Below are 288,358 nucleotides of genomic sequence, written 5' to 3' on the forward strand. Positions count from 1 at the left end.
CTGCTAGCATGTTTGCAAAGCTAAGCAGGGTTCAGTATGATTTCAAATCGGGACAGCATGTTGACATTCCTGCATCGCAGGGGGTTGGTCTATGTGACCCTCAGCTTCCCTTCCAACTCTACAATTCTATGGTTCTATACAGAGGGCTGCTTAGAAGAGACAGCTAGGAAAAACAGATTTCCACTTGGTGGTAGCTGTGAGGACCACACAGGAGCAGTTAAATTGTCTGGTTCGCAACACTCTCTCTCTCTTGGTGCAGGCTACAACCCTTGCCATATTAGTATGGAGGCTACAAATCTCCTAAACGATCATTTTTTATATTACTGTATTTCACAAATGAAGCTACTTTTCGATACCACCATTTATCCGTAGATGCCAGGGTGGCTCACAAGCAAGTACATTAAAAACAGCAACGTACATTATAAAACATCAAAACAGGAGGAAATTCTTTTTTATGTTAATTATTGTATAAGGATGAAAATATGATCTGTAAATATAAAACTGGGGGGGACGGGACCCCTAAACAGGATAAAATTAATTCTGTTAATGCGGCATGAACTCATGTATTTAACCTCTGCTATGTGTTTGATGGTGGACTGTTCTCCAAGCCCATTGTGTCCTGTGCACAACCCTTTTCTGACCCCTGAAGTCTCAGTGACACCCATACATCACAAAATGCAAACTATTCTGCCGTCTGCAACAATTTCTGATGAAGCGGAATCCCCTTTTTTTCATTAAAAGGGAACATGCTCATTTAATTAGAATGCTCAGTTGTCATACAGAAATACCACCTCATATTCCACACAATTACCTTGTATATTTAATTGGATGCAAGCTGTGACTATGTTCTCTCACTCTGCTTATTTGAAATGGTTTTAATTTAGTGTTGTGCTTTGCAGCAGTCGGGATGTATGTGACAAGAGGGTGCCTTTGCAGCGGTGGACCAGGAAGGCTCACTTAGGATCAACATAATCTTTCGGGCCAGGTGAAGATGTTTCACCCCTCAGGGGCATTTCTTGTGTTAAACCCTTGCTATACTTCTTTCCATAATAAGGGTTTAGTCTCCATGCTTTCAAGTATTGAGGGCAGTGCAGGGAAAGGAGAAAAGTTATCTCATGTTTGAATCACCTTCAGTGTTAAAGAAATATTCTATGTATTGAAATTTCATTTTGTAAATTCAAAGGAGACTTTGAGTCTCCTCTGCCCCCACCTTTTTTTATATATAAAAAAAGTCAGAGTAGTGGCATCCTTTAAATTTCCTGCTTCAAATACTGAAGTGTTGTGGTTTGTCTCTGACTCGGTCTCTATCTATCCACATTGTAAAATATTAATTTCAGTTCTACCTTTCTAGATAGTTTCCTTCAGAATCTGCCCACTGCTTTTACTAGTTTTTCAGTGAAACTGAATCTTGAAACAGCAGAGACGTATTTTCAGAACCTCTTAGAGGTTTGTTTCTAAATGAGAATCAACTGCATTTGCTTACCAGTAATGGGTCATGTAGGCATGTATCCATTAACATACCCATGCTGTGTACCTTGTATCTAAGCCAGAGTAAGCTACTGCAGTTTTATCTGGTGCACATCTTCTCATATGGCGTAATTCTTCTCAAATCAGAAAGAACAGAGTAGAAAATAGTAGCAAGGAAAGGAATGTGGATGATTATATTATAGAAATGTGAAATTCAACCAGGGCCATTTCACCTCTCTCCTTTCTACAAACTTCTCTTGCTTTCTCATGTGTGAATATTTTCTTCATCCTCCTGCCTTTTTCAGCCAGTGTCTCATCTAAAAATTCTTCTGAGGTTAAGTATTTAGAGAATCGTTGGATCCACCACTTCAAAAATGTAAGAAGGCAGATAAAGCAACCATGAAAGCTGTAATGTTCTGCAAGAGAAGTTATAGATTCACTTCTACAAGGCCACTACCAAATAATTTATTTTCAAAATAAAAGTCGCATTGGTTTACTTCTAATGATTAAAAATCTGCATCATAATGGGGATTATGTAGTCCAGGTGATAATCAGTGTTCACACATCTTGTTCTTTCAAATGCAAGTAGCATGAACTACAGGAGACACTGCTGATATGTCCTTCGGGTTTATTATTTCGTGAAAAAGCAGCAGCATCCTTACATCTCACATCATCCAGAAAAGAGAGACAAGACCGTCAGATTCCTAGCTAAGTAGCATTTATGATGCTTAACTTTGTAATAGCTGTAGGGCATGAAACAGTGCCTTGCGGAAATTTCTACAGGGAATTCTGTAACTGTGTCACCACTGAAGGTGGACTCAAAGCGAGAAGACCTTAGAACACTGTTAAACAGATACTGCATCTTTTCCTCCAAGCCACTCTTAACACACATAACTGAAGGAATTGCTGAGAACTTGGCAGAGATCGGATTCAAACACGGTTTAGAGATCTCTTGGGAAAATGGGAGAGAAACCCTTGAAATCAAGAGGGGGGGGGAGAGATCTATGCTCATGTTCATAAATCAACTTTTCCACTGGACTGATGCTTAAATACACAGCACATTGCGACGGGAGTTTAGATTGCACGTGTCCTTGCAAATACCATTGTAAAAAAATAGCAGAGGTGGGAGGAAACTCCTCTCTCTGATCTCTCTGAATAGGCTGCGTCAGCTCAGCATGTACGGCAAGCAGCATCTCAGGAGGCTGGGAAACCAGAAGGGGCAGAGCTGCAGAGTCAGAGGTCTGGAGAAGACGGATAGGAATAATACGATCCATTTTCCTACAAAGAGAGAGCGAGAGACAGAGATGAAATGGCACACTGAATACACATGTAAAACACAAATCAAAGCTTCCTAAATCTCACTGAATGAAGAGTTTCTCCTCATCCCATTAAAAATCTGTCCCAAAGTTGGGCAGTCTTCCCTTCCTTTCAAGGAACATTTTCTCTAAGGGAATCTGTGGAAGTGGGCATGTCTGCCATTTGCAGGGCCACCGCTCTGACTTTGAAGGTAGCCACCATCCCAAATGTTTCTCTCAAGGATCTTTAACCCCCCGCCCCCGCAAAAACTTCACTAACTCACACAAAGAGGGAAAAGAGTGGATCTACAGTCGTACTTTGGTTGTCAAACGCCTTGGTATTTGGGACATTTTGGCTCCCGAACACTGCAAATCTCGGAGTGTTCCAGTTTGTGAATGTTTTTTGGAAGCCAAACGTCTGGCGCGGCTTCCGGCTGGCTGCAGGAAGCTCCTGCAGCCAATCAGAAGCTGTGCCTTGGTTTTCAAATTGTTCTGGGAGTCGAATCTGACAGGTCCCTTTACCCTTCTGTGAAAAACCCCACCCTCCCACTATATATAAGGGTCTGGTGATTTCTGTTTCAGTGCATCTGAAGAAGTGTGCATGCACACGAAAGCTTATACCAAGAACAAACTTAGTTGGTCTCTAAGGTACTACTGGACATTTTTTTATTTTGTTTGTAATTTTTTGTATTCTCATACAGTCATTCTCATGTTTGTAACAAAGGTAGCAATCTAAACGTTGAAAAAAGTAACATAAGAATTGACCTACCAAACAATACAGTGTAATCTGCTGGGGGGTGGCTTATAAATCTTTCCCACACAAACTTTATGGTAGACTTGCAAAAAATCATGAGATTGTGAGTAAGGAAGCCCACAAACTTAGTTTAGGCAAACTTGGAAGGAAAGAACTAGGAGATGGAACAAGTTAAAGAGTGGGGGAAGATTTTCTCTTGGTGTACAACTTTAAGGAGTCTATTGCACAAACCAGAAGCTAGGCTTTTAGAGGACATGCGCCTTATAACAGATAAGCTGCTTCATGGCTACTGGGTGCTTTTCTTCCCCCAGCCCCCAGTGTACTGCAGATCATACTCTCTTCAACAATCTTTTGAAAGTGAGGACTTAACTCAAGATGATTTAAGTACCACATATGTCAAACATTTCACGATAAGCATTCCTCTTTGTTCCATATACTAGCTCCTGCCTGTGGGCTTCTCAGAACTGCACACCACCTAAACCAATATTCACTTCAGTTTTACCAAGGTAATGTGGCTAAAGCTCTTTCCGTTAGAGAAAATGCTTCAAGCCTTTCACAGATTCAGTCAGTTTCCAAGCTTTTTCTTGTTTCCAAAGCAATCTCCTCAGATTTCTTTTAAATCAGTCAGAAGGAAAGCTCCCCCCCACCCCCACCCCCCACTTTGCTGTATGCTGTAACTTCCATAAAGACTAGAAACAGAAGCAAACACTCAGTAGTGCCTGAAGCCACTTACCCTAGTATCATATTCAAGAACAAACGGGGGGAAGTCAATTTGTTCGGGGGGAATGGCTGCGAACAACTGTTGGAGGCTTTCCACGTGGTGGATTTTGTCCTTTAGTCCCGAGACCGTAAAGGTTGTGAAAAACCATGTTGAAACCTAATAGACAAGAATGGGAAATAAATGTTACCAGAAAAACTGTCAATAACTGCCCAGAGTCTCAATCTTAACAATCTAGCAATTCCTTCACCATTTCAGCAGACAAAGGTAAAAGTGCATGCACAATTCAGATTGCTAGTTTAGCAATGTTAATATAGCATTCTCTAAGCATTCTCTTGTTGTTGTTGTTGTTAGTAGTAGTAGTAGTAGTAATTACTCACCCTTCACCCTAAGGACAGGTATCTAAATGGCTTGGATGAAAAGCTTGAAAGAACTAACCAATCCAAATGACAGTGGTCCTGATTCCTATCTTGCTACGTAATTAGTCAGCTCATGTTATAGAAAAAGCATGCAAAGGATTTGTACAAACCATTGTACAAACTGATTATGCCCCATATTTTGGGATCCCACACATTCACTACAACCCAAAACGTACAATTTCCCCGTTGAGTAGGGCATACTTCACCTTTGAGCGAAACGTTGGATGGACAAAGTACAGGGCCTTCAGATTTTTTTTGTACCTAGGTTAACAACAAGAGCAGTAAACGTCTCAAGTTTTAAATGAACATTTGCAGAAATCAAACAAGTTCTTAGCAATCTGCTCCATGTAAAAAGGGCACATGTTTCAAGCTGCAGCTTATTAATGTATGTGCAGCACTGACTTGAATTGTTTCTGTGGGAAAGCTCTCCAGAGACAATGAGTAGTCTCATGACAGCTGACATGCTTTTTTCATAAAGCCAAGGAAGCTTATTCTACAGCCCTAAGGTGCTGTGTCACATGAGTGACTAGGCATATTCTGAAACTAAGCCTCCCATACTCATTGAACACACTATGTCTTCATGCCCACTACCTTTTAAAATAGTTTCTTTGTGATGCTTTTTGATCCAAAAGGGAAGTAAGGAGAAAGGCTTCGGGGCAAGCCGAGTTATACTTACTTGGCATCGACAATGTCAGAGAGTTTTTTTAGGAAATCGGAATCTAGGTGATTGTAGATGTTAGTGAGCGTGTGGAAATACACAATGACATATTCCTTCATTACAATGTGGTCCATTACATGAATGAAGTACAAGAGCGCCTGGAGAAAGAGAAAAGTCACAAATGTCAGATTTCAGAGGTGGACTGCAGCATCCATCCTTACATGAGTAATACGGCTAAAAGCAGAGCAACCTTTAGGGGGATCGAGGAAAAAGTTCTTTCAAACTTTTTGAATATGCAGCACTTACATATGAGAACAGATTCTCTCAAGAAAGAAAAAAGTGAATGCTTCACAATAAATTCTTCTCCAACAAAAGATGTCACTCCTTTCTCACCCAAAAACAAGTGGTGAGCTCACAAATCCTGAGTTATCATGAACAAAGTGGTGGGCTTGAACCAGAAGCTCCAATTCCCCCTTATTTATTTATTTATTGAATTTATATACTGCCCTATACCTGGAGGTCTCAGGAATATCAAAAAATACAAAATAAAAATAAAAACATTAACCCAACAACCCCCCTCCCCCCAAAAGAGCTACATTTTAAAAGGGTATAGGATGTTGATCAGGTCAACCAAAGATCTGGTTAAAAATGAAACGTTTTGCCTGGCGCCTAAAGATGTATAACGAAGGTGCCAGGCAAACTTCCCTGGGGAGAGCATTCCACAGATGGGGAGCCACTGTAGAGAAGGCCTGTTCTCATGTTGCCACCCTCCGAACCTCTTGAGGAGGAGGCACACGAAGAAGGGCCTCAGAAGATGATCTCAGGGTCCGGGTAGGTTCATATGGAAAGAGGCGGTCCTTGAGGTATTGCAGTCGTGAGCTGTTTAAGGCTTTATAGGTCAAAACCAGCACTTTGAATTGAGTCCAGAAACTAATTGGTAACCAGTGCAGTCGGACCAGGATCAGCGTAATATGCTCAAACCGTCTTGCTCCAGTGAGCAACCTGGCTGCTCAATTCTCACTAGCTGGAGTTTCCGAACCGTCTTTAGAGGCAGCCCTACGTATAACGCAGGCCTTACCCATGAAGTCTACTGGCCGGTCACTGCCTGTGGAGAAATGTTTGGTATATGCCTGTTTATGTCTGCAAAAAGATCTGTCAATATACTAATGACAGCCAATTCTATTACCCTTTCCCATCTAACTTAGGTGAAGTAGTGGAAATGCTGGTGGAATTGTACTCCCAGTTAAAGACCAGGTCCAGAGTTGCTGTTAGCCTGGCCTTATCGGATATGTTGATGTGTTTTGAATTGATATGAATTGTCATGTGCTCTGGAAATCATCTTAGGGATGAAGAGCAGGATATAAATGTACAAAAGAATAAATAAACCTGTATCCAAAGAGAAATTTACTATTTAATCACCAATAATTTTTATGTTTGTTAGGATCTCACCTTCTCCATGTCTATTAGAGTTACAGGAATATTCCTTCCAACCACTGCCATTACTGTACGACCACAGTTATCAACACCTACAAATAGAATGAAAAGGTTTCTTTAACTTTAAAGTCCCCCACTTCTGTGAGCAGAAATAAAGCTCAGCCTAAAATCTGGTAGTTCATAAACACATGGTTTTAACAATGAGGGAGCAATACTATTAAATTAATTATTAGCTTTCACTTCATAGGGCGCTGTTTCAAGGGCCACAGTTGTCTGGGACTGTATAGGTCATGCTCCTTGTTTTAAGCCCTTTTCAGGTCTATGACCATCCTCTACTGAACGACTTATGACAATCTTGCATTACGTTTGCCAATCTTTGACTAAGTCAATTTATTTATGTGTACAAAATTAAAAATAATTTTCAAAGGCTGGATTCTCCTGTACAGTGTAGCATTAAGACATGGAGACTTCCTTTTATCACAGTATATCTTCATTGCAATATATTCAACAAGGAAGAGTTAAGGGGCAGTTAGAATTTGTGACCTTGAACTCACCAGTTTGGTATAAAGCTTTAAGGGACGCAATATCAGACAGGTCTTCTGCTCTTGCTCGACAAAGCCAGCGATTGTAACTGGAAGGCAGCCACATAAGGTTTCAGAACTTGGACTGATCTGGTTGTCATGTTTAGCAATCAAAGACCACCTCCAGAGACATATTATTAGACAAATACAGCAAACAAACCTGTCATGCTTCTCACATGATGTTATACTCTGTCAGAATCCAAAAGGAAAACGCAAGTGGAGCAGTGTAGGATTAAGTTGGAAATAATTAAACAAAGGGGGATGCAGGTGGCACTGTGGGTTAAACCACAGAGCCTAGGGCTTGCCGATCAGAAGGTCAGCAGTTCGAATCCCCGCAACGGGGTGAGCTCCCGTTGCTTGGTCCCTGCTCCTGCCAACCTAGCAGTTCGAAAGCACGCCAAAGTGCAAGTAGATAAATAGGTACCACTCCGGCGGGAAGGTAAACGGCATTTCTGTGCGCTGCTCTGGTTTGCCAGAAGCGGCTTAGTCATGCTGGCCACATGACCCGGAAGCTGTACGCTGGCTCCCTCGGCTAATAAAGCGAGATGAGCGCCGCAACCTCAGAGTCGGCCACGACTGGACCTAATGGTCAGGGGTCCCTTTACCTTTTTAATTAAACAAAAATAAGCAGCTGAGCTGCCATCCTTCCATTAAATAGCACAGAAGTTATGTCTAAAGCCCCTAGCACAAGAGGAAGTGTTCCCCATGTTTCTAAATCTGCTAAAATACACCATGAATAGTGTAGCAGCTCCCAAGAATATAGCACTGAAGTTCAAAACACAATGAATCACAATAGGAATAGTCATCTGCAATAACTTCTTACTTTCTCTGATGCTGCTTTTGTAGTGCTGCCTCCGAGAGCTGCCCTTGAAGGATAAGACGCCTCTGTTTATCAACATCTCCCTCCATGCGGGCAAAAGCATGGGAACCAATAAATGAAAAGTCTGCTTCCAGGCCTTCCTCATCAGAATTATCTGCAAAAGATGCACAAGAAGAATGAAGGAACTGTCCAAAGTAGAGCCACAATACAAGTCCAGTCCAGGAAAACAATGAGACTTATGGACAGGAGATAGAGAGAGATTATATTGCACTGCATTATGAGTTCATCAGTATCTCTTTCTGCAAAGCAAGCAGAATGGATGAAGTGTGGCACTCAGAGTTCACCATAGGGCAAGCATCAAGTATGTCAGCTAGGCGTAATTGTTCAGAGCCAGTACAGAACACTGAACACGTGAGTGCACTTTCTTGGAGATAAGAGGCATTCTGTGAAGTCTTAGCCAAGCCTTAATTACAGAACTTACATGTATATATTAAGAAAGCATGGGGAAGATGGAAGCTGGAGGCAGCCCAGCGCGCCCTTCTGAACCCTGAAATTTGGATAGGACTGGAATCATCATGACTGTGCTCCTAACCCAGAGATGGTCAATTCTCTGATCATCCACCAAAGCAATCAGGGCAGTTTCTGCTTCAAAGCCAGATTGGGATGGATATAAATAACTTCTGCCAGGAGGTTGATGAGCCACCAACTGCACCTGGACCAGACTTAATAATGGTATAATGGAATTTCCAGCCATGGAAATCTGATGAAGCTACTGTCATGGAAGAAGCAAGACTGCTCTTCTAAGACTTCATGGATAGCCTTTCACACACAGGTTTGTGCTGGTTTTTACTCACAAGGTTTCCAAGCTGGATGAATAGATCTCTGGCATGGATGTCTATTTCACTTTGCTTTTTAAAATCCACCTTCTGGTTTTTGTGTTGTTTTTAACCATTTTTAGTTGTTTCATTATTGTTTTGTACTTGATATGTGTTTGTGTGCATGCCTAAGATGATGTATAAGAACAACAAATGATGTATGTTCTGAGACTGCCCTCTTCCTCCTCTTCAGTGGCAACTGACTGGTGTCAGGCATATGGATCTTGATGGCGGAGAAGAGATAAAGATCAACAGGAGGTCAGTCAAGCCCTGCATCTAAAGCTCCAGTCTCCCACCAAAAATCCAGCTCTCTTGGCAAACAGGAGAGGAAAACTGGATGAGGACTCTGCCCACAGCAGTGAGGAGAGGAAATTCAGGCCAAGTTGTGCCTCTGAACACTGATGGAAGGAGTCACTTTTCATGAGATGCCTTCCTCTGACGAGGAATGACTGGGTCTGCTTTTATGGGGAAATAATCAAATACTGTATTTCCAGGGGGTTTCTCCTCCACGGAAGATCTGAAAGCTTTTAGTGTGCTATACACTTACAGAGATCCAGAGCCACAGAAGATTTGCTCCCAGACATGAGAAGCCGAAACAGAGTCAAAGGGCAGGAGCTAATCCTATCTTATATCAGCTTCACAGACAATTCGCTTGACCTTGTTCACACCCATTCCAGCTACAAATGGAAAAGCAGCTATAGTTTGAATACCTATCTCTCCCAATGCCTTGAGGATAACTACATTAGCTCTGTAGATGCTGTTTATCCTAACTCTGCAGAAGACTCTCTGGACACAATCTGCAAACTAACCCTCAGAAACACCTGGCTTTTCACTAATTCTGATCTGACGCTCTGGCACGACTGGCTCCCCTTCAGCATTGCCAATGTCAACAGGAAGGAAGGGCAAGGACTTTTCCTCCTCTTCTAGAGACCTTGGGAAATACAGAGGCAGCAACTTCTGATAAGTATCCTGGAAAAAAAGGGAAAGTTTTAGATCTCCAGTTTTCAAGGCAGGTTGAAAACAGGTCACAAAGACCATTAAATGCCCCCTGGTATTCTTTTGCATGGTAGATCATGATAGCACCACACTGACTGGTTAGTCAAGATCTACAGTTCTCCCATATGTGGAACAAAGTTGCAACTCCCATCGTTTTTCTTTCAACATCTGACATATGCAGAAAGGTTAGGATGTAGAGAATAAGTTTTAATACAAGTTTGAAACAATAAATCTATTCACTTATCTCCATCCTATCCTTATGCCCTAATGCTAGGGATGGGGAACCTGTGGATTTGATGTGCAGTAGAGTCCAACAGATGGATCCCTACAAGCCTTCCATCCTTTTCTTATGCAGCAACATTTTGTGCAGGGCAGGTGCCAGAATTCTGCTTCCAGAGTGCGACAGAATACTTGCTGTGGCCAGCAAAGTAAGCTTCACCCAGCTATCAACAGCTATGCTGTGTTTTGGAAGTGCTAAGAAGGGATCAACTTCAGCCCTTAACCCTTCCCCAAAGTGCTTTGGAAGCACAGCTGTACCATAAACCTCCCACCTCCCTTTCTAGCTTCAAGCGTGCAGAGCCAAGGTATGTGTCTCTGCTTCCAAGGAACATATAATAATAATAATAATAATAATAATAATAATAATAATAATAATAATAATAATAATTTTTATTTATATCCCACCCTCCCCAGCCGAAGCCGGGCTCAGGGCGGCTAACAACAATAAAATAGTACAACATTCTAAAAACATTTCATTATAAAAATTAATTAAAATCAAATTGATGGCAACCATTAAACTAAAGTTCTGTAGAAATTGCCAAAGGAGGGAGTCAGGCTGCGCCCTGACCAAAGGCCTGGTGGAACAGCTCTGCCTTGCAGAAAAAGAAGAAGAAGAAGAGTTTGGATTTGATATCCCGCCTTTCACTCCCCTTCAGGAGTCTCAAAGCGGCTAACATTCTCCTTTCCCTTCCTCCCCCACAACAAACACTCTGTGAGGTGAGTGGGGCTGAGAGACTTCAAAGAAGTATGACTGGCCCAAGGTCACCCAGCAGCTGCATGTGGAGGAGCGGAGACGCGAACCCGGTTCCCCAGATTACGAGTCCACCGCTCTTAACCACTACACCACACTGGCTCTGGAAAGATGTCAAGTCCCGCAGGGCCCTAGTCTCTTGTGACAGAGCGTTCCACCAGATCGGGGCCACCGCCAAAAAAGTCCTGGCTCTAGTTGAGGCCAGCCTAACCTCTCTGTGGCCTGGGACCTTCAGGATGTTTTTATTTGAAGACCATAAGTTCCTCTGTGGGACATACCAGGAGAGGCGGTCCCGTAGGCACGAGGGTCCTAGGCCGTATAGGGCTTTAAAGGTTAAAACCAGCACCTTAAACCTGATCCTGTACTCCACCGGGAGCCAGTGCAGCTGGTATAGCACCGGGTGAATGTGATCTCGCAGTGAAGACCCCGTAAGGAGTCTCGCTGCGGCATTCTGCACCTCACAAGCACAGAATCAAAGGAAGTTCCCACTGCCACCTCCACCTCTGAGCTGGAGAGAGGTGTGTGAGTTTGTTGGCTTGGTTCCACCCTTTTGGAGCACTGGGAATGTGCCTTTAAGTGCAGAGCCAAATCAAAACCCCAGCTCTCCTGTTCAGCTCCAGCACTAGAGCTGTGGCAGTGAGTATGGGTTTGCCCCAAACTTTATGCTGCAATTCAGAAAAGTGGCCTTGGGGGAGGAAATGGGTCCTGGCAGCCACACAGGGTAACTTTCAATATTAGTACTTTGAACACATAAATTGCACAGATGAGATGGAGGCTATTTAGAAGAACTGTGAAATTGCAACTTGGGAGTATGTTTGTCTGAAGGAATAAGAAGGTATTGAAACCGAGTTTCTCATCCACCTTTGGACAAGAAGTTAATCAAATCACTGGAGTGGAGAGCAGTAAATAGAGATCAAGGCACGAGGGTTTTGGGACTGGGTTAGCTCAGCAGCACAGCAATGTCTACAGACATAAACAGAGTACTTTACATACCTCTTCAAGTTCAGACACTGCAAACACCACTTTTTCAAGAGTTTCCCCGTGAACTTCTAAAAATCGCCGGACGGTTCCTGCAATGGGGGTGGGGTGGGAGGAAGAGGGAGAAATCAACACACAGTCAGCAAAACGAGAAGAAACAGACCCCCACGTTGATGGAAAATATAGGACTGCCCTTTCCTATGCCATTATTTAATGTTATTAATTGATCTACTTTAATTAGTTATTTTGCCCATCCTTGTTGACCACATATACTGTGGTGGTGGTTTGGGTTTCCTGACAATAATAGCTTTGGGTTTGGAATTTTGTTTTCTCAGTCTCAATTAATGCCTTTCCCAGAAGAATGCTGTACATAGGAAAACAAGTACCTACAGCCCTTAGTGAAACTTGTGTGAAAGTCCTTTACAACTCCTTCATTTTACTTCACCACAAGGGCTGTTGTAAAGCGTTAGAATTGTTTTCTCTAATTGAAAAGACAGTTGCACTTTTCAATGTAAAGACAGCCGTTTGCAACTTAGTCTAAGGGAAGTGGAGCAGGGGATTGGAGAGGGCCGTTGCAGACCGAATATTGCAATATAGTCCCCACTTCAGTAATGATGTTTTGAACTGGGCTGTAGGGAGTTCAACCACACATTACCATCTTTCTCAACCTACTTCAAGGTAGCACCACATCAAGACAGCTGTGCCGCCAACTGCAAATAAAGGCAGACTGCATTCCTAGCACCCAAAAGGGGAAGTCACCTGCCTCACTGTTTTACTAGTTCCTCAAATTTTAACTTGCATATTCTTATAGTTTCTACACTATGACAACTTAAGTCATGGGTAGGCAAACTAAGGCCAGGGCGCTGTATCTGGCCAAATCGCCTTCTCGCCCACGGACGGTCCAGGAATCAGTGTGTTTTTACATGAGTAGAATGTGTGCTTTTATTTAAAATGCATCTCTGGGTTATTTGTTGGGCATAGGAATTCATTCATTCCCCCCCCCCCCCAAATATATATATAGTCCTGTCCCCCACAAGGTCTGAGGGACAGTGGACTGGCCCCCTGCTGAAAAAGTTTGCTGACCCCTGACTTAAGTGAAAGCTTTGCAACTGAAGACCTACGGTGGCTTAGATTAACATATATTTTCCTATGAACCCTTTGCCACAACCCTCCAGTCCCAATATTCAACTGTAACTAAGCCTAAATATATATAACCAAAATAATCACAAATCCTGCTCTGTCGTTCTTAGCAAAGCACAATGCATGTAGATGAAGCTGTATATCCAGCGAAGATCCTTTCAAGGCTACTTACGCAGTGCTATGTGGGTAGCATCCACTAAAGGGTAACCTCGTTTCACCGTGTTTATCACACAGAATCCGACTGAGGACATCGCTTGCTCCCTGCAGCCAGAAGGATAATGAAAAGCGTAAGCATCACAAACAAATCAATGCAACTGATGCCACAGCAGGATCATGTCAGCTTATTCTGTATGAATAGGCTGCATTTGTTGTAGTGGTCCAACAGTGGTCATTAAAATTACCGGAGCAACACCAAATTTGGAATCAAATAGTAAAAAGGATTCACAGAGATGGCTTAATCCATAATAGGTGCCCATGACTAACATGATTATGGATGTTTATACTTTTGCTTCATACTGTGGATAGATTTTGCTCTCCAAAAGCTTTTAAGAGCCGGAAGAGATTCTACTGAAATTTTCACGAAACCCCCACTGCTCCTAATAGCTGTTATAACAACTCTTGACAAAGGAGGTTTAAGTGTTTTCTGTATCATTGGATGTTTTATGTTTGCTGGTTACTTCTTAAGACATGGTTTTCAGATCACAAGGAGGAGCTATAGTGTAAACTATGCCAAAAGATGTGAAGATTGGATCACATTTTACTGTTTCAAGGAGCACAAACAGTTTAGACAAAGATGATGTAGCCCTAGAGCTCGCCTAGGTTTACAACTGAGGAGGCTGTAACGTTGAAGGTCCCATACTTTCCAACATGTAATTTTGCACACAAGCCCATAGTTTTAGATGTGAGACACCTAACAAACCAATAGTCTGCACAGAAGAAGAGTTGGATTTGATATCCCGCCTTTCACTCCCCTTCAGGAGTCTCAAAGCGGCTAACATTCTCCTTTCCCTTCCTCCCCCACAACAAACACTCTGTGAGGTGAGTGGGGCTGAGAGACTTCAGAGAAGTGTGACTGGCCCAAGGTCACCCTATAGCTGCATGTGGAGGAGCGGAGATGCGAACCTGGTTCCCCAGATTACGAGACTACCGCTCTTAACCACTACACCACACAGGACAAGAAACACAGTGCTTGTGATCTTAAACAAATTTTCAGACATTGGGCACGACAAAAAACCACACAGAGTTGCCACTATTCACCACTATCCCACTTCACAAACATAAAATCCACATGAAGACATTGTAGAAGTCTGCAAAACATGTCTGGGGTTATATCAGATAGGAGATGTGTTGGATTGGATTGATCTTTATTACGGCCATTGGCCCGTCACACATACCACCATAATGTACTTGAACCTCCAAATTTAAAACCGCCAAAACTTACAAAAAACAGACAAGAACCAAAGCAAAACAAAAACAATAGACCAACATCATACATTACAATAAATTTGTAACATAAACATCGCCCTCTGCTCATAAATTAATAGAAGACATCAATGGTGATATCACCTAATTACATCCTAAAACATAGATAATGGTTTAAAGGGATTATCCGAGCCACACAGGAGTCCGTTTCTCTTCTTTAGGGATAGGACGCTGATCAAGAATCTGGCAACCATGAGTGATCTTAGGGGGTCATCATCATTTAATAGATATCTCAGTTTGGCTTTAGTCGTATCATCGGCAATTCCCTTTAGATATTGAGCAAGGAACTTGCCCCTGGCCGATAAGTGAAAAGCACAATCAAGAATTATGTAATGCAACGATTCCGGTGCCCCACAATTACAATCACATAAGAGCGATATCTGTCCATTGGAGAATCTATTTCTCAGCACGTTCGATGGGAAGGTGTTGAATCTTGCCTTTACAAAGGCATATCTATGAGCCGAAGAAGTTAAGGAATTCAAATAGTTTGGGAGCCTTAAGAGGGGTAATAAACCAAGGTTTAGAGGTGAGCAGGTACCATTGCCCAAGACCATTTTCTGCTGCAAGTCCATCTCCTCTAGTTTACAGGTTACTGTTCTTTTAGGAGATGTGTTAAGCAGGTTAGCAATGGAAAAGAGGGTTAAAAGGAAATGATAGAATTTTTTTAGTAAATGATGTCAGTTTGCATCCTTAATCTAATAGTCATTCTCTGAACTGTCCTCAATTGCGATTTATTATGTTATTTATTTACAGACCACTTATAAATGCCATCTCCAACTCCTCAAAAGATTCCATCAATGGTGTCTGAAAAATTTCACACTTCACTTGGGAAGATAGGCGAACTAATGTCAGTGTGCTGGAAGAAGCAAAGATCACCAGTGTCGAAGCAATGATTCTTCAACATCAACTTTGCCGGACTGCTCAAGTTGTGTGGATGCCCGAGTATCGTCTTCCAAAGCAACTACTCTATTCCGAACTAAAAAATGGAAAGCATAATGCTGGTGGTCAGCAAAAGAGGTTTAAAGATTCTCTCAAGGCAAATCTAAAAAAAAAAAGTAGAATAAACACCAACAACTGAGAAACACTGGCCTGCGAGCACTCCTGTTGGAGAACAGCCTTTACCAAAGGTGTCATGGGCTTTGAAGGTGCTCGAACTCAGGATGAAAGGGAGAAATGTGCTAAGAAGAAGGCATGCTCGGAAGGCACCCTCACCATGATCAACTCTCACCCGGAAACCTATGTCCCACTTTGGAAGGACGTATGGATCCAGAATTGGCCTCCAAAGTCACGTAGACTCACTGCTATAAACCTGTTCACGGAAGACAATCTTACTCGGCTACGAGCGATCGCCAAAGATGAATTTATACTTAACAAGTACTTTTGTAACAATAGCAAGAGCAACAACAATAATAATAATAATAATGATACTTTTATTATTTATAACCTGCCCATCTCGCTGGGTTGCTCCAGCCACTCTGGGTGGCTTCGAACCCATATAAAAACATAAAACCCGGCTTTCCTATGCATTCTGTTCCTTGGAATGGCATGTAGTGCTTCTCATCATCTACCCCCATTACTAAGCAACTAATATTGGAATGTGGGGAACGGAAGAATCTAAAGCACGTGGAAAATATATGTTTGGATGAAGAGAGCCAGGGGATTAGATGTTGACATGTATACTTTCACAAGCTATCCAAGATGTTAAGGTATGATAGATACGGTAAGTTTTTAAAACTTATTTCTTTACACTAGATATAGGTAGGTAGCTGTGTTAGTCTGCCATAGTCGAAACAAAATAAAAAAATTCCTTTCAGTAGCACCTTAGAGACCAACTAAGTTTGTTATTGGTATGAGCTTTCATGTCCATTCTTCAGATACCTTTACACTAGTTACACATTCCAAAATTTTACATGCACTGTTGTTGTGTTTGTGTATGTGTGTTTCACAAGGTACTTGCCTGTCACAAGCAGACACATGCTTACTTTGCAAGTTGCAGAATGTTGCGATAGCAGCTGTACAGGGAGCTTTCTGCTGCTGTCCGGTATCGACTTTTGTATTTGGGACCCACAGTGTGAATGATGAAACGGGCAGCTAGATTAAATCCTTTCGTCAGCTTTGCTTCTCCTGTCCGGCAGCCTATAGGAAAACAAAACAAAGCCGGATGAGCTAAGTAATATTGAAGCAACTGAAATATAAGGATTTTAGGCTTAGCACAGAGATCCTCTTTTATGGATGGATTTGGGAACACACAACAGCTCCCCATATTATATCCATGCTTCCTGCCAAACCTAGGTAAGAGAAAAAAGCAGCATGCACAGCTGTGTAGCTGGGTACAGAGAAGTCTCAGTTAGACATAGAGATAAGCCATGGTTTATTAAGAGAACAAGTCGGTGCGAGCCTTGGGTTCACACAACCCTACACAGGTGCAGGTAGAGGGGGAGGAAGAAGAGGAATCTGGAAGCTTTTGCTTCAATTTCTATTTTTAACTACCTGCAACTTAGTTTTGTCCAAATCTGACAGACCAACTTTATAAGCAATGGTCTGAGGCTGACCTATTCTGGTAAATCACAACAAGTGTTGCAATATTTTATAAAGATCTGCCATGAATGTTTTTCATGATTTAGTCATATCATCACCTATTCATTCTTGCATCGCTAATGGTCATTTTAAAGAAATTTATTACCTTGCTTATTTTATGAGGAAGTTCAGCTGTGCAATTTGTAATTTGAAGAGGGGGTGGGGGAAGAGGGAGGAGGAGAGAGACATACTTTGAATTCAGAAGCTATTCTCTAAATCAGATATTGTTGTAGGGGAAGAGTTTGGTTAGCCCTGTAAAATGGTACAGTAGTACACACAATGAACAGTCGTTGATGTAGTTTATTTATAATTTACTCATGTTGTGGTTTTCTATATGTAAACTCTTGGTACAGAATTGGGCTGCGAGTTTAATTCTTCCTCAGATATGTATTTTTTGTAACCTGAAACATTTATCAGTGACCAAATTCTCTGTTCAAAAAATCATCCCTCCAAATATTTGCTTCCATTACACCCAATTGTGTTTTTATTGAATTAATTAGAAAGCTCAGTAAGAGGGCTCAGAATTCATTTCATATTTGTTGACAGTTGGAATAATTTTATACACAGCAAAGACAGCTCCATCCATCAAATGAAGTAAGCAAATATGCATCAGTGACAAAATTAACTTAATATATCAGATTTAAAGAACAAAGTTAGAGACAAGATACCTTTTTGGTCAGCTGGAATAAACGGGTCCATCACTATAGGGGTTATGGGCTAATTCCTGGTACAGCATACGATTGTGCAACGTTTTGAATTGCTTGTACTCTTGGTTACTTTGTAGAGTTATGTTTATCAGCTTCTAATTTTATTGCATTGTTACTTTTTATCACCTTTGTAGCTGATAAACTGAATTGTTACTATATAAGATAAATATATGAAAAAATAATTTTAAAATATGCCAAATGTTTGTTTACTCTTTGTCTTACGCATATGTAGCATGATCATTATGACAGACACGTTTTAACTTTACAGCATAGTTTGTTCATAGATGTTTTTTTACTGTGAAATGAACTTTTAAAACCAAAGTGCAGTCCCCTTTTTGGTTCAAGCTGAACGTTTTGAAGTCAATTGGATTAACTTTACTATACTTACCTTTGAGCTTCTGTAGCTCAGCCCTCAGGTCAGGTCCCGCATGTGTGCAGATACTTTCAGAAACTGGGTTCTTGTCCGTGAGAGACTCATTGCTGGTGTTCACTATGGCTGTGCAGTTCAGCAGTGCTACATCCCCCCTCCTGAGGAAAAATCACCACCATTAAGCAGGCGGCACGGAAGAAAATAGAAGCACAACACACACACAGGAAGCTTCTCAGAGCTGTTACATGATTATTGTTGCATGGTTATAAAAGAGAACATACTTCATTAAGTTTTTCCCATCAGCTTTCTCCTGATATGTATTAAGAAGGCAGTAATAGAAGAATAGAACGCAGGTGGCGCTGTGGGTTAAAGCCTCAGCACCTAGGACTTGCTGATCGAAAGGTCGCGGTTCGAATCCCTGCGGCGGGGTGCGCTCCCGCTGCTCGGTCCCAGCGCCTGCCAACCTAGCAGTTCGAAAGCACCTCCGGGTGCAAGTAGATAAATAGGGACCGCTTACCAGCGGGAAGGTAAACGGCGTTTCCGTGTGCGGCTCTGGCTCGCCAGATGCAGCTTTGTTACGCTGGCCACGTGACCCGGAAGTGTCTCCGGACAGCGCTGGCCCCTGGCCTCTTGAGTGAGATGGGCGCACAACCCCAGAGTCTGTCAAGACTGGCCCGTACGGGCAGGGGTACCTTTACCTTTACCTTTAATAGAAGAATTTATATTTACGTCTCTGGGTGCCTGAGTGCTCATGTTAGTCATGGAGTGCACAGTATGTCAATTTATCACTTTTCGGGAATTGAATACAATGGAAAGACATAACCTCATTTTCAATACAGTGGAACCTCGGTTTTTGAATGTAATCCATTCTGGAAGAGCGTTCGACTTTCGAAACGTTCAAAAACCAGGGATCAATGGGCGGTCGGCAGAATCCATTGAAAAATGGATAAATGCGCCTCGGAAGCCAATTACTTCTGGGTTTTCGACGTTCGGCTTCTCAATTGTTTGTTTTCTGAGATGTTCAAAAACCGAGGTTCCACTGTGCTTACAAGTTAAGAGTTATGTCACAGTACAAAGGGAAATTACAGAAGAGTTATTTGAACACATATTATCTTGCTCATGGAGTTCAAAGGTTTAATACCAACTCTACACCAGGGATGGGGAATCTGTAGCCTTCCAGATGTTGTAGGGTAGAAACTCCTATCAGGCCTAGCAAGCATGGTGAGTTGTCAGGAATGAAGGAACTGTAGTCCTAAAACATCTGGAGGGCCATAGGTTCCTCTACCTCTGCTTTGTGCTCATTATTAGTACAGACTATACAGTTAAGAAGATTCAGGGCATTATACATCTATAGAACAGCAGAAATTTATATGCAAGTGATATCCACGTGACTTCATAACTGAATATTTTTAAGAAGAGGCTTTCGCTACACTTGGTTCAGAATGCAGCAGCAAGGATGTTAACAGGCGCATGTCTATGGGATCATGTTACACCTATCTTGCAATATCGCCACTGACTGACAATCTGCTTCTGGGCACAATTCAAAGTACTGGTGATGACCTTTAAAGCCCTAAATGACTTAGACCTGGGGCTGCCTCCTCCTATACCATTCATCCCACTCCCTAAAATCAAAAGCTGGTGCCTTTCTCGGCATCCCACATATGACAAGGCAAAGTTCATGGCCACAAGAGGTACAGCCTTTTTCAGGGGCTGCACCAATATTGTCATCTCCAGTGCAGATGACTTCTTCTCTGGTCATTTTTAACCAGCTTGTAATTACTGTACATTTTTATTCTGGCAGGTTTATCCATTTATTTTTTTAAACTTCTATATGGTCTTTAGGACAAAAATCTCACAAAGGGTGTACAATGAAGAAAATACATCAAATGAAAATGGGAAAAGTCCCATTATAAACAATAAATACTGACTACAACCAGCAATGGATAATTGGCCCCAGTATTTGTTACCACACTTTAAACTCCTAAGGCCATTATAAAAATCTCTCTCTTCAAAGCACATTTAAAATATAACAGAGGCAGCGCCTGCTTAACTTTTGGGTTGTATTTGAAAAGCTAGGGGGCCACTGTAGAAAGTCCTCTCTCTTATGCCTGCTAACCAGATAGATTTAGCTGTCAGACATCTCAACAGCACCTTGGACATAGATTTTAGGATTATGGCATATGGATATAGTTTTTTGCCTAAAGTCATTTTTACCCATTATCACTACTGTTGTTGCTTTTAAAAGAACTTTTAATGTTGTGCTATTTTATTTGTTGCGCATTTAATATATTTTTTATTATTACAGCCATTTTAAATAATTGTACTGTAGTCTGATTTTAAATTCTTGTAAATAGGTACATGAGTATTAGAAGGGTGATACAGAAACATTCATTTACTAAATGAAATGAATAATCTGAACTTCTTACCTGTTAAAGCAAATCTAATCAGTGTTCTACAAAAGTCAGTGCTCAGGATTTGATTTTATTAACCAACCCCCCGTGAATATCAGCCAAAGTTTAAACCAAAAAATCAATGAATCACATAATGCCTAAGAATTTTATGTTAACAAATGCAATTATTTCAAAATCATGATGCGCAAGCTTACCATAATATTATTTTTTCACTGATGTCTTTCCTATATGGGAAGGGTGAGCAAGCATCAACTTGAGTCTTTTCTACTGGAACTGAAGAGTTCAACTGATCTGCCACATAAAGATCAGTCCAGCCTTGCAAACCATCAATATCCACAAAATTGGAAGGAGCCCCTAAAGGATCCATGGAAGGGATCGGCAATCGGTTCAGTTTACTTCATAAGCACTCCACACTCCTACTGGAGTCCTGCTGGTATTCTGGACACACCACAATCAGACACTCGGGCTCTTTGTTAAAAACGGAGATGAAAGTTCCTGTGAAAAAGCACATCAGTAAATCATTGTGCTGTGTGAGCTTGGAAAAAAAACAGATGTGTGTGTTTTGACAAAAGATTCCTTCATAATAAAATTGTAAGAACCCAAAGGGCACTTCCTTAGAGAAACACTCATTCAGGGATGCGCAGTTTTCCTCCCAAATGATTCCATTTCAGGAATACTATTTACTCCTAGGCTAGTCTCCAAGAAGCCATTTAGGTGTTGCTCTCAAAATGTAGTCCAGAAGAAATGGGTTCTGTCCTAGTTTTCTTCTAATATGAATATGCTAGTATTCTTTGTGTAGATTTACATCTATATATGTTGCAAGGATATAGCAATGCTTGATTATTTCTCTTTTATCAAAGAGAGACTGCAAATAGTGACGCCAACAGGGCCATGAAATGCAGGAGGACAACTCAGAGCTGGGACATAAACAAGGCTTAAATAATAATAATAATAATAATAATACTCATTCAGAACAAGGATAGCACTTTTTCTTCCCCCTTAGGTTCTCTCCATGGCCATGTATGAGGATAACAAATGCCATTTGTTTTTGTCCTTGTTTTCATTATATATAATGTGTTCCCATTTTTTATTTTTACACTCTGAACCAGCCCTGAGATCTTCAGGTGAAGGGTTGTATACAAATCTGATAAAACAAAATAATAAATAAATTCACCGGGCACGGTGCATCTAGCCCACAAAGGTTTCTGCTCTGGATCAAGAAAAATCCTTTTCTACAGGGAGAAGAATTAGAAGTTATCCCCAAAACTGGCAGAAATAAGAGACATGCTATTACCCAGCATGTTGCTTACACTTGAGAAGTTTCCCTTCCTTTCTGAGGAATGAAAAGACGGGCAAGTGAGGAAGAAAGTGGTTATTGGTTTGGTTTGTTCCTGTTCTCATTATGTACTTTGTCCATTTTGTGTATTTAATGCTGTGGACTGGCCACCCCAAGATCTTTAATAAATTTAATAAATAAATGAAACACACTTTGTTTGTTTGCTTATTAAATCTGCCCACTGCCCTTTATCTGTAGATCTCAGAGTGGCTCACAACATGGGCATAGCTGCCCCCTCCAAATCAAGTAAACAAATAAAAATACATAACTGACCAATTGCGTTGCAGATAACTCAGTTCTGCCCCAACATAAATCCTGCCCCCCCCCCAAATAAATTCTGCCTACGCCCATGGCTCACAGCAACAAAACTTTAAATACTGGATGTTTTAGTACAGTGGTGCCCCGCAAGACGAACACCTCGCAAGACGAAAAACCCGCTAGACGAAAGGGTTTTCCGTTTTGGAGGCGCTTCGCAAAACGAATTTCCTTATGGGCTTGCTTCGCAAGAAGAAAGCCCATAGGGAAATCTCCGGGGACCTCTTTTAAATGCTGGCGGTGGGGAGCAAAGCCTTTCCCCCACCTTCGGCCTTCAGAAGAGGTCCAGGAAGGCCGGCGGGGGCCGAAAGGCTTTGCTCCCCACCGCCAGCATTTTAAAAGCAGTCCGGGATAGCAGGGAAGCACTTCCCGCTATCCCGTTTGGCTTTTGAAGGCAGGCGGGGGGAGCAAAGACTTTTGCCCCCCGCCCGCCTTCAGAAGAGGTCCTGGACCTCTTCTGAAGGCCGGCGGGGGGCAAAAGTCTTTGCTCCCCCCCGCCTGCCTTCAAAAGCCGTCCGGGAGCATTTTAAAATCGTCCCGGGGTGATTTAAAAGCCTCCGTGAAGGCAGGCAGGGGGGACAAAGACTTTTGCCCCCAGCCAGCCTTCAGAAGAGGTCCAGGACCTCTTCGCTGCCGCCCGCCAGCATTTTAAGATCGCCCCGGACAGCGGAGAAGTCTCCGCTGTCCCGGGGGCTTTTAAAATGCTGGGGGACAGCAGCGAAGCCTTCGCTGCCACCCGCCAGCATTTTAAGATTGCCCCGGGACAGCGGAGAAGTCTCCGCTGTCCCGGGAAGGCAGGCGGGGGGAAGCAAAACTTTCGCCCCCCCGCCGGCCTTCAGAAGAGGTTGGGGGACAGACTGTCCCCGGACCTGGTCTGAAGGCGGTTTCCATAGGAACGCATTAATTGATTTTTAATGCATTCCTATGGGAAACCGTGCTTCGCAAGACGAAGAACTCGCAAGACGAAAAGACTTGCGGAACGAATTAATTTCGTCTTGCGAGGCACCACTGTATGCTGTTATATACACTGTAAGCCACCCAGAGTGGCTGGGGAAACCCAGTCAGATGAGTGGGGAATAAATGAAATAATGATGATGATGATGATGTTATGTTGTTGTTGTTGTGAATCACCCTGAGACCTACAATGGACAGTACAGTATACAAATTTAATAAACGAAACACACTGGGGTGTGTGTTACTGGGTTGCTGCTTTTATTTTGATTATATATATTGTGGTTTTTATGTTGATCTTTTCTGTGAACCGCCCTGAAACCTCCGGGTATAGGGCGGTATATTAATTCAATAAATCAGCATCATCAGGGCTGGATATAGGTTTGATGAGACCCTAAGCTACTGAAGGTAATGGGGCCTTTTATATGACCAGCTATCCTTTGTCAACAACAAATTGTCAGTTTTTTGTGTTGAATGTATGCTATATGGTAATTTGTGGACCTCATAGGTATCTAAAGCCATTTGCACATGACAAAATATGTATTTTATCCAAGTAATTGATATAGAAATGAGCAAACCAGTGATATTTTAGGGAGAAGGGTAGCAGGTGGGGCCCAGTACTTACATCATAGGAGCCTACACAACATAAAACACTGTTGCTGTATGTAGGTTCTTTATCTTATATTTTGGAAATGCACATCCAGTTTTTTCCCCCTTAATTTTTTTGGGGGGCCGCCAAGAGAGTGAGACTCTAAGCTATAGCTTGTTTAGCTTATAGGTAAATCCGGCACTGATGGTCAGTATAGAAATTTAATAAATAAACAAAGTAATAAAATAAGGAGCCATTAAATAAGTCAATGATTTTATAGGCAGCGTGATGAAACATTATGAATGTTCTTAAAAGTGAAGTTAGAAATAGATTCTGATTTCTCCCAGAAGATCCTTCAGAGATGTAGCAGCAGCCGATTTTTACATGCCTAAATTGACATATTAAAATGTGGATGTTTTCTGGGTCACAAACGTTTTAATTAATCTACATCTCTTTTCTTCTCTCCCCATGTCTCAAAGGATTGCTGGGGAAATTACCTTAATGAAGCAAAGTCCAAAAACTCTACTAAAAGGCCTAAATTATAAAAGGGACAGCATACAGCAGCTGAAAATCTGAGCAAAGCCCTGAATTGTTGCCCTTCATCTGTCGATCTCAGGGCAGTTCACAACACCAAAATAAAATAATAAATAATAATAATACAGTGGCACCTCAGGTTCAGTACTTAATTCGTTCTGGAGGTCCATTCTTAACCTGAAACTGTTCTTAACCTGAGGCACCACTTTAGCTAATGGGGCCTCCCAGTGCTGCTGCTGCACAATTTCTGTTCTCATCCTGAAGCAAAGTTCTTAACCTGAAGCAGTATTTCTGGGTTAGCGGAGTGTGTAACCTGAAGTGTATGTAACCTAAGGCACCACTGTAATAATAATAACAACAATAATAATAAACTTTCTCTGTTTATTTTGTGAACCTCCTGCTGCCGCCGCCACACGATTTCTGTTCTCATCCTGAAGCAAAGTTCTTAACCTGAGGTACTATTTCTGGGTTAGCGGAGTCTGTAACCTGAAGCCTGTGAAACCAGAGGTACCACTGTAATAATAATAACAATAATAATAATAATAATAAACTTTCTCTGTTTATGTTGTGAACCTCCCGCTGCCGCCACCACTATTTCTGGGCACTATTTCTGGGCTAGCGGAGTCTGTAACCTGAAGCCCGTGAAACCCGAGGTACCACGGTAATAATAATAATAACAATAATAATAATAACAATAATAATAATAAACTTTCTCTGTTTATGTTGTGAACCTCCTGCTGCCGCCACCACTATTTCTGGGCACTATTTCTGGGCTAGCGGAGTCTGTAACCTGAAGCCCGTGAAACCCGAGGTACCATGGTAATAATAATAATAATAATAATAATAACAATAATAATAATAAACTTTCTCTGTTTATGTTGTGAACCTCCCGCTGCCGCCACCACTATTTCTGGGCACTATTTCTGGGTTAGCGGAGTCTGTAACCTGAAGCCTGTGAAACCAGAGGTACCACTGTAATAATAATAACAATAATAATAATAATAATAAACTTTCTCTGTTTATGTTGTGAACCTCCCGCTGCCGCCACCACTATTTCTGGGCACTATTTCTGGGCTAGCGGAGTCTGTAACCTGAAGCCCGTGAAACCCGAGGTACCATGGTAATAATAATAATAATAATAATAACAATAATAATAATAAACTTTCTCTGTTTATGTTGTGAACCTCCCGCTGCCGCCACCACTATTTCTGGGCACTATTTCTGGGCTAGCGGAGTCTGTAACCTGAAGCCCGTGAAACCCGAGGTACCACGGTAATAATAATAATAACAATAATAATAATAATAATAATAACAATAATAATAATAAACTTTCTCTGTTTATGTTGTGAACCTCCTGCTGCCGCCACCACTATTTCTGGGCACTATTTCTGGGCTAGCGGAGTCTGTAACCTGAAGCCCGTGAAACCCGAGGTACCACGGTAATAATAATAATAATAATAATAATAATAATAATAATAACAATAACAATAATAATAATAAACTTTCTCTGTTTATGTTGTGAACCTCCTGCTGCCGCCACCACTATTTCTGGGCACTATTTCTGGGCTAGCGGAGTCTGTAACCTGAAGCCCGTGAAACCCGAGGTACCATGGTAATAATAATAATAATAATAATAACAATAATAATAATAAACTTTCTCTGTTTATGTTGTGAACCTCCCGCTGCCGCCACCACTATTTCTGGGCACTATTTCTGGGCTAGCGGAGTCTGTAACCTGAAGCCCGTGAAACCCGAGGTACCACGGTAATAATAATAATAATAACAATAATAATAATAATAATAATAATAATAATAATAATAATAATAACAATAATAATAATAATCTTTCTCTGTTTATGTTGTGCCCTGTTTATGAACCGCCCCGAGACCCGCGCTATGCAAATGTCATAAATAACAAGGATGGTGGGCGAGGATGAGAATGAAAGCGGCGCCGGAAAGGGAACCCGGAAGACCCCTCGGTGGGTTCCTGAGGTAACTGAGGCGTGAGGGACACGACGCGCGGCGGCGGCGGCGCCTGCCTGCCTGCCTGCCTGCCTGCCTGCGGGAAGAAGGGGGACACTCACGGTCGCTGCTGGGGCTTCCGCCGCCCGTCCAGGCCCGGCGCCGCTCGGAGCCCTCCTTCCTCCCCCTCACGCGACACGGGGGGAGACCAGCGAAAGAAAAGCCGCCTCCTCCTCCTCCTTCCGGTGAACGCCCCGATCCGGCCCAAGCGCCACCTAGCCGCTCTTTGCCTTGGGAGGGAGGAGGGGAACAAACCACGCGGAGGCGCTGAACCGAAGGGGCCACCCTGAGGCCATCTAGTCTGACCCCCTTATCCTGGGGGCGGGTGTCTCTCTCTCTCTCTCTCTCTCCCGGGATGGTTCTGTTTCCAAGCAGTGGGGCGAGCGAGAAAGCCCTTCTGAGGGGAAGACGGAGTGCTCCATATTCAGCGCCGGTTACCAATTCAGTGAACAAAATGGAGGGTGGGGGGTGAGTTTGACTCGCGTGCTTCTTCCAGGAGGGCTTTATTATTGTTTTTATTATTGGTTGTTCGCCGCCCTCGGCCCGGTCTTGGCTGGGGGGGGGGGCGGGGTATAAATAAATAAATAAATAATTATTATTATATTTTTTATTATTATTATTACTATATTTATTACTGGTCCAGAATTCTCCCCCCCCCCCCACAGGGCTCCTCTCGGACTTGCCTAATTTGTGCCCCCCCCCCCCCACAAAGCCCTGCCAATGCCACGGCATCCCCTCGTACAGCATATACTAGGCCCCCCACAACAGCCTTGCAGGGCAGTCCAAATCCAGTTGCAACACAGCAGGCTGGTAGAAAACATCTGGAAAGCAGCTGGAAGCCGGTCCCCACTCCCCCCCCCCAAAAAAAATATTGATTTATTGACTGACTTGGCAGAAAACACGGCTCCTGTTTTGAACCCGGAAGCTGCCCACGCAGGCAACGACGTCAGGGTGTCTCTATACTTTTTTTTAAAAAAGTCTCGTCGCAGTTTAAAGCGGCTTCCTGTTCCGGTGACGCTTCGCCCCTCCCCTTCCGGTTCCCTCAGATGGTCAGTCGCTCCCGGAACTTCGAGCCCCGCGATGAGGAGCACGTGCTGCGCAGAAGCTTGCGGGAAATAAAGCTGCAGCTGACGGTGGGTCCAGGCGGGCGGGGGAAGTGGTTGGGGTCTTGGGCCAGAGCTCCCCAAGGAAGGGAAGAAAGAGAGTGTCTCTGACCCAGTGCAGAGTGCATTGCTCTCGTTTCCCGCGTAGAGGGCACATCCGTGTGGACGGCAGAGCACGGGGGGCTGTAGTTGTCACCCTCTCCTCTTTGCGTGTTTGCTGAGAAATTCCAACTCGTGAGTACCTCCTCAAGTGTAGGGAGTCCGTAAAAAGCAGAGGCATCACCTTTCCAACAAAGGTCTGTATACAGATAGGTAGCCGTGTTGGTCTGCCATAGTCAAAAGAAAAAAAATTCCTTCCAGTAGCACCATAAAGACCAACTAAGTCAGTTCTTGGTATGAGCTTTCGTGTGCATGCACATTTCTTCAGAAGAATGCACACGAAAGCTCATACCAAGAACTAACTTAGTTGGTCTTTAAGGTGCTACTGGAAGGAATTTTTTTTGTTTTGACAAAGGTCTGTATAGTTCAAGCTATGGTTTTCCCAGTAGTGATGTATGGAAGTGAGAGCTGGACCATAAAGGAGGCTGTTCGCCAAAGAATTGATGCTTTTGAATTCTGGTGCTGGAGGAGACTCTGGAGAGTCCCATGGACCGCAAGAAGATCAAACCTCTGCATTCTTAAGGAAATCAGCCCTGAGTGCTCACTGGAAGGACAGATCCTGCAGCAGAGGCTCCAAGACTTTGGCCACCTCATGAGAAGAGAAGACTCCCTGGAAAAGACCCTGATGTTGGGAAAGATGGAGGGCACAAGGAGAAGGGGACGGCAGAGAATGAGATGGTTGGACAGTGTTCTCGAAGCTACCAGCATGAGTTTGACCAAACTGCGGAAGGCAGTGGAAGACAGGAGTGCCTGGCGTGCTCTGGTCCAGGGGGTCACGAAGAGTCAGACACGACTAAACGACTAAATAACAACAACAAACAATTGGCAGTAGAGCCCTGTACCTGAATTGGGGTCCGTGCATTGGAATACGTCAGCGGACAGCCACACTGAATATGGATGCTGCAGGAAGAAGACCTGACAGCGAGGATGGGGCTGAAAGTGTGGCCCAGCTCCACCATCAGTACACATGTGCCCTGCATGCAAGTAGCATGTGAGCAGGGCTACTGGCTCTCCAGGTCACATACTTTGAGTAAGGTGTTGCTAATTTACATTGTTTACCTGCCTGATTAGAATTGTAGAGTTGGGAGGTACTCCGAGGTTCATCTAATCCAACCCCCAGCTATGCAGGGCTCAGACTCATGACCCTGAGATTAAGAGTCTCATGCTGTACCAACCGAGCTATTCTTTGGCAATGTCCTGGGAAAATCAAATTGTTTAGTTCTGATGGACCTGAACTGTATGTGTAGATAACATCTGCACAGATGTATCCTAAAGGCAGTGCTAAAAGCATATGTCCGAGTCATCCTTTAAAAATAGCGGGAAAGGCTGTAAATACAATGGAATGGAATGTTTCTATGCTAATTCTTAAGAGATGGAAGAAAAACAGCCATTGCCTGAGAGCCAATACTTATTTTCTGCATTTCTGCTTCAGAATTAACATTTGCCTCCTCCCCTTCTTGTCCAGACTGGATTCTGCAAAGACCTGCGAATCTCTCCATGGGGCTTACCAAGCAATATCTACGTTACACAGGCGCTGCCCTTTTTGGAGTGGTTGCCAGCCAAAAAGGGAATATTGTCTATGTGACACTGCGGGGCGAAAAAGGTCGTTATGTAGCAGTGCCAGCCTGTGAACATGTTTTCATCTGGGATACTCGGAAAGGAGAGAAGGTGAGCAACTTTCTTAGCATTTGAGAAGGATGTGCAGTAGTCCAAGATGTCGCGTTTCTTGCATTTCATGTATAATATTGTATTTTTGTTTGCTGTGGTCACAGAGTTGTGATGGTGTCCGCTGATGGCCCAATATTCCATTTTGGCATTTTTCTATTGCCATTCCCTACACTGGATAGAACTCTGGTTATTCATATTGCAGAGAAATACTTGAATTAAGCATAAGAGTTGACATTATAGCAGTGCCTCTTAGAGCTTTTCAGTGGTAATCTCTTTCTTGCTAGCACTTCTGCCCCTTTATTTATTTGTTAATACAGGTGCTGAAGGGAATCAACCCAAGGAAGGCCACAGGGCCAGATGGGGTAGCTGGAAGGGTACTGAGAGACTGTGCAGACCAACTAGCAGGAGTTTTCACTGGGATTTTAAATCGATCCCTAGCCCAGGCTATTGTTCCATCCTGCCTAAAGTCCTCTACTATCGTTCCAATAGCAAAAAAATCTATCCCGGAAGATCTGAATGACTTTCGTCCAGTAGCACTCACACCTATAATCATGAAGTGCTTTGAAAAGCTGGTACGAAATTATGTCATTGCCTGTTTACCAGAGGGACTGGACACATTCCAATTTGCTTATAAAACGAAAAGATCGACAGAGGACGCTGTGGCGATTGGCCTCCATGCCGTTCTTGCACATTTGGAGCAGCGGGGGGGGGGGGGGTGTTATGCCAGACTGCTTTTTTTAGATTTCAGCTCGGCATTTAATACCATTCTACCACAACGTCTGGTGTCTAAACTGGAAGATCTGGGGCTCCCCAAAGTTATCACTTTGTGGGTGGATATCGGCCTTTCTGTCGGACCGCACCCAGAGGGTTCGGTTGGGCCCTTATACCTCTAATACACTTAAGACTAACACAGGAACACCACAGGGATGCGTACTTAGTCCGCTCCTTTATATTCTCTACACGTACGATTGTGTCGCTGCTCACCCTAGTAATAGGGTTGTCAAATTTGCAGATGACACAACCGTGATTGGGCTCATCTCTGAAAGGGAGGGTGAAACGGACTATAGAGATGAGGTGGAGCGGCTGACAGAGTGGTGCAGAGCTAACAACTTGCTCATAAATACAAGGAAGACAAAGGAGCTTGTGGTGGACTTCAGGAGACAGAAGAGCAATGTCCATCCACTTTTGATTGATGGGGTCTGTGTGGAGAGGGTAACAACGTTCAGATTTTTGGGTATTGAATTACAAGAGGATCTGTCCTGGAGTGTCAACACAAGGGGGCTTGTGAAGAAGGTGCAGCAGAGACTGTACTTTTTAAGAATCCTAAGGAAAAACCATCTTCCGCAGAAACTGCTGCTTGCCTTCTATCACTGTGCCATTGAGAGCGTGCTCACTTATGGCTTATGTGTGTGGTACGGAAGCTGTACTACCCAGGACAGGATGGGGTTGTGCAGAGTTGTTAAGGCAGCAGAGAGCATTGTTGGCTGCCCACTCTCCACCTTAGAGCAGATTTATGCCACAAGGTGCCATAGGAAGGCACTGGACATAGTAAGAGATCCATCGCATCCTGGTCACTGTCTCTTTGAGCTCCTGCCGTCGGGACGGAGATACAGGACGATGATGACAAGAACGAGCCGCCTCAAGAACAGCTTCTTCTCCAGAGCAATCTCGGCCCTGAATGGGAAGCCTGGACTTTGAAGTCATCTAATCTTCCTTGCTGTATTATATTATATTGTTTTAATTAGTGTTTTTATAGTTGTTCTGATTTTAAGTGGAGTGCCCTATCTGGGTGGATGGAGCAGCCAAGTAATTTCGTTGTCCCTGAGAGGGGGCAATGACAATAAAGATATTATTATTATTATTATTATTCCTCTTAGTGTGGAGTATATAGTCAAAATAGCAGCAACATCGATTATTAATAAGGTATTAGCAGACTTGGGGGAATCCCTGCACTTTAAATTGCTGTGTATGATGGTTAACAGTAGTTAACAAATCTGTGTTATGAGTCCTAAGGCTTGCAGCATATATTTAATTAAAAGATGTGCCCTTCCAGCCTTTTCTAGGTGCGCGTGGCTGTGTCACACCATATGACAACTGTGTTTTGTATTTCACCTTGCAGGTTCTCATCCTTCAGGGCCAAAAGCATGAGGTTACTGCTCTTTGCCCATCTCCAGATGGTCTTCACTTGTCTGTTGGATATGAGGATGGATCAATCCATGTATTCAGTCTCCTAAGCGGTGAAGGAAATGTTACTTTCAATGGTCATAAGGCTGCCGTTACTGCCCTGAGGTATGATGAGCTGGGAGGAAGACTGGCTTCAGGATCAAAGGTTAGAAATTCTTTGGATAACTGGTGGGTAATAGATGTAACTAAAGTGTGTCAACTGATTGTTGATAATGCGGTTCAAATTTAGGTATGTGGCATGTAGTGGATGAGGTCTGGTGTGTTGGTTGAACATAACATCCCTGCAGCTTCAGAACATCATTGTCATAATTGAAAATTTCTGTTTCATTGTAAATTGCTTTGAGGGCCATGAAAAGGTGATACAATGAAGAAAGAAGGCCATAAAAATATCCAGTATCTAGCCTGTTAATATTTTTGTGTTTTAAAATGTGAGGACAAGGGTGAAGTAATACAGTGGGGTTAATTGTGGGTTGGTATTTGCTTGTTTCTGATGCCTTGAATCCCTTGCTCGGTTTGGTTTATAGTGAGGATGGCTAAGGCAGTAGCATATGTTCATTCTCAGTGTCCTTCTCCTTCTAGGACACAGATGTCATCATTTGGGATGTGATCAATGAGAGTGGTTTGTACCGGCTGAAGGGCCACAAAGATGCCGTTACACAGGTGGTCCTTTTGAAGGAGAAGAATATCCTGGTTTCCAGGTAAAGGTGCTCAGTTAAGAATACATCAGGCAAACCTGCTAAAATATGTTCTGAAGGGAGAGTTAAGAGGTGCTGTGTCTCAGATGGGAATCATAGAATTCTAGGGTCATCTAGTCCAACCCCCTGCAATGCTGGAGTCTCAATTAAAGCATCTATGACAGATGGCCATCCAACTTCTGCTTTAAAACCTCCAAGGAAGGAATTGTGTGTTTCATCAAAGTGAAGCTGTACATGGCCCTGTTTTCTAGTTTTTCCACTTTGTAATGCGTGTTTATGCCGACCTTTGAAACTCTCAGTTCACACACTGTGACTGATACTTTGTACACATATGGCAGCCACGACAGATCAGAGATGCTTGTCCCAGAGTGCTTAATATTAACCTAATAGTCTAAGCAGGGTGAAACTGTTGCCATTCATTGTCTATTTTTTTTTTGACAGTGGAAAAGACACCCTGGTGAAATGGTGGGACCTGGATACACAACACTGTTTCAAAACATTGGTTGGGCACCGTACTGAGGTAAATAGGATGCAGAAGTTCATATAACAAGATTATGCAGAAAAAGTCATGGCTGTTGTTGTTTCCCTATTTCTCTAGCTTTGGTTTTTAGGCAAGGTAGGATAAGAAGTTGTGTGTTTGATCATAGACAGCTTAGAAAACAAGAAGTCTACTTATGCTTGTTTAATTCAGAAGCTAGCCTCATTGAACTTACTTTCCAAGTAACTGTGGAATTTATTCCCAGCTAAATGTGTGCTTATGAGCATATCCTTAATTCATCTGAGAGATGCATCATATGTCTTTTTGATACACTGTCAGTAGGAAGAATACCACCTCTGAATTTGAATTTACCTATCTCGATAAACTGGCTCCCCTTGTAGTTCATAATTTGCTTCTATTGTTAGTTCATCTTTAAGGGGAAGTATTGCATTTATTGTATGTGTGATAAAATAAATGATAAATAAAAAGGCAAGTATGGCAATCTCAGGATTCACACAGTTCTTTCCTTTCCCTCTCCCAGTTTCATTTAAAATGTGTTGTTTGACAAGATGTTAGTGGTCCAGTCTACAAATTTTGTTGTGCAAACGTTTCATTTTGTTTCTCTGACATACAGGAAAGCATGCTGTTGCAATAGTCAGTGAACCAGAAAGTGTGTAGTAGGATGTTGGAAGGGGGTGTTATTGGGTTGTTGTTTTTATTTTGATTATGTGTTTTGTGGTTTTGTTCTGTGAGCTGCCTTAGACCTCCGGGTATGTTCAATAAATAAATAAATGTTCCAGCCAATTTTACAGGTGTTTGTCTTGCACAGAACTTTTGGCTTCTACCTGTGATGGTGTGTGTTCTGTAGGATATTTTCATTTAGTATCTCTTAGGTAAAGTGGTACTAATTAATCTCTCCCCCTTTAGCAAGGGGACAGTATCTCTTGTGTGGCTGTCTTCCCTTTTCTCCAGTAGAAAGGGCCAATTCAAATTTTGCTTCCATAGACACCCCCCGACTGCCAAAGTGGAAGGAGTCCTCACCCAGTTAGCTCCTGTCTACTTCAAGGCATAAGGGCATTGTGCAGCTTCATTGCTGTGCTGTTTCTGTCATCTAAAAGTCAATAGTGGTTTTTTCCACCTACATACACACTGCAGAATAACCAGCTAATACGGGGGGGGGGGGGTGTTAGTCATTGCCACCAGTGAGAAGGAGACATTTAGTGGTACAGCGATCCTGATCAGAAAGAAGGTGCAGCACTGGAGGCCAAGCACAAACTCCATTATGTAGGGACCAGGAAAGGCATGGTGCTGGGGGGTTCACCAGAAGATGTCTGGGATGGTTGAATTCTATAAGAAGGGGCAGTTCCAGAGCAACATGTTACAGGACCCTTTTTCTACTTCTCAAAAAGTGGCCCGTTTTCATTTAGTAGCTCTAGTTACATATTTATCCTACGAATACAAGGAATCCAAATTGGTTTTGAATTGCTTATTTATTGCTGTTAATGAGGGGGCTGATTCTAATTAAAGATAATGAAGCCCTTTGGCATGTTCTCATTTAGGTGTGGGGATTAGCTATAGTTTCTGACGAAAAGCTGCTTATCACCGGTTCTGCTGACAGTGAATTGCGGGCCTGGGACATCAGCTATTTCCAGGAGGTAAGAACACTTGCATCATAACATTTGTACCTGCTTGTTTTTATGGAATTTATACGATTCCTTTATTTGTATTCCATATCTCTGGTTGCCTCCATGAACACTTTGCAGAAGTGTAGGACGTAAATCTAAACAAATAACAATAATTTTCCTGTGCCTTGTTAACATTAGTCCTTTGACTATACCGCTGCCTGTCTTGTATTAAAAGTGGCCTAGGAAGTTCCAGCAATGGCCTTTTGAGGAAAAAGTCACTTCCTTGCCTTTATTTGGACAATAAAGCTTTGTAGATGCAAAGCTGCAGGAATTATACATGGAATCTGTAACTATAATTGTTTTTTTAATAGAATATTTATTAAGGTTTTTAATAATAATACAATAAAAGTAAAAAGAAAAAGATAACAAAAATACAAAAATAAAAATAATTAAAAACACACAGATTTTCCATTGCTTATTTTCCTTTGACTTGTTTCCTGGACCTCCTCATACCTCCCTTTTTTGTATTCCAGTTCAAATTGTTAGTTCAGCAAATCCTTACCATTAAATTTTTACCTGTTTCTAAGCCTTTTTTTCATATTCCCTTAAGCATTACAGCTGGAAACCACTTAATTTCTATCCAACATCATTCTAACATTCATTAATTTTACAATATTTCTGTAGGTAGTCTTTAAATTTATTCCAATCTTCTTCCGCTGACTCTTCTCCCTGGTCGGAATCTGTAACTATAATTGAAGGGATCACTTGGGTTGTGAAGCAGTCATCTCTAGCTCCTCCTACACTCCCTGTTACAATATGGGAGCAACTGGAGGTGCCTCAGAGATTACTCGGCCACCACATGGTTCCTCTCATTTCCTTCCCGTTGTTTCATTGGATAAGGCCACATGCAGTATGAAGCTGGCTATTTGATTGCACTGGCTGGCCAAAAGGTGAATCTCTGAGAAGTTAAATAATAACAGTGACTTGCTTTCTGTTTTCAGTGGGCACAGCACTGTTGGAAGTCAGCGTCTGTTCAGCATGCTTTATGCCTAATTGCCCCAATGCTCAGTTTTAGTTGTTTCACTAACTCAGTTGTCAAGCACTTGGCTATCCTTTGGCTTTCAAGTGTGAGCATATCTTCCATTCTGCACCTGTTAAAATGTTAAGGGAATGAAGAATTGGCTTGCAAGAGGGAAAATGGAAGTTAGAGAGTGAGGCCCTGTCATTATTCTAAATGTATTTTACTAATTTTGGCACCATAAACAGGAACCAGACCCAAGTGAGCCAGAGTACAAGAGAAGCAAAGGGCTTGCAGACCGCACTGGAGGATCTTCTGAAGAGGATAGGACAGAAGATCAGGATGAGACGGAGGATGAGGTAGTTTTCTGCTTGTGATCTTAGAGATACAGCATTCATGAGTCTTCTTCAACATATGTAAAATCTGTTAAAATGTCCCCATCTGAAATGCATACAAAGGGTGAATGTGCTCTTAGTTATCACTGGGTACGTTTTCTGTGTTATTTGTGCACATGGGTCCATATAAAAGAAAACTAAAAACTCTGAAGGGCAGAATAGACAATTGTGATGGACAGTCAGGTTGGATTCAAACCATATTCATTTGGTGCCCTAAGGATTTCTTACAATGTGGGTGAGGGTGTTCAGTCTCTTGTCTTCTGCTCTTCCCTAAACAAGACCTCCTGCTCCCCCCCTTTTTTAGCAGTAATCTTTGTTCCATAGAAATGCGTTCCTTTAATGCATTGGCAAGTTGATGCAGGATCTGTGTCAGAATGTTGGTTCCTCTTTGCATTAAAAAGTAATTATGTGCATCCTTAGATTCAGTGCTGTAGCTGATCTGCTTTAAACAGCCTTGACTGTTCCTGGACCCACAATTCTGAGATACCTGCTCTGTAACTGGCCGCTGACCCTTGGTTGCTTTTGCTGTAGTTGGAGGCAAGCAAACTATACTGTGGAAGGAGAGTCTGGGAATCCATTCTTACGGTGTACTTACCTTGGCTTGCAGTGCTAGGTTGAACATCTCTTGATACTCTTATGTATCTGGAAGAATGTTTGACTTCCAGACCATCAGTGCTTTTAGGAGTCCCCTTGAAAGAAGCCATTTATGGTGTATTAGTACCAATTATTTGCAATACTGTCCTGAATTACTATTCTCTTCTGATGTACGCTTTTGGTGACATATTTTTTGAAAAATAGCACTATGGTTGTTTTCAATTCTTTTTGTTTGTTTTTAGCACATCCTGAGATGCGTGAAAGCTGGTTCTGTCATGCGGGAAGGAAGGGACCGAGTTGTTAATCTTGCTACCGACCGCACAGGGCGGATTCTCGCTTGCCATGTATGTTACTAGCTTTTGGAACTAACGGGGGGAGGGGTGTTACTACCTTTCTTTGAGCACTTTTCTATAGAAATTTCTGGTTCAGAGACCCTTGCAACTGACTTTTTTTATCATTTTCCAAGGGAACAGACTCTGTCCTGGAAGTGTTTTATGTCCTTAGCGAACAAGAGGTTTGCAAGAAAATTGAGAGGAAGATGAAGAAAGCAAGGAAAAAAGCCAAGTAAATGCATATTGCCGATACATTTTATTTTTCTATGCTGAGAACCAATAAAGGGCTTGATTCATGTCAGGATGGAAGTGTCCTATCCTATGCAAAGGGTTTTGAATGTAGCTTCATAATCTGTGATGAGTAAATCCAACACTTGCAATTAGAATAATGGTGTGTATAACATTCAAATTTACAGTACATTTATTTTACATGTTGCTGAGAGGCTTGGTAAAATAAAGTTCTAATCTACTGCCTTTTAAAATGCATTCTTTAATCCTTCCCCTTAAGACTTGTGTGTGGAAGGCCTTGTCAGTTTTGATGGTGCAACACAGCTGCATAATACTCTGCCTGTTACAAGACCTTTAATCTACTTAGCCACCTTGAGATGGAGCTTAGGGCATTTCATGGGAAATCTCAGCAATGCAGCTCTCTTCTGCCCTCTTAGCGCAGCACAAAACAAAGCAGATAACTGTTTAGTTGTAGAGGATTTGGCTGAAATATATTGGATAGTGGGAGAGATTGAGAAGAGCAAGTAAATTCCACCTAAGCAGTTTCAGGAGAACAAAGAGGCACTTTGGAGTTAGTTGACACCCCCTAGAGCAGTGTTTCCCAAACTTGGATCTGCAGCTTTTTGGGGACTACAGTTCCCATCATCCCTGATCACTGGTCCTGCTAGGCAGGGATGATGGGAATTGTAGTCCATAAACAGCTGGTGACCCAAGTTTGGGAAACACTGCCCTAGAGGTTGCGTTTGGCTCAAGAGCTGCCAGTTGTCACTAGCATGACATTATCCTGTTTATATGCATTTTTGCTCTTATTTTCTGACTCAAGCTGAGGTTAACATTTGTCTAATTTTTCTGGTTTTTCCTAGGAAGAGGTCAGGTGTGGAGGAGGAAGAAAGTGATATCATTGTGGAGTGCAGCCTACAAGACAAGATTCAGCGTCTCACTAACATCAAAGCTTCTTCTAAAATCAAGTGAGTTCAAGGCATTTAAGGGTGTTGCTCATAATTTTGATGCTCTTAAAGAGAGCTAGTGTGGTGTAATGGTTAGAGTGTTGAACTATGACCTGGGAGACCAGGGTTGAAATCCCCACCACACAAATCCCAGAGCAATTAACAGTAAAAGGGATGAGAGAAGGAAAAGAGAGAGCTCAGAGAAGCCAAGGGTTATGAAGGATAAATGTGAGCAAGTATAGTTACATGTACGTGAGCTTTTTTTTGTGTTTCTTCTGGTGTAGATTTTGATGGATTGGGAAATAGGTGGCATGATGCAAATGTCTGGGAGAATTCTAGGTAGTAAGGCACAAAGGATGGAGGAGCTATTTAAACAAATAAGAGAATTTTGGCCGCTGAGAGTGATAGAGCTGGATGAGGAGAGTTGTGTACCTTGTCAGGTTGCACATGTGGAAAATGGGCTGGGACAGACCTGGCAGTGGAAGGTTGGAGGTCAAGACAAGGAATTTGCACAGTGTGGAAGGGATGGGGACCAAGAAAAGAGAATTGATGAGAGGCAGGGGTGCCACTTGACCAGAACTACAAGAGAAAGGGACGTTCTGAGCTTGTGTTTTTATACCTATACCATTGTGCTTAGCCCCCTCAACTCTCTTATCTGCTACTTGATGTTTTCTAACAATGTTGATTATTTTATTAAACAGGTCTTTTGACTTGATACTCAGCCCAAAAGGGGAGCTGAAAGCCACTGTAATGCTCCAGAACAACATAATCGAATCTTACAGCCTGAACCCAAGAGCGCAGATACCCCAAGTTCTACAAGTGTCCAAAATAACTATTGGTGGTCACCGCAGTGATGTCAGAACCCTGGCATTTAGCTCGGACAACATTGCCATTCTCTCTGCTGCTGCTGAATCAGTTAAGATTTGGAACAGGTATGAAATGTCTCTGACCATTGGAGGAAAAACTAGTTGCAGTAAAATGTTTACAGGAAGCATTAAACATCTTAACTTTATATATACTGTATATTCAGATGGGATTCACATTGAGTTTAGGAAGAAGCCTTTCTTTTTTGCCATTGATCTTTTGGTATCTTCTTGTAGCCACAGATGAAGCTAAAAACCTGGGGTTGTGCCAGTCACTAAACTAATTTGGCACAAGACTTCCTTGTGGTTAAGCTTTTTTGAAACGGAGGGCCATAGTCCTTTGAAGGAAAGTGATGGGGGCCTGCATATGCGGTTCTGGTCTTTTGGCATTCCTTTTCCATTCATTCTCTCTTACCCACATCACCCATTCATTCATAGTATCTCCCTTCCTCCCTGCAACATCACCCATTCGTTCACATGTATGTCAGGAATGTCATGTGTTCCCGATTTTACTGAGTCTTCCCCCGATTCTGCCTTCCCTCTATGTGTAACTTTCATGTGCCATTTCTAATTCCAGGTCTACCTTACAATGTATCCGGACCATGGCGTGTGAATATGCGCTTTGTTCACTCTTCGTTCCCGGAGATCGGCAGGTCATTATAGGAACCAAGGTAAATTTCTGTACTTTCTGAACCTGAACAATCCCCTGCATGTTTTAAGTATCATCTTTAGAAGAAGTTCAGTATGTCTAACTTAGAACCATGGGGAATGTTATACCTGGAGGCATAACTCCTCAACAAATGGAGTCCTAAAGGGAGATGCAGTTTAGTCCTAGGTATACAATCTGAGAGAAAAATCCTTATTGTACACTTAATACCTGATTTTCAGTATATTGCTTTGGCTAGATAAGCCTTGGAGCAGTAGGGGAGTATACTTCTATGTGTTTTCCAAATTACTCTGAAGACATGGGAGAGAATAGGCTCCGGTGATGAAATTTATGGATTTGTTTGAAGGCCTGTGGCTGGGAATGTTTTCTCTTACATGGCTAACTTTGACCACAGCCATTATAACACCATATTTTTCAAACATGGAGTTATACTTCAGGTGACTTGGAAGAAAATTGCAGAATTACAGTATTTTTCGCCCTATAGGACGCACCTTTTCCCCCTCCAAAAATGAAGGGGAAATGTGCGTGCGTCCTATGGGGCGAATGCAGGCTTTCGCTGAAGCCTGGAAAATGAGAGGGGTCGATGCGCACCGACCCCTCTCGCTCTCCAGGCTTCGCGGACCTCTCCGCAAGCAGCGGGAGCCAGCGCTGGGCTCCCACGGCTTGCAGAGAGCTGCCTGTTTGGGGGCTGGGGTCGGGGGAAGCTCGGGTGTCCCCCGCCCCAGCCCCGCGCCTGGGGGAAAAATAATTTCCCCCCCTTTATTTCCCCCCCAAAAAACTAGGTGCGCCTTATGGGACGGTGCGTCCTATAGGGCGAAAAATATGGTATAAGGAAGAATTTATATTACCATACTTACTCATGAGTCAGACTGTGGATGTGCTAAACTGCTCCTGGTTGTCTTTGACTTTAATGAGTTTTTTGTTCTTCATCTATACCTTTAACCATATGAGTGTGCTAAGAGCATAGCTGTGAGTGACAAATGAATCACAAGAGATTTCCCTGATACTGCTGCCTCTCTCCTGCACCTGGGACCTGATAAGGAACTGTCTTTTGTTTTGGCTAGAGTGTAAAGCAGGGGTCAGCAAACTTTTTCAGCAGGGGGCCAGTCCACTGTCCCTCAGACCTTGTGGGGGGGCCGGACTATATTATGAAAAAAGAAATGAACAAATTCCTATGCCCCACAAATAACCCAGAGAAGCATTTTAAATAAAAGGACACATTCTACTCATGTAAAAGCACGCTGATTCCTGGACCATCTGAGGGCCAGATTTAGAAGGCGATTGGGCTGGATCCGGCCCCTGTGCCTTAGTTTGTAATGGTGTAACGTCTCTATTTCTTCAGTGGCATCTGCCTTGGGTGTAATTATTGAAAAATCAATAGCAGTGAAAATCATTGTTGCTAAGAGAGAGTTACAAATCAAAGTGCCTTGTTTGAATCTTGCCTCAACCAATAAACTCATTAGGCACACCTTTCTTTCTCAGCCTCAGCCCCCTTCAACCCCAAATCTGCATTATGGGATAAGAATGCCCACCTACTTTACAGGATTGCAAATTAAGCTGCTAAGCTGCTGTTGGGTCATTGCTCAAAACAGGATGCTATTCTAGACAGATGTACCGTATTTTTCGCTCTATAAGATGCACCAGACCATAAGATGCACCTACTTTTTGGAGGAGGAAAACAAGAAAAAAAATATTCTGAATCTCAGAAGCCAGAACAGCAAGAAAGCAGCGATCCCTCTTCCTGCTCTGGCTTCTGGGATAGCTGCGCAGCCTGCATTCACTCCATAACACACACACATATTTCCCCTTACTTTTTAGGAGGGAAAAAGTGTGTCTTATAGAGCAAAAAATACGGTAATTGAATCTGCCTGACCATCCCACTTTCCTTCTTTCTCACACTTGGAGGCTATAATGAGTTACCTTCTGTAGAATTTGGAATCATCTCTGTAACTAATGATCTGGCTTTATTATTGCTTTAGACAGGGAAGCTGCAGCTATTTGATCTGGCTTCCGGGATTTTATTGGAGACCATTGAAGCTCATGATGGGGGTTTGTGGTCCATATGTCCTTCTTCAGACCAGGTAATTAAAGCACACTTTCTAATATCTCACCATATGAACAGACTCAGGCCATGTGATACTCATCTGAGGCCCTTCTTCATTTGCCCCCTGCTTAGGTGGTCCAGAGGGTAGCAACAAGATAATGGACATTTTCAGTGGTCACTCCCTGCTTGTGGATTGCTCTCCTTAGGGAGGCTTGCTTGGCATCATCAATGCATAGCTCTTGGTGCCAGGCAGGAACATTTGTTTTCTGCCAGGACTTTGACTCTTAGTTATCTGTGGTCTTGAGTGGGTGGGATCTTTTAATCCTTTTAAAAACAGGATTGTCTTTTAAAATTTTCTTCATTTTGCTTTTATGCCAGCTTTAATGTATGTGTTTCTTTCACTTTAAGTTACCATGGTAAAAAAGTGACCAATAAATTTAAATAATAATTCATATGAATTATTTTAGCGGTACCACATTTAAGGATGCTCATTATTGTCTATTATTATTATTATTATTATTATTATTATTATACTTATATACCACCATTTATCAAAAGATCTCAACAATTAGTGCTATCGTGTATTGTGATTATGTTTTTAATATGCTTTTGTATTTTTATAGTTTTTATTTTCATTGTAAATCACTTTGATACTTTTTGTAGTGGGAGGTGATCCATAACATTTGATGAAATAAATCTGAATTTTCCTTTCCCATCAGCGTGGCTTTGTTACAGGAGGCGCAGATAAATGTGTCAAGTTCTGGGAGTTTGAACTGGTGAAGGATAAGGACAGTGTCCAAAAGAGGTGAGGGTGTTTTTTCAGGAAGCAGAGCACATCTGAACTCCACATTTTGTCCTCACTCTCTTGGGAGTGTACAGTTCCCTCAAAAATACAGCATGACATTGTCTTCCCATCTGCTGACATCTGCTTCCCAGCATAAGTTTCTCCTCCCTGGGAGAATGTGGGGGAAAGGGTGGGTGTATGGCAAACCTCTGAATGGGCACTGAACACCGAGGTTTGGGGTCTCCTTGCCTAAGAACTTGCAATGCACATCTAACAAAGCTTTCTGAATTTCCTGTGCAATACCAGTTCCATCAGTTTTCTGCTTTCCTAGGCTTTCTGTGAAGCAGACACGCATCTTGCAACTGGATGAAGATGTTCTCTGTGTACGGTACAGCCCCAACCAAAAGCTTTTGGCTGTAGCCTTACTGGACTGCACTGTGAAAATATTCTACACTGATACCCTCAAGGTAAGCAGCACTATCTTTGGAAATTCAGGTCCAAAACTCTGGGAAGCAGTTGCTGCTTGCTGTGATGGCCTTTTGGTTCCCTCATCTTACATGTTTTCACAGAGAGATCTTGGCAAGTTCATTATTCTTCAGTATTCTGCAAATAGGGATGCAGAACTCCCCATGTGAGTCTGTAATAAAGAGGAGGGTCCAAAGTAGTAGAATATATGCTTTGAATGTACAAGGCCCCATAGTCTAATGCTACCAGCTTCATTTAAATGGATGTGATGTGATCAACATTGAAACTTTGGCATGTTGCCATTCAAAAGCAGAAAATACTGGGATAGTATTTTCAGCTTTTGGTTGTGAGAGGATGGTGGAAAGGGCAAGGTTCTTCCACACTTCTGCACACTTTTCATACATTGCTTTGAATTTTTTGTTTGTTTGTTGTTTACAATCAAGTGGCGTATATAAAATTTATGCCATTAAATAAAGAAACCTGTAACTAGCTGATATACATGTCGTCTTCTTGCTTCCCAGTTCTTTTTGTCTCTCTATGGACACAAGTTGCCCGTGCTGTGCATGGATATCTCCTATGTGAGTATGCCATTTGTTGGAGATTTTGGCATTGTTCAGTGATGGAACTGCATATTGCAGTTCTTCTCCATGACAAACGCCCATTCCCCCCCCCCCCAGTTGTAAATCTTCTCTGTGCTGCTTCATGCTAGTCTCATAATTCAATACAGACCATAGAAAGGCATGAGTTGAATGAAGGCAAGAAGTTGTAGCCTCGTTCTGTTGAGGAGCTCTTGCTCCCCCAGTGGTTAGCTTGAAGGCAGCCCAAAACTGTGTCCATACCTACTTTGGTGTGTAGACATGTAGAATCTGGGCACTGTAACTGTAGTTCTCAAATTCTGTTTTCAGTGAGAAAGTTGAGTAATGGGGAGAGGCTGATTCATCTTCTCAGGCAGTGTGCAGCAACATGAGATTGTCGTTATTTTAACTTTTGAAAGTTATGTGCACTGATTGAAATAACGAAGTGCTTGCACTGTATATTGGAACATTCCACGAGGCATAAATAGCTGGTGTAAAGAAAATCAGAGAGTAACACAGAGTTTCTTGGAGCCTGAGTGCTGCTTGCCTACCTGCTGGTAAAGGTAAAGGGACCCCTGACCATTAGGTCCAGTCGTGACCGACTCTGGGGTTGTGGTCTCATCTTGCTTTACTGGCCGAGGGAGCCGGCGTACAGTTTCCGGGTCATGTGGCCAGCATGACTAAGCCGCTTCTGGTGAACCAGAGCACCGCACGGAAATGTCATTTACCATCCCGCCGGAGTGGTACCTATTTATCTACTTGCACTTTGACGTGCTTTCGAACTGCTGGTAGGGATGCCCATATTAGGTGCACTGAAATAAGACACCTAGAGTTGGCTGCCTGATGATGAGAGCTAAGAAATTAATTTGCTTCACTTTCCTTGAAGCATAACACAAGATCTTGTTCTGTGTGTTACTTGACAGGATGCTAGATGGAAGCTGGGGGTAATCATGCTCTCACATCCACAACTGAGTTCCCTTTTCTTTCATTTTTCTTCTGTAGGATGGGGCTTTAATTGCAACTGGCTCTGCTGACAGGAACGTGAAGATCTGGGGCTTGGACTTTGGAGATTGCCACAAGTCTCTCTTTGCCCACGATGACAGGTGGGCAGATATCAAAGGGCACCTAGATGCCCCAGATGTAGCATTTCTCCCCGCCCCCAAAACTAGGTTTCTCTGGTGCTTAAGTTCACAATTGTCATAGCCTCTGTGGAGTCCAACATACGGGGCTGCATTCTGCAAGCTCTAGGCTAGAATGCCGGTTAAGTTGGCCTTGCTGAATCTTCTCGTCTGGAGCCTGCAGAATGTTCTTTCCATCCCCTTAACTTTGGCATCAGACAGCTCAGCTGCACAGTTCTGTCACCATTCATTGGTCTCCAAGGTTAGGAATATTAAGCATGTTTCTATGAGTTGTACGGTGTGCGTTTTCTTGCAGGGATGATTGCAGAGTGGGGAGGGGGGTCCGGAGGGAGCACACTCCCCACCCGCAGGCACCACAGTCTGCCTGCACCATGTGACCTTGGGGGGCGGGGCACCCCCCCTCACAGACAAAGCCACAGCTATCTGTACATCTTAAAGGTAAAGGTAAAGGTACCCCTGCCCGTACGGGCCAGTCTTGACAGACTCTGGGGTTGTGCGCCCATCTCACTCAAGAGGCCAGGGGCCAGCGCTGTCCGGAGACACTTCTGGGTCACGGGGCCAGCGTGACATCGCTGCTCTGGCGAGCCAGAGCCGCACACGGAAACGCCGTTTACCTTCCCGCTGGTAAGCGGTCCCTATTTATCTACTTGCACCCAGAGGTGCTTTCGAACTGCTAGGTTGGCAGGCGCTGGGACCGAGCAGCGGGAGCGCACCCCGCCGCAGGGATTCGAACCGCCGACCTTTCGATCGGCAAGTCCTAGGCGCTGAGGCTTTAACCCACAGCGCCACCTGTGTCCGCTTTCTGTACATCTTACCCTCTCTCTAACCCTTTGCGGTCTCGGTAGTCTACGGTGTCCTGTCTGTAGCCTTTGTCTCTGAGACCTTTTGTCTCCTTCATCATACACTGTGCAAGGGGAAAATGACGCGGTGGAAACAGGTGCCAAAATAACTTTGTACCACCCCACGATCTCAGGACCGGAAGATGTGTAAAGGTCACAGCCCAAAATGTATCTGCCTGGTTTGCATATTTGTGTCAATAAAAGGAGGCTCCACAGGGCTGGCCAGCAGCCTGCATGCAGCTCACCTGTGCGCAGCTCACCTGCATTATCAACTCCTGCCTCATGTCCATCACTTCATTTTCTTATTGTGGATTTGCACTTGTGGTACTTAAGGGACCAGGGGTGCAGGGCAGGCATTCACTGCTTGTGTCTATGTGCTTTGGGATCTGAGTTTTTGTAGAAAAGAAGCCGCAGTGTTTTAGCCCTGAGCTTTTGCTTCCCTTCAAGACATCACATAACTTGCTAGCCCTTTCTGTTCACAAAACCCATGAAAACAGTTCAAGGAAAATGCTGGTGATAGCTAGTTAAGACATGCTTGCAATAGAACCACTGATTTCAGTGAGTCTACTCTCAGGATGACTAACATTGAATATCACCTTTGGACCTCACTGGAGAAATCCCTGGTGCTCCTATCATTTTTAAGTTGAATGCAACATAATGCTGCATCAGTAGTGCTGATGGGGCTTCTGATGACAGCAGCAGATGCTTCTTGGCTCTCCTTGAGCGCTGTTTCATGGCTGCTAGTGTTTCTTTTAAAAGCACCTGGGCTTCTGGAATGGAAGCCACAGACCCCAGAGCGAAAGAATAAGGACAGGAGAATGGAAGGAAGTGGCAACTGAAGTCATAGCTGCATGTATCTTTCCCCCTTTCTAACTAACCTCTGAGAAATGTAGAAATGTTACTATGAATGTTGTGTTGGAAATGGTAGTGATCTGATACTCCATATCTTTCTCTTGTTCTCTTTAGTGTGATGTTTCTTCAGTTTGTACCCAAGTCCCACCTCTTCTTTACAGCAGGGAAGGATCGCAAGATTAAGCAGTGGGATGCTGATAAGTTTGAGCATGTCCAAACCCTGGAGGTAAAATAGGAGACGTGTGTATTTGCCAATCTGGAAGCAGAGATCGCGTCTATTGATTGCTAGACATCATGCAGAATGGTCTCTCCCCTTTCGCTCCTCACTATCTGCATCTCTGATTTGTAGGGACATCACCAGGAAGTGTGGTGTTTGGCACTCAGTCCCAACGGAGACTTTCTCGTCTCCTCTTCTCATGACAAATCCTTGCGTCTCTGGGAAAGGACGAGGGAGCCCATTGTTCTGGAGGAGGAGAGAGAGATGGTAAGAAATGTCACCCTGTGTAAGAGGATACCTTTGGTATCCACTCTTAATCTTAAAAGGGATCCAGATTCCAGTTCTTGTGCATCTTTTCCTTTTAAAAATAACTAAATAAATTTGTGTGTCCATATTTTGTGGCATTCTTTCCAAGGTTTTTTTTTTTAAAGTTACTTTTGACGTAAAAGGACCGTGGGAAGGAGATATGTACTGGGAAATGTGCTGCTTCAGGTATTCTGAATTTGAAGCAGGTGTGTTTTAGTGCTTGCTAATGCTGACAAACCGAATTATTTTCCTCTGCAGCAAAGAGAAATGGAGTATGAAGACAGTGTAGCAAAGGAGGACCAGCCCGTGGTAAGTAATATATGTTTGCACATTCCAATGTTCTTGCTCCCAAGTCAAGCAGTGGAGTTTCCTGGGAGTCTCAAGATGCGATTCTCCAGCTACAATGGAAAGTCCACACATGTAAAATATGTCAGCTCACATTTCTTGGCTGTGTTTGTGCGTGACATTTCAAACGCATGTTTTGGGTTACCGATTAGATTGAGCTTGGAGATAACTTGAACACTTGCTCTGGTAATTAAAATAACATCCGGTTCTAGTTTGTGCCAGAATTTTCACTTAATCTGCTTTCCAGAAAACCATCATATGCATTTTGGCTTACCACTTACAAAGCGCCAGAAATGTTCTGAGCATCGCTGCACGCATATTAGACAGCCCTTGCTTGCAGGCTCACAATTGTAATACAAAAGGAACGCAAGATTTGGAGTAGCTGCTTCTTCATTGAAGGATGGATGGGACCAAGTTGATGTTTTTCCAGGGAGGCAGATAGTGCAGCCTTCCAGTGGCCCCTACTAGATGGTAGAGGCCAGAATGTGCCCCCCCCCCCGGCTAGCTTTGCAGTCCCAGGGGAGGGGGAAAGCAAGCTTCCGGCACACCCTTTTCTGGACCATGTCATGTTGCTCTCCTCCTGCTTGAGTGAGGCAGGGGAACAGTTTCCCACTGGAAACAATACCATGATTATTTCAGATCCCAAGAAGCAGGTATGCTGCAAAGCCAACTGCCTGAAGATTTTCTGAGGAGTGTATTCAACTAACTTTTACTCAGGTCTAAAAACTTCAGTGGGTCTACTCTGAATGATAGTTAACTAAAACCCTATATTTGATTCTAAGTGAGATCTTAACATTTCTAAACAAATTAAATAGATATTAGTTGCTAATCCAACAGTTCTGTTGATGAAATATGCAAGGAAATGAATATGCATTTAACAGAATTCAGCATTGCCCAGACAGGGTCAGCTATGCTTCAGTGCAACAACATTGTGGTGTTTCTGTAGTGGAAGAACATAAACAAAAGAGCAAAATGTAAACTGCTTAGGTGGTCTTTGTCAACCAAGCAGTATACAAATCTTGTAAAATAAAATGAGAAAATTGCCCTTAGTAGTAACCCTCAGCAGTAACCCTCATCACCCACTTCAGTCTGGAAGCAACAGCAGCTCATAATTTTACCACAGCAGACCTGTTGCTGTTTTATATGCCTTGTGTCACTTGGTTCATAATTTCTTCCCTGCTAATAAAACAGGGAGACATATTGGCACTGTCTTGTGGTTGGCATTTGTCTGTCTTAAGAGACACTTTTGCGGGGGGGGGGGGGGGAGTCAAACCACTGAAGAATCACATCATCTGCTGTGGTTGCAACAACTGAACTTCAAAATGCTGCCTCCTGTGTTGCTTTTGCTGCATTAGCAGCACTGAGGTGCCCTCCCCGGGGCACAAGCCTGGGGTAGTGGGTATGGAGGTCCTGGGCTGCCCAGATATCAAGACCACCCCTCTCGGCCTCACTGATGGGGTCCAAAGGAAAGCAGAGCAATGTGTTTTGCACCAGCTTGGCTTTGCACTGAAAACTGCGACAGGTTAACCGTTCCTGTTCTGTTACCATTCAAATTCAAACACAGACCAATGCAACTGTCTGAGGCAAACTGGAGCTAAAACTGCTTTGGCCATCATGATGTTACAGAGGCTGTGACACCATTTTTTTGGTTTCTTTTCAGGTTCCTGGGGAGACTCAGGGAGAGGCTGGGTTAGCAGGAAAGAAGACAATTGAAACTGTCAAGGCGGTAAGATTGACCCTCCAGGTTCCTTAATGCGGGGCACTCATTAGGGAAAAAGGATGGCTTTCTGACTCTAGCTTGGAGTGTTCTGTTTAAAGCTCTGGTTACATGTTAGTGCTTGGGAGTGTCTCTAAGGAATCACAGCTTTTAAACTGAATTAGCCTTCAGCGACCTCTTCAGTTAGAGATGGAAATTGCCCATAACATGCAAGTCACGTCTTCTGTGACAGAGATGTGTTGCTGACCTCTGCAGAACTCCTCTTGATGATCACCACACTTATTTTTCCAGCAGTTCTACAGCTGTGGGAGAAAAGGCAGCACTTTCTCAGCTGCACTTAAAGCCATGAGAGGTGGAGTGGGCACAGGGGAGGTTACAGCAGCCTGCCACCCCCCTTCTTCAAAAGAAGAATTTCATTATTTATATGCCGCCCACCTGACTGGGTTGCCCCAGCTATTCTAAGCGGCTCCCAAATATTAAAAACACAATAAAATATCAAACATTAAAAGCTTCGCTATACAGGGCTGCCTTCAGATGTCTTCTAAAAGTCAAAGAGTTGATTTCCTTGACATCTGGTGGGAGGGCATTCCATAGGACAGGCACTACTAACAAGAAGGCCCTCTGCCTGGTTCCCTGTAACCTCCACTTGTTGCAGTGAGGGAACTGCCAGAAGACCCTTGGAGTGGGATCTCAGTGTCTGGGCTGAACGATGGGGGTGGAGATGCTCCTTCATGTATGCAGCTATTTAGGGCTTTAAAGGTCAGCACCAACCCTTTGAATTGTTCTCGGAAACATACTGGGAGATCCTTTATGTAGATCCTTTATGGCCAGTGCTACACGGCAGCTGCATTCTGGATTAGCTGTAGTTTCTGAGTCACCTTCAAAGGTGAGTGCATTGCCGTAGTTCAACCACTCTGGTGAGACAGTGCACAGGCAGGGCCTCAGCTGTCTCACCAGGTGAAAATGTGTTTGATTATTCCACTCTCTTGTGCATAATCAAATGGATGTTCAACTATCTACTCCGCATTATCACAGCACCTTCATTTTGTTGCGCTGCTGATGTGCCATTTTTGTGTTTGTAGGCTGAACGGATCATGGAAGCCATTGAGCTGTACAGAGAAGAGACAGCCAAGCTGGAGCAGCATAAAGTGATCTGTAGAGCGGCAGGAAAAGAGGTAGGAAGGAGTTGTGGTCTGTGTTCTGTTCAGCACAGTGTGGTGCCAGTTTCTTTCTCGGAACACTTTTAAAAAATCAAAGAGAAGGAGATCAAAAAGGGTAGCACAGTTGTTTGGTGATCTTACGATGTGTGGTGTGCAATTCATTTATTCATTTTATATGTATGCTGCTTTTCCACCAAAAAAATAAATTAAAATGCTCGAAGTGGCTTACAACAAAGGAAACAGGAATACTTTTTAAACAAACACTATAAAAGGAGCTTTATAATAACATAGCAAAACAATAACATAGTACCAATTTCATAATAACAAAGCAAAACAAGGGCAAACGTAATAACATACCCAAACCACCGCATTTCAATAAAATAAATATAACAGTATTACTTAAACCATTATGCCTTTCTGCAGAGAGACGTGTGCCTGACTTGCAACCTGCTTGCGCTTTCTTTCTGCAGGTTCCTCTTCCAGTAAACCCTATTCTCCAGGCATATGGCAATATTTCGGTAAGTGAAGTGTGTGGCCGCTTTCTGGAATTTTGAGACGTGGAATGTTAAGCTGCCTTTTCCTGGCATTCTTGTGTTCCAGATGGCGTGCAATGCTATGGAGGGGAGGTGGGGAGTTGTCATGGGTTGGGGTATGAGTGTTTTGATTAGTTTGACTTACTCTATTATTCTGCTGCTGCCTGTTTCGATAAAAAATAATTGTCTTAAGAAACTGAGACACTGAGATTGGTTTGCAGGCCAAACCTTTCAACACTTTGAGTGGGATGTGGGGTGGGAGTTCTTTATAGAGCCAGAGAAATCGTTACGAGATACAGATTTTTCCATAAGAAATTTCAGCTAGCAATGAAATCCACTCTTGCCCTTTTCTCGCAGCCTTCTGCTTACGTACTGGATGTCCTCAAGAAGGTTAAGTCAAGGTGAGTACCAGGAAGCTGCTTCAAAGTATTGTGAATGGCTCATAGGTTTGACTGAAGGAGGAGCTGAGGTTGGAATAAGATGGTTGTGTGTCCTCTGGGCTTAGGATGTATGCACATTCATGAAACATGAAAGTAGTTATTTCCTGGGAGGTTACTTGTCATGTATGATCTAGTTGAGATTCCTGCATTGCAGGGAGTTGACCCTCAAGGTTCCTTCCAGCTTTACGGTTCTGTGATTTTATGTGTTGACACAGCTTGCTGTGAGAAGGTATTTGAAGTTGAGTATTTGAATCTGGACCTGCGGGTGGCGCTGTGGGTAAAACCTCAGTGCGTAGGACTTGCTGATCGTAAGGTCGGAGGTTCGAATCCCCGCGGCGGGGTGAGCTCCCGTCGTTCAGTCCCAGCTCCTGCCCACCTAGCAGTTCGAAAGCACCCCTAAATGCAAGTAGATAAATAGGTACCGCTTTATAGTGGGAAGGTAATCGGCGTTTCTGTGTGCGGCACTAGTGCTGGCTCGCCAGATGCAGCTTCGTCACGCTGGCCACGTGACCCAGAAGTGTCTTCAGACGGCGCCGGCTCCCGGCCTCTTGAGCGAGATGAGCGCGTAACCCTAGAGTCGGTCACGACTGGGCCGTACGGGCAGGGAGGGGTACCTTTACCTTTTATTTGAATCTGGAATATAAGATCTGCAGGTTCTGGAGATGTACAGTACACAGAGTCCTTGACTATTGGGGTCATAAGTTAGAGTGCATAGTGCATGGTAGCGAGGACCAAAGTCAGTACTCTGCCACCAGAGTGCTTTTGACTGGAGATGGCAGGCATATGTGCAGGCTTTAGGAACATAGGAAACTGCCTAGCACTTAGTCCAACCATTGGCTCACTTAGCTCAGTACTGGCTGCCCTGACTGGCAACAGCAGTTCTTCAGGATCCAGGCAGGAATCATAGAGTTGCCAGGATCTGAACCTGTGTGCAAAGCAACGGATCTACCACTGAGCTCTGGTCCTTTCCCATTGGGAAACAGGCACTGTGAGGTTGGCACTTGTGAGTGTATTTAACATAGCTTACAACTTCTTTGCAAAATGATTAGCGAACTTTCTGCAGCAAGTCTTGTTATGGAATGGCGGGGAGTTTGTGTCCTGGCGGAGCTATGGCTAGAAATTGCAAGAGTTGACACTTAAGCCTCATTCCATCCAGATGCTCCCTGCTTTGCTGATCGGTCACATGAAGTTCCTTCCTGGGAAAGCAGGCAGTAGCAGCGGCAAGCAACTGTTGGAAAAGCCTTGTTTTGGTGGAAGCTGTTGCTCTGCCACCTTCGTGCTAGAGAAGGGTGGTCCAACATGCGGTCCAAGTGCTCCCTCAAGTCCTTATTTTGGGCAGTCCTCAAAAACATTTGACAACCCCCCAACCCTTACCCTACCTCCCCAATGCCAGGTAAATGAGGTGCTGGACTTTGGGAAGGAGGCATGAGGGCTCTGGCAGCATCCTGAAGTTCTCCCAGCTCCTTCCCAAAGCCTAGTTGGCACTTTCCCATCTTTGGGGAGGAGGTGGGAGGACTCTAGGACACTGCCAGAGCCTCATGCCTCCTTCCCAAAGCCCAGCGCTTCCCCCTTTCTGCATGGCAAGGCAGTGTGCAGCCCATGGGTTCTGTGTCAAAAGTACTCTTGTGGCTCACTTGATATGAAAATTTGGGTCCCCCTGTGTTAGAGGCACCCCACTGATAAGGGCTTGCTATTATAGCTTGATGCTAGGCCTGGGCAATGTATTGATACATCATCCAGTGTGAGAGCCAGTGTGGTGTAGTTGTTAAGAGCGGTGGACCCATAATCTGGTGAACCGGGTTCGCGTCTCCGCTTCTCCACCTGCAGCTGCTGGGTGACCTTGGGCCAGTCACACTTCTCTGAAGTCTCTCAGCCCCACTTACCTCACAGAGTGTTTGTTGTGGGGGAGGAAGGGAAAGGAGATTGTTAGCCGCTTTGAGACTCCTTAAGGGGAGTGAAAGGCAGGTTATCAAGTCCAAACTCTTCTCTTCTTCATCCAGGATCAGTTTGAGGGTCAAGTGTTTTGACCCACTGGTATATTGCAGGTGGGGCTTGCTGGCCAGCCGACACCTTACCTTCCTGCTCCGGTCGAGCAGGCAGACGGTCTCCTTCCTCCTTGTTCTGGGTGCCAGTGGCGGTGGGAGTGGTGGCAGTTTCACCTGAGTGCCTTGCAGGGCCTGGGCCGATGCTCCTTCCTTTTCAACATTGTGATGTATCATTGAATTGCAATGTTTAGTTGGTGATACATTGAAATGTTGAAACCTGAAATTGCCCAGCCCTACTTGACGCCTGGGGTGGGAGCATGCCTTACTCTCCTCTCTTCGTCACAGTGAATTGGAGGAATCTCTGCTGGTGCTGCCCTTTTCATATGTGCCCGACCTCCTTGAGCTCTTCAATCAACACCTCCAGTTGGGTTCAGAGGTAGAACTGCTATGCCGAGCTCTCCTGTTCCTTCTCAGGTAAACCCCACGGCTGAAAAGAATGCAGGGAAGCTTCCTGGCTTTGAAGCTGGTCATGTCTAGCCCTGCACTTTGATGTGAGCCTGCACATGAATGGTTCTGACCAAAAGGTGAATGAGCTGTATGGTACCATAGAGACTTCCTTTTATTCTTAAAACATAGGCTTTCTCAGTGCTTCCAGTGACATTAACTTTATTAATAGGCAAGTGTTGACAAACCACTGCCTCTTCAATCCCTCAGGCAGAGCTGTCTTTTAAGAGGCTTTCTCTATCGCTTATTTCAAATAGTAATTTTCAGATGGACAGTAAACTGAGTTGCCAAACAGCAGCACATTCCTTAATTCTGTTTCAACCCTTGTATAGGGAGAAGACATCATAGTCTCCGTTTAGGTCTGGTCTTGGCAAAACCAGACTTCATTGTGAATTGCTCTGCTACCTCTCCGTTTTCTTCCCCCTCCCCTGCAGATTGAGGCATCATGATAGCCTTAGGAGAATGCCCAGAAAGCTTAAAGGCTCTTTCATAAGCTATGCATTTCTCCATCAGATATGTCATTTAATCATCAAACCTGGCGTCTACAACATGGTGCCTCTGAGTGCAACAGCCTCTCTTAATAGCTCTCCTGGCACCCGTAAGAAGCCTCTGCACTCCTCTCCTGCCTACTTTGCCGGGAGTCTCTCCTCTCTTTGGAAGTAGGAAGGGAGCAAATTCTGCCTGGAAAACTACAGAGTTGAGAAAGGAAATGGAAGACATGTTGTTCACTCCCACTTCCTCTTTCAAATGTCTAGTTTTGTAGGTTGAGCCTGGCGCCGAGGTAGAAAGCAGAGTGACCAGGAGGGAAAGCAGAGAGAGAGAGAGAGAGAGAAAGGAGGAGGGGGGGAGAGCGGTCTGGCCAAAAAGAAATGGAAAGAGTGTCTGTTCTTTCTCTCTGGATGGCTCTGTGCTTGTTTTTAACCCCTTTTCCTTTCTGGTTGTATGTTCTTGCTTTGTGGTGGGTCTCTGTTTGCTTCTCTCCCACCCTATTTCTCTCGGTGGTCTCCTTGTTGCTTCTCCTAATCTCTTCTCTTTGGGGGATCTGTTTTTTACCATGACCAAATACAATGAGATCCAACACTGCAACAATGAACCCCCCCCCCCTAATTAACATGACAATTCAATAGAAAAAGGACTGCCCTCCACTTTCTGTTTTACTTTACCAATGTGAAACACTTCAGATTGAAGGGTGTCATCTTGTCGATCCTTTGTAAGAGTGTGAAACATCTCACTGACGCTCTGGGCACCTCTTAATCAACCAGGAGGCCGGAAAAGAGTAGATCTTATAGATTAGTCTGGAAACCAAAACTTGGCAGTCTGACAGTGAATTTTGGGTTCCCTCCCCACTCCATCCCTAGGATACACTTTGGACGGATCACAACCAATCAGCTTCTTGTTAAGGTGATGGAGGACCTGAAGAAAACCACCATTTCTAAAGTCAGCCAAGTGAGGGTAAGTAAGTGTGCACCCATGGGAGATTTACACAATCTATAGGTAGTGTGTGTAAAGGGTGCAAATTTTGGATGCCCATCTGCTTTGCCCAAGCTGCACTGCCTGTTGATCCCTCTTCCGGTGTCCATAATGGCGTGGGACAGCAAGTAAGTTCTGGTTATCACACGTACAGTGCCATAAACCTCTAATTATGAATCTTAGTATTTGAGATTTGCATTTATTATAATAATAATTGCATCTTTGCAGATTAATCTTGTACCATTTTCCTATTTAGTTCCTTGGGTCTGTTCAGCTATGCTAGCAATGTGATGAGCTTAATCATGGGGTCGGAGCATGTGGTTGTGTTGGGGACATTGCTGCAGAAGGCCTCCATGGCAAGCGGTCTTTGCCTTGGCTGGAACGTTTGCAAGGAATTTCCCCAGGACACCATTAGCACAACTGCTGCTTCCATGGTTCGCTCAGATGGAGAGAAGCAGGGAGGCTTGTGATTGTGGTTGTGAGGACCACCCTGATTGAAAGTATTTGCTGTAGACTGGGTTTCCATCGCAATCCACACCTTTCCCTCTGCCAGGAACACAGAAAAACTATCAATGCGATTGGGATGAATGATTTTAGCAAGCACCGGTTGTGAAGGCTGTTTCAGGAGTATCTGCGTTGTGACAGTAACATGTGCATCTGTTGTAGCAAAGCAGGGTTAAGCGTGTGAGCTGGGAAATCCCACTTCAGCCTTGCTAGCCTATTACTTTTTCCAGATTTAGGGGCCCACCTGCAGTTGGAGGATAAAGTTGGAATATTTTATTGGGTAGTTGTGAAGATTACTGAGGAAATGAACACTGTGCTATGCTGATGGTTCTATCAGAGCAAGATTTTCGACTTCCCAGACAGAATGATCCCCTCTCCTTCCATGCATTTTTCTGGAAGTGTTCTCACTCCGAGCCAATTTTGTGGGGGGAGGAGGAGAGGGGAAGCCTCATCACACAAATGGAACTCCTTGCAGGGACTTCAGCTGGCAGGGTTCATTAGCTGGATCCTGCCCACTGTCTCTGACATAGTTTGGTATTAGAACAGCAGGGAAAGAACCACTGAAGTTGGCAAGCGATGGCAAAAGTATTCCACGTCTGCCCTCTTTCTGCTTCTTACGTAGGTCTACTTATGTTCTGTCTATAGGATGTGCTGGGATTTAATATGGCTGGCCTGCAGTTCCTAAAGAAAGAAATAGAAGCCAAAGATGAAGTGACTTTTTTTGCTGATGCTACTGACCGATTTGAGGAGAAAAAACGGAAGAGAAAGAAGAAACAGAAGATGATTCTCGCAATGGTCTAATTGGGGCATTTTGGATTTGTTGCTCCAGGAGAATGCGGGTTTGTTGTCTCCAGCACAGAGGGGTGTGAGGTTCTGTGGAAGCCTAACCCGAGCTGCGTCAGATTGTCACTCACAAATCAAAAGGGAGGGGTCAGAAGGATCAAAACACTGCCCCCCCCAGCTTATATTTCACCTACTGGTTGCAGCTGCTGCTTTCGCTGATCTGTGGCCTTGGCACCTTTTAAACAGACCTCTCTCCCTGCCTATCAGCGTAGTGACCCCACATCACACAGCCAATTGGATTTGGGAATGAGTCGTCACCAAGGCTAAATCATAAGGACAATACTCCCTGCCCTCACTCAAATGGACCAGTATTTTTGCCAGTTTTCAACAGCATTCCTCCTCCACCACTACTCAAAATTTGATGCAGATGTGTTGAGTGAAGCCTTTCCCAAAATGTACTTGTTTAGCTAATCCATAGAATTGAAACTTTTCATTCTACCATCTTCCTTTGCAATTTAAGCTTCATAGTTGTTTCTCAAGCCATTTAAACACCAAAAAGGAGAAAATGTTTTGATTCATTATATCTGTTGAGTTCAGCTTGTTTCCTTTGAAGTTTTTCTGAACTAAAGTTCACTGAAGAGTTACAGAAGTTTAAAAAGCCCTCAAACGGTGCATGTACTTATTGACTGAATGCATCCATCAAGCAATGTGGTGATGCATTTTCTGAGAAGGGATGCTTAGACCTTGTTTAGATGCTCCAATACGGCCACATTCCAAATGCAAACCAGTAGCTAAATTATTGTGTTAGCTCTTAAACCAAATTGGCTACAGGACTGAAAGGTCGAAGGGAAATAAGTAATATCCCTCACTTTATCATTATCAATGTGTCTCAGGTGTTCAAGACATTTTGCATTGTCCGCTCCTGAATAAACTGCAGAGGTGTGTATTAATTTGTTCACAGAAGCAAACTTATCCACTACTCACATTTGGCTCACTTTGGTTTAGTTCAGGAGTTGCCAGCCTGTGAAGCAGCTTTAGGGAGCTGGGGACGGGTGCTTGTGTTGCATGTCAAGGGGTTTTTCTGGGTGTCTATTAGATTGTGGTGGTGAAGGTTATTCATGCATGGTGTGAGCGTCTGAGATGAATGGCAAAATTTAGAAGCTTAAAGCTCATTTCTACAAACTTGAAATGCAGGATAATTTCTTTCACATGCCAGTTTCTTTAGTCAAGCTAGCGCACTCAAAAACCACCACCAGAGGTTAAATAAGGAGGCACACACTTACATGGGAGTTTCTATAGAATTTCATAGTTAACCTCACTGAAGTCAAGATGGTTTACTTCAAAGCAGATATATAGGATTGTACTGCAAGTTACATTTAAATCTTCTACCTTTAGTTAACAGATACATGTGCCCCATCAGCCACAAAAGCATTAATGAGACATTGCTCAGTATACCCCACTAATGTCAACCTGAGAGTGAAAGGTCCTCTTCCTCACTGGAAAAGAATGGGCAGGATTCCCTTGATGGAGCATTTGGCTCTTAATTGCTCCATCCTATTGCTTCATGTCTTGTCTTAAAACAGAAACTGAATCTGGCAAAAAGTCTGACTGGATAGCTATTTCTCTCCAGTAAAACTGCTTGATGGTAGCACAAATGGAGTGGAAAGCTCATTTCCCAGTTCCACTGTTAAATAAAATATTGTCAAAGCCCAAATCGGAGAACCACAATGACGAGGAACTAAACTTTATTGTTAAACGTTGATGCCTAAATATATATTTTAATAAGTATCGATGGGAAATTTTTATACTTCAAAAACATCAAGATGATATTGCTGCTAGATCATTTTACCATTGTAGGACTGTCGTGATGTTATAATCTCCATTCCAAGCCTGCCATGGTCTATTTTGAAAAACAGCAACAAGGCGAAGTTAAAAGATAGCCGGGCTGTGTTAAAAACTTCATTGTAGTTCTTGTTGCAGCATTGAAATTCCAGCGCAGGGTAATGTGACAGTTTGATCACTAAGGAGAAAATTCGCCCACTGAGAAACGAGTCTGAAACCAAGAAAACTGAAAATTTCAAAAACTGCCTTTTTGTGCTTATTTCACTAATCTTAAGAGCACTTGTGGATAACCTCCACGTGTCCAAGTCACCCTCCTGCCACTGAATTCATCCCCTTGCTGAATTTTACCTAGTGCTCCCCTCCCCACTTCAGAAACAAATCACATTTCTCTCAGCTTGCCAAAGAGCTTTAGGGCAGGCTGTGAGGAGCATGCTGAGACAGAGCCATCCCTCTCTGAATGTAAACTGCATCCCTCCCAGCCTACCAAACAACTGGCAGGCAGATGGAAGCGTGGATGTGACAGGGAGCAAAGGCACTCTGGGAGAGCCATGGTGTGGGCCTCCCCCCACAAATCATGCTGCAGAAGGTGAGGTCCAGCGCCGAGGGCCTTCTGGCGGTTCCCTCCCTGCGAGAAGCCAAGTTACAGGGAACCAGGCAGAGGGCCTTCTCAGTAGTGGCACCCGCCCTGTGGAATGCCCTCCCACCAGATGTCAAAGAGAACAACTACTACCAGACTTTTAGAAGACATCTGAAGGCAGCCCTGTTTAGGGAAGCTTTTAATGTTTGGACTACTGTGTTTTAATATTTTGTTAGAAGCCACCCAGAGTGGCTGGGGAAACCCAGCCAGATGGACGGGGTATAAATAAAAAAATATTATTATTATTCTCTCCCTGCTGGAGTGGAGAGAGTATTTGAAAGCCCTGTGTGCATATGCCCAGGTCACTGGCATATGGCCCCTGAGCACTCATCCACTGTTGCTTGGGGACAAAATGGTTGCTCACCCCTAATTTAGAGGGGAACGCTGCAATTGATCCATAGCAGACCAGCTAAATCTGCTTCAGGAGTCAAATGCAGCAAGAAGTGTCAACAGCAGTTCCTCCTCAACCACAAGGTTTCAGTGTAGGAGCCCTGGCAGGGAGAAAGGGGGTAATAGATTTATCTTCCACTTGTTTCCAGAGTGGATGCAACCTCAGCTAAAGCCGTTCTGGTCCTCTCCTACCCCAATCTCTCAAGTTATTGCTATACCAGTAATCCTTGACCTGTTGTCTTAATGGTGAGGTAGGCAATGCTATGAAAGTATTTTGGACTATGACACCAATGCCGGTGGCCTCCATACAATTGGCAAGGAAGCCAGTGACTTATAAATTTCAGGATCTTCAATTCTGGAAGATGCAATTCTGGAAGATGCACAGTGTGATAGGAACCAGTTATCAGAAAGTACATACTGTTCAAACGGAGTTTCCGCGCTTAAATGCAATTAAATTACTTACGTTAACCAGGTAGCTTGTGGGGTAGTATAACTCTAAAATGAGAGGTTGGGCTTTCTGAAACCAGCTGAGCGGTAGAAGCCTTCCCCCCTTGAGGGTAGTTGGGGGGTCTGCTGTCATAGATGTTGCTTGTTAAGACTGGTGAAAGGCATGTTAAGGATGGATGTTGCTTTGTGAAGCACCTGTGTGTGCCCTCTTAATCTATATAAAGCGCATCTCTTCTAACCGGCAGAGGACTGCTTTGGCCATTAAGTTCCGGCTGGCACTTCCACATCTGGTGACAAAAAAAGCATCATGAAACTAGTAAAGAACAGAGATGGGAGTAAGCTTCATTAACTATGAACCCCCAAATTTGGGATCCCCTGCAAACTTGTGCCATAGTTTTGCAGCTTCCCACAAACTGAGTAACTGATACATTCATTGCAAAACTTTGTCAAAGCTTTGAAGGCGATCCCAAATTTCAGGGTTCATAGTTAATGAAGCTATGGGAGCAGGCTGATTCAGGAGACAAGAGCTGATGTTATTCAAGTAGAGTTTAGCTCACATCTGGGATATGAAGTTGGGTTCCTCCAAACTCTTGCTCTTTGGCTGGATGATGAAGAGCAGCTTCAATGATTAGCAGCTTCCCAAGTTCCTACAAATGTTGGAAGGGGCAGAGGTGCGACCCTATTCCTCGTTGGTATCTAGGAGTTTACTAAGCAAGCATATGACAGAGGCCTTCAAATATCTGAAAGGCTGCTACACAGAAGATGGAGCAAAGGTGTGTTCTCTCGTTCCAAAAGGCAGGACCACTAATGGGAGGGAGTTGCATGGGTGGAGATTTCTACTGTTCCTGTCATTTGTTTCCTTCTTTTCTATTGTGTTTGTAAATCAATGTGAGTTATTTCCAGGAGAACCTTACAAAGAGCATCTTTACAACATCAGAAAAACCTTAAGAAGATCAAAAGCCATCTGACAGTTGGACAGACTGTCCCTGGTGGTGGTAGACTCTCCTTCCCTGGAGTTATTTAAGCTTAAATTGATACTGTTTTTTCAAAGCTGCTGTTCAGAGCATATAGGATTCCAACTATGCTCAGCCAATGTTCAGGAGAAGATTTCTGGCTGAAAGGGCAGTGGGACCACAGGATGGCCCTGTAAAAAGCTCTAAACATTTAGCCTTTATAGAATTTCTCTTCCCAAACATTAAAACAACATTTTGAAACAACTTGGGTTGTGTAAACATCTCCAAGGGTTGGAGTTTACCCCCAAAGGCACACACTTCCCATTGTCTCCCGAGAGAGACAGATGTCAACAATAAACACCTCTCTCCAAAAGTATTTTAAGGGACTCCAAAGTCTTCAAAATAAAGTAACTTGCTCCAAATGTGTGGGTGTGTTGGGGTAGGGTGTGGAGTTCTGTGGCTGTCTGTGCAGTAAAGGCCACCAGTTTGTCCTGCACAGAAAAGCGTTAAAGGATATTGGCTTCCACAGGTAGGAAGAGAGTTTCCGTTTCTGTGTAAATTTCGATCCGATGGGAAACTTCCCCTGCTCCCTCACTGCCTTCTACTCCAATAGCCATAGCATAAATATCCACTTCCAGCTCTGTTTGCAACCCAGAAGCTACCTATAAAAAAAGGATCATTAAAAATGAGCAAAGCTAAACTTCTTCATGAATGGCTTTTCTCACACTATGCAGGAGGACACCAGAAACTAACAGTAAAAAAAAGGATGAAGCTGAAAGTACCCCAGATTAGTTGGACTCACATTGAGGGCTGTTTGATCTACCAAAAGGTGAACAAGGACCAGGGCAACAATGGATGAGGAATGGGAGACCCTCGCCCACAACGTTCAAGATGGTGCTGCCTCATAGCACGATGCATGGATGTTACAAAACAGGATGCTACACCCCCAATAGAATCCTCTTTACCAGCCTTACTATAGAGCAAGTAGCTCCCAATGTGAGCAACAAGCTGTGTGCAGAGAATTCAAACGCATTTTTTTTTTAAAAAAAAAAGGATGTGTGCTCTGCACTGTTCGCTGTAGAAGAATGGGCAGTAGCATACCGGAAGCCCCTTGGATAAATTATTCTGAGGACTGTCCTTGGATCAGACAATTGGAATGTCTTTTGGCTTAGCGGCCTTTTTTAAACCAAATGATGTTTCTCATTGTCGCTGGGGTGGTTGGTGGTGGTTAAGCATCAGAAAATAAAATTCCCCTTTTCTTTCTTTTTAACAGAGAAGGAAAATAAAGAGCTGCAGATTTAGAAGAGCGGGGAAGTAAAACAGGCAGGAGTTCAGAAAAATCTTAAGCAAGAGAGCTGAAAGAGCTCCTCTTCCTAGGCAAGGAGGGAAAAGCAACTGGAGAATGCACTTGGGGGGATGACCATGTGTGCCTGCCTCATGATAAATTGAGATTTGTCAGGATTATGAGAGCTGAAACAGATTCAGGTAGTGTTTCATAGCTTCGAATGCCTTTTTCAGAAAGCTGCTGCCACTGCAATATTGGAAACCCCTCCCTCCTAAGCAACTTCTTGAAACACTGAGGACCCCAGCAAATGAAAAAAAACACGACAATCAAGCCAAACACCCCCTAACTTACAGGCCCTGGTGTGTAGCACACTCGCAATCCAGTACGGGGTGGTGGTTGTTTCACCCGAAACCTGCCAAGAAACAAAGTGAGCTAGTTTGTTGGACGGGACTGACAGGGTCAGGAGGTAAGAAAATAGAAACGTAGGATCTTTTGCTTTTTTCATGATTACCAAGATTTCTCTGCACCCCTTTATCATTTTGTGGAAGTCTTGCCGAACATGTTGGAGCAAGGAAACAAATATGGTGCTTCAAATAAATAAATAAATATGCCAACCTGCAGAAATTCATCCCGATGTTCTTCAGGACTACTATGGTTTTGTAAGTGCAGCCCTCCTTGAGAACCCCAAATGACACCTTAGGTGGGATGAGAAGAAAGCCTGACATTTGCTGCGAAGCTGCTGTAGCAGAGCATGTGTGAACTTTGCCAGAAACGGGATCTTCACCCTGCATGAATGAGAAGCACGGATTAGGGAGGCCAAACATACTCCTAATTTGAAGGAAAGCTGGCATGAGAAAAATATCAAGCAATCCTCCATTCACAGCAGTGAACTCGTACGCTTCGCAGTAGACTGGAGCTCTGTGCCCAGAACCCCTAACTCTGTTGCCTAACACAACCAGCATCAGACACTGATGGACACCTGGCAGTGCTGCCAGTGGTACTCTGCCCAGTGCCAACCTGGGCCCCTGCCTAGCACTGTTACCTCCCCAGAATCTCCACAGGGCACAGATGCTTTGCTCCTGCAAGTTAATTACTTCTGTGGAAAGAATAGGGTGAGATATTAACCAGTGGTGGTGGGCAGCAGAACTGATTATGCTATGCTGGAAATGGTTTGGGTCTCTGGGCAATGGCCACCATCTTGGATTTTCCCAGTATATGATGCCTGATGTTGCGTATTGCCTCTTGGAGAACCCAGTATTTATTTAGTCAACAAAACGTGTAAACTGCTCAACTGTAATAAGTCCTCTAAGAGGTTTGCAAGAAATATGGTGGCCTTCACACATGGAACAGGTCAGCTCTGCTCCCATCAGCTCTGCTGCCAGCAGCCCCTGGGGCCAGCCCTAGTCCTTAGCATTATATTCCAAGCAAAGAGGCAGTTTTTGTTGGGTAGAAATAACGCAACTTGAATGTTTAAACGGATGTACAATGGCTGACCTAGAGCTGATGGTCTGCCACGTGGAAATGCACGGAACCGTTCATAAGGCTGATTCGTCATCTCATACAGATGCAAAGGAAAAAGTCCAATCGTATTGACTTCAGCACGGGGAAACTCGTGCAAAATCAGCCCTTCAGTTTTGGGGTGAGTGGGGACCTAGAGGCTACAACAAATTCCCATCAACCACTCACACAGAGTGACCATCTATGAAGACAGGATGCACCTTATACTGAGCCAGGCAATTATCCTTCCAGCCTAGAGTTGTCAATAGCTTTCTGACATCTCTTGCAGAGAGGTCTTTCCCAACCCGATTACCCAAGTTCTTTTAATTGGAGATAGAGATAAAAAGGTAAAGGTACCCCTGCCTGTACGGGCCAGTCGTGTCCGACTCTAGGGTTGTGCGCCCATCTCACTTAAGAGGCCAGGGGCCAGTGCTGTCCGGAGACACTTCCGGGTCATGTGGCCAGCGTGACAAGCTACAGCTGGCAAGCCAGCACCAGCGCCGCACACGGAAATGCCGTTTACCTTCCCACTATAAAGCGGTACCTATTTATCTACTTGCACTTAAGTGTGCTTTCGAACTGCTAGGTGGGCAGGAGCTGGGACCGAAAGACGGGAGCTCACCCCGCCGCGGGGATTCGAACCGCCGACCATACGATCGGCAAGCCCTAGGCACTGAGGATTTACCCACAGCGCCACCCGCGTCCCACGGAGATAGAGATAGCAGAGATCAGAGATGCTTGAGCTGCCATTGAACTGTCCGGCCTCCCTCTGCTTCTGATTGGCTCTGGTACTTCAACGCAAGGCTGGAGGCAGACCATCATTTTTTAAGATGCTAAATGTAGCACAATAGAGCCACTTTCATTTTGTCCCACCGTTGTCTTAGATTAAATGGATTGTGCAGGTTTCTAAGCACTATTACATCAGTATAATAGCAGATGGTGCATCTAAGAAAAAAAGTGTTTTAAGACAGAAGTTATACTTCTACCCTTTGTATTCATGGTTAGGGTAGAAATGGTGGAAGATCAACTTTCTTACCTTTCGCCTGGGTACAGAGTGTGTCTTGTCTCTCTGTATGGACACAGGCAATTTCACCTTCTCTTTCCTTGGGGATCCTGCTGCATCCACCAGAAGAGACTGGAGTTTTGGCTCAAAGACAATCTCCAATCTACTCTCAGCCATTTCTGTTGAAAATGAAGAGAGTTCCAAGGCTGACTGCAGACTTTGCACGAGTCCAGATCTACAGTTCTTGCGCAATTAACTGAGAGCTATTCGTTTTTCTTTTCTGACATGCATGCGCGGCATGCATCCAAAAATCTGCTCAAATCCCAACGACCCTTTCTGGGAGGTGTCCCCTATCTTACATGGTTTGTTTTGGGGCCAAACTAGATGTGGTATATCAGCAGACCCATTTGTTTAAACCAAGGTGTGGCCTGACCATGAATAAAAAAACACACAATCACAAACAAAGGAAAGGATAGGTAAATGGTAAAGGGACCCCTGACCATTAGGTCCAGTCGTGGCCGACTCTGGGGTTGCGGCGCTCATCTCGCTTTATTGGCCAAGGGAGTTGGCTTACAGCTTCCAGGTCATGTGGTCAGCATTACAAAACTGCTTCTGGCGAACCAGAGCAGCACACGGAAACACCGTTTACCTTCCCGCCAGAGCGGTACCTATTTATCTACTTGCACTTTTGGTGTGCTGTCAAACTGCTAGGTTGGCAGGAGCAGGGGCCCGAGCAATGGGAGCTCACCCCGTCGCAGGGATTCAAACCACCGACCTTCTGATCGGCAAGTCCTAGGCTCTGTGGTTTAACCCACAGCGCCACCCACGTCCCTTAAAAGGATAGGTACATGGGGCCAAATTTGTAGAACAAAAGGGGAAACGTGGATTAGGGGAGCCTGTTGCTCTTGTGCAACAACTGCTTACATTTCTGCAAGCCAGTCTTTCTTTTGGTACCTAAGGACAAAGTGTCTAAGACTCTAAGGGGATAAACTCAGGGAAGGTAAGACGTGGATGGGAGCAACAGTGTATCATCCCGCCATCCCTACACTCCTTAAACCAAACTTCCATCTCTTTTCCATGTGACTGGAACAGACATAGGTTTAAGCATGCTGATCTGCTTGCTGTAATATTTACTTGGACGTTAAAAGTGGATTAGCCATCTTGGGCTGCTTGCGGCTCTTTTTGTTTGTTTTAGCTCAGAGTAACTTAAGTTTTGCTCCCATCTTATTATTAGCTACTTATGTTTGTCTCACTTCCCTACATTTTCTCATATTCTTTTTCATCCCATTATCTTTCAAAGATGAAATGTGCTTTGAAAATTCAGGAGTGTTCTATTTTTTCTGGGAACTGGAATACATTTTTTTAAAAAACCCTAAGCAAATCAATAAAACATAAAAAGAAAACCCTTGATCCTAAAGTAGCAAGGTAAAGGTAAAGGTACCCCTGCCCGTACGGGCCAGTCTTGACAGACTCTAGGGTTGTGCGCTCATCTCACTCTAGAGGCCGGGAGCCAGTGCTGTCCCCAGACACTTCCGGGTCACGTGGCCAGCGTGACAAGCTGCATCTGGCGAGCCAGAGCCACACACGGAAACGCCGTTTACCTTCCCGCTGGTAAGCGGTCCCTATTTATCTACTTGCACCCGGAGGTGCTTTCGAACTGCTAGGTTGGCAGGCGCTGGGACCAAGCGACAGGAGCGCACCCCGCTGTGAGGATTCGAACAGCCGACCTTTCGATCGGCAAGCCCTAGGCGCTGAGGCTTTACCCCACAGCGCCACCCACATCCCTCCAAAAGTAGTAGCAGTCCTAATTGCAGAAGGCATGACTGTTTTTTTTTGTTTTTTTTGGAAGAAATATCCCTGAAACAACACTCTACTAGTAAGAATACTTGGCATTTACGTTATATAGCTCTCTTCCAGTGCAACCCTATGCTGCAGTTAGGTCCTTTCTTAAGTGCAACGCTACTAGCCTGTAAACACTGGCTCCCCAAATCAGCCTCTTCAAGTTTCTCCTTTGATACTTTTCCTGAACTATCCATTCTATGATACCAACAAGCTTTTGTAATTTAAGGACTGTGGGCAAACAACAATACGTTTAGACTTAAAGGTTATATTCGTAAAAGGTAAACTAACTGTAGGTACCAAAATTGGGCATCTGTCACCCTGTGAAGCGTTGTACACACTTTTGTGCTTCAAGGCCTAGTTTCAGAAATTTGTGCCGTTTCAATCTCAGAAATATAGAACACTTCAGAGGGTCTCAGAAAAGTTTCAGAGACAGATTCTTGGTAGCAGTTCCCTCTGTATGGAATGCCCTCCCTGAATGTAGGCAGCCCTGTATAGGGAAGGTTTTAATGTTTGAGGGGAAGAGTACAAATAATAAAATTATGATTATGTGAGGCGTGTCTCCCTCCCTCATAATTAGCATTCTGGAGGAATTTAAAGATGTTCCTGCTCAACCAGGTATTTCCTAGCTCAAATCCACTATTCTTGGCACCCTTGAAATTAACTGTAAGATGATTGTTTGAAATGTATGTTTGTTTGTTTTGACGGCCCTGGCTTCCTTTGGGAAGAGTGAGTTAGAAATAAATTAAGTAAATAATGAGATATGTTTCTATTAGTAAATGGAGTACATATTATGAAGGCATGTCAAGTCTCCAGTGCTTTGCCATCCAAAGGAAACTAGCACTAAGTGCTGTCTCTAGTTTTCAACTTTGGCTCCTCCCTAAGGTAAAGGTAAAGGGACCCCTGACCATTAGGTCCAGTCGTGACCGACTCTGGGGTTGCGGCGCTCATCTCGCTTTATTGGCTGAGGGAGCCGGCATACAGCTTCCGGGTCATGTGGCCAGCATGACTAAGCTGCTTCTGGCGAACGCCGTTTACCTTCCCGCCAGAGCGGTACCTATTTATCTACTTGCACTTTGACGTGCTTTTGAACTGCTAGGTTCAAAACCCACAGCGCCACCCACGTCCCTTTGGCTCCTCCCTAGGGGTAGTCAAATATCACGAAGGTCTGCTCATCTATCACTGAGCCAGCATGCAAGCCTGCCAGTTCTCAACCGCTGACAAAACTTTTATTTGTTGCCACGTCTAATTTATGACTTCCTTTTCCAAATGACCTGCTGAAATACTTTACCTGTTGTGGAGAACTCTGGGTAAACTTCAGCACAGATTACAGAATAACCTGATGAATTAGTGAGCGTATTGCCCGAAGTCTTGCTTCTGTCTGACAGCTCCAGCATTCCTAGAGAAATATAATAGCGACATTGACAAGCTAATAGTTACATTGACAAACTAACAATACTACAAACTTAGGGCAAATTCAGTTTTACTAGCAAATTAGAGGTTAAACTAATCCCTTAGAAGAACGTTCGCATGACACACCTACATACTGCAGCCGACACACTAACATATCACGGCACACACTTTGGAAAACTCTGATCTAGTACAACCACCTGCAATGCAGGAATATGCAGCAATGCAAGAATGTGAAGCTGCCCCATATGGGGATCAAACCTGCAACCTTGGCGTTATCAGTACCACGCTCCAACCAGCTGAGCTATCCAGGCCAAATGTGTGAAGCTGTTCTGGAGGGGGCGGGTGGGGGAAGGAACTGGCCTCTTTATGTGATGCTACTTACCGTATTTTTCGCTCCGTAAGACGCACTTTTCCCTCCTAAAAAGTAAGGGGAAATGTGTGTGCATCTTAGGGAGCGAATGCGGGGGGGGGGGGGGGGCAGGCAGGATAAGCCCCCAAGAGCCGCACACAAGCTCCGTGTGGCTCTTGCGGGCTTTTCCCCAGGAGGGAGAAGGGACTGACACAGCCAGTCAGTCCCTTCTCCCTCCTCGTAGAAAAGCCTACAGGAGCGGTGCACCCTTTAAGGAGCGGGAGGTGGGTGTATTGTCACAGCCGCACGCAGCCTCTCCTGGCTGGAGAGGTTGTGCGTGGCTATAGAGGAAGCCAAGACGGTGAGCGGGATGGATCCCACTCGCTGTCTTGGCTTTTTTGCTCTTTGGGGCTGGGGGGGGGGGGACCCGGGCTTCCCCCAGCAGCCCCAGAAGCTCTGGGAGAAGCAGACAGGCAGAAGATTTTTTTTCTTGATTTCCCCCACTAAAAAGTAGGTGCGCCTTATGGGGGGGGAAATACGGTATGTGCCCTGTTGTACTCTATAGTAGTCCACAAGGAGCATGAGAAAATGCTGTGCAACTTGCAGACACTGCCACCATGTCCAGCTATGGAGGATGTAAGGGCAAATGGGGACCCAGCACTCACAAATTCAAGAGAGGGTCATTTAGTGTTGCAGCGTTACCTAGATTGCTTTCACCCGATTCTGTAATTGTATCCAGCAATGGTCCCTTCTTTCCTTTCTTTGAGAATGGAGGGAGCTTTTTCGAAAGACTTTCAACATCAGGAAGCTTTAAAGAAAAAACAGAGGGGGAAATTAACTTTCTAACAAAAACCGTCAAAATACGAGTAACAAATTTATGTCTGAGCAGTGAGAAGCGCAAAGTTATTAGGAGCAGGTTGTCAGTAGCCCAGTACAGTGTAAATGAGGTGTTTGTATTAGCCCAACTCTGCTAAACTTTCACATCCCAATTACCTTATTCAGAAATTCCATGCCAAATTCTGAACTGAAATAGGGGGGGATGACTTTGTTCCTTATCTTCATAAGACATTCCTTTCCATCCTCAATTTCCTGCCTAATTGGAAGGAAAAGAAGAAATCCACAACACTATGACGATTTTACACTGTTTTATAACCAGGAATTATGGATTGCCCAGAGTTAAGTCTAGAACATTTAAAAGTGAAAAACTGGGCAAATTTGCCCCACCAGGACAGGAGAAAAACCACCCCTCCTTCCTTTCTTTGTTGAGAGAAAATGGAGTACACCTCCAGGGTGAAGTCAAAGGGCTGCATTAGCAGCACCAAAGTGACCTCCCCGGGATGCAAGCCTGGGCAGTGTGTCCGGAGGTTCTGGGCTGCCCAGACAAGAAGACCCCCCTCTTGGCCTTACTCATGTGGTCCAAAGGAAAGCAGGGCAATACTGTATTGGCCCAAATATAAGCTGCACCTGAATATACCGTATTTTTCGCTCCATTAGACGCACTTTTTTTCCTCTTACAAAGGGGAAATGTGAGTGCGTCTTATGGAGCGAATGGCGCTGCGCAGAGAGGGAGAGCTGCACAGCGCCCCTTCAGCGAAGCGGGAGGAGGAACGGAGCCCCTTCTGTTCCTCCTCCTGCTTCACTGAAGGGGCGCTGCACAGTTCTCCCTCTCAGAGAGGGAGAGCTGCGCAGCGCCCCTTCAGCGACGTGTCTGTCCTGGCTTCTGCCTTAGCCCTGCGCAGCCTCTCAGGGCAGGGGGAGCCTTCGTCCCGCTGTCCTGAAGAGGCTTGGCGCCGTTATCCCAGAAGCCAGAACAGCCACACGGTATCCCAGAAGCCAGATCCCTCTTGCTGTTCTGGCTTCTGGGATTCAGAATATTTTTTTCTTGTTTTCCTCCCCCCCCCCCCCAAACTAGGTGCACCTTATGGTCTGGTGCGTCTTTTGGAGCAAAAAATACGGTAAGCCACAGCTTTAAAATAGAAGGGGGGGGGAGAAAAAAATACCTGAATATAAGCCACTCCCTTCCTCGCTGCTCCTGGCTGCATACTGGGGGGGGGGGCGCTGCATTGCCAGTGGCCTTTCCCCTTCCTCGCTTCCTTCCTTCCAATCCTTGGGGGAGAACTACGCTCCTGGTGCTATTTGCCCTACGCTCCTCACTGCATACCGTAAGGTCATGAATATAAGCCATACTTTTAACTTTTCATGGTCAGAATGGGGGGGGGGGAGTGTGGCTTATATTCGGGCCAATACGGTACATTTGGGACCAGCGTGGTTGCAGGAGGGGGGAATACAAGGTTCCATCCAACCACCTTAGGGACCTGTCGGATTTGGGTAGGGTTTATTCCTTAGCCCTTTCTTCTCCCGCAAGGCAGCAGGCGTTTCCAAAATCTACAGACTCAACCCCATTCTTTCTCCCCCTGCACCCCAGCCCAGCTTCCGCTTAGGAACTTCTGAATCCTACCCTTAAACTAGCAGCACTCTTACCTGGTCTGCGCAAGCTTGACCTGCCAGAAAGATACATCCTGTGCCTCTTCCTGGCTGTATGAGAAGAAATGAAGAAGTTCACCAAATATTATTTTTGAAATATGACACTGACATGTTATGCAATGAAATAACACAATATCTGAAATCTTTTGACAACTTTACCTTCAGTTGTAAAGATTCCTGCAACTGGCAACTGGCCTGTAATAATGCCTGTGAGTAAATAATTCACTCCCAATAGCCTCAGGAGCACTTTTTTACTTTAAAATTAAAACACACATCATCAGAGCTTGTGATTTAGGGCCTAGCTAGAGAAGACGACGGAATCTGCGACAACAGTTATGTTAGCATAATTCTCTAGCGGTCCAGATCAGGCTAATTACAACAACACACACCTTACAGGTAATGAATAAGTCATGGCTGTGCATTTATGACAACATCTTATTATACGGAACTCTTACCGGAGCCTCTGCCAATATTCTTCTGTTTTCTTTGCAAGCGACTCCCTTGATGGATGGTGTGAGTGTGCAGCCACTGCCTGCTCATATATTTCAGCAATAGGAGCTGTAAAGCCACAAGAGAAAGCGATGTGCCAACATGTCTCAATCTGTTCTGACATTCACATACCTGTGTTGTCTTCTGTTCTGCTGCTATCACCTGATTTTATACAGGTCTTTCTTCTGCTTCATTGTCCACCAATGCAGAAATATACTATATATGCATTTTTATGTATATCATAGAGCACAATTTACGTACATGCATATTTCAGCCGTCAATAGATATCTGTGAATTAATTACAGTGGTGCCTCGCAAGACGAAATTAATTCGTTCCGCAAGTCTTTTCGTCTTGCGAGTTTTTCGTCTTGCGAAGCACGGTTTCCCATAGGAATGCATTAAAAATCAATTAATGCGTTCCTATGGAAACCGCCTTCAGACAGTCTGTCCCCCGACCTCTTCTGAAGGCCGGCGGGGGGCAAAAGTCTTTGTCCCCCCTGCCTGCCTTCCCGGAGGCTTTTAAATCGCCCCGGGACAACGGAGAATTCCTCCGCTGTCCCGGGGCGATTTTAAAATGCTCCCAGACGGCTTTTGAAGGCAGGCGGGGGGGAGCAAAGACTTTTGCCCCCCGCCCGCCTTCAGAAGAGGTCCAGGACCTCTTCTGAAGGCGGGCGGGGGGCAAAAGTCTTTGCTCCCCCCCGCCTGCCTTCAAAAGCCATCCGTGATAGCGGGAAGCGCTTCCCTGCTATCCCGGACTGCTTTTAAAATGCTGGCGGTGGGGAGCAAAGCCTTTCGGCCCCCGCCGGCCTTCCTGGACCTCTTCTGAAGGCCGGAGGGGGGGAAAAGGCTTTGCTCCCCACCACTAGCATTTAAAAGAGGTCCCCGGAGATTTCCCTATGGGCTTTCCTCTTGCGAAGCAAGCCCATAGGGAAATTCGTTTTGCGAAGCGCCTCCAAAACGGAAAACCCTTTCGTCTAGCGGGGCACCACTGTACTTCCCCAGTGTTTTTGTTTTCAAAGTTAAGAAATTTCCAGAGGGGTAACTATTAATCGTTTGCGGCAAGAATACCAAAGAGCTTTGTGGCAGGAGAACTTATTTTTCTGATTGTGAGCTGCAGAACCACTTTTTTATGAGGAGAATTGTAAATGAGAGACCTTTAAAATGGTGGCACCTCTCCACGCATGGTCTATGAGAAGGAGGGAGGAAAGGGTTGGTGGAAGAGAAGCTTTACATCCACCAACCATTTTCACTGGCAATTCTCCTCGCCAGCAGTTCTTTAACAGATATTACTTAAGCACCAGCAACAAGATTTCCCTACTGGTCCCAAAATGTAATTATAAAAATAAAAAGCTAACACAGAATATTTCTGGCAGATGCAGAGAAATATTGCACACAAGACTCACTAGTGATTTTAAAAGAGCAAAGCACGTTTTCTCACTCTTACCTCTGCTGCCTAGATCTTCTGAAGGTTCTTCAAGGTTAGGGAAAGACTGCAATGAAGAAACATAGCTTGAGTTGTGTAGTTCTAAATACGTATTTTCCATGGCATTTCAGCCACACCAAATATTTAACAAACAGCTATTATGGGGCTTACAGCCACCAAAGGCATTGGTGATACAGTGGTGTGTGTCATTCCTGCTGCCAATATGTGTGTCTGGAAGAAGATGACTATTTTGAGAGACCGGGATAGAAATATGAGGAAGATTTCCACTGCAGCACATTGCTCCTCTGCAGTCTAAAAATTAAACAGCAGACAGACCCATTATATGGATACGTATAATTACCGCTTCTGTACTTTTAACTTTTTTCTGACCTGCAAGCAAGGTTTAGATTTATTAGAAGTTATTGTAAGTTTAAATTAAGTCTGCTGCAACTGGATTTCTTATGGACTGTGCCAATCCTGAATGTACTGGATGTGTGACCATTATGCTCATTTGCCTTCAGTAGCAGTAAAGCTCTGCTGGATGAAATACAATTGCCTCTGTTTTTTGCAACGCGTTTAATAATAATAATAATAATAATAATAATAATAATAATTTATTATTTGTACCCCACCCATCTGGCTGGGTTTCCCCAGCCACTCTGGGCGGCTTCCAACAAAGATGAAAGATACACTAAAATGTCACATATTAAAAACTTCCCTGAACAGGGCTGCCTTTAGATGCCTTCTGAATGTCAGGTAGATGTTTATCGCTTTGACATCTGGTGGGAGGGCGTTCCACAGGGCAGGCGCCACTACTGAGAAGGCCCTCTGCCTGGTTCCTCTCGCAGTGAGGGAACCGCCAGAAGGCCCTCGGAGCTGGACCTCAGTGTCCGGGCAGAACGATGGGGGAGGAGACGCTCCTTCAGATATACTGGACCGGGGCCGTTTAAGTTTTTACTCTGCTAACCAGACATTGGAATCTGCTCTGGATCAATATTGTATAGAATTTCAATGACAGTGGCACCAAGCCAGCTGGATCTAATAGAGACATTTAGCCTAGCTACTGGTGTTGCCCTCCTTCTACCCTGTCCATTTCTGTTCCTTAGCTATCTCTCTACAACAGTTACCACATTTTTCTGTGTATAACACACCTGTCAGGGTTTCAGGGACAGAGAGCGAGGGGGAGGGGTCCCAGGGTGACGAGGAAGAGGACGACGATGACCCGAGGTTGTCAGTGAGTCTGTCAAGTGAATCCGAGGATTCCCAAAAGGGAGCCCCCCTGGTCAGGCCAAAGGGCAGTAGAGAGGGAAGCAGTCAGAAGCAGGGGAACGAAGATGGAATCCCCAGTGGGGGTTGGAGATCGGGACCGGCCTCTCCGTCGGAACGGAGTGAAGGGGGTGGAGTTGCCAGTGTGTCAGAAGGAGCAGAACAGGGAGCAGAGAGGGGAAGGAGTTCGGAGCAGAACGTCCTGCAGGAAGGGGAGGAGTGTAGTACCGAGAGTAGCGTAACGGTCGAAAGGAAGGTCAGAGGCAACGTACGCGCGCCAAGTTCAAATGTGGAGGCGCGCGGAAATGAGGAGAGCCCTGAGGAGGAGCCTGGTCCCAAAGCACGAAGGAGGGGGGAGCAGGCGTCAGAAGACTCAGCCTCGGGGGAGTCCCGGAGGGAGCACAGGGGGGCAGGAAGACCCTGCGGAAAAGGAAGGAGAGGAAAAGGTGGAGCAGTACAAGCCTCTTAAGCTGGTGCAGGGGCGGGACTGACTCAGAGGGGACTTCAAACATCTAAGGGTAACAGATGCTGAGCCACGGAGCTTGGATGTAACGACAACAATGTTCTTCAATAAAACCTTTTGTATATAACTTGGACTGGATTTTGGTCTCTTGTGAGCTGGGACCTCGGGTGGCTCTGACAACACCCCTGTGTATAACACGCCCCTTATTTGGGGGGATTCAAATTTAAGAAAATGTGGGTGGGGGTTTCCAGAGTTGTTGACCTAAAAAAACCTCACCCGACAGACCAACGATGGCAATCATAAATGTCACCGAAGCCACCAATTGTCTGCCCGCTCACCGCCATTCGCCAGCACAACAGCTGCAACAGCAGCCAATCGGCAGCAGCCCTTGCTTCAGCCACGAATCGATTGCCCTTCTGCAGATAACAATCTCCTGCTCGTGGCAGCAACTGCTCCCCTGCCCCACCTATTAACTGCCCATGTATAAGACAATCCCCCTTTTTTTACATTAAAGGTAAAGGGACCCCTGACCATTAGGTCCAGTCGTGACCGACTCTGGGGTTGCGGCGCTCATCTTGCTTTATTGGCCGAGGGAGCCGGCGTACAACTTCTGGGTCATGTGGCCAGCATGACTAAGCCGCTTCTGGTGAACCAGAGCAGCGCACGGAAACGCCATTTACCTTCCCACTGGAGTGGTACCTATTTATCTACTTGCACTTTGGTGCGCTTTTGAACTGCTAGGTTGGCAGGAGCAGGGACCGAGCAATGGGAGCTCACCCCGTCGCGGGGATTCAAACTACTGACCTTCTGATCAGCAAGTCCTAAGCTCTGTGGTTTAACCCACAGCGCCACCTGTGTCCCTTTTATTTACATTATTTTCTAATAAAACAATCTTGTGTTATACACCGAAAAGTACGGATGCCTTTGCAGTGCACAGCTGCTGTTAATGTCTCCCATCATCTTCATTTCCCTTTCCTTTTGTCAGCTGCAAGAGTGAGGGCATGGAAAGGAATCTCTGGCACCTGTCATCAAACACCTACTCTTCCACTCCATCCCCACAAAGAAACACCCATGCACCTTTGCAGCTTAGTTTTTAAAGCTCTTTAAGCTCTTCAACTCCTCTGCTCTGCAACCATGCTTTTAAATTTTTTATTTCTCCAACCAGCAATCAGATGTTGCCATGAATTTATGCCTTGAGCTCGGCAAGCATCACCTCCTACTTTGGAGCCATTTCCTGGTGAGGGAGCAGGGAATGAAAAGCTGCTTTTGCTAATGCACACTTAGATAGTGTCACCTGTTACTTGCAATGGCTGTCAGGAACAGAATCTCATTTTGACCACTCCGCCATTTACTCAACACCCACTCTTCTGTTTCTGTATTTTATTTCTGTGCCTTGCTATCAAAGAAAACAGTTCAAAGAAGTTCCATTTAAGTTTCTGATTCCAGCTGTGAACAGAGTGAAACTGGGCAGAAAAAAGGTTCCTGTTACAAGACAATTTAGTGAATGAAGTGCAAACCCAGAGTTTTCTGGTTCAGAAGTAATGGATAACAATGGGTCGCTACAAAGGGAAGAAACAGGAGAGTGTAAGGGAAGGAGAAAACAGACCCCAAGGTTTGGGGAAATGCAGAACTGAGCCACTGTTGTAATGAAGGCAGTGTCACTCTCCCTTATAAAGGGAATTTAAGGGAACCTGAATTCAAGGGAACAATGAAACATGCAGTCCTTACCATAACTAGCTTGAGAAGGTCAGCAGCATTTTCCTTCTCTTCCTCCATTCGTGGATCTTTAATAGACATCTCTTCCATTTCTTCTTCTTCCTTCATGATTTTTTCAATGTACTCCTTAAAAACAGGGCAGTGGAGAAGAAACAGGAAAAATAAACTTTCTATAAAAAATGTTCCTTAGAGTAAGCTGTGGTGAAAGTGAAACCTAAGAGTTGGTTCTGTGTATGCATTTTAAAACTTTTGTCAAATTACAACCATTTTATTTTTTTTGTAGAAATCAGACCTATGTGAGCCAAATGGTGGGTTTTGAGGGTCGATTCAAGTGTGGCGGTGTTTTGAGAGAACAGGGTACCTTTAATTCCCAGTTCCTTCACACTTCTATATTGCCTGAAATAAAATTTCATGGGAAATGTGTATGCTCCTTCTACATTGATATGGAAAGATTTTGCATCCCCCAGGGGAGGGAGACAGACAAAATCTATTTTGTAAGTTATAGAAATACAGATAAACAGAATGAGGTGCTTCTGCTACCTGTGTACTCCACACTATTTCTGTTCAAAGCTGTTCTGAGACAGTTACTGGTATGGAACACACATAACAATCCATTCACACAAAGTCATTTGAGTATGATTCTTTTCAGTTTGGTGTTGCCCCGCACACAAGAAACTTCAAACATCTGAAATAAATTAAAGTGAAAAAGCACATTCGATGTGACTAAAATGCTTCTGGGACTGGTTCAAAGCTATCTGACTGCGGAGCTCCCTACGTATATCAAAATGCTTCTCTCCTTTCGCAGATTGTGGCAGGTTCAGTGGTAAATCTACAGAAGGTTCCAGGTTCAATCCCCAGCATCACACGTTAGATCAGCAACCTGATGGCAGCACTCAGAAGAGCCACTGAGAATGAGTTCAAAGAGAACTGGACTAGATGGGCAACAGCTCTAGCCTGCTATAATAAGGCAGCTTACAATATGACAACTTTGCACTGGGCCAGATGAGCCTTCAAACTGCAGTACATTATGATGAAATAAACTGCCGTTTGTTTGATACACCAAACATTTCATGAAGGAAAATAGAAGGAAAAGCAAAATGGACAAAAAGATGGGCAAAATGGGGGTGGGGGTGGACAAAAAGAATCACATTAAAGGTAAAGGTAGAGGGACCCCTGACCATTAGGTCCAGTCGTGGCCGGCTCTGGGGTTGCGGTGCTCATTTTGCTTTATTGGCCGAGGGAGCCGGCGTACAGCTTCCGGGTCATGTGGCCAGCATGACGAAGCCGCTTCTGGCGAACCAGAGCAGCGCACAGAAGTGCCATTTACCTTCCCGCCGGAGCGGTACCTATTTATCTACTTGCACTTTGACGTGCTTTCAAACTGCATTCCCACCCACATATTCATTAGTTTATTACAGTCATCACCATCATCACAACTTGTAACACTAGTGACATATTTAAATGGCTGAACGGCACTATCTTCACACTGGCCCACATGCCAGGAAGTTTCTTCCACACTTTGATCCTTGGAATGTAGCCTTATGAGGCTATGCCCTCGGGTGGGAAAAATATTGCGCCTGGGAAAGGGAAGTGGGAGTCAACAGACACTCAATGAATAGTTTTGGAGAAAAGGCTTTTATTTCTACCATCCATGAACTGGTAGAAGGAGCAAGTGTGATAGTTCACAAAAAGCATGCACGGCTTCACAGTCATGTGCACAGAGTTTATATTCCCATTCCAGTTCCCTCCCCCTTTCTCCTCCTTTTCCCAGGAATCCTGCCCCATGAGTTCCCCTGAGCATGAACAGAAAGCTGTCTTGGGACTATTGGATTCTTGGCACCTTTCCCAGGAAAGGGGGGGGGGTGAGAAGCCTTGCATGTCCAAGATGTTGCAACTAGAATGAGATAATATTCGTTTCTCAGGCCGGAGTATTCTTGGCAATGACAGAGCCTATTCATTAGCCTTTAAAAGTAACATTTTGCCTTGCAACAGCAGAGCAAATGAGCAGATGCTTAGCTGCTGAGAACATGATTTTGAAAAGCTTTGAGAAGCTTTGAGCCTGCTTGGGGGGGGGGTGACTTCGGGCCTAGATGGGGTCACCTGTCCTTCATTCCTTCAGGAAGGCGTGAAATGACCAGTTTCACAAGTGCTTCTTTGTGTACAGGACTCTGTACTGTCAGATGAAGATGACATTTATCTATGGCTGACCTGTGTGCTGAACCAACAAACTGAAAGTGACAGCCTTCTCAGTGCTGAGCCTTTGGTGTTTGTTTGATACACCAAACATTTCATGAAGGAAAATAGAAGGAAAAGCAAAACTCTGATTGCCTACTCATAGTGACCACTGGATCGTTGGGGTGAAAGGAACATAAAGGGCTTTGTTTTCCATATGACCCTTGATTAAACGAGAGGTCTTCCTGAGCTCTGGTGCAGTACTGTAGTCTTAGTTCTTTTTTTTCCTTCTGGATCATTCATCAAGCCTGCCTCCTGGTTTGCCATCTGATCCTGCCTGGATTTTCAGTCCTGACTCCTGACTTGTTCTTTAATTTTGCTTCCTGATTTGCCTTCTAATCTTGACTTGCTCATTGGTTCTAACCCATTAAGTAGAACTTCTGGGAATTTCTTGGACATCATTTAAAGAAGGAAGGGTGAGTCCTTTAATTCAAGCTTCTCTGAGCATTCAGGTTTTTTTAGATGTACTATTGAAAGCTTAACAGATCAGCTGCGGGTTTGCTTCACTAGATCTTCACAGGGTTTGCCTTACCTTCACAGAAAGCTGCAATTTCTGCCTGAGCTCATCAGTGACTGGTGAATACTGGATCAACCGGCGGATTTGGAGTACGTTTGGACATTTCTGTATAGGTGCAGGAGAACCTGCTAACTGCTTGAATTCTATGCACAGGCCTTTCCAAGCATTCATTCCAAATGGAGGGCCTGGAGTCTTTCTCTGAATCCAAATGACAAAGAGAAAATCAAGATTTTACTTGTCATGCATTTTAGTGGGACTTTCTTCTAGGCAATGTCTTCTGGATCAACCTATCAGAAAATCTGCTTTCAGCCAGTTGCATCAGAAAGCTTGCTATCATATAACACCTGTCCTGAAAGATCTACGTTGGCTCCCAGTACGTTTCCAACCACTATTCAAAGTGTTGGTACTCACCTTTAAAGCCCTAAACGGCCTCAGTCCAGTATTCCTGAAGGAGCATCTCCACCCCCATCGTTCTACCCGGACACTGAGGTCCAGCTCCGAGGGCCTTCTGGCGGTTCCCTCGCTGCGAGATGCCAAGTTACAGGGAACCAGGCAGAGGGCCTTCTTGGTAGTGGCGCCCACCCTGTGGAATGCCATCCCATCAGATACTCTGTTTAATATTCTGTTGGAAGCTGCCCAGAGTGGCTGGGGAAATGCAGCCACATGGGTGGGATATAAATGATTTTTCTTCTTCATTAATTTATCATCATCATCATATGAACTATGTATTAGGGTAATAAACATAAAAGCCTCAATGATTATTGCTTTTGAACCTTGGATTATGTTGCTATTTATAATCATATGCCTCTCCTCATATGAAGCAGCCCAGACTCTGTGGTCATCATCTGAGGCCTCCCACAAGGAGTCTGGAGGACGGCAACACGAGAAGAGGCCTTTTCGGTGGTGGTTCCCCATTTGGAAAATGCTCTCCCCAGGGAGGCACCTTTGATACATATCTTTAGGAGCCAGACAAAAACATTCCTCTCTCCTCAGGCCATTGGCTAATTCAACCATCTACTGTTACCATGTTATGCATGTTTGTGTTTTTATATTGTAAACTGCCCTGTGATCCTTAGATGATAGTCAGAAGGGCCGGATTTAGGTTTGATCAGGCCCTAAGCTACTGAAGGTAATGGGGCCCTTTATATGTCCAGCTGTCCTTTGTCAACAACAAATTGCCACTGCTTTTTGTGTTGAATATATGCTATATGGTAATTTATGGACCTAATAGGTATCTAAAGCCATTTGCACACGTTGCCATGCAACCAGTCCATGCAGAATGTAGGCACCCTATATATAGAACTGAGCAAACCAGTGATATTTTAGGGAGAAGGGTAGCAGGTGGGGGCCAGTACTTACATAATAGGAGCCTACAAAGCACAAAACACTGTTGCTGTATGTAGGTTTTTATCTTATATTTTGGAAATGCACATCCAGTTTTTTTCCCTTAAATTTTTTTGGGGACTGCCAAGAGAGTGAGGCCCTAAGCTATAGCTTGTGTAGCTTATACGTAAATCCGGCACTGATGGTCAGTACAGAAATTTAATAAATAAACAAAGTAATAAAATAAGGAGCCCATTAAATAAGTCAATGATTTTACAGGCAGCGTGATGAAACATTATGAAGGTTCTTAAAAGTGAAGTTAGAAATAGATTCTGATTTCCCCCAGAAGATCCTTCAGAGATGTAGCAGGAGCCGAGTTTTACATGCCTAAATCGACATATTAATATGAGGATGTTTTCTGGATCACAAGCGTTTTAATTAATCTACATCTCTTTTCTTCTCTCCCCAGGTCCCAAAGGATTGCTGGGGAAATTACCTTAATGAAGCAAAGTCCAAAAACTCTACTAAAAGGCCAAAATTATAAAAGGGACAGCATACAGGAGCTGAAAATCTGAGGAAAGCTGTTACAGTGACATCACCAGCGCACTCTCCTAGTCATTTGCTTGGCTGGTAGAAGCGGATACGTTTGCATAGACTTTTGTGTCTAGCCAGACAGGCAGCTGCATCAATGACAGGAGGAGAAACAGTACAGTGGTACCTCTGGTTACGAACTTAATTCGTTCTGGAAGTATGTTCTTAACCTGAAACTGTTCTTAACCTGAAGCACCACTTTAGCTAATGGGGCCTCCTGCTGCTGCCACGCCGCCGGAGCACGATTTCCGTTCTCATCCTGAAGCAAAGTTCTTAACCCGAGGTACTATTTCTGGGTTAGCGGAGTCTATAACCTGAAGTGTATGTAACCCAAGGTACCACTGTAACTATCTAAGCTTCTATGTTCTTTATCAACACAACAAAGCATTGCAGTATTTTGGCAATATGCTACCTATCTCTTCAGTAACTAAATGTAACTAACCTGAATTTGGAATGGCTAATTTCCTCCTGGAATGTTTTATGTCAAGTTGCACATTTTTTAAAAAAAAGTTCTGCGACACAGAGCCTGATCAAGGTCTTCCACCACGCAGTTTCTTTTCTCATCCTGAGATAAAGTTCTTAACCCGAGGTACTACTTCCGGGTTAGCAGAGTCTGTAACCTGAAGTGTTTGTAACCCGAGGTACCACTGTACGTGCATCCAGTCCAGGTACTCCTGCCCTCAATAAATCACTGTGAATTCTTCAGATGAACATTTTTTTAAAAATTGGCCTGCCAGATCAGTGCAGTCATATCACAATCAAGTACTGAAGGAAGCAATTCTGAACGCTGCATACCTCAACTGGAGGGAAATCTTCCCAGGCTCTTGACTGGAGATTATAAGGGATGATAGTGGATGAATCTCTCTTCATCACCCATCGAGACGCTTCACTCAAAGGGCGAAGTACAGTAATGCTTAGGATTCCTGGTTTGAAAGACAAATAGAAAACCCAGAGAACATCACTAGTCATTCTATCTCTGAAAAGATTCAGGTAGGTAGTCATTTCATTTTGTTTTTAGATATTTGTAAGCTGTCCAGAGTAGCTGGGGAAACCCAGCCAGATCGGCGGGGTATAAATAATAAAATTATTATTATTATTACAACAATGATGTAAGTCTAGACATAAAACCCGCAAGATCGCAAGAAATGGCTGTGATGAAGAGTTTTGCTTTGCCACAATCACAATAAGAAATAGATGATACACCTGGGGAAAGTAGACTTTTCCAGGAACAGAATGTTGTTCTTTGAATGTCTGAAATTGTGTGGTAGGATGTGCCCCCCCTCCAAAAAGCCAACTGATCGCGGGGAAATTGTTATGTATAGTAATTCACTGAAATTTTAAATGCTTGCATGTGTTACTATGTGGTTAAATTTGATTGGTTGGTAACTGAATTTTAGAGAGTTCTCCAGTAGTTTACATGTGGTTGGCTAACACTGGTCACATGGGAGGTACTTAGCAAAAAGTGAGGTTACAGGGAACCAGGTTGAGGGACTTCTCGGTAGTGGCGCCCACCCTGTGGATGTCATCAGATGTCAAGGAAATAAACAACTATCTGGGCTTTTAGAAGACATCTGAAAGCAATCCAGTTAAGGGAAGTTTTTTATGTTTGATGTTTTATCATGTTTTTAATATTCAGTTAGGAACTGCCCAGAGTGGCTGGGGAAACCCAGCCAGATAGGCAGGGTATAAATATTAAATTTATCGTCATCGTCGTCGTCATCAAAACAAGACTGATCTGAATGGAGGATTGTGCTCCTACCTGGGCATTCTTGTATTGGCTCTTGTATAACTGCTGTAACTGGATCACCATATGCATCAGTCAGGTATGCCTCTGCATCCCTGGTACGGAGGAGTTCAGTCCCTGAGCCGTCAGCATACACAATGAAGAATCTAAATCATCAACCCCACACATCTGGTCAGTTCAAGTTCAAGCAAAGTATATAACGAACAAAACCAGAACAGCAGAAGAATGAATGAAAAGTCCAAACTTTGTTGTTGTTGTTTAGTCGTTTAGTCGTGTCTGACTCTTCGTGACCCCCTGGACCAGAGAACGCCAGGCACCTCTGTCCTCCACTGCCTCCCGCAGTTTGGTCAAACTCATGCTGGTAGCCTCGAGAACACTATCCAACCATCTCGTCCTCTGTCGCCCCCTTCTCCTTGTGCCCTCCAAACTGTCCAAACTGGTCTACTATAAATTTCCCTCCATGCAAAATTGACTCAGTCACTTCATTTGCATTGCTTTTAAAAAACCTTGGATCATCGCAATGTAGAACAACGAAGGAGGGGCAGATATGGCACAACAAATGGGGTGAGAAATAAAAGAGAACCAAGGAAACATCAAGCAATAGTTAAAATCGTTGGCTCAGGTTGCATATATGTGTAAATAGGCCATTTATCCGAAAGACAAAAAAAAAAAAAAAACTGGTTAAAATCTGGCAGCTGGTCCTATAAACGACATAATGGACAACATTTATTGATTTCATACCTGGGTGCATGTTCCCCATATACAACTGGCAATTTAATTTCTGTGATCTCCGATTCCTTTCCATCTGCATCAATATTAGCAATGAATTCAGAGGTGGTGCCATCAGCCCTGACCTGCAATAAAAAGCAAAGTCACTTAGCCGTAACTATTGTTCTGGGCACTCACATCTTTGGCATTATGTATACAGAGGTTATTTCCACCTGAATCTGTAGGGAGGAGCTACCTATTCCATTGGATTCAAGTCTCGTCTCTTCCTTGGAAGCCTCACCTGTTACAATCATCCATTTAAATTTAAAGGGATGGGATCATTTAACGAAAAGAAGACTAGGGTGAAGGGCAATGACGGCATTTTTCAAACACTTCCATAATGCTTTAAGCCCCACCCCCATCACCCCTTGGGTGATACTTTGGGGTGGTCTTCAAACGGGGGCAAAAGTGTTCAACTGAGACCACTTGCACAAAACCAATGTAGAGAGAAAGGGAGAAAGAAAGAAAGAAAGAAAGAAAGAAAGAAAGAGGCGGGGGACAACTGCTGAACATATGTTTTCATGAACATTTTGCTCAACTCTGCTTTAAAGCCTCTAATTGCTTCATTTGAAGCGGTGATATCATTCTCATCTTTCTCTCACTTTCACCAGATAATCTGGCATGGCTTATTATTATTATTAAAAGGTAAAGGGACCCCTGACCATTAGGTCCAGTCGTGACCGACTCTGGGGTTGCGGCGCTGATCTCACTTTATTGACCGAGCGTACAGCTTCCGGGTTATGGGGCCAACATGACTGAGCCGCTTATGGCGAACCAGAGCAGTGCATGGAAACACCGCTTACCTTCCCGCCGGAGCAGTACCTATTTATCTACTTGCACTTTGACGTGCTTTCAAACTGCTAGGTAGGCAGGAGCAGGGACTGAGTATCGGGAGCTCACCCCATCGCGGGGATTTGAACCGCCGACCTTCCAATCGGCAAGCCCAAGAGGCTCAGTGGTTTAGACCACAGCGCCACTGGCATGGCTTATACAGGAGCCCTAAAAAGAGGTATAAAATGCAAACAGTGAGGGAGCAGAGCTGGCCTCACAGTGCATTCCCAGGAGACCTTCTCCTTCCCCAAATGTCCCTAGCTAGCTGTGGTGTAATGTGTGTGTCTACACACTTCTGCCTGATCAGCCTGTTCCCGGAGTTGCGAGTTCCATTACACGTGGCACCAAAACCAACATGATTCAAGCATCTCCCCAAGAGGATTCCCTCTTGTTCTAATGCCACCCTTCTCACATAACCACTTCACTGTGGCTCCTTGCCATAGGCCAAGACAGTGTTATGGCCAACGCTGCCTTTGGTAACAGAGATGCAGGCATCAAATCTCAGCTCAACCACGAAGCCCCCTGTGTAAACCTAAGACCAGTCACTGGCAGCATAACAGGAATTATTGTGAGGATAGCATGGGGGGAAGGTGAGGTAAAATTAACATGAATGCTTTCCTAGAACAAAGGGATAGAAGGAACAAAAATGTAAGAAATTAAAAACATACAAATTCTCTTTACTAGTGCATATAACCCCACATATCTAGAAGAAATACATAAATACTGTACATAAACCACGGAACGTCGCAAAATCTAAAGTGCTTGTTTTCTCAAGATCTCGGGAGCCTCATAGGTGGGAGATCAGTGGAAACCACTTGGAATAGGTTAAAAACTTTAAATACCTAGGTCATGGGTAGGCAAACTAAGGCCTGGTGGCCGGATCTGGCCCAATCGCCTTCTCAATCCGGCCCACGGATGATCTGGGAATCAGCATGTTTTTACATGAGTAGAATGTGTCCTTTTATTTAAAATGCATCTCTAGGTTATTTGTGGGGCACAGGAATTCGTTCATCCCCTGCAAAAAATATAGTCCAGCCCCCACAAGGTCTAAGGGACAGTGGACCGGCCCCCTCCTGAATAAGTTTGCTGACCCCTGACCCAGGTGTCCACTTCCAATATAACACTTCCTGGAAATACCATTGTAAGCTTGCACTTAATGGAGCGGATACTCTAGCTCTGGCTATCACCCGTTTCTTCTTTAACAGAGGGAATCTGTTCATGCCAGCTGCACTTCTTATCTGCTCAACAATTGTAGCAATGACGTTGTGGAGAATGTGGCAAGATTTTTGAGTGACGCCATAAAATGACGTCACCGTAGGTCCTAAGAGCCATCTTCGTACCTCATGATGTCTGGAGAGTTCTATCCTAAAGTATCTTCAACTATGTTTCGTTAACTGTGTTGTGTTCTGATCCATGTGTACAATGCACTTTTTAAAATGCCAATAAAGCAGATTAGTTTTTAAAAAGCCAAACACACAAACATAAACCACAGTTGGCACCGACCAGTATTTCTGGCTTTGAACGAAGTGCAAAGTGTAATTAGTTGAAAAGAGAAGCAAGTGCTTCGAATATTCAACTTCTCAGAGTCATGTCAGAAGAGGAGCTGGAAACACACTAGCTGAAGGCTCTTTAAATTTATCTTAATAAATTAAAAGCCAAATGATTAACTCTATATATTTCAAATAATTACAACCCAATTTAAAAGCAAACCTCGTAAAACAAATCCACACAATGAACTGCAGAGCAAACTGTAGTATTTTACCTTAAAAATGTTTCCTGCCTGGTCTGTCACCTCACAGGCAATACTGGAGTTGTGTTTCATAACGTATTTCCCAGCCTGCTGATCCTCAAAATTGGACACAAGATCAGATCCACTTTTCTCAAATGCCTCTGGAGAGTAAACGGCACAACAGTTTTCATCGACGAAGAGGCAGCCTTTGTTCATGGGCAGTATCTACCACGATAATAAAGGGGGAGATTCAGCCACCCATAAATTTACTAATCAATGTAAGTGCTATGGAAATGCAGGATGAATTAGTTTGAAAATGGATTGCAGTCCATCCCTTGATGCTTAACGACTTTTCATGTTGGAGAAGGAACCGGCAATCCACTCCAGTATTTTGCCAAGAAAACTCCATGGACATAAAAAAGGAGAAGCTTCGAGAAGAAAGCGAGAGTTTCCAAGGCATTGTCTGGTTCATGGGGTCATGGAGAGTCGAGCACGACTAAGACGACTAAACAACAACAACAACTTTTCATGTACCTCTTCCTGCTTGCCATTTGTTAACATTTTCACTCTCGGGAATAACAGTTCACAAATGTGTGTTCTAATAACAGAGCTGTTTTAGAATACTCACATTCATCAATTTCATATAAAACTTAGCATAACTGGAAATCTGGGGCATGGGAAATAATGGGGCACAAAATGGACATTGTAACTCAAGGAGTTAGACCAGTGGTTCTCAAAGGGTGTGCCACAATGGTGTGGCAAGAGAGGGTGGCAAGTGTGGCACGAAGATTCAAGGACAAATATTGACTCATTTCAGTATAGTATAGTATCAAAATATTTTTTATTTGCAGAATATGGATAGATATCTTTTCAGAATGAGAGCAAGACCATCAATCCTAGTTGTGATCCAGAATCACCGGTCGATCAGAAAGAAGAAAGGCTCGGCTGCAAGAGTTTCCAGGAAAAGGCGCACAAGACAGCATCCAACCGCCTTAGGGATGCCACTCCGAATTTGTGTAGGGTTTACACCTTAGCCCTTTCCTCTCCTGAAGTTCCACAAGGCAGCAGGTAAGTGGTGATGTAGAAATTTAATAAAAATAATAAATAATAATAATAGGATACATTTTTAATTGTAGACTCACTTGGTATGTTCCTTCAGGCTTTGATATAATCGAAGTTCCATCAGCAAAGATGGCACAACACGTACTGTCCTCACAATTTGTTATGATCGTTGCAAAGTCTGGATTTTCTACACGCATGCATTTTACTTTCCTTGTGATGGTTTGGGGCTCGGTGTCTAGGAATGAAAGCAGGTCAACCAACGTCAGAAGAGCATTTATACTGTGAACTGTGACAAAGCCTAAGATGAGTGGCAGAACAACGTTATTTCTCACAAGGATGGCTTCAAAACTCTTGTCATTTACTATTAAACTTGCCATCGTATCCTTGAAGCTCAGATTTATAACACTTTCTGCCAACTGAATACTTTCTGACAAATACACTTCAATAAATTTGGTTTCTATACACAGCAGTAGCTGTTTCCACCATCTCGTTCTGCTCATTCTGCCCTGATATGTTGGCACCTTTCAGGATTTTGGACGTAGCTCATTGCATGATGAATCTCTCCCTGCTTTAAGAGAATACCAGAATTCAATGCATTGGGCAGGACGAAAGAATAAATTAAATTCTGTTCAAGATTCAAAAGTATTATCTGATGCATTACCAGCAATCAGCAACACCTGACTGAGAGCAACTGCTTATTTAACCACCATTCTTGGTGCAAAAAGGTCTGTATGTTAGTAAGAAATCATCTAAATGCCTCCATCTTGCTATATCAAGGATGAGGTTCTTCAGGCTTCCCTACGTAAGATGGAAGATTCTGCTTGTGGCAAATATAACTTTGTTCCTGATCATCACAATAACTGCCACAAGTGAGCAGATTGAGGACAGCCGCCACCATCAGCAGCAGCTATACTGCAACTCTCAATCTGTTTAAAGAAGTATTTAATCTTTGAGAACAAAAACATAGGACACCTTTCTTGTCTCTGGTCCATCACCAGGATTCAGAAGATGAATAACTAAAATCAGCTGAATGTAACTACAGTGGTGCCTCGTAAGACGAAATTAATTCGTTCCGCAAGTTTTTTCGTCTTGCGAGTTTTTCGTCTTGCGAAGCACGGTTTCCCATAGGAATGCACTGAAAATCAATCAATGCATTCCTATGGAAACCGCCTTCAGACCAGGTCCGGGGACAGTCTGTCCCACGACCTCTTCTGAAGGCTGGGGGGGGGACAAGGGCTTTTCTTCCCACCCCCAGCATTTTAAAAAACCCCGGGACAGCAGAGGACTTCTCCGCTGTCCCGGGGTTTTTTAAAATGCTGGCGGGCGGCAGCGCTGCCGCCCACCAGCATTTTAAGATCGCCCCGGACAGCGGACTTCTCCGCTGTCCCGGGGCGATTTTAAAGCCCCCGGGAAGGCAGGCGGGGGGGAGCAATGACTTTTGCCCCCCGCCAGCCTTCAGAAGAAGTCCAGGACCTCTTCTGAAGGCCGGCGGGGGGCGAAAGTCTTTGCTCCCCCCCCCGCCTGCCTTCAAAAGCCGTCCGGGATAGCAGGAAGCGCTTCCCTGCTATCCCGGACCGCTTTTAAAATGCTGGCGGCGGGGAGCAAAGCCTTTCGGCCCCCGCCGGCCTTCCTGGACCTCTTCTGAAGGCCGGAGGGGAGGGGGAAAGGCTTTGCTCCCCACCGCCAGCATTTAAAAGAGGTCCCCGGAGATTTCCCTATGGGCTTTCTTCTTGCGAAGCAAGCCCATAGGGAAATTCGTCTTGCGAAGCGCCTCGAAAAACGGAAAACCCTTTCGTCTTGCGGGTTTTTCGTCTTGCGAGGCATTCGTCTTGCGGGGCACCACTGTATTCAAAATAGCTTCTACAATTGATGTAAATGAATTTCTCCTTGTGGAAATGATAACGTACTGTAATATGATAAAGCCAACTGAAAACACAGGAATTTAAATGGTCCCACCTTTGTTTTTTCGCAATGAAAAAGGGCTATACGAGAATCATACTGATACCTGTATCTTCACTGTCAGCGGACTCAACCATTTCAACACACTCTTGGAAGAAAGTGGTTATTCTGGTGCCATCAGCATGATCTACTATTCTGGAACCATCGCTTTTCTCCACCACAACGACCATATCTTCCCTTATAGTCATTACCTGGAGAAATAGAAGATTTGTTGTTGGCATCCATCTGGCCCAAGAGGCAACTGAGGGTGCCACTGGGGTGAAGTCAAACTGCTGCACCAGCAGCACTGAAGTGGCCTCCCTGGGGCACAGGCCTGGCCAGTTGCATGGAGGTCCTGGGCTGTCCAGGCAATAAGGACCCCCTCTTGGCCTCACTGATGTGGTCCAGAGCAATACGTTTGGCACTAGCTTGGTGGCAGGAATTGCTGGAAGGAGGCATATCAGGCACCGTCCAACCATCATAGGGTCTCCACTCTGGATCTGAGTAGGGTTTACTCCAGGGGTCAGCAAACTTTTTCAGCAGTGGGTCAGTCCACTGTCCCTCAGACCTTGTGGGGGGCCAGACTATTTTTTGGGGGGGAGGGGGGAATGAACGAATTCCTATGCCCCACAAATATATATATATAATAAAAGCACACATTCTACTCATGTAAAAACACCAGGCAGGCCCCACAAATAACCCAGAGAAGCATTTTAAATAAAAGGGCACATTCTACTCATGTAAAAACACCAGGCAGGCCCCACAAATAACCCAGAGAAGCATTTTAAATAAAAGGGCACATTCTACTCATGTAAAAACACGCTGAATCCCGGACATTCTGCAGGCTGGATTTAGAAGGCGATTGGGCTGGGTTTACTCCATGGGTAGGCAAACTAAGGCCCGGGGGCCGGATCCGGCCCAATCACTTTCTAAATCTGGCCCGCGGACGGTCCGGGAATCAGCATGTTTTTACAAGAATGTGTGCTTTTATTTAAAATGCATCTATGGGTTATTTGTGGGGCATAGGAATTCGTTCATTCACCGCCCCCCAAAAAATATAGTCTGGCCCCCCACAAGGTCTGAGGGACAGTAGACTGGCCCCCTGCTGAAAACGTTTGCTGACCCCTGGTTGGCTCCTTAGCCTTTCCTTCTCCTGAAAATATCTCGCAAGGCAGCAGAGGTTTAGAATCAGAGTTTTCCTTCTCCTAGCCCCATCCGTCCCTCACTTCTCTCTGCAGCAGGTGCAGAAACTTCCCCCTTGACCATTGGAGCCACTATTAGTCTCATCTACTCAATCTGCAAGAGCCTGTCTTTGCATACAGGGGAAGTTATTAAGTCACCGAGGGTTTGAGACCCATTGGCTGCCCTTGCCAGGTTTAGCGGGCCAGTCAAAGTCATTTCCAGGGTGTGGCCGCTATCACATGCTGACAGCTTCTAGGAACCACAGGTGAGAGCTGAGTGCAGGGTGGGGACCAAAGGAGGACAAACTACCCAAGAAAGAATGCAACAGGTCCCCCACCAGAGGTACTACGCTTCCCCAAAACCCTATGCACGCCAATAGAAGAATACTGATGGAATTTTATCAGTGGATTGATCCTGAACATGAAATCAGAGCATTTTACAGTGGTACCTTGGTTTTCAAACAGCTTAGTTCTAGAACGTTTTGGCTCCCGAACGCCACAAACGCGGAAGTGAGTGTTCCGCTTTGCAAACCCTTTTTGGAAGCCGAACGTCCGACGGGGCTTCCAATTGGCTGCAGGAACTTCCTGCAGCCAGGCAGAAACCACCCTTTGGTTTCCGAACATTTTGGAAGACGAACAGACTTCAGGAATGGATTCCGTTCGACTTCCGAGGTATGACTGCATTACATATTTTGGAGGTGCATGCTTGCTCCTCACACCCTTTTATTAAAAGAACGTAGTATCTTTGCATGCTTTACTATGAAAGAACTATAGAGAAACAAAAGTAGCATGTGATCACTGTGCCACTTAGACCATGGGAGGTTACAAACACTGTATTACCGTTCCAGTAACTGGGTCGGTGGCCTGGTAGGCCAACAGCGGCTTCAGGTCCAGCCTCTCTGATCCCTTGGTGCCTATTTGAATGCCTAATGGGGTAGTAGTTATCCAGGTTCCTGCCAGGGCATCTGGGGACTGTTCCATATCCAATAGGTGATCCTGAGCAGCGACTTCAGCTGCTTCAACTTTTAGTGCAGGAGCTCCCTTGGTACCCTTTCCTAGAGAAGAAGAAGAAAAAATAGGATCACTTAAATACACTAACAGCACTATAGAATCATCATCACTGCTGCCGCCACCACAATCTTCTGTGAGGTCAGAATTTATTTTCTCCCCTGACGGAAAAACATCCTACACAGAATGACAGGCAGGAACCCTGAAGTCTGGAAGACTTATTTCTTCCCATTAGCAGTAGGAATTCACTATGGGTTCGATTTTCAGACACCTCCATAGCTTAGACATTTGCCTGTACCAACATATCGGCGTCTTTTCACCGAAGCCAGATTAAATGTATTTCCCTCAGAAGTGCTGGATGGCAGACTGAGAGGCATCCCTTATCAAAATAGGATGTGTGCATGCTCTCAGGGTGTCAAAGGTACGAGGCATATTTTATTGCATTGTGGAGATTATGTTCAAGCTAGGGAACTATTGATTAAACCACTATTGGCAAATTGGATGGGTCAATCTGAAGCCTACTATACCAAATATCTTCTGGAGAACAAGTTCAATAATATCACAGTGGCCGTGGCAAAGTTTCTTTCAGTAGTTATACGAATCAAATATCAGCATACCCATGACTAAACAAATAACGCTTCCGTCTTCCTTCCCTGGGGGGTTGTCTGTACGAATCTGTATTTTATTCTGAATCCATTTTATGGGTCGTTGGACCACAATAAAGGTGGTTATTATTATTATTATTATTATTATTATTATTATTATTATTATTATTATTATTATTATTTCTTCCTTGCTGCTCTTGGGCTGACCTTGTCTGAGGACAGAACTGGTCTTATCTATACCACAGCTAATCCCAAGAACAGAGAGATGAATGCTGAGGCTGCTCCTACGGAGCATGCTCACAACAATCTTTCTCAGTCAGCTGCTGACCCAACATTTTTAACTTGAGGTTTCAAGAGACCCTACTGACAAGAGATAGGCTTAAGGGATGGGCTTTCCCTGTCCTTCCACTTGCCAAAGATTAAAGCTCAGCCTTTCAATATGATCTGTTGTTACAAGTGTATGTCTAGATTAAATATATGCCCACTCTACATTAAAATCCAAACCACCCTCCTAAGAGGAACAGAAATAGTTTCCTTAGAAGAAAAAAACATGCATTGTCTAAACGCATGCTGATACTTTCATTTTTATTGGTTTTTCACAATTTTATATATTTTAACTTTAACCATTTCAAACATTGAAATAAAAGGTTCTTTTGAACCTTCAGACCTCCTTCCCTCCCTCCGTGGGTTCCATATTTAAGATAAAATTTTCTGCATCTTTTTCCTTCATCCATCTTTTAAATATCTATAGTTGCCACACATAATTCCACACTACAAGTGTCATTACATCCCTGCCAGTGATTTTAACTGTTTACAGTGGTCTTTTAAATAAATTAAAAATTTTCTCCAATATTTTAAAAAATACTTGATCTTCCTGGTTTCAGATGCATGTTTATACTTTCATTTACCACTCCTTATACCCAATACCTAAATGAAAGAGTGGTTTATTGTACAGAAAAGTAAGATAGTGAATATAGATCTGTACTTTACACTCACAATGTATGAATGTCCTTGGATAAATGCAAGCAGCAATTAATTCATTCACACACACACTCTTAGAGAGCAAAGAGTCTCTATTTACCTAAAGGCCTACAGAGTGAGTGCAACATTTGTCTCATATTCATGCTTAAAAAAAGAAGGGCAAGATTTATACCATTTTGAATTGTGATTGCCATCTTGATATAAGACCAAATGGTAAAGTATGTGGGAACATAAAACATGAATCAGACAATAAAAGTTTTGGATTAACTCAGCCCCCTGACCACCTACTAGATTTCTTGGTGCTTGTATCAGGAGGAGGTGTGGCCTCTGTATGTGGTGTACTTGCAGGAGGTGGAGGTGGTAAAACAGGACCAGAATCAGGGCTTCTGATCACAGTGCCATCAGCAAACAGTATCTAGGGAAGAAAAAAAACAGTGTTAAAATCCTTACAGTCAATGACATTTACACTCAGCAAATAGAACTATCAGGGCAATCCGAAGTAAGCCTCAATGAACTCAGTGGTAAAGGTAAAGGTAAAGGTAAAGGTAAAGGGACCCCCGACCATTAGGTCCAGTCGTGGCTGACTCTGGGGTTTGGCGCTCATCTCGCTTTACTGGCCGAGGGAGCTGGCGTACAGCTTCCAGATCATGTGGCCAGCAGGACTAAGCCGCTTCTGGTGAACCAGAGCAGCACACGGAAACGCCGTTTACCTTCCCGCTGGAGCGGTACCTACTTATCTACTTGCACTTTTGACATGCTTTCGAACTGCTAGGCTGGCAGAAGCAGGGACCAAGCAACGGGAGCTCACCCCGTCACGGGGATTCGAACCGCCAACCTTCTGATCGGCAAGTCCTAGGTTCTGTGGTTTAACCCACAGCGCCACCCGCATCCTCAATGGGACTTACTCACAGGTAATAGGATTACAGCCTAAAATGCTCAAATATGGGTGGCATAAATGAGGAACTAGCTCAGGAAGATTTTTTGAGGTGTGGGGAAACACTGATATAGAGAAATACAATAGCGACAGACCCCTGGCTGAAAGTAATTCTTAACAGGGGTATATTTTGAATTAAGAAATGACCTAAAGGCTGGGAACATATGCTAAGCACCCTGTCTCACTTGTACCCACATGAGCAGAGAGAGAAAGAACTCAGAATGTGGCAGCTGAAGAGGATTTCTTATTTACCATCACGTTTTGGGCATGTAAAACTGCAGGAGGTATAAGTTGCATTTGTGGAATACTGATTTATAACTAATGCTTTTTCTGGGCTGACAAAGCGAAAAGTAACTCTACTTGGCATTTTGGGAATATGTTATAGTTAAATAAAAGTCTAAGCAGGAATTGAAATATGTACAGCCGATGGGAAATAAAGAAGGGGGATTTTGTGCTGCGGTAACCATCACTTCAGGAAATAAACAATAAATCTGAATCTTAGCCAATGCCAAATGAATTTTGTTAGCATACCTGAGTGGATCCATCCAACATGTACTTTATGACAGTTCCTTGTCTCGTAGTAACTCTAGACACTTCCTGATCTATTGGGTTCTTCACTGCTTTTTGCAGCTGTGAGTGCTTCACCCTCTGGGGATAACTCTGCCTAGTAAATATCTCAAAAACAGATTCCCTGGTTTTGTTCGCAGGGTCCTCCTCTGTTTCAACCTCAGCCTTGCCTTCGTTGGCCTCATCCTTTAAGGCATCATCTGCCACAGATTCATCAAGGGGCTTGACTTCACCGGCCTTCTCTTCATTTCCTTTGGTCTTGCTTGCTATGGTTTCATGGGCCTTCACTTGCTCTTCTTTGGCTTCCGGTGTCTTCATTTCATCCTTTTTGCCCTCGTCCAATTTAGCTGCTTCGTCTACTTTGCTTCCTTCATCTTCACTCTTGGCCTTGTTTCCCATTTCTTCACCTTTCACAGACCAAAACATGATGCCCCTTTAGCAGGTAATAATTATTAGCAACTGCAAACTATGGAGCTAACTAATAGATGCCAAAATATCTGGGTGCCAAATGAATGACTTCAAGATAGATATTGTCCTGATGTTACGCCCAATTTATGTTGAGAGCCATTCTATATGGATGACAGAAGTTCTACTTATTTAAACATGGAACCACAAAAACCATGTAGAAAAGTGAGGGGAATCTAAGATTAATAGCAAAAATGGACATATGGGGGGGACGACAGTGCAAAAACCCTCCCTGTAGTTGCAGGTCACATCCTCCCAACCCCAGCCACAAGAAGTCTACTCACTGGTGGAAGAGAGTTCTGCACTCCTTATCTACGCACCTCTTTCAAAAATCAGACACTTGTCACCTCTGTCTACATGATCAGGGCATTTTGTGTTTAAATACACACAACTGCTGCATTCATATTTATTTTGGCACTAAAAGTATCAGTACATTAGTCAAAACTGCATTTAAAATGTGTTTATTAGGAGAATTTTGCACTAAAACAGTGATGGATTGAAAACAATAACCTGCCAATTGCTACAAAATGTGGATAATTTAATTTAAAAATGGGAAAATGAGAAACTGGGGGAACAAAACTTGACATATCTTTCCATTCCTACCTATCGTACAAAAGTAAGGGCCACGCCCATTGCTCCACCCACTTCCCCCTGGCCCCACCCACCACTGGCATACAGCCCTAAAAGATTGTTCAGGCTGAAAACAGAGCTCTCCCTTCAGACCTATATGTCATACCATTCAGCAGTCCCACCAACTTCATGTCATTATTGTTACCACATCTGCTTCTACCCCCACCCCCACCTCCACCCTCAGAATGCCTTCAAAATGAATACTTTTGCAAAAGCATGTTGTGCTCGCGTAACAATGATCAGCACTAACCTGTGAATTTTTGGCCAAGAAAGGTTAGTACCAATCCATTGGGACAGGACACATTCAAACTATTGAAAACACGGATATCTGGAATAGGTGGTGTTTGGATCAATTCGTCTACATCTACCTAGAGAATGAAAGAGACACAGAAAATAGCATTTCTAAAACTATTTTTAAAAGGTAAAGGACCCCGGACGGTTAACTCAACTCGCTTTCAGGCCAAGGGAGCCAGTGCTTGTCCGCAGACAGCTTTCCGGGTCATGTGGCCAGCATGACTAAACCACTTCTGGCGCAACGGGACACCGTGACGGAAACCAGCGTGCACAGAAACGCCGTTTACCTTCCCGCCAGAGCGGTACCTATTTATCTATTTGCACTGGCGTGCTTTCAAACTGCTAGGCTGGCGGGAGCTCACTCTGTTGTGGGGATTCGAACCGCCAACCTTCTAATCGGCAAGCCCAAGAGGCTCGGTGGTTTACACTACAGCACCACCCACATCCTCCGTGTGCCAGTAGCGGTTTAGTCATGCTGGCCACATAGCCCGGAAAGCTGTCTGTGGACAAACACCTGCTCCCTTGGCCTGAAAACGAGATAAGCGCCACAACCCCATAGTTGCCTTTGAATGGACTTAACCATCCAGGGGTCCTTTACCTCTCAGTGTACTATGGCAATGATATACATTCCCTCAGGGCTCAGAAACCATACTTAGTAGGAAATATAGCAACACCTTTTTCTCATCTTGCTTTGAAGAGTCATCTGGAGAGCCAGTCACTGTGAGACGGGAGCTCATTTTGGCAGATGGTAAGTTTTTGCCTGATTTTTCTTTAGAAGGCTTAGTCTTTCCTGTAGTTGTAGTTGTAGTAGCCGGAGTAGAAACAGGCGAGGTGACCAAAGCGGAAGTGGGCACATTTACGGAAGGGATAGTCAAAATGGCCGCTAAATTGGGATCACTTTCTTCTGCAGGGGAACAAAATGGTTTATATGAAATAGAAGAATATCACATGTAAATTTCTTGTGTATTTAGGCAAACGTGGGGAAAATATAATTTTTCAAAATGTTTGTTTACAGACAAAAGAAAAAAGTTGAAATACAACTGGCTATCTAAGGCCACATGGAGATGATGCGCTCTTGTTCTGTGTCACTGGTTAAAATCTGAGTTTATTTGTTAGGCCTTGGGCCAAGTTCTAAGACAGGCCACAGCTGAGGACTCAATTCTGGCAAGGTCCAAAGTGCCAGAGACACAAGGTTTTGACCCATAAAGCCTTAAATACCTCAAGGACACCGCTCCCCATAAGAACTGACCCAGACCCTGTGATCAACAGCTGAGGCCCCTCTTTGTGTGCCTCTTCCATAAGAGGTCCAGAGGGCAGCAGCAAGAGAATTAAACAGATATGACAATGTCAGGGAACTGCCATCGGAGCCAGAGGCGGAGGGAAGGCTCCGGAGGGATGCCGGAGAGGGTCCCAGTAGGGAGAGAGGCAGCCCATCTGCTGGGGAAGGAAATCAGCGTAACACCAGTGGAGAAGGGGGGCAGATGGGGGAATCGGAGAGGAGGCTCCAGGACTCCTCGGCGGAGACCAGCGGGGAGAGCACGGGTCCTCCGCTGCCCACACCCTCCCTGCGCAGAAGATGGGTTCAACCAGGCAACCTAGCCAGGAGTGGCGGCAACTTACGCATGAGCAACCCCTAGAACCATTACAGACAAAGATCTTAGAAAATGATTTGATCGTTTTCTTCATTTTGCTTGTTTTACCTTCTGCTTTTCCTGATGCTCCATAGCAGCTAAAGGAGAGGTGGATTTCATTTTCTAAGGTTGCAGAAAATGATCCAAACTTGCTCACAGCTTTTGATTGATTCAGTGGTTTGTCTAAAGAAGAAATGAAAGAAGACAACACCAGTTTTTAATATTAAAATATTAAAATGAGTTGCTTTCTCTCTTTAGGCGTAGCTAAGCCTTTTTGACTACGGTCACATTAATCCTTGGCCGACTCCCTGGGAGAAGTCCTCTCCTCCTCATGGAGGGGAGGTATTTTGATCGGGAACCGTTCCCACGCGTAGTTGTTGGTGTATGGAAGGGCAGGGTGTGGCCATCGCCTACCCCTTCACTTATGGGTATTCCGTTAAAGGAATCCGGCGGTCGTGGATCCTGTCCGATGCTCTGCTGGGGTTGGTGGCCATGACACGACCCCCGGTGACACCAGGGGAGACCTTACAGTTGTATTTGCATCAACAGGCTCCCCCTACTGGTGATTAACCCTGCTAGACTCATCCCTCCCTGAGTGGGTGGAGTCAACGTTGCTGTTATTCCAATGCCTAAGCCAATACCTCTCACATGCTGTAATCAATAAAGCTGTGGCCTTTTCTGCCATTAACCTAAAATACTGTGTCCATGTGTCTTTCGTATTCCTAAACTAAGGGGGCGGGTCCTCGAATCACAAGCAAACATTGGTTATTTCTTAGAGCTTTGGTCTTTCTAATTTTCTAGGGAAACTTCAGTGATATAACACTCATCATACTTTTCACATCATTTTATTTATACACAACTGATGCCAACACACTGACCTGGCTCTGGCTCCTGTTCACCTGGGGAGTCACCTCTTTCTTCATTGGTTTCTTTCTCTTGTTCGCATTTCTGGGGGTCTACGATATGAATGAAGAAACAGTGGTTGTCCTTTATTACCTTCACTTTGACCAAAGTTGCCCCTAGGAGAAAAGGAAAGAAAAATAGTAAACAGAATTAAAACGGTCACCAAAGACTTGCGTTTCTGGTACCAGAGAATGAATGAGGCCAAAATTAAATAAAACAGATTGCTAGAGTATTTGCTGAAGTGGTTTGCACTGGTTCCCAAGGTTAGATAGAGCTGTTTCCACATTAACTTCTCTAATTACATTTAAAATGTGACTGCAAAATATTCATTCTCCAATTTTACAAAAGTAAAATGTAAGTAGCATTTAAAACATAACTTTCAATCAAATGTTTTCCTTGAGGCATAGAAATATATCCTTAGAACCAGGATTCTAATCAACTTAGTCCAGAGTTTTATTTTAGAATATGGTGCTCCTCATGATAAAGCATATCTCATACATTATCCTCTAAGTATTATTATTATTATTATTGTGTTTATATTCCTCCTTTCTTCCAACAAGCTCCAGGAGGCATACACTGTTTTCCTTCTCCCCATGTTATCCTCACAGCAACCCTGTAAGGTAAAGTGCTCACCGAGGGAGTTGCATGGCTGAGTGAGATTTGAACCCTGGTCTCCCATCTCTAACACTCTAACAAATGCTGGGGGTGGTGGGAGTGGCAGGGGCAGAGGAAGGAGGTGCGTGATAAAATGCTGGGCACCCAAGTGAGCCCAAGACATATGCCTCTCCTATGCCACAACAGCTGCGAGAATATTGCTAGTGAAGAATTGGAAGAAACAAGATTTACCAACTATCGAAGAATGGCAGATGAAGATGATGGACTATATGGAACTTGCCGAACTGACTGGGAGACTCCGAGACCAGAGAGAAGAGATGGTGGAAGAATATTGGAAGAAGTTTAAGGAATATTTGAAAAAAATATGTTAATATTTAAATCTTAGAATAGCTTTGGAAGTGGATATAGGCGGTAGTGTTAGAAGTAGAAGATAGCGTATTTTATAAGTGATAAAATGTGAAGTTTTTTATGGTTAAAGTAAGTGTGTGTGTGAGGAAGATGGTTAGAAATTATATGTAAACTGCGAAAGATGAAGTAAAATGAAAATCAGATAGGTGGGACTTGGGGAAGCCCACTTAACAATGTTTAGGAAAATAAGGATATGACAAGGATTGTTCATATTGTTTGTCTTTTCTGTTTGTGTTTTTTATTTGTGTTATAAAATGAATAAAAAAAAGACATACGTCTCTCCTGGGAGTGACGCGGTGGCTTGGGCGCCCGCAGGCTCCGCACTGCTCCAAACAGTCTGCCCACCGCCTCGCCCTCAGCTATAGGGCGGCTGAGTGGGAGAAGGCAGACAGACTCCCCAGAGGCCCTGTGGAGTGTCCTGCCCCGGCTGACCCCGCCCCTGGGTACATGCGCCGCCCCAGGCGCTTGATTGGCCTGCTCCACCCGCTGGGTATGGCAGAGGGAAGATGGCTCACCAATGGCTACTCAGTGAATTCTTGACAGAGGCAAAATTCAAATCAGGAGCTCCTAATCCATAGCTTAGTCTGTTAACCACAACGCTACACTATTATTACTTCAACAGTGAAACATCTATCAATACTGATTCTAAATGCATGTTTAGAAACCCATAGAAATGTCAAGTGCGAAAGAATCACCTTTTTCAAATGTTATCCTTTCTGCCTGGATTTGTCCTCCGTCAGTAGGGAACAGATATCGGGTAGTCCCTGCAACTTGAATGGGATTCTCAGCCATATTGTATCCAAGAAACTAGGACAGAACAGTTGCAGGAAAAGGTAGAATTAGACAGAAGTTTTCAGCCAAGGAAAACTGGAATACTCTATCAGCAAGACGACTCCACGGCAGTTTTGTGACTCATGAAGTGTGTGGTTCTTTCCTGCATCAATTTATTTCTTTATAATCGAAATTATTTCAATGAAATATAAATATTCTGAAAACCCAGGAAGTGTGTGAATCCTGCCCTTTGTATAGCTATCATCTATATGGCTCCCCTCTAAGAAAAAGTGGTGCAGAAGAACAAGGCCCTCCCTTCCTCTGTAGCTACACATAACCAGAGAGCTTCCATACAGTGGTATTTGTTGACTCTTGCATACGGCCATATTTTTATATTAAAAAAACACACCTTGTGGGGTTTATTAAGAGATGTGAACGGGATCCATTCCGGAGCCCTGTTCACATCCTGAGCAGAACGCAACCTGTGTCTGCGTGTGCGCAGGTCGCGATTCGCCGCTTATGCCCATGCGCGTGATGTCATTTTGAGCATCTGCGCATGCGCAAGCTGCGAAACCCAGAAGTAACCCATTCCATTACTTCTGGGTTGCCGCAGGACGGAACCTGAAAAGATTTAACCCGAAGCTACTTTAACCCGAGGTATGACTGTATTTGCGCACTTAAAAAAAGAAGCAGTTTTTGATAGGCTGCCATGGAGAGACAAGATATACAGGCACCATATACAAAAAAGGCAATATCTTCCTAATAGGAGTTACACACCTCATATTCTTTCACGGGTGGCTGAGGAGGGGTAATTTGTTTAGTTTGCCCGGCCAGCTTTGCCTGATCTTCAGTGTCTGGTGATTTAGCCGACTCTGGTGATCTGGACGGCGATTTTTTTTCTTTGTTCGTTTTCTTTTTGGATGCCTTTCCTTCATCAGAGGCTGTTTGCTCCTTGCTCTGGCCTTTTTTCTTGCCAGGTTTCTCCTTCTTCTCAGCTTTTTTTAATTCTTTCAACCGCTCTTCCTCTAACAGCCGCTCCTGCTCTTCCTTCCAAGCCTGTCCAAACAATTAAGACTTCAGCGCCTAAATTAACATGATGGTCTTGACTTTGCAGCGCATGGAAAACTTTTCATTTCAACCTTTTCTTGAGTCACTATTGGATTACTTTTAGTTTAACCCCCCTTCCCTCCTTTTTAAAAATGTCAATATTTAAAGTGCTTTAAATATATTATTTAAAGCCCTGTAATTATCTGTTTCCAAAACTTTTCAATACAAACTGAAAATGTGTGTGTACAGCTTATACAAAAAAAAAAAAATTACTATTATCTCTCTGCAGCTTCTGTTGCTGTCATAAGTATGTTTTATTTATTTAAGCATTTATTTAATTTGTATACCGCCCTTCATCCGAAGATCTCAGGGCGGTTCACAGGAAAAATATACAAGATAAAAACACAACATGCATAATAAAAACAGGAACAAAACCAAATCACCCTTAGGTGTATAAAAACACTTGGAACAAATGAAATTATTTTTGGATTAGGCTTTTCTTTTCTTTTTGTTACCTTGAGAGAGTCATCTCTGACAAAAATGTTTTTTTCTTTCTCAACTGCAGGTTCTGGAGAAACGTCGACTTTACTTTTGGTAGGAGCTTTGAGAATTGAGATAAAGATAAAGCATCTTCAAAAGTATGTTGCAACAGCAACCACCAACTACCAAGAAAGATTCGTTAAAAGAGCGACAGAACGAATGCAACGCCAAAGCTTAAAAAGTAGAGCTCAAATTCCTATATTTGGCACAAGCAATCTGGCTATTACTCTATCTCTTTCCATCATCTCATATGCTCCCTTATACTCTGAAAAAAAATCATTTAAAGGCACATCAATTTTAACTTGGCAACATTTATTTGTAAGCTACATTAAAGCATGGAGACCACGGGCCAAATTTCCTTGAGCTGTAAAAGAAAAATGTCTTCCTTCTTAATAATGAGCTGGTGTGCAAGCCCTGGTAGGAGTCAATAAAGGGAGACCCCCAAGATGCAGAAATAACAGCAAGAAACCTATCGGTCACATACTATGGGCAAAAGACACTTCATATCACCATACACCGCATATTGCAACTTCACACTCACAAATCACACAGCAACCCCTCTCTCATACTCCAATCCCACTAGCTATGAGGTTTGAAAAAAGGACTTTAGTCATTTTGGAAACAAATTTGGAGGAGATGGGTGAGCTTCTTGCAGAAATGGAATGGTTAACCATCCCCCACCAGCTACAATATCCAAGTCAACCACTGTCTCCAAACAATTAGGCTTGGAGAAAACCCTTCTATTGCAAGCAAACAAAGGTTTATTTCCAAGCCTAATTGCAGCAAGAGGGGTTCATCCTTTCCCGTCCCCCCAGCTGTGGCCCTTTTGAAAATGATCCTCCCTTGCTGCAGGTAGGCTTGAACAAAGCCTTCTATGGCACCCAAAACAAGGCCTTTGGGTGGGCAATTCCCTAACACAGGTAAATGGAGCTGGCTTATATAATTTGCTGCATGCTTCCATTCATGCCTAGAGATTGCAAGTTGTTTTCTGAATAAGAACATGGCTAAGACTGCAGTCTTGTTACACATGCTTACCTGGCCCACTGAACTTACCTCTGAGTAGGCATATGTAGTAAACTTACTTTTGGACTTCTTCTGCGCAGCACCCTTTTTGCCAGTAGGTGGGGACTTGACTTCGACAGGTGCTTTTTCTGCTAACTCTTTAGCTAACCTAAGAGCTTCCAGTTCTTTTGCCATTTTTTCTTCCTGATATTTTACTTCTTCTCTTACTATCCATTCATCTATGGAAGCAGCCACCAATTCCAGGTAATTCCTGGGGAAAAAGAATTTCTACTATTATCAATAAGAAAACACAGTGATCAAGAATCTTTGCCTTCTCATATGAAAGAATTAAAACCCTTAAATAGTTTACATTGCATTTTATGTTTAAAAATATTTCTGCATTATTAACTCTGTGGATTATTAAAAAAAGCCAAGTATGCAAATTGGATCTGCACAGCAGCTGACGAAATGGTTCACCTCTGGAAACTGCTGGATGCTATGGGGTGACAGAAAGGGAACTTGCATGCTTGACCTTTTGGAGTTTCAATCAGCACTGTGCAAGTGTGCAACTGCTTACTAGCTAGAGGTGTGCTGTATGTAAACATGAGATGCTAGCATAGACAATGGCAGCTGGTCAGCCATGCATCTGCACAGGGCAGACTGAGCTATCCTCCACCATCGCTTTCAGTTAAGGACCATCGCTTTCAGTTAAGGACATTAATTCTCACTCTTAAGAGCACAAAGCCCCAATTGCTGCAACCTTTCCACATCAGGGAGTTGCTTTTGTTCCTTGATCATTTGGATTACCCCATACTGAATGTTTTCCAACTCTGCAATATCCTTTTTTGAGGTGTGGTAAACAGAACAAGCGGGTGGCACTGTGGGTTAAACCACAGAGCCTAGGACTTGCCGATCAGAAAGTCGGCGGTTTGAATCCCCGCGACGGGGTGAGCTCCTGTTGCTCGGTCCCTGCTCCTGCCAACCTAGCAGTTCAAAAGCACGTCAAAGTGCAAGTAGATAAATAGGTACCGCTCCAGCGGGAAGGTAAACGGCGTTTCTGTGTGCTGCTCTGGTTCGCCAGAAGCGGCTTAGTCATGTTGGCCACATGACCAGGAAGCTGTACGCTGGCTCCCTCGGCCAATAAAGCGAGATGAGCGCCGCAACCCCAGAGTCGGTCACGACTGGACCTAATGATCAGGGGTCCCTTTACCTTTTAAGCAGAACAATACTGTGATCCAAGAGTAGTCACACCATATAATGGCTTTATGGCATTGGCAACTTTATTTTCAATCCCTTTCCCTATGTTCCTTAATGTGGAATTTGCCTTTTTCACAGCTGCCACCCACTGGGTCAACATATTCATCAAACTCTGTACTATGTTTCATTCCAGGTCCCTCACCACCTATTCCATATATTCAAAATGAAGTGTTTGGGGTGGGTTTTTTGCCGCAATGTGCACCCGTTTACACTTGCTTGCACTTGCCATTCTCATCATGAATCACCATCATCTCCTTTTCATGCTGTATTCCATACCTATGGCATCTGGGATATTTGGAGGCATTGCCTGAAGAACCTCTCACCTGAACCCAACGTCAGAATGCAACGCAACATTCCAGGACTCTTCAAACTGGCAACGTTGGTTCATAGGATTATGAAGGACTATCAGCAAGGAGTTATCTTGAGTGTGGTAATAGGAATCAATGCATTTGTAATGCTGGGTGGCATTGTGAAGAACCTGAGAACGAAAGGAAAGCATAACTCAACTTTTATAAGTGACTGGCAATGGGGAAAGGGGCATTCGGGGGGAACAGTTTTAACATAAAAAACATATTTATAGCATACTTAACATAACTTTTTTGTAACTAATACTAGACATTGATTGCCCAGATGGTGACCACCATCGGGAAAGGAATAAGGAAAGTGCAATCTAGTTGCTTTTGCTTGCAGCAGCTTTCAATACCATTGAGCAGTTTATCCTCCTGCACAGTTTCCATGGCTTGGTGGCACGGTGTTGCTGTGGCTATTATTGATTTCATTTACTGAATTTGTTAGTTGTTTTATCTTGCCCAGGGCAACCTGAAGGTTCCATTCCTACCTACAGGGTTCAGTTCAGAAAATACTGTTGGAAGATTACATGTCTACCCTCTAGCAGCTGTGCCACAGGGCACTATTCTAATTTCCAACGTTGTTTAATATCTCTATAAAGGAATTGGAACTGGCATTAGGAGATTTAGGGTCCAGTGTCATTAACATGCTGATGACACCAGCTCTATCTTAGTTAATATACAGGCTCCGTGACAGGTTGATTGTATCATTTGTACGCAAATACATTTTATTGCAGAAGAGCTATGATGGAAGAGTAACCCCCCCCCTCTGCCCATAAAAAGGTGGCCAGCAAATTCTTCATATATAATGGAAGGAACATCTCTTTTTTTTTTTTAATAAATTTTTTATTAGGGTTTTTTACAGAATAAAGTACAAAGACAATAAACAACCTTACTTTTATCTCAACAGAGTTTCATAACTTCTTTGGACTTCCTCGCATCTCCCACTGCCATTTTCATCATCATAAATTTTTCCAAGCAATTTATCATCTAGTTTGCAAATTTTATAACTGCTTATTTAAATATAGTCCTCTGAAAATTTGTTTCTCTTAGTCTCGCTTTACATCCCATTCCAATCCGTTTTTGTGATGGCCAATTATTTATGATCAAACATCCTACTTAACTTTCCACCAAATCACAATATTTTTGTAAATAAGTCTTAAATTTCCTCCAATCTTCTTCAACCCTCTCTTCTCCCAGGTCTCGAATTCTGCCAGTCATCTCTGCCAGTTGCATATAGTCCATCAGCTGCATCTGCCATTCTTCCAGCGTGGGTAGATCTTGAGTTTTCCACTTCTTAGCGATAAGTATCCTTGCTGCTGCTGTTGCGTACAAAAAGAATGTTCGATCCTTCTTTGGCACCATCTGGCCGACAATGCCCAAGAGGAAGGCCTCTGGTTTCTTAAGGAAGGTATACTTAAATACCTTTTTCAGCTCATTATATATCATTTCCCAGAAGGCCTTCACCCTGGGACAAGTCCACCAGAGGTGAAAGAATGTTCCTTCATTTTCCTTACATTTCCAACATTTATTGTCTGGCACATGGCATATTTTGGCAAGTTTAACTGGGGTCATGTACCACCTATATATCATTTTCATTACATTTTCCTTCAGAGCATTACATGCCGTGAAGTTCATCCCCGTGGTCCACAACCTTTCCCAATCCTCGAACATAATATTATGCCCAATATCCTGTGCCCACTTTATCATGGCCGACTTAACCATTTCATCTTGTGTATTCCATTTCAACAGCAAGTTATACATTTTTGAGAGTACTTTAGTCTTAGGTTCTAACAATTCTGTTTCCAACTTCGATTTCTCCACCTGGAATCCTAACTTTTTATCATTTCTAAAAATTTCTTGGATCTGAGCGTAGTGTAACCAGTCTCGCACTTTGTCTTTCATTTTTTCCAAACTCTGCAATTTCCAATTATTGCCCTCTTTCTCTATTATTTCCCAATATTTCGGCCATTTGGCCTCCATATTGGGTCTTTTTCGGGCCTTGGCCTCCAGAGGTGATAGCCATCTTGGAGTTTTATTTTCCAATAGGTCTTTGTATTTTGTCCAGACATTAAACACTGCTTTCCTGACAATATGATTCTTAAAGGCCTTATTGATCTTAACTTTATCATACCATAAGTATGCATGCCAACCAAATGCATTGTTAAAACCTTCTAAATCTAAGACATCAGTGTCTTCTAGAAGTAGCCAGTCTTTTAGCCAGCAGAAAGCTGCGGCTTCATAGTACAACCTTAAGTCTGGCAGGGCAAAGCCCCCTCTTTCTTTCGCGTCAGTTAGTATCTTGAACTTAATTCTGGGCTTTTTGCCCTGCCAGACAAATTTAGAAATATCTCTCTGCCACTTCCGGAAACACTCCGTTTGGAAGGAACATCTCTTTTACTAAGTCCTGTGTGACCTATTTTTTGTATCAAGGGAAAGGACACTCATAGAAGTCAAGGTGGGCACAGTAAATGACACCTCTACTCTTCCCAACAAGTGATACCTATGATGATATTCAAGATAAAACAGAATACAAAGACAATTTACCCAGCTTTGGTGACAGGCGTGCAATTAAGATTTAAAAGGGTTGCTAAATGCAAATGGTTAAGAAACATCACTCATCAGCTTTACATCTGAAGCAGGGGTATAGAAATGAAATGCTCGATATCCTTTTCTGTTCCCCCCTCCTACATAATGAAGAAAAAGCAACTAAAAATACCTGGAAGAGAAGGTGTGGTTGAAAATGTTCTGCAAAACTCCAGTCTTTCAAACACCGCTGCTGGGTCTCCTGTATGGCAACTAATTCTGTATCTGTATCTGTATTTGAACGTATCTGAAGAAACACCAAGAGGTATAAAACAATCACATATAACGAAGGCCACAGAGCAGGGGTTTAAGCAGTGGTTGGATGGTGATCTGTCATTCATGATCCAGTTGAGATTCCTGCATTGCTAGGAGTTGTACTAGATCAGTGTTTTTCAACCACTGTTCCGTGGCACACTAGTGTGCTGCGAGATGTTGCCTGGTGTGCCGTGGGAAAAATTGAAAAATTCGAAAGATTTAAAAATAAAGTATTTTATAATTTTTCATATTTCTGTTTACTTACTATTACATAATAAAGTAATTATAAAATACTTCCTTTGTGTTTATTTGATTCCTATTCAAGAGAATTACTTTATATATAGTCAATATAGGCACAGAGCTAAATTTTTAAACATTTTCTAATGGTGGTGTGCCTCGTGATTTTTTTCATGAAACAAGTGTGCCTTTGCCCAAAAAAGGTTGAAAAACACTGTACTAGATAATCCTCAGGGCTCCTTTCCAACACTAAGATTCTAACCTTTTCTTTTTGCTTGGGAGTCAGTCACAAAACTAATTTTTAATTTGGTAAATGGGAAGACTTGGACAGATACTTCCAGATAAGTATTAACACCCATCCCGACACAAACTATCACATAGATTCGCTCTCAAATAATCTATCCTAGTAAGTTTGGCATGGATCTGTTCAGATAAAGCTGCCACTAAGAATGGAAGCTGGAATGGAATGTGTCACCTGCCTCTCCTTTCAATAAAGAAATCAATACAGAAGTAAAAAGGTAGGAGGGGTGGGGGACAGACACCTAGATGTGAGACCAGAAAGAACTAACTGAATTAATTAGTTCCCCAAAATGCCTATTAATAGGATTTATTACAGCTCAGTCTATTCTTTCTTCTTCAAGAGCAATATTGAACTTTCAAATTATATAAAGCAATGCAAACAGCTTCAACAAATACTAGCTGACCGCAACCCCACAGTTGTTCGCGACTGGACTTAGTTAAGGGGTCAGGGGTCCTTTACCTTTACCTTTAAGTCTAGAGAACTGCCCATACTGAAAGGAGACAGAATCGCAGGCAACACAGAATGATAATGGGTAAGAATTTTTAACTGGTTATGATTTTAGAGTACAACAACGTGGCATTAGAAGATCCTATTCTACTTTGATTAGCGTACATATAATCTTTAAGAGGAAAGATTTTGAATCACCAAAGTGCATCCATCTATTATATATACATTTGAAGTTAAAAACACACAGAAAATTCTCAGCTACCATGAATTCACATGTACAGACTCCACTTTCATATCATACTGTAAAGCACATTTCAACCACGGGATTTCTTACCTTATTTTCAAGAGAAGCGTTGGGATCACTGTTACATTCAGCAACTCGATCTGAAAAATAAAGCTAAATAGATGGATGGATGGATGGATAAGAAATGCATACACTAACACACCCACAGACATATTTTATCTTTCCATCTGGTTAATTGTTTGGCTGTTCCTGTTACTTAAATGATGGCACAATTTCTGTCCTGCTCTACCCTAATAAACGGTCTCTACATTTTTCAGAGCACCGGCTTGCCTCTTTTTCACAACATTCCTCTCTCTTAATAATAATGTCTGTTTATTATAAGGATTTCCCACAAAAATCCTTGGGTCAGCAAGTGCATGAACCAGGAGCGAGGATGTGCTTCTTTATGCTGCAATCCCATTCAAAAGAAATCAATGGACTTTACTCCCAGTATATAGAATTGTAGCCTTAATTCTTTTTCTCCTTTGTGTCTTTGTGTTTCACATGCACACATACTCTTTAACAACGGATGAGAAGCAAGGGTGCACCTCTGGCCAATGTGATTGGCTGCGCCTGTGTGATGCTACAGCCAAGTGGCTCATGTAGTGCTCCCCCTGTTTAGCTCTGACACCTAAGCTGTGCTGTGTGCAAGGATTGCACCTAGCTTTCTCTGGTAGGAAGACTGGACCTGGGACCACCTGTTTATGAGCTCTGCTGCACTACACGGCTTGCATTCTTAATGCAGCTTTCTTGCTTCTGGTGGGCATAGCTAAGTTTGTGGACTGGCAGCTACACTCTACTGCTGGGAGTGCATAGGAGCCTGACTATGCAATAGTCTAGCATAAACTAGCTGCTGGTTCGGCCAGCCTGCTGGATTGCCTCGTGATTCTTTAAGGAACCTAACTGACTTTCAGGGATAAGCTTTGCTTAGCTGTTGGTATTCTTTGTAGATAGTTTGCTAATATGGGTGTATTTTGGCAGACTGATCACCAATGAGAAAAACAAGTGCTTTGTTTAACACCAAAGTGAAGACAGAGGGAAAGGGAAAGAGGCTCTTTCCAAATAAAGCATACCTGAATTGTAAAGTCCTGATGGTCTCTTAATACCGTTGTCAAATGAAAAAGAGAAAAATTGTCGACTACGAAAAGCACTCTCTGTGAAAAGCCCTATGGACAGGAGGTGCAAATCAGAGAAATTCCGAAGTCAGAATTGGAGTTTCCTAATCTCCAGTTTAAGTTTCAACATTCAATGTGGCAGCACAGAAACAATGTGGGAAAAGCAGACTGGCCTCCTGTGGACTCTGGCAGTGTCACGTGGTCTGTGAATAGTGCGGTTGCTCATCTGCAGCATGGCCTGAGGGCAAGTGGACTGTGGAGAGGGACTGACCTCTGGAAAATGTTAAATATGGACCATGACCTCACTGTGAAGGAGAATGAAGGCATGTCGAATAGCTTTGAATCTTTTCGGCTCTGAAGTAATATCGTAAATAGACTAAAAATGGTAAGATCAAAAGAGAATACTGTGACCTATACAGTATTAGAAGACTCGGGTTTCTGACAGCACCAGCACAATTCCCTAGGTATGTTTACTTGGAAGAACATTCAACAGTGCTTATTCCTTTAGTAATTGTGTTTAGGACTGTAGCCATCTCCAAACATATACAACATTAACAAGCTCAGTATAAATTCCTTTAACAGCTGTTGCTGGCACCTGTCTATTTTGGGAGACAAGGGAGGAGTACACCTTTGGGAGTAAAGTCAAACCACTGGAGAGTTACGGTGCCTGCTGTGCCTATAGAGACCAATATGGGAGAGACATGTTTCATTGCAGGTGGGGCAGATGAGGCATCTGGTTTCACTAGTAGAGGTGCACCATGGAGTTTTCTCTCTGTGTGTTCTTAAGTAGTATACCTGCATTCTTTAGTACTGTAATCTGTTTTATGACCTCAGCACTCTCCCATCCTACTCTGTGGCAAATATAGATCAGGCCCTAGCAGTCAAACTTTTTCTTCCTGATTCTAACTGCCTTGCCTTTAAATCCTCTTCCCACTCTGCCTCTTAGCCCTCATCATCCCTGCTTAGCTAGGATACTTCCATCTCTTTCATCCTTTGGCTAACAACACTTAGCTTTCTCCTATCTCTAGCTCTCCTTTTAGGTTTTTCAAAAGAACCACTTTCTCTGTGATCTGTGCAAAATGTGTATGCAGAGCCATCTTGGAGATGCCACACGTCACCATTGCAGAGCAGAAGTCTGAGAACAGGGGCTTCAGCAATTTTGCTTTGGGTGTGGACCAAGGCAAACAATGGCCATGCTGGAAAATGTATCTCTTGGCCAAGATGACTTACAAAGCATTCTCTAAAATCCCTTTTTGAACTTGTGCCTTTACTGCCCTGTGTTTCAGCAGCAAATGTATATACATCTTTCAGTAAGAGGTCTAGCAATAACACGCACCGTTTTAATACATGGTTGTGAATTTTTCTTGATTTTTCTGTTTTATCTTTCATAAACAGCTTTGAGGTGTGTGTTTTTAAACAATCAAGTGATATATACATTTCATTAAATAAATTAAAAAAATTATGATAACCTCCGTACCTGATTTGTTCAGATACTCTTCCTGTGATATTTTTAGGTCCATCAATTCTTGTCTCAGTTGTCTGGCAAACTCAGCAGGATTATCCCATGGGATGTAAGAAATCTCATCACCACCACCAAGCATTCTGCCACAGCCTTCTAGCTGTCCAGAATCATCTACCTTTGTCAGCCTCAGACTTTCAAATGTAAATACTTTAAAAGCTCGCTCTATTTCAGCCCAGTTCATGTGTTCTGTAGGAAGATCAAGGCACAGAAAGTAAACTCAGCGATGTCAGCAAAGTGTGTCCCATGATGAGATATTTTTCCTACAGGCACTGGTCACTTTTCATTAATATACAGGAATTTCTCCCACTTGCGCATGATCGACTTGTGCGCATCCGTGTATATGTGCAGTGCCAGGAAATAGTAATTTAATTCATACCAGGAAATGGAGGGAGAGAGCTGGTGTCAGGGGCTGGATTGAGGACGAATTGTGGGAGCTCCCCCCCCCCTTTCTGAACCTTCCCAAGGGCAGGAGGACAGTATTGATTTAGAACAGTGGTTTGCAGAGGGGCATAGTCCAGAGGGGAAAAGCTGGGAAATACTGGGTGAGGAACAGCTAGAAGAGGAAATGCCAGGAGAGAGACAACTGGCAGATTCAGTCTCCTTGGAAAGAATCCCTAACCCTTCTTCGCCTAAGACTAGATGGGCTTTGAGAGTGCTAGAACTGAAGTGTAGCGGCAACAAACTCAGATTACCAGATGTAGGGGTGACACAGATTAATGGGGACGGAGGGGGTGAACCTTAACTGGGAGCAACCTCAATTCTAGAGAGATATGCATTCCTTTCTCTCTCGCTTTGATTATTAAAGAAACTAACCGGTAAGAATGCTCCTTTTGTTTGATCTGCTTATTTACTGCCACCAGGGGAGGGATCCAGTCCCCCAAAGCCTGACAGCTGGAGAATCCTCGTGGCTCGTGAGGAGACCCAGTCCGGAGCTCGAAGAGGATTTCAGTAAGGGCAGGGAAGGGACTGGAGGTGCAGCAGGGCTTTGTTGAGGCTGCTCAGCCTCCCTGCCTAACACCTGACACGTGGGGTAGCACAGCAGCAGCATAGAGCTGGGCGATACCTGGCTTTCAACATTGTGATAGATCAGCAATTGAATATCGTGATGTACTGATATATCACAATGTCTGGAACTGCCCAACCCTATCACTCCTGCCACCAGCACAGCTCAGGCAGGCAGGCAGGCGGGAATGAGGTGCCGGCAGCGGCTGGGGAGCCGCAATGTACTGCCAGCTCAAAAAGTCTGAAACTGGTATCGCGGTTTGAAGGCCATACCAGTTTCAGACAATTAATCGCAATATCGCCCAGCTCTACAGCTGCAGCCACTTTTCCACACGTTGTCCAGGCAGAGCTTCAATTCCAGTTGTGGATCTTTTTTAGTACAGTATTTTTGATCTGGGTTGCAGAGAGAGTGGCAGAGCGGGCATTTAAAGGGTGTTGAGAGGGTGCTCCCCACTTATGCACGTGGGGCACTGGAATGTGACCCCTGCATAAGTGGGGAGTCGCTTGTACTGGACTATACTACCTATTTTTAAAAATACAATGTACGGCTTACAGCCCAGACTTACAAATTGGGGAAAGGATTCAGGAACAAGATGAGCAGTGACTTGCACTGCGACGGGTGAAGTATAATCCCTTAGTGCCTGGCAACCGGAGCAGAATTAAAGACGATTCTACTCTATATGCCAGGAAACCTCTCTTATTACCATTTACAGTTCACACTTGTACCAGCCTCTTCAGGCCAAGGGAGGCCTATAATACATTAAACAAGGTGTGAAGGGACTCAAACCTTTACCTGGTCCTATAAAAATACCTTATAACAACCTTTTCGGACTTTGGGGGAAACTGTTTACAGTAAAGGAAGCATGTTACCGCTAGTGCAATAGTGCATGATCTCATGGATTCTGGCAAGGCGTCTGGTATCGGTTCCAGGTGGCGGAAGAGGGAATTTAAGAAGATCCATCAAAGGCAGTTTGCACATCATTTCATCTTCAACCTTGGCTGGGTCTAAACCACCCTGCATCTGAAGCAGGAAAAGAAACCAACAAATATTAACCGATGTTAATGCCCTATATATCCTACAGAAAAATATTCCTGAACTTGAAAATTTAACTGAAAACTGGCACTTAGAAATTTTGGAGGGGGACACAAGTATGCCGTAATTTACGCCCGTAATGCAATCCCGTATATGCTTGCTGTCACTTCTCTGCATGCAATATTGTGGCAGCACATACGCTTTAAAACTCCCTGCCTATAGATATCAAGCAGGCACCTTCGCTGTATTCTTTTTGGCACCTGTGAAAAACAGCCTTGTTTAGACAAGTCTACCCAGATGCTTAGAAATGCTAATGGGAATTTAATGTTTTAGTATTTTTAAACACTTGCATGTTTTAAATCTTAATAATACAGTCATACCTTGGTTCTCGAATGCCTTGGTACTCATACGTTCCCGAATGCCACAAACCTGGAAGTAATTGTTCAGGTTTGCGAACATTTTTTGGAAGCCGAAGCTCCTGCAGCCAATTGGAAGCCGCGCCTTGGTTTTTGAATGGTTTGGGGAGTCGAACGTACTTCCAGAATGGATTACATTCAGGAACCAAGATACCACTGTAATTATTATTATTATTAATTATTATTATTAATTATTATTAATTATTATTATTATTATTATTATTATTTCTCCCTGATTTTGTGGTTTTATCTTTTGTTAACCACTTTTAAATAAGATTTTATTGTAAAAAAAAAAAAGGTTTTAAGAGCAGCATGAAATTTTATTTGAATGTCAGATCTTAGTGAATAGCAAGCTCTGTAACCAGCAAAAACTATTTTCTTTAAAGCAATATGTTCTCTCATATATATATATATATATATATATATATATATGCTTTCGTAGATTTTCACGGGTACAGGAATGCAGGTTTTGGTGTCCTCGGGTGTCTTCCCGTGTAAAAGTTGGGGTGTCTAGGCGACGTTTCGACGAGGTCTCACTCGTCATCTTCAGGCTGGTGCTTTCGGCTTCTTGTTACTGGAACAGAGCGGGATCTCAATGTTTGAGTTCCTATAAATACTGTAGAGGGGGTGTGGTGTCTAGCCTCCAATGTTCTGGGCAGAGAGGAAGTTCCCAGGCTAGTGTGCCTTTTCTTCTTTTGTTCCTTAATTACTTGAGAGATACCTTGAGTGATTTCTTGAGTGATATCCTGAGTACCACTTAGGTGGGTCATTAGGTGTGGATTAGTTGCTAAAGTCTTTGTGTCTTGACCTCTTGAACTTTGTGAAGAGTTTTCCTGAGAAGATGGCTGTATTGCACTTAGTTGTGCTTTGGCTTGGCTTCGTGTATAGGGGCGAGCTGTGGTTTTGTGGCTTGTGTCAGCCAGATCTGTGTAGGGATTGCAGGGGGGTGCAGCATCCGGAGGTGCCACCATGGATTGGCTACTGGATGGTGTCAGTAATTCATCTGTGGAGAGGGTCTGGGTTTGGGTCTGGTGTGGTTGATTGGTGTTGGCGTTCTGTGTGCCTCTGGATCTGGTGTCAGTTTTTGTGGGGAGGGCTAATTTCCAGATGTCTGGCAAGCGGGATGTGTCGTCACGCTTGTTCATGTTGTGAGGGTGTTTCTCTATCTCGATGGCTTCCATGATTATTCTCTTGTGGTGATGTTCCGTGTTAAAGAGCAATTTGGAATCTGCAAAATTAATTTCGTGTCCTGTTTCTTTCATGTGTTGGAAAAGAGAGGAAGTTTTTTCTTCTTTTTTGACGGCATTCTTGTGTTCTGCGATACGTGCATTTATTCGTCTGTTTGTTTGTCCAATGTACGTGGCTGGGCAGACTTTGCAGGGTATTTCATAGATCCCTTGGTTTTCCAACTGGATTTTATCCTTGGGGTTTCTGAGGATATTGGCTATTTTTTGGTTGGTGCAAAAGGCTGTTTTGATATTGTGTTTATGGAGGATTTTGCTAATTTTATCTGTAGTGCCCTTGATATAAGGAAGGAGGGCCATGCCATTGTTTTCTTCTGTGTCTTGGTTTTTGGGGGGTGTTTCCTTTTGGATTAGCTTCGTAATCCTGTTTTGCTGGTATCCATTGGCAATTAACACATTTGAGAGATTCTGTAACTCAGTTGTCAAGTGGTCTTTGTCAGCCAGGCGTTTGGTTCTGGAGATGAGAGTCTTGGCTACGGAGTTTATTTGTGCAGGGTGGTGGTGTGATTGTGCATGTAAGTAGCGGTTGGTGTGTGTTTTTTTCTGGTAGATAGTGTGTCCTAGGGAGCCATCAGGTTTTTTGTAGATTAGGACGTCAAGGAAGGGAAGTTGGTTGTTGGCTTCTATTTCCATAGTGAATTGTATTTTGGGGTGTAAGTTGTTGAGATGTGTGAGGAAGCTATCCAGTTTTTCCTTCCCGTGTGGCCAAATTACAAAGGTGTCGTCAACATATCTGAGCCAAAGTTTGGGTTTGTGTTCTGACTTGTCTAAAGCATTGGTTTCAAAGTGTTCCATGTACAGGTTTGCGATGACCGGTGAGAGGGGTGATCCCATAGGTGCTCCTTCTATCTGTTTGTATCTTTGTCCATTGTGGATGAAGTACGTGTTGGTTAGGCAGTGGTTGGTCAGGTCCAAGATGTATTCGGGGGGATTGTATTTGTTTTGAATAGCTGTCAAGGCTTCATTAATGGGCACTTGTGTGAAGAGAGATACAACATCGAAGCTCACAAGTAGGTCATTAGGATGTAGGTTTTGCTTCTTTATTGTTTCTATGAACTGGAAGGAGTTTGGTACGTGTGAAGAGATGGATTCTGCATAGGGCTGAAGTTGCTTGGCGAGAAATTTAGCGAGATTTTGTAGAGGTGAGCCTATGGAGCTGACTATTGGTCTGAGTGGTGTTCCTTCTTTGTGTATCTTGGGGAGGCCGTAGAGTTTGGGGCATCTGGATGATTTTTCTCTGGGGATGATTCTTAGCTGGATTTCTTCACTGATAGGAGAGGCTTTTATTTTGGATTTGGTGGTTTTTTATATATATATATATCTTATATATATCTTATATATTTTATATATATATATATCTCACACACACACACACACACACACACACACATAGGTATTCCAAATCATTACAAATCAGTCCAAATTATTTAAATTTGATCCAATTTCTTAAAAAAAATAGGTTTCCCGCTCCTGCTGCAAACATATGTCCATTATTTCCTGATGTAGCCATTTCATTCTTTGTTAATCTCCTCTTCACCCTTCTCTTAATGCAAAGTGATATGTTCTTCTATTGGGTAAAATGAACTGGGCAAATTTTGCCCAGTACAGGGGGGTAGATGGTAGAAGCAGTAACCTTGGTCACGGCCATGCAAAAATAAGGAACAAAAGGTATTTACATCAAATAAGGAAAGATATTAACACCAAATCAGTACTGTAATCTAAAATGTCATACCGTTTGGTAGTCAGTTTGATGTTACCATGGTTTGGCACTATATTGGGAGTGGGAGAGTGTGTAACCAGATCATATAATTCATTTCACTATTAAAGTGATTTCTCCACCCCCATCGTTCAGCTTGGATACTGAGATCCAACTCTAAGGGCTTTCTGGCACTTCCCTCACTATGATAAGTGAAATTACAGGAAACCATTCAAAGGGTGTTCTCAGTAGTTGCACCCGCCCTGTGAAACAGCCTCCCATCAGATGTCAAGGAAATAAACTATCTGACTTTTAGAAGAAACCTGAAGACAGCCCTGTATAGGGAAGTTTTTAATATTTGATGTCCTACTGTGTTTTAATTTATTGGAAGCCACGCAGAGTGGCTGGGGTAACCCAGTCAGATGGGCAGGGTATAAATATATTATTGGTGGCACTGTGGTCTAAACCACTGAGCCTCTTCGGTTTGGCAATTGGAAGGTCAGCGGTTCAAATCTGCACAACGGGGTGAGCTCCTGTCCCAGCTCATGCCAACCTAGCAGTTCCAAAGCACGCCAGTGCAAACAGATAAATAGGTACTGCTGTGCAGGGAAGGTAAATGACATTCCATGAGCTCTGGTTTCTGTCACGGTGTTCCATTGTGCCAGAAGCGGTATAGTCATGCTGGCCATATGGCCCGGAAAACTGTCTGTGGACAAACATCAGCTCCCTCAGCCTGAAGCGAGATGAATGCCGCAACCCCATAGTTGCCTTTGACTGGACTTAACTGTCCAGGGGTCCTTTACCTTTTTTACCTAAAATAATAATAATAATTATTATTATTATTATTATTATTATTACGCAATGAGTGTGAAGTTAGTTCCAGCCTCTGACGTCCTTTGGGTCCTAGCAAATTTATAGGAAAATGTTCCTACTTGCTATTTCCCCCTCATTGTTCAAAGTGTCATAATTTCGCATTTAATGCTACTGATGAAAGAAAGGAAAGGAAAGGAAAGGAAAGGAAAGTCTAAACTGCACTACATTCTACCTTTAGGAAGTACAATCTCTGGGAAAGGGTATCATGGTAGTTCAGTATAAGAGGCCATTTCTGATCCGTGGTCTTTTCTTTATTTTCAGGATAAAAGGAGTTGTAAAGATTCTGTTAATAAAAGTAAAAACACAAATTTAAAATATCTATATTTTAAAACAACAAAATAGTAATACTTGGCAATACAAACCTTTTTCTCACTCTCAGGAAGGGCAAGAGAAGGCAGGATCGAAACCATGTGACTTGCAATGGTATGATCCAGCCCATCTTCACGAGGCTCTGGAACCACCAAGCTTGGTGGTGTAAGATTCTGTTCTGATGCAACAACCTAGCAAAAGAAAACATAAATAGGATAACTCCATGGCTGCCATGGATAGTATGAGCATCAGGGTAGTCAGAATACCAGCAGAACCGCAAATCTGTCCATTGTCAGGGACAAGGAATACTGGGACCCACCCAGCCTAGGATGGAGTCACTATAAATAACAACAACAACAACAATTTATTATTTCTACCCCACCCATCTGACTGGGTTTCCTCAGTCACTCTGGGTGGCTTTCAACAGAACATTAAAAACAGAATAAAACTTCAAACATTAAAAGCTTCACTAAACAGGGCTGCCTTCAGATGTCTTCAACAACTGTGAAAACTGTTCACTGAGAACTGGGATGGTTATAACTGAGAAAGATCCAGTTCCTAGTTCTAGTGCTAGTAAAGCAGTTCTCTCCCCATAAGGTCACTTTCCCATGCATAACGTGCGAAGGACTTTTAGCTGCACACAAAACCTTTTTTTAAAAAAATGACAACTATTGTTGAATATACTGAAGACTGTGCTTACCTGCTGCAACATGCAATCCAGTATCAAGGCAACAGAAACAATCTCATCTGGGACTGGGTTCAGGAGGTCATTATAATATCTCATGTCTACATCTGTAATGAAAAAGTAATGTTGTCCTTTCTTTGTATATAATATTTTTGACATACGTATATTTCATCACACTGAAATTTGTGTGGTCACCAACAGATGGTGCTAGCATCGCAAAGTATCATATGAACTACAGTGTATTGACAATCTAGGGTGGGGTTTTCCCAAGAACCAAAGAAGCTTGAGACCAGCAGACCCAGCTCTGAGCAGTATGCAGGCAAGTCCCTGGCCTAGTTCGACCCCAATGACCCTCTGTCCTCATCTCTGCTCAAAGATGGGCCTGCTATTGGTAAAACCTATCTGGCGTTTCCCAACTTTCTAATTAGTTGCAGGACCTTAGCCAGACCTAGCAGAGTAAACGCAGAATCCACAGAAGCAATTGGCAACTTGGCTGCAGACAGGATAGACGAAGCAGGAACCAGGAACTTGTAGTTAGGTGTTCATTATATACAGTGGACTGTTTACAGGAACAGAACATGGATCTTTTGCTAGCTCTCTCTGATACAACTCACAAGTCCTACACTGACACAGAACTCGGAACCTCTGAACACTGAACTAACACATTCCAGTTAGTGGGCCATTAATTATCATTCCCTTGAGAGAGCTTGACTAATCAGGGAGCGGTTTCCATGTCTCTGTTATCACCAGGCAGACTTACTCCTTCAGATTGCCTTCTGGCTTTCTGCCAAACCTTAATTGACTCTGTGTGAGTAGCTGCATGTACACAGTTTCCCAACACCTGCTAGGCTTGGGTTTTCTCAGCCTACCAGAACACCCCAAACTCTTGTATTTGGGCATGGGCCTCCTGGGCTGTGGAAGGAGGAAGCATCAGCGACAGTGTTGCTTCATCCTTAGTAGTCGCTGCCATGTCCTCACGGTGGCTGTGGCCTGGAAAAGTCCCCAGATGAGGCTGGCAGCTCCAGAGTCCATTGCTTCAGCAGGAGGAAAATTTAGGAATTCCCCCCAAGATATTGCAGATATTGGCATAACTGCTTATGGCATCGGCAACACCACATATGCGGGTGAGGAAGGAGGAGACTGCTTGGGGTTGGAGAGCAGAGATGAGAAGGGGCAACGAAGAGCTACAAAATCACCATGTGGATGTTCCATGTGCAAGGGAAACTTAGAAGGGAGGTGGTTTGAAAAAGGGGGTGAAGGCGAAAAGGGGAGGTGCAAATGGGGTTGGAAAATAGTGGTGGCTTTAGAAATGGGGAGGTGAAAAGGGAGGTTAGTAATTGCATTGGATAGGGAGATCTAACCGGTTAAATGGGAGTCTATGTGTGAGGAGTTGCGATAAAGGGAAGGAGTGGTAGCTTCAGAATTGATGGGGAAGGCAAAAGGTAGTTGCAATGTACGGGAGGAGGAAGATTCAGGAGGTTAGGTGCAAGATGGGTATAAGAAATGGACCTGTAGTTGATGAGAAGAAGGAATAAACAACGGCTGATCCTCCATATTTGAGAATATAAAATCTACCCTGAAATAAACAGCAAGTTTTTGACATTCAGTACGCCTTGATGCAATGAAAATGATTAAGAATTGCTTCAGAAGGCATCTCATTAAGAGAAGTTGGAATTTTCAGGTTCTGGATGGCAGCTTGAATCGAAACTCATCACATCACAGAACTCGTCACCCCACTGCTATCTGCAGAAGGTTTACACATATTTTGCCCTATTTATCCAGCATGTTGAAAAGGAATTGCTCTTTTCAAGGACAAAGTTTAGGAATAACTTGAAGACACTTCACACATACCTGTTGTTAAAACTGGAGCAGCAGGCTCTTCCGCTGCCTGCTTTCTCCTTGAAGGTGTAGGTGGAGCAGCAGGTGGTACCTTGTGAAACAAAAACATTTATGACAATACAGCCGTCTTATATTCAAATCTTCAACCCAGTTATTGCAGTACTTGAATGAAGTATTTAAACAGGCTGTCAATTTTGCTGCTGGAGACTCTTTGTGAATAATGTGATGCAAGGAACTACTGTAGGTTTGAGTCACATAGAGTCCTGGAGGAATCTTGGGATCACCTGGAGGGGAATTTCTGAATTAATGTAGAATTTAGGCTGCCCTTTCCATGACTTAGATGAACCCCGGCCTTTCCAATACAATTCACACAACCAGTTTAACCATTTACAAGGCAACCTATAGGTCAAAAGGCCTGTCAAAATTAAAATGTCTTTGCCAGCCGACGAGAGGCCATCTGAAATGGGACTAGATGCCCTTGGCAATGAATTCCAGCACCTGACAGCAGCCAAGAAAGCCCTCTCTCGAGTCTCCACCAAATGTACTTCAGGACAGAAAGATGGATATCTCCTGAGGATCTTAAAATCCAGATTGGTATGGGTGAATAACTGCCCACATAGTCACATAGGGATTTGTAGATCATAACCAGTATATTTAATTATGCTTTTGTGAAAGGGACAGGTAGCCAGCTCTGGTCTGGCTTTTGCTTTTTCAACCAGCTAAACTTTATGAGTAGGTAATGTCCTATGGAGAGCCTGTTGTAGTAGACTTGGGCTTTAAACTGTAAAAAGAAGGGTTATTTTCTACGTCCTCAGACTATGTCATACATTACTATAAAATACCCCCCCCCCAAAAAAAAGTCCACTTTCTCACCTGATCTTTGGGAGGTTCACAACCTCGAAATGCAATGAAATATTGCTGGGCTGCAGCCTCCTGCTTCCTAAACCTGTGCAATGTCATAAATGTAGGTTGCTCCTTTGACAAATGGCTGTGGCTTCCTGTGCTGCTTCTTCCGGTCCCTCCTTATCCATGCCCAACAAAGGGCTCCTTTCACCCCCTCCCCTGTGCATCTTGAACCCTTGTTCCAGGGAGTCCTTGGGTGGGAGAAGGGTGTCATGCCTCTTCTCACTTCTTCTGCGTTTTGAAGTCAAAAAGCGCTTACATGTGCAGTAGATACATGAGTCTGCGTGTACAGGTATGTGGTGGGTGAGTAAAAAAGGGGCATTCATATCCCTGTGGAGCAGGATTTGCCCTACAGTAGCAAATGCTGCAGGCTGCTGTGGCATTATTGAGTCTGGCGGAGGTTAGATTGTACGTGGAGCTGAGAGCTGTTATAGGGGAATCTCGCCCTAGCTCAGACCAAATGGGCTCCTTCTGTAATGTCTTCACTGATACATTTTGGTACGCCACCCCACAACTGGCAGGGCTCCTATGGATCCTGGCTTTGTGGCTGGAAGTAAGAACGTAAGAACCTGCGAGATCAGGCCAATGGCCCATCTTGTCCAACGTCCTGTTCTCACAGTGACCAACCAGATGCCTGTGCAAAGCTCAAAAGCAGCACCAGAATGCAACTCTCCCCCCTTGTGATTCCTAGCAACTGGTATTCATGTACTTTGTGTACTCCTCCCTTCTTTGCCATTTGGGGTGTTTTCTTCTTCTTTACTTGTGCTTGGATCAGATATCAGATCCAGGGCCCTGCAGGATCTGATTTCTTTCCGCAGGGCCTGTAAGACAGAGTTGTTCTGCCTGGCCTTTGGCTTGGAGCCAATTTGATTCCCTCCCCCTCTTTCTTTTTCCTTTCTTCACCTGTGATGAGGCTGCATTTTAATGTTTCAATATTTTAATGTTGTATTTTAATCTTGTTTTTAAGTTGTATTCCTTCAACTTGTTTTTATTATTGCTTGTTAGCCGCCCTGAGCCTGGCCTTGGCTGGGGAGGGCGGGGTATAAATAAAAAATACTATAAAATTTTTTATTATTATATAAGTGCCCCAAAGTAGCAGCAGGATCACAGAATTCCCCAGTGACCTGAGAAGTAATGGCTTTCCCAAGACTATTCCATCCAACCATTTTTGCTCTGGACCACACTACTGACACCGAACTATCTACTAGATGATGCATATTTATGCAGAAATGTACTCCTATGCACAATTCTACATGGAAATATATCTGCTACCAAGCATGGACGTGGTCTCTGACCTCAGCCTTGCTCTTCTTTTCTACTACGGGGACATTAATAAATTTGGTGGATTTCAAGTAGTGCTGATGCTGTCTTTTCCAGTCCAGGCAGTCATACATCAAACATGCCACAACTTCAAAGAGCTCCGTTCCAAATTCAAGCTACACAAAAGAAAAGGAGGAAATATAAAGACTGGCTTTATAACATGCAGAACACATGGGAACTCAGCCAACTTCTAAGCAATGAATTATACATGTTATTGAATAACACAACAAGCATGATTCAATTTGAATGCATTTTAATATTAATATTATCCCACCTCAAAAAAAGCCCAGATTTCCATTATGGGAGAGTTCCTATTTGTTCTTCCACTCACCAGCACGTGGCAGTAAATCCACACCATCCATTTTGATTACTACACTAGTCCCTAGGACAGGTATGGGAAACCATTTTGGTGTCAAGTGCCACAGATGGGCCAAATTTGACAAGTGGGTGTAGTCACCCACCTGTCATGATGACATTATACAAACTGACAGCTGGGTTGTCCCAACTATCTGTCAAAATCCCTTGTATAGTTTTGCAAATCTCGCCATGCTTCCCCTTTAAACATTCAATCTTGGAGGCTGATAAGTGAAGGGTGGGAAGACTTGCAAAGCCCTTTAAGCAACTGGATGAGTGAGCTTCTTTCTCCTCTTCCCCACCCTCTGCTGCCTGCTTGGGATCGGTAGGAGGAGACAGGAGCCTTTAAACATCTGGGCAGGCAGCAGGGCGAAAGGAGTCTGTACAATGCAGACGTCTTTCTACTCGTTGCCACCTGCTCAGATTTTAAACAGAGGAGCACTCTCCCTTTCAGACAGCTCTTGATTGAACCTCTGCTTTTCAGAGGCTCCAGCACAACTGCTGGGCTGCTTGAACCAATGAATGATGCAACAACCCTGTCCTCCCGCCAATCAGCTGCCAGCACCAGATATATCAGTTGATGGGTGTGTGGGTGGGCACAGTTTGGGAAAAATGGCTCCGTGGGCCAAAGTGGACTCCCTGGAAGGCCAAGATTCACCATCTCTGCTCTAGAAAGCCTCAAACTGAACCTTAAGGGTATACTGATTGGTGAGGGACTACGCTAAACCTCAGGGTTCAGATTAACAGCTATTCCCACTCCAGAATTAGAAACAAATGTCACACCATGCACTATTGCCCACTTACCCCACACAAATGCTTCTTGTAAAAGACAATGGGCACAAGAGAATTCCTCCCATATGGCCTATACCACCCCCAAATCTGATCCAAAGCATTGGAGAAGGTCCTAGATCCTATTTAGGGGGCACATGGGCAAGGAGAGCAGGGAAATGATCAGTGGCGCAAGGAGAAATCCATGCACTAATGGAATGTTAACCTTAGTGCTACATCAAATATAACCCAATACGACTAGCCAGGGCCTTTAGTTCAGGGCGAACTCACAGGAACTCAGTTCTGGCACCTCTCAGGTGGGCACCATTGCCATTCTAAGAAAATGAGGGTGAGTTCTGGCACCTTATTTCTAGAAAAATAGCACTGCTACTAACCAACATGTCGGCGTTACTCCAGTCAGCAGGAAAGGAAGACTCATTGACTAGGTGATGGAGTCGAGCTATCTGAAAAAGATTTGATCCTGGTTTCCCACTATTCAGAATTGGCTCCAAATATTTCCAGAAGGTTTTCAGGTCCTTGGCAGCTTTCTGCTTCTTCTTCTTTTCAGCTTCGACAACTAGGGTTGCATGAGCATGGAATTATTTTAGAAGGCAAGTATGCCCATAGAAAATCTTAAACATACTTTGGGCAAAAAGGATTAAGCCACGGTCAGCTCACTCTTTTGCAAAGCCTATTTAATAATCTAAGCTTTGGTCAGATAACATGATACATAGGAATGGATGAATCTGTCAACTTTGGTTTCTTTCAGTTTTGTCATATTTCCAAGTTCAGTTCTCTACCTTTCCATGACAGCTTTTTTTGTTAAGTCCTCATGAAAACTGATCAGAATTTTAGTGAGAATTTGTCCTAATTGTGATAGACTGCTTGGAAGCAGAGGAATGGCAGGAGGAACCAGCTGGGGAACCCAAAGGGGGAAAGGCTCAGAGCCCAGGGAGTGGTGGCGGGACAACAATGAGTGGCCAGAGGGAGAGGAGGAAGAGGAGGTGTCGAAGGCTGAAGAGGTAACAGGGCTTAGTGAGCTGGGAGTCTGTGGCAAAGACAAGTCCAGAGGCAGAGGAAGAAGTTGAAACAGGCAAGTGGGAGGAGGGAGGTCAAGAAGCAGAGATGAATTAGGCTGGTGAAGTGTCATGGGTATCTCCCCCTCCTGCTGTGACAAGCTCCCTTCTCCCCAGCTCCCAGAAACAGAAGAGGCGTGAAACAGGAGAAGCAAAGACAGGCACAGTCTCTGATTGCTGGGGGGGGGGGGGAGCCCTGGAGAGGAGGAGACATAAGACAGTTGTGGGGAGAAAGGGAGTTTCAGTCTTGGCAACTGATTTCATAGAGCAAGACTTACAGGGAATAAGCTGCTGTGCTCATTAGGCCTGACACTCAGTCAGGTCTGTGAAGATTGTATTTTTGCTAATAGCGAGTTAACTCCAACTTGGAACTGTTGGAAATGGCCAGCTTGTTCTGTGACACTAATGTACACATTTTGTAAAGCAGTTTTCCCTAATGTAATGTACTTCTTCCTCCTTTCCTGTTTGGTCTATTCTTTTGAATAGGATATACTCCTCAATTTCTACATTCCTGTCATGAGTTTCATATTAAGAGCTCAAATTCATCTTGCTTGTTTCCCATACCCTGGGCTTTAGTATAGAAACTGAAACCACAAGTCATTCCCTCCAGCTGTTTCCTTAAATGAAGCTATTATTCCCGGTACTAGGTATTCCTGTCATCTGTAATATAGTCTCCCTCCCACATAGGATTTAGTTTAAAGCTTTCCTGGGCAGGTTCACAAGACTCTTAGCAAACATACTCTTGCCAACTGCTGTGAGGTGCAAGCCATCTTTTACCATAAGTCCCTCCTCAAGGAAATGGAGACCATGATCCAAGAAGCCAAACCTTGGATCCAACTTCCTCCTTCCTGCTGCTTGACTTTACAAATACTCCCATTGCCTTTCTTTCCTTCCACCTGTCTTTCACCTAGCTGCAGCTTTTGCTGCACCTAAGGAGACCCTGGCCCAAAGCACCAGCCTAGAATAGAGGCCTCTTTTTTGTTGTCTCCATGGAGCTATTAAGCAGGAAGACTCATCCATCACTACTGATGTTAAGAAAACTACTGTGGCCCAGGGGATCACACAGTATGATAGTGACTTGGCACAAAGTGTTTTTTAATTACTGCATTATAACAATGCAACAAATAAACCTTAATTAACATAAAGCACAAGAGCAGCTGTTTGTATGTTTCCATTAAGATCTTTTTAAGCATTTAAGTGGCAAAGAGGACAGGCAATTCATCTCATCAGAGGGCACATGGATGAGTTGATTGTCTACTTCCCCCCACCATTTGAACATGCCCAACTCTCTCCCTTCGATGCTGGGCTGGGGTGAACTAGCTTGGGTTTCTGATGGCTTCCAAGGGTCTAAAGGGTTACGGGAAACCCGGCAGAGGGCCTTCTCGGTAGTGGCGCAAGCCCTGTGGAACACCCTCCCAGAAGATGTCAAAGAGATAAATAACTACACAAACCTCCATAGACATCTGAAAGCAGCCCTGTATCAGAAAGTTTTTAATGTGTGATGTTCTATTGTGTCTTTGTACCGGTATATTGTTGGAAACTTCTCAGAATTGTAAAATGTTTGAATGCTAAAACGATGCAGGATATAAGGACAATACGGCATCAGTGACATAGTTAAAAGGAATATGTAAAAAATGTTTTAAAAGAAAAGGGTGAAAAAACTAGAATAACATTATGTCAAATTTAAACAAAATGATATAAGGGATTAAGTTATAAAGAACAGGTAAAAATGGATTTAAAAGGAAAGGAAAAATCGGAGACATAATAGGTTGAAATGTATAATATTGAATAAGATTTGAAAGAGGGTAAGGAACTGCTGAATTTGATTGTGTAAAAGGGAACACAGAAAAGGGAGATGTGAGGAGGTCAGGAAAGAGGGTTATGTTTTTTTCTACCTTTTTATGTTTTCTATTGTATTCTTCTGTTTTTGTTTGATTGTGATAATTTTTATTGTCTCTCTTTTTTTTCATTTGAGTGTGAAGTTTGTTTTATTATATAAAATTCCAATAAATATCTTTTTTTTAAAAAGGAAACTTCTCAGAATGGCTGGAGCAACCCAGCCAAAAGGGCAGGGTACACAAAATTATTATTATTATTATTAAGCTAGTATGCACTTGCTAACTATAAGTGAGTTTGGGGTGGGAGGAAGAAGGATCAGTTTGACTCCCTAGTGTTTTTCTGCAAGGATTGTGCCCTGTGCCATGATCACCCTTACTTATTACTCTTCTGATGCATCCAGAAATGGACTTAGCTCAGCAATAAGATACAGATTTTAAAGTCTATTGAAACATCAATAGTATATCTTGGGTTTTGGGTCCCCCCCCCCCCAAACAGCTCATTAGAGTGCTCAAAGTATGCTACAACAAAATTGCCCATCTAAAACAAGAATAAGAATGGTGGATTTTCAGTTTCAAATAACATACAATTGCTAATCATCAGCTCACCTTCTGCTTCAAGAAATGGTTCTTCCTGCAAGGCAACTCCTTCCAGGTGGGTCTGGAGTGGCTCATAATTGTCAGAAGAAATCTTAATGACACTTGCAACATTGATCCCGAGATCGGATAGCACAGGCAGAAGTTGAGGGTAGGGAAATCCACTAATTATGAAATAATACTGAGCACCGTCATCTGGTTCATCATCTGTTCAAAACATCATACAAAGCTCATTGGTTTTATTAAAGCATAATACTGAGAAGGCATCCAAATATGGTAGATGGCTTGCATATAAGTTATTTTCCATAAATACATCTATTACAAATCCTGCTTTTCAAATGCATGTAACCTTTGAAGACTTACAGTTCGGATTGTATCATAAGCAATTTATAATGGGGATGGGTGTAACTCAGGAGGGGGCAGGGAGGCTGGGAGAAAGCCTTTTGAAATAAGGGTTATTAGTGTGAAACTATTTAACTAACATTTAGGGTTTGGAGAGAGTCGATAAATGTATGTCCTGCCCACATAGTATCATTCCCTATGTTGTCTTCAGAAAGGCATTTCCAAGGAAATTTCCCCCTGCCAATGCTGGACTGTGCTGCCATAGAATGGAAGAAAGAGGCAGTATAGCCATCCCTTATTTTATTTCTGAGGTCTTCCCCAGCAAGCATTGCCAAAGCTATAACTGACAGGTGACATTAAAAGGGTTATACCATATTGAGATTCACTGAGCAAGCAATGGAAGGCAACATGGGGGTGGGGGAGACCCCGTCTCCTTTCATGGGAGCAGGAAATGGGAACAATTATCCAAGGAAAACCCTGCTCTTCCCTATGCCTGTTTATTCAGCACCTGAAATGCTTCTGGATAGAGGCTCTCCCTTTTGCCTGTGTGCACAAGGCAGTCACAAAGAGAAATGAAAGACCTTCTCTAGTATTTACAGGCACATTTGCAAGCTGTGAGCCTAAACATGCTTTGCTGAATGCTAAGTTCCTCTTGAAACTAGCAGGACATATTTCTAAAAATATGTGAAATCTAAAAGCAAAGGTCAAAAGGATTTGCTTAATCGTCATTTACTGTCTTCATATATTCTATGTTTACTGGCTTCCTATAATTTAATTTATTACATTCTAATATCATGTCTCGTATGCTTGCGCTCCTCAGAATGCCAGGATTAGCCACAGCTTCCTCTTAGTGTGAATCAGTCCAAAGTCCTGAATCTGTAGTTCTTTTGACATGAAGCATATTTATATTTTACACACCGATGTATTTGTCAAGATCATCTTCTTCTCCACGCCGTTTAAGCTTGGTGTCTTTCTTAATGGTAGCTGCCGACGCACTCGGTGACTCAGGTCCCTTCTTCTTCCCTTTCCCTTTGGCACTGGGAGGTTTCTCCTTTTTGCCGCCTTTCCCTTTCCCTTTCCCCTTTTCGTCTTTCTCCTTGTCCTTGTCCTCGGTTGTCTACCAAATTAGATAAACTACATGCACATCTTATGAAAAACAACAGGGGGGGAATATTACGTTGGCGTAATACAATCATTTGTACTCCTATCTGAGGCAGCTGGCTCCAAATCTAGTATGTGTTCTGAAAAGGAAAAACGAGTCCCTTTCCACCCCCCTGCTGCTTCCTGCTGAAGCATCCCTGCATGGTGCACGAAGGAGGGTTTGTTTACTGCACAGCACACTTCTCCCTCAACCCCAATGCCCTCCAGGATATTCACTATAACCTGCTGGAGCCCAAGCAGGCAACTTCCTTCTTTCCCCTATGCACATTTTAGTTTTCTTCTCACCCCTCAACGAATACTTTGACGTTCCACACACCCTGACACCTCAGATTCTTCTCAGACCATTTAAAATACCCTCCCCTCCACCATTTTAACGGACAATTTCTGTATGCTTCCAAACGAATAGTCATCCAACCATCCAAGTTTGCTACTAGTCAGAGTGGTTACATTTTTATTCTGCCCTTCCTCAAAGAAGTATCTCTGCTTCCACTTTATGACTTATATCTAATCAGGGAAGATAGGCACTCTGGCACCGGAAGAGGCAAATAGCTGTAATATAACAATGTTGTTATATTACTCAAGTCAGCCCATCAGTCCATCCAGCCCACTACTGCCTACTCAAGCTGGAAGCTGCTCTTCCATTCTCAAAGGTCTTTCTAAACTCTACAACCAGAAAAGTTGGGGGCTGAACCCAGGGTATAAAAACATCTGTTCTACCCCTGAACTACTCCTGAAACGCTGAGCATTGCTGATATTTGCCACTTGTTTTAGCCTTTAAAACACTCAAGAGCACTCAGCTCTTAGGACAACAATGACCGCTCCCCAAATCAAATGGGGGGGTGTGTGTTTTTTGCGTGGTCGTGTGCAGCCTTCCCCCCGATCCTACGCAGCTCCCTAAAATACAACTTGGCTTTGCCCCCTCCCACACTGGATACCTGGAGGTTCCAGCCTAACCTCAGGCAGTTAACCAATCCTGGCGGGGGGGGGGGGGCGTTGCCAGGAGAGTTGGCAAGGTTGGGTCCGACCGCCCTGCCCACACAATAGAGGGTAGAACTTCCCTGGGAGTGCTTGGCGGTTTCAGGCCTTGGGTGGAATCCTTTAGTCTATCTTCCCTAAATTGGGGAGGATGAAGCGGTAACCCATCCCCCCCCCCCCGCAGCGGCGATCCCAGGTTTCCCCATTAAAGGGTTTGTTCCCCAGATCCCTGGCTGGGGACTGGAAGAGATAAACGCCCAATGCTTAAGCCAGGGGTCAGCAAACTTTTTCAGCAGGGGGCCAGTCCACTGTCCCTGAGACCTTGTGGGGGGCCAGTCTATATTTTTTTTTGGGGGGGGGAGAACGAATTCTAATGCCCCACAAATAACCCAGAGATGAATTTTAAATAAAAGCACACATTCTACTCATGTAAAAACACGCTGGTTCCCGGACTGTCTGCGGGCTGGATTTAGAAGACGATTGGGCCAGATCCGGCCCCCGGACCTTAGTTTGCCTACCCATGGCCTAAGCCAAGGTCTCCCTACATCTGAATCTTTAATAAATTTGTGGCCAATTTTAATCCCATAACACGTTGTCATGAGTCATTATTCCACCAGGGAGTTGCCTGGGGTTGGGGGCGGGGGTCTCTGCCTGTCCACGCAATGCTAAACTGCATTTAAGCTAGCAGGAAAATCCACTGGCAAAGTAACCTCCTTGACCTTGCTTCAGGGTTTTGTTGTGACCAGGGCAGGGTTGTACCCTGGGCTGGCATGATGTTGGGCCATTTCTCTGGGCTTGCTTGAGGAATGTGTGTGTGTGTGTGTGTGTGTGTGCGTGCGTGCGTGCGCTTTAGATTTGGCAGATCCATGCCTGAACTTAATACACCTAGTTTCATTCCGCTGTACTGGGCACCTCAGGCATCATAAGTGTTGCCTTGCCAATGGCACTCCCTTTCTTTCAAAAGCACTTAATACCACTTCCCAAGGCCCTTCAGCCAGCCTCCCAGGAAAGTTAGGACCGCTGCCTAAACAGTAACAACAGCAAGAACAACTAAAATTAAACTCAGTTTAAATAAATGCAGAGTACTAACGAATACCACAGATAAGCAAAGTTAGAAAAATATAATCCTTCTCTGAATGCAACAAAAAATAATACAGATTACTATTTCAACAAATTGCTTATGATTCAAGTGGTATTTTGTTTCATATTTGACTAAAAGTACAATTTGTTATGTTTCAGCTCCGAAGTCCATTGAATTCAAGAGGACTTACTCCCAGGTGATCCTAAAATACCTTCTTTTCAGCAGCCCTTCTCTGCAGGTCCTTCTGTTTAATGCAGAGCATCTGATATTTAATTAACTTTCCAATCAGAGTTACGGGAAGTGCTTCTCCATTATTGAGAATGATTTTTGCCACCTCTAACACCTGCAAAGAGAAAACGAATGATTACTGCTTCAGTATTAAATTCAGTATATGTGGTGTCCTGGAACAGGAGACATAAGCATACTGGTTGAAGATAGGGAATGAGGAATAGGGATGTACCAGTCTGGTTTGCAAGTCTGGCCTGTCTTAAAAGGTAAGGAAAATCAGCTATAGAGCCTGTTCCAACCCCTTTGGAAAGGCTGTAATTCACCAATAGCAACCTGGGCAAAACAGGACATGATTCTGTGTTGGCAAATTTTGGTGAGTGTAGCAAACAGAAGTTTGAGCCTGCCATATTTGACCTGGTGCAAAATTACACCATGGATGTGGGTGTCATGGAAACACAGATGTTTAGGACATGGGACAACGATATGCCCAGCGTGCAGTCCCATTCCAGTAGAACAAGCACTATTGGTTTGGCATTCAAGCGGTGTTCATAGATTCCACCATACCTTCAGGTTCAGATTTCAGGTATGATATGGCACTGCTACAACATAGCTGTTTTTAAGTACAATTTGTTCGGACAGTAAACCAACAATGGGAACCTTGCTATTATTTGTACCTGCAAACACAAATGGAAACTAACCAATGGCAGTTTCAGAAATACTTTTGGGTACTAGAGTTTCCATCCGGGTACAATTTCCCCCTTTCTTGTTCATACTGATTCTGCTGGTGTGTAGCCTAATTGGGGTGGAATAAGGTTATTGAATTTTCTTTGGGTGATGACAGCAGTAAGAACATACGGCTACGTTGTCCAGATGTGTGGCATTGACAAGCTGTTTTATGACTATGTTTTTTACAGCTTGTTTCCACCAAATTTCATATAACTTACTAACATCTGGGATCTTTTCCTTACATTCACATATCCACTTAAAAACAGCAACATGACACAAAAACGCATCAATAGTTTTTAGAAGAGAGAGGTGTTGCATGATAGTGACTCTTAAAACGTTCTTCCAAGGTTGAAAGTGTTTCTAAGGAAGACTTTATATAAAACATTTCTCTAATTTTCTTTTTAAGCATACTGGATCTATTTATAGCCTTTGAATGAATGAGGTGTTACTCCACAGTTCTGACATCCTCTCATACCCTCACACCTCTGGAGAAATTGCACTCGACTGCATATGGTGTCGATTTTGTTTTCACAGATATGGACGACTGTTCTTGCTGCATGTCGATATGTTGTCTGAAGCTGGCAGGCTTCATGTTGAGAATGTAGTCAAAGGGCTTCACTCTCGACAAATGCAAGGGCAGAGAAAGATGCTACGTAGTTCCTAGCCCACAGCTGCTAGGGTTCATATGGTGAATGAGGGAGAGTCACTTTGTACCATCAACTGCAGGCTGCACTGGAACTGTGTAAAGGATTAATAGTTTCAGAGGACTTAAACAAGTCAGCAAAGTTGGAAACCGTCTAAATGATATCCTAAATGCAGCAAGTTTTCACCAAAGGGTACCATCCCTTTGGGGGGGGGGCATTACTTTGGGTGTAAGAAAGCAAGGGGAAAGAGCCAAGTCTCACTCTCCTGAGCATGGAGAGTGTAATTAAAGTGATAATTACAGGTGGATCTTTCCATGGTTAACTGAAACATGAGCACAACTCCTAACATATTTGTATCTACTCTAATTGAAGTCTGGAGGCTGGGTGCGAGTGTGGTTCCTGTTAACTACATTTATTTTTATTATTATAAAGTAACACTGTTTATTATTCTTAGGACAATGCTGGATTAGCCTGCACTAGGACCAGAGGGCCAGTGATTCAGGAAGGAGGTGCAGATACCACTATGGGCAGGGAATCCTATAGCAGTGTAGAGAAGGAACACCAGGTCTTAATAATACGAGTGGCTTGTCTGTAGTCTTAAACCTGAAGATAGTTTGAAGGAACACCAAGTTGGTTAATGGGATCCAGGAAAAGCATGCCAACCTTGCTCATGTGACCGAGACCTGGTGTCCTTCTACAGTCTACTGCACCTAGAGGAGTTCCAAACAAACAGAAAGAAAAAAATATTCCAGAAATTCTAAACCATTTGTTTATGCCCTGGAAGCTCAAATCTTGCAAACCATGGTTTGGTATGATGACTTGTCCAAACCTATACAAGTCCAGTTGTGTGTTGTGTGCTTGTGTGGGACTCCAAAATAAGTGCAGACGTGTGAAATGACCTATGAAGTAACACTTAGCTGCTCACCATATAACATCCTGACACATCATTGCTTACCCTTAGTATGCTGACTAGAAATGCTATAGTGTACACTATTCTACATCTAGCATCTCATAAAAATTTTTTTCAAGGTTTTCTTAGTACCAGCTGCAAAGCAAACAGCCCCAGCCATGAAAGCATTCTCTTCCAAAGAGACAAGAGCTAGAAAAGTAATCCAAGCAATGGTAATTAAAAATGCTTTCACTCACCTCAGTATACAAAGGTGGTTCTTTTTCTTTTTCCTTTTCTTTTTCTTTTCCCTTTGGTTTGCTTACTTCTCCACTTCCCATGATCTGTAAAACATATATAATGTAATGAACAAAGACAAGAGAATTAATTTTCTGAATTTATTTTATGGTCCCCTAGGTATGTAATAGGGACACGGGTGGCGCTGTGGTCTAAACCACTGAGCCTCTGGGTTTGCCGATCAGAAGTTCGGCAGTTCAAATCCCTGCAATGGGGTGAGCTCCCGTTGCTCAGTCCCTGCTCCTGCCAACCTAGCAGTTCAAAAGCACACAGTGCAAGTAGATAAATAGGCACCACTCCGGCAGGAGCGTTTCCGTGAGCTGCTCTGGTTCGCCAGAAGCGGCTTAGTCATGCCGGCCACATGACCCGGAAAAACTGTCTGCGGACAAACATCGGCTCCCTCGGCCAGTAAAGCAAGATGAGTGCCACAACCCCAGAGTCATTCGCGACTGGACTTAACTGTCAGGGGTCCTTTACCTTTAGGTTTGGGTTTATAATACTCAGACACCCTCAGAGTGAGATGTGTTGCTTAATGTAGACTACTTTAGCTGAGTCTGAAGACTTGGGGAAAGGTAAAATTTACCTTTTTTTACTCTGACTAGCAAGCTCCTATGCCATATCACAATCTGATTTTGAAACTCAAAAATGGCTTATCATGTGCATGCCCAATGATCCTTTGCGCAAACAGAACTGGTTTTGCTACTCCTTAAATCCCTAGCCTAATCTTCTAAGGAGAGTACATGTATTGCACTCTAAGGAAAGTAAGTATATTGAACTCTACATGGCTTATAAACATGCTGCATGTTAGACATTTAAAACTATCCTGACCAAAGTCTTAAACTACTGCTAATAAAGCTCTTGTAAGGTATAGTGTCTTAAACTACTGCTAATAAAAAGTCTTAAACTACTGCTAATAAAGCTCTTGTAAGGTATAGTACAGAGGGACGCAGGTGGCGCTGTGGGTTAAAGCCTCAGCGCCTAGGACTTGCCGATCGAAAGGTCGGCGGTTCGAATCCCCGCGGCGGGGTGCGCTCCCGCTGCTCGGTCCCAGCGCCTGCCAACCTAGCAGTTCGAAAGCACCTCCGGGTGCAAGTAGATAAATAGGGACCGCTTACCAGCGGGAAGGTAAAAGGCGTTTCCGTGTGCAGCTCTGGCACGCCAGAGCAGCGATGTCACGCTGGCCACGTGACCCGGAAGTGTCTCCGGACAGCGCTGGCCCCTGGCCTCTTGAGTGAGATGGGCGCACAACCCCAGAGTCTGTCAAGACTGGCCCGTACGGGCAGGGGTACCTTTACCTTTACCTTTAAGGTATAGTGTCAAGACTCAACAGAGAGTACAGGCTTCTTGCTCCAAGATTTCCACTCAGATATCTGACAAAGCAAAGGGGGTAAAACAGCTTCCAATTTCCTTCCTGCAATCCAGTTTCAAGGGATGCAAATGAGCCCCAGGGTGATTCCTCTCAATCCAGCTACATCTAGTGTTTAAATTCTGCCTCCCTGTCAATGCCCACGTCCTTCTCCTCCAGCTTATTCTGAGAATCATATCCCAGGAGACCAAGAAGCACATTTCCATCCCGTGGCAATGGGGTGAGCATTATTTTACATCACTATTGGTCATAGGTAGAGATGCATTCTCGTTTCAGTTTTAACCCCAGCATCCACACCCCACTTCTCACCATTATAAATACCAAATACCTGTGCTAATGTTCCTTCCCAAGTCACCACACTAAAGAGCCTCCGCATTGGGACCTGCACAGCAAGAGACAGGGCCTTCGTGTGAAGTTCATCCTCGATTTGTTCCCCAACAACCATTGCGATACTGGGAATCCAATTTTCCTATCCCAAAAACAAACAAACAATTTTTACATTCAAGAAGTATAGACAACTACTCTCTTACCACCAGATGGCAATATTATACTGCAGAATAATTTTCTCAATGTGTTTGATGCTAGCAAAATTCAGTGACAGTTCTCTGTATGATTTAGACATACATACTTGCATTGGTTGTGAAAATAATATGAAGCAAAGTTTCGAATTTATAATTTCTTACACACTTAGAAATGTATGGCGGATCAAAACACACTTCAGAACAAATGAATTTTATATTAATATCTGCAAAGGCAACGACAAGCTACACTTTTAAAATGATTGCTCACATATGACCTTGTATTTTCCATCAGGATATATATGGTAAGCTGTTAAATGCGAATGGTTTCCAAAGAGAGCTGTCACATTTGCCAATTCTTACTATCCTTTATCTGCACTTCAAATACACCTAATCCTTTAACTCCTATTTTTGAGGTCCACCCAAAATACTGAAACCAGCCACAGCAAAATTCAAACCTAAAGCCATTATGCTAGATTTCCAAATCAAAAAGAGGGCTTCAGTGATGTAAGACAAACACTTGACAGTGTGGAAAGTAATCAGGATTGTCCTTGTGTTGCTATCTGTAAATGGCCCTTCTTTCAATTAATACAGATCTCCAGTCAAAACAAAAAAAATTCCTTCCAGTAGCACCTTAAAGACCAACTAAGTTAGTTCTTGGTATGAGCTTTCGTGTGCATGCACACTTCTTCAGGTACACTGAAACAGAAGTTTCCAGACCCTTCTATATAGTGAGAAGGTGGGGAGGGGTATTACTCAGAAGGGTGGTGGGAATGGGTGATTGGCAGATAGCTGTGATGAGCCTGTTGACGACTCTTAACGACTGCAATAGGTCTTACAGGAAAAAGCAAGGGTGAGAAGGTGAAAAATGGCTTTGTCATGTATAATGAGATAAGAATCCAAGGTCTTTGTTAAGACCAGGTCTCTCCATGGTTTTAAGTTTGGTGATAAGTTGCAATTCAGCAGCTTCTCTTTCCAGTCTATTTCTGAAATTCCTTTGTAGTAAAACAGCTACTTTGAGATCTTGTATAGAATGTCCTGGGAGATTGAAGTGTTCTCCTACTGGTTTCTCTGTCTTGTGATTCCTGATGTCCGATTTATGTCCGTTTATTCTTTGGCGTAAGGTCTGGCCTGTTTGTTCAATATAGAGAGCTGAAGGACACTGTTGGCATTTGATGGCATACACAATGTTAGACGATGAGCAATTAAATAGTCCCGAGATGGTATGTGTGATGTTGTTGGGGCCAGTAATGGTGTTGTCCGGGTGTATGTGGCAGCAAAGTTGGCATCTGGGTTTATTGCAGGCTCTGGTGCCAGTGTCCGTGTTAGGTCTGGTTGTAGTATTATTGTGGGTTAGGAGTTGTTTAAGATGGGGTGGCTGTCTGTAGGCAATGAAAGGTCTTCCTCCCAGAGCTTGAGAAAGAGAACTGTCATTGTCCAGGAGAGGTTGTAGATCTCTGATGATGCGTTGTACTGTTTTAACTTGGGAGCTGTATGTGATGACTAGAGGTGTTCTGTTATTTTCTTTTTTGGGTCTGTCTTGCAGCAAGTTCTCTCTGGGTATCAGTCTGGCTCTGTTGATCTGTTGTCTAACTTCATCTGCTGGGTATTTTAGTTCTAAAAAGGTTTGCTGTAGATCTCTTAGGTGAGAGTCTCTGTCTGTAGAGTTGGAACAGATGCGGCTGTAACGTAGTGCCTGGCTATATACAATGGACTGTTTGGTATGTTTGGGATGGTAGCTAGAGGCATGTAGATATGTTTGTGGGTCAGTTGGTTTACGGTATAAGGTGGTGTCTATGTGCCCATCCTGTATTTTTATAGTAGTGTCCAAAAAATGTATTTCTTGCATAGATTGATTCATTGTTAGGTTGATTGTGGGGTGAAAATCATTGAATTTCTGGTGGAAGGTGTCCAGGGTCTGTTGACCATGTGTCCAGATGATAAAAATATCGTCAATGTATTGCAGGTACAAGAGAGGTTTGAGTGGGTAGGAGTTTAGGAAACGTTGTTCTAAATCTGCCATGAAGATGTTGGCATACTGTGGGGCCATGCGGGTGCCCATTGCTGTGCCGCTGATCTGAAGGAACAGGTCATCACCGAATTTGACGTTGTTGTGGGTAAGGACAAATTGGCAGAGTTTGGTGGCAAAGTCCGCTGTGGTTTTGTCTGAAATGGTGTTCCTTATAGCTTGTAAACCATCGTTGTGTGGGATGTTGGTATACAGAGATTCCACATCCATAGTAGCTAGTATAGTATTGTTGGGAAGATTATTTAAAGATTGTATTTTCCTCAGAAAATCTGTGGTGTCACGTACATAGCTGGGAGCACTGATGGCATATGGTTTCAGAACAGAGTCCATATAACCGGAGACACCCACTGTAATAGTGCCAATACCTGAAATGATGGGGTGTCCTGGATTTCCTGGTTTGTGTATTTTAGGTAGAAGATAGAAAGTTCCTGGTCGAGGTTCAGTTGGTGTGTTAGTGAGGATCTGTTCTTGGATGGTCCCATGGACTGCAAGATCAAACCCATCCATTCTTAAGGAAATCAGCCCTGAGTGCTCACTGGAAGGACAGATCCTGAAGCTGAGGCTCCAAGACTTTGGCCACCTCATGAGAAGAGAAGACTCCCTGGAAAAGACCCTGATGTTGGGAAGGATGGAGGGCACAAGGAGAAGGGGATGACAGAGGACGAGATGGTTGGACAGTGTTCCCAAAGCTACCAGCATGAGTTTGACCAAACTGCGGAAGGCAGTGGAAGACAGGAGTGCCTGGCGTGCTCTGGTCCAGGGGGTCACGAAGAGGTGGACACAACTAAACAACAAAAGTCTACTATCTGCAGCTGGGCTCAGAAATGCCTATTGCCACAAAGGACCAGGCTGCTCATGAATTTGTGGTTGAAACGAAATCTGATCTGAGGATCTCACGGCTCATTTTTTTATTCAGTATATTTAAAATACATGAACCCACCCCCGCCAAATGAAGCATCCAGGGAACTATAGTTTGCTAAGGGTGCTGAGAATTGTAGCTCTGTAAGGGAAACAATTCGCAGGGTTATTTGGGTGAAGTGATGTGCTTTAAATGTATGGCGTGCTCTTGTTAGTCTCAGACCAAAATGATGCATTAGCTCCTTGCTCAAGGCTGAGTATTGTCCAAGGATCAAATAAACTTCAAGGGCTAAGCAGCCAGTGTGGTATAGTGGTTAGTGTGTTGGACTGGGACCTGGGAGACCCGGATTTGAATCTCCACTTGGCCATGAAGCTCACTGGGCAACCTTGGGGTCAGTCAAGGCCTCTCAGACTAACCTACACCTCACAGGGTTGTTGTGCAGGTGGAATTAGGAAGCAAGAGAACCATGGAGGCCACCTGGGGGAGGCGAAATATAAATGCAAATAATAACATAAATGAAATTATCCTTTCTTTGTACACCACCTTGAGCTCCTTGGAGAAAATGGGGGATGTAAATGTGCTAAATTCCACTTTAAATTCCACCAAGGATAAGCAATGGGTTCGCCTGGGCTCCAACACATCACATGCCATTCCTTCAATGTAAAACGCACTAAACAAAGAGGGAGACTCTGAAACAAAACTAGGATCTCTTGCACAGGTGAGCTCAAGTGAAGCTTGTGCATGTGCGTGTATGTGTGTACATGTATATGCGAGTGTATATATATTTGTGTACATGTGTGTGTATCTGTGTATATATGTGTGCATATATGTTTTTTGTATGTATGTGTGTGTGCAGGGGACGCAGGTGGCGCTGTGGGTTAAAGCCTCAGCGCCTAGGACTTGCCGATCGAAAGGTCGGCGGTTCGAATCCCTGCGGCGGGGTGCGCTCCCGCTGCTCGGTCCCAGCGCCTGCCAACCTAGCAGTTCGAAAGCACCTCCGGGTGCAAGTAGATAAATAGGGACCGCTTACCAGCAGGAAGGTAAACGGCGTTTCCGTGTGCGGCTCTGGCTCGCCAGATGCAGCTTTGTCACGCTGGCCACATGACCCGGAAGTGTCTCTGGACGGCGCTGGCCCCTGGCCTCTTAAGTGAGATGGGCGCACAACCCCAGAGTCTGTCAAGACTGGCCCGTACGGGCAGGGGTACCTTTACCTTTACCTTTACCTATGTGTGTGTGCACATATATGTCTATGTGTGTACAGGTGTGTGTATGTGTATATATGCAATGGTTTTTTCTGGGGGGACGCAGGGGTATGCATACCCCTAAGCATTTTCTGAATCTTTGTACTTTTGTCGATTTACTGCTTTTATTTTCCCCCAATCTGAACTATAAAACGGTGGTTTTCTTGAGTCATATTTGTATGTGTGTACAAATATGTGTATGTGTGTGTACACATATGTATGTGTTTGTGTACATATGTGTGTGTATCTGTGTGTACGTTTGTGTGTATGTGTGTGTGCATATATGTGTGTATATGTTTGTGTTTACATATATGTGTGCATGCATACATTATGAATGTGTGTGTGTATGTCTCCCCGCCCCACCGCAACCAATGTACCTCATCTGTGTATCTGTGTGTACGTTTGTGTGTGCATATATGTGTGTGTACACGCATATCTGTGTATGTTTGTGTTTGCATGTGTGTACACATATATATATGAATGTCTTTGTGTACGTGTGTCTCCCCGCCACACCCCAACCAACGCACCTCATCTGTGTATCTGTGTGTACGTTTGTGTGTGCATATATGTGTGTGTTTACGTTTGTGTTTACATATGCGTGTACACATGAATGTGTGCGTGTGTGTACACGTGTGTCTCCCCCGCCCCCCCCCCAACGCACCTCCTCTAACCGGGCAGACACCAGCCCAGCCTCCCAGTTCTTGGAGCCAGTCCCGGTTGGCGCCGAGGCCGCGCTGCCGCTCTTGGGCCGCTTGGGCGCCATGGCCAGTTTCCCCGCAGGGACGAGAGGCAGAGGCCGAGCGGTCGCCTTGGCAACCAGAACCGGGCCGGCCCGTCGCGCATGCGCCCAAAGAGCCGCCGCCGCCGTCGCCAGGGCAACCCCAGCGCGGCCTGGCCTGCGGGCGAGGCCTGCCCTTCGGGTCGCGAAAGCAGCTCCTAAACATAATTATGAATCCAATAGGCGTTAATTTACGGACCCTGCTTTTATTTATCCACGTATTTATTTGGCGCCACTGACGGAAATCCGGATTAATCCGTGTTTCTCAGCATCTTTTTTCCTACCTCTCCCGCGCTCGCAGTTTTTCTGTGAAATGGGCATAACATTTTGCTCACATTTGGATATTGGGAAACCTGCCTTGGGAAAAAAATGCATCTTGTGTTTTCGTGGTCTTAAGGGCGGCGTGCGCTTTTACTAAATAATAAAAAACTAAATAATAAAAAATGTTGCACTTCAGTGTTTGAGTGTGTCCTCACAGTGTTAACAATGCATAGGACTGCAATCAGGCTGATTCTTCAAAAATTTGTATTACACCATGTATTGCAACTCTGTGTAAAATAATAATAATTTATACCCCACCCATCTGGCTGGGTTCCCCCCAGCAACTCTGAGCAGCTTCCAACAAAACTAAAATACAATAACCTATTAAACATTAAAAGCCTCCCTAAATAGGGATGCCTTTAGATGTCTTCTAAAAGTTTGGTAGTTATTTTTCTCTGCCTGCATTTTTGTGCTCTTCTTGGGCATGGCTATGGACTCTCCTTAGGGACATGGCTTTGGGGCTGTCACATTGAACTCCTGCACTTAAAATGTACCACTAAGCTTTACACATGATCCTATTACACTGAGACAACTCAAGATATGATATGGAAAAAATATAGAGGGGCAAAGTGTATCAAAAGGCACTTCGAAGGCTTGGCAGGCATATTAAAGGCAGCCTCAAAAGGGAAAATGTATATAAATCACATAATCTGACATTACAATACGTAATATTATTTGAAAGCATAGCACATCCACTCCATGTCCACCCCTGAGGATAATGACAAAGATGTACCTGGTCTTTGTCCTTCACCTGTAGTTTGTACCAAAGGTGCAATCTCTTCAGCCGCTGTAGGCTAATAAGTGCAAGATCAGAGGCTTCTCACTAGACACCCAGCATTTCAAGGGTCCTCTCACCTTTCCCACCAGTGTAGAGCAAAGTTTATTTAGGGTATTTTATTTTATTATATTATGTACAGTCCTTTCAACAGAAAACTTTACATCCAAAATAAACCAGAATACAAGCAAAAACATGACTCATATATTTTCATTTGTACCAAATTCTTCCCAAATTCCCTTGTTTTTCTATTCTTTAATGTTAGTCGTATTCTTTTAACTCCTTGTTCTTAGCCTCTTAAATCACCTTAACCATTTCCCAAGTATTCTGGTATTTTTACTGTTTTCCAATTTTTTGCCACTAGTAATCTGGCCGCTGCTGTTGCATATAGGAATACATTCCTTTTGTCCTTGGGGATGTCAATGGATATTAAGCCCAGCAAATATGCTTCCGGCTTTTTGGAGATTGAACTCTTAAATATATTTTTAAGCTCTTCATGTACCACTATCCAAAATTGCTTAACCACCTTGCACCCCCACCACATATGATACATTGTTCCTACCTCTAATTAGCATTTCCAACAGAGATTTGAGTATTTTTTATAAATCCTTGCTAATTTTACTGGGGTAAGATACCAATGGCACAACATCTTCATTAAATTTTCTTTTATCAGATGTTGTTGTTGTTTAGTCGTATAATCGTATCTGACTCTTCGTGACCCCCTGGACCAGAGCAGGCCAGGCACTCCTGTCTTCCACTGCCTCCCACAGTTTGGTCCAACTCATGCTGGTAGCTTCAAGAACACTGTCCCACCATCTCGTCCTCTGTCGTCCCCTTCTCCTTATGTCCTCCATCTTTCCCAACATCAGGGTCTTTTCCAGGGAGTCTTCTCTTCTCACGAGGTGGCCAAAGTATTGGAGCCTCAGCTTCAGGATCTGTCCTTCCAGTGAGCACTCAGGGCTGATTTCCTTCAGAATGGAGAGGTTTGGTCTTCTTGCAGTCCATGGGACTCTCAAGAGTCTCCTCCAGCACCAGAATTCAAAAGCATCAATTCTTCGGTGATCAGCCTTCTTTATGGTCCAGCTCTCACTTCCATACATCACTACTGGGAAAACCAGAGCTTTAACTATATGGACCTTTGTTGGCAAGGTGATGTCTCTGCTTTTTAAGATGCTGTCTAGGTTTGTCATTGCTTTTCTCCCAAGAAGCAGGGGTATTTTAATTTTGTGACTGCTGTCACCATCTGCAGTGATCATGGAGCCCAAGAAAGTAAAATCTCTCACTTCCTCCATTTCTTCTCCTTCTATTTGCCAGGAGGTGATGGGACCAGTACCACTATCCTGTAAAATTTATATCAATTTTCTATAGCCTGTGGAGAGCAAAGTTTCATAGCTTCTTCAGTATTTTACAGATTAGGCTCTGGAGAAGTTGTTCTTAATCATCAATGTTGTTCTTAATCATCATAATTATATGCTATCAGCAGGTTTAGACACTGCAATGTTAAATTATCTGTCTGCCCCATTTGTGTAGAATGTGGTGGGGGTGGTTGATTTTTATATCAAGAAGGGACACTTGGGTGAAGGGAGCTGAACTCTTGTTCCTCCCCATAGTCAATCACTCAGACATACACACACCTGCCCAGCCTGGCTTGTATTGGACACAGGCTAGGGGGAAAATGCTGGCTGGCCATGGAGAGCAAAGGTGAATCTGTTACACACACACCCTCAATCCCTTTTATACATGAACAGAGCAGAAACGTGATTAAATAGATGCGACTGTCACCACTCCATCAAGTTCAGCCTACATACTTCGCACTAGTTCAATGTACAGGGAGCTTTACCTTGACCTCAGTGTAGTACTTTCATTAACGGACCAGAAATAAAAGGAAGTAGAAAGAAATAGAAGGCTTTCCTTCTATATTATGGACCAAAGTCTACCATCGTTGGTTTTTTCTTTCTTTTTGGGGGGTTATGCTTGAAGTGTTTCTCCCAGACACTAGTCCAAAATCAATAGTGGGTGGGTTAGGTCTGCATTTGAAAGCCGCAGTTCTACACAGAAGGCTGCTGGGAAGATTTGCCTTATAATGTCTCTAACAAATTACAAATCCAAATGGGATTTACGTGAAACCAGTATTCTGGGGCTCTTGGCATGTCTTGGAAGAAGAGTGAGCAAACTGAACTTGCACAATAGTGTTGGAGCATGACCTCGGCCTGGACACATACTGTGCAGTGACTTGGAGGTCTGCACAGGTGTGGGCAAGCCAGGCTCACTCTCTGGCCGAAATCGCATTCCAAATATTACCATATGTTCCCACACGGAGACGAAAGAAGAGAGAGGATTGCTGCTTGGGAGAGAGCAGGAGAGCTGCCAAGATAAAGAATTCATTACAGGGGAGTCATGTTGTGATCTTACACTGGAGACAAGTGAAATATTTTGTGTGATTTAACATTCTGTGAAAATATCCCAAAACACATGCTTTCCCCCACCTCTACCCCTAACTCTATTATACCCATCTGGCTGCTCAGAGCCAGGAATCTTTATTTAAATTTCAAGCAAGCCTTGAAATGTTGCTCTTTGCTGAATTATTGATTCAGTCCAAAATTTCGGCTGGGAGGATACTGCCCTTCCCTGTTCATTCAAGTGCCTGAGCTAGTAGCAACCAAACGCTTTTAGTCTAGTACAAATGGGGAGGAGAGATAAATTATGTGCAAAAAGAAAGAAAGACGAAAAGAAAGAGGAAAGGAAGAAGGGAAGGTCACCTAAATAGTTGGATGAACCAGTCCTTTAAAAAAGCAGGAGGATGGAAAATTTGACCAGAAAAGGCAGTAGATGGTTGGGAAATTTCAATTGCTACAAAATGCAGCCACCTGGCTACTGGATGGATTTGGGCAACTGGAGCATATGGCACCTATATTGCTCTAGCAATATAATTGCCATCCCCAGGCCCCAATTTAAAGTCCAGGTGATGTCCTTTAAAGTCTTGAGCAGGCTAGCACCAGACTACTTAAAGAGCTGCCTGCACCTGTATCAACTGGCCTGTACCTTAAGATCTGCTCTGAAGGCTTTACAGCAACAGTTAGGTTGGCTGGCACATAGAGCAGCGGCTTCTTGTCAGTGGCCCCACCATTATGGAATTCAATCTTACATGCGATCAGGAAGGCCCCTCCCTCAGTACATTTATACAGGCCTTGAATATAAACTTTCATGTCATGGTCTCTAGTGGCTGACCGTAAACTGAGCTATAGAAATGATGTTGTGTGGCCTGGTTTTTGTATGTAACATATGCTAGGTTATTTTTTTATTTGTATGCTGGTTTTTGTGAAGTAGATGTTCAAAATTACATTTTATTGACAATGGGTGATATCCAATTAAGGCATATTCAGAGTAGAGCCAGCCACTGAAATCAATAGACTTTGAGTGAAGGTATATCCTGAAATATATCAGTGTACTGGGATCCTATCCAATCTTAAGTCTTCTCATCCAGCGTCTCTGAAACATAGGATTGCGCATGTCATTTTTAACTTTTTGAAATAGGCTTACAGATTTAGTGTCTACACTGATGTACCAAGACACTGAACACCCCCATTCCTACTTATCGGTATATATTATGATTCAGTGTCTATTTAATAAGTGTTATCAATAGCTGCCAGGGAATTATATTTGAGTTGCATATTTTATGTATGTATAGTATGCATATTACTCAAAAGAGGTTTACACTCTCTATGAAATTTAATGTCAAGGCACCACTAAGAATATTTGATTTGACATTAATTGACAGTTGTTATTTGACAGTGTTTGCCATACGACACGCAGGAGCGATCTGCATTTGACTGCTTTTGACAGATGATGTGTAGTAGCAATTGGCAATATTTGATAGCTGACATGTGAGAACAGTCAGCAAGTTTCTGGCAGCTGCCGTGCAATAGCAGCACCCAGTAAACAAATATCAGCTTTTGAACCAGGCTTCCTTTCAGCCAAGCAAGAAGGCTAAAACTGAGCAATCTACATTTGGAAATTGCATTTTGATAACTCGTGGAATTTCAGCGTTTTCTAAATTCCATAGCTGATACAGACCTCCATTTGAACCCTGTTCTTTGTAAGCAGCTTTCCCCACGTTAACCAGATTTGTTTCATGTTAAGATGGCAATTTCAGCAGCAGCAAAGCTTATTTCCTTTTACTTAAAAGCTAGGCAGTGATGCTAGAGTTGACGCACCAGAAGAGTGTGCTGCAAGCCTCTGCTTGGGAGTTGCTTTCATGCACGTGATTCTGGAGCCCCAGGAAAGCTTTTTTTCTGTCCTGTTAGTTTTGTTAAAATATTTTTTTGTTGTTTAGTCATTTAGTCGTGTCCGACTCTTCGTGACCCTCTGGACCAGAGCACGCCAGGCCCTCCTCTCTTCCACTGCCTCCCGCAGTTTGGTCAAACTCATGCTGGTAGCTTCGATAACACTGTCCCACCATCTCGTCCTCTGTCATCCCCTTCTCCTTGTGCCCTCCATATTTCCCAACATCAGGGTCTTTTCCAGGGAGTCTTCTCTTCTCATGAGGTGGCCAAAGTCTTGGAGTCTCAGCTTCAGGATCTGTCCTTCCAGTGAGCACTCAGGGCTGATTTCCTTCAGAATGGAGAGGTTTGGTCTTCTTGCAGTCCATGGGACTCTCAAGAGTCTCCTCCAGCACCACAATTCAAAAGCATCAGTTCTTCGGCAATCAGCCTTCTTTATGGTCCAGCTCTCACTTCCATACATCACTACTGGGAAAACCATAGCTTTAACTATATGGACCTTTGTTGGCAAGGTGATGTCTCTGCTTTTTAAGATACTGTCTAGGTTTGTCATTGCTTTTCTCCCAAGAAGCAGGCGTCTTTTAATTTCGTGGCTGCTGTCACCATCTGCAGTGATCATGGAGCCCAAGAAAGTAAAATCTCTCACTGCCTCCATTTCTTCCCCTTCTGTTTGCCAGGAGGTGATGGGACCAAGTTTGTTATAATGGCAGGAAGAGCTTGCTAGCTTTAAGTTTAACATAATACTGTATCTATTGTCTGTGAACTGGTTATGTTTTTCCGATGGATTGAAATGTTACATCCCAGTCCTTGGGAAGAATTTAGCATGCCTGAGCCCATTGGGTCAGTGCTATGGGTAGCTCAGTTGGTTAGTGTGTGGTGCTGATAACTGCTGAGGTTAGAGGTTTGATTCCAATATGGGACAGCTGCATATTTCTGTGTTGTAGAGGATTGGACCCTCAAGGCACCTTCCAACTCTACAATTCTATGAGTCTATGAAAATACATGCTATTAAATTCTAAACTTTGATGACTCTTGGAGAACACGGCTGTGCCTGTCTACTCATAAGTAAGTGAGCTCAGTGGGGCTTATTTCCAAGTGTGTGTAGGCTTGTGCTTGTTTGGCCAAAACTAAAACTGCGAACATTCAGATTTCAAGGAGATAAGTAACTGCAATCTTTAGAAGACATCTGAAGGCAATCCTGTATAGGGAAGTTTTTAAATATTTTATTATGTATTTATATATGCTGGAAGCCACACAGTGTGGCTGGGGTAACCCAGTCAGATGGGCAGGGTATAAATAATAAAATTATTCAATCAATCAATCTTTATTACGGTCCAGAGACCCAACAAATCATTACAAATCAATACACAATTCATACAGCCTACCTCCAGGTTAATCAAGCATTTTGTTTAGAATATAGGGCTCATTTGTTCTTGCAACCACCGATAAAAACTTTGCTACTGCTAACGTTCTAGCATTTGTCCGGTCTTCCAGTAGGAACCTGACATAGTGAGCCTCTGATTTTCCCGGGAAAGATAGCAGCAAGGGTAGTATCAGTTCAGCCCTGGCCTGCTCATATTTTGCACAATGCAACAAAATATGCTTTATGGAATCGATGTCTTGAGCACACGAGTAAAGTCTGTCCTGGTAGGGAACTCCTCTCAACCTACTCAACCTACTGCAGAGGGGAAGACATTTAGTCTGGCTTCGGTGAAAAGCCTTCGGTAGTTTGGTACTGTCAGGTTTTTGATGTAAGATGTTAACTTAAAGACATACCCATATTGAACTCCTACTGCCAGCGGACTACAGACCGCGTGTGATCGAGATCACAAGTCACTGTGTGCATTATCCCATAATCAATAAAATTATTATTAAGGAAGGAGACATCTCTATTTTCATCAGAGAAATGTTGGAGGGTATGGATTTCCTTGTATGTATAATCTGAGCAGTGGCACACTGCGACTCTCAGCCAAAACTTCAGATGTAGTTTCCCCCTGTACACGTGTAATAATTGACACATTTGGACGAGGACACGCAATAACAGCTGGCTATCTCGAGCAGACAGAATAGAGATTTGCCATTGTGCTCCACCTCTATCCTTACTCAGGCCGCATTCAAGCATGCTAAAAACATTTAAATCTGCTGCACTGCAGCTGTCCCGGGGTTCCTGGCGAGACTCTTGAACTTCTGTGCATTGGAGAAGGTGGGACATGATTGCCTAAGGAGGTGGTGGGAGGTTGAACTATCAAATTCCAGATTTCAACAATAAAAGCCCTACATTTCCTGAGAACTATTTTTTATAGTTCCTTCAGATGCCCCAAACCTGTTATATTTTCTTAGCTTGCTAGCATGGACCCCATCTGAGAGCTGTTTCCATAACTAGGCAACCCAGTTAGAGCAGGAATTCCTCACATAGTGGGGAGCTGATACAGGAAAAACACCTGCCTGTGAATTGTTTATGACTATGAATCAGAAAGAAGGGGACAAGGCAGATGGCCTGGCATTGCTAGTGTTTCTAATTGCCATTTGAGAAGGAGGACTTAGTCTGCGGTGCCAAAAGCTCAGTGGTGGAGGAGAAGGATAAACAGCGTGATGAAAGTGGAAGGGCTATTAATGATCACACCACAACATGTTTTCAGTTAAGCTGAGCTGTTGGGTCATACAGTTGAAATGAACACATAAAAAGCTGAAGATCCTTATTTATTTATTTATTTATTTATTTATTTATTTATTTATTTATTTAAAAAACACTCTAAATTAGTATGTTGTTTTGATTTTCTAGTAGTAGTATAACAAAACTGGATTCATTCATTTATTCATTCATTTAGCATATTGCCCATCATCCACAGATCTCAGGGCTGGTCACAACATAAAAATACAAGATAAAAACACAAAATCCATAATAAAAACAACAAAACAAATCACAGATCAATAAACCTCCTCTCACAAACACATTTAAAAGGGTATATAGGATGATAATCAGCTGAAGGCCTGGTTGAAGAGAAACGTTTTTGCCTGGTACCTAAAGGCACCTGGGGGAATAGCATCTCAGATATCAGCCACCTGGAGACTCTTCTGCCCATAGTCGCAGCCATAGTTCTCCCCACTCCAGCCCAGGAGTAAAGGGACATCGTGGCGGGAGGGGGGATAGCTATTCCAGACAGCTGGCACTATCTGTGAAGAGAAACGAGAAGCAACCTCAGACCATCTCAGCATGGAATCTAGCAGGTCTGCAGATTCTGATCCACATATTGTTCTGGTTGCTGAGGATCAGATGAGTTCACTTCAGAAGCTGAGCCCACTGAATTCTTCCCTCACCCCTAAGGCTTGGGGTTGGATGTGCTTGATGAAGACTGAAGTAAGAAGAGAACTGTCACACATTTGTGGTCGACCACTTTGGTATTTCTTACTTCTCCTTGTCAAGACAAGATCCATTTGTACAGAACACATTTGTAGAGCAGACATACCGTATTTTTCGCTCTATAAGACACACCAGACCACAAGACGCACCTAGTTTTTGGAGGAGGAAAACAAGAGGCTGCGCAGTGAAAGCAGCAATCCCTCTTGCTGTTCTGGCTTCTGGGATCGCTGCGCAGCCTGCATTCGCTCCATAAGACGCACACACATTTCCCCTTACTTTTTAGGAGGGAAAAAGTGAGTCTTATAGAGCAAAAAATATGGTACATTATTCACCTTGTTGACAATCCCTCCTATTTGAACCCGACGATAGTTGACACCAGTGGTTTACCTACAAACTGCTAGCAAATGCAGTCACAAATCCTGAATAGGGATGGAAGAATCTGTTGATTTCAGTTTCTCTCAAGTTCTCTTTCCCCCCAAATCTTAAATTCAGTTCTCCATATTTCCACACGAGTGTGCAATTTTTTTAATTATAAAAAGTCCTCATGAAAATTAATCAGCGTTTAAATCGAATTTCTGCTAATATACACACGTGAATGTGATTGTGTCCCACTTACACATTTTTGCAAAGCAAGTTTGCCTAATACACGCATTATTCACTAGGATATTCATTTTCACACACACTTTACCATAGCATACTCATGTTTGTACACATTCATTGGCTGGGAAATTGTGAATTTCGAAGGATGGCTGTGTTTCAATTCTTGTATTGTTCGCGGAAAGGCAAATTAGGGAGGTTATGTCTTAATGGAAACAGAATCAAATTTCTCGCTGCAAATAACAAGGAACATTCCTATATGCAGTATCTTCTGGAAGGAGAGAGGAAAACAAAATTGTTAAAATGGCTGCATCTCCTCTATGTTACTCCTCCCGCAATTCCTCTTGCAGACAGTTGCCTCTCCTTCTCCTTCTCTCTCTCTTTCTCTCTCTCTCTCTTTCCCTCTCTCTCTGAAGCTCACCCCACACCAATCCCTTCTGCGCAGCTGTTGTCCATCTGGCTGCCCTTGGTTCCTTGTCAGCTGTTTGATGTCACCTATCAATCTTCCATTTTTGCTGCAAATCTCTGATGATCAAGTTTCACATTTCTAGGCCCCTGGTTATAAAGCTGCCTTCATTGGCATTATCAGTAATTATAACAAAAAAAATCTTAGGAAACTCCTCGTTCCATAAACAGACACTCAATTCCCATCTGTTGCTTTAGGACATTCAGATTTGGACAAACCACCCCAGTTTTTTTGATGAGCTGTTCAACCACATATACCCTGAACTTAATTCAGCTGCCTTTCTGAAAAGAAAATTTAAAATAGCTTAAAGTCACTATTTTACTCTCTCGTTGTTAACCCTTATGTTGCATTGACTTCTTTGCAATTTCAGTGCTCCTCAACATCTCCTTAACCTTCTATGAACTGAACTGAAGTCAAAATGACAGGCACCTCCTATTCGTTTACCATGCGCTGTAGCCAGCGCCCCTAATGCTCCCAGACTCCAGCACAGGGAATCGCCAGTTGCAACCCGGATATGAAATGTCTGATAGCTCAGTTGGCTGCAGCAGCATGATGCTGATAATGCCAAGGTTGCAGGTTCGATCCCTGTTAGGGACAGCTGCATAGTCCTGCACTACAATCGATGGATTAAATGATCCTCAGGGTCCCTTCTAACTCTATGATTCCATGAGTGTAGCAGAGCCACTCTGATCCTGCAAAATCCACAAAAGATATATGGGTAATAATTAAGAATTTAACAAGGGTGCCAACCCAGGGCAGACTTATAGGATGACTTAAAGGTAAATATAAAGGCTGACAACCAGGTAGTCCAGTTCCTGTCAACAGTCCAGTTTTAAGCTGCAGTAGTACCTCGGGTTACATACTCTTCAGGTTACACACTCCGCTAACCCAGAAATAGTGCTTCAGGTTAAGAACTTTGCTTCAGGATAAGAACAGAAATCAGGTTCCGGTGGCGTGGCGGGAGCAGGAGGCCCTATTAGCTAAAGTGGTGCTTCAGGTTAAGAACAGTTTCAGGTTAAGAAAGGACCTCCGGAATGAATTAAGTACTTAACCTGAGGTACCACTGTACTCCAAATCTTTAACCCTTATCACTCACTTCAAGATTCCAGTTTTCTAAACAATCACATTAAGAGACTTGGACAACAGCCTGGATAGAGTGGAGTCAGGGAAGGCTGCACTGGCAAATAGGCAGCTGAAAATATGTTGTTGTTTAGTCATGTCCGCCTCTTTGTGACCCTCTGGACCAGAGCACGCCAGGCACTCCTGTCTTCCACTGCCTCCCGCAGTTTGGTCAAACTCATGCTGGTAGCTTTGAGAACACTGTCCCACCATCTCGTTCTCCGTCGTCCCCTTCTCTTTGTGCCCTCCATCTTTCCCAACATCAGGGTCTTTTCCAGGGAGTCTTCTCTTCTCATGAGGTGGCCAAAGTCTTGGAGCCTCAGCTTCAGGATCTGTCCTTCCAGTGAGCACTCAGGGCTGATTTCCTTCAGAATGGAGAGGTTGGATCTTCTTGCAGCCCATGGGACTCTCAAGAGTCTCCTCCAGCACCACAATTCAAAAGCATCAGTTGAAAATATACAAATAAAGCTGTATTCGACAGACGAAAGGATATATGATTTTCGACATGACTGAGAATCGCAGAGCCAGGAACGGAGAACTTTAATGCGTTAAGATCGGGATGTGGAAAATATGAAAACAACGAGAGAAGGAAGGACTGAAGATTTGGAGATATGCTTCAGAGGTCCAGACTATGGGGAGCCCGGAAAAAATAATAATTACAATTTGGATTACAATTTGGTCTTTTTTTATTTTAGTTTTTTGTTTTTAATTGGATTAGGATGTGGACATGTTGATTGGCTGTTTTTATTGGAAAATCAATAAAAATGATTAAAATAAGAGACATCGCTTTCAGATATTTTTATTTAGCTGTTGGAAGTAGATGGATTCAGGAGGAAAGGAGGCATCACCACACGGCTAATATGTCAGAGCCACAGGGGCAGCTCCTCAACTGGCTGCACTTCTACTGGGGACCATTTGCCAAGGTGAAACTACCTGTGCCATCAACCAACAAAGCTGAGTTATTGCCAGGTCTACAGAACCCAACTTAAGCAGAGACTCTCCTCCACAAATGGGAAGGGTTTAAATTTCAGAAAGAAATAGAAAATGGGGTGGACCCTGTGAAGAATAGCTTGTCCTATGGTTTCTGGCCTCTCACCTTGAGATTTAAATCTTTCCATTGAAGACACTGAGAAGGAAGTTCAGGTCAAATCAAGATCTGGCAATCCAATCTCTACATAGCTGTCAACTTTTCCCTTTTCTTGCAAGGAATCCTATTTGGTATAAGGGAATTTCCCTTTAAAAAGGGGAAACGTTGACAGCTATGAATCTCTGAGAGGCAGCACCCTCAACCAAGTACAATTCTTTGAGGAATGTCATTGAAGTTTAATTAGGCTGGATACACACACATATCTATACAGTGTAGATGTACATTCATAGCTCACAGTCGTTCCTGTCCATCTTCAAGTGTGCATTTTTGACAGTCAGTAGTGCTGTTAAATATAAACAGTGTAACTCGGGTTACAGATGCTTCAGGTTACAGACTCCACTAACCCAGAAATAGTACCTCAGGTTAAGTACTTTGCTTCAGGATGAGAACAGAAATTGCGCCACAGCGGCACAGCAGCAGCGGGAGGCCCCATTAGCTAAAGTGGTGCTTCCGGTTAAGAACAGTTTCAGGTTAAGAATAGACCTCCAGAACGAATTAAGTACTTAACCCGAGGTACCACTGTATAGGCCATTTCCCCCACTCTGTCCAAGAAGCCCCAGGCTGTTTAGCACAGACATTTTCCCTGGTCTTGACAATGAGGCAGAGGATTAGGAGCCGACTACCTCCTATGGGAAGCGAGAGAGTTTTCTTCGTTCTTCGTTCACTGTGACACTATGGGCTAATAGAAGGAAAATATTGATGTTTTATTAAATTACTCCTCTATTTCAGATCACATAACATGTCTAAGATCTAAACAATGATCCTGCTCTGGAGGAATGCCTGTCTGAGACTGATGAGATAAACGTTGTGTGGGAAGATCTCTCAAGGTTTGCTAAATTACTTCCCTTATTTAATTAGAAATTAATTGAAAACACTCCTTGTTCAACAGCTCTGTACTTAAAACCTGATTTGTTGATAATAGCCTCATTCCCCTTGCAATATTCCCTACAGATTTGACCATAATTATGTCCCTGATTTTACACTTTCAGGTCCTCTTGAAAGAAAACTAGAATTGGAGATAATTGATTAATAGGCATATAAGGCAATGTGTGAAGCCACATCCCAGGCAAATCCCTGACCGAGACACATTGCTTGTAAATTGCACAATGATAATTTATGAGCTGGATGGGGTAGGAAATGGATATCTTTTTGTCAATAGAATGATGGTTGGCCAGAAACCAAATTAATGCAGAAAGAGATAATTTAAGTGGCTGGTAATTTAGGAATAAGGAAAAATTAGCATTATGTTACTGTACTGAACATAATTAGATGCTCACAGCTACCTTTCAACCAAATGGCTCCCACATGCACTGTATCAATATTACTACCTTGATATAAAACTCTCGGCATATTTCTTTAAATGCTTGCATTTCATTCATTTTATACATTGATGAACCACAACCAGGTTTCCTTTCATTGCTTGCATGTGGAATGTTGAAGTATGTTTTAATCGGTTTTTAGTTTGTTGCTGATTTTTTGCTTTTGAAGGTTAAAGAGTTGCTTCTGCTGATATTTCATTGTTTTATTCTCTTGTAAACTTTGAGGGTTTTAAAAAAACACAACCCAATGCTGTATGAAGTTTATGAAATAAAATAAATATGGTCCTTCAGAAACTATATGAATAGGCAGCTATGCAGAACTCTTCCCTGGATGAAGTTTATTCATAAAAAAATGGTGAACATGATGCTTTTCATATTTAGTGAGCAGGGATGTCAAGTGATGTGCTAGACTGGGGACTGGGGGCGGCCGCCGAGACCATATAACACCAGTCCTGAAAGATCTACATTGGCTCCCAGTATGTTTCCGAGCACAATTCAAAGTGTTGGTGCTGACTTTTAAAGCCCTAAACGGCCTCGGTCCAGTATATCTGAAGGAGCGTCTCCTCCCCCATCGTTCTGCCCGGACACTGAGGTCCAGCTCCGAGGGCTTTCTGGCGGTTCCCTCACTGCGAGAAGCCAAGTTACAGGGAACCAGGCAGAGATGCAGGCATTGTGGTGAACCCCCCCCCAAATAATTGGATGCATAATTTCTTCTCCTCTTGGAGATGTTTGGTGAAGGGACCCCCCAATTTCTCTGTCCACAAATAGGCTGGGGACCTTTGCACAACTACACCATATGAAGGTGACTCGGAAACTACAACTAATCCAGAATGCAGCAGCTAGACTGGTGATTGGGAGCGGCTGCCAAGACCACATAACATTGGTCTTGAAAGCCCTACATTGGCTCCCAGCATGTTTCTGAGCACAATTCAAAGTGTTGGTGCTGACCTTTAAAGCCCTAAACAGCCCCAGTCCAGTATATCTGAAGGAGCGTCTCCACCCCCATCGTTCTGCCCGGACACTGAGGTCCAGCTCTGAGGGCCTTCTGGCGGTTCCTTCATTGCAAGAAGCCAAGTTACAGGGAACCAGGCAGAGGGTCTTTTTGGTAGGGGCGCCCTCCCTGTGGAATGCCCTCCCACCAGATGTCAAAGAGAACAATAACTACCAGACTTTTATAAGATCTGAAGGCAGCCCTGTTTAGGGAAGCTTTTAGTATTTGATGTATTACAGTATTTTAATATTTTGTTGGAAGATGCCCAGAGTGGCTGGGGAAGCCCAGCCAGATGGGCTGGGTATAAATAAATAAATAAATAAATAAATAAATAAATAAATATTTACCTTGTTTCCTTAGGACCTGGACAGTACAGGTTTTGTATTTACATTTCCAAGGAATCTTTTTAAGACAGCAGAAGGTTTTATTTTTCTGGCCTCCCGCCTTCCCTCCCTCCAATCACAAAGGGAGATGGCAATGGATGAAAGTGAAAAGAGACAAAAGCCATAAATTCGCCAGGGAAGAGAGAGAGGGAAACATCCACAAACGACTGACAAGATTAATATGCAGTTGATGGAAAGCACTTTCACACCAGGGTGCCAACAAATAAACACAATTCAAAAATATCACCCCTGCTCTGGTGCGGGATTTCCCGAGACAGAGAGCGACTTGCGCATTTGCACTGTGAAGTTGGCATGTCCCGAATTCCTAAAATGGAACCTGATAGGGGGAGATGTGCATGTGTGTGCGTGTGGAAGACAGAGAGAGGGAGGGAAAAGTAGGTCACGGTGCAAGGTTAGAGTTTTCAGCATGAAAACAGGGAATGGGGAGCAAAGCCGGTGGACCTTGTGGATTATGCATGGAAACCTGAAGGTGGGGGGCGTTCAGAATTGCCTTGAAGCTTGCCAGCTGCTGCGAGTGCTAAGCTAGCTGCTCTTTCATTGGAAAGTCAAGAGGCTGCCACTTCCTGCCTGCCTGCTGTGTGGCTGTGATTGTTCAAGGGAGCCTTTCAGCAACGCTGGTTCTCAGGCTCCATTGTTCTTCACAAGATAATTGAAATATACTCGGAGTCAAGTGTGGATTTCATGCTCTTTATTCAGCTCATAGTGGTGAGGAATGAAAGTTCCCCCCAAATAGTTACACAATGGGCCGCTCGTGATTGGCTAATTCCAGGATCCTCCCGTAGACCAATCAGGTTGCGGATTCACTTCCACCTGGAGCTGGATTGGGTGGCTCCTGCAGACCAATCATACTGCTGCATTGTTCTAGGACCAATCAGACTGCTGTATTCTGAATCCTATTGTTCTAGGACCAATCAGACTGCTGCATTCTGAATCCTATTGTTCTAGGACCAATCAGACTGCTGCATTTTGGATCCTATTGTTCTAGGACCAATCAGACTGCTGTATTCTGAATCCTATTGTTCTAGGACCAATCAGACTGCTGCCTTTTGGATCCTATTCAACTCAGTACATAACAATAATGTAGCTCTCCTGGCTATCTCTCTCTCTACAACAGCCAACCCCAAACACGGCCATCCAGCTGTTTTGGGACTACAACTCCCATCATCCCTAGCTAACAGGACCAGTGGTCAGGGATGATGGGAATTGTAGTCCCAAAACATCTGGAGGCCTGAGTTTGGCCATGCCTGCTCTACAAGCTTTGGCTACTCTTTTGTGCTCCTCTGGGAGTAAACCCAGTTTCTTTGGACGCCTCCCATTTTCTTTCTCGTTGGATGGTTTATGGTCTTTATATATATATATATATATAATTCTTATTTATTTTCCATTTAATCTTATACATTCACATCATCATTATTCACTTTACCACCCTGGCTCTTTAGAGCATACTGACTTCCTTCCTTCCCGCCTCATGGCTTTCAAAATTAACATTTACAGTATATCATTGCAATTTATACATTTTCCAATTCTAATTACACTCATTACAGACTGACTCAGAATTTAAATAAATATAGAAAGAGATAAAATTTCTCTTTACAAGTTTTCAGACAACCCAGCTAATGATGTTAATTGCTTACAATAATCTTTCAGATATCGTATAAATTTACTCCAATTCTTTCGGAATACTTTATTGTGTTGATTTCGGATTTCTCCTGTCAGCTTTGACAGTTCTGCAAAGTCCATCATCTTCATCTGCCACTCTTCTTTCATCGGTACTTCTTGTAGTTTACATTTTTTGGGGCTAAAAGAATTATTGCCACAGTTGTTGCATACATGAATAGTCTTTTATCTTCCCTTTTATTTGCGCCTTCAGTTTCTTACTTTTAAGGAACTCTCGCACATATTGAGTTCCTTTTTCCTCACCAAAAGCCCATCTAGTACAGTGGTACCACGGGTTAAGTACTTAATTCGTTCCGGAGGTCCGTACTTAACCTGAAACTGTTCTTAACCTGAGGTACCACTTTAGCTAATAGGGCCTCCTGCTGCCACTGTCGTGCGATTTCTGTTCTCATCCTGAAGCAAAGTTCTTAACCCGAGGTACTATTTCTGGGTTAGCGGAGTCTGTAACCTGAAGCGTATGTAACCCGATATACCACTGTACAGCATCATATTCACTTTCTCACTCCCCACCACCCTCTCCCCCTGCCATGTATGGGAGAACCCCCAGAACAGCATGTGGGGCGGAAAGGGGAGTTTGTTCTATTGGCCAAGCAGATATGTTTGCACTGATGAAATGATTGCTCAGTGCGGTGGAACATTATTGCAGTCAAACCAACAGTCCATGTTTTGCCAGATAGGCACATGAAGGTATTGAAGCTCACGGAGTTTTCCTGTAAAATTTGCTGGAGAGAACTCTGTGAGATCACATCCTTTGTCTGTCATGGCAGGAAGCTGTAACGCTTCCTGTCTGGGCAACCTCCGTTTTCTTCATCATACCGCCAAGCTAGACCACATGTGCACGTCTGAGGTCTGCAGCTTAGACCCCATTTTTAAGCTCTGTACCTTTGTAACTAAGGGTCGCGGGTGGCGCTCTGGCTTAAACCACAGAGCCTAGGACTTGCCGATCAGAAGGTTGGCGGTTCGAATCCCCGCGACGGGGTGAGCTCCCGTTGCTCGGTCTCTGCTCCTGCCAACTTAGCAGCTCAAAAGCACATCAAAGTGCAAGTAGATAAATAGGTACAGCTCCTGTGGGAAGGTAAACGGCGTTTCCGTGCACTGCGCTGGTTCGCCAGAAGCTGTGCTGGCCACATGACCCGGAAGCTGTACGCCGGCTCCTTCAGCCAGTAAAGCGAGATGAGCGCCGCAACCCCAGAGTCAGTCACGACTGAACCCTTTACCTTTTTACCTTTGTAACTAAGATAGTAGTTTTCAAGCTGCCTACATTTTGCTACTGTAAACTTCAAGACGTTGATTACATAAGTAAATATTTTTATTTCTTCATAAAACAATGTGTGTGAGAGTATTGTTTTTAAGGGAAAGAAAATGGGTAATTCCAGAAAAATCCAGTCTGCCTAAAAACACCCTTGGTAATTATTGTAGAAGGTTAAACAAACCTTGTCTTTGCTTTCAAGTTTAAGCTGCAAAGGATGGATAATACCTGAACAATATATCGTCTCCTAGCGTCTAAATGAATTGTTACAAATGCTATGTTGAATTCCACCCAAAGTGGAATATATAAAGGCATACAATAATGAGTATTTTGTGTGGAGGGGAGATACGTTCACAAATAATCCAAGATTTCATGCAGTATTTAAGAAAATCACAGATGCAGAAACTGACTGGAACAGACCAATGAATGTTGTTGTTTAGTCGTTTAGTCATGTCCGACTCTTCGTGACCCCCTAGGCCAGAGGACGCCAGGCACTCCCGTCTTCCACTGCCTTCCACAGTTTGGTCAAACTCATGCTGGTAGCTTCGAGAACACTGTCCCACCATCTTGTCCTCTGTCGTCCCCTTCTCCTTGGGCCCTCCATTTTCCCAACATCAGGGTCTTTTCCAGGGAGTCTTCTCTTCTCATGAGGTGGCCAAAGTCTTGGAGCCACAGCTTCAGGATCTGTCCTTCCAGTGAGCACTCAGGGCTGATTTCCTTCAAAATCGTTAGGTTTGATCTTCTTGCAGTCCATGGGACTCTCCAGAGTCTCCTCCAGCACCATAATTCAAAAACATCAATTCTTCAGCGATCAGCCTTCTTTATGGTCCAGCTCTCACTTCCATACATCACTACTGGGAAAACCATAGCTTTAACTATATGGACCTTTGTTGGCAAGGTGATGTCTTTACTTTTTAAGATGCTGTCTAGGTTTGTCATTGCTTTTCTCCCAAGAAGCAGGCGTCTTTTAATTTCGTGGCTGCTGTCACCATCTGCAGTGATCATGGAGCCCAAGAAAGTAAAATCTCTCACTGCCAATGAATGACCACATGCAAACATTGACATGAACTGACCCATTCGCCTCCAGTTGTGAGGTGCCTTGAGAAAGTTTGCCCTGATAAATGGCACATGAGTGCTGAAATTAATAAATGATGGCTATGAGTCACCAAGCATAAACCTCAGTGAAATGAGCAGGAGCTTCACAAGGTTGCTCTTCATTTCAATGGGGTTTAGATGGAAACATATCCTGGTGAATTCTGTTCTGTGGCTGCCACCCGTCATAACACCACAAATCCACTACTGGAGAGGGCCAACCTAGTAAAATGAATACAGCTATAGTAAAGAGTGGGTTCCACTCCAGAGTTTTGTAGGAAATAGGCAAGAGTGTTTTCGTGTCGAGGTCCCCAGGTCCACCCCAATAACTCACACATCACACAGAATTTTTGTTTAAGGTTTTTGGCATAATTTTGGCCACAACTTTATTAAAATACAAATTTGTGAGTGGTTGCGTAGGCATTGGTTGCGACTATCTGCCCCCACCATGGGGGACAGACTGACATTCCACACGATGCGAAAGTCAGAATGGGGGAATACACTTGGGGGTTGCGCGGAGCAGGGAACCTGCCCTCACCCCAAATGCAACCAGGAGCTCATTGCTATGGCCCGAGCCCCCTTGACAGAGTGGACAAGCAATAGTTAGCTCCCAATTCCTTTAACGGAATCCCTTGCAGCAGCAGCAGCATTAGAGGGGCAGGCACAGCCAATCCATGCCCCTCAACCAACCAAACCACAAACCAATGCCTAACCTTACAAGTTGTGACGATTTGCTACGCAGTAGGCAAAAACCAAATAGCCCCAGCCAATCAGCCAGATGGACAAAATTCCTACCAGGCCCCCGCTCCAAAGCAGACGACCCCATGACAGGCATAGCAAGGTCAAAGCGAACAACCCTATTCTAGGAAGGGGGGGACGGGCAATCCAATGCACGAGCGAAAAGAGGAAGCCCTAGCCTCGTGCAAGGAGTTTTAGCATTTCTGGCTGTCAATCAATAAATGGCAACATTAATTTCTTCCCAACGACAAGGGAAGCCCCAATCGCATCAGTGGCCAACGATTAGTTAGCCCGCCCCCAACTTTGGAGTGTCCTGGCGGCCCCCACCGCAACACGGGCTCTCCATGAAGGAGAACACGCTTTGCCAAAAGTTCTTTTTACACTGTAGTGGCTGCCAGCATCAAAAAGTAATTAAGAAACATGAAAGCACCAAGTTAAATTCTACCTTGAATATCTATATCAAGGAGTAAGATCAGTCATAGAAAAGGGAGCGAGGTCAGACTGCTCCGTGCACCTGACAAGTTTATTGCAAGCTGATCTGTAACATTACTAACGTGGGTTTTCAATGTGCAGAACTTAATACTTGCTGCTCAGCTTCCACTTTCCTGACCTGGTGGTCCGATTACAGTGGTACCTCGGGTTATATACGCTCCAGGTTACATACGCTTCAGGTTACAGACTCCACTAACCCAGAAATAGTGCTTCAGGTTAAGAACTTTGCTTCAGGATGAGAACAGAAATCGTGCTCTGGCGGCGCGGCGGCAGCAGGAGGCCCCATTAGCTAAAGTGGTGCTTCAGGTTAAGAACAGTTTCAGGTTAAGAACGGACCTCTGGAACGAATTAAGTACTTAACCCGAGGTACCACTGTACTTGCTCTCATCTTCTTTCCCCTTGTAATATTTGCAATTCCGTTTATGTCGCTTGCAATATATTGAGGTGAGCGCAAAGAAGAGAAATGCAAACACTTTTGCTCAGATACTATTGATCCTTCTGCATCATAGGTGACAGTCTAGTATATTTGCATCAACATATTATATGGTCATAACATCTTACTCCATGTCCCCCTTCCCTCGTTTAACTTCCCTTTTTTTATATTTGTTTGTATTACATTTTTTGTGTTGCTTTTAAACGTCAGTTAATAAAAATCAATTACAGTGATACCTTGGTTCTCAAACGCCTTGATACTCAAACAACTTGGAACTGAAACACTGCAAACCTGGAAGTTTGCGAACTTTTTTCGGAAGCCGAACATGCTCCGTTTTGAGTGTTACGCTTCTGATTTGAGCGCCACACTTCCATTTTGAGTGTTACGCTGAGGTCTTTTTTGTGACTGTGTGGAACCCAGTTCAGCTACTGATTGATTGATTGATTATGTGACTGCAGTACATTGTTTATTGCTTTCATTTTATGGATCAATGGTCTCATTAGAGAGTAAAATTCATGTTAAATTGCTGTTTTAGGGGTTGTTTTTTAAAAGTCTGGAATGGATTAATCCATTTTGCATTACTTTCTATGGGAAAGCGTGCCTTGGTTTTGGAACGCTTTGGTTTTTGGAACGGACTTCCAGAACGGATTAAGTTTGAGAACCAAGGCCCCACTGTATTCACCTAAATTGCATCAATATTTTCTAAAACCGTGGTTTAACAATCACATATATATTTCAGTAAAATGCTCAACATCTGCAGTCCTTAACACACTTACTATGGAATAAGGCCCGCTGAATAAAGTGAGCTCTGAGAAAACTAATAATAATAATAATAATAATAATAATAATATTTCACTGTACGTAGTTGTGATGGCCTGGGATTCGGATTCGGATGCCGAACCTGAGGGATCCCAGCCTGCACAGGAGTCCCCGCCTCCAGAACCAGCAGAGCCGGGGCCGGGGCCTGAGCCTGAAGGGTCCTCACCTGTGCAGGATCCTCAGGTGCAGGCACCAGCTGAGTCTGCTGTGGCTCCTGAGGGAATGGAGGACCCATTGCCTGTAGGTGCTCCACTCTCAGCCCCGTCAAAGGAAGCTGAGGTTGCCTCTGGGTCCGGTAACCCTCCAGCCTCTCCTGAGCTGCAGAGGCTCAGGGCAGAGAGGCAGAGGGAACTAAGTTCCCGCAGGAGGAGTGCTCGCCTCCAGGCCAGGAGAGGCGAGTCACCTGAGGATCGGGGCTGCCCTGTGCCTTGGGGCAAATAAAAGCCAGCCAGCCTCAGTCCCAAGTTGCAGAAGCAACTTTGTTGGTTGTTAGTTCCTACCTGAACCCTATCCTGCTGGAGCTCCTGACCTCACCCAACTACCTGCCCTGCATCCAGCTTCAACTTTTACGGACTGCTTCCATACTGCACCTTTGACCTTGGACTGGACTCCGACCTCACCTCTCGGTTAGCCCTCGGGACCAGCACAATAGTTATGCTAACGAACCATGCCACCTCGTCAGAGCTAACTTGATAGGTCATGAGTGGGGACAAAGGCCAGTAATTGCCCACCAAGGAAAACATCAGAGGGGCATGGGGCGCTTTCTTTGTTGGGTGCCAGTGGGCAGAGACAAAGGCCGAGTTTAGGGTTCCAACTTTGAATGGCACAGGCTGTGAGGAGGTCCTTGGAGTTGGTCAGGAGCAAGAAGCTGAAGGAGGGGCAGACCTCCATGTGAGCTGGGGGTGACAGACTGGAACTAAGAGACACAGAGGATGGGCTTCTGCTGCCCTTAAGAAGGAAACCAGTCCCTCATAGGATGGAACTGCTCTGCAATCCCTCCATCTAAGTGCAGGTTGTATACGGGGATTTTTTCAGCTGGACTGGAGCTCAGTTCTGGCACCTCTCAGTCGGGTGCCATTGCCATTTTAAGAGAACATGTTCATGGTGAGTTCCGGCACCTTTTTATTCTAGAAAAATAGCAGTTTGCCAGACCATTGACTTGGCAAAGGTCTTGGGAAACAATAAGATTTCAGTAGTATGGTATCACATGGTACATGTGATCTTAAAAAGTAGAGACATCACCTTGCCAACAAAGGTCTGTATGGTTAAAGCTATGGTTTTCCCAGTAGTGATGTATGGAAGTGAGAGCTGGACCACAAAGAAGGCTGATCGCCGAAGAATTGAAGCTTTTGAATTCTGGTGCTGGAGGAGACTCTTGAGAGTCCCATGGGCTGCAAGAAGATCAAACCTCTCCATTCTGAAGGAAATCAGCCCTGAGTGCTCCCTGGAAGGACAGATGCTGAAGCTGAGGCTCCAAGACTTTGGCCACCTCATGAGAAGAGAAGACTCCCTGGGAAAGACCCTGATGTTGGGAAAGATGGAGGGGAGACAGAGGATGAGATGGTTGGTTGGTGTTCTCGAAGCTACCAGCATGAGTTTGACCAAACTGCAGGAGGCAGTGGAGGACAGGAGTGCCTGGCGTGCTCTGGTCCAGGGGGTCACGAAGAGTCGGACACGACTAAACAACTAAACAACAACAACAGCATGGTACTGCTAGATAGGAATGACTTGAGCATTGGGAAAATCAGAAGCTTTGTAAAGTTTCAAAAACCTGCTTGGTCAGAGATTATAGTGGGACAGAGGGAATGCCTATGGAACAATTGGAAAGGCAAATTTTTATCACTTCCCTTCAGGTCTCTTAAAAACTATCATCTGTCCCCAGCTGGAGCCTTACTGCAGGCCAAACACTTTTGCCTCGCAAGATCTCAGCTGGGGCACATGGAGCAGATCAAAGAATCACTGCAGACAGAGGTTCATTATAACTCTCTGCATTGACTGAGGGTTTCCTTATAAATGTTTCTAAACTGATATGTTCAGTTGCCTCCTCCAATTCACATCTGCATGAATTTCAGCAATCTGTCAAAAAGCCTAGTAACGCTAGCTCTAAATTCGGGACAAAATTAGGAGAGAGGTTGTCCATATCAGAGGTTGATCTCAGAGATCAGTGTTCCAAATTGCACCAGAAACTCACATGAGTAGAGAAGGCTCCCTGCTGCACAATTTATCCCTCCAAGTGTAGAAGATGATGGAACTAGCAGTGGAAACAGAACAGAAGAGTCCATGAGCTTGCCTTCACTCTCGCATTCATGCTATTCTAATTGTGTGTGAACACCTGAACAGGGAAAAAGCTTTCTGCAGACCAGGGTGGTTACGTTATGTGAGTTATGGCATTCTAAACCAATAAATAATAAATAATAAACCAATAATAATTACTTTCTTGGGCTCCATGATCACTGCAGACGGTAACTGCAGTCACGAAATTAAAAGACGCCTGCTCCTTGGAAGAAAGGCGATGGCAAACCTAGACAGCATCTTAAAAAGCAGAGACATCACCTTGCCAACAAAGGTCCGTATAGTTAAAGCTCTGGTTTTCCCAGTAGTGATGTTTGGAAGTGAGAGCTGGACCATAAAAAAGGCTCATCACCAAATAATAGATGCTTTTGAATTATGGTGCTGGAGACCCTCGAGAGTCCCATGGACTGCAAGAAGATCAAACCTCTCCATTCTGAAGGAAATCAGCCCTGAGTGCTCACTGGAAGGACAGATCCTGAAGCTGAGGCTCCACTACTTTGGCCACCTCATGAGAAGAGAAGACTCCCTGGAAAAGACCCTGATGTTGGGAAAGATGGAGGGCACAAGGCGAAGGGGACGACAGAGGATGAGATGGTTGGACAGTGTTCTCGAAGCTACAAACATGAATCTGACCAAACTGCGGGAGGCAGTGGAAGACAGGAGTGCCTGGTGTGCTCTGGTCCAGGGGGTCACAAAGAGTCAGACACGACTAAACGACTAAACAACAACAACAAACCAATAAAGCTGTTTGATTTGAAGGCAGAAATCTGTTTTTCCAGAGACTTCCGGGTCGGCGCCATCGCCGAATGGCGGACTCCCTCCGAGCTCCGGAGGGAGCCTGCTAGGTAGGGGTTGGGTCCCGCCGTGCCGGCGACGCGGGGACCCTCAAAAACCATGGGTGGTGATGCCCATGGACTTGGTGACTCGGCGGGCACCGTTTGCGCCCCCCGACCCGCGAAGGAGCCTTTTTAAAGGCTGCGGAGCGGGTGACAGGGTGTGTGTGTGGTGCTATGAGTCCACTGCTTCCCCTGACTAGCGAAGCCTCATGCCATCCGGCGGAGAGCACCGACTTTCTTCTATTGAAAATCTGGACTTAAAAGAATAACCCGTGAGTAAATTTACCGGACTTAAAAGGAAAAATCTGATTTATGAATTTGGAGCGAGCGGCGGAGGTGCAAAAAGGAAGTCCGCCCCCCCCCTGTTGTAGAGGTCTTAACGCAAGGATTTAACAATTACGATCGAGAGATGAACTTATTTATTCAGAAAAAGTTAATTTCACGAAGGGAAATTACAAGTAATTGTGCTGGAGGAGAAGATTGATTGGTGAGAACTAAAATGTAACCCCCCGGGAACCGGGAGCGATCCGTTATGAGAGACTGGTGAAGAGACACAGAAATTTTGACAGCTGTCAAAGTAGCTGTCAAAGCAGGAAAATAAAAGAGAACTTTGTTACGATGGCTTTGCTGGCTAAATTCGTTACAATTTGGACATAAACTATTGAAAACAAAGGCAACAAGTTATTTGTCTTCTGGGTCTGATCTGGAAAGAAATTAAGTTACCATATTCCCTCTAGAGGGAGTTCTGGGACATTGCAACAGTGGCAGCAAGTGGAAAATTACTATGAAATTGAGCAGGATTTGTTATCTCTTGGGAAAGCTGCAAAAACGAAGCATTATTTTGTCTACAGAGGTTTCCACACTAAAGGAGACAATGGATTTATCTATTGAAGAAAGGAAGGGACTTGACGTAAGTTTATGTTCCTGAACAAATAAAGCCTCTGTAGAGGAACCAGAAGTTTCTGAATTAGAAGGTTTTTGCAGCAGAACAGGGAAAAGAAACCTGAGGAATAAGAGCTGGACTAAACTCGAAGTTGGAACATTTGGGACATCCAGACTTTAAAAGGATCAAGAAACAGAATTCGAGTTATACTCTTAAATATAGAGGTCTGGATGGAAGAAGAATGATCTTTTCTGAGAGTTTCTCCAAGATTGGACTTTCTGAAATTAAAAGCTACCAAAAAGACAGCAAAGCGGACTCGAGAGAGGGTTAGGCATGGACGTGGGATCTCCAGTCTGGCAGTAGACAGAAGGATGGATTTTGGGGATCGAAACTGGGAAAGGGGGGAGGGAGATTTGGAATCCAAAGGCTGTAAAACTATATATTTTTTATTTTCTTTTTTTTTCATTTTCTCTTGTTGTGTGAGAAAAATAGGGGAATTCGTGGAAGGGAATTGGGGTCGATCTTAGGGAAGTATAAAAATATAAAGAGAAATGGTTAAATAAGATAAATCAATTTTGAATAAATGGGCTAATTATAATTATAACAAGGTTTTAAAATTTGGGGTAAGAATTTGTGGAATGAATCTAATGGAAATGGAATACAAGAGGGGGAGGGGGGGAGTCCTGGAAAGATGTCAATGAAATTAAGTGTAAACTCTATCCTTTTCTTTTTTCTTTTTTTCCTTTTTTTATTCTGGAAACTTTAATAAATATTATTATTAATTTTTTTAAAAAAGAAATCTGTTTTTCCATCATGGGGAATCTGAAGCATTTGTGGTTGTTGTTTCCAGCGTTGTGTATCTACAACTTACGTGGACAACCTGCAGAACAGGTTAGGCCACAAGCGACCACACCAGGCACTGTTGTGAGGATAAAGTAGGGTTGGGGAAGTACTACGTAGTCTGCCTTGAGCTTCTTGGAGGAAGGTAGGATAGAAATGTAATAAAATAGGTAAATCAAAAGACAGAGGAGCACAGCACAAAGCTTTATGGAAGGTCTTGGTCATTGTTTCTTCAATCAACCAATCATTTTACTTTTATGTCGCCTTTCCAGAGGTAAAGCCACATGCATATTAAAAAAAATATCACAGAATTATATCGAGCTAAACAGGGCAATTTAGATGAAATGCAAAAATATCTAGAGAATAGTGGAATAGCTAAAATACCAAAAGATAAAATGACCATTTTGAATGCACCGGTGACAGTGGTGGAATTACAGCAAGCAATCTCACAAGCAAAACTTTTGAAAGCACCTGGACCTGATGGACTTTCAGCAATATATTATAAGAAGTTGCAAGATTACCTAATACAACCTTTGAAGGACATTATGAATGTGACTTTAAATACAGGTGAGCTGTCAAACTCTTGGAAGAATGCTTATATAACTTTGATTATATACCCCGAGGAGCTTAAAAATTATCAACCTATATCTTTGTTGAACAATGATGATAAACTTTTTGTAAATATATTAGCAAACAGGTTGAAATTAGTATTTTTTTAAAAAATCACATAATTACAAATGTAACAAAGATAGTCATAAAAAATAAGCAAAACATCAAAACGTACATCAAATTGAACAACCCATGGCCATCTTTACTGTCCTAAGGTCATTTGTGGCCTTCCCCATTTAAAAACAATCAAACGTACAGCAGATGCCAAAATGAAGCTTGCATTGTTATGAAACATAGGCACGTCTTTATTCACTACCTGCTCTGTGCTGCTGCACCTGTGCATTCCCATTCTACCCTTTCCGCTGCCGGATTTCTAGAGTTTTCTGGTTGGTTTTCCCTTATCAGATAATCTAAGCTCTAATTTTGTGCGTTTTCTTTCCTTCCTTGCAAAACAAGTTGACAGGATGGAACAGCCCATGTCTCCCAATTGACCTTCAGGGTCAAGGGCATTGCACTGATCTTGGGCTGGCAGTAATAGTTGTGTTGACAGATCTGTTTCACCAGCTGTACAGCAAGCTATGTGGGACTAGGCTGGGAGTTAACTCTTCTATAGCTAGCTGATTACATTGCCAAATGTTTTATTTGTCCATGAAGCAGATGATGGCCTTTTCAGTTTGCAAAATAGCAGATACCTCCAGAGTGACTTATCATGTATCAAATAAAGAGATGCATAGATCGTTAATATTCACATTCTTTTCTCCACATAGTTTCTAGTCTACAGATTTGTTCCTTCTGTCCATGCAATTTTTAAAAATATAATTCTTTAAATAACACCCCATATCCTTCTGATTCTCAGGCAATGTAACCTCCAGCTTAAGAGATATTCCTTTCCCCCCTACACTTCTGATTTGCCTCCACCCCCAGGAGACGGAGAACTTCTCCTTTAAAGCAAAGTTGTCAACCCCATTCCAAAGCCCAATACTGATATGCCAGTAGGAAGGGGTGAATACGTCAATTTTTATCACTATGCATATTTTTATATGCAAATTTCCTTAATACACACATTTTCCCCAGACTGATTCCCCTAATATAATGCATTTTTAATGTTATTTTTGCTAATGTATGCATTTATACACACACCTTATCCTAGTACATGCATTTTTGCATATATTGCTTCGCTGAATAACTGCATCACAAAATTTGGATAAGTGTAAGTTTCAAAGTTAAGTTAAGTTTCAGTTAGTATTTTGTTTCAGAAAGTGTCAATTTTCATGGCTTCAGATCCCATCTGGTCAGAAGCATGAAGTGAGGAACTAAGTAGCTGCATCGATTGCAAGAATTCAGGTCCATGAAAGAATATGCTACAATGGATTTGCGATTATTGAAGGTTCCTAAAAACTCTTGGTTGTTTCTGCCAATGCGGCTACCAAACTGGAATGTAATTAGATGTTTAAAAAGGTAAAGAGGCCCCTGACCATTAGGTCCAGTCGTGACCGACTCTGGGGTTATGATGCTCATCTTGCTTTAGTGGCCGAGGGAGCCGGCGTACAGCTTCCGGGTCATGTGGCCAGCAGGACTAAGCCGCTTCTGGCGAACCAGAGCAGCGCACGGAAACGCCGTTTACCTTCCCGCCAGAGCAGTACCTATTTATCTACTTGCACTTTGACGTGCTTTCGAACTGCTAGGTTGGCAGGAGCAGGGACTGAGCAACAGGAGCTCACCCCGTTGCGGGGATTCGAACCGCCAACCTTCTGATCCTAGGCTCTGTGGTTTTAGCCACAGCACCACCTGCGTTCCTAATTAGATATTTACATAAATAATAATTATTATTTTATCAAGTTGTCTGATGTATAGCATAATTTTGTCTTTTTACTGTATTTTAAAATGCATGCATTCTAGATGGGGTAATGGAAGAAAAAAAAGAGAAGTAACATCACACAGATTTATTTTAATTCAAAAGATCAGTCTAACGTAGCTATCTACACATTGAGTTCCTTGCAAAAAATAGGTTTTGATGAGAGGATATTTGGGCCCTTGATATAGAGGTTTCCAAGGAGACCAGGAATGAGAGTGAAACCTTTCTTAAAGCTGTCCTTTTATTGGAGATGGATTGTTGTCTTGACCCAGTCATGAAATCTGCTCCATTTCTGATATGTCTGTGGTCTCTGTGGCCAGTGAGAAAATTGGTTAGCTCAACCACCATCTAATGACTCTCAACTAATATTACAACAAAGCTCACCAGTTTTGACCAGTTAGGCTGTGTAAATATTAAAAAAGGATTAACTGGGGGTATACAGAAAAAAACCACTGCTTCAGAATTCGCTATTCAGGATTCTGTTCAGATTTACTATTCAGGACTTACTGCAAGGATGAGAGGTCTCTGGTGCTCTAGGGCAGTGTTTCCCAACCTTGTGCCTCCAGATGTTTTTGGCCTACAACTCCCATCATCCCTAGCTAGCAAGACCAGTGGTCAGGGATGATGGGAGTTGTAGGCCAAAAACATCTGGAGGCACAAGGTTGGGAAACACTGCTCTAGGGGATGCTATTCAACTACAAGAGAATGTAGGGATGTATCATAATCACCGAACAATTTTTGTTAACATATTATCTGCCCTTGAACCATTAAACAATTCACTAAAGAGAGTTAAATATATTTGCCTACTACTAATATATCAGTATAGATGCCACACTGAGATAAACAGAAAAGAATAATATTTTATTTTTTCCTTCCCTGATAGAACCAAAATAATATCAAAAAGTAAGCTAGCATCCCCCTAACTCTGAGCCCTATAAATTAAAAATTGTCCTACCCATTCAAATCCCCCCACAATAATTTGATTAATTAACCATAATTAAATTTCCAAAGCATGGCGTTCTAATTAATTGTGGAGACAAAACAAGTACACAAATTTTAAATGATATCTTCATATTTATCCAAGTTATGTGTTTGTTGCATTGCATTTAATCCATATGTACAGTTCTTTTCTGAAATGATATTCTGGGTCTATTCTACATGTCTAGCATGGATGCATTTATGGTTAAGTACCAGGTAGTGTGAAACTGCCTACGAGAGACACTGATTCATCCAAGAAATTCACAGGAATCACCTTTATGGTGTCAGCCTGAAATCCCGCTTCTATCCTGGCCTTTCCACTTCTGCTTTCCAATGAAACTGAGCCTTGATTATCACCTCAGGATGTCATATGAGCTTCAGATGGCTATAAAAGGTTGCGAGCAAGTAACCTGCGTCTCACTCTGGTCTCGCATACCTTACCTCACTCAACGTTTGGCATCAGACGTTGCCTTCCAGTGCCACAATGTCTTGCCTAGCGCAGCAGTTCTATTAAACTGATTTAAAAGCTGTCAAATACAGGGCCTGTGCTTTTTAAATAAAGGTACTCTGTGGGTGGCGCTGTGGTCTAAACCACTGAGCTGTGGGTTAAAGCCTCAGCGCCTAGGACTTGCCGATCGAAAGGTCGGCGGTTCGAATCCCTGCGGCGGGGTGCGCTCCCGCTGCTCGGTCCCAGCGCCTGCCAACCTAGCAGTTCGAAAGCACCTCCGGGTGCAAGTAGATAAATAGGGACCGCTTACCAGCGGGAAGGTAAACGGCGTTTCCGTGTGCGGCTCTGGCTCGCCAGATGCAGCTTTGTCACGCTGGCCACGTGACCCGGAAGTGTCTCCGGACAGCGCTGGCCCCTGGCCTCTTGAGTGAGATGGGCGCACAACCCCAGAGTCTGTCAAGACTGGCCCGTACGGGCAGGGGTACCTTTACCTTTACCTTTACCTTTACCTTACTCTGTGGGTGGCGCTGTGGTCTAAACCACTGAGCCTCTTGGGCTTGCCGATCAAAAGGTCGGCGGTTTGAATCCCCGCGACGGGGTGAGCTCCCGTTTCTCAGTCCCTGCTCCTGCCAACCTAGCAGTTCAAAAGCACACCAAAAGTGCAAGTAGATAAATAGGTACCACTCTGGCGGGAAGGTAAACGGCATTTACGTGCGCTGCTCTGGTTTTGGTGCTCCGTTGCACCAGAAGCGGCTTAGTCATCCTGGCCACATGACCTGGAAAAACTCTGTGGACAGACGCCGGCTCCCTCGGCTTGTAAAGCAAGTTGACCGCCACAACCCCAGAGTCATCTGCGACTGGACTCAACTGTCAGGGGTCCTTTACCTTTTTTACTATTTCCTAGACTGAGGGTGAAGCTGAGTGGTGCAGCAGCCTTCAGCGGTGATGCTCAGCAAATATTTCTCCTGTTCGAATGGGATGCTTTAATAGCAGTGTTCTTTCCACCTTTGGTCTGGATAGTGTGATGCTGTAATAACTGTGCACATCTTATATTTTGCTTTATGGTGTGATGTTACCTGATGCTTAGCCATAAATATGATTGCATTTGCATGGTATGGATGAAACCCTGCTTGAGTGATCACACATCCCGTTTTAGCCATTAGCAGTACAATGAGACTCCGACACAGAAACCGTGACTCTGACTGGCGAAACTGCCTCTTCGTTCCTCTCTCTTGCAAAACTTGTAGTCATCGCTGCATAATTCACCAGAAGCTGACATAGCTGTTTTGTTGGGGTCTGTCTTGGGAGACAATGGAGAAGTGCACCTTTGGGGGTGAAGTCAAACCATTGGTCAAACAGAATATTTTAGGATGAGCTGAAACAGGGACCCTCTTTTTCAGGAAACCTTGTGTGGCCTTAGGGACGCAGGTGGAGCTGTGGTCTAAACCACTGAGTGTGATGGCCTGGGATTCCGATTCAGAGGCTGAACCAGAGGAATCCCAGCCTGCACAGGAGTCCCCGCCTCCAGGGCCGGCTGAACTGGGGCAAGGCCTAGATTCTGAGGAGCCTGCACCTGTGTCAGATCCTCAGGAGCAGGCACCAGGTGAAACCATTCTGGCCCCAGAGGTGCTTGAGGACTCAGTGTCTACAGGTGAGCCTCCTCCGGGGCCCAGTAACCCTTCGGCCTCTCCTGAACTGCAGAGGCTTAGGGCAGAGAGGCGAAGGGAACTGGTTGCTCCCAGGAGGAGTGCTCGCCTTAAGGCCAGGAGAGGCGGGGCCCCTGGGGGCCGGGACCGCCCCTGGCCTTAGAGAAGATAAAGGTCAGTCAGCCCGGTCCCAGGTTGCGGGAGCAACGTCGTCATTGAAGAGCTATTTCGGCCAGCATCCAGTCCTGTTCCTCCGGAGTTCCTGTTCCTCGCCCGGCTTCCTGCTTCTGACCTTCCAGCGTTCTTGTTCCCCGCCCGGCTTCCTGCTTCTGATCTCCGTGAGTTCCTGTCCCCGCCCGGCTCCCTGTTTCGGACCTCGCCTCACATCTTGTGAACTCTGACTACGGTAGCAGTACCTTCCCCCCGGGACCAGCACACTGAGCCTCTTGGGCTTGCCAATCAGAAGGTCAGCAGTTCGAATCCCCGCAATGGGGTGAGCTCCCGTTACTTGGTCCCTGCTCCTGCCCACCTAGTAGTTCGAAGCACGTCAAAGTGCAAGTAGATAAATAGGTACCACTCTGGTGGGAAGGTAAACGGTGTTTCCTTGCGCTGCTCTGGTGTGCCAGAAGCGGCTTAGTCATGCTGGCCACATGACCCGGAAGCTGTACGCCGGCTCCCTTGGCCAATAAAGCGAGATGAGCGCCGCAACCCCAGAGTCGCCTGCGACTAGACCTAATGGTCAGGGGTCCCTTTACCTTTGAGCAGCTTTCAATCAATGTTTTCCACAATGTCACACAAATCCTCTTCTGCTTGGGGCATTGTGGGTGAAGGGCATTCTGTTTGCTCTTATTCCCCCTCAGTGACTTCATCACATTGCAAATCTGAATGGCTACATCGTGCTATGTTGTCATCAAGTTCTCTGCCTCATCCCTGGCCGCTGTGTGCATGATCCCATGCGACTAATTCGGGAAGGAAGGAAAAGCAGTAGTCATGGAAGAGAAGCTGCCCAAGCCTGGGAAAGCAATGATGCCAACCCGGATCAAAACGAATTTTTATTCATTCAATTAAAAGTGTTCTTCGGGGAGGGGGGGAGTTACTCCATGAAAACTTAAAATTACTATGCAATAATCAAAAGTGGAAAATATTTCACGTAGCTCCAGAAAAAAAGAGTTTACGAGTTTGTGTGCCTAAACCTCTGCAAACTGGAACAACACAGCATAATTGCTGGCCTTTTGCTAAAATCACCCTACTGTAAACTCACAGTTGAATCTGAAGCGTCTTCAGTATCCATCTCCTGTGTGTGTTTTCCACCTCCCGTTCTGTGGTTCTTCTGCTATTCTCACTATGAACAGAAAATCTGCTTGGTGCTGTAAGTCTTACTAAAACTGTCTCCACCTCAGTTTACTTGAGGCATCATTTTACCAGTTTGGATATCTGAAGAAGGAGGCTACTTTTAAACCACCAATGCCATCTGGAAATAGCTTTTCTGTTCCAAATAGCTGTGTCATTTGATTTATTACCCTGCCCAGCGCCCAATATAGAGCGGCACAGGTCATGACAGCTTAACTGTGGTAAACGCTCTCCAGCATTCAGGCCACCACCTAGCAGAGGGTGACAAGTTTAGCTCTGAGGAAGGATCATCTGCTCTTGCTTTGACATGTCCCTCACACTTCTGAGGTGCATCGTGGAGATCTAATTACAGGCCAACCGAAAGCAGGGACACGCAGCAACTTAATTGAGGGCGAAATGAATTAATTAGCGAAGCATCTGAGGATTCTCTCAGTGAGCGCACACAGGCCTCCGCAAGGTATCGGTTTCTTCTCCTTCCCCAATTGCCACTCCATACATGCTTAAGTTGTGCAGGCAAGAACCATCTGAAGGGAGTGATAAATCAGGCTGCCAGTACTTGTCTTCCTGATGCTGGGGGTTTCGGATCATTCTGAAGCTGTCTAATTTCCTTGCGATGTTTGCAAACTGAATGCAGTGTGGGTATTTTCAGCCTTCAGTAATACCAGTATCAGAAACAGAAATGGAGAAACAGCAGAGAGAGGTTCAAAATCAGGAGGGTTATTTCCTTTGCAGCTGTTTCTCTGGAATTAAATCTGTGGCCATGCTGTCAAATGTTAATCAGTGGTTTGTTCTTCCAAAATGTCACAGTCCCACACAACACAATGGACAGCTTATAGTATTCACCTCCACTGCAACTTCAAATGACAGTTTGCAGCAAGTCTTATTTATAAACTCTTATAAACAGCACAAATACTCTTCTTATATCAACCTTTACCTCCATTTACACACAAATGCCTGTCTTGCACTTTTGATTTCTCCTTTAGAATTATTCTCTTCTGCAAAATGAGGACATCGACAAACAAGCAGTTATTCACCACACCTAAAATCTTGTTCTTGCCAAAAGAGCATTCATTTCGAAGTTGCAATATAGTTGTGTAGACAGATAACAGGTCAGGGTCTGACAGAATTTGAAGTTGCTGGGACATGTAGGTTGAAATATTTGAATGTGTATTCACCGTAACCCGGGCAAGTTGCAGGGTTTTTTCAATAGTTCATCATTTTGGCCATTCAGGGTCTGCAGAGGAAAAATAAAATCCCAGGAAGAGGATCCAGAAGAAAAGACCAGAAGAATCCCCAGCCTCTGCCCACCATTTTTTTTAAAATTTACATTATCCCCTGTTCTTCCAGTCTTCCTCTCCCTGCCTCTCTCTCGGAGTAATCATATCAAATGCATTTTGAAAACACCTGGGTAAAACATCAAAAGATTTGCGGTGGAGATAGAAAGAGAAACTTGGGGTCTCTTCTTTCAGAAATACAAACCAATTAGCAGCAGGCTCCACTCTATTCTCCAATGGTTCAAGGTCCCTGTTAAATTTCAATACAGTTTTATTTCAAGAAGCCATTGCTCTATATTACAGTGTTTCTATTTTCCAAGGAATTTTTATGTTATACATTGTACACAGTGCCGGATTTACATATAAGCTAAACAAGCTATAGCTTAGGGTCCCACTCTCTTGGGGGCCCCCAAAAAAATTAAAGGAAAAAAACAACTGGATGTACATTTCCAAAATATAAGATAAAAAACAAATAAAACAAAACCTACATATAGCAACAGTGTTTTGTGTTGTGTAGGCTCCTATTTGTTATGGGCAAATGGCTTTAGATACCTATTAGGTCCATAAATTACCATATAGCATATATTCAACACAAAAAATAGTGACAATTTGTTGTTGAAAAAGGACAGCTGGGCATACAAAGGGCCCCATTTCCTTCAGTAGCTTAGGGCCTCATCAAACCTAAATCCGGCCCTGATTGTACATGTATTTTTTATGTAAGGTAAGCCATTTGGAGACATGTAGTGAAAAGTGGGGTATAGAACCGCAGGTAAACAAATAAATAAATACTTCTTCATCGCCTCTGGTTGATACCTTTCCTAATCTACGGTACGCATTCTTGCTCAGCTTCTGTTATTGTGGTTTTTAGTCATTTCAAACCTACCTCAAAGTTTCTTGACTCCCCTCCTTCAACCTCCTTTTAACTAATCCAGTTAATTCCCCCCTCCACCCCGAAATTTCCTCCTTTGATATCAAATGTCACTGTGTTGGACCTTCTTGGCAATTTGCCCATGTATATGCTGAGGCCGATAATGATGTGTGTTTGCAATATGGGACTTTCTGCATTTAGATGTAGATAGAAGCATGCTTAAATATATATATATATACATAAAAATCTCCCCCAACAGCAACCACACCACATTAAAAGGTAAGTAGAGATAGGTCCTATGTTTGACATCACTCAGGGTCACCTTCTGTACTACAGCCAGCTCCATGTTTCCAGGGTACAATATTTCAAGACATAGGAATATATAGAAAGGTCTTCTCTCAATTTGCCACCCTGTTCAGAGCTCACAGCCATCATTTTTCACTCCCAGAAATATGCTTTACTTCTCTGGCTTCCTCCTAAGTTTCTCAAGGTTTCTCAACCTTAGTGGTTGGTCAGGTTGATGACAGCATGTTCTTACTAGAAAATTACCATATTTTTCGCTCTATAAGACGCTCCAAACCACAAGACGCACCTAGGTTTTGGAGGAGGAAAACAAGAAAAAAATATTTGAATCTCAGAAGCCAGAACAGCAAGAGGGATCGCTGCGCAATGAAAGCAGCAATCCCTCTTGCTGTTCTGGCTTCTGGGATAGCTGCGCAGCCTGCATTCGCTCCATAAGACGCACACACATTTCCCCCTACTTTTTAGGAGGGAAAAAGTGAGTCTTATAGGGCAAAAAATACGGTACATTTGGGGCCTGCTTTTACCATCCACGTTAATTCTGTTGAGAAAGAATGTTGGCACTTGTCTGTCTCAGAAGACCATGGAAGTATGTCAAACCGTTGGAGAGTTACAGTGCCTGCTGTGGCTGTAGAGATTGATACGGGAGAGACATGTTTGCAAAAATAGTAATTAATGCAAAATAATTGTTGTTGTGCTCCTCCTCCTGTTCTTCCACTCATGGAGTGGCTCATATCAGAAAAAAGATACAAGATAGTTTAAAACAAAAATCGATATCAGCCAAAATATCCTTTCATTTCACTTTTAATTTGTATGCTACCTTTGTATGCTTAATTTGTATGCTTCCTATATTACTATACACAAGGCAGTTTACAAGCTGAAGAAACAACAAAATAGACAGCAAAGATCACACACCTAACAACAATCTGATCTAATACAAAAAGTCACAATAAAAGGATAACTTTAAAATAAACAACTTATAGCAAATAAAGCAATTTTCAACAATCCATTAGAATGTAACAGTAAACAGTAAAAATAAATATCAGCAAATAATAATTAAACAGTTTACACTTAACAATTACAATGAAGAATTACTGGACTATCATCAATAAAAATAACGGCAGGTCACAGTGCATAAAATGCCATAAAACCATGTGAAAGGATCAAATTGGGAAAGAAGGACGCACAATTTATAAGATTATTTAAAAAATGCATGTAATTCAATGGGCAGCTTCCTTCTGGAACGGGAAATTCTGCTGTATTAGGCAAGGAGGCAGGTAGACCTCCTAGGAATGTGTACTTGAGGCTCACTGGAGAATGGTGCTATTTAATTTGTGTCCTTTTCGTTGCTCTCTCACAGTTCCTCCACGCTCTTTGAGACCTGCCTATTCAATTGTACGGTTAGGGCTCTGTAATGAAATACAAAGAGATTCCTGCAGGAACGTCCACAACAGTTGCCTGCCACAGAACCATCATTCTTGCTGCAATCCAGGATAGCTGAATACTTCCCCTCCCTCCCTCCAAACCTCTAATTTGCCCCTCTCGTTTCTCCACCTGCAGTCACTCTCTTCTGATAGCAAACAGCCTGCCAGAAGAGGCTTGTCTTATCAGATCAGATTTTGCTGGATGCCCCAAGAGACCAAAGTAACCTCTGCCCCATGTTGATGGATTGAATAAAGCCACTAATCGTTAAGTGAAAGTTATACTAGGCATTGCTCAGTGGTTTGTGTGCTCAAAGGGGAGGGTGACAAGTAAAAGTCATTTTCCAATGGTAAGGCTCAGAAGATTTTGCAACAAACAGCTGGCTACGAGACCCAACTGCTGATAGAATACATTAATTACTGTCGTCAAGGTTTTAGACACACTTGTGAATTGCTGCTAATACCAGCACGCTGGATTATCAGGGAAAAGAACCACCTTTCAAAACAGTGAGAAATGAAAATGAGTAATAATGATCTTAAATGAGATACGAGCTTGGAATTTCCTGCTGAAGGAGTTCTGTGAAGTTTTGCATTCCCAGTTGCCTTTTTGGCTACATTTCTGTCCACTTATCCTGATCACGCTGAACCAAAGGCTGTGATGAGCGCACAGAAAAGGCATGAAAAATGGACTTGGGATCCTTCCCTACTGGAACCAGAGTTATCCCTGAACCATATAGTTACTATTGATTAAGACTTGGCTTTAAACAGAGCTTCTCCTCCTGAGTTAAAATTAGTATGGTGGCCATAGCTGTCAACTTTCCCCTTTTCGTGCGAGGAATCCTATTCAGAATAAGGGAATTTCCCTTAAAAAAGGGAAACGTTGACAGCTATGATGATGGCTAGAGACATCATTGCCTATGGTGGACACTTTTGTGGTTCCTCAAACCCAGTAAAACCTCCTTGATCAATAGTAGGATAAAATAAATATGTACATTGCCTCCGAATAATTTCCCCATCTTGCCATTTTCAGCTCTTGCAAAAATAATTGTCCGCCCAGCCTTGGAATACTTGAGGGAGTAAGACAGCTGTCTTGAATCTAGCTGACTCGAGTGGATGAAACTACCGTATTTTTTGCTCTATAACACGCACCCGACCATAACACGCACGTAGTTTTTAGAGGAGGAAAATCTGTAGGCATGCCACCCGTAGGCATTCCCTCCATAACACGCACAGACATTTCCCCTTACTTTCTAGGAGGAAAAAAGTGAGTGTTATGGTGCAAAAAATACGGTAATTCACGGTTTAATGTACCAGGTACTCACTTTCATATGAGGTGGTCTTTTTGGGTCCAAACCCCACCTTTTGGGATAGTCTGTTTTCTCACTTCCCACGTCCTAATTACTGAGCTGCTGTCCCTAGTTACTGTCAGGGAAAGAGAAAAATGCAGCTGAGTGTATCTGAGCGGCTGGGAAAGGGTGGGGGGGCAGGAGGGTATATCAAACTTGCACATGAGATAAATGGGAGCTAATTTGTACAACTGGAAAGGCAAAGGTAGCATCTGAAAACAGAGGCCAACAGGTGACCATATGTATTGAAATGGATGGAAAAACATTTCTTCCAAGGGTTGTCACCGCTTAGTGCTACCCTACTGCCAAACACAGAGTCCTTGGAGAATGAACCAGACAGTCCACAGGCCAAGAACCCTGAGGAGCAAGCAGGTTCTCCTGGAAGCATCCCCTGGAGGGGGCCTCTGGTGGAGAGGTCAGAGGAGGAGGTGAAGCCATGCCCTTAGTCCTCAAAATTACTAGTACCAAAAGCCTGAGACAAAACGTGTGCCTGTTGTTGCACAGCTCAATGAGTAAGGGGTCTGCTTGTGAGTAAGCAATCCTTGGAACCCCTTCACTACCAGAAGCTGTGATTAGCATTTGGTCTAGGAGGCCATAGGTTTCCCATTTGAGGTTTCCAGTTGCTGGAAACAAGAGAGGTCTCTGGCTCCTTGTTCTTTCGAGTTTGGTTCCTTGCTCTTGAGTCTACACCATCCCCTTGCTTGGATTCCCGGTGATAATGACCTTGGACTGTTACCTGACTTCATTTTTGGATTCTCTTTTGGATTTAGACTGATGGACCTGTGCTTGACCTTGACTTGTTGACTATGCTGCACCTTGATATCTGCCCACATGGGTAAGTGTTTTGGTAAAAGGCCTTTACCTCTTTGGGATAAGCCCCCAGTCCCAGGGGGCACCCCCTAGAGCACAATGGGGTGAGAAAAACTGCCTCTGCCAAAATCCTCTCTTTTGCACAACTGTTTAAGCTGCAGGATCCTTGTCCTACTTGGAGTGGATCTTCTCACAGGAAAAACCCACTATAAATAAGTCAGAAATTTAATTGTTATAACAAGGAGGGGGGGGAGACTTTCCATAGTGTAAATTTGTTTTGCCTTCCAACACCATTTGATGTTGCATGTTTATAACACATTCAAAACGTTTTTGACTAATGTAGCTGAGTCCTTGGGGTCTGTTGGACAAGAGGCTTACTAAGTCATAATTACTAAGTCATAAGAGAAGACTCTTGAGAGTCCCATGGACTGCAAGAAGATCCAACCTCTCCATTCTTAAGGAAATCAGCCCTGAGTGCTCACTGGAAGGACAGATCCTGAAGCTGAGGCTCCAAGACTTTGGCCACCTCATGAGAAGAGAAGACTCCCTGGAAAATACCCTGATGTTGGGAAAGATGGAGGGCACAAGGAGAAGGAGACGACAAAGGACGAGATGGTGGGACAGTGTTCTCAAAGCTACCAGCATGAGTTTGACCAAACTGCAGAAGGCAGTGGAAGACAGGAGTGCCTGGCGTGCTCCGGTCCAGGGGGTCACGAAGAGTCGGACACGACTAAACCACTAAACAACAACAAGAAGTCATAATTGCGGATATCCAGGCATTGCACACTGGTTGCATTCTTGAACATTGGTAATATGAGGCTATCTGCTAAATAGACAATAGGTATCTTCCCCCTCATTTCAGCATACCTTGATTTAGTAAACATTTTTGCTAGCAGAGCTGTTTAACGTGTCATCCTTTGCTCAGAAATTCCCGAAAGGATTCATTCATGCCTTTTAAGGCTTCTCTTTCTCCCTCCCAACCAGAGAACAAGACACAGGGCAAAGGGAGGAAACCAAAAGGAGAGAGAAATGCGAGGATTCGTGTGATTTAAAACAAGATTGTCTCAGTGTGGTTGCATTGATGGACTTGAAAGATGAAGTTACCCAGGTTGATTGAACTGAGGACAGATAGGGACTTTGAAATGGGACAGTAAAATTCAGGAAATTATGCAGGTAGAAAAGGAACTACAAGATCAGGTGCACAATTTGAAGAACCACCAGTGCAGGGGTGACAAACTTTTATGGATTTAGTCCAATAGCGGAAGGGTTAAATATATTGATATCCTATATTTGCTGATTCCCATTGGGGAGTAAGTGCCACTGAACTCAAGGCAATTGACTGCTGAATAGACATGCGGGTTGTTGATCGATTTCCTGTATTCCTGGCTGAGGAAAATAAATTTCTTGACCCTTAATGCAACACCTGCAGCAATGGAAAGAGGCCACAGGGTGGCACCGCCTCCCAGTCGCAGATAGAAGACACCTAATGCCACTATAGGACACTTTTGAACGTCAACAGACTTATGACATGTACAGTATATGGAGCAATGAAATTCTAAAGCCGGAAGACAACCATATAATTGCATATTGGGATCAGATAAAGCCCTCCACAGATGTCACGCTCAGAGACATTGTTATTAGAAGGGGGAAACTCTATTACAAGCAACCATCCCCCTTCATGTTGATTGGTTTTAGATTATTGAAATCCTGGCTGTGGATAGATGAATCTACCTGCCTTTGATCCATTTTATTTTTCCATTTGTTTGGCCAGGATTCGGTTCCACTCAATTCTTTAAAAATAAAATAATAATCTGCCAAAATATCTGTCTTTCTTGGGAATTGTTCCCTGAATGCTACCATATACAGTCAAAGCAGTCATTATTTCCAGATGTTTTTAAATATTTATTGTAAGCCACCCAGACAATGCACTTGAAGGATAGGATAGATGAATGGATTGATTCATTTTGCAGGCAATCATAGGTATGATTGACACTATTCCATTTCCCTCTTTTTAAGTACAGTGGTACCTCTGGTTAAGAACTTAATTCGATCCGGAGGTCCATTCTTAACCTGAAACTGTTCTTAACCTGAAGCACCACTTTAGCTAATGGGGCCTCCTGCTGCCGCTGCACGATTTGTGTTCTCATCCTGAAGTAAAGTTCTTAACCTGAGGTACTACTTCTAGGTTTGCGGAGTCTGTAACCCGAGGTACCACTGTATCACACAGGACTTCCTTCTTTGTGTGAAAAGTGCAATTACTTGCTGTACACAAAGCACGTTTTCCCCACTTTTCAGCCCCAAAGACTCCCAGAGTAACTTGGAGATCAAGAAAAATCAGATAGTCCTTGCCTTCAGGCTTACAAAAAAAAGGGGGGGGGACATATTCAGGTCTTGCTTCTTAGCATTACAGTTCCTATAATAACCAGCTGAACTAGACACTGTTGGAAAAGGAGTACCGTATTTTTCGCTCTGTAGGAAGCACCCGAACATAGGACGCACCTTGTTTTAGAGGGGGAGAACAAGAAAAAAAATTCTCCCCCTCTCTGCTCAGCGCCCCTTCAGCGAAGCGGCAGGAGAAACAGAGCCCCTTCCATTTCTCCTTCCACTTCGCTGAAGGGGCGCTGCGCAACTCTCCCTCTCTGCTGAAGCCGGGAGAATCTTGCTCTCCCAGCTTCAGCAAAAGGAACCTGAAGCCTTCGGAGCGCAGCGCGAGTTCCCACTGCGCTCCGGAGGCTTCAGGCAGCTATCCCTGAAGCCTGGAGAGCGAGAGGGGTCGGTGCGCACCAACCCCTCTCACTCTCCAGGCTTCAGCGAAAGCAACGCGAAGCCTCCAGAGCACGGAGGGAGCGCTCCCTCTGCGCTTTGGAGGCTTCGCGTTGCTATCGCTGAAGCTAAGGAGCCTGCATTCGCTCCATAGGACACACACACATTTCCCCTTCATTTTTGGAGGGGGAAAAGTGCGTCCTATAGAGCGAGAAATACGGTAACCAACTGCAGCTGGTCTCTCAGCAGAGTTGATGAAGTGGCCCTGATTCCTTTCTCTGGAGTCAAAATGAGCAGTTATCTCAGGCCAGCTGATGGGATGGCCATACCTCTGATTTCTCCCTCTGCTCTGCAGCCTGATGGCGTCCTTTTCATCTCCTAGTGTAGTATCAGCATGATCCATATCCCTGCCAACACCCCCAACCTGTGTATACTGTCTGGGTTTCCCCATTTCCCCATTTCAGGTTTCCTGGTGGTGGGTTTTTCTTTTTTCTTTTTGGTCTTTTCTCCCATATAGGAACACCCAACCTTTTAGCACGCCAGCTTTTCCTTATTATCACTCTACATCTCCTCAGAGAAACATTTCTCTGCAAACTATGATGTAAAAAGCAATGTTTCTTTTAAGGAAACCATTTTATAAATCATGGCCAGAGTTTACATTGCTGCAAAGTGGGCAACGTCCTGGATCACCTTCTATTCTTGATTGCCCTCGTAAAATGTGGATATAGTAGCCCTCAAGACTAAAATTGGAACAACTTCAGGAAAAAAATGTTGAAAAATGGTTGTTTTTTTATGCATTTACATGAAACACATTTTATGATTATGTTGTTTTTTTGTTACATATGCCCTATATTCATACATTTTAATTGTTGTTGTTGTTGTTTAGTTGTGTCCAGCACTTCGTGACCCCATGAACCAGAGCACGCCAGGCACTCCTGTCCTCCACTGCCTCCCGCAGTTTGGTCAAACTCATGCTGGTAGCTTCAAGATCACTGTCCAACCATCTCGTCCTCCATCGTCCCCTTCTCCTTGCGCCCTCCATCTTTCCCAACATCAGGATCTTTTCCAGGGAGTCTTCTCTTCTCATGAGGTGGCCAAAGTCTTGGAGCCTCAGCTTCAGGATCTGTCCTTCCAGTGAGCACTCAGGGCTGATTTCCTTCAGAATGGAGAGGTTTGATCTTCTTGCAGTCCATGGGACTCTGAAGAGTCTCCTCCAGCACCATAATTCAAAAGCACCCATTCTTCGGCGATCAGCCTTCTTTATGGTCCAGCTCTCACTTCCATACATCACTACTGGGAAAACCATAGCTTTAACTATACAGACCTTTGTTGGCAAGGTGATGTCTCTGCTTTTTAAGATACATTTTAATAAAAGCCCACAAATATCACTTTGCATTTGAAAGCCTATACAGTACTGCTTTTCCTGAATTGGCCTGCCGGTGGAGATGACAATGAGGGGTATGGCAAACTAAAATTTTATGAGTAATCCTTATCTGCATGTTTCTGTAGGCAAGGAAGGGACTCTAAAACAGGGGTCAGCAAACTTTTTCAGCAGGCAGCCGGTCCACTGTCCCTCAGACCTGTGGTTCTAAGCCTGTGTCTGTCATCATTAATGGATGTGGGGGGCCGGGACTATATTTTGGGGGGGAAATGAATGAATTCCTATGCCCCACAAATAACCCAGAGATGCATTTTAAATAAAAGCACACATTCTACTTATGTAAAAACACGCTGATACCCAGACCGTCCGCGGCCAGATTTAGAAGGCAATTGGGCCGGATCCAGCCCCTGGGCCTTAGTTTGCCTACCCATGCTACTAATAATAATAATAATAAATTTTATTTATATCCCGCCCTCCCCAGCCGAAGCCGGGCTCAGGGCGGCTAACAACAATAAAACAGTACAAAAGTACAGCACAAACAACACTCTAAAATCATTCATTATAAAATTAATTAAATTCAAGCCACTGGCCACCATTGGGCCAGAGCTCCGCGAAGATTGCCGAAGGAGGGAGTCAGGCTGTGCCCTGGCCAAAGGCCTGGCGGAACAGCTCTGTCTTGCAGGCCCTGCGGAAAGATGTCAATCTGTACATCTACTATGCATAGTCTGCATCCACATTCTTATTCTGAAGATTCACAAGCACACAAGAGTAGGGATAGATGCACGAACCTAGCCCCATCCTGTGTTGGTTTTGTGTGTTCACAAAACCAGTTCTGCAACATCCCATTTCTGGGCAGAGCTTTTGGGAAACCCTATGGGGACAGCCAGGGACATGGGTGGCGCTGTGGGTTAAACCACAGAGCCTAGGGCTTGCCGAACAGAAGGTCGGCGGTTCGAATCCCCACAACGGGGTGAGCTCCTGTTGCTCGGTCCCAGCTCCTGCCAACCTAGCAGTTCGAAAGCACGTCAGAGTGCAAGTAGATAAATAGGTACCACTCCGGCGGGAAGGTGGACGGCGCTTCCGTGCACTGCTCTGGTTCGCCAGAAGCGGCTTAGTCATGCTGGCCACATGACCCGGAAGCTGTGTGCCGGCTCCCTCAGCCAATAAAGCGAGATGAGCGCCACAACCATAGAGTCGGTCACGACTGGACCTAATGGTCAGGGGTCCGTTTACCTTTACTATGCATAGTCTGGATCCACATTCTTATTCTGAAGATTCACAAGCACACAAGAGTAGGGATAGATGCACGAACCTAGCCCCATCCTGTGTTGGTTTTGTGTGTTCACAAAACCAGTTCTGCAACGTCCCATTTCTGGGCAGAGCTTTTGGGAAACCCTGTGGGGACAGCCATCTTTCTCTTCCACGCAATGTGCTTGGTAGCCTTACAGGGATGTTATATGGAAAAAACAGATGGCTGCTCCTATAGGTACTTGGGGACAATAATCTTTTTCTGCATAAAATTCCTCAGGCAGGGATTGCACAGTTGCTTCCTGGAAGCTTTTTAAAACAGTTTTTGTTGTTGTTGTTACCATACGGCCATAGAGGAGCTATTAGCTGCTCTAAGAAGCTGTAAAAGGTTAAAGAAAGCAACAGCCCTTGGGATCACCCCATAAGCACAGTGTGGACCCAGGCGCAGATAGGTTTGCCAGTTATGAAGCTTGACCCATAGGTCTACATTCCTATCGGCACATGAGTCTGAAGAAGGCGAAATGGGTAGCTTCGTTTAAAAACAAGGAGCAAAGGGGAATCTCCCTGCCCCTATTCAAGGAGCATATTCTTACCAATAGTTAATGGGTCACTTAATGAACATAGTCCAAATAACACAAAGAAGACAGGGCAGTCTCTAAAATAAGATGTTTTCTTTTTACAGGAAATACAGTAAAATCCTATTGGGACAAGGTCTTGCAGACAGCCACAGCAATTTGGCTCTCCAGGCACTTAGCAGAGTCACAGCACAGCCATCCTTCTAGCTAACTATATTCTGTTTATTCTGGAGAAGAGGAAAATGGACTCCATGGGGCACTTCCTAAAAGGTAAATACAGGAAAGAGGCATTACATTAGGTTCACTGTATGCCCCAAATACCCAGGAGGCCTCTTTTCTCTCTCTTTTGGACAAAGAATTCCCAATTATGTTGAGTTTTTCAGAAGGATACTGAGGCCTCTCTGGAGACTTCAATATAGACATAAATAAATATAGACACACATACAGGGACTAAAATTCGGAGATAGTTGGTGGGGAGGAAAGGCATTCCTTGATTTTTTATTCCTTGATTCCTTGTTCTATTACCATCTCATTAGCAACATGTAACCAGGATACTGCAAAACTATGGGAGGGGGTGGCGTTGTGGGTTAAACCACAGAGCCTAGGGCTTGCCAATCAGAAGGTCGGTGGTTTGAATCCCTGCGACGGGGTGAGCTCCCGTTGCTCTGTCCCAGCTCCTGCCAACCTAGCAGCTCGAAAGCACGCCAGCGCAAGTAGATAAATAGGTACCGCTGCGGCGGGAAAGTAAATGGCGTTTCCGTGCGCTCTGGTTTCCGTCACAGTGTTCCATTGCGCCAGAAGCGGTTTAGTCATGCTGGCCACATGATCCGGAAAGCTGTCTGTGGACAAACGACGGCTCCCTATACCAATAAACATTTTTTAAGAAAGGGGCAAGATTCAACGCAGGGGCACAAAGCATGGGTTTTTTGTTTTGTTTTTTAAAAAGAAAAATCAAGACTCCTTGCGCTCTGCTCCGCTCCCCCTTTCTTCCTGCTCAGGCAGCCCTGTCCTCGGCCTGCTCCTCAGACTCGGTGCATCACGCAGAGCAGGGCCTTGGTGGTGGCAGCCTCTCCTCATTCTCACTTGCTCTCCAGCAGCCTCTAGGAGCTGCCCAAGGGAGGAGGCCTGCAGCAGCAGCTCTCAACAACCATGGATATGTAGCTATTCACTGGGGCTTCTTCCGCAGCCTCTGCTCCTTGTGTTCCCAATTAGGTATTGAGATGGGAGGTCTGGAGGGTGGGGAACGAGACGCCCCATAGTCAGTGTATCAGTGGGGCTGGTTGGTGTGGGAACAACATCACTTGTGCTTTGCCTTCACTCTGCTTTCAAGGGAGGAAAAAATGTCTTGAGCTCATTAGTTTTCAGCTAATGGGAAGGTATAATTCTGACAACCTCCTAGTTGTTTTAATGAGCTTTTAGTTTCCTCTCTCTGCCTCTTGCTCCCCCTCTCCACTCTATTTCCCCCATTTTTAATGAGATACCAATTTCCTCTCTACTGCTTTGCAGATGCCTTTCCAATAAAATGGACAGCTTTGAATTTTTATGTTGGAACAAACGCCGAGCTGTTCTTTATTTTTCATCTGCAATACACTCACTGCACCTCCATGTGCTAAATGGCTGTTAATTGCTAAAAAAATTAACAAGGTGTTTAACGCGAGGGCATTTTCTGGCTAGGTGGGGAGACTTGTGTTTTTCTCGCTTGCCCAAAGTCCAGCATTTTCTGGATCCTAAACAACAACAAAAAGGAAAGGCGTGTGTGTGTGTTTTTCACAAGCATATCTCCTCTCCTCTTTCCTTTCCTTTTTTCAGAAAGAAACGCTGCCCTTTCCTTTCATAAAGTTGACTGTGTAGTCCAGTGTATTTTTAATTGCAGAAATACTGCCGCTCTTGTTTGTGATTGATTTGTGGGCACTGGAGGAGGAAAGAGAGGAAGCTTTCTCAGAAGTCGGCGGAGTGCAGTCTGCCCCTCCTTCGAGACACGGGAGATGGACCCTTGGTGACTTTGAGATATAAAACTGTTTACTGAGGAAAAGTTATTTTTATTTCACTTAAAGAGTGCATTAAAAACCTGCAGTGAAATAAGATGGTTGAAGTGGTTAAAAAAAAGGGCACCCTTTCAGCATATTTATAGTAATTCTATTCTCAAAGTATCTGGTTTTGACCTGCAATTTCAGGGTTTTAGCCTCCTTCTCAGGACCAGGGTTTGGGGAGAAGCAAAATATCTACTTTCTGCTTTACAGAAATAATTTTGCTCATGCTCACTTCTTCCTCATTAAAAGTGCTTCTGCTGACCAACTTGTTATTGTAAAGACTTAGTTGTACACTTTCCTTTAAGAAGCCAACAAACCTCTGGAGAACAGAATTCTGTGAGGGAAAAAGCATGTATATAGATTGGAAACATGGGAACTATGGCTTACAGAATTGCAATAAGGGGTGTCCTGCAAGCATTCCTAAGGCTAAAATATTAACTTTGAAATACAAATACTGTATTTTTCACAACGGAAGGTTTTAGCAGGGCCCATCCACCTGATGTTAAATGTCTCCTCAGACAGTAAAACAAGTCTGGAGAACCTAGGACCTTCCAGTGGCATGCAATTTGTGGGCTAGGGCAGGCATAGACAACCTTGGCCATCCAGATGTTTTGGGACTACAACTCCCATGATCCCTAGCTAACAGGACCAGTGGTCAGGGATACTGGGAATTGTAGTCCCAAAACATCTGGAGGGCCAAGTTTGCCTATGCCTGGCCTAGGGGGACTAGGCTAGTCCCCTAAATGTTCCCTGGCACCTCCTTCCCAAAGCCTGGGAAGCTTCTGCCTGACTTAGGGAGGTGTGATGGCCCTAACTGTTCCCCTACGAAAAAATTAACCACTGAACTACAGCTCCTGCCATTCCTGGCCATTGGCTCTACTGACAGGGGCCTGGAGTCTAACAACATTTTGAGGGCCACAGGTTCTCTTAGCCTTTGAGTAAAATGTGAGAGCTGGACCATCAAGAAGACTGATCGCCGAAGAATTGATGCTTTTGAATTCTGATGCTGGAGGAGACTCTAGAGAGTCCCATGGACTGCAAGAAGATCAAACCTCTCCATTCTGAAGGAAATCAGCCCTGAGTGCTCACTGGAAGGACAGATCCTGAAGCTGAAGCTCCAAGACTTTGGCCACCTCATGAGAAGAGAAGACTCCCTGGAAAAGACCCCGATGTTGGGAAAGATGGAGGGCACAAGGAGAAGGGGACGACAGAGGACGAGATGGTGGGACAGTGTTCTCGAAGCTACCAGCATGAGTTTGACCAAACTGCGGGAGGCAGTGGAAGACAAGAGTGCCTGGCGTGCTCTGGTCCAGGGGGTCACAAAGAGTCGGACACGACTAAACGACGAAACAACAACAAAAATAATGACTGAATTGTGCAGGCCAAATGCCAATAAGAGTCAACTGTGAGTGTAGCTCAGCGTCTGTGTGGGAAGCTCATCTGAGCCTTACCAAAAAGCCTCAAGGACTGAAAAAATTGCCATAGCTTTGGTGTTAGCCCATAGCTGGCTAATCTGTGCAGGTGCTTGATAACTGACTTCCTTGTTCCAGCTTCCATTTCTCCCATATGAGGGAGGTAGGACCTGATGGGATTTGTCAACTATGGCAATTCATTGTTTACTTATATTGCCCTTTGAGTTTTTCAGCCCAAATCATGCTGAAATGTATATTATGGCATATTAAGTTGAATCGATACGCTATAGTTTTACGATTATATACATCTCCTGAAGTGCAAATTGTTAGGTGCTGATTGAGAAATAGTATACATTTTAAAATAATAGTCGTAAGTAGAGCAATAAGTAATAGCTACAGTTTACCTAAACCTTATAGGCAGTGTTCTCAACAAGTGAAATTTAAACACATATATGGCATTTCTGAATTTTAACACCTCTATGCGTATGTAAATATTCATAACATGATTTTGTATCAGCTCATTCTGCTGCTAAACAAGTTCCAGATGTCCCGCATAATAATTATCGTACAGACTCCGAGTGTTGCTCGGTTCTGTTTTGAGTATTCATCAACCCGCTATTCTGGAAGACTGCCTGGTGCATGTTAAAAGTGCTCTGTTACTGACCCATGTTCAGGAGGCAGTAAATAAACCGCAGTGGACAAGGCTCTCGGTCCCATCTTGTGCAGAATAATTGTACACCAAGGAGGTTGCATTGGTTTATAGTCGAGCGGATTTACTTGTATTTCTGCTGCTGTTTAGAACTGCAAAAACATTAGCAGCTTCAGGGAGGTATGTTGCTTTCCTTCCATCTCCCATTCTTCTTGTTGGTTAATTTTTGTAATGCACTCAGCTATAAACTTAGCCACTCTGTCTAACTTTTCACATTCTGCTTTACTTCTCTAAGACTGTTTCCCTTTTTTGCCAACAAAGACCGTGTAGAAATGCCTCCCTTAAACGTTAACACCATTTGGAGCGGGTCACACACAAAAAATAGGGAAACCAGTACTGAAGTCCTAATCAATGGTTCTTCATCAACTTGAAGTGACAAGGGGTGTGTGGCAAGTGAATCTGAAAAAGATTATTTTGTCTTTCTTTCTCTCACTGTAGGATAAGGATGGGGGGGGGGAGATGTGGCCCTCTAGATGTTGGTGGACTGCGGTCCCCATAATCCTGGACTATTGGCCATGGTGGCTGGCTGGAAGTTAGAGTCTGAAGGACCAAGCGTTCCCCATGCTTGCTGTAGTAATTATAATAAAAATAAAAAATTGTCCAGTAGCACCTTAGAGACCAACTAAGTTTCCCCACAATGAAGAACTTCCCTTACCAATGAAAGAACTTCCCTTACCAAAGAACTTCCCTTACCAATGAAAGAAAGTGCCCAATTTCATCCCATTGAAATCAATACAACTTTAAAATGTTTAACTTTAGCAGGGATGTGCCTACACTATATTAATCCATTTTGCTTATTTATTAAAACCATTTTTAGACCACTTTTTGGTTTCAAAAAAGATTAAGGTCATTTACAAATGCTGCAATGCTTTGTAGCTGAAATATACTCAAGAGTCGAGAGTGGATTTCATGCTCTTTATTCAGCTCATAGTGGTGAGGAGGAATGAATGTTCCCCCACAATATCTGCTTTATATACATTATTTACACAAAGGGCTGCACGTGATTGGCTAATTCCAGGATTCTCCTGTAGGCCAATCAGGTTGTGGATTCACTTCCACCTGGAGCTGGATTGGGTGGCTCCTGTGTACCAATAATACTGCTGCATTGTTCTAGGACCAATCAGACTGCTGTATTTTGGATCCTATTGTTCTCAGCACATAACAGTAGCTGAACTGAAGAGAGGCAGAGTCTGGCTTATCATAGTCATCCCCCCAGGCCACACCCCACCCACTGCATGGGGGTCTACACCTGGCACCCACAGATCAGACACAAAAACTCCCCCCCCCCCCCCGCCGCTAAGTTCGGTGTCAGGAAGGAGTGCAGTTCAGCACTGATGTGGTGCCAACTGAAACTGATGAAATGGAGAAATGGAGCTGGGAGTCATCAGCATATTGATGGCACCTTATTCCAAATCCCCAGATGACCTCATCTCAACGATCACATGTAGATGTTGAAGAAGGAATGAGTGCCAACTATTTTTAGTACCAGGGATTTTTAGCATTCTTTTCACAGTTCCAGAGCATATGGAAGACATTGCCTCTTGTTATCCATCATAAATCGACAATATGGATACGGTTTCTCCATTTTGGTGTATTCCCCCAGAATAAGGGTAATTGCATAAGCTTTTTTATGGATTTAATTGTAACATCATCACCATCATCATATTACTACTATTATTGTAGTATGGACTTTTTAAAGCATCCTGGCCTCACATTTATCTGTTGTTGTTGGGGTTTTTTGTCCTTTTGTTTTATGTAGCACATTGCTTTATATTTTTTGAATGTACCATTGTTATTTACTACTTGGAACACTTATGAACATTGTTGTTCATTTTTTTTTTGCTTTGTTTCTTGGGGTCTTCACATTCCGCACTCCCAGGGGAGGAAAAACTTGTTTGTTTATTTCATCTATTAGTTCACACCAGCGCACTCACTCCCTGTCCCAGAATGGAAATATATGTGTGCTTATTGTGTGTGCTGCGTTGATTGATGCATAGGTCCAGCTTAGAGTGTTATTCCTGGCGTGTGACTGGTTGTACACATGATATATCGTAAGTCTGTGTACAGCATGGTGTATGTACTTGGAGAGCAAATCCCGGAATTCCCCGCAGGAGGCCTCTTGTGGCCTTTGACTCTGAGGCCGGCTGCCAAACATTAGCTACAATACGAGTGCTTGTTTTTGACAACAGCATGCAGGTTCTATTACACTAGTGGCTATTTTCGTTTTGAAGTTATGACAGAAATGCTTTTGCACCCTGAGTGGATACGGAAGAAGCCAGGTAGCAGAATGACTCCTCCGCTGAGATAGCGGTGTACATTTAGACGCTTGCAAGGCCCTTTGAACTGAATTGCACGTTACCTCTGAAGGAAAATACACAGGATCGAACCGATTCTCATGTCAGGTTTTCTTCTCCTAAGGAGAAGTGATTTTGGAAGTATTCCTTTAGAGGTCTGCATTGGGTAAACATTACATCAGAACTGAAAATCCGCATTGATTTTCCAGGAAGGATTTGTGAGCAGGATATTAGATTCCTGCCGGCTCCTGCTCATGTTTTCTATTTATATTCGTCCAGAGGAATAATTTTTTAAAAGTTCTCCCATGGAGTAAAATGTTACGTCTGAATTGGCCCTGATTATGGGTAAATCCACTATTCACTCAGTGGCTGGAAGTGGAATTATAGGGTGTCATTTATTCCAGGCATCTTTCAGGGAGACTTGCCACCCGACAAGAACCACAGAGCTCAAGGAGCAGAACGGCTACATCTGGGCAAGGTAACCACATCTCTTGGATGTTTTTGGACCTCAGTCAAGTTTTGAACGCCCCCCTCCCCTTTAAGCCGGGACCCAAAGCAACAGCAGCAGCCACCGTGTTCCAACCTTCTGTCTTCGATGATAGATGAGTCTAGCTCTGAAAACATAGAGAGATACTAGACTCAGCATAACACAGATGTTGCCATGGAGGCAAATTTGGCTTTAATGGGAAAGTGCAAGTTGGATCGCAGAGAGGTATCCATTGCCTGCTTCACTGAGAAGCAAAATATTACCAGCTGACAGCACACACACACAAAAATATTCTGTTACCGGTTATAGATGGAGCTGGGTCAGATTGGCAGGGGCGATTATTGTTCCAAGGGTAATGCTGCAATGAGGTGAAAAAACTTCCAGCTGAAATAATGATCTCCATGACACACACACACACACACACACACACACACACACACACACACACACCAGTCCAAAAATATAAGAGGTAGTGCCTATTGTAAAGATAGCAGACCTTGTATATGGTCTATTGAAGAGGATCTGGCAGTAATTACAAGCAACACCCTCCCTTCGTCCTCAAGATCCCTCCCAGCTTTCTTTGCCTGTCTCTGGGGAAGCTTTCAAAAATTCTCAGCAGCAGAGTCCAGCTTTATATACGGCTTCCTTTTATGTGATGAGGGACGCAGGTGGAGCTGTGGGTTAAAGCCTCAGCACCTAGGACTTGCCGATCGAAAGGTCGGCGGTTCGAATCCCTGCGGCGGGGTGCGCTCCCGCTGCTCGGTCCCAGCGCCTGCCAACCTAGCAGTTCGAAAGCACCTCCGGGTGCAAGTAGATAAATAGGGACCGCTTACCAGCGGGAAGGTAAACGGCGTTTCCGTGTGCGGCTCTGGCTCGCCAGAGCAGCGATGTCACGCTGGCCACGTGACCCGGAAGTGTCTCCGGACAGCGCTGGCCCCTGGCCTCTTAAGTGAGATGGGCGCACAACCCCAGAGTCTGTCAAGACTGGCCCGTACGGGCAGGGGTACCTTTACCTTTACCTTTACCTTTATGTGATGAGCACAAAGTGCAGCTAGGCTCTTATACAGTATAATTTATATCCTGCACCTTTTCGTTTACACACAGGACCTTCCGGACAGCTTGTCTCTTTAATATAGAGGGATGCCAAGGTCTCAGGAAACGGGCATCTTGCTTACATTTTCATTGTGTAGCTAGTATTTTACATTAAAAAACAACAGCAATGTTGATTGTTTTCTATGTTTGCTATGTTGTAATCCACCTTGGAGTCTTGAGGACAAAGGATGAATTACAAGTTTTTAAAACAAATGAATAAAATAATAGCAATTAAAGAAACAACAATAATATTTACCTTGCATGTTTGTTTGCATATTGCCTTTCAGCCAAATGACTCCCAGGGCAATTAACAGTAAAATACGGACAATTAAATCCATGTAATAAAAAGTGAGTGCAGCACAGCAAAACAAGTCCGTCGTAATAAAATGAGCCACAAAGAAGCAGTTAAAAATGGGCTAAGATGCAGTACTCAGGTAGCCTGGGAGGACAAATTTATGCTCTTGACTAGGAATGCTGGAGAACGTTGCAATAATTAAACTTGGTCCCAAGCCCTGCAACAGCTTGCTTGTTAGCTTGTTATGCAAGAAAGTTGGTTTCCATGTGAGCACTAGGTGAAATCTACACACATATAAAAACCGTTCTGAAACTGTGTTTTTAAAAAATACATTGAATTTTCCATAAGGCTTACTGTCGGCATCTAGTGTCACGTACATTGCACTTAAAACATGCTTAAAGCGTTTTATTTGCAGCTATATAGCTGAGTCCCTAGTGATCTTCAGTGATGGTCTGTATATTAGGAATAACGTAATTTGAATGGTTAATGGGCATAAAAACCAGCCATGGTGCACATCTACCATGCCTCACAGAGAATGTGCACATTGTCGGGAATTCAAGCCCATATCAGGAGTAACTGGCAACAATCCCAGGCACCCGGCTTGATTCCCTGTTGACCTCCCTGGCTGCATTCCCCAGCAAGCGCAGGCTAGGTCTCGATCGGCGATTCTTCTCAAACGTGAGAAGAACACCCCCCCTCTTTCCTGCCCCCTGGCAGGGGAAAGAGATAGACAGAAACGTATTTACATGCCTTTATTTCTGTCTTTGCAGCGTTACAAAAACATGACTAAACAAAAAAAAAATCCTTCCAATAGCACCTTAAAGACCAGCTAAGTTAGTTCTTGGTATGAGCTTTCGTGTGCATGCACACTTCTTCAGATACACTGAAACAGAAGTTTCCAGACCCTTCTATATAGTGAGAAGGTGGGGAGGGGTATTACTCAGAAGGGTGGTGGGAATGGGTGATTGGCAGATAGCTGTGATGAGCCTGTTGACGACTCTTAACGACTGCAATAGGTCTTACAGGAAAAAGCACAGGTGAGAAGGTGAAAAATGGCTTTGTCATGTATAATGAGATAAGAATCAAAATCCAAAATCCCTCCCTGTTTACCTTCCCGCTATAAAGTGGTACCTATGTATCTACTTGCATTTAGGGGTGCTTTCGAACTGCTAGGTGGGCAGGAGCTGGGACCGAAAGACGGGACCTCACCCCGCCGCGGGGATTCGAACCGCCGACCTTACGATCGGCAAGTCCTAGGCACTGAGGTTTTACCCACAGCGCCACCCGTGTCCCAAGCAAAGGTTTCCTCAAAAGCCCTGGCTTGGGGGCCATCAGCACCAATTCTGAGACCAGTTCTGACATCAACTCAGGTAAACAATTAAAACAAAAGCAGATAACCAGCAGCGAAAGCTTAAACCACAGATAATTCAACTTCAGAAGGCATTTTTATCAAATATGCATCAGGCGTCATCTTTAAGTTGATGCCTGAAGTATATCAATAAGTAATCAGATGGGAATCATGGAGCAGTGAGTTCCACAGTCCAGATGCTGCAGGTGAGAAGGCTGTGCTGATGAAGGAACATGAACAGAGCCTGGCAGACTAAATGGCTTTGATTATATGTAATTTTTCCCCCTGCCACAAGCACTGCCAGGTTTGAGAGGACCCTGGGTAAGAGAGCCTCTTTGCTGCCCTGACCACTCCCCCCGCCAACCCTTGCTCCCCCTTGCTGAATGCCCACACTTTCCTCTGGTCTAGGATCGCTGGCCAGGCCCGTTGCTAATTTGAAAGTGGAACCGGGGAAGTGGGAAGGGAACATAATCGCGCAGCATAGTTCCATTTCCCCTTCCTAAATGGCAGCCAGCCAACCTGGGCTAACTGCTGCTGCAGAGGCATCTGGAAAACCATTGGCTTGCAGCAGCACAGCTAGATTTAAAATGCATTTTCCCCTTTGCACTTTAAAATCCAGGCAGTGGTTTTGCCAAGAGATTTGCCAGCAACCCAGGTGGCCACCCTAGGCTCGATCCAGAACTGCAGAAGAATCAGGTAGCATCATTTGGCCTCTTAAAAGCTCTGGTACAGCATCTCAACCCTGGTATCAAACCCAGCGGTGGTTCGATACCCAGCTCATCCTCACCCTGACCCTCATCCTCTGAGCCTGACATCATGAAAATGGGTATGTGCAAACGGGCGGCAAGGTTGATTTGGAGTTGGATTAACTCAAACAACATTATGAGCCTTTGACACGTTTCCCCAGGTCCCCCACACACCCTGGTGTAGCTTAAAAAGGTAAAGGGACCGCTGACCATTAGGTCCAGTCGTGGGCGACTCTGGGGTTGTGACGCTCATCTCGCTTTATTGGCCGAGGGAGCCGTTGTACAGCTTCCGGGTCATGTGGCCAGCAGGACTAAGCCGCTTCTGGCGAACCAGGGCAGCGCACGGAAACGCCGTTTACCTTCCCGCCGGAGCGGTACCTATTTATCTATTTGCACTTTGACATGCTTTCAAACTGCTAGGTTGGCAGGAGCAGGCACCAAGCAACAGGAGCTCACCCCGTCACGGGGTTTCAAACCGCCGACCATCTGATCATCAAGCCCAAGCTCTGCCGTTTAACCCACAGCGCCACCTGCGTCCTTGGTGTAGCTTAGTTTATTTCTAATTTGGTCAGGAGTTCGGGTTGGGTAGCTCACCCACCCCTACTTTAGGTTACGCATACATCTGTAGATTTGCTCAGTATGTGGCAACTGATTTGGAGCTGAAATACAGAAGACCTGTTTTCCAAAAGGTTTCATCAGGATTGAAAAGATCCTTTTTGCAGCAATTTTAGCTAGGAATTTTTAAAAAATCAAACTGGGGGGGGGGGTATTCATTTATTCATCTACATAGTTGTGCTAGCTGTTTTCTGCGGCAAGAGTGTATTGACTGTGCGTAAAATAGCCATATCTATATGTCAGGAGTTCGGCCTACACTCGAGTAGGACTCTGGCAGAGACACATGCACACCTGGCATGTTCTCTCCCTCCTGGTCGATCGTTCGGGAGCTTCATAAGCTTTCTTCAGCCCGAACATCACAGCGACCGATGCCAACCGACATCGGCACACCAAGGGATCCGTAGAGTTTGCGCAACTTGTGTGACAGACCTCAGCAACTCAGCATTTTGGCTAATCTACTTTATTTACATATAAACACACACGGAGCACTGCAACATGGTTCCCTCTCTCTCTAGCATCAGCCAGCAAAGAGAAAGAACAAAGTCCCACTTCATGGAACACAGTAACACAAACATCTTGTCTCCGTCACTTCCCACTCTGTGGAGTCAAAACATATATTGTCTTGTGAAATAAAACAATCCCATGACTGCAATCATGGAGCAGGAATTCTAACACTATACACACATGCATATATAAATACAGTGGTACCTCAGGTTACATACGCTTCAGGTTACAAACTCCGCTAACCCAGAAATATTACCTTGGGTTAAGAACTTTGCTTCAGGATAAGAACAGAAATCGTGCAGTGGCGGTTCAGCGGCAGCAGGAGGCCCCATTAGCTAAAGTGGTGCTTCAGGTTAAGAACAGTTTCAGGTTAAGAACAGATCTCCAGAATGAATTAAGTTCTTAACCCGAGGTACCACTGTAAGTGTAATAAAGGATACAGGCATGAGAAGCCAACCAGTCCTGGGCAATCGAGATATAAAAGTAGTTTTTCCTTCTGCTGTTTTCCCCCATTCCCCACATCAGCACATCAGCTGGTTAGGGACACCATCTCCATCTGGGGAGTCTCCCTTTCCTTGTCTTCTGAGCCAGCCATATCTGCTGTCCACCTTCCCTCCAGCCACTTTTCTCCCTGCAGACCACCTCCTGATTCCCTTAGCAATGGAGCCCCCCGAGTCCTTCCCTCCTGCTATCAGCAGCTTAGTCTGGGTAGTATCTTGGTCAACCAGGAACCAACCCAACACCACCTGCCCTGCTGGAACTGCTATTGCTTTAGCTTGTATTTGGCTTGTCTAAACAGGCAACTGGCCAGCCAGCCACTTCCTTCTTGCCAAGTTTCCTCCCGGTGGGATCACGGCTGGAGTTAAGGACTGTCCTTCCAATCTCCTCAGGTGACTGTGATTTGCTCGAATGGTCCTTGTTCTTTCTCATATGGTTCCCATTGTTGCTCACGCCACAGACAAGGAATCTAACCGAAAAACTAACAGACAAGAAGTGCTCGCCTGCAGGGACCGTGGTGCAGAAATGGCTCGGGTGGGTTTGAAAGTCTCCTGTTGTCAGCATGCTCTTTAGAACTATCAGCACCACGGCGTATCCTTAGCCTCAGAGAGATAATTCCTACCCCCCTACTGAGCTGGCTTTCATGAGCTGCTTTTTGTTTCCATCCTGAGTTCAGCATTGCTCAGTTTAGACGGGATCTACAGCTCTAGGAATAGACTCCTGTCATGTACAGTATGTGCAAGGCTATCCCCCCTGCCTAATCTCAGCTAATTGGTGGCAGAAGCCCTGGCATTAGGTGCAGAGGTGTGAATGATATTAGCAAAAGAATATGAAAAGTCATTAACGTTTGTGATGACTGAAAGACAGGTGGGACCCATTAGATGACACGGCCACCCTCTTGAGATCGTGCCTCTTGCCTACAGCTTTGCAGATGGAGGTTTCTCCAGGTGCATTTCATTCACCCTGACCAAATTGTTGTGGGTAATCCAGATTATGAGGGACGCGGGTGGCGCTGTGGGTTAAACCACAGAGCCTAGGACTTGCTGATCAGAAGGTCGGCGGTTCAAATCCCTGCAATGGGGTGAGCTCCCAATGCTCGGTCTCTGCTCCTGCCAACCTAGCAGTTCAAAAGCATGTCAAAGTGCAAGTAGATAAATAGGTACCGCTCCGGTGGGAAGGTAAACGGCGTTTCCTTGCGCTGCTCTGGTTTGTCAGAAGCGGCTTAGTCATGCTGGCCACATAGCTGTACGCCGGATCCCTCAGCTAATAAAGCGAGATGAGCGCCGCAACCCCAGAGTCGGCCACGACTGGACCTAATGGTCAGGGGTCCCTTTACCTTTACCAATACAGATTAACCATTGCCGCGGTGTAGCAATTCAGTGCAGGATTTGCCCTTTGGGTAGCCACTGAATCACATGAAGAGGGGAAATGTTTTAAGTCTGAAGGACACAGGAGGCTCAGTAGTTTATCTCATGATATGTCAGTCAAGTCAATGAGCTTTAAAGGCAAGAGTGGCGTAGGGGTTTGAGTGGCGTAGTGTTTTATGGACTTGGAGAACAGGGTTCAAATCCCCACTTGGCTGTGAAGTTTACTGGGTGACTTGGGGCCAGGGTTGTTGAGAGGATAAAATTGAGCAGGGGAGAATGTACACCACCTTGAACTCCTTGGAGGAAAGATGGAGGGATGGAAATGTCATAATAAAAACATAAATGCCCACCAAGTACTGGGAATGTGTAGAAATTTGGCAACAACTGAGTAGGCAGCGAAGTGCTGGTTGCTGGTCACCATGTTAATTCTTGACCTCCTTCTTCCAGACCAGTAAAGCATCACAGTTGTGGTTGCAATTCACAGTGTAAGATTGATTAATTTCTAGGTATGGAAATAGGTCTGTGATGAGTTAGTATTCTGAATGTGGTCGCACCATAGATTTGGTGTTATGATATCAGCCGTTTCATTTTTCATTCCTGATTATTCCTAGCATGGAATTTGAATCTTCATTGACCCCAAGATCACTGTCAGTTCAGACTCCATGAGCATATATGTGAAATTAATATTATTATTTTTGTCTTGATATGCATCACTTTAAACTTGTTTACACTAAACTGCATTCCCTATTTTATAGCACATTTACTCAGTCTTCAAACTCTTCACAATCTGTTGACTCACATCTAACTCTAGTGTCAGGAGTCCAGGCCCCGGCTTGATCACGCAATAAGCGTAGTTAATTAAAAAGGATGGTTTATTGTCAAAATAAATAGCTTCAGACGGCTCTAACACAGCCTCCAGCCTCATCAGTCATGATGACCCTCCTGAAGACCCCTTCCAGGTTTTGCAGACGATATTGAACTTGCGTAACTAACACCTCTTGTTTTGCTTCCTGTCTAACAACCCTCCCCTTAGCCGACTCTTAGGAGGGATTGGATCAGCTCCAATCTCTTCCTGTTCAGGCAGACTACTTTCTTCTCTGTTTGCACCTGTTGGAACTTCCCGAGAGCTTTGGCTGGGTTCCCGCCCACTCTCAGTCATTCCCTTATCAGCTGGCATTCCAAGGGGCAGGAGAGTTGGCACTAGCCGATGTTCATCCTGCATGACAGTTAACTCTCTCTGTTCCTGGATGCTTTCTCCAGTTGGCTGTAAACCTTCACTGGGAGCTGTCTCATTCATGACATCTAGATAATTTATGAACAAGTTAAAAATCACAGGTCCTGATACCAACCCTTGGGGGATTCCACATCTCTCCTTTGAGAGAACCTCTTTTGATGGCTTCATCCCTCTGCTGAGACAACTTCCCTCTGTGTAGCTGCAGTAGGGGAGAGCTGCAGCCAGCTGAGCCCACTGGGAGCTACCCATAATTCTGGCTTCTGCTTAAGGAGATGTGACCTGACTCAGCTGGCCCAGAAGAGACCTGCAAGTGTCAAGTCCTACAGAAGAGGACAGAATATTCGAGGAAGCAAGCCCAAAATGTCCATGCTTATATCCCTGACTTCTTAGCAAATTTCATACCCAAGTAAACATGAAATGGCCCTTCCAAAGTTGGCATGCCTCCAGAAGGCTTTGTTGCTATGGTCCCTGACCCAATAATAATAGTAATAGTAATAGTAATAGTAATAATAATAATAATAATAATAATAATAATAATAATAATAATTTTTATTTATACCCCACCCTCCCCAGCCAAGGCAGGGCTCAGGGTGGCTAACAAGCAATAATAAAAACAAGTTGAATGAATACAACTTAAAAACAAGATTAAAATACAACAATTAAAATACTGAAACATTAAAATATTAAAATGCAGCCTCATCACAGGAGGAGAAAGGAAAAAGGAAAAAGAAAGAGGGGGAGGGAATCAAATTGGCTCCAAGCCAAAGTCCAGTTGGAACAACTCTGTCTTACAGTCCTTGCGGAAAGAAATCAGATCCTGCAGGGCCCTGGTCTCATGAGGCAGAGCGTTCCACCAGGCCGGAGCCAGAGTTGAAAAGGCCCTGAATCTGGTTGAAGCTAGGGTGTTGCTATTTATGGACCTTGAGGCTCTCTGTGGGGCATACCAAAGAAAATGAGGTACACTCAGGAAGAACGTTCAGTGCCTTCTCCTGAGGGCTTGGTTTTACCATCATCCTCAGACTCAGAAGATGTATCTCAAACACCACTTTTACCTCCTCAACCTCTGAGAATCTAGCAGATACAAAATCAGATGAGGTTCCTTGTCAGCCTACATAAAGCCAGCCTTCAGGTGACTTCAGCTCTCTGCTGAGATAACACTCCTGTAGAGCTGTAACAGGAAGGAGATCTCCAGCCAGCAGGGCCCACTGGGAGCTGTCCATGGTCTGGATTTCACTGCTAAGTTCTGTGCCTGAAAATAGGGTGCCCCATCATAGAAAAGATAATGCTTTCTCAATGTGACACCACAGCATTGTGTTTGGGCATGAGATGATGGTACATGGTGTGTTCATATTTTGCACTTAGGAAGTCCCAGATGCAATCGGTCCCTTCCAGTAGATCATAAAGAGCCAGCAGGGCACTTTGTGGTTTTAATAACCCTTGGACATGGACGCAAATGCACAGCTGACATCCTTATTTCCCTCCACACAAATTTCTGCATCTCCTGCACTTTGGACAGACACAAGTGTCCATGTCTCTCAAAAAATTCTGCCAAACTACACATGATATTTCATCACAACAGATTTCCTTTATTTTGTTTTTTTTTAAAAAAATATTTATTAACAGTTTTTATTTTTAATTACAATACCAATAAACAATACAATATAACATATCTCTTAACATAATTTTCTTGACTTCTTTGGACTCCCTCACATCTCCCGCTCCTGCGTTCCTGACTATAAAATTTTATCCAGCAAATTTATCCCCTTGTTCCTATTCTTATTATCTAATTTTCCAATGTTATGTCTCTAATTTTAGATATCCTTTATTCAGATCTAATTTAAATATAACCTAAAATTTCCAAAAATTTATCTTTTCTTAAATTTAGCTTATCTTCATATTTCACTTCATCTAGCTTAATGGTGCCAAGTTGTTTGTATTCTAGCATCCTTCTTAACATTCATACAATTTACAATATTTTTGTAGATAAATCTTGAATTTCTTCCAATCTTCTTCCACCGTCTCTTCTCCCAGGTCTCGGATTCTGCCAGTCATCTCAGCCAGTTCCATATAGTCTATCAGTTGCATCTGCCATTCTTCCAGTGTGGGTAAATCTTGGGTTTTCCAATGCTTGGCGACAAGTATCCTTGCTGCTGTTGTTGCATAATTTGTTCATTCTTATATATATTATAATATTTTATTATTTTTTCCATTTTGAAAGTTACATTTGTTACTCAACAGTTACATTCCAATTCAACAAAACTGGTGACTTCCCGCTCACCCAGCACTGATGTTTATAACCCAAATTACATACAAGTGCATTTTAAGGTTCTGTTTTATCTAATTTCATCCTCTTTAAAATGTTTCTAAATATATCCTGCTATTTTCTTTCACTTCAACCCCACCGTGGTCTTCACATATGGGAAATGACTTTAAGAAACAGACTAGGAAGGGTTTCCAGTCTTCTTTAAAGGATTCTAAATTTGTGTCTCTTATCAGTGCCGCCAGTTTTGCCATCTCTGTTCCAAGATTTTCATCAGCTATTATTCCTTTGAGGGTGTTCTCTCCTTTTTCTATTTCTGTGCATAGAGAATCCTTGCTGCTGCAGTCACATAAATACCATTGAGGCTTTCTTTGGTATTTCACTGTCTAGTATCCTCAGTAAGTTGGATCTGGCCTCTAGGGAAAGTGCCCCAGTATTAGTGGTAAAGGTAAAGGGAGCCCTGACAATTAGGCCAGTCATGACCAACTCTGGGGTTGCGGTGCTCATCTCGCTTTATTGGCCGAGGGAGCTGGCGTACAGCTTCCAGGTCATGTGGCCAGCATGACTAAGCCGCTTCTTGCGAACCAGAGCAGCGCACGGAAACGCCGTTTACCTTCCCGCCAGAGCGGTACCTATTTATCTACTTGCACTTTGACGTGCTTTCAAACTGCTAGGTTGGCAGGAGCAGGGAACGAGAGTTGGGAGTTCACCCCATTGCAGGGATTCGAACCGCCAACCTTCCGATCGGCAAGTCCTAGGCTCTGTGGTTTAACCCACAGTGTCACCCGCATCCCTGATGTATTAGTGGTAGTGATGCTCAAATCACCCAGTTGTCATTGATAGATCACTTCCTGGCGAGGTTTAGATTGGTTCCTCCCTCTCTCCTTCAGGGATAGGGGACCTACTAGGATGGTCTGCATCCAGAAACTTTTGGAACTGGAGGGGTTCCTGAATGCTCTAGAGCAGGGACGTCCAACTCCCAAGAGACTGTGATCTACTCATGGGGGGGGGACTGGCAGTGATCTACCCCTTTTGGGGGAGGTTCAGGTCAAAGTTTATTTTTATAGGGAGGAAAGTTCCATTTTGGGGGGGTTCAGTCCATAGTTGTCACACTACAGTAAATGGGGAAGGGGATTAGTTGCTCACCAAAATATCGCTATGGAAACAATCTGCCTCACAGCAAAAACTCTGTCTTACGTTCCAGCCATCATGCAAAAATGGAGGGCGGGGAGAGGTGGCGAGGTCCCTGGTGTTACCATTCAGAGTACAGACTCAAAGACTTGTTATGGAAATAAAGGGGGGCACTTATTGGAAATCAGTTTTGTCACCTCTTCCCCCCTAAAAAACCCTGAGACAATGAGCCCAGCCACCTTTTATTCACAGTCGCATAAGCACTACACTACAGCATGGCCATAAACTTGGACATTCAACTGCTGAAATATACACTCAATATGTAGCAATGGAGATTTATTTTACTGCTTTATGAATGAACACTGTGTTTTATGAATGGACTCTGAATTTTGTGAATTACCTAAGAGCCACCAATAGGGAGCTCTAGAATCTGACAGCTAACCAATTGGGTATTACCAAACAGCGACCCCTATTGCTGAAAGCAGGTAACCAGCAGGGAATGCTTCAACTCAGCCTTTGCACTGTTGACTGAACACCCCCTGCTGTGCAGATAATGGAGAAAGCTCGTAAATTGTATCCCTTCTGGCATCCTGGCCAACTCTGTTATGCTGGTGTAAACCCTGGTGCACCAGAAGCCCAGAATAGCAGCAAATAAAATTCGCTCATACGTCAGCAACTGATAAGACTTGTCAACCAGTACTTCCAAAGTCTTCCTAAATTATAAAGCTCCAAAATACAGGCCAAAAGAGAGCAGGTCTGGGAAGAGAGAGGCATACAATGGGCACCACCAGTGAAAAGACCCTGCTCCATGTAACTCCTGCCCTGCATTTGATAGAGTGCCCACTTGCCCTCCTTCTTGACATGGCATACTCTCTATTGGAGTCTCCAGGTCCTGTACAAAGACCACAATTTTGTTCACAACACTCTTCCATTTCCTTCTAGTTGTGAAGGTGGGGGATGGGGAGGGGCCTCACAAGTGGATTAGCCGAGGGCCTCTCTTCATCTAAATCCGGCCCTGCTCCCAGGGACTGACCAGTCGATCCCAATCAACCTGTTTGACATCCCTGCTCTAGAGAATTCTTTGGTTGTCATGGCGGGCACTTTGCTTGAGTCCCCAGTTGCACTATGGAATGATGAGATGGAAACGGACATTGACTGGATCACTCCGTCAGCTGCTGGGTGCTTAGAGACAGGTTATGTCAGGGGTGGGATAGGTGATCATGGCGTCAGGAAAGCAGACTCGTGGGGCAAATTAGAACTCCTTCTGGGTGTAATTAGACTTGTGGGCCAGTAGTTACCCACCCCTGCCTTAGCCAGCGCGTCTCTGTGTTGCACGGTGAAGTTTGGATGAACTGACAACCTGAACGCTTAATGATGTTTGCAGACACCGAGCACTGACAACTCTCAGGAGAAAGCAAATAACCGAACAATTCTAAGACAAAGATTTGACATTCGCACTTCCTATGCCCAACCACTCCGCCGGTCTCGAAGGCTAGGGACAAGTAGCAGAGATAATGAACTTCTGTTTAAGCCCTTTTCAAATGAATGGGAGTTTAACAAGAACATGTCTCTGTCACATGTTTGGCACTAATTGTCTCTTCCCAGAAAATTCAATACCTGCATTCATGCTGCCCGGCTCCGGGGATTTCAGAGCACCACACTGTCCCCATTGAAAGGAAATGAAAAATCGGCTGATGCTGACCAGACCCCTTCAACAACTCCAGGCATTTAAGTGCTGTATCCTGCAGAGTGAGTAATGGCTTTTCCCTCTTCTACATCTAAGAGCAATAAAAAGGAAGAAAGTTGTGCTCTGTAACCACGCTAAGCTGCAAAAGCATCTTGCAGATTGGGGCCGTTAAGGGATTTGTATTCTGAAATGACTCTTCAGTATGGTGATAATCTGTGCACCTAGCACGGCCAGAACATCTTGGGTGGGTGATGTTCAGTGCCTCTGGGTGCAGCAGCTCTGTAACCAGGAATCTGACTCTATTTTGTCGTCCTCAATTAATGTGCTTCGTGGAATGGATTCAATAAGGAATTGACATGGTTGGCAGATTTGTCTATTGCTAGAGGTGTCCTGTTCACAGCATCACAAAACCACCCAATGCCCCCACGCTGCTAAATGAAGCAAATTCCATTGCAAACGTTACTCAAGGCCACCTGGGTAGAAATACAAGCATCTGGGGGTCCAGGTGGTGGCCAAAGAAGGAGCCTAGACGATGGGTGTGTGTGTGTGTAAGCAAAGTTCAAAAGTTATGACTGACTGATAGCAGTGGCTTGCTTCTTAGCATAGCAAAAGCAACCAAGGGTTTTTCTTCTTCTTCATATGCCTGTTTGATCTGAATGTCTGTTCCGTTTATGAGGTGTTTTCCAAATGATTAACTATGCCAGTGCTTGAAGTGTATAGCGGGAGGCTTCTACCATTCTGTCAAGAATAGAGATGTTTACCTTATTTTGCTTCCAAAGTTGAACCAGTTCATTAGGAGCCCTCTGCTGCTGAAACACCAACAAAAGTCATCAGGCATGCTGCCAGCTTTAAAACATATTTTTAAAGTTTTAAACAAATAAAAATAAAAATAAAACTCCTCCCCTTTCCTAAATTGTTCTGGCACTTCTGCACCTTTTTGGTTACGTTTGCTCTCCAAGGTCTCCATAGATGGAAAATGTCAGGCATGGACATTCCGAGCACAATTCAAAGTGTTGGTGCTGAACTTTAAAGCCCTAAATGGCCTCGACCCAGTATACCTGAAGGAGCATCTCCAGCCCCATTGTTCAGCCGGGACACTGAGGTCCAGCTCCAAGGGCCTTCTGGCAGTTCCCTCACTGTGAACCAGGCAGAGGGAACCAGGCAGAGGGCCTTCTCGGTAGTGGTGCCTGTCCTGTGGAACGCCCTCCCATCAGATGTCAAGGCAATAAGCAGCTATCTGACTTTTAGAAGACATCTGAAGGCAGCCCTGTTTAGGGAAATTTTTAATGTTTGATATTTTATGATGATGAAGATGATGATGAAGATAGCCACCCAGAGTGGCTGGGGAAACCCAGCCAGATGGGCATGGTATAAATAATATATTTATTATTATTATTATTATTATTATTATTATTATTATTATTATTTAGAGGAGGATTGTCATTTTGTAACTGACAGCTCTAGCTTTTTGCAGGGGTCCTTTTTTATACTTCCAAATCACACAGATTTTCAGAAGGATGAAGACAGCTGGTGAAAATACTCAGTTTTTCATCCATTATAGTTTCCTAACCCCTCATCTGAAATTTTGCAGGTTGCTTACACAGGGGTACCTCCACAACATTTGCCCTAAAAAATTGGATGAAACTTTCACACAAGACTCCCCTTGCATAACACCCCACAACACTTATCATTATGAAAAAAGAGCAACCACACCTGCAAATTTCATTTAATTCTGCACAGGGACACATACTCCTAAACATTTTGTGAATCTTTGTACTTTTGTCCGTTTACTGTATTTATTTTTTGCAATCTGAATTATAAAATGGTGATTTTCTTGAGTCAAAATGAGAGTACCCCTAAACATTTTTTTAAAGAAAAAAAGCATTGTCTGTAGGCATCTGCCTGTTCATTTTTGTGTATGTTCTTTAAAAAAAATGAATCCACCAACACTGAAGCTGTAAAGAAGGGGTGAGGACCCATGACCCTTTAGAAATCAGCCTCAGCCAGAATATCCAATGGTCAGAAATGATGGGAGTTGTATTCCAATAACAGTACCCCTACAGTACTTTGTGATATTTGGTAGGCTTACAAGAAGCTACTAAAGCCTTTGATTTCCATGCAAAAGTTAAAAAGTTATTGTCACTTGTTCATTTCCTCATGCTAGTCAGAGGGGAGATATGTGAAGCCTCTGGTTTCCAAAGCATGCATCAGATTTGACCTAAGACCCCCTTTCTGAAACACAGAATCAATATCTGAACCAAATCTTGCCTTTGTGCTCTTTTGGGGTTTCATAGAACTGCATAGGCTAGCCTCTTGCAAACCCAGTCACCAAAGAAAGCTTTAGGCATTTTAAGGTAAAGGGTAAAGGGACCCCTGACCATTAGGTCCAGTCGTGACTGACTCTGGGGTTGCAGCGCTCATCTCGCTTTATTGGCCGAGGGAGCCGGCGTACAGCTTCCGGGTCATGTGGCCAGCAGGACTAAGCCGCTTCTGGCGAACCAGAGCAGCGCACGGAAACGCCGTTTGCCTTCCCGCCAGAGTGGTACCTATTTATCTACTTGCCCTTTGACGTGCTTTTGAACTGCTAGGTGGGCAGGAGCAGGGACCAAGCAACAGGAGCTCACCCCCTTGCGGGGATTCGAACCACCAACCTTCTGATCGGCAAGTCCTAGGCTCTGTGGTTTAACTCACAGTGCCACCCGCATTTTACAACTGAATAAAAGCCATAGCTGGATGATATGCTCTAGTACCAAGTTCATGCCTGACCTTATTATCCTTCGTGTTTGCTCTCTTTTAGCTGAAAGCCCCAGCGCTTTTCATATGCAAATGCTGAAAAGTAATTTGAAATGATCTATTTCTGCTTCTGTGTATAGCTGGATTGAACATTATCACTGTCCCTTTATATTTGCAAAATGCAAAAACAGCTTGGTCAGATAAGGCATCAGTGGACTGAGGCATCCACCCTCATTTGAATGGAACCATTTTGTGGTCATTCAAGAATTTAGGGCTTAGATGGAGTCCTTGGGCACCTGGCACTTAAAACGTAATTCAATTTAAAGTAATAAAAAGTGAATTTAAACATATCAGATGTATATTTAGGTTTTTGCTGTTTCATATTGACTTACAATGGCCCCCCAGTGTATCCTTAGGCTCCCTCACCATAAAATTTCTGGTTACAGGTCTGATTTTTATTTGCAGGCATGTAAGCTTCTCCAAAAGCGAGCATTTTTAAGGAAGCAGCTTAGCTCCTTTCTGAGCAGGTCTACAGAAGCACACAAACAGACAGCGGTTTTTCAACATCTCAAACTCTTAGCATAATTTTAACAGCAAGCTGGGCTCCCCTTTTAAGTTTTTAACTATCCATGTCTAGCTCCTACTGTTCCCTGACTTCCGAGTGATCAGAGGAAAGGGAGAGCGGACATCTTGTACCTTTAACAGTTTTGTAGAAGAGGGAATCATGGGGGTGGCAAAAAGCAGGACGGCTACTTTTGGGGGGTGGGCAAATAGGAAAAATATTTTGTCTTTTTAAAAGTTTTGTACTCTGCCCCTGAAGGATTCTCTCTCTCTCTACAGGTAATGGTGCCCATTCTGTGAAGCGCCCTCCCATCAGATGTCAAACAGATACAGCGGTACCTTGGGTTAAGTACCGTATTTTTTGCTCTATAAGACTCACTTTTTCCCTCCTAAAAAGTAAGGGGAAATGTGTGTGCGTCTTATGGAGTGAATGCAGGCTGTGCAGCTATCCCAGAAGCCAGAACAGCTTCTGAGATTCTGAATGTTCTGGCTTCTGAGATTCAGAATTTATTTTTCTTAGTTTTCCTCCTCCTGCGTCTTATAGAGTGAAAAATATGGCACTTAATTCGTACCGGAGGTCCGTTCTTAACCTGAAACTGTTCTTAACCTGAAGACCACTTTAGCTAATGGGGGCTCCTGCTACTGCCACGCCGCTGGAGCACGAGTTCTGTTCTCATTCTGAAGCAAAGTTCTTAACCCGAGGTAATATTTCTGAGTTAGCCGAGTCTGTAACCTGAAGCGTATGTAACCTGAGGTACTACTGTAAATAGCTTTTAGAATACATCTGAAAGCAATTCTGTTCAGGGATGTTTTTAATGGCTGATGTTTTATTGAGTTTTTAATATAAGGTGTGCCCGGAAAGTTCGCTGAATGGTCACAGAAATCGGGCAGCGAGAAATATTCAAACATACATACCTTACAGCAGGCGTTGGCAAGGTTTACCTCGCCTGGGCCGGTTCACTCCCATGGAGATCGTTCCATGGGCCGGATCGCGTCTGCGCAGATGTGATTTCCGGCACCTGTGCAGATGCGATTTCTGGTGCTGCGGATGCAAGTCCCTGCTCCGCACTGGTTTAGCACAGTGCGTGGGGACTCACCAAGTGGGTGGCTCAGTTAGGGGGTGGCTCTTGGGCCTTTTAAATGACCCCCTTGGGCCACTTGTGGCCCATAGGCCGGAGGTTGCCGACCCCTGCATTACAGACCTTCAGAGTAGGCACCTTTTGATAAAATGCACCATTGACAACATTCATAGAACTGTTGGAAACTTCTGGAGAAGTCCTCTTTTCGTACTGCTTTCAGTTCCCTCATCATAGCAGCTTGGACATATGAAATGTTGGAAAATCTCTGCCCTTTCAGTGCAGATTTCAGTTTTGGAAAAAGAAAGAAATCCGGTGGGGCCGGATCGGGAGAATATGGAGGGTGGGACAACTCAGTAACCTCAGTAACGATATAATGTGAACCTGCAATTCTTCTGCCATCATTTGGACAGAGAAACGCCGATCCTGCATCAATAACTCATGAACTCTGTTGACATTTGCCACCGTTCTGCTCATCAGACGGAGGGTCATCTTCGACGGTTTGCCGCCCTTCATGGAAACATCTAAACCACTCATACACTGTCTTCCGAGTTACAGCTTCATCTCTGTACACAATTGTGAGCATTTTGTGGGTTTCCAATGCCGATTGTATGTTCGAATATTTCTCGTCGTCCGATTTCTGTGACCAATCACCGAACTTTCCGGTCACACCTTGTATTTTGTTGGGAGCCACCCAGAGCAGCCGGGTGCACCCAATGCCAGAAGCGCGGCATATACCATATTTTTTACTCCATAAGACGCACCAGACCACAAGACACACCTAATTTTTGGAGGAGGAAAACAAGAGAAAAAATGTTCTGAATCTCAGAAGCCAGAACAGCAAGAGGGATCGCTGCGCAGTGAAAGCAGCAATCCCTCTTGCTGTTCTGGCTTCTGGGATAGCTGCACAGCCTGCATTCGCTCCATAAGACACACACACATTTCCCCTTACTTTTTAGGAGGGAAAAAGTGAGTCTTATAGAGCAAAAAATTTGGTAAATGATAAACTTATAATATTATTACTGCCATTCCCCTACAGCAAAGATAAGAGCACTTCTGGGCAAAAAGCAATCAGCAGCCCTGTCTGTCTGTTTGTCTGTCTCTCCATGAAAGAGAGCATAATGAGCCAAAGCAGCAGTATGCACTGTGAACTATACTGCAGGACTGTCATACATCACTTTTCAGGGTGAGCCAGGAAATGACATATCCAGACAACTCAATGGTTCTCATGACTGTCTGTGTGCGTGTTCTCCAATATGCTTTTGTTCATTTCTTTTGGAGGGGGCCAAAAGAAAGAGAAGGAGATCAATGGAACAAACAGAGGATTTCAAAAAGTGAGAATCTGGACACAAAAGTTGTTGACCTTTTTTTTTGGCAAAGTTGTTGCTTTTTTAAGCAATATCCATTTTTAATAAAATTCACCAAAATCTACACTTCCGACATGGGCTGCCATGCATCTAGATTTTCCAGGACATTTCCTGGACATTTCAGTGATTTCCACCCAGACGCTGCTAGGTAAAGGTAAAGGGACCCCTAACCATTAGGTCCAGTCATGATCAACTCTGGGGTTGCGGCACTCATCTCGCTTTATTGGCCGAGGGAGCCAGTGTACAGCTGCTGGGTCTTGTGGCCAACATGACTAAGCCACTTCTGGCGAACCAGAGCAGTGCATGGAAACACCGTTTACCTTCCCACCAGAGTGGTACCTATTTATCTATTTGCACTTTGACGTGCTTTTGAACTGCTAGGTTGGCAGGAGCAGGGACCGAGCAATGGGAGCTTATCCCATTGCGGGGATTCAAACCGCCGACCTTCTGAGCGGCAAGTCCTAGGCTCTGTGGTTTAACCCACAGCGCCACCCGTGTCCCCTCCAGACGCTGCTAAAAAGGACCAAATACCAGCTATGTCTGGGAACTTCCGGACGTATGGCAATCTTACCCTATTTATAGTTACAGATAGGTAGCCGTGTTGGTCTGCCATAGTCAAAACAAAAAAAATTCCTTCCAGTAGCACCTTAAAGACCAACTAAGTCAGTTCTTGGTATGAGCTTTTGTGTGCATGCACACCTCTTCAGATACACTGAAACAGAAGTTTCCAGACCCTTCTATATAGTGAGAAGGTGGGGAGGGGTATTACTCAGAAGGCTGGTGGGAATGGGTGATTGGCAGATAGCTGTGATGAGCCTGTTGACGACTCTTAACGACTGCAATAGGTCTTACAGGGAGAAGCAAGGGGTGAAAAGGTGAAAAATGGCTTTGTCATGTATAATGAGATAAGAATCCAAGGTCTTTGTTCAGGCCAGGTTTCTCCATGGTTTTAAGTTTGGTGATAAGTTGTAATTCAGCAGCTTCTCTTTCCAGTCTATTTCTGAAATTCCTTTGTAGTAAAACAGCTACTTTGAGATCTTGTATAGAATGTCCTGGGAGATTGAAGTGTTCTCCTACTGGTTTCTCTGTCTTGTGATTCCTGATGTCCGATTTATGTCCGTTTATTCTTTGGCGTAAGGTCTGGCCTGTTTGTCCAATATAGAGAGCTGAAGGACACTGTTGGCATTTGATGGCATACACAATGTTAGACGATGAGCAATTAAATAGTCCTGAGATGGTATGTGTGATGTTGTTGGGGCCAGTAATGGTGTTGTCCGGGTGTATGTGGCAGCAAAGTTGGCATCTGGGTTTATTGCAGGCTCTGGTGCCAGTGTCCGTGTTAGGTCTGGTTGTAGTATTATTGTGGGTTAGGAGTTGTTTAAGACTGGGTGGCTGTCTGTAGGCAATGAAAGGTCTTCCTCCCAGAGCTTGAGAAAGAGAACTGTCATTGTCCAGGAGAGGTTGTAGATCTCTGATGATGCGTTGTACTGTTTTAACTTGGGAGCTGTATGTGATGACTAGAGGTGTTCTGTTATTTTCTTTTTTGGGTCTGTCTTGCAGCAAGTTCTCTCTGGGTATCAGTCTGGCTCTGTTGATCTGTTGTCTAACTTCATCTGTTGGGTATTTTAGTTCTAAAAAGGTTTGCTGTAGATCTCTTAGGTGAGAGTCTCTGTCTGTAGAATTGGAACAGATGTGGCTGTAACGTAGTGCCTGGCTATATACAATGGACTGTTTGGTATGTTTGGGATGGTAGCTAGAGGCATGTAGATATGTTTGTCGGTCAGTTGGTTTACGGTATAAGGTGGTGTCTATGTGCCCATCCTGTATTTTTATAGTAGTGTCCAAAAAATGTATTTCTTGCATAGATTGATTCATAGTTAGGTTGATTGTGGGGTGAAAATCATTGAATTTCTGGTGGAAGGTGTTTAGGGTCTGTTGACCATGTGTCCAGATGATAAAAATATCGTCAATGTATCGCAGGTACAAGAGAGGTTTGAGTGGGTAGGAGTTTAGGAAACGTTGTTCTAAATCTGCCATGAAGATGTTGGCATACTGTGGGGCCATGCGGGTGCCCATTGCTGTGCCGCTGATCTGAAGGAACAGGTCATCACCGAATTTGAAGTTGTTGTGGGTAAGGACAAATTGGCAGAGTTTGGTGGCAAAGTCCGCTGTGGTTTTGTCTGAAATGGTGTTCCTTATAGCTTGTAAACCATCGTTGTGTGGGATGTTGGTATACAGAGATTCCACATTCATAGTAGCTAGTATAGTATTGTTGGGAAGATTATTTAAAGATTGTATTTTCCTCAGAAAATCTGTGGTGTCACGTACATAGCTGGGAGCACTGATGGCATATGGTTTCAGAACAGAGTCCATATAACCGGAGACACCCACTGTAATAGTGCCAATACCTGAAATGATGGGGCGTCCTGGATTTCCTGTGAGACACATCGATAGAACTACCCGCTTTCCTCTCTCTTCCTGATCTTCTCCTACAACTAGCCTCTCCTGCACACTTGTCAGCCAGTTAGGAACAGTGCTTTTTTATATAGGAAAAAAAGTGCAGGTACTCACCAGGAAGTTGTTACAGTAAGTGCCACACTTTAAACATTTTTGGGGGAGCAAAGGTGCTGGTACTCCTTGAGCACCCCCAGAAAAATCACTGCTTATGGGCATTGTGAAGTCTCCTGGGCTGCTAGGTCCATGCCCTCTTCTTTGCCAGCTAGCCAGCTGATTACACACACACACAGCACCCTACCGGAGGCAGCCCAATACATTTTGGCACCTGAGGCATACCACAAAATGTTGCCGCCCTGCGCCAGGGAAGAAAGGGTGAGTGAAGATCTACATTGGCAAACAATATCCAAAGCTTTGAACCTTTGGGCATCCTCTATTTCCTTTTACTGGGCATTCAGTTCTGAGGTGGAGGAGATATCTGACCGGGAGGCCTAGACAAATAGGCTAAGTAATGGAATCAAGCGACAAGTTTTGCGCTGGCAGATACCCATTGCTATAGTTATGTATTGCATTTGCCTGCATAAATGGAGAGGAAAGGGAGATGGTAGCTCTCTCGACCACAATCGTGAAAGCCGAAACGCAGGTTCTCTTTTTATCATGCTCGGTCCTCACTTGTTGCATGACACAGTGCACACTGCACCGTGGCGCGTTTGACATGAGGCACCCTTGGGGTACGAGGAGGCCCCAGAGTGCACGGCGCACGGTGCTTTTGCAGCTTCAACTTTCTCTTTTGACCGTTTGAATTAGTGGTTGTTATTAGCATAAAATCACCAGTTAAAACACTCTCATTTCATTATTTTTTTTTAAACAGCAAAGCTAATTGCTCCTAAGTGCCCGGGCTGAGTTGAAGTGAAATGAAATGGCACCCTTGTGTCGAAACTTGCCCCCCCACCCCCGGCCATCCCAACCTCCAGTGTTTCTCACCGGCACACACATAATGACCTTTAAAATAAGCCGTTACAATTCTGACATGGTACCAAGCTGACACCTTGGGCTGGGATTTAATTTTGACTTATGGCAGCATTAGAAAAACATATGATGTGGCCGTTTGTTTGTAGAAAGAAGGGGGAAATCATAAAACCCTCTTTTTTATGAGCTGTTGCTTGATTCGTTCCTGCAGCCCCAAGTAGCAGGCTTCTAAATCAATGCACACAGCTGTTCTTGGTTCTTGGGTCCCAGCAGGTGTACTACCCAATGCGCCTGCCATCTACCCCCACACACATAACAAATAATAATGTCTTGCACACACCAGCCATCCATCACCGATGGCTAGGCCCGCCGAGGCCACTGTTCTAGTAGGGAGATTTCCACCCCACCCCCTTCCTTTACAGTAGAAATACACTCTGCCCATGGACTATTAGTCACACTTTCTGGACTCCTTTAATTGAATAACCTTTGGCTTTTGTGGCAAGAAAGGGGGGGGGAGTATATGAACCCCACACACCACAGTGTTTATTTGTGTCAAAAAACAATAGGTGTACTGTGGCTGGCGAAATCAATTAGTCTTCCTCTTGCAGTAAGGGCCCACATCTGGTGTGATTTAAGTCAATGTAAGGGAAGGGCCGCCGAGGCTTCGAGTTCTCATTTCAACAGGTGACATGGAAGGCATAAAAAGCTAATATATACTACAAGTGTGGAGGCAGGGCTATAAATACTGGTGGGTTTACTTAGGAGGTAGAAAACAAAGTGACCAAGAACGCAGAGTAAATAACTTTCCTGGGCTGGGCTGTCACTTGGAATGAGCAGAGACGGCAGGAGGTTCGGCTGGAAGGGGAAGAGCTTGGCGGAAGAATGACGGCCAAGAGAAAGACTCCTTTGCATGCCCGGGTCATTGAAACATGGGGTGGGGTGGGGAACAGAATTGCTTGAGGATATTTTGAGGAAACCAGATCTGGAACTTGCACTCTCTGCTTCCTCTAAGAGGTTAATGGCAGGAAGGGGTTGCGGGGATTTCTGCAAGGAAAGCTCACACCGCAAAAAGCCAGTTCAGCCCTAAGGTACCACCAAAGAGTGGTGCAGGAGACAGCTCCAGCACTTGGTTTTTTGTGGTGGTAGAATAAGAGACATTAAGCATATGTGTTTATTAAGCACTTAAATGACAGGCAATGTCAGCATATACACACATTGTATAAAGGTAAAATGCTATACTTAAAACATATTGTCCAAACTATATGAACCACTGTCTTCTTTTTGTCCAAAACCTCCTCTTCTTCACCTTCATCTTTGGGCAGGTAATGCTTTGTCACATCCTTAAAGAGAAAATACCATTAAAGTACTTCTTTTTTTGTGCCTCCTAGTCACTGAACCCCCTTCATGGATCACTGCCTTGCCGTGGCGAAGGGGCTTGAATAACTCAGAGAAGCTATGAGCTATGCCGTGCAGGGCCACCCAAGATGGATAGGTCATAGTGGAGAGTTTTGACCAAACGTGATCCACCTGGAGCAGGAACCGGCAAGCCACTCCAGTATCCCTGCCAAGAAAACTCCATGGACAAAGACAACAGGCATATAAAAGAGTGCCTGGCGTGCTCTGGTCCATGGGGTCACGAAGAGTCGGACACGACTAAATGACTAAACAACATCAACAAAGTCACTGAACAGTGGCAGATTCATAAATGAATTGTTTCTGTACAGTAGATAACACTGACTCCAGTGGGAAAAGGACCGCTGATACAGGGTAAAAACATAAGCAAGGAGCAAAACACACTTCATCTGGTTTTCTTTTTCAGGTATCTCAAGAGAAGAGGCAAGAAAATGACAAGGTGGCAGGTAAGAGCTAAGGTTCGGCCTTCCTAGCACACCCTGCCTGCTGGAGCATGGATGGATTCTGCAAGTGAATGAGGTGATAATGAGGCTTTCAAGAGTCCTTAGTTAGCGGCAGATTAGCTTAGAGGAAGTCCGAGAATAGGGTAGTTGAGACTGTTCAATTCTCTCCTTTGATGGGGTTTCCACTTCATGCTAGCAGTTATAATAGTGACACATATTTGCAAGATGGTCTGCATTTCACATACGTTGTTCAATGCCTTGTTTTTCAACTTTAACCTGTGCAGTGAGAAATAGGCAGCACTTGGTTTAATGGCATTTGGGTAACTGTGCATTGAATTGCAGCCGTGCAGTATGGCTGATCAGCTAAATTCCAACATGCTAATAACCACTACCCCACCCATTGCCAGCTCACTATTATATGACTGCCAGCTGATTCTAATTAATTTTGTGTTATGCTGTGTACTGCTGCTACATGGTGGGTGTGTATCAGCACAGCTGCCAGCATTCTTGACTCTCCTTGGGGATGTGGCCACGGCCTCCTGAACTTCAAAGTCTTCCATTACACCATAACCTTTGGGCTGGATCCAAAGATGTTCCTCCATGTGCAAAAGGTGTCTTCCATTCATGGGAAAGCTGTTAGCCCCCATGCTAAAATGCTTCCAGAGGAATAGTGAAGGTACATCCTTAGATGTCTCTCCAGCTGAACAAGAAGAACCATGAGAAGTCCTCTCAGATTTTCTGTTTGAATGTAGAACTTGGTTTCTAGTTAAGATCATCTACAGAGGCTGCCTTCTGTGTCCCTGCGACATTTGAATTGTGTGTTGATTGGGACATGAGAAAAGCATCTTCTCTGCACTGCAGTTAGAAGAAGAAGAGTTTGGATTTGGTATCCCGCTTTATCACTACCCTAAGGAGTCTCAAAGCGGCTCACAACCTCCTTTCCCTTCCTCCCCCACAACAAACACTCTGTGAGGTGAGTGGGGCTGAGAGACTTCAGAGAAGGGTGACTGGCCCAAGGTCACCCAGCAGCTGCAGGTGGAGGAGCGGAGATGCGAACCCGGTTCCCCAGATTACGAGTCTACTGCTCTTAACCACCACACCACACTGGCTCTCTCTAGTTACATCTAGATCAGGGGTCAGCAAAAATGCTTCTCATGGGTAGGCAGAGCAAGTCCGTTCACTCTACTCTCTGGCCCACAGGAGCACCAGGGCAGCAGTGGGAAGATGAGAGGCACGAAAGGGCTGGCTCCAGAGAGGGGCTGCTTAAAATGGTGCTCAGCCAGCTCAGCCCAGCCCCCTTCCTCCTCTAGGCAGGAGGTGTTTTTGCATTCTACTCATGTAAAAACACCAGGCAGGCCCCACAAATAACCCAGAGATGCATTGTAAATAAAAGGACACATTCTACTCATGTAAAAACACACTGATTCCTGGAACGTCCATGGGCCGGATTGAGAAGGTGATTGGGCCAGATCTGGCCCCCGGGCCTTAGTTTGCCTACCCGTCCGTGACTCAGTGTTACCTCCACTATCTCTTCCACCTTAGTAGCAAAGTCCTTTTGTTTCAGTTAGCTCTATAATAGGTCAGGTAGGTCCGTAACCTTCCATTAGTTCATTCAAATCACTCATCACCCCAAAACCTCATCCATTCTCAGTGGTCTCTTTTTATGATGACTTATTATTATTATTATTAGCATTAATAATAATAATAATAATAATAATAATAATAATAATAATACCTAGCAGTTCGAAAGCACGTCAAAGTGCAAGTAGATAAATAGGTACTGCTCCGGCGGGAAGGTAAACAGCGTTTCTGTGTGCTGCTCTGGTTCGCCAGAAGCGGCTTAGTCATGCTGGCCACATGACCCGGAAGCTGTACGCCGGCTCCCTCAGCCAATAAAGAGAGATGAGCGCCACAATCTCAGAATCGGTCACAACTGGACCTAATGGTCAGGGGTCCCTTTACCTTTACCTATTATTATTATTATTGAGGGGCTTTTCCTTCTTTCTCAGTTAGTAAACCTCTGTTGGTAAATCTCAGCGAGGATCAACAAAATGCAACGAGAACAGCTCGCTAAGGTCAACAATTTGTGCATGTGAATAACTCAACAGAAGTATTCACCGTGTACCCCAAACAGCAAAGGCCCTTAGCTTCAGCAAGGTCTCCCACACAGCTGAGAGCCATTTAAGTAAATAGACTTTGGAGTGCTTTAAATCACAAAAGGAAAGGCAGAGAGCCAGCAGGCGTAGCTTGTTCTGTTTGAGGTCAGCAAAAGATAAGTTATGAAGGGAAAACCATTTTTAAAAAATTAAACTTAAACTTAAAACGAAATTAAAACAAACAAAAAAACAACAACCACAGAGCCAACGTGAAAAGCTACTGTTCATGCCACCATCTTGAATCACTACCTGACTGTCTGAAGGTTTTAGTATGCTATTTTAACTTTGTTACAGTGGTAGGCAAGTTCATTCCCAACAGGGGTTTTCCTTGTATATATAGATAAGTCTTGGTCTGTATGGGCATTCTTTTGCCAATGAAGAATTGACCAAGATGAAATGAACTGAGAAAGCATGGAGACTTGGCACCCAGCTCTTCCTGTGAAAGGTCCATGGAAATAAACTGGAGATGAGAAAAAGAATGATATTTTTGTTCCCATTCATTTCCGTGGGCCCTGTGCAGGAAAATGACCAGCTAGATTGCAATAATACAATTTAAAACCATCATTTTGATCCAGTGTGTCCTAGGCACAATGCAAACCACTATGTCCAGTTATGGCTGCCACATTTTAAGAAGACCATGTTCAGCTGAGGACAACCATGGTGGAGAGTGGTCTGAAAACCAAGTCCTATGAGGAACAGTTGAAAGTTCTTAGTTTGGTTAACCTGGAAAAGAAAATATTAAGAGAAGGCAGGATAGGGGCCTACAAATACCTGAAAGCTGTCATGTAGCAGTTTATTAGGGCATTAGAGAAACTGTTTCAACCATAAAACCATGGATTTGATATAGTAATTTGAAGGGGAAATAGTTTTGTGAAATTGTTTCCCGCAACTTTCTTTCAACAAAGCATTTCACTGATTTACAGCATGTTTACTTGAGAGTAAGAACTCAGTGGTGATGGCTTCTTAATAGACAAATACAGGACTGCACTGTTCACGTCTGGTTTCCCCCTCCCTCCCCAAAAAAGACAGCAGAATATGCTTTTTAAACCTTTGCATCTGCTTTCAGATATAGCATCCTTGGGCTCTTGCCAGTCTCTTTTATGTTTTTTTTTTAAAGAAAGAAAACCAAAATGTGGGAAAAGTTTCCCCTTGTATTTCCAGTTTATAGGGTTGCTGAGAATGGCACACTGTGATTTTATATTTTTAACAAGACCCCTACAATGTTTGAAGGAGTATTTAATACTGCACCTCTCAAATAAAATGAGTGCCCAGAGGAATGATCTATCAGCTCTGTGAAAGTGTGTGGTATTTTCTGTCTATGTCCAACTGCTCTACTGTCCATTATAATGGTGACCCCTAGTGACAGGCCAAAAGGCAGCTGTTTTCAGTGGTGGCACCTGAAGTGTAGGTGGGTTCAGGCATGACCCAAGACTGAAATTCAGCTCAAAAAGGGTTTATTGGAACATCAAGAACAAGAATGACAAACAGGGGTCAGTATATATACCTTAAGCCGGCCCTGTGATAGGTCGCCTTAATGCTGCAATTAGCGAATCACAACACTGGCCCTATCTCAGCAGGGATTGGCTGCCTGTCAGCTACTAACAATGTCATTGGAGGGTTTTAGAATTTTCTCTGGTTTTTTTTTCTTATGCAGATCAAGCTCCTGAGCTCCATTGCATGGATACAGCTTGCCTTTGGCCTACAATACCTGCATACATAACAGCGGCCATTTTGAATTTCCCAAATTTCAGAAAGGACTTCCCAACAGGACGTCTTGGGAGGAAACAGAATTGTGTCCAGTTCAATTCCCTTCCTTGGATTAAAAAAATTAATAAATCACCTCATCACTGAAAGAGAGCTGAAATAAAATGGTTAATGCTGAAGTGGGTGGAACAGCTGAGAAATGATCCTTCTCAATTTGGTACAGCCATTTGTGCAAAGGTTCCAGGCCCACCAGCAATTCCTTGAAGGATTGTGTGATCACCTGACATCGCGTGTCCATTCGATGAAGTGTTGCCAAGCTTGAAATCTGTGTACAAAGAGTCCTGCGCCACTTCAAGCAAATGTTGGGCTTTTAAAACCTCCCCTTTAATCTAACCAGATCTCTGTTACACACATCAGGTCAGCCTTCCCTTCCTGGACCAGATTATACACACCCCTTCCTCCTGGATGACTTGGCATTTATCAGCAACATCTTGGGATTTAGGGGGATGGCAGAAAGGTGGCCAGAGTGACCAGGCTAGAGGATGGAATTGCCTTCCCCACACCTCAAGTACTTCCCCGTCACTGCTATAATACCCTTTGCTCATTACTGCATCTGTGAAGGCCCCTCACAACTCCCTTTAGACACCCCAACTCCCCTTTAATGCAGGCTGGACTCTAAAAACAAAAACTGACTTAAAATCCCAGTTTGCTCCACGTTGCTCTGACTGATATACATCACTCACTCAGCTGGGTCCATTGCAGGCTCTGCGTTCCCTTCCCTCCCTTAAGATGAGCCTGTGCTCTCCCCAAAGCCTGTGCCCTATATTCTTCCATCCTGGCCCCTGGGAAACAAAGGATGTCAACCTGTATGGAAAACCATGTTGTTTCCCTCCAATTGTCCCTATTTTCCAGGGACAGTCCCGGATTTACAGAAGCCACCCCAGTTTTTTATTTGATCCTGGAATGTTCTGCTTTTCCTTAGGACATCCCTATTTTTATCAGAGAAATGTTGGGGGGTATGGAATAGGACGTCCCTATTTCCATTGGAGAAATGTTGGAGGGAATGTCTCTACTGTCAAACCTCAGTTCTCAAATGGCTCCGTTTTTGAACTTTTCGGCTCCCGGACACCAAAAACCTGGAAGCAAATGTTTCAGTTTTCAAACGTTTTTCAGAACCCGAATGTCCGACGTGGTTCCGCTTGAGTGCAGGAAGCTCTTGCAACCAATCGGAAGCTGCGCCTCGGATGTCGAACGCTTCAGACGTCAAACAGTTTTCCAGAATCGAATACGTTCAACAACTGAGGTTTGACTGTATTTTCATTGGAGAAATGTTGGAGGGTATACAGTAAAACCTCGTTCTGCGCCCACCTCTGCTTGCGTCCGCTTCAGCGAACGTCCATGGCAAACCCGGAAGTACTGGAACAGGTTACTTCTGGGTTCACCCCTCGTGCATGCGCAGAAGCGCTAAATTGTGCCGTATGCGTGCGCAGAACGGATCCCATCCACAAAACGAGGTTTGACTGTATTATGAGTGAAGAGGATTTGATGGTCCTTTATTTTAAAAAAAGAGAAAGGAGAAGGAGGGAAGGAAGGAGGGAACCTTCAATCACCTCACTGAGTCTTGGCTAAGATAAGCCAATCCTATATCCACCCGCTTTGGGAGAAAAGCAATGACAAACCTAGACAGCATCTTAAAAAGCAGAGACATCACCTTGCCAACAAAGGTCCACATAGTTAAAGCTCTGGTTTTCCCAGTAGTGATGTATGGAAGTGAGAGCTGGACCATAAAGAAGGCTGATCACTGAAGAATTTATGCTTTTGAATTATGGTGCTGGAGGAGACTCTTGAGAGTCCCATGGACTGCAAGAAGATCAAACCTCTCCATTCTGAAAGAAATCAGCCCTGAGTGCTCACTGGAAGGACAGATCCTGAAGCTGAGACTCCAATACTTTGACCACCTCATGAGAAGAGAAGACTCCCTGGAAAAGACCCTGATGTTGGGAAAGATGGAGGGCACAAGGAGAAGGGGGCGACAGAGGACGAGATGGTGGGACAGTATTCTTGAAGCTACCAGCACGAGGGAGGCAGTGGAAGACAGAAGTGCTTGGCGTGCTCTGGTCCATGGGGTCACGAAGAGGCGGACACGACTAAACGACTAAACAACAACATATCCACTTGCTGTAGGAAATTTCTAAGAAATTTATCTCTTTGTGCCCCACCCTGAATTGTCAAAATGGTTCAGCTCGGCTCCAGTTCAGGCAGCAACTTCTTCCAGAGGCTTCCAAAGGCAGGGGGTGGGGCAGAACAGCTGGAAACACTCACTTTGAACTTGTTCAAAGCCAACCCCACGAGGTGGATCCTGGAATCTTGTTAGACCCAGCTGAATTGATAATCTTTGAACAAATTGTATAAATGAAACCTCCCCCTCTTAACATTTTTATGGGTCGGCATCCCTAGGAAACCGCCTTCTGGAGGCAAAATATTACATCCAAGTAGGCCCTGTGGTCAGCTCCTGAACCTTGAGCCCACTGACATTTGTGGGCTTCCACACACATATGTAGCTGAGTGGCAAATTAAATTCTTCAGCGTTACTTGGAGATACGTCTTCTTGCTTTCAGTGGAGCTTACATCCGTGTAAGCACAGCTTAGGGCTTCACAGCTTTAGGAAAGCTGAGCGCCGCCATAAAAGCAGCAATAATTCAGAACAGTGTTTTGAAAAACCCGTTCCAAACAGTTGGCTGCCAGTTGCCCTCTGACACAGACACATAAAAGGAAGTAGCGAGTCCGGTACCAGCAGGGATCACTGGAAGAAATGCACCCCTCATAAATCAACTCGGCGCTGTTACAGAGCTGGAGTACAATGAAGTGCATGTTTTTGAGGGTTGCAGAGGAGGGGATTCCTTCGGCAAACGCGTCCGTCAAGAAAAGGAACGTCATGGTGGGGTTAGGGAGGGCACAGAACTGGGAGAGAGCGAGCAAGGAGCTCACTGCCTAGATATCCTTTCGACTGAACAAAAGAAGTGTTTTTATCCTCTTTGGCTATTATCCTCCCATTTACTCTCAGCCCCTTCACACATACAGTCATACCTCGGGTTGCGAATGCTGCGGGTTGCGCTGAACCCGGAAGTACTGGAATGGGTTACATCTGTGCTTCGGTCCTCGTGCATGCGCAGAGACACTAAATTGTGCTTTGTGCATGCGCAAAAGCGCTGAATCGCATCACGCGTGTGTGCAGGCGCAGCGCTGCGGTTGCGAACGTGCCTCCCGCATGGATCCCGTTCGCAAGCCGAGGTTCAACTGTATTCAGAGATGATCTTGCCACTCGGGAGTCCTGAGAGATGGAAGGGCTATCTCAGCTGAAAACATTTCCTTGTTCTCAAAGGATGTGCCCTGGCTCGTCTGAAATGGTTTCAATTTCCTCAAAATTGCTATTTCACCCGAGCGAGGATCTGAACTTGTCTCAAATATTGCTTTGCTGTGTTGAAACGAGGGTGGGGAATGGATGTGAGAGAGCTGGGATTTAATGTTTGCCAGCATGGATTTAGCTTGATCTTCTGCAGTCTGCATTGCGGAGCATAATTCACCAACCACGCTATAAACCACTGTAACAACACAGGGACAGGAGTTAGGAACATTATTGGGGAGGGAGGGATGCAGACAAGCAGCTGTGCTGGCCTGTTAGAGAAATCCCAGACGGCAGCAACATCACCATACTTTTATTACGACCAGCTACAAGTTAAATCTTGCATGTGCAAAATGCTTTATTCTAGTCACCATCAGGCCAGGCCAGGGTTATGGACACCTAGATCTGAATCCAGACTGGGAGGGTGTGTTCTTTCTAAGCAAGGGTCCCTAGGGTCAGTTGCTGGAAATGGAGAAGAAGAAGAAGAAGAAGAAGAAGAAGAAGAAGAAGAAGAAGAAGAAGAAGAAGAAGAAGAAGAAGAGTAGTAGTAGTTTGGATTTGATATCCCGCTTTATCACTCCCCTCAGGGAGTCTCAAAGCAGCTAACATTCTCCTTTCCCTTCCTCCCCCACAACAAACACTCTGTGAGGTGAGTGGGGCTGAGAGACTTCAGAGAAGTGTGACTGGCCCAAGGTCACTCAGCAGCTGCAGGTGGAGGAGCGGGGAAGCGAACCCGGTTCCCCAGATTACGAGACTACCGCTCTTAACCACTACACCACATTGGGTTGGCCACATGTCCTCTTTTGCACAGGCTCTCCTCTATTTGAAGGGGTTTTCCTGAGTGTTCTTTATTTCATTCTACAAGACACCTCTCAAGTGGTCTGCAGTCTGCAACTTTCTGAAGTGTCCTTGCAGAAATTGGATTGTGGAATGATTTGTTTTAAGATTAAGGCAGAGGAAGAAGTTCTCTTGAAAACAAAATCAGAATGCACACCTAGTTCAAGTGCTTAGTAGCCTCCCTGGCTCCCCATGCTTTAATTTGGTGTTTTTCAAACTTGGGTCTCCAGCTGTTTTTGGACTACAACTCCCATCATCCATAGCTAGCAGGGATCATAGGAATCGTAGTCCAAAAACAGCTAAGGACCCAAGTTTGGGAAACCCTGCTAATTAAAAACCAGTGGAAGACCTCATGGGACTTTTCCAGATCAGGAAACACAGGTTGCCAGGGAACTGCAGAATAGTGGATAGATGAATATCAAAAATAAAAGTGCACACGTCACCCTCTGTTAAAAGGTAAAGGTAAAGGTATCCCTGACCATTAGGTCCAGTCGTGGCTGACTCTGGGGTTGCGGCGCTCATCTTGTTTTATTGGCCGGGGTACAGCTTCCGGGTCATGTGGCCAGCATGACGAAGCCGCTTCTGGCGAACCAGAGCAGTACACGGAAACACCGTTTACCTTCCTGCCGGAGCGGTACCTATTTATCTACTTGCACTTTGAGGTGCTTTCGAACTGCTAGGTTGGCAGGAGCAGGGACTGAGCAATGGGAGCTCACCCCGTTGCAGGGATTAGAACCGCAACCTTCTGATCGGCAAGTCCCAGGCTCTGTGGTTTAACCCACAGCGCCACCCACGTCCCTCACCTTCTGTTACCTCCCAGCAATAAGGTAAGCTGAATATTGCATCCAGCAAAAATATAAAGGAATTCTAAGCTGCATTGAGGAAGAGGCAGAAAAACAGAAGCCTCTTTCATGAGGAATGAAAACTTTTGATAAACTGGAGGGCAAGTTTCATCACATTAGTTTCTTTGACACACTCTCTTGCTCTTCAGGAGAGCGTATTTAGGGGGGGTCAGAAAAGGGCCCCCACTACAGCCCAGTATCCCAGGACCTATCACGATTTTGCTCTGTCCCTGAACAGAAGTTGCACCATTTAATCATAAATTATACCATAGAACATATCAGCAAAAGGGCAGGGCTGAGAATAAACAATTGACCCAAGCTTCTGCATATGTTTGCAAGTCTCCTGTCATCAGGTTACGTATATAAACATTTTATCAGGCCCACACAGATCGACCTAACACAATCCAGACTCCAAGTATGTCAGAACCACAAAGCAAGAGCTGTATGTTCATAATTCAAACAGGTGGCGCTAGGCGATGCAGGGAGAGGATGCAAAAGTCACGCAAAACTCACCCACCGAGAGGGCCAAACCCCAAACTGGAGGGCAGGGGAAATTTATACTTCCCATGCAGTCTCTAAATCAAGAGGAGATGCAGTAAGCCTCAAGCTAAGAGTGCAGCCTGAATGATCAAAATGTGATAGATATATGCAGTGCTTTTTTCTGGGGGTACGCAGGGGTACGCATACCCTAAACATTTTGTGAATCTAAGTTTGGACTCATTGAGGGGCAGTATTTCAATATGAGTAGGAAAATGAAAGTGCCCCTAGAAGAATTTTACATGTCATTTTCACTAATATATGCTTTCTCTGCACATTTCCCCTTAAAATATGATCCCCCCAATGTATTGTTTCAGTGGAAAACTACATTGCATAATTTAGAAAAGTGTCAATGTCAAAGGATAGCTGTGTTTTGGTTCACATGCTGTTTCAGAAAGGACAAAATAGGTAGTTTTTCATTAAAATGCAAACAAACTGAATTTATCCTTCACCTCCCAATTCTTAAAAATAAAATACTTGTCATGAGGCTGCAAAATTGAATGAAAAAGCTCCAGAGGGAGAGGCAAAGCTCAATCCTGTCCCTTCAGACCGTATTTTCTATCTACGTCAGCCTTCCCAACCTATGCATGACCCACCAGGTGGCAGTATGGTACTGGATATGCCTTGTGCCCACTTTACAGAGAGGTAAAATGAGTATGATCAACTGGAGTAGCGGTTCCCAATTATTCTTTGCTGGGACACGCTGTCAGAATAAAAATTTGCTGGCACCACACCAAATTTTTCAACTGCTAAGGAATACATTGGAAAACAAAAAGAAACAGCTCCCAGCAGTGCTTAATTTATAACATAGAACAGAACTACTTTATAATAGGATAATGGGACATCCAGAAACAATAAAACAGTGGAGTTATACATAAATTATTCAAAAAATATAATTATATACAGCAACTAGGATTGTCCTATCACTTGATGTTCTTTCTCTCATTTTGAAAAGATATCTATCCAAATACTACTACTACTACTACTACTTTTATCATTTATACCCTGCCATCTGACTGGGTTGCCCCAGCCACTCTGAACAGCTTCCAATGCATATAAAAACATAATAAAACACCAGACATTAAAAACTTCCCAATACAGGGCTGCCTTCAGATGTCTTCTAAAAGTTGTGTAGTTCTTTGTCACCTTGACATCTGGTGGGAGGGTGCCACCACTGAGAAGGCCCTCTGCCTGGTTCCCTGCAACCTCACTTCTCACAATGAGGGAACCGCCAGAAGGCCCTCACAGCTGGACCTCAGTGTCCGGGTAGAACGATGGGGGTGAAGACGCTCCTTCAGGTATATACAGTAATTCTGCAAGTAAAAAAAAAAAATTATTATGCTATGCTGAAATGTTTAATTGTTTCTTTGATTGTCCTTGTATCTTCCTGCAACACTTGCCACCCTCTCTTGGCACACTAGTGTGGTGTCCCACCCGCTTTGAGAGACCCTGAGCCAGAGGAAGGAAAGAACTGGATGCAAGAGATGCTAGTGTATAAATGAGAAATGGATCATAGCTCAAAGCAGGCTCAATGCACAGCTTTCCAAACAGATCTGGACTGACACCAACTTGAACTCAGTTCTCCGGTATCTATTTTCTTCCTTATACAGGTGCATAGCTGTCAACTTACAGATTTGAAAATAAGGGACCAACAGCCTCGAAAATAAGGGATCAGCAGCCAAAATAAGGGATTTTCCGAGTACAGGTATGTTCGACTTCTGAACCTCTCCGAGTCAAAGGCAGAAAGCCCAGCCAGCAGCCAAACGAAGCCTCAAGCGGTGGTTCCCACAGCGCAGCAACCCAGCAAAGGGGATGCAGCAAGGAAAACCACCGTCACCTCTCCGCTGGGAAGCGCTGAGCAAAGGCGAGTCCCCAGGCAACGTGGCCGATTTGATCGGCACAAGGCATGCCAAACCCTCCAGTCGTTCTTAGACTCTTTATTGGGTGAGCAATGCAGCCAAGCAACACAGTTGGAGCCTCCTTTCTCCCTGGCCGGCAGGGAGGGAGGGAGAGGAGCTGCTTCCTTTGAAACCCGGGAAATTTAAGGGAAATCATCAATAAGGGACAGCGGCGGGACACAGTGCTGAGATAAGGGACTTTCCCACCAAATAAGGGACAGTTAACAGCTATGTACAGGTGTTTAGCCACTAGAGCGTTAAATCTTGCTTGAGATTGCATCTGCAAGATCACCATTGGTTTAACACACACTTTATGACGATGTACACAGTTGTACACATATACAGCTGCACACAAAGTAGACAACTGACACAGCTGCATGTTGCCCGTAGTCTGGGCACAACTGTGTGTTAAGGGAACTGTATGGGGGTACAAAACACCTTGAAATCCTTTCTGCTGTGTTGGGATGGCAGTTCTAAAAGCCGCAGGGCCAATCTTCTGCAAAAAAAAAGAAGTTGCAGCCATATTGTCATTTTTTACATTATTAATGATGCTATGAATTTATTATCGTGTTTTTTATTCTTCTTTATAGGAATAAGCACATAATTTAAAACACTAGAACCTGGTGGCCCCACGGGATGGATGGATAGATAGATAGATAGATAAATAGATGATAGAGATAGATAGATAGATAGATAGATAGATAGATAGATAGATAGATAGATGATAGATAGATAGATAGATAGATAGATAGATAGATAGATAGATAGATAGATAGATAGATGATAGATAGATAGATGATAGATAGATAGATAGATAGATAGATAGATAGATGATAGATGGATGACAGGGAAAACTCAGGTTGAAATCTCCCCATCTCAGCCACACACACACTCGGTGGCCTAGGGTAAAATAATTATCTCTCAGTCTCAGTTTCTCCATATCAGAAACTGGTCTTACAGGTTACTGTACAAGAAAATAAGATAAGTATGATGAAGCACTCCAAACTTTCGTTATAAGAATTCTAAGGTCACAAATATAAAATAAATGTTCATAAATTTACAAGGCAAACACATACATAAGTATATAAACTACATGTCTGAAATAGTACAGGAGAGCAATCCTGGAGCCATTTTGACTCTCCCAGTGACCTCAAATATTCCTCTGCAGGAAGGGAGGCAAATGGGGAAAGTCTTCCCAATGTCCTTTTGCTTACAAATCCTGTCTTAAGGGCGCATTTGTATATGAATAGGGTGAGCCTGTGACCTGGATTCAGGAACTAAAGTATTAACCATCACAAAAGAATGGCCAAGCTGCCCAGGTAATGCCATCAGTGACCATTATCAGGTATCCTGGCAGACAGGATTTCTGCTGTAGACCGCCTCCTTCTGTGATGTATGTATGATGTTTTGGGGGGTGGTCTTGAGCTACAGAGTGGGCAATTTCAAAAGTCTATATAAGGGCTTGCGCACCACTGTTCTCGATTCTCCTCCCTCTCTGCGTGTGGTGAGTGAGGACCCTGTTGCAACAGTTTAATAAAGATCTGGCTTACCAGCTGCTTTGCTTCTCAATATTCTCTGGTTGGCCTCTGTTATTTTCTCCTACCGATAGGGAACCCACTTAAGGACTCTTTACGGGCTCTTGGATACCCCATAAGGGAAAAGGGGCAGTTTTTTTCTTATAACACTTTTTTAAAATAAAAAAAAACCCCAGAACAAACCTTGCAGAAATTATTAGCAATAATAATTTAACAGTCTTTTGCTTCATTGCTCCTAAATGGTTTGTAGTAATCCAAGTTGGAAGTCTCAGCGAGGCCAGGCTACCTGTAATCCACTTAACAAGCCAGTCCAGAGGCTTTTATTTGTTCTGGGAGGAAGCAGTTGGACACATGGAGCTGCTTTCCTGTTTCTAGGTCTCAACCAACAATTCTCTGCGTCGGTCGAAAATTGGCTGTACCAAATCAAGCCAAACCAGATTTTCATGCAGAAAACTTTAAACATCTTTGCTTATGACCCACAAAATTGTAAGAAACGCCAGAATTACAGACTCTTAGTGTCTTTACAGTAGGCACATAAATGAAACGCTCTCAAACAATGATAATCGGAAGGACAGACTGGATTGTTCAACATGTACTTGGGCTGCATTGTGTCAATTTTAATTTATCCAGATAGTCTTCTGACAAGGGTGTGCATATTTCTTCTTTCCAAGCTGTGAAAGGTGTCGATTGGTGATCTTAGGCTCGCTCTCTCTGTGTGAGAGAGGTACAGTACAAATAATAAATACAACCCATGGAGGCAGATTTTATGTTTTGTGACATAAATTGCAGAGGCTTTCGTATGAGATGATATATCTGACAATGTTTTTTAAAGACCCATCTCCCGGTTCTTCAGGCCATTTTCACAAAATATATCTCAATGTGTCAATTCATGATGGACTAGAAAAACACACAATGGTGTAAAACCAAACAGCCTTACTTGAGAAGCCAGTTAATTGTTATTTCCTGCCCTGTAAGCCATCAGTTCAAACTCCTTTTTTGTGGCTTTTGTCCATAAAATATTGGCTGTGGGCTTTTGTTATACAAGGGCAACTAATTTTTACAGCAGGCCTATAAACAATAATTAACGCACTACATCCTGCTTGGAAAAACCAGCAGATGCAAAGCCTAGTTTGGAGCTGGGGTGATGTAAGTTACATTATTATTATTATTATTATTATTATTATTATTATTATTATTATTATTTACAAAAAAATATCGTGGCTTTGTTTTGATCTGGGTTCTTCTGTAATCACACTTTGAGCATCCTACTTGAGTTCCATGCCTAACTTCATGCTAATTCCCATTCTTAAATGTGGAAGAAACTGTCGGGTATGTAAGGAATAAAGCCGCCCTGAGCCCGGCCTTGGCTGGGGAGGGCGGGGTATAAATAAATAATAATAATAATAATAATAATAATAATAATAATAATAATAATAATAATAATAATAATTATTATTATTGGCTGTGGGCCTGTCCAATGTGTCACAAGACAGCAAATGGACAGTCCCATGAGAAGAAGTTTACTGTGCATAACACGTAATGTTTCATACTTTGCAGTTAGAACTTATATAAAGGTTTGTATCTGCATAGTAGAGAACTTGCATTAAGTGAGAGGTTCCACTCCAGCTGAAAGCAGAAGGCTGGTGTTTTTCCATTTCAGGCTACCTGATGACACATCTCTGGAAACATGAGCAAGTCCTTTGCCAGCAGGAAGCTGATGATGATGATGATGATAATAATAATAATAATAATAATAATAATAATAATAATAATAATAATAAAAATAACAACAACAAAAATGTATTATTTGAACCCCACCCATCTGGCTGGGTTTCCCAAGCCACTCTGGGCACCTTCCAACAAAGATTAAAAATACATTAAAATGTCACACATTAAAAACTTCCCTGAATAGGGCTGCCTTCAGATGTCTTCTAAATGTTAGGTAGTTGTTTATCTCATTGACATCTGATGGTAGGACATTCCACAGGGCAGGTGCCAATACCGAGAAGGCCCTCTGCCTGGTTCCCTGTAGCTTTGCTTCTCGCAATGAGGGAACCACCAGAAGGCCCTTGGAGCTGGACCTCAGTGTCCGGGCAGATACTTGACAAGCTCAATATCTCTGTGTTGTGGGAAGCCAGCAGAGAGATTGGATCACAGTATTAAAGGAATTAAAGGACTGAACTGCATTACCTGATGTTGTTGTTGTTTAGTCGTTTAGCCGTATCCCCCTCTTTGTGACTCCCTGGACCAGAGCACGCCAGGCACTCCTGTCTTAGACTGCCTCCCGTAGTTTGGTCAAACTCATGCTGGTAGCTTCGAGAACACTGTCCAACCATCTCGTCCTCTGCCGTCCCCTCCTCCTTGTGCCCTCCATCTTTCCCGACATCAGGGTCTTTTATAGGGAGTCTTCTCTTCTCCTGAGGTGGCCAAAGTCTTGGAGCCTCAGCTTCAGGATCTGTCCTTCCAGTGAGCACTCAGGGCTGATTTCCTTCAGAATGGAGAGGTTTGATCTTCTTGCAGTCCATGGGACTCTCAAGCGTCTCCTCCAGTACCATAATTCAAAAGCATCCATTCTTCGGTGATCAGCCTTCTTTATGGTCCAGCTCTCACTTCCATACATCACTACTGGGAAAACCAGAGCTTTAACTATACGGACCTGTGTTTGCATTACCTGATACTTGAGTGCAATGTATTACATTGTGTTTGTTATATGTAATTAGTTTTAAGACTGTTCTGCAGTAAAACTTTGAAACTCATTCTTGGGCACTAGCAACTGATGCTACGCCACTGGGCAACACTGCTCACCTCCAAACAGCTGAGTCCCACTGCTGTGTATTTGCAGTCTCTCTGCTCTTGTGGCTCAGTTTAAATTTTATGCTGAGTTGCCAGCTAAATGCAAAGCCCTTTTACTGCTTTTGCTTCTTGTTCTTGTTATCTGTTTTTCATTGTGTTGATTAGGGCTTTCATTCATTTTTATTATCACTTTTTGGATATCACCTTGGGAAAATTATACTGTTTCGGTGGGTTGTTGTTGTTGTGTGTGTGTGTGTTTTGCAAGGTGACTTGTATATCTATGAAATAAAAAAGGCATCTGGTTAGCCACGGAGGGAGAGGGGGGGAAAGGGTGAAGCCCGGTCAGTCTTTAAAATGGATGGATTTTGAGCAGCCGGAAAATAAACAGGTGAGATAAGTCCCTGAAAGGGGTCTTTTCAGCTGAAATGCATTGGGGCAATGTAACAAACTATCATTCTTTCCAGCATCTCTGAGAAACATTTTTCCCTTTGGATGTTTTCTGGGTTTTTGTGTGTTTCCACCATGGCTATAAAATGCTGCCATACTAGATGGCCGTTGGACCAGCTGGGCTCGTCCTACACTCTCCTGAATCTGAATTTACCTGACGTGACCCTGCTTACTGAGACATTTCCTGACATAACCTTACCTAAGTCTACTTCTACTTCCCTTGCAGGCCCCAGCAGAACAGGGTATCTAAAAAGGTTATGATGGATGCTTCCAATTGGTCCTCCCTGACAACTGAAGAGTACATATAGTTTCCTTTACAACTTTCCTAAGCCCAGGGAAAAAGGCACTAGACTCTATTAAAGATTCCTTTTTTACAGTGTTTGTTATCTTGGAATGTAGACCCTGCGCTGGAGCATGTAATTACAACACCATGTCCTGTGTTAAAAAGAACTCAGACACTAAATTGTCCATGTCAGCACCCGAATTTGACCATGAAATATAGTGCGGAGGGACCAAGAACACAGTCTGTGAGAAGGTGACAGCTAAATGAGCATTCAGGTGCACTGGGCAATTGCAGTCTGCTTAATCCATTGGGCTGGTCCCATTGTGGCCATTTAATATTATTACCTGCCTTTTGTCCTTGAAATTTGCTTCCACCTCACTTTCCATGTGATACACTTGAGGAGTAAAGGTCAAGGCTAGGGAAAAGTGCAATAAAACATGACTTATTTTTCATGGGTGATCAGAGTCCTATTAAGTTGCAAAGAAGTCTGGAGGAATGTCAATTTTCTGGATCATTTTTCCTGCAAACACTGAATGAAGGATAGCTCTGCTGATTACAATGGGTAGAGACAAATGGTTGCAGAATAGCTGCAATATAATTTAAAAACCATGAATCTGAAGATGACATTGGTTTATTCTGGATGAAAAATCCCAAGTAGGCCATGATGAGATCCAAACAGATCTGTGTGGCCAGGCAATAGATGAAATCCACTAGATATACAGGTCCTACGGTAAGTATCCCAAACCTTCCTTATATCACATGCCGCCTGATTTACTTTCCATTGGTGGATAGGGGCCCTATTGATTGCATGTAGAAAATCTTGCATGAGTCAATGGGTGTGTGTGTGTTAAGGAACATGACATTTACTGTGTGGTGTTGTTGTTTAGTCGTTTAGTCGTGTCCACCTCTTCATGACCCCCTGGACCAGAGCATGCCAGGCACTCCTGTCTTCCACTGCCCCCCTCAGTTTGGTCAAACTCATGCTGGTAGCTTCGAGAACACTGTCCAACCATCTCGTCCTCTGTCGTCCCCTTCTCCTTGTGCCCTCCATCTTTCCCAACATCAGGGTTTTTTCCAGGGAGTCTTCTCTTCTCATGAGGTGGCCAAAGTCTTGGAGCCTCAGCTTCAGGATCTGTCCTTCCAGTGAGCACTCAGGGCTGATTTCCTTCAGAATGGAGAGGTTGGATCTTCTTGCAGTCCATGGGACTCTCCAGAGTCTCCTCCAGCAGCAGAATTCAAAAGCATCCATTCTTCGGCCATCAGCCTTCTTTATGGTCCAGCTATTATCCCTTCATGGATCACTGCCTTGCCGTGGCGAAGGGGCTTGAATAACTCAGAGAAGCTATGAGCTATGCCGAGCAGGGCACCCAAGATGGACAGGTCATAGTGGAGAGTTTTGACCAAATGTGATCCACCTGGAGCAGGAACCGGTAAGCCACTCCAGTATCCCTGCCAAGAAAACTCCATGGACAAAGACAACAGGCATATTTACCGGTAATTGTGTACTTGATAAATAAGCTAGACTGCACCCATGTTGCATATCCTCCAACATTCCTCTGATGAAAATTGGGACACATGTGTTTTAGTGCCACACTCTTGCGGGAGTCAGCTGACTCACACAATAGCATGGCACAATTGCAAGAATCAGACCAGCTACAAACGCCAGTTTATCCTCCTCTCCAAACTCAGCGGCAATGGCGCTGGAGGGGGGGGGAATGGGACATTACAGGATCAAACAGAAGTTGGGATGACTTCTGCAATTCGGGGAATGTCCCTGGACAATGGGGACACTTGAAGGGTGTGATATTTGGGGTGCACATTCCCATGCATGTGGAATATTTACACAGCACAGTTCCTAAGAGCAAAGATAGCTAAGATGCTCTGAACACAGAATGGCCAAGCAGAAGTTGTGGCACTCCCTCCACAAAGAGATGAAAAGACATGGGGGAAATTCAAAGGAATTACAACACCAAATTACAATTACAACACCAAATCTCTCCTACAAGGTTCCCCCACCTGCCGAACATTTACGTCATGGGCAGCAGAATCGGGAGCATGTCGGATCTAGAAAAACCCAATCCTCCTTCAAATCCACCGGCAGAACCAAGCACCGCAAAGACCACAAAGAATACCCAGAAGGGCCTATGTGCCGATTGTGACATCGGAGGAAATATTGGAGGTAGAAGGGGGGGGGGGGAATTGACATCCTCTTTGAAATGGCCAAAATGGAAATGAAAAAGGAGAGAAGAGAAAAGCTTCTGAAAGAAGCACCAGCCCCTCTGCCAGAGAAGAAGACAAAAAGCAAAGCGGAGCCCTCATTTTGGTAAAGACTCTCACAACCCAAGAATAGATTTCTCCCCAAGGAAGAAAGAGTAAAAATACCACAGTAAAGAAGAAGACCAACCAAGAACTCACCACCATTGAACCCCTTCCCTCCTGCTACCACGTAACTGTCTCTCCATTACCAACTGATTACCAACTGCTTCTCCAACTGCATTTACCAACCAGCCAACCCACTAAAACCAACCAACTACCCACCAACAACTAACTCAAACCTCGGGCTAAGCCCTTTTATACACAGGTAGGCTCCGCCTCCGGCTTTTCTATTGGTCTATATTTTTAACCCTATCTCTCCCACCTGTTAAAATATTTTCTAAATGAATGGGCAAATGCCACAAAAACCAACCAAGAACTCACCACCATTGAACCCCTTCCCTCCTCCTATCACGCTGGATACATCCTTTCTTTCCTGCCCCCCCCCATTCCCTGATAATTTACCCCCCCCCGCCCCCCAATTGCCAACCCCTACCTGAAGTCCATGTTTCTTTTACTTTGGTGAAGAATTGTTCATCTGTAATGCCCTATAAATGTTTTGTTATGAGATTTTGAAAAATGATTTTAAAAGATTTTTGAGTGTTCAGCATTTTACAGCAGATTTTCAATTGGTATTTGTTTTCTGTATTGTTTAAACCAGATCAAAATGTAAGTCTGTAGGCAGAGATTTTAAGTATTTATTGCTACAATTTACGTCCAAATAGAAGCCTTTGTGTTCCACGTATGTACAAATGAAAGAGTTTTTTTTAAACGTAATGTCCAAATAAAATCTTTTTGTGTTCCACGTATTTCTTAGTGAATACTTTTCTTTAGGATGTTCCGCATCTGCCTTTGCAAAATTGGATTGTTGTACGCAGCTGCTGTATCAGCCCTGAGTGCTCACTGGAAGGACAGATTGTGAAGCTGAGGCTCCAGTACTTTGGCCACCTCATGAGAAGAGAAGACTCTCTGGAGAAGACCCTGATGTTGGGAAAGATGGAGGGCACAAGGAGAAGGGGACGGCAGAGGACGAGGTGGTTGGATAGTGTTTTCGAGGTTACCAGCATGAGTTTGACCAAACTGCGGGAGGCAGTGGAGGACAGAGGTGCCTGGCGTTCTCTGGTCCATGGGGTCACGAAGAGTCGGACACGACTAAACGACTAAACAACAACAACAACGCAGCTGCTGTATGCAGGTATCAGATGAAGGATACGACCTCTTCTTTCTTTAAAACCCTGCAGAACAGTTAGGGAGTAAGTTGTAAGACGCTTTGAAAGCAAGTCACGCTGTCTTCAGCAGAATTAATTTCCAAATAAGAATTATTGAGCTTTCACCCAGAATCAGAATCATCATTTCTTCAGCAAAAAGTGTGGCTGGATCAAGGTCTCGGCTCCTTGCCCCCCCACCCCCCTTCTCACCCTGGGTGCTTGCTTTCTTCTGCACTTCCACCTGGTCCCAGTGATTTACTGCAACCGAGTTTTTCTGCTCTTCCCAAAACTACCCCACCGAGACGCCTCTCTTTGGTCAAGGTCATGCTCTCATCCCCTGCAAATAGGCTTTTGGAATAGGAATTGTGCAATCAGTTGCAATAACGACATGGAAAACATAATTTAGCATCATTAAAATATGGTGGGGTGGGGTTTTTTTGCTGATTCTGTAACTTCTGGAATCACTCTCTTTCCCTTTGGTAGCCTCAAAACTATTCACACATGTGCCACGCTTGTTTTTCATAATTATCTGATGAAAGCTATTTAGACAGGGAGTGTTTTGAATCCCATTGCGCTTCCCTTTTGGTTACTACGTCCATTTTGCGTGAAGGGACTTCAGATATTACTTTCACACATGGCTCTCCATTCAGCCTGATTTTAAGCTTGTCCAATATTTTAACCCCAATTTCTCATATTGAAGGAGCGACTTGGGCGACTTCCAACAGTGTCCTTCAGCTCTCTATATTGGACAAACAGGCCAGACCTTACGCCAAAGAATAAACGGACATAAATCGGACATCAGGAATCACAAGACAGAGAAACCAGTAGGAGAACACTTCAATCTCCCAGGACATTCTATACGAGATCTCAAAGTAGCTGTTTTACTACAAAGGAATTTCAGAAATAGACTGGAAAGAGAAGCTGCTGAATTGCAACTTATCACCAAACTTAAAACCATGGAGACACCTGGTCTGAACAAAGACCTTGGATTCTTATCTCATTATACATGACAAAGCCATTTTTCACCTTCTCACCCCTTGCTTTTTCCTGTAAGACCTATTGCAGTCGTTAAGAGTCGTCAACAGGCTCATCACAGCTATCTGCCAATCACCCATTCCCACCACCCTTCTGAGTAATACCCCTCCCCACCTTCTCACTATATAGAAGGGTCTGGAAACTTCTGTTTCAGTGTATCTGAAGAAGTGTGCATGCACACAAAAGCTCATACCAAGAACTAACTTAGTTGGTCTTTAAGGTGCTACTGGAAGGTTTTTTTTTTTCTTTTGGGCGACTTCCGCCTCCCCTCCCCAAAAGATGAAGAGTCAGTAAGATGAGAGGCACCTTGGTACATACAGAGAGTGCCTTTAGTAACATTAGGGTTTGCAATGAGTATTGTCTTGTAATCGGTTTGAGTAGTGCTAAAGTACCGAGATAAACTTAACGATATTTGGAATTCATTTTTATAAACATTGTATCAGGTTAAATGTAGGTTAACTACAATAACAATCCTTTAATGTTTATAAGCTGGTTTTTGTTTTGTATTGTATACGGGTGTTATTTATTTATTTTCTGAGGTCCAGCTCCGAGGGCCTTCTGGCGGTTCCCTCGCTGCGAGAAACCAAGTTACAGGGAACCAGGCAGAGGGCCTTCTTGGTAGTGGTGCCTGCCCTGTGGAACGCCCTCCCACCAGATGTCTAATAATAATAATAATTTTAAGTTGAATGAATACAACTTAAAAACAACATTAAAATACAACATTAAAATATTGAAACATTAAAATATTAAAATGTTTTAAAGAGAAAAACAACTACCAGACTTTTAGACGATATCTGAAGGCAGCCCCGTTTAGGCTTTTAATGTTTAATAGGTTATTGTATTTTTGTGTTTTGTTGGAAGCCGCCCAGAGTGGCTGGGGAAACCCAGCCAGGTGGGCGGGGTATAAATAATATATTATTATTATTATTATTATTATTATTATTATTATTATTATTATCTTCTCCCCCCCCCCTTTTAGGTCTTTTTTTACCCTGTGCGTGCTCTCTCTCTTTCTTTCTCTCTCTTTCTCTCTCTCTAGCTTCCTTCATACATCTGGGTATTTATTTATTTTTTAAATATTCTTTATTGCAAGATAAAAAGTTATATATACACACGCCATCAAGTTTTTGTCTTTCAATAAAGATTTTTTTTAAAAAAGTATCCAGATGTATGAAGGAAGCTATCTTGGTGGCTCAGTCTGGCCACTTGCCTCTGAGGGCTCGCTTGTAAAACAACCTGTCTGCATTGTGAACTTGGCTGAACATAACATCCCCATTACTAGACACTTAGCCTGCTTCAGTTTCTGCACTGATTTTCTACGTTGTGGTGGTGGTAGGGTGTGACTAGGTTATAAGGCCTCCTCCCCAAATATGTGAAGCTGCCTTGCAACTGATTCAGAATGTTGTTCCACCTAGTCTGGCATTGCCCACACTGGTGATGGTGAGTTTCAAAGGTCTAAGGCAGTGGTTTCTGTTAGGATATTTCCGTTCCACCTTAAGAAGGGAGCAGGTTGTTGTGTCACAGCCTGCGTATTTCCTGTTCACAGGAAGTTTATGTTTTGTATATAACTTTTGTTTCTTCTCTCTGTGCCTGAGACATCGAAGCAGGCAGTCATGTTTTCTCTTTGTTCTGACCAACGCTGAATAAAGTTGTAAATAATGCTCTCCTGAGTGCATTGCTTGCTGTGCGAACTCTGCTGAAAGAGCGTGCACCAGCCTTGGAATGTGGCACGTTATTTCTGAGGCTTGTGTCGCTAATTGACTGATACTGCGTTACTACCAGAGGTCGATGGATCGCAACGGAGACGGCGTGGGGGCATGATGGCCATTGTCTCCCTGGCAGTATCCCAACAGTTTCACCACCACCTCTATCACTCACTTCCACCTGGGACCATTTGCATGCCAGATATGCGTTGTTAGCTTCCACTGGGGAGACCTATGCAAGTGCTAGATTTATTAGGTAGAAAACCCTTACCTGCTGCTTGGTGATGTGCACAGCTGATGACCATCTTCTGGAGAACCAGCATTGATAGGTAGCTGGATACGAGAGAGATGAGACATTGTCCATGGAGTTTGTATATGCTGGGAATTTCTCTGTATTATGCTGGGAATTTCTCCGTATTATGAGATGGTGGAATGTACAAACCAGATCATTACATGGCTACTGGTCCCACTTCCAAGCAGGTGAAGTCATGAGAGCAAAACAAGGGAAGGTGAAGTGGAAGATTAACCTCTCAGTGACATATTCATTCGTTCCAAATATTTATATTCTGATTTTCCTTTTTATTTTTAAATAATATTTATTAAAGTTTTCCAATTAATTACAAATTAATAAAACATCCAATTTCAAATCTTTTTCCAATTACATCCTTTCAGGACTTCCCCTTCCCTCCCCCCCTTGTATTCCAAATCTCTCAAATAAACAGATAATCTCAACAAGTTCTTCTCCTCAATTCAAACTTGTTATCCTTAACCCAAAATTTTTTTTTTCTTTTTTCTTTTTATAAAAAAAAAAAAAAAAAAATTATTTTCCATTCCCCTAAAATCGGCTTAGTCCCTCCCCGAGTTCCCCACTTTAGAATACCATGTGGATGTATATAGCCTAAATAAAACATAGTTTACGCCCTTTGGGTTCCACATTTCCCACCCCCCCTTTTCCCGGTTGCGTTCCCAATATTCCTCAATGTCCGATATTTCCACGTCTCTCTAAGTCATAGTCCTTTGCCAGTCCTCTTTAGTTTCGCATGTCCAATCATGAAAGGATTCTGTCTCAAAGAAAGGCCCATTTTTTCCATCCAGATTTTTATATCCAGGAGTGAAAATCTCCAAATTATAATCCTTAAGCTTGTCAAATCTGGATGTCCCAAATGTCCCCACTTTCGACTTAGTCCAATTCTTGTTGTTTTGTTGTTCTTATTGACCACACTCCTCTTTCTATTTCTTTCTGTCCCTGTTTTCCTGCACAAATGTCCTAATTCCAAAAGTTAGTTCCTTTGCAGAGGCTTGTTGCTCAGAAACAAAACATTACGTCAAGTTCCTTTCATTCCACAACGGATGATTCCATTGTCTTCTTCGGTATACTGGCCTCTGTAGTCATAATAATGTTCCATTTCTGCAGTTTCCCAGGAGATAAAAAATTCTGTTCAAATTTCCAACTAAAACCACTTGTGATATCCCTCGGCTCCTCTAGGTGGATTGCAAAAACTGAGTTCTCTTCCAGATCACATCCATTAGCCCTAGTAACTTTGTAATCCTTATTTAAAGCAATTTGTATCCAATTTATAACAAATATAACCTGCAAAGTCCTTGTAACATAGTCTCTATCTTGTTTTTCTGCTTTGACAGCTCTTTGACAGCTGTCAAAACTTGCCTTTCTCCTCTCCAAACACCGTCATCGATCGCTCCCGGGGTTCCAGGGGGGGGGGGTGTTTTTAAGTCCAAATTCTACTTTCCTCCTCCAGCTCAATCTCATATTCTTCACTCGTGAGGTTCCAAACTTGCCAAAATGATGTTATTCCGATCTTAGTTATCAAATCCTTTGTTTTGACCCTTCTACAATGGAGGGGGTGGCTGACTTCCTTTTTTGCGCCTCCCCCGCTCGCTCCGAAATTTTTAAAATTTTGTCCCTCTTTTTAGTCCAGATTCCAATTACTTACGGGTTGTTCTTTTAGGTCCAAATTTTCAAAGGAAAAAGCCAGCGCTCTCCGCCGGATGGCATGCGGCTTCGCACGGCAGGGATGGCAGAGGACTCAAAACACCACGCTTCTCCCCGGCACCCGATCCTTAGCCTTTAAAAAGGCTCCTTCACGAGTCGGGAGGGCGCTAACGGTGCCAGCCGAGTCTCCATGTCCACGGCCCCCGTGGCCGTGGTTTTTAAGGGTCCCCGCATCGCCGGTGCGGTAGGACCCAGCCCCTGCCGTGCAGGCTCCCTCCGGAGCTCGGAGGGAGTCCGCCATTCGGCGATGGCGCCGACCCGGAAGTCTATATTCTGATTTTCCATTCTGAAGTTACAATCCTACATGTGTTTATGTAGGAATAAGCCTCAAGAAGTAGGAATACACTGGGACCTTAGAATCAGGCTGCATGTCATTAAGGCAGATCACAAAGGGGGAAGTTAGACGGAAGGAAGGAACAGTGGCGTAGCGTGGGGAGTGCAGGGGGGGGCCGGCCGCACCGGGCGCAACATCTGGGGGTTAGGGTTAGGGGGCGCAAATCCACGGGTTAGGGGGTGCAAATTACTTGCCTTGCCCCGGGTGCTGACAACCCACGCTACGCTACTGGGAAGGAAGGAAGGAAGGAAGGAAGGAAGGAAGGAAGGAAGGAAGGAAGGAAGGAAGGAAATAAGGAGGGAGGGAGGGAGGGAGGGAGGATGGGAGGGAGGAAAGAAAGAAAGAAAGAAAGAAAGAAAGAAAGAAAGAAAGACATTAAAAGCTAGTGAAAACTGTGAAGCAATCAAAATTTTAAAAAGATGAAAAAATCACGCCTCTTTTTCCCAGGTAGTGAAGCAGGTGGGTGTGGAGAGGGTTGTCACTTCAGGGGTTAACACTCTTCATACGCACAGATAGACTTTGGGAGGGATAAATGGAGGGACTCAAAAAGCCACAGTTCGTGTGCAAGCTTTGTTGGTGCAAGTTTCTCACTTGGAGCTTTCCGTGGTGCTGTAACCTGTGTTGCTTGACCTTGGGAGTACCTGCTACAGATGGATCTAAGCAGGATTCTGAAATCACCCCTAAAAGCCTTACATAAAATCCAGCAGGATCCTTAAAGAAAATCCAGGATCAGGGTAAAGAATGAAGGGAAGATCAAAATTAAGTGGTACTGGGACCATTATTCACAAGTGATGCTCGCAGCCACATAGGTACACCCCCCCTTTAAGTCTTTTCAACTCTTTGAGGGAAGCCTTCCTTTCCAGCAAGTAAAACTAAACTGCTGCTGGCTTGAACATGGGGAACATTCATGTCTAGAAGATCAATGCAAACAATGTAATACCAGTATGTTCAGTCTAGGTCTAGGGTACTATTGAATGACCATTATTAATTTGGAAGTATCAAATATAAAAGAATGTAGCTGCTAGTACCTTGTTTACCAATGACTAGAGATGGCTGAGCTCCCTCAAACTTAACTCATATGCACTTGAAGATAATCCTAGATCCCCTGACAAATCAGGGAAATCTCATATTACCGTATTTTTTGCACCATAACACTCACTTTTTTCCTCCTAGAAAGTAAGGGGAAATGTCTGTGCGTGCTATGGAGCGAATGCCTGCAGGTGGCGGGGGGGGGGGGGGATCTGCTGCAGTCGTGAGCAGAGGATCCATGGTTCCCCTTCCTTCCCTCCTCCGTGGCTCGCTTTGAAACAGCAAAGAGGGAGAGAAGAGCTGCGGAGTGGGGAGGAGAGAGGGACAGAGCGCCTGCTTCTTTAAAGGAACAAAGCGGGAGAGGAGAGGAGCCGCTTACACGAGTGTAAGCGGCTCCTGTCCGGTTGGTTCCTTTAAAGCAAGCAGGCTGTCTGTTTCTCTCTCCTCCCCACTCAGCTCGCTAAATAGCAGCAAAGTTTTTCAGCTCGCTAGCGGGGAGGAGGGAGAAAAGCAGAGCCTGCTTGCTTTAAAGGAGCAAAGTGGAAGAGGAGAGGAGCCTTCTCCCCTTATACCCCTCTCCTGCATTATTAGCAGCATCCTTCTCCACACACCCCATGCATGCTCCTTGTCCCTTGAGTGCTTTTCCTTCCCTCCCCACTTAAAACGTGGTTACAAAGCATGGATCCACATGGATCCTCAGGATTTTTGCATTGGGCTACTCCAAACTCACTGTCAGATCACATGTCTGTGGCCACAGCATGAACCACAAAAATCATATATCCACTATTTTGTTTAGAATATTTTTTTTCTTGTTTTCCTCCTCTAAAAACTATGTGCGTGTTATGGTCGGGTGCGTGTTATAGAGCGAAAAATACGGGTATATTTGTGAGCCAGGCAAAAAGCTTGAACCCCACCCCATCACTACCAGCCCTTGTGGTCCCGCAAAATAGCTTCCTTCTTGCAACAACCCCCCCCAAACTTCTCCTCTTTCTCTCTATTTACCTTTCAAGTAGGGATGTAACAACAGTGGTTGCATGTAGGGACACATCATCCTGGCACACCAGATAGCAGCATGCCGGGATGCAAAAGCCCAGAGGCCTATGGGAGATGTAGTTCTCTGGAGGAGTGCTGCAGGTTATGACTCTGTCTTTCCAAAAGCATTTCTTTCTAGTTTAGGAACTTAGTTGATTCAACCCTAATTAGAGATCCCCATTAATCTAATGCTGGAGAACTTTGTTGCTGAACACATGGCCCCATTATTTCTTTAAAAAGAAAAACATGGATGCCCTGTTCCAGATGTGTGCCAGGCACAAAACACGTCTGATGTGAATGGACAGCTGGAAATCACTGGCTGAATTATAGCTTGTAGGTAATGCAGCGGAGGAAAGATTACTGGAACCATTTTAAATAGAGTATAAAAGACTGTGATAGCCGCGGAGACAATAACACTGGGAAAATATACAAAGAAAATCACCTACAGGTCAGAGGGTTGTGTCTTTAGCAATATAGAAAACATGGATTGCCTTGATGAGTCTGAAGGGGTCAGTGCAGAATTTTTTAATTTGGACATGGGATAGAAAGAAGTAATTTCTTGTTCTCTCTGAGCACTGCAATGTGGACTTACCAAATGAAACTGATGCTTTACATTCAGGACAAATGGACGACAAGTTATTATTGATACAATGCATAACCAACTTATTGAATTCATTGCCCCAGGTGTGGTGATGGCAGGAGGCCTCAGATAGCTTTATAGGGGAGGTTGACAAAGGTACAGCCTCTAAATCAGAAAAGTAGCGTTTCAATTTGAGGCTGTTTCATTCCTTTATGTGGTGCACCAAGATTTCACACACTGGCATACGTAGCATAGTTGTTGTGGGCAGCGCAGTTAAGTGGCATCAGGACAGGACTTTTGGGATAAATGTTGATAGGCCCAGGAAGCAGGAGGGCTCCCCAAAGTAGCACAGTTGGCTTGCTACATCTTGAAGCAAGTCAAGTAGCATACATTCCCCTCTAAGGAGAGAGGGGCTGTGGTAGGGGTCATTAAGTTTCAAATTCCCTAACTGTATTGCTGCCTAGAAAAGAAGAGAAAGTTGTGGGTTGTTTGGAATGAGGCAAAAGCACCAGAGCGCTTGCCATTTAAATCACCTCTGCACACACAAAAAGGGGGGGGGGAGAGGGGGGAGATTTTGAATTAGATCCTGGCCTGCAGATAACCAAGAGCTGAAAAAAAATCTGGTCTCCAAAATTATCCTCTACAAATTTTTATCAAATGTTTGCTGACCAGTATCTGGATACTTGATTCCTGTACTGGACAACATAAGGCAATTTTCTTGAATTATGGTGCTGGAGGAGTCCCATGAACTGCGAGAAGATCAAACCTATCCATTCTGAAGGAAATCAGCCCTGAGTGCTCACTGGAAGGACATATCCTGAAGTTGAGGCTCCAAGACTTTGGACACCTCAGGAGAAGAGAAGACTCCCTGTAAAAGACCCTGATGTTGGGAAAGATGGGGGGCACAAGGAGAAGGAGTTGACAGAGGATGAGATGGTGGGACAGTGTTCTCGAAGCTACCAGCATGAGTTTGACCAAACTGTGGGAGGCAGTGGAAGACAGGAGTGCCTGGCGTGCTCTGGTCCAGGTGTCACAAAGAGGCGGGCACGACTAAACGACTAAACAACAACAACAAGGCAATTTATTTTAATAGGTGATACTGACAGTGTTTTAAAGCTGTGGGTGATTCTGTTAAAGTATTTTTGATGTCCAATACAGTGGTACCTCGGGTTACAGATGCTTCAGGTTACAGACGCTTCAGGTTACAGACTCTTCTAACCCAGAAATATTACCTTGGGTTAAGAACTTTGTTTCAGGATGAGAACAGAAATCATGCAGTGGCAGCGCGGCAGCAGCGGGAGGCCCCATTACCTAAAGTGGCACCTCAGGTTAAGAACAGTTTCAGTTTAAGAATGGACCTCCAGAACGAATTAAGTTCTTAACCAGAGGTACCACTGTATATGATACACAATGATGTTTAGTATTTGAGTGTCTTTGATCTTGACTTACGGTGGCTTTTACTCTGTGACAATCTTGTATCTTACTTACAGTGATGCTAATGGGCCTACACACAGTAAGGTTTGGAGTCACGGAGCATATCACAGACATACCAGTAAGTCAAATGGGTGAAAAAGAATTTCCTTTCAATATAGAACTTGATCATGTCATGGAACTGGATTCTATTATGACTCTTCTCCCTGACACACCAGTTTTCTATGTTCAAGGAACCTTTTGTAAAGAATAATGTTCTTTGTGAGCCCTCCAACATTTATCCAATGAAAATAGGAACTTCCTGTTTCATAATAATAATTTCATTATTTATACCCCGTCCATCTGACTGGGTTGCCCCAGCCACTCTGGGCGGCTTCCAACATATATAAAAACACAATAAAACATTAAACATTTAAAAACTTCCTTATATGGGGGCTGTCTTCAGATGGCTTGGGGGGGGTGTGGATAATTCCATACCAGGTTTACCAATGAACTGAGCCATACACCACAGAAACAAAATGGAGAAGGAAGGCAAGAGATTTAGGGGAGAAGGCAAAAGCAAAACAACTTGTCAGGGGTTCAGAAGGAGAGACACAGGAGGGGGAGCAAATGGAGAGTGAGGAGGAGGAGTACGAGGGGGGCGCAGGCAGTGACAGTGGCCAGAGTTATTCCACAAGCCTCTCTAGCGAATCGGAGGACTCACAGAAGGGAGCGCCGGTGGCCAGAGCAAGGGAGATTCCAAGGGAGAAACCTCAAGAGGGAGGGGCCAGCGGGGAGTCCCTGAGCAGCAGCTGGAGATCAGGACCAGCGTCTCCACCAGAGCGCAGTGGGGAGGGGGAGTCCCAGGAGTCGGGACCAGTGTCCTCACCACCAGAGGGAGGAGAGGAGTCAGGTTTGGCAACACCCACATCAGGAAGCGGGGAAACGGTCAGAAGGAAAGTCACCGGCTGGGCGCGCGCGCCAAGTTCAAATGTACAGGAGCGCGGCACAGCGGGGAGCCCGGGAAGGGAGCCAGGTCCTAAAGCCCGCCGGAGGGAGGGGCAAGACTCAGGAGGCTCCGCGTCAGAGGAGTCCAGGAAGGAGGGAACCCCAGAGGGCAGAAGGACCCAACGCAGGAAAGAGCAGCGCAAGAGGTGGAGCCGGGCTAGAATCTTAAACTGGTGTGGGTGGAGCAGTGAGTCAGAGGGGACTTAGCCGGTCTAGCGTTAAGACGTGGGTCTGCGCGCCCAGAGCTTGGAAATGGAAACTAAACTTCAATAAAGACTTTTGTATATAATATCCACTGGGCGTTGGTCCTCTGTGAGCTGGGACCTAGCGGCAGTCCTGACAACTTCCTTATATGGGGGCTGTCTTCAGATGGCTTGGGGGTGTGTGTGGATAATTCCATACCAGGTTTACCAATGAACTGAGCCATACACCACAGAAACAAAATGGAGAAGGAAGGCAAGAGAATTAGGGGAGAAGGCAAAAGCAAAACAACTTGGTGGAAATGTCTTCCTTTCCCCTTTGATTAAAATATCATTCAACCTGCCTGCCACACTGCCATTTAATTTTAGTGGTTGCACCCTTGGGTGCTGCTAGTATTTGCTTGGTTCCTCATTTGTTTCTCAAATGGCATATGTATAAGATGACATCTGTTCCAGCATGTTGCAAGATGCTGGTAAGAGCAATTGAAGGAGAGTCCGTTTGAAGGAGAATCTGTTCCAAATTAGAAAAATCTTCTCCTAAGAGGTTCCTAGGGGAGGTGAAAGGAAGGATTGCAGATGGGCTCTCTGTTTGCTGGGCCTAATGTAGATAATGAATGAAAAACCTGTACAGTTGTGTGCACAGAAAGAAAAACACTTAGGTCTCCTGATGAAAAGCCAGATGAAAAAAGAAGAAAATGTTATAATTCAAGAGAATATAAAAGGAGGCAGCAGGGTCGTCTTTCCCCCGGAACGAGACAGGTTACTATATTACTTTCTTGAAATCGCAGTAGGTATTATGGATTGGCTAGTCAACGGGGGGGGGGGGGGGATGCGCCTGTATTCTGACTGTAGATTTGGGTTGACCATAATGCCTCGTAGTTTTCCATTCTTGCATCTGCAGAATAAACATGGATCCAAAAAGTGCTCTTTTGAATAACGTCCTGGAATCCAATCCTAAAAGTTCAGGTGTACAGGTAAAGAGCTGCAAGTTCATTATCTTTTTTTTAAAAAAAAAACACAACCTTTTCTATTTGATTAAAGGAGAAGCTTGAGGGATAGCCAGCCTCATATATCCAACATGCTTATGTCATTAGATTTTATTAATGCATGAAACGGTTAAGACCATAAAGTAAGCTGTCCTGCCAGGCTTAGCTCACTTTGGGAGGAACTGGGTAATCAAACGTTTGTTCCACTTCCAGTCTACCTAAGAAGGTCAATGTGTGTCGTGGTCTGAAGCTCAGACTACATGGTTCTTACAAGCCACGCTTGAGTTCCTATACCAATAGTGTAGGAACTTTCACCACTGCAATAACTAAGCCAAGTTTTACTGTCTGTGTTCTGAAGCACATGAACCTGACCTTTGATGAGTTTGTAAGTAAACCAATTTTAACTTACCTAACAAGTGGTCTTTTCCTATGCTGGGGGAAGAGGGAAGTTTTGGAACTCACAAAGGCATATTTTAAAGATATTACAGTCTAGATTTCTATGCTTTACTTTGCTGCATATTTTGTGATTTTAAATCTCTGCTGGTGATCTCTCACCAAATAATACTTGCCACAAACTTCGATCTTTGCCTCCATTAATTCTCTTTTTATATCTATTTTATTTGTCACTGAGCCAACAAATCCTTGAATGATTATCTCCCTGGCCTATTTGTGAGGACTAATTCCACAGGTGTACTAAAAACATATTGTTTTCATTATTTTCTGTTGTAAATAAGCACAAGCTTCTGAAATTTGAAATCGCTGTTCTTAGCAAACATGCAAAAATTGTGCATTTGATGCTAACAATTCATAAATGTCTTATTGCCCATTGTGAAAGAGTGAAAATCAAGGTTATGTAAAAGCGGAGTGGGCAGAATCATAGAATCATAGAGTTGGAAGAGACCACAAGGGCCATCGAGTCCAACCCCCTGCCAAGCAGGAAATACCATCAGAGCACTCCTCACATATGGTTGTCAAGCCTCTGCTTAAAGACCTCCAAAGAAGGAGACTCCACCACACTCCTGGGCAGCAAATTCCACTGTCGAACAGCTCTTACTGTCAGGAAGTTCTTCCTAATGTTTAGGTGGAATCTTCTTTCTTGTAGTTTGGATCCATTGCTCCGTGTCCGCTTCTCTGGAGCAGCAGAAAACAACCTTTCTCCCTCCTCTATGTGACATCCTTTTATGTATTTGAACATGGCTATCATATCACCCCTTAACCTCCTCTTCTCTAGGCTAAACATGCCCAACTCCCTTAGCCGTTCCTCATAAGGCATCGTTTCCAGGCTTTTGACCATTTTGGTTGCCCTCCTCTGGACACGTTCCAGTTTGTCAGTGTCCTTCTTGAACTGTGGTGCCCAGAACTGGACACAGTACTCCAGGTGAGGTCTGACCAGAGCAGAATACAGTGGCACTATTACTTCCCTTGATCTAGATGCTATACTCCTATTGATGCAGCCCAGAATTGCATTGGCTTTTTTAGCTGCCGCGTCACACTGTGCCTATGCCCCAACAGATTTTGCTTGACTACAGCTTCCACCATCTCTTATCATTGGTCACGCTTGCTGGGGCTGATGGGAGTTGGAGTCCAACAACAACTGCTGGACCTGATGGAAAAGTTTGCTAGTTTGCCTGCAGTGGGAAGAGTTTGTTTATTCTGGAGATATTGTGCTAAATAGAGCATCATTGTGAGCTTATTGCTAAAGGGTGAAATAAAAAGATAACTTAAAGTGATCCAAAAAACCCCTATCCTAAGTTTCTCTTTATTCTTTTAAAGCATTCACTACACTCACAACCTTAGGCTATTTCCCCTTCTATTTCTTGAGTACTTGATGGCAAAGAACAAAAATAGCCCTAGAGGAACAGAAACACTGTTGCGTGCACACTATGGTTAACTGGCTGGCCAAGCTGTAACTTAGGTCGAATTTCTGATTTCCCCAACTCAATCACATTGACTTCAACAATAAAGTTATGAAAATTATTCTCAACGCCTCTCTCCCCAAATTCTTGACCATGGTTGCATTGTAATGTGCTCTTTTGTGTTTGTCATGTTCTGATACAAGATTAAAAAATATGTTTTCATTCCTGGTGTTCATACTATTTGTTGCTGTTGTTAACTTGAGCTTTGCATAGCCCAATATGTATGTTAAGATGCTCTCTGCGTGGAGGAAAAGTGGCCTGGCCCTCACATCCTCCTCACGAGTGCCGGGGGATTGTCTAGTGCTATACACCACCCAAAAAAAAAAAAAAAAACCCCATCTAGAAATGTAGTTGTCTCACCCAACAAGGAAGGCTGATCACAGGGCTGCATAGAAGAACAGCAGGATGGAACTTAGTATGGAAATAATCAGTTGGTAAATTGATAGCTAGCATAGCCTAGAGATGTGAGGATGACCCTGTTTTCAACGGGAGTTGTGCAGACGTACTTAAAGGTAAAGGTAAAGGGACCCCTGACCGTTAGGTCCAGTCGTGGCTGACTCTGGGGTTGCAGCGCTCATCTCGCTTTACTGGCCGAGGGAGCTGGTGTACAGCTTCTGGGTCATGTGGCCAGCATGACGAAGCCGCTTCTGGCGAACCAGAGCAGTGCACGGAAACGCTGTTTACCTTCCCGCCGGAGCGGTACCTATTTATCTACTTGCACTTTGACGTGCTTTTGAACTGCTAGGTTGGCAGGAGCAGGGACCGAGCAACGGGAGCTCACCCCGTTGCAGGGATTCGAACCGCCGACCTTCTGATTGGCAAGTCCTAGGCTCTGTAGTTTAACCCACAGCGCCACCCACTTTTGAATAAAAATGTGTGAGGTCAGGTGAGAAGAAACCAAATCTCTATGCCTGAAGTACAGAAACATACCTAATTTTATTTCACAATAAAGTCAAACTTGAGACATTAGGTTGGCCTTAAGTTTTCCATATAGCTACTGCGGAAAGGAGATTGAGCCAATGGACACTGACTTCCTCATTTTAAGAAAAAGGTATTTTGAATCCAGCATGAAGCTTTTAGCTTTTTTATATTCCCTTAGTACTTTTCAAAGGTTAATGGACTCCATTTTGGCAGATTTGCTGTGTGCCACATGTTCAGTTATCAGGATGATGTGATTGTTCTTAAGGAGGCCTTCCCAAGAGCACTTAGATTCCCTAAATGTTTTCAGCTGGGTGCAGTGATATAGTTTAAAACTTAAAACCATCTAAACGTATGCTAAGGTCCCAGGTGCAGAATTGAGCCATATACTATCTGTGAATGAGAGTTCCTTGATCTTGCCGAAGTAGATTCTATGGTCACTGAATATAGAAACAAAGACAAGGCAACAGTTCAAGCTTTCTTCTCATTCCTCAATTGAGAGTAAGCTCTCTTCAGCTCAGAGGAACACACTTCTGAGCAAGCACACATTAACTCAGGCAGTAGGAATATTAAGAGGGCCTTGAAGTGTTTAAATAGCAATAATTAGAATAATATCCTGCCCTTCTTCCTAGGGCAGCATACTCACCAAAAATAACAACACTGGAAACATCTTCCTAAAATAAATAAAAATTATCTGGTTTCTCAAGCACTCTTTGCAAATCCTTTAAAAAAAATATCTCATGGGATTTTGCAAGTACTAGAAGAATTCTGACAAAACCCAGGTGGGAGAGAACATGCAAGCCTAACTTTGTTAAGAGGGGGACCCAGAGCAAACATCAAATTCCTTGTTCGTATCAAGAAATTATGCATCTGAACATGCCTGTGAGCCTCCCCTGCAAAGCAAAAAAATAATGTCTTTGCCGGGAGTATTTGGAGAGAGGCTAAAGCTATCGCTCCACACCTGTTGCTTGTCAAGTTACTTCGTTGATGCTCTCTGTACTTGACACGATGGCAGGCTGCATCTTAACTGGTGGTGCAAAGACAGCTGAATCTCAGTGTGCTTCAAAGAGCCATCACACTCATCTTCATTTCTGCACACTATCATGCTGCAAATCTGTTCACCTAATGTCTCTAAAGTGTTTGACTTATCCTCCCATCAGCATGTCACCTGAAAGCACCTTCTAGATAGTTGGTAATGCTGTAAGTTGCTGTAAGGCAAACATGGACCATGAAGTAAGTTTTCCTGTACAAGCACCATTGAAATGAGAAGGAGAAAGGCAGCACACTAGTTTGTGTCTAGGATCGTAATCCGATTTGACGGACTCCTCACCTGTACTGTTTCACTTCAGTTCTCACTCCACTATTCCTGGTCTAGTCCTTTAGGTTTTCGAAGATAATGTCATGGTTTACAACAATTCCAGAGCCGGCTGAGGACTCGATGAGATGGTAATCGCCCCTTGAAACATGCATCTTGTTTCAGGGTTGCTGTCATAGAATCAGAGAATTGTAGAGTTGAAAAGGACCCTAAGCAACACCTAGTGAAACCCTTTGCAATGCAGGAATCTCAGCTAAAGCATCCATGACAGATGGCCATCCAACTACTACTTAAAAACCTCCAAGGAAGGAGAGTCCACAAGTTCCTGAGGGAGACACTTCTACTGTCAAAAGTTCTTCATGATGTTTAGTCAGAATCTCCTTTCTTGTAACTCAAAGCCATTGGTTTGAGTCCTACCCTCCAGAGCAGGAGAAAACAAGCTTGTTCCCTCCTCCATGTGACAGCCATTGGGATATTTGAAGATGGCTAAACAATCTCCACTCAATCTCCTTTTCTCCAGGCTAAACATACCCAGCTCCTTCAAACGATCCTCATAAGGCTTGGTTTCCAGACCCTTGAACATCTTGGCTGTCCTCTTCTGCACATGTTCCACTTTGTCAATATCCTTCTTAAACTGTGGTGCCCAGAACGGGACACAATATTCCAGGTGTGGTCTGACCAAGGCAGAATAAAGTGTTACTATTACTTCCCTTGATCTTGACTATACTTCTGTTGATGCATTAGCTTTTTTTTTTTTTTTTTTTTTTTTTTTTTTTTTTTTTGCTAATAGCGCCTCTGTTTTCTCCCATGAGGAAAATAGCATTCTGAGGGAGATTTCATAGGAAGTGATTCAGAAATGAAACAAAACAAATAATACAAAGCGACAGGCCCTCATGGAGTATAATGCTGGGAACTCTGTCTATACTTGGGTTGTATATATGTGTAAATAAACCGTATATCATAAGGATCTGCTGTGCCACATTGTCCAAAAGGAAGCACGTGGCCTGGTAAGTGTGCCTGGTACCCATGGAATCTCGCATTGCTTGGAGATTGGTGAGGCATGTAACAATATAGAAAAAGGTTTTTGGTGGGGGAGAGTTCGTCCCAGAAGTTGACTTGATTTTGAGGAGAAACCGATGGGAAATGAGTGGTGGTGATGATGATGTGAAGGAATGGGTTTCTGTGCAGTCAGTCTGAAACGGGACCCAAAATCCTCATTTTTCCTTCTCCAAGGGAGCATTTCTAAAATGCATTAACTTGAGCACTTGAGTCAGTGTATAAACAGAAACCCAGCTGTATAAACAAGTGCTCAAAGCCCTCTCCTTTATCAGCCCGTGGCGGCAATGGATGGCCTTGCCAGTTCCGAGTGGAGTAGGGATGGCACATCTGGGTCTCATCTTACACACTGACGCACAGACCTTATCAGGTCTGACAAGAGACCCGGGAACGGCGCCAGGAGTGCCCTTAGAGTTGGTGATCTTCCTGCCCCAAGATAAGAGCATAGGAACAGGAACAGGAACAGGAACAGGAACAACCTTTTATGGTCAAGAGTACCGGAACAGGAATATCTGCTTATGGTCATGGATGTCAACTTACGTGTATAAGCTGACGTGGTTGGATTCCTGAGGAAAGCGGGAGAGGGTGCCTGGAGGATATATATACTGCATGGAATTTCTCATTTATTTGGACTTGCTGTGAACTGACCACGCAAGTGCCTTCTGCTATCCGGAGAGCAGAATAAACTCTTTCTCTGAATCAACCTCGGTGTCATTTGACTTCCTTCCTCCCGCCCGGGAGCAATGCAGACCCCACCAATTGGTAAAGTCTAATAAGGCTACAGATGGAGATAACATTAATTTTATAGGGGTGCTGACTGGTACTGGGGCAGGGCAGGGGTAGGCTGTTATTTTTCTCCAAACCTCTCAAATAAAGCACTTAGGCCACTTTCACTCCATACGTTCAAAGCAGTATGATTCGACTTTAAACAGTCATGGATTCCGCCCGAAGAATTATGGGAGATGTGATTTGTTAAGGGTGCTGAGAGTTGTTAAGAGACCCCTGCTCCCCTCCTGTTGGTTTTTCCCAGGTGAAAGGCGGCGGGTTCTCTCATTGGTTCATTACCTCCTTCACCCTCTCAGTTTTTGGGTGGTGCTTCTTCTACCCACACCAGTGAAGCATTTCCAGGGAAGTAGTTCAAGAGATAGAGAAGTGTGAGACATTACAGAAGAAAAGGACAGTGAGGCAGTAAAGGACCTCATTTTAGTAGCATGCGCTGTGGATAACCGGATTGTTCATACAATGTAGAATAAATGTTTGCAGGATATGGACTTAGAAAAAGCCAGAAAAGTAATTGACACAGCAAGAGGGCTACTTTTCAAAGCTGCTGCTGAACTTGCTAAAATCTCCTTTAATTGATGCCCTGCTAATAAATAGGTCTGTAGGGGTAGTTTCCCCCCCTTTACATGCCACATATACTGCTGATACTCAGGAGGCCTGACCCTTTGAAATATTTCCCATGGTGAAAGCATAATGTTTTAAAAGGCGACTTCCAATCCCTTCCCAATGTGAGATGGAGATGCTGTTCTTGCGCTTCCTGTACAGTTTATTCATCGGGGTACTTTCAAGGCTACGCTATTATATGTTTCATTATGTGTCAATGTACAGGAATGCTAATTCTTGGCAGTCCCCCGCCCCTCCAAATGAAGGATCAGCACCTTGCTGTACTTCACAGTCTGCATGTCATTTGGCTTCTGTACAACCCAGGCTAGTTCTTGACAGTTCATCTGCAGGCTATACTCCTGAACAGTGAGGAATAAAAAATAATAATGATGAACAAAATGAGCCGAGGCTGGTCAGGGGTGCTAAGATAAACAGAAAGGGCTTCTCCAGCTATGTTTGGAGCTAGAACAAAGAAAGGACGAAAGGCTAGATCCATATTTTTAGGACCCATCCTATTCATATAACTGTGATTTGTTTTAAACTGGTTTCAATACTGAATTTTTTAATTGTTGTAACCTACCCTGGAATCTTGGAGGGATGCGGGTGGCGCTGTGGGTTAAACCACAGAGCCTAGGACTTGCCGATCAGAAGGTCGGCGGTCTGAATCCCCATGACGGGGTGAGCTCCTGTTGCTCGGTCCCAGCTTCTGCCAACCTAGCAGTTCAAAAGCATGTCAAAGTGCAAGTAGATAAATAGGTACCGCTCTGGCGGGAAGGTAAACAGCATTTCCGTGTGCTGCTCTGGTTCACCAGAAGCAGCTTTGTCATGCTGGCCACATGAACCGGAAGCTGGACTCCAGCTCCCTCGGCCAATAAAGCGAGATGAGTGCTGCAACCCCAGAGTCAGCCACAACTGGACCTAATGGTCAGGGGTCCCTTTACCTTTTACCCTGGAATCTTATGGTGAGGAAGAAATTGAATTAAACAACAACATATAAACCAGGGGTCAGCAACTTAAGGCCCATGGGCCGGAAGCAGCCCATGGAGGTTGTTTGAGTGCCCCACGAACCACCCCCAAACCGAGCCGCCTTCTTGCGTGCTGCGCTAAACTGGCACAGCGCGGCATGGGGACTTGCTCCCACGGTGCTGAATATCATGTCTGCACAGACGCAGATGCCAAAAATCACAGGCGGGCGCACTCACGCGTGCACGCAATCCGGCCCACAGAGGGATCTCTGCGGGATCGATCCAGCCCAGGCAAGATAAACCTTGCTGACCCCTGAAATAGACAGATTATCTTGTGATAGATATGCATTTCTTGTTGGCATAGTGGAATTGGAGGTGTTTCCAAAATGCACAGGGACACGGGGGGCGCTGTGGACTAAACCACTGATCCTCTTGGGCTTGCCAATGAGAAGGTTACCAATTCGAATGTACAAATAAGCCACTTCAAAATGATGTATATATCATACAACACATCTCACAAAATATACAAGCAACTACAAGTCGGGACACGGGTGGCACTGTGGGTTAAATCACAGAGCCTAGGACTTGCTGATCAGAAGGTCGGCGGTTCAAATCCCCACGACGGGGTGAGCTACTGTTGCTCGATCCCTGCTCCTGCCAACCTAGCAGTTCGAAAGCACGTCAAAGTGCAAGTAGATAAATAGGTACCGCTGCGGCGGGAAGGTAAACAGCATTTCCGTGTGCTGCTCTGGTTCGCCAGAAGTGGCTTAGTCATGCTGGCCACATGACCCGGAAGCTGTACGCCAGCTCCCTCGGCCAGTAAAGCGAGATGAGCGCCGCAACCCCAGAGTCATCCGCAACTGGAACTAACGGTCAGGGGTACCTTTACCTTTACCAAACTGCACAGACCAATGTAGTTACTTTAGCTTTTATTCACTTTCCTTTCCCTTGCTAACTGGTAAGCCCAGGCAGGCACCAGAAAAAGCCAGGCCTTGGTTCTAATAATTTTCTTCAGCTTTTTCAACTGCCTGGTTGTGGTATCATTGTGTGGACAGCATGGATAAAGCTACAGTGAGTGTAACAATGCCATTGGTTCTTGCAGATCCTGCCTTTCAGATCCTGCATGGATGGAGCAGGGGGTTGGTCAAGGTCACCAACTTGATGGCCTCCTGGAGTTTTGAGATACAACTCCCATCAGCGACGTTTTAAAGTCTTGCTGCCACGTCAAGCAAACGATTGGTTGCACTGTCAGCAAGGAGGCCCTTCCTTCTTGTAAATCTGGAAGCAAGTCTGATGCTGAGCCAGTTCTGATTCTGCCCAATCTCCTGTAAAGCCAGCCTATTCGACAGACTGCTTGCCCACCCCACACATCGAAAGGAAGGTGCAGGGGGGCATCTTCCTTGTTCTAACAATGTCTTAGCCATGTCTTCCAATCTCTGGTCTACCTGCTTGACCCAGTTGACCCCGTGCCTTGTAATCTGATGTCCAAATTAAAGCCTTTGGCAGAAACATTGTTAAGTGTTCCCATTCTTCACTCCACCATGAGAGTTAGGACACCAGAGAGGCTGAGCCCAGGTCTTGCAAAGCGCTTTCTCAACAACTGACAGCCAGTCGGATGTTGGGCACTTGTCAAAGTCACTTGTGCTTGTGCAGTGTTTCTCAAGTGGGCAGGACAACCACCTGTCAGTTGTCTGACATCATAATGACATCAGGTGAGTGACAGATGGGCTGTTTAAAAGGTAAAGGGACCAATGACCATTAGGTCCAGTCGTGACCGACTCTGGGGTTGCGGCGCTCATCTCGCTTTACTGGCCGAGGGAGCCGGCGTACAGCTTCCGGGTCATGTGGCCAGCATGACTAAGCCACTTCTGGCAAACCAGAGCAGCGCACAGAAACACCGTTTACCTTCCCGCCACAGCGGTACCTATTTATCTACTTGCACTTTGACATGCTTTCGAACTGCTAGGTTGGCAGAAGCTGGGACCGGACAACGGGAGCTCACCCCGTCGTGGGGATTTGAACCGCCGACCTTCTGATCAGCAAGTCCTAGGCTCTGTGGTTTAACCCACAGCACCATCCACCTTTAAAAGTTGACTTGCGGGGCTGGGGGGGGGCCAACAGCCCAAAAAAAGGTTATTTGTGCTCCTGTTTTTCACTTACATTGAACTGCATTTGTCATTTGACGGCCCATTCACCCAGTTTGGAGAGATCCAGTAAAAATCTTCCCTAGCTTCCTAGTTGATGTGTCCTCTAAGCTTTCCAGTGACAGCAGTTCCTATCTACGTCATACTACTCCCACAACCAATAAGAAATATAATTGAGGACGGTGAATTTTTACACGACAGGAGATTGATAGCTTGTGCAAAAGAATTGTTTCTAGCACTTACGATCTGGAGGCGATGAGAACCCTTGACATAATTGTTATGAAGCTCAAACCTTCCACTTTCAGTAGACTGAAAATATCTTTTTTAAAATTGGAAAGACAAGTCTCGTAATCCACTGTGACACATACACCTTGAGTTTATTTTATTGGAGGGATTTTATAAGGGCTATTATCTTCTGGTTAACATAATCCCTATACTTCCCTCAGGGCAATCAGAACCCAGAGGCACAGAACGGTGAGTTTACAATCCTGCGCAGCTGGCAGTACTGGGTTACGTGACCACAAATGCAAGTTTATACTGGAGGCTTTTAAAGCAGAACCTTTTTTTACAGCTCCTGAGATGCGATCTGCTGTATTATCTGAGTAGCTCTGTGTGGTTTTGGGTCTTGGAATCAAGAAGCAGGCCTAAATTTTGGCTAATTTGATTCAAGGTTTCAGTAACCTCTGTAAACGGAGGGAGTCCGCCTCCCCGCTGCGTTTGATCTCCATCCTCACCTGATAAATTATTAGGAACAATATCTACTTTTTTTCTGCTACAGTCATGTTTTCAGTCCAAGTATTTTAGCACCTGAACTCAAGAGAGGATAATAAATGTCAGGAAAATATTTATAGCTGGGTATATGGAGAGTTTCCAGTTCCCTCTACTGCAATAATGTGCATCCATCTGCTAACGGCATTAGAATGGCCTTTGAAAAAAACAAATAGGGTCCAGAACTAGAAGATTGTGGTATACCTAGCTGTTGCATCTATTTAATATAAAAGTGATAATTAAATTAGCTGTAAATTGCCTACCAAAGAGTCTTTACGAAGTGTTTCTGGACCTCAGTGTGCATAGGAGTTCAACATGATCACACCTCAAGGATTAAACTCTTTAAACTGTTCTCTCCGGCATGATCCCTGGAATGAACAGGGTTAGTCCAATGGTAGTGCTGTGGGTTAAACCAGAGCCTAGGACTTGCCGATCAGAAGGTCGGCGGTTCAAATCCCCGCGACGGGGTGAGATCCTGTTGCTCGGTCCCTGCTCCTGCCCACCTAGCAGTTTGAAAGCACGTCAAAGTGCAAGTAGATAAATAGGTACCGCTCCGGCGGGAAGGAAAATGGTGTTTCTGTGCGCTGCTCTGGTTTGCCAGAAGCGGCTTAGTCCTGCTGGCCACATGACCCGGAAGCTGTACGCCGGCTCCCTCGGCCAATAAAGCGAGATGAGCGCTGCAACCCCAGAGTCGGTCATGACTGGACCTAATGGTCAGGGGTCCCTTTACTTTTACCTTATGTGTTTTAAAGGATTGCAAGCAACCTAGGGATGCACAGTCCTGCACTCCTGTTACACCAGGGGCAGTGGCTTTAAGGATATGGCAAAAGTGGCTGTATCTCCAGAGATGCCTCTAACAGCTCAACAACTTTGCACGTTCTCTAGTGCAACCCCATGCCAGTATACCTGCACCACTGGTGCAACTCCACCAGCAGATGGTCCAAAACCAGTTAGCAGTGGGATGAGATGGACAGGGTACAAATTTAATAAAGATTACTTATTCATTCATTATTATTTATCTAGAGTCCTCCTTCTTCCTGCTGCTTGCCTGACTGAGGTCAGTGGGATGTTGTGGGCTGTGTAAGATAGGTCAGAAGCAGCACAGATCAGGGGCGCCAGCTATAGGGGGCTCTGGGTGCCTGAGCACCCACAAAATTTTTGTTGTGGGTGCTCAGCACCCACACCGCAGGGCCCCTGATGCAACTTCCAGTGCTTTGCGAAGCACCGGAAGTCACGTTCAAGGCCTCATGAGACCTCAGAGATGCCTCGAAAGACCTCGAGAGACCTCGAAAGCATATCTGAGGCCTTGCAAGACCTCAGAGATGTTTTCTGAAGTCTTGTGAGGTCATGGAACCTGACTTCTGGTGCCACTGCAAGTCAGGTTCTGAGACTGGGGCGCGTGTGTTATGTCATGACATCATGTCATAATGAGGCGCCATGACGGCATGCACACTGGGCACCCATAACCTGGGGCCCAAGTTGGCTCCCCTGGCACAGAAGTTTCTTGCATATTACTGAGCAAGAAACAAAAAAAAGGGGCATTTCTCTTGGGGAATGTGCATCTTGCCCATATAATGTATAAAATGCCATCAAGATATATGCTTTCCCCAAAGCCTGTTGGAGATTATGCATAGTGGCCCGAGACTGTATGAAACACAGCCCAGTAATGTACATTTCCCAAGAGATTGTGTATATTGACTGGGAAGTGTTCAGCATTCCCTCTTCATGGAAGGATTATGTGCACATTCTCCATTAAACCTGGTGAACAATGTTATTCTATACATGATCTGCTCAATTTACATTCCATATGCATATATCTGCATTCAGGTGCTTCAGATTACAACAAGTTCTGCTTGAGTGTCACAGAGCGAGTTGGCAGTTGGAGCTAACCTTTTATTAGCAAAAGCACGATTTTCACAGATTTTGCTGAGTGCCTGGCCTACCCTATTTTAGCACAGTAGGACATCCCCAGTAAGTCTTACCTCACTGGAGAGCCAGTGTGGTGTAGTGGTTAAGAGCAATAGTCTCGTAATCTGGTGAACCGGGTTCGCGTCTCGGCTCCTCCACATGCAGCTGCTGGGTGACCTTGGGCCAGTCACACTTCTCTGAAGTCTCTCAGCCCCACTCACCTCACAGAGTGTTTGTTGTGGGGAAGGAAGGGAAAGGAGAATGTTAGCCGCTTTGAGACTCCTTAGGGTAGTGATAAAGCGGGATATCAAATCCAAATCCAAACTCTTCTTCATGCATCAGTTGCCAAGACTGAAAGTCCCGCCTCCCCACAGCCATCCAAGTCCGCTCCTCTCCTAAGCTTTTCTCAAGCAATTGGAGACTGTACCTGCATGCAGCCTGTCGCTGCTCTACCCATTTCAGCCCTCTTCTGGTTCTGGGAGGCAGCAGCGGAAGGGAGTTTGTCACAGCAGTAGGGGGAGACACCCCTGATTCTCCATCAGCCTGACTCATCTCTGCCTCTTGGCCTCCATCCTCCTAATCTTCTGCTTCAGCTTCTGCCTGAAGCTGGTTTTCTCTCTGCCACAGACTCTTCCAGCTCACTAAGCCCTGTTACCTCCTTAGCTTCTGCAACTTCCTCTTCCCAGTCCTCTTCCTCTGACCCCTTGTCATTGTCCCACCACCACTCCATGGGGCTTTGAGTCTTCTTCTCTTGTTGGTTCCCCAGCTGGTTCTTCCCACCATCCCTCTGCATCCGACCAGTCCATGACAATGGGGATGTTCCTTAAAACAGTGTCCTGGATAGAACATGTACCATGATTGTGTGGATTGCTACCTTAATGCAGTGAAGTTTTGTGTAGGGAAGACATTGAATCCCTTTTTATTGTTCTAATGGTGCCAATTTCATTTTATACTTCTTGAGTTGAGTTTTTCTTTCGAGAAAAAGAAAGGTGGGCTATAATTATGAAAAATAAATAAATAGGGGGTTTGTGGTGACCTATGTGGTAAGTAATTCCGCACTTTACAGCTGGGACAGGGATCAGAAGGAATATAATATTTGTTCTGGCCTCAAGTCACTCCATCCCAATTCTGAAAGCCTCTCTACAACATTATTATCTTCTTCCTATTACAATTTTGAAGACATTTTCTAAAATTATGACATTTTTCTAATATCATATTTGCAAATTTCATTCACCGTGGGTGTTTTTTCCCCCATTAAAAAAAAAAATCCACCGGTAATTTAAGTTATTGGTTTCAAAGACAGCAGTTTTTTAAAGGCACTATTGCCAGTGTCGGTAAATTTACTGATGGCTGGCAAGCGTGTTCCTGGCCCTTACACGGCAACACCTCTTTCTTTTTAAAGGGTGCCTGCGAAGAACAACAAAACAGGCGATCTCCTTTCCAGCTCGATCCTGGTTGGGAGCTGAGCTCATATTTTGTATACCTTGGCGGTTGAGATGGAAACTAATTTTTTAAACAGAAATTAAATCCGCAGAAAAGTGGGTAGTGGAAAGCACAAGGGGTGCAATTGAAAGAAAACGAGAGCGAGTGGTCTCATTACGGTTAGACCTTGGTATATTCTGGGAATAAAAATCAGACATAGCCAGATAAAGGAGCTTCTACCAAATTGAACTCTGGTTTCGGGATGGCCTCTGGCTTGCACTTCGTAATACTGGCACGGGTATTATTTTAAAAGTTAAATACCATTGTGTTTTGCTCAGCACAGAGTGCATTGCCAGGGGAAATTCTGATGTGGTTGGATTGAAAGGGGCTTGAACTTCAAAGAGTACAAGCGGAGAGGAACCAGTGAATAAATGGGAATGGCGGGGAGGGCAGTATGAAGTTTGGGTCTGTTGCACACCCTCCAATTGTCTCAATTTTCCAGCGACAGTCCTAGAATTACAAAAGCCATCCCAGCTTCTGATTCCATCCTGGAATGCAATTCCTGGTCTCTACTGCCACAGCAGTTTGTCTTCACCCCAGAGGTGCACTCCATTGTCTCTCAAGACAGAGAGGTGCCAAGACAAACATTGTCCCCAAGAGCACACATTCAAGTCCTCTCCTTCCCAGGGAGTTGCTGTATTTTATTTGTTGTTATTGAGTCGTTTAGTCGTGTCCGCCTCTTCGTGCCCCCCTGGACCAGAGCACGCCAGGCACTTCTGTCTTCCACTGCCTCCCGCAGTTTGGTCAAACTCATGCTGGTAGCTTCGAGAACACTGTCCAACCATCTCATCCTCTGTCATCCCTTTCTCCTTGCGCCCTCCATCTTTCCCAACATCGGGGTCTTTTCCAGGGAGTCTTCTCTTCTCATGAGGTGGCCAAAGTATTGGAGCCTCAGCTTCAGGATCTGTCCTTCCAGTGAGCACTCAGGGCTGATTTCCTTCAGAATGGACAGGTTTGATCTTCTTGCAGTCCATGGGACTCTCAAGAGTCTCCTCCAGCACCATAATTCAAAAGCATCAATTCTTCGGCGATCAGTCTTCTTTATGGTTCAGCTCTCACTTCCATACATCACTATTGGGGAAACCATAGTTTTAACTATACAGACCTTTGTTGGCAAGGTGATGTCTCTGCTTTTTAAGATGCTGTCTAGGTTTGTCATTGCTTTTCTCCCAAGAAGCAGGTGTCTTAATTTCGTGGCTGCTGTCACCATCTGCAGTGACCATGGAGCCCAAGAAAGTAAAATCTCTCACTGCCTCCATTTTTTCCCCTTCTATTTGCCAGAAGGTGATGGGACCAGTGGCCATATTGTGAAAAGGTAGGGAGCACTGCTGCAGCCACTGAACTACCTCTTATAAGGATCTGCAGAACTTGGGACTGAGATACAGACTTGTGATTCAGTCCAGTTCATGATCCAACCATACTAATTAGGTAAGCCTGCTTTGGAAGCCAAGTCCCCTCATCCCCATGAACACTCTCTCTCTCTCTCTCTCTCTCTCTCTCTCTCTCTCTCTCTCTCTTTGTGTTACATATTTTGCAAGGGAAAAGCAATACAGTTAATTAAAGCTCCACAGCCCTGGTCATTCAATGGGCCAGTTGGCTTCCGATAATCTGCTTGTGACTGGAAAATATACCTTCTCCTCCCTCTTGGGGTTTTGGGTTTTCTTTTATATGGCCTAAGAAAAGAGAGAACAAGTAAAAGGAAAGAAATGTGTTGCTTTTTTTCCAGCATTCATAAATGAGGTCACCCTTCACGGGCCCAGCTTCCAGACCTGGCTGCAACTCCATGGCAGAACAAACTATATGAGCTAACCACCTAACCGGCTTTGCCTTCTCTCACATGCCAAAGAGGAACTTTGCATTGTCCAAGGCTTCCTATATACCTGGCACATCTGGTCCCTGCAGCTCCTTGAAGGCCATTTCCGTCTTCTCAGTCCTGGGGTCATAAGAACAGTGCTGTAGGATCAGACCAACAGCCCATCAAGTCCTGCGTTTTGCTTGGAGATTGTTATGTACTGAGTTGAATAGGATACAAAATGCAGCAGTCTGATTGGTCCTAGAACAAAAGGATCCAAAATGCAGCAGTCTGGTTGGTCCTAGAACAATGCAGCAGTATGATTGGTCTCCAGGAGCCACCCAATCCAGCTCCAGATGGAAGTGAATCCACAATCTGATTGGCCTACAGGGGAATTCCGGAATTAGCCAATCACGTGCAGCCCATTGTGTAAATAATGTATATAAAGCAGATTCTTTGGGGGAACTTTCATTCCTCCTCCCACTATGAGCTGAATAAAGAGCATGAAATCCTCTCTCGACTCCGAGTATATTTTACAGATGGTCTTTGATTATTTCTTAGAAAAAATATATCCCACACAAAGCCTTGAAGGAGGGCCAGGGTATGAATTGCTTACAAGGCTGTGGACTGTGCAGTTTCCCTAGGTACACTTGGTGGGATGTGCTGAGTGTCCTTAGGAGATCTGGAATCAAATTCTTTCAGCTCTACAAATTCATCTTTTCAGTCAGGAAATGCATGCAAATATCAACAACAGGAGGCACAGGTAGGAGTCCTGCAGAGAAAAATCCTTTCACTTTGATGGGTTAAGAATTTCTGGCAGTGAGAGAGAGCTGGATGCATCTCTGGTGGGGGGGAAAGCAGAGAAGCTGGACTATCTAAGGGGGCATGCTGCATTCTCCAACGAGAATTCCCCACTCTCTTTTTTGCAGCCAGCCAATGGTATGGATGTTGGTGATGCAGTGAGGCCATGCCATTACAGGATCATCACGGAGTTATTCAGAATATCAGGAATACTATTGTATAGTTGTCAGAAGAACAAAACAAACTTTAGTGAAATAAGCTGTGGGGTCTTTTTTCTTCTTGTGGGTGGCTCAACAGACCACGATGAATGAATGAATGAATGAATACAAATAAATAATAAATAAATAAACAGACCATGATTAAAACAAACCATAGTTTAGTACAGGAGTCAGCAACCTTTTTCAGCCATTGTCCCTCAGACCATGTGGTGGGCTGGACTATATCTGGGGGGGATGGGGATGAACGGATTCCTATGTCCCACAAATAACCCAGAGATGCATTTTAAATCAAAGCACACTTCTACTCATGTAAAAACACGCTGATTCCCGGACTGTCCGCGGACTGGATTGAGAAGGCGATTGGGCCGGATCTGGCCCCCAGACCTTAGGTTGCCTACCCCTGGTTTAAGAAGAAGAAGAAGAGTTTGGATTTGATATCCCGCTTTATCACTCCCCTTAAGGAGTCTCAAAGCGGCTAACAATCTTCTTCCCCTCCTCCCCCACAACAAACACTCTTGTGAGGTGAGTGGGGCTGAGAGACTTCAGAGAAGTGTGACTGGCCCAAGGTCACCCAGCAGCTGCATGTGGAGGAGTGGGGAAGTGAACCCGGTTCCCCAGATTACGAGTCCACCGCTCTTAACCACTACACCACACTGGCTCTCAGTATATGTGTGAACACAGCCAGCTCATTTCCTATTGTAAACCACTTTGATTATTATTTTAATAGAAAAGTGAGATATAAATAAAATAATTTCTCAGCAGCTCCTTTTAGCTTTTGAGTGTCTGGGCAACACCCCTGCATTTCTCTGGATTGGTCTTGAAGAGCCAGTTCAATCTCACCTCTGTCACAAACGCTGTCCGCAGCCTTGGCCTAGTCCTTCTCTCTCAGCCTCAGCACCCTGCTCCAGTCTGCTATATGGGGTTAATAATTCTTGATTTACCATAAAAGCTTGTCGTAAGGATTGCCGGATAATGCACAAGAAGCACTTTCAACACCTTTAAACAACAATGTAAATTTGAAATGTCATTATTATGCCGTGTTTCAATTACTTAGCATGGGGACCTTGAGGGGATGGTGAAAGAGCTACGGTTAAAAAAAATAAGCTGAAGAGCTAAAGATTTAAATCTGAGAAAGATTACTTTAGCAAAAAGGAGGTAGAGGTGATTTGCTTCAGAAAAGGGTCCCTCGCTGCCTCTAACATTTCCATAAAATGCCTGTTTACTTTGAACAGAGTAAATCAGCTGAGTGCTCCTTAAGGCTTTTAAATACTATGTTAATAACGCAGAAGGGAATTGGTCAGAGCTGACATGTCCACATATTAATAGTCTCAAAGATGGGTTTCCAATAAAGTAAGGTTTGTCTGGTGGAACAGGGAGGGGATTGAGGCAGGACTTGTTAGAGATTGCTGAGTTCTTCGTCTGGGGCTCTCTCTAACATTAAGCAGGGGGTAAGGTAAAGGTAAGGGACACGGGTGGTGCTGTGGGTTAAACCACAGAGTCTAGGACTTGCTGATCAGAAGGTCGGCGGTTCAAATCCCTGCGACGGTCCCCGCTCCTGCAAACCTAGCAGTTCGAAAGCATGTCAAAGTGCAAGTAGATAAATAGGTACCACTCTGGCAGGAAGGTAAACAGTGTTTCCGTGCACTGCTCTGGTTCGCCAGTCATGCTGGCCACATGACCTGGAAGCTGTACGCCGGCTCCCTCAGTCAATAAAGCAAGATGAGCGCCGCAACCCCAGAGTTGGTCACAACTGGACCTAATGGTCAGGGGTCCCTTTACCTTTACCTTTACTATATATGTTGGAAGCCGCCCAAAGTGGTTAGGGCAACCCAGTCTAAGACCCAGCATGACTAAGCCACTTCTGGCGAACCAGAGCAGCACACAGAAACGCTGTTTACCTTCCCGCTGGAGCAGTACCTATTTATCTACTTGTACTTTGATGTGCTTTCGAACTGCTAGGTTGGCAGGATGCATGAGGTAAAGGTAACAGTAAAGGACCCCTGGATGGTTAAATCCAGTCAAAGGCGACTATGGGGTTGTGGCACTCATCTTGCTTTCAGGCCGAGGGAGCCGGTGTTTGTCCACAGACATCTTTCCGGGTCATGCAGCCAGCATGACTAAACCACTTCTGGCACAATGGAACACTGTGATGGAAACCAGAGTGCACGGAAACGCCGTTTACTTTCCCGCCGGAGCGGAACCTATTTATCTATTTGCATTTTTTCTTGCTTTCAAACTGCTAGGTTGGCAGGAGCAGGGACCGAGCAACGGGAGCTCACCCTGTTGCGGGGATTCGAACCACCGACCTTCTGATCGGCAAGTCCTAGGCTCTGTGGTTTAACCCACAGCACCACCCGTGTCCCTCTAAGCAGAGGGTAAAGGGGGATAAACAGAACCCATACAGTGGTACCTCAGTTTACGAACTTAATCTGTTCTGGAAGTCCATTCTTAAACCAAGGTGCACTTTCCCTAATGAGGCCTCCCACCGCTGGTGCCCTTGCACAGTTTGGATTCCATTCTTAGACCGAGGTAAGGTTCTCAAACCAAGACACTATTTCCAGTTTTGCGGAGTTTGTAAGCCAAATTGTTCTTAAACCAAGGTACCACTGTATTTCCTTTTTCTCCCCTGCTTACTTTCCTGGGAAGTAGATACACTCCAGCAGGATTTCCCCTAGAGTGGCTGTTTCTAGCCCCTAAATGCTGCCTTCATTGCCGACTTCCCATTTCCTCCCCAGCTAATGCCAATTTCCTGCGTTTGCCACAACTGCCTTTTGATCATGGAGTCTCCGTCTCCGGGCCACAACGCAGGCATCCCCCTGCTCCAACAGTTCATTGCCATTCATCAGATTGTGCTTTACGCACACAGCCTGCACGTTGCCAAACATATGCTATCCGTAAACTTCTTAATTCAGTTATAAAACGAGTGGGAAAACATTCCCACTGCGGGGAAACCTAATGCAAAGCCTCACAGGTCTAAATTCTCCCACAGCCCAGAGACCAACTCTCAGTCTGAAAAGCGAACTCGGACAAAAGTGTTCAAAAATCAAAACTGAAATCGTTCAACGCTTTCCCTACCCACATTAGTTTCGAGAAGGCAAGAGGAGGGGAAAGTAAAGGAGGGATTGTGTTCTGGTGCACACAGCTCACATATATTCAACACTGAAGCCTTGAAGTTCTCGCAAGCTGCTTGTGAGAGCCAAAACATTAAGTAATTTCCCCGGGGAGGGATAAAAGTGAATTCTGAATCCAGAGATCTGGCGAAAAGTATGAGAAGCGAGCAAATGTCGGGTGGGTGAGGAGGGAGGGAACTGACAGGAAAGAGTGGGAGAGGGTTAAGTTGGCACCACGGAGGTGGGTTGGGGGGAGGAGGCAATGCAAAAAAGGAAACCCAGTAGAATGGGAGCAAAGCAAGACCATAGGAAGAAGTTCCAACTTCTTAGCAGATTTGTTTAATGGGAATGGGGAAATATTGGGAGGAAATTTGGTGACGAGAATTTCAGTGATTGCAGTTGGACATTTCTTAACTTGATTTCTCCCCTCGCTTTGAACAGAGTCCCTTATTCAAAGTTGCATGCCCAGTTGGTTGGCTGCATAATCCGAATGATCTCTTCTGCAGCTGTGGGAGATGTCAACTGAAATGGATTCACCTTTAATTTTACATGCCACTCTACCCTGGTGGATACCCTGGAGAAGCAAGACTGAAGTTCTCTGAACTCTGGTAGGACGTCAGCCAAAATCAAATACGAAGGATGGAGGAGGAGTCTGTCGTAAATGGATTTTGGCAGTACCGACTTGATTGACCCTTGCGGGCATCAGACCTCCTCTTGCATTGAAGGCTTATGTGTCTGAACCATTCATTTTTTGAATCATATTATAAAAATAATATGATTAATAATAATAATAAAACTTCTATCCTGCCCTTCCTCTCAAAGGAACCCAAGGGTGGCAAATATCAAAGCAGCTATGTAACTAAAAACAAACACTGTAAATAAAAGTATTTGAAAAGATTAAGAATATTGTTGAACACCTCCCCAATCTCTGAGTGGTGCAAGATTCCAGGGGTTTCAGGAGTTTACCCACGGTCTGTGTTTCCTTCAGAATGAGGAACGGTGGAGACTGTGGTGCTATATCATATATTTACACATATGTACATTCCCAGTAGTGATGTATGGAAGTGAGAGCTGGACTATAAAGAAGGCTGATCGCTGAAGAATTTATGCTTTTGAATTATGGTGCTGGAGAAGACTCTTGAGAGTCCCATGGACTGCAAGAAGATCAAACCTCTCCATTCGGAAGGAAATCAGCCCTGAGTGCTCACTGGAAGGACAGATCCTGAAGCTGAGGCTCCAAGACTTTGGCCACCTCATGAGAAGAGAAGACTCCCTGGAAAAGACCCCAATGTTGGGGAAGATGGAGGGCACGACAGAGATGGTTGGATAGTGTTTTCGAAGCTACCATCATGACTTTGACCAAACTGCGGGAGGCAGTGGAAGACAGGAGTGCCTGGCGTGCTCTGGTCCAGGGGGTCATGAAGAATCGAATATGACTAAATGACTAAACAACAAAAACCTGAGCCTACGATGGATGGGTTCACAGCATTAACGCCCTCAAGCTGGATGTCTCCATGCTGTTATTTTCATATTCCCCACATCCTCTCTCCCCCAATTGTGTTGCCTCTTCATTCTCCTGCTCAGAGAAGCAGCATTAGGTATTGCAGTCAGCCAGAGTGGTCAAGTTACTTGGTGTTCTAGGCTAGTGGTTTTCAACCAGTGTGCTGTGGCACCCTGGGGTGCCTTGAATGATGCCCAAGGGTGCCGTGGGCAACACTGGCCTCTGTCCCTCTTTCCTTCCCTCCCCTCCTCTGATGCCCTCTTGCATCTCTGCCTCCCCAAGGCTTGCACAGCTGTTTATTGCAGCAGCCCTGGCTATGAGCCCCGCAGGTGAATGGTGCCTCTGGGACGCACCTCTCTTTGGGGCGGGGAGGGGGGCTGTTCAGAAACCAGGGGTGGCAGCAGCAGCACCTGCCCAGAGGACTCCCAAGGAGAGGAAAGATGAGAGGAGGCTGAGGGAACACCTGTTCGCAAAAGGGTAAGAGGCTGCCAGCTCTGCAGGCAAGGGGTGCCATAACTGGGCGCCTGAGCCCCACAGGGGTGCCACAGAAAGAATGTAGTCAGTCAAGGGATCCGAAAAGTTTGAAAACCTCTGCTCTAGACATCAGCACTCTAGGCATTGGAGTGGGGGGTCATTTGAGGGTGATATCAAGCAGTGGTGTAGTGTGGGTTGTCAGCACCCGGGGCAAGGCAAGTAATTTGGCCCCTAACCCGTGGATTTGTGCCCCCTAACCCGTGGATTTGCACCCCCTAACCCTAACCCTCAGATGTTGCGCCCGGTGCGGCCGGCCCCCCCTGCACCCCCCACGCTACGCCACTGATATCAAGGAAAGGGGAAAGTTCATGGGAGGGGAGCAGGGACAATTACCGTATTTTTCACTCCATAAGACGCACCTGACCATAAGACGCACCTATTTTTTAGAGGGGAAATGCAAGGAAAAAAAATATTCCTTAAAGGAAGCGCTGAGCAGAGCCTGTATGCATCCCAGGCTCTCCTCAGCGCTCTCTTTCACGAGCCGCATGGAGCGTGTGTGCAGCGCTTGCAGGCTTTTTTTCCTTGGGGAAAAGCTCCCAAGAGCCGCACACATGCTCCGCGCGGCTCTTTAAATGGAGCGCGGCTCTTGGGGGCTTTTCCAGGAGGTGGGGGGAGGGACTGAGGGGCTAAGCCAGAAGCTAGAACAGCAAGAGGGAGCGCTGCACAGCGATCCCTCTCACTGTTCTAGCTTCTGGAATAGCCGCGCAGCCTGCATTCGCTCCATAAGACGCACACACATTTCCCATTACTTTTAAGGTGGGGAAAAGTGTGTCTGATAGAGCAAAAAATACGGTATCTGCTGAAAGAGAGATAAAAATAAGCACAGCTCAATAATGGATAAAGAAGGGTTCCATGATTCTCTCCAACATTCTTTGCCTGCCTCTAGATGAGTCTTCAGAATTCTACACAGAAAGGCTTAGATGTGGCAATAATCTGTTGCCAGGTTCTGGCAAAGCATCTATCTTTTTGCAAATAAAAGTGTGGCATGCCTGCAAATCCAAAAATAAACTGTGCTGGTAAGCACAAGGTTAAAGTTATGCCCGGGGCTTTTTTCCAGCTGGACCTCACCAGAACTCAGTTCTGGCAGCTCTCAGGTGGGCACAAATGCCATTCTAAGAGAACAAGGGAGGAATTCTGGCACCTCTTTTTCTAGAAAAATAGCATTGGTTATACCATGGCTGAGAATGGAGATCTGGTGATCACCATAACTTAATAGCAGAAAACTAAAGTTCCTCTAATTATTATTATTATAATTTATTATGCATATCCTGCCCATCTGGCATATCCATCTAGCGCTAGCGCATATTGGATATGCTAAATTGGATATGCTAAATTACCCAGGATTTTTGATGTCTGTCACACAGAAGAAAACTTTCTGTCCACGCTTAGTGGAGAATAAGCCTGGAGCATCTAATTAACCACAACAACAACAACAACAATTTATTATTTATACCCTGCCCATCTGGCTGAGTTTCCCCAGCCACTCTGGGCGGCTTCCAATCAAGTGTTAAAAACAATACAGCATTAAATATTAAAAACTTCCCTAAACAGGGCTGCCTTCAGATTTCTTCTGAATGTCAGGTAATTGTTTATCTCTTTGACATCTGATGGGAGGGCGTTCCACAGGGTGAGCGCCACTACCGAGAAGGCCCTCTGTCTGGTTCCCTGTAACCTCACTTCTCACAGCGAGGGAACCGCCAGAAGGCCCTCGGCACTGGACCTCAGTGCTGAACGACGGGGGTGGAGATGCTCCTTCAGGTATACTGGACCAAGGCCGTTCAAGGCTTTAAAGGTCAGCACTAACACTTTGAATTGTGCTCGGAAACGTACTGGGAGCCAATGCAGATCTCTCAGGACCGGTGTTATGTGGTCCCAGCGGCCGCTCCCAATCACCAGTCTAGCTGCCGCATTCTGGATTAATTGCAATTTCTGGGTCACCTTCAAAGACAGCCCCACGTTGAGCGCATTGCAGTAGTCCAAGCGGGAGATAACCAGAACATGCACCACTCTGGCGAGACAGTCTGCAGGCAGGGAGGGTCTCATCCTGCGTACCAGATGGAGTTGGTAGACAGCCGCCCAGGACACAGAATTAACCTGCACCTCCATGGACAGCTGTGAGTTCAAAATGACTCCCAGGCTGCGCACCTGGTCCTTCAGGGGCACAGTTACCCCATTCAGGACCAGGGAGCTATATCTGCATAAACCTGCAGTGGATTGTGCTGCAGGTTGGTGGACCCATTCATAAATCCAGTTGGGTCTTCACATGGGGTGTGGGGCGGTGGCATCACAGCTGATCCGTCCCCTGCAAGTATTCATTGAAAATGTGAAGCCCTTCTGAAGGCAACCTTGGTATTCCTGGGGAGATGGGGGTAAGGTAAAAAAGGTAAAGGACCCCTGGATGGTTAAGTCCAGTCAAAGGTGACTGTGGGATGCAGCGCTCGTCTCGCTTTCAGGCTGAGGGAGCCGGCATTTGTCCACAGACAGCTTTCCAGGTCATGTGGCCAGCAGAACTAAACTGCTTCTGGCGCAACGGGACAGCGTGACAGAAGCCAGAGTGCACGGAAACACTGTTTGCCTTCCTGCCACCTATTTATCTACTTGCACTGGTGTGCTTTCAAACTGCTAAGTAGGCAGGAGCTGGGACAGAGCAACAGGAGCTCACCCCATTGTGCGGATTCAAATTGGTAACCTTCTGATTGGCAAGCGCAAGAGGCTCAGTGGATTAGACCACAGCGCCACCCACTACCACTCTTGCAATTCAGCATGGCATATACAGAAAAAAACATTGTTTCAAAAGGAATAAAACAGGGAAGCGATACCCAAGAATTACATCTGGCTTTCTTCATTCCCCCCCCCCTTTTTTGGATCATTTTGTGTTTTCCTCCCTTCTGTTGAGTTCAGCTTCAAAATTCTTCATTATGAAATATAGATATGTACAGCCACTAGCATGCAGGAGAGAGTTAAATCACCTCTCTTGAATTAAATGGTGATATGAAAGTGGGGCTGAAATGGTATGCCTGATGATTGATAGGTTCATATGGGGCGACCTTCACATTAGCAACACGACTCGGTTGCTAGGTAAACAAAGGCAGATGGATCCAGCTCTAGTGATTTTCAGCAGTGACGGCTGGCAAAAGCATTTCATAGCCACAACCACCATGTGGATTGCATGAAAACGTCTTGGCACAGGGTGGAAAGTATTAGATTCGGGTGACAAATAATTAACTGACATTTGCTGAGGTTTCTAAAGAAAGGCATAAGCCCAACCATTTTGTTTTGGTAAAATCATTTTAATTACAAAAAGGACAGTTAATTCAGCTAAACTAATTAAACTCCATATGAGACTTTAGTCCCTTTTATGAGTATTGTAAATTCTAGAATTTACAACAGCCTGCCTTCCAACCCATTGGCGGAACGACTGTGATGTCATAGAAGAATCACACGTTTTCTTTTTTTGAGTTTTATTTATTAACGTTCTTATGTTACATCGGTAAACATTATCATATTACATCACAAGGCTTATTATAATATAATTTTCATGATGATAGGAAGAGACGACATTGAAGCATCAAAAAGCGACGTCGCTATGAACGCTTGGCCTCCACAAGCCAGTTATCCCTGTGGTAACCTCCTGCCTCAAACCCAAAAAGTATAGTTACGTTTAAGGGGGATTCTGACTTAGAGGCGTTCAGTCATAATCCCACAGATGGTAGCTTCGCCCCATTGGCTCCTCAGCCAAGCACATACACCAAAGGTCTGAACCTGCGGTTCCTCTCGTACTGAGCAGGATTACGATCACAACAACACATCATCAGTAGGGTAAAACTAACCTGTCTCACGACTATCGAAGGCTTTTCACCAAAGCCAGACTAAACTTCTTTCCTTCTGCAGTGTTGGATGGCAGGTTGAGAGGAGTTCCCTACCAGGACAGACTTTGCTCAAGACATCATTTCCATAAAACATATTTTGTTGCACTGTGCAAAATATGAGCAAGCCAGGGCTGAACTGATGTTACCTTTGCTGGTACCTTTCCCGGGAAAATCAGAGGCTCACTATGTCAGGTTCCTATTGGAAGACCGGACAAACGCTAGAACATTAGCAGTGGCAAAGTTTTTATCGGTGGTTGCAAGAACCAATGATCCCTATATTCTGAACAAAATGCTTGTTTAACCTGGAGGTAGGCTGTATGAATTGTGAGGAGTGCGGGGGGAGCCGGGACATGCGCCATGCCCCCAGGACACACGCCAGCCCTGCCCCCGCCTGCTCTCCGCCCCCCAGCGCATGAAGCTTAATGCTTCGCCTAGATGTCTCCTTAGTTTTCTTGGTCAGCTTTTCCAGCTCCACCTTTCTGTTTTACACATTTCTGACTACATTCCACCCCGCATCTCTTGCCAATTGTTTCTGGTTTTTATTTTGCAGGTTAAACTATTGTTGCTTGGGAGGTACTGCTAAATGGTGAAACCCAGCCAGGTGGGTGGGGTATAAATTTGTTGTTGTTGTTGTTAATGAAACAAGTGCTTAACTGCTGAGAGGACTGCCGACTTGTGAACATATCCTGAATAAATTTAAGGTGGAAAGCTAAAACAAAGGACAACGGAAGTGACAAATAACACAGGGCTAAGTGCTAAGCATGTGTTAAAGTTTCCCACTGAAAACTGGTGAGAGACAAAACCGGAGCCTGTGCGCCTACAGCTCAGTGCTATCTAGTGCAATAAAATTGTCACCTTTATGTAAGCAGATTGAAGCAGATCCCTAAATCAGAACCACATTGGGAATAACATGGGGGGCAGCTGTTAGACGTAGAGCACAAAGCAAAAAATCATAATTTTGGATTTTATTGCCTTGTCAGCTTTCATTCAGGGAGTTTTCTTGAAGCCACAGACTCCTTTCAGCAGCTGAACTTTCCAGCTGGGAGACATAAATGCTTATCTTGTCTTTTCTTCTTTCTCACTCCAACCAGCTTCTTCCCATTCTCATCTTCAGAGTTGTGTGCATACAGTCCAATGTTCCTGTTCATGTTTTCATAGGAACATGAATTATCCAGGCACTCACAGTATCCATGTGGTATGGTGTGTATCTGTTAAAAGATGCCACATATCAGCAGATATTTACTGTATTTTTTGCTCTATAAGGCTCACTTTTTCCCTCCTAAAAAGTAAGGGGAAATGTGTGTGCGTCTTATGGGGCGAATGCAGGCTGCGCAGCTATCCCAGAAGCCAGAACAGCGATCCCTCTCGCTGTTCTGACTTCTGGGATTCAGAATATTTTTTTTCTTGTTTTCCTCCTCCAAAAACTAGGTGCATCTTGTGGTCTGGTGTGTCTTATAGAGTGAAAAATACAGTAGTTCACTGGCATGATCCATGAGGAAGTTATCCTTCATAGGCCCCCACTGTGATGAATGACTGATAGTTGTGAAATGCGCGGTGGAATTCTCCACCAGTTGAATCCCCTGGTCATTTTCAAAGGCAAATGCAGCGTATTGCAGAACCCAGATTGCAACTGTAGTAGTTGGGGCACAACTACACAACATAAGAGATCCGAGACCATGATCTCCACTGTTTTTAATAGCAGTTCTGGGAAGGGGCTAGCAATCAAATAGGGATTGTGGAGGAGGAAGGGATGTAACTCTTTTCCCAACGCAATTTTCACACTTAAGTGTCTCTTGGGGACAAGCAGACGTATAGAACATGGGTAGGCAAACTAAGGTCCGGGGGCCGGATCAGGCCCAATCACCTTCTAAATCCGGCCGGCGGATGATCCAGGAATCAGCATGTTTTTACATGAGTAGAATGTGTCCTTTTATTTAAAATGCATCTCTGGGTTATTTGTGGGGCATAGGAATTTGTTCATTTCCCCCCCAAAAATATAGTCCGGCTCCCCACAAGGTCTGAGGGAAAGTGGACCGGCCCCCTGCTGAAAAAGTTTGCTGACCCCTGGTATAAAATCATAGAATCTTAAGAGTTGGAAGGGACCCCGAGGGTCATCTAGTCCCACCCCCTGCAATGCAGGAATCTCAGCTAAAGCATCCATGACAGATGGCCATCCAATCTCTGCTTAAAAATCTCCAAGGATTTATGGAGCAACTGGTCTGGGAAAATGAATGACGCTTAGACTTTATTTCATCGGAACTGTCGAAATGGCGCCTGCCGCTCGAATAGGACTTTTGGATCAGCGTGAAAGTCCACACAGAAACATAATATTGCTTGCTTCAACTTGCCTGTGGAAACAACTCAGAGGTTATTAAGAAGAAAAATGATAACAACAAGAAGATTGGAAGATGGGGCTTGTGAACATCAAAGCAGCAGAAATATGAGATGATTGGACACTTACTGAGCTCGAAGCATGGGTACCCCCAACAAAAATTAAAAAAAATTGGCAAAATATTTGGATTTTATGATATGTATTGGTATAATTCAGATTAACTAATGTGATATGATTGGATTGTTAAATGGAAAACCTAATAAAAATAATTTTTTTAAAAAAAAATCTCCAAGGAAGGAGGAATTACCAACGATTGCAGAGTGCCAGGCAAAGAAGGAGGACTTTGCAGAATTGGCCAAACTGACCTGCAGGATTCGAGACCAGGACAATCAAAAAAATTCAAAGGGACTGGAGTAAATTTATTGTATACTTGAATAAGAATTGCAAAAATTTGAAGACAGTAGCAGGATTGAAATAAATCCTACAACGTGGACAATAGGTTAAAGAGCTAAAGTGCGAGACAGGACTTGAAAGTGGAAAACCTGCTGGAGGGAGGGAGGAAAGCCACAGGCGTGGCAGAGCTGAAAGTAAATGTGTATGTTATTGTATTGTTGAAAATATTGTTTAAGGAGGGGGGAAAACCTCCAAGGAAAGAGGGTCCACAACCTCCAGAGGGAGACTGTCCCACTGTTTCCCTTTGGCAGTTACGCTACGGCAGTTTGGAAGGGTTTTTAAATATCAAGAAGTACCGTATATAAGCTGTATGAAATAAAAAAATAAATAAAATACGAATAAGTGTGGTTTGTATAATTGCGCTAGACCGAAATTTATAGCACAGTGGTTGAGGGACCAAAAGGATTAGGTAGGAGAGGATTAGGTAGGTCTACTTGCCAGCAAACGACACCCATAGGATCATATTTGGCTTAGCTAGCTTTCTAGTTGCAGTTATGCCTGTTAAAAAAGGAATGGACCAAATCTCAAATGATTGATTGCCAGCATGATTTGGAATAATGAAGGTGGATGAAGAATGTCACATAGTACGGGACTGTTGTTGCAGTGTCAAGTTAAATTGTAAATGAGTAAGGTCCTTTTTTGCATTGAGTATGATCGTCTTTATTATTCTGATTATTTTTAAAAGATATCGGATATTGCAATGGGTTGCGCTATTAGCTTTTTTTAAAAGCACATTTCAAGCGACACACCATTTTTTATTGTACGATTGGTGAGGATCTTTGGCTACACTGTAAAGATTCTGTGAAATGAGAAAGTCTCCTGGGAACTTGGACCTGCTTCTGCAGCACGCCATGTATATATTTGCTTGCTGTCAACTTTCAAGGTTCAGCCCCTTCAAAAGCAAGTTAGCAAACTCATATATCAATTATTTTATTTTTGAAGCTTTGAATTTATTGAGGCATTCTTGGGACAAACCCCAGGGATGTGAAGGAAAGGTTGTTGCATGCCCAAGCGCAGTCCCCCCCCCCCACTGCAAAGTGGCAAATGAACGAACATGACAATTGCCTGGGATTTAAAATGGCCACAACTTTATTAATTTCAGATGTGGGGAGCCTTGGCATAGGCACTGGGTATGCAGCACTCTTCTCAGCCCCACCACTGGGGAGACTGAGGCATGACAGAGTCTATTCGGAGGGGGAGATCCATCTCAAAACACAGGTTTTGCAGAGGACCTGGCCAGGAAGATAATGCGCCCCCCCTTTTTTTTACACTGGGGATAACTGAAGTCTTATTAAATAAGTAAGTATATGAATAATTTTCACAAAAGTTATGCTGACAAATAATTTTATTTCAATTAAGCACTTAACCCGAGGTACCACCGTATTTATTTCTAGATTCGCAAACTGATTTCAGTGGTGACAGACCAGGCTTCAGGATTTAGCCTTGCTGGTCCCTTATTTTCAATCAATTTTATATTTAAAAATTACTTTGTGTGTATCTCTGCAACTGTTGTTACTTCACAAGACTGAACGTAATAGAGCATTATACTTGAATATCTGGTCTGTGCAGTTGTTATTTATGGTAATAAAGTTTTACATTAGGGACCAATATCCCCCCAAAAGTATTTTGACTTGACATCAATTCTAGGTCTCTCCCCCCCCCCCCCGATGTATTTTGAAATGAGTTGCAGGAATTGCTTGATCTGTTGGATCACAGTGGTAATTGGTAAGAAATTAAGGAGAACTTTCAGCTTTATCATAATTTTTACATAAGCAATCCTATCTGCAAAAGATATTATTTTTCTCATAGTCTACTGAGAATGATAACACCCTGTACGACACTTTCTAGTTGTTAATAGAGAAATTCTTAATATTTTTGTTATTTTTGTTCTGAAGTTTCATACTGGTTCCTCCGCCGTTATATCCAAACTGTACACTGGTTTGTCTCCATGTTAATGCCAATATTTTACTGTTTTCCTTGTATTTCATTTATACCTTTTTAATAATCTAAGTGCCAGCTTCTTTCACTGATCTAATGATTGTATTGTTGTTTTAATTCTCAAAGCTACTTCTTCTGGGATTTTCCAGATTCTTATTGAGTCTTGCACAAATTTTAGTGTCGTTTTTCTGTAACTTTTACAGCTCCAAAGCTAGACCAAATAAAACTACAAATAAAAGGACACTTTTGTCATGTACCTTTTGTCAAACTGAAGGGCAACTATATAATCCCATTGACAGCAATCCTTGCTTTGTTTAAGGACTGAATCAATTTCCTAAAGATTAAGCCAAATTAAAACCTTAAATGAAATCAGATACTCAATATCATCAAAAACACATTCGGCATCTAAAAGTAAGATTATCATTTCGTCTTCCACAATTTTGTCTGGATTTTCACTTTGGGGAATATTGCAACCCTAAAATATTATCCCTCATGTGACTATAATGAATGAAGCCAGTTTGAGCCTGATCTATATGATTATGCATGATGTTATTCAGTCTCCTTGCTAAAATACTACCATTTTTAAATATATATAATCAGTGCTAAGAAAGAAGAGAGGTCTTTCAAAATGTAACATGCGATGGATCCTTTCCTTCTTTTGGGATAACAACTCTTGGCAAGCCATAAAACTCTTCAGTATGCTGTTAATTGTCTTCCTTAAAGTTATATCAATATATCAGCAAAGGTTTTATAATAAGCTGAGGAACATCCATCAGTTCAGTTCTAGGAGTTATGCTTCGTTTTTATTTTATTTTATTTTAAACAATTTCAGTAGCCTCTAACATTTCAGCTTCCAAAACCAGATCAACTAATCCTTGTTGATCTACAGAGGTTAAATATGAGAGTTTCATTTCAGGAACTGCTTTAACTTTTCTATACTCGTGAAATATTTCTTCTTTCTTTTTATTGAGGGATTTGTTTCTTGTTTTGAAAAAATATTTATATGCAAGTCATCTGCCTGGCTTATTTCCCCACAGGAAGTTTTTGTTTATTTCAGAAATTTGTACCTTTTTATAAGTGCTGTATATATATCTAGTAATTCCAGCTGTATTTTACAGCTATAAAGATTCTCCAAACTTAACATTTGTTTCTGAACATGTCATGATTTCTTGCTCAGTACAGTCTCTTATTCCTATTCTTCCATTCCATCAAGAAATAATATCTCTCTTCCTTAGGCACAAGAACAAATATATTAAATCACTTTTTTTTTTCCTTCAGGATTTCGGAGGGTACAGCAAGGGCTTCAATCTTCGTGTTCATATGTCTTTAGAAGTTTCCCTGTCCTTATTCCTTTTACAGTAGCATCTCACTCTGGTACTTACAAAATTTATATGTACCATATTTTTCGCTCTATAAGACGCACCAGACCACAAGACACACCTAGTTTTTGGAGGAGGAAAACAAGAAAAAATATATTCTGAATCTCAGAAGCCAGAACAGCAAGACGGATCGCTGCGCAGTGAAAGCAGCAATCCCTCTTGCTGTTCTGGCTTCTGGGATAGCTGTGCAGCCTGCATTCACTCCATAAGACGCACACACATTTCCCCTTACTTTTTAGGAGGGAAAAAGTGAGTCTTATAGAGCAAAAAATATGGTATATGTCTGTCCAGGTTTCTTTTTTTATATATAATAATATTTATTAAAGTTTCAAAAAAGTTACAAAAATGAAAAAGAAAAAATGAGAAAAAAAGAAAAGAAAAAACAAAGAATATAAAACACAGAAAAATAAAGGCAATTAAAAACATTTCCCTCTTTCCATGTCTTATCTTTCATTTACTTATTTCCCTGACCTCCTCACACCTCCCTTTTTGTATTCTAGTTCAATTAAATATTCCAGCAAATCCTTTCCAGCTTGGTTTTTATCCTAATAGTTTATCCAAATATAGTATAATTTTACATTCTCGTCTTTCAACACTTGAAAAATCTATTTCTACCTAATCTTTTGTATCATTTCTGCTAATACCACATTACTTCATTCCAACATCCTTCTAACATTCCTGAATTTTACAATGTTTCTGTAGATAAACTTTAAATTTTCTCCAATCTTCTTCCACCAACTCTTCTCCCTGGTCTCGGATTCTGCCAGTCATCTCCGCCAGTTCCATAGAGTCCATCACTTTCATCTGCCATTCTTCCCGGGTGGGTAAATCTTGTGTCTTCCAATACTTTGCGATGAGTATTCTTGCTGCTGTCTGTCCAGGTTCTTTCACCTTGCAAAACTTGAATAAATCCTATATGCCTGTTAAATTCCTGTGTAACAGTCTTGCGCCAATACTAGGGATGCTTGAAGCAATTTATTAAGATTGCTTTTCCAGTTATCTCATTCAGTTTCTTCTAAAAACCCACCCCCGACATTCTCCCCCTTTTATATTTTCTTATCTTCTCCCCAGATATCTTATAATAACATCTTATAAGAACCACCACCACCCCAACATCAGTAGAAGCAAAGAAGTTACAGTATTTCAATTCTGCAGCAATGAAGTAAAATATCCAAGGTCAGTCTGTCATACTGGAACACTGAATTTTCCAAAACTGGTCTTTGACTACATAGCATTCCAGGAAAGAATCATCTTCAGCATCCCTTCGATCTGTTCAACTTGTGAATACAGTGGTACCTCGGGTTACATACGCTTCAGGTTACATACGCTTCAAGTTACACACTCTGCTAACCCAGAACTAGTGCTTCAGGTTAAGAACTTTGCTTCAGGATAAGAACAGAAATCAGGCTCCGGCGGCACGGTGGCAGCAGGAGGCCCCATTAGCTAAAGTGATGCTTCAGGTTAAGAACAGTTTCAGGTTAAGAATGGACCTCCGGAATGAGTACTTAACCCGAGGTACCACTGTACCTTAATTGGTTTTTTAAAAATTGCATTTGTCAACCATTTCCCAACTTTAGTTTGCATGCACGAAGAAACTGAATGCTTATTTTATCCCTGTTACATATCAGAGGATGCGTTTCCCGGCAGGGGTCAGACCGCGGTCACACATAATCGCTAACATACACACACACACCATTTGTTGAATGGGCAAACTCGCCGTGAATAAAAACTGAACATGAATGCAGTGCTGACAACTACATAGGTCAGTCCTGTAAACTTTACAAGTAAAAGTGTGTACTTTTTGTTTCAGCTGTTGAGTCAATAGTTGAGTTGGCTCATGACAAATGTCTGCCCTTAGCATAGCACCCCCTGCAGGCTCAGCGCACTGGACAGTCAGCCATCTTTTCTCTGGCTCTGTGGTCTAAGCCACTAAGCCTCTTGGGCTTGCCGATCAGAAGGTCAGCGGTTCAAATCACCACGACGGAGTGAGTTCCTGTTGCTCTGTCCCAGCTCCTGCCTACTTAGCAGTTCGAAAGCACGCCTGTGCAAGTAGATAAATAGGTACCACTGCAGTGGGAAGGTAAACGGTGTTTCTGTGCACTCTGGTTTCTGTCATGGTGTCCCATTGCGCCAGAAGTGGATCAGACATGCTGGCCACATGACCTGGAAAGCTGTCTGTGAACAAACACTGGCTCCCTCGGCCTGAAAGCGAGATGAGAGCTGCAACCCCATAGTCGGTTTTGACAGGACTTAACTGGTCCTTTACCTTTTACCTTTTTAAATCTGACAGTGTTGGGGGCTAACACCACTGAGGATCTGCTGAGGTGTCCATCCCAAGACTGGGCAGCAGCAGCATCTTCCACCAGTTCCCTTGTGCCCGTCACTCCAGGAGGTTGGCATAGAGAGAGAGGCAGGCATATGAGTGGGAAGCAGTACCTTGGAAAGAGGAGAGAGGTGCCCCACTGTGGACACATTGTCCCACAGCCCTCCAAAAACCAAGAGCCAGCACTGGTGTTTTTCCCTGGCTGGGTTGAATCATATGTTGTAAAGGTAAAGGGACCCCTGACCATTAGGTCCAGTCGTGGACGACTCTGGAGTTGCGGCGCTCATCTCGCTCTATAGACCAAGGGAGCCGGCGTTTGTCCACAGACAGCTTCCGGGTCATGTGGCCAGCATGACTAAGCCGCTTCTGGTGAAACCAGAGCAGTGCACAGAAACACCATTTACCTTCCCACCAGAGCAGTACCTATTTATGTATTTGCACTTTGACTGCTAGGTGGGCAGGAGCAGGGACCCAGCAATGGGAGCTCACCCCGTCGCGGGGATTCGAACCGCTGACCTTCTGATCGGCAAGTCCTAGGCTCAGTGGTTTAGACCACAGCTCCACCCTTGCCCCATCATATGTTGTAAGGATACCTCCAGTTGCAGGTGGGTCTTTTTACTTCCTGTGGAACAAAGATATTGTTCCCCTGTAGAGAAATGTGAGACTGGTCTTCTTAGAAGTTCCTTCTGAGCGATAAAAATACACTTCTCTTGATATAGATTTTAGCACCACTAATTGCATTTTTGCAGTTCCTCCCAAAGAGGGTTATCAACATAGCTCTCGACGTGTCATCTTTTAGCAACCGCTCAAGAGCTGGCTGTGTCCCTGTCAACCTTCCATGCATCCCTCTCTCCGTTTAGCGAATGACACAGTTTACGTGGAAACTCTATGCAAACGCTGACACAGAACTCCCTCCCCATGTACAAGAAATCTTTTCAGCCATAGTGAAAATATTTGGCCCTGCGGTTCGGTGGCTGGAAATGACTTGTCACGTCCGCAGGCTGGTAATTTGTTTTATTTTTAAATGGCCGGCCCTGCCGGTGATTAATAGCTCACAGAAATGAACTCAAAATAAGCCTCGCAGGAATAGAGATAGGCTGTGGTGAAGGAGGAGGTGGAATATGACGGAGGGAGGGGGGTTGCTAGGACCACAGCGGGACATAGGTAGGATGAATGACATAGCAGGCACCAAGGCAGGGGAAAATGTTTTGTGCTATTTGTGGCAAAAGATTGCAGCTGCAGATGGTGTGGCTGTCACCCTCAAAGAGCTGTAATATTGCAAGATGCAAAGAAATTATGGCCTGGCCAGAGTCTCTCCTTGGTAGTTATCACAGGCTCCTTCTCTAGAGGAAAACTCATGCAGAGCGTGCTAATAATTCCTCAGCAGAGAAATGTTAATAAAGCACTTGGCTGAATATGCAAGCAAACAAACCCTCTGTCTGCACCATATTTCAGTCAGTCGTCACTGCAAAGTTTGAGGTCTGTATACCATAAGCACCCCACCTCCCACAACCTCCACCCTGTAGGGCTGCTTCTCTAATGTGTTTAGGCATTATTTTTACCTGTTTTAAAAATGAGACCAGAGCTTATGAACAGTGCCAGTTTTACGTACAAGCTAAACAGGCGATAGCTTAGGGCCCCACTCTCTTGGGGGACCCAAAAAATGTAAAGGGGAAAAAAACTGGATGTACATTTCCAAAATATAAGATGAAAAACAAATAAAATAAGACCTACATACAGCAACAGTGTTTTGTGTTTATTAAATTACCATATAGCATATACTCAACACAAAAAGACAGCTATAATTTGTTGTTGACAAAGGACAGCTAGACATATAAAGGGCCCCATTACCTTCAGTAGCTTAGGGCCTCATCAAACCTAAATCCGGCCCTGATGATGAAATTCCAATGTTTGAAAATGATGTGTCCTGCTTTACAGTCCTTTAATCTGAAGGGATGTTAAACATGGTGAGGACGCCATGTTGTCCCCACTGAGAAACTGTTTTTGGTCCACTTATGCTTGGTGGGGGAAAGGACTTCCATGTGCGAGAGAATGAACATTATTTCCAGATAAAGTTATGCTCCGGCACCTCTCATATGGAAATTATGCCTTATAAGAGGTCACAGCCTTTTGGTTTCATGCGCTTCTACAGGGAATAGATATACACACCCATTGCCCAAACCCCAAACAATAAATACAACAAAGTTTTTAAAGCATCACTGAATACTTGAACCTGGTTTTATGTGGGTTCTTTCCCCCCCAAAAAAACACAATTCAATCTCTCAACGCAAACAATTCCTACCTCACTCCCCACAACATTCAAAGAACTAATTATTTCCACCACATGAACAAACTGACATATCCACATCACAATAGGACTGTGCTGGTCCCGTGGGTTACCCGAGAGGCGAGGTCAGAGTCCAGTCCAAGGTCAAAGGTGCAGTATAGAAGCAGTCCGTAAAAGTTGAAGCTGGATGCAGGGTAGGTAGTTGGGTGAGGTCAGGAGCTCCAGCAGGATAGCAGGACAGGGTTCAGGTAGGAACTAACAACCAACAAAGTTGCTTCTGCAACTTGGGACTGAGGCTGGCTGGCTTTTATTTGCCCCAAGGCACAGGGCGGCCCCGATCCTCAGGTGACTCGCCTCTCCTGGCCTGGAGGCGAGCACTCCTCCTGCGGGAACTTAGTTCCCTCTGCCTCTCTGCCCTGAGCCTCTGCAGCTCAGGAGAGGCTGAAGGGTTACCGGACCCAGAGGCAACCTCATCTTCCTCTGACGGGGCTGAGAGTGGAGCACCTGCAGGCAATGGGTCCTCCATCACCTCAGGAGCCAGAGCAGACTCAGCTGGTGCCTGCACCTGAGGATCCAGCACAGGTGAGGACCCTTCAGGCTCATGCCCCAGCCCCAGCTCAGCTGGCTCTGGAGGCGGGGAATCCTGTGCAGGCTGGGATCCCTCAGGTTCAGCCTCCGAGTCTGAATCCCAGCCCATCACAAGGACAAGGAGATTCTTCAGGCGCATCCATAGACATAGTAAATAATCTGAAGGCCAAATCAGAGGCACAAATGCCCTGTTATGAACAAGGAAATGTGTGAATCATGGTCCTGTGCAGAAGTGGGAGGTGAAGGGAGAAAGAAGCACTTTTGGTGCTGAAATGTTTACTTATGTATTTAAATGGAGCTCGCATGGAGTAGTAAAGGTGGTTCATCGCTGGGAGAATGAGAGCCAATTGGCATGACCCCTAATGCTGATTTTGCACCCAGGTTCACACAGTGGCGGAGCTTCATGCTCCAACACCGGGGGGTGGAGAGCAGGCGAGGGTGGGGCTAGCTCACATCCTGGGGTCATGGCGCCCAGTGTGGGCAGGGGGGCAGCCGCGATGGCACCCCACCAGGATCACGCTGCCAGGGACGTTGCGCTCCCCCCGCACCCCTCTTCCTCCGCCAGTGGCTTCACAATCCATATGCAACAGTCCTGGATTTTTCTCTTTTCCCACTTCAGAAGAGGACAAAAACAGAAAAGAAGGTGTGTTGATCTTAGAATATCTGCAGAACCTTCATTAGGAAAAAAAATTATGATTTTTTTGTATACTAGTGTCTTATGCTAACATCAGAAAATCCTAGTGCTGGACATAGAATTTAGGTTCTACATTATTGCAGCTCTGGGTTTCTGCATATAACGGTTAATAAGGTGTGAAAGCAAAGAAATGCATTTCAGAATCCTATAAAGTAAAAATTGGGGTGATGATGGAGAGCTTTGTTTGCTATACACCACATACCAGAGCAGATGGCATAGAAATTAGGTACAGCAAGGAAATATTAGATGAGAACCCAGTCAGCTCTGCTGAAAATTGGCCAGTATGCCAGCATCGCATATTCCTGTGCTCTGTGAAATTCAAGACAAAATTTTTCACTACTAAATATGCCAGTGCTGACCCAGTGGTTGAGAGACTGCCAGAGAAGGGCCTTATATAAACATTCAAAATGGAGTTCAGCATTGCAAATCATTTTGAAAATTCTCTGATACAGCCTTTTCTTTATGAGAGGCTGCAGTACGAATTTTTGCACACATAATTTATTCTTTTGGGGGGAACTTTCCTGGCCCATATTTCTGCATGTTGTTGGGAGTGCTCTGAATACTGCACCCTCCTCTGCTATGGTTTTGCTTTTTAAAAGTTCATGTTTATAAATGGGACAGGATTGCCTGTGAGTGTCTTTTTTTTTTAAAAAAGAACTAATTGTTAGAAAATTTATTTTTTTCCGTTTTGGTATAGTTATCATCATCATAAAAAATACAAAGATTTAACCAGACAAGGGACATTATATAAATTCAATAAATTATTATTAATATTATTATTATATATGTGGATTATTTCCAAACAACTCAAGTAAATCAGAGCAAGAATGTGGACTATAGAATCTTCTACTCCCCACTAAAGGTTGCCCTGGTATAAACACAGAAAATGATTTCCCCCAAAGCTGTATAAAACTCAAGCGGTCTCCTACATTATGTAACACAGCACATATGTGCTACAAAGGAGAAGTAGGTGTTTACAAAATGTCCAGTCTGAGCCACTGCATGAAGAACTCCGATGTGGGGTGAGACTTCCACTGATGGGCAGTTTGTGGACAGGCTGCGGCCAGCAGCAATTCTACTAGCACAATCATACCTTGGAAGTCAAACGGAATCCCTTCCAGAAGTCCGTTTGACTTCCAAAATGTTCAAAAACCAAAGCATGGCTTCTGATTGGCTGCAGGAAGCTCCTGCAGCCAATCAGAAGATGCGGAGGCCCCGTCGGACGTTCGGCTTCCAAAAGAACGCTCGAAAACCAGAACAGTCACTTCTGGGTTTCGATCGTTCGGGAGCCAAAACATTTGAGAACTAAGCTGTTCAACTTCCAAGATACGACTGTACAGTGGTACCTCGGGTAAAGAACTTAATTCATTCTGGAGGTCCGTTCTTAACCTGAGGTACCACTTTAGCTAATGGGGCCTCCCACTGCCGACGTGCCGACGCCGCATGATTTCTGTTCTCATCCTGAAGCAAAGTTCTTAACCTGAGGTACTATTTCTGGGTTAGTGGAGTCTGTAACCTGAAGCGTATTTGTCACCCGAGGTACCACTGTATCTGCTTTGACAGAGATTGCCCTACATATCTGCAGAAATGGACGAAAGAGCCAGCACAGTATCAGGCGTCACTGATTTTAAATGTAACGAACCAGAAAGTGCTCACCTGGGGACAACTCCACCACATGTGCAAGAATGACCCCATTTTACCACAATCCCACCAGCACCATGGAGAGGTGTATGTTATAGCTTAGTTCAGAGGTTCCCAAACTTATTTGACCCACCTCCCCCTTTTCAGAAAAAAAATTACTCAGTGCCCCCCTGGTTCAATCCAATCCACCCCAGAGCAGGGGAGCCACTGCAGCCTGCCTCCCATTGGCTCAGGAGAGCCCCTTGCCTTCAGCACAACCGCTGGATCCACTGGGAGACACTGTTGCTGTCCCAACCCTGGTGGTAAGCATGATAATTCTGCTCTCTTATTTTTATTCAACGCCCCCAATTGCACCCGAGGCAATACCACTCCCCTGGATGTTTCCATCATCCCAAGGGGATAGTATTGCCCACTTTGAGAAAGACTGGCTTAGTTGAGGTACCGTATTATCACTGTGCTCTTTTGAGCAGTTTCATGGCATATTAGCAGATGTGGTTCTGCTGGGCTGCCTGAACTATATATCCCTTCCCAAATCTGTCTGCCCTGATCTGCTCTCTGGTTGGTGTTCACACACTGCTTGCCTTCACTTACGCTCAGCCTGTGTGTTGTAAAGAAAGCAAGTTAAAAAGGGCATGCCTTCAGTGGTTTCTCCTCCAAAGCCAGACCCAGGTAGCACTGCCCTTGTAACTTCTCACTACTTGGGGAGGTGGGGAGCATGCAGACCCTCCAAGTGTCCTTATTTTCCAGGAATAGTCCTAGATTTACAGAAGCCACCCCAGTTTCTGATTTGATCCCAGAATGTCCTGCTTTTCCTTAGGTCATCCCTATATTCATTGGAGAAATGTTTGAGGGTATGGAGTTATGCAGCCACCAACGCAAGGAGAGAAGTAACTATACAGTCTTTAGAAGACATCCCAAAGCAGCCCTGTATAGGGATGTTTTTAAATTTTTTATGTTTTACAGTGGTACCTCGGGTTACATACGCTTCAGGTTACATACGCTTCAGGTTACAGACTCTGCTAACCCAGAAATGGTGCTTCAGATTAAGAACTTTGCTTCAGGATAAGAACAGAAATTGGGCTCTGGTGGCACGGTGGCAGTGGGAGGCCCTATTAGCTAAAGTGGTGCTTCAGGTTAAGAACAGTTTCAGGTTAAGTATAGACCTCCGGAACAAATTAAGTACTTAACCCGAGGTACCACTGTATTAGGGACGCGGGTGGCGCTGTGGGTTCTGTTTAACCCCTTTTACCCTCTGCTTAGAGGGACGCGGGTGTTGCTGTGGGTTAAACCACAGAGCCTAGGACTTGCTGATTAGAAGGTCAGCGGTTCGAATCCCCACGACGGGGTGAGCTCCTGTTGCTCGGTCCCTGCTCCTGCCAACTTAGCAGTTCGAAAGCACACCAGTGCAAGTAGATAAATAGATACTGCTCCAGCGGGAAGGTAAACAGTGTTTCCATGCACTGCTCTGGTTCGCCAGAACTGGCTTAGTCCTGCTGGCCACATGACCCGGAAGCTGTACGCCGGCTCCCTCGGGCAATAAAGCGAGATGAGCACTGCCATCCCAGAGTCGGCCACGACTGGACCTAATGGTCAGGGGTCCCTTTACCCTTTACCTTTACTATATATGTTGGAAGCCACCCAAAGTGGCTAGGGCAACCCAGTCTGATAGGCAGGGTATAATTATCATTATATAATTATAATTATTGAATAGGCCATCCCCATTTTCATCAGAGAAATGTTGTAGGGTATGTACATAGTCAAATCAAGGAGAACTTGCATATTTTGAGTTTTTTCTTGTATTTCTATGCTGTGAACCATCCTGAGGTCTACAGGTGAAGGGCAAATATACAAATATACAAATATACGAAACAGTAAGAATAATAATGTATACTTTTTGCATGGGATTCACAGGATGGCCTTGAAGAAGGAGATGAAGGGCTTGCGATTTTAAGTTAGATGGATGGTAAAGTCAAGGATACAAGAAATAGTAGACGTACAGGAAAGCGAGGAAAACTATGCAATGCCTTACTTTTAGAAGCTTTCTGCTGCTTTTTGAGCCTTTGTCGGTTGCTGTTTGCGTCCCTGAGAGCTAGATGCTTCTCTGAAGTGACGCTCCCAATACATATATTTTTTGAAAGACTGCATGGTACCCTTTTGCCTGTCTGCTTTCACTTGAGATCTGAGGCCTGCTGGCCTGTGCAGCTGTGTTCTAGTGCCAGTGTGCTAAGCTGCAGCCCGTTTAAATCAAATTTGACACCCAACACCTTACTGTTTTCTCAGCCTGCCTACCCCAAATATTTCCTTCCAGTTCTGACAGAATGTGTATTCACAGAGCTGCCTTAGAATAACACGTTTTCATTTTTGAGAAGGTTGTACAGGGAGCTTTGTGGTGTGGCAGCCTGCCAAACAGTGAACATTTAGCAGGGAAAGCTCGCTATTGGGTTGTTAATTTGACATGCAGAACAGAGTGGTTAGGCTCTCTCTGAGCATTTTAGGCTCCCAGTACTAAATTATACCTAACACTTGCCTTCAGGTTTAAGCCATCTGAGCATAAAATCTGACTGTATAAAGTCTGATCTGTCAAACAACCATTTATTCCCTTTGACCCAATCAATTTTCTCTGCCGGATTGTGTGATCATTATCTGCATCTTTAGGCAGCTACGTGGGTCTTGCAAAACCTTCCAGATTGGGACGTTACATGGGTGGCTA

The 288,358-nt window shown here is 44.1% G+C and overlaps 3 protein-coding genes and 1 long non-coding RNA gene across 9 annotated transcripts; 2 read left to right on the forward strand and 2 right to left on the reverse strand.

Moving 5' to 3' along the window:
* Nucleotides 1-2,078: 2,078 nt before the first annotated feature.
* On the reverse strand, nucleotides 2,079-26,636 carry GDAP2 (ganglioside induced differentiation associated protein 2). Of its 3 annotated transcripts, none has more exons than XM_083719313.1 (14): nucleotides 26,522-26,636; nucleotides 20,907-21,207; nucleotides 18,320-18,459; nucleotides 16,630-16,783; nucleotides 13,338-13,426; nucleotides 12,041-12,117; nucleotides 9,831-9,990; nucleotides 8,150-8,300; nucleotides 7,300-7,376; nucleotides 6,761-6,837; nucleotides 5,330-5,469; nucleotides 4,860-4,914; nucleotides 4,250-4,393; nucleotides 2,079-2,745 (listed from the first exon to the last, which is right to left on the reverse strand). In XM_083719313.1, exons 2-14 carry the CDS (start codon nucleotides 21,077-21,079, stop codon nucleotides 2,701-2,703), a joined length of 1,482 nt encoding a protein of 493 aa, XP_083575439.1. In that variant the 5' UTR covers nucleotides 21,080-21,207; nucleotides 26,522-26,636; the 3' UTR covers nucleotides 2,079-2,700. The 3 variants fall into 3 exon arrangements, with proteins under 3 accessions (XP_083575439.1, XP_083575440.1, XP_083575441.1); XM_083719314.1 differs by having other exon boundaries at nucleotides 26,516-26,601; XM_083719315.1 differs by lacking the exon at nucleotides 26,522-26,636 and having other exon boundaries at nucleotides 4,246-4,393.
* Nucleotides 26,452-57,027, forward strand: WDR3 (WD repeat domain 3). Of its 2 annotated transcripts, none has more exons than XM_083718644.1 (28): nucleotides 26,452-26,644; nucleotides 27,449-27,592; nucleotides 29,187-29,389; nucleotides 31,509-31,718; nucleotides 32,153-32,271; nucleotides 32,710-32,788; nucleotides 34,306-34,401; nucleotides 35,638-35,748; nucleotides 36,621-36,722; nucleotides 36,845-36,942; nucleotides 37,802-37,906; nucleotides 38,587-38,817; nucleotides 39,326-39,419; nucleotides 41,395-41,496; nucleotides 42,179-42,264; nucleotides 42,575-42,710; nucleotides 43,230-43,286; nucleotides 44,286-44,386; nucleotides 46,228-46,339; nucleotides 46,463-46,597; nucleotides 46,895-46,945; nucleotides 48,642-48,707; nucleotides 49,781-49,873; nucleotides 50,329-50,376; nucleotides 50,749-50,792; nucleotides 53,162-53,290; nucleotides 54,679-54,772; nucleotides 55,940-57,027. In XM_083718644.1, exons 3-28 carry the CDS (start codon nucleotides 29,219-29,221, stop codon nucleotides 56,093-56,095), a joined length of 2,826 nt encoding a protein of 941 aa, XP_083574770.1. In that variant the 5' UTR covers nucleotides 26,452-26,644; nucleotides 27,449-27,592; nucleotides 29,187-29,218; the 3' UTR covers nucleotides 56,096-57,027. The 2 variants fall into 2 exon arrangements, with proteins under 2 accessions (XP_083574770.1, XP_083574771.1); XM_083718645.1 differs by having other exon boundaries at nucleotides 26,620-26,833.
* A 778-nt stretch (nucleotides 57,028-57,805) lies between these two features.
* SPAG17 (sperm associated antigen 17) lies at nucleotides 57,806-139,388 on the reverse strand. Of its 3 annotated transcripts, none has more exons than XM_083718132.1 (48): nucleotides 139,205-139,388; nucleotides 134,225-134,365; nucleotides 132,494-132,577; nucleotides 129,961-130,092; nucleotides 127,451-127,649; nucleotides 126,203-126,397; nucleotides 123,078-123,259; nucleotides 121,536-121,676; nucleotides 119,350-119,428; nucleotides 117,514-117,605; nucleotides 116,867-117,004; nucleotides 116,677-116,787; nucleotides 112,113-112,263; nucleotides 110,196-110,426; nucleotides 108,677-108,769; nucleotides 107,655-107,704; nucleotides 106,214-106,327; nucleotides 103,471-103,625; nucleotides 101,971-102,161; nucleotides 100,864-100,949; nucleotides 100,079-100,357; nucleotides 99,226-99,337; nucleotides 97,483-97,623; nucleotides 96,674-96,787; nucleotides 95,648-95,877; nucleotides 94,930-95,047; nucleotides 93,549-93,991; nucleotides 92,372-92,498; nucleotides 90,330-90,544; nucleotides 88,376-88,520; nucleotides 86,451-86,605; nucleotides 85,342-85,533; nucleotides 82,722-82,834; nucleotides 81,996-82,126; nucleotides 81,032-81,159; nucleotides 78,338-78,520; nucleotides 75,586-75,699; nucleotides 72,150-72,195; nucleotides 70,672-70,774; nucleotides 70,214-70,267; nucleotides 68,726-68,825; nucleotides 68,435-68,540; nucleotides 67,262-67,369; nucleotides 64,165-64,310; nucleotides 62,247-62,416; nucleotides 61,983-62,043; nucleotides 59,410-61,008; nucleotides 57,806-58,130 (listed from the first exon to the last, which is right to left on the reverse strand). In XM_083718132.1, the coding sequence occupies exons 1-47, from the start codon at nucleotides 139,304-139,306 to the stop codon at nucleotides 60,853-60,855; spliced, it is 6,657 nt and encodes a 2,218-aa protein (XP_083574258.1). In that variant the 5' UTR covers nucleotides 139,307-139,388; the 3' UTR covers nucleotides 57,806-58,130; nucleotides 59,410-60,852. The 3 variants fall into 3 exon arrangements, with proteins under 3 accessions (XP_083574258.1, XP_083574257.1, XP_083574259.1); XM_083718131.1 differs by having other exon boundaries at nucleotides 57,806-58,145; nucleotides 68,435-68,542; nucleotides 68,725-68,825; XM_083718133.1 differs by lacking the exon at nucleotides 108,677-108,769 and having other exon boundaries at nucleotides 68,435-68,542; nucleotides 68,725-68,825; nucleotides 139,205-139,345.
* A 64,581-nt stretch (nucleotides 139,389-203,969) lies between these two features.
* LOC310835383 lies at nucleotides 203,970-208,383 on the forward strand. The gene is made up of 3 exons (XR_014559621.1): nucleotides 203,970-204,095; nucleotides 207,607-207,662; nucleotides 208,098-208,383. It is a non-coding gene; the product is annotated as an uncharacterized lncRNA (long non-coding RNA).
* Nucleotides 208,384-288,358: the final 79,975 nt, after the last annotated feature.

The sequence above is a fragment of the Podarcis gaigeae genome (genome assembly GCF_964106915.1).
Source record: "Podarcis gaigeae genome assembly, chromosome: 17".
In the NCBI taxonomy this organism is placed as follows: domain Eukaryota; kingdom Metazoa; phylum Chordata; class Lepidosauria; order Squamata; family Lacertidae; genus Podarcis; species Podarcis gaigeae.

Excerpts from the sequence above, each read along its gene's own strand:
- GDAP2 (XM_083719315.1), bottom strand. The coding sequence starts at position 21,079 with ATGGATCCTTTAGGGGCTCCTTCCAATTTTGTGGATATTGATGGTTTG. Across the intron at positions 9,991-12,040 it reads CAGTGTCTGAACTTGAAGAG|GATACTTATCAGAAGTTGCT; the intron begins GTATGTAAAGTA and ends CTTTTTTTCCAG. Across the intron at positions 7,377-8,149 it reads CAAAAGCAGCATCAGAGAAA|TTACAATCGCTGGCTTTGTC; the intron begins GTAAGAAGTTAT and ends GCTGCCTTCCAG.
- WDR3 (XM_083718644.1), top strand. The coding sequence starts at position 29,219 with ATGGGGCTTACCAAGCAATATCTACGTTACACAGGCGCTGCCCTTTTT. Across the intron at positions 38,818-39,325 it reads TCAGTTAAGATTTGGAACAG|GTCTACCTTACAATGTATCC; the intron begins GTATGAAATGTC and ends TTCTAATTCCAG. Across the intron at positions 54,773-55,939 it reads CTAAAGTCAGCCAAGTGAGG|GATGTGCTGGGATTTAATAT; the intron begins GTAAGTAAGTGT and ends TTCTGTCTATAG.
- SPAG17 (XM_083718131.1), bottom strand. The coding sequence starts at position 139,306 with ATGGCGCCCAAGCGGCCCAAGAGCGGCAGCGCGGCCTCGGCGCCAACC. Across the intron at positions 95,048-95,647 it reads CAAAGCAAGATGAGAAAAAG|GTAGATGTAGACGAATTGAT; the intron begins GTGTTGCTATAT and ends TTCATTCTCTAG. Across the intron at positions 62,417-64,164 it reads ACTCTGTACCCAGGCGAAAG|GGTGAAGATCCCGTTTCTGG; the intron begins GTAAGAAAGTTG and ends TCATTCATGCAG.